Consider the following 288,358-nt stretch of genomic DNA (forward strand, 5'->3'; position numbering starts at 1 on the left):
TTTTCCATATTCCCATATTGGAATGTCCAAACCCCACCCCCCACAGACCCCTCCCAGCCAGCCGACTCCCCACCCTGCTACTCCCTTCATGCACAGCCCACTTCAAATTGACCTATCCAGGAATCCTGCTTCCATGGTGGGAATTGGAAAGGAGTTTGGAACTTAACTTTGAAGTCATGAAAAATTACTCTTGACAGTTTTTAAATGAGTATGGGCTGTCTTTGGGAGCAGAATTGGATCCATTTGTTCATCGAACAATGAGCTCAGGCTCTTTCCTGAGGTGTCAAGATGTCTGCTTTGTTTGTTGTTTATTTTTGTTGGCTTCTACACTCAAATAGGATTGGGTTTCAAAAAAGCAGTTTCCCCAACTCCAAGATATTTTAAGATCCATATGATTTTACACTTAAGTGAAGCCTTTCATGAATGACTCTGGCCTCCTGGTAGCTGAGTAATCTACATGACAGCAGGATCCACTGGAGCAAGAGAGCTAAAGAGAAAACTTTTTTTTTTTTTTTGCAAGCTTTCTTTTCTTTCTTTCTTTCTTTTTTTTTTTTTTTTTTTGCAACAGGGTCTCTCAATCTGTTGCCTGGGCTGGAGGGCAGTGGCATCAGCCTAGCTCATAGCCACCTCAAACTCCTGGGCTCCAGTGATCCTCCTGCCTCAACCTCCCACCTGAGTAGCTGGGACTACAGGTGCACACCACCACACCCAGCTCAAAGCTTCCTTTTCTAAAGAAAAGGGGAGGTGGGCTCACAGGAATGTCTGGTCCATCTTTTTCCAGTGTAAGCCAGTGTAAACACCCACTTTAGCAAATGGATCCACATGGACTTATCGGCATTATGGATTAAGGGTGATTTTTTTTTGTTACTTATGCACTATGGAAATCCCTTTTCTGACTTTTTCGCATGTGTTCTTAAAAGTAAGAACAGTGTGTCTTGCATACTTAGCACTCAGTAGTAGTAACTCCCATTCTACAGAAGAGGAAACTGAGGCTCAGATCTAGTCTAACAGCTAGTATGTGGCAACGTTGGGACTCAAATACATTCCAGTGGCCAATGCTCACTGATTTGTTTCCCTTTTTGGGAAAGGGTCCCAAGAGTAACGGCTCTGAGCTCAGCCGATCCTAGCCCAGGTCCCATGGCTACAAGGAAAGTTTAAAATGCTAGACAAAATGTAAAAAGCCTTCTTTAAAATAAACAGACAAGCTTCCAAGAATGTAAGAATATCAATCCTGAGGCCAGGATTGAAACAAGAGACCAGAACTAAGTTGACATTTACTACCACTGCATACCCTGGGGACATCTATGGATCTTCAGGTATCTCTCATATAGGGTGGAGAGCCAGACCACGCTGTATAAAGCCAAAATTCAAGTAGGCTGAGAAGAAGGTGAACTAGGAAAAAACCTACACAGCAGTTGCAGACAACAAAGAAAATTATAGAGGCAAAAATAGCAAAAACAACAATAAGATTTCCCTGAGACTTTATAACCACAAATTTTGCCGCATAGAGAGGTTTGGGGCCCCAAATTGTAGTACCCATATAGATCAAAAAAAGCACAAGGAGAATTTTATCTAAAATAAAGAGCTTCAGCAAATGAGCTCACAAACAAAAATTACATGAAATAAAAGGGAACAGCCACCAAGAGTGAAAATCAGCAGAAACAGCAAAGAGAACCCAGGTGACTAAGATTTCAGGTGTCAGAATTACTGGATACGAAATACACAATAAGAATATTTAATATGTTTTATGTGTTTAATATGTTTCAAATGTTTAATATGTTTAAAATAAAAGAATCAAAAACACAAATAAAAAGTAGATCTGAAAATGAATCAACTGCAACTTCTAGAAATAAAAACATAATAATTAAAATTAAAAATTCAATGGAAAGGCTAAACTACCAGGAAAAATATCACAGGTAAGGAAACCAAACATATCTGAAGAAATTACATAGATGACAGCACAGAAAGAAGACAACCAAAAATATGGAAGAGAGCTCAAGTAGGCAAAAGGATAGTGAGAAGGTCTCATAGACATCTAATTGATTTTCCAGAAGGACATAAATGAGAGAATGCTAAGAGTTTTCCAAAAGTGATACAAGATTCCAATCCTTTATTCAAGAATTTCAATGAATTCAAAGCAGAGTAAATTCTAGACAAACAGAAGACCTTAAAAGTAGTCAGAAACCAAAGACAGAATCCTTCAAAGGAATGGAAATTATGTTAACAGAAGACTTCTCAATCACAGTGATGGAAGTCAATTGACAGTTGAATAAAATCTTCAAAGTGCTGACAGATAATAACTTTCAACCTAAAATTATATGCTCAGAGAAACTTTTTTTTTTTTTTTTTTTTTTTGAGACAGGTTCTCACTCTGTCACCCAAGCTGTAGTACAGTGATGCTATCATAGCTCACAGCAATCTCAAACTCCTGGACTCAAGCGATCCTCCTGCCTCAGCTTCTTGAGTAGCTGGGACTACAGGTGTGCACCACCACTCGGGTAATTTTTTTATCTTTTCATAGAGACAGGGTCTTTCTATGTTGCCCAGGCTGGTCTCAAATTCCTGGCCTCAAGCGATCCTCCCACTTTGACCTCTCAAAGTACTAGAGTTATAGGCATGAGCCACCGTGCCCAGCCAGAGAAACCATCTTTCAAGAATTAAGGTAAAGATATTTTTAGATAAACAAAAATTGAGAAATTTGATCACCAACAGACCCTCACTAACAGTGCTTATTAAAGAACATACCTCAAGAAGGAAAATTACCCCAAAGGAATATCTGAAATGTGAAAAAGAAAGAGAATGAAGAAAACGGTAAACATGTGAGTAACTCTAAATAAATTCTGACTGTATAAATCAACACTAATAATGTCAAAAAGAAGCACTTCACTTTCTAAAAAGCCTAGCAATGCTCCATTCTAAAATTTCTCTGAATAATATTCATTCTTAAAAAAACTCAAGCAAAAACACAGCTTTCACGAATATTTTTCCCCTCCCTGCTTCCTTCCTCAAGCCTTCCTGCCTTCACTTTCTCTCTTCACTGATGGCCACCATTCCTTTGGGTCTATAAAGTTAAAAACTAAACGGGTCAAAGCTTACCTAAAGAGGGAAGGAGTCATCATTGCCAAAAGCCATGAAAAGATCAGTCGGAAAACCTTTGGTGACCCGAGTAAGAGCACTTTCGGTGGCTTGCTCAGGTTGGAAGTGAGATTCCAGTACAGAGCGAGATGCACGGTCAGGCCACAGAGGACAAGGGACAGAGGAGCACAGAGGTTTAAGGTTTAGGAGCACCTTGTGTGTTTGCAAAGAGGTAGTAAAAGCCCCCACTAGAAGTTCAGAGGTATCATTTTCCAAGTCAATTGAGATCCATTGAACAGAATTACGAACTTCAGGAATACATAGGTTGTTTGTAATTCCAAAAATTAATATCTCTCCTTTCTAGGACTTATTTCTTCAAGGCTTAAGTTTATGTGTACAGGGTGCTGTCTCTACACTAGACATAGAACACTTCACATAGATCATTGTATTTAAGTCTCACATAAACCCTAGGAAGGCATTATTATTTTTATTCTCTCAAGGAAATCAAAGTTTAGAGAGGCTACATAATTTGCCCAAGATTATAGAGCTAGCAAGGGATCAAGTCAGGACTTAAATCCAAGTTAGTTTGACTTCAAAGCTCTTCTCAATCACTACACTTTTTTTTTGTCTCCCTTAACTTTTTCTACAATAGGACTCTATTTAGGTGTTTTTTAAAGTGTAGATCATCACATGATAGTAAAGCGACTGTGTATGTATTTAAGTTATATTACTATTGTATTTTAAATAATTTATTAATAACATAAATTATTTATATTATATACACATATATAACATAAATAATTAATTTAATGTAAGGCAATGACTTATGGACTTTTATTAATTCTGCTGTACACAATCCGGGACACTCTGCCATCTGAGGCCACTGTGTGTCTTACTCATCTTTGTCTTCCTTGTACTTAGCACATAACAGATGCTCAATAGATGTTTGGGGGTTTTGTTTTTGTTTTTAAATTAATTTATTTATTTTTAGAGACAGGGTCTCACTAGTTCCCCAGGCTGATCTCGAACTCCTGGGCTCAAGCGATCCTCCCACCTCAGCCTCCCAAGTGGCTGGGACTACAGGCACAGGCACCACACCTGGCCTCAATAGATGTTTGTAGAGTGAAATTCTGTGACTTTCTCAATAGCCTGTAAACACTTTCATATTTTGGGGTGAAGACTGGTGAGAGCTATTTCATAGGCATTAGAGTATGCAAGTAAGACAAGGATTAAAAAAAATTTTCCAAAACATGGCCCAAAAAGCACAGGAATCAGGAGAAATGGATTCCACTCCAGTTCTGCCATTACTGCTTAGCTGGTTCACTTCTCTGCAGTGGCATAAATATTCAACAACAAGGAAAGCATAACCCTGATTTGTACCACTTGCTGATTTCCATGGTGCAAATGCTCCCACCATGGCTGATTTCTAGGTAACAATACGACTTCATTCTGTCACTGACATCACTCTGAACACAGCGCTGGTGGAAGGTGTGCAGTAGCCCATCATTCCCTAGTATTTCCACCATACACACACAACAGACACAAGCAACGTCAAGAGCGTGGGTAAGAGTAGATGGAGTAAAATAATTAGGAAGGGATGCATTTTGAGTATTTATGATTTTTAGTCCATTAGTCCATTATATTAGTTAGCATATAATTTAAAGTACATAAAACGTAATTTTTAATAATAGCTTTAACAGCCAGATTGCTGAAAACTTACCAATCAACTCTCACAAACCAGCTCCAGCACAACACTGCCACTCCAGCCTCATTTTTGTCTTCTATAAAATTTTAGGACTTATTATAAGGAAATAGCTAAGGATTTGTGCAAAGATTAAACTACAAGTATATTTATCACATTACATCAATTAACTGTAAACAAATTAAGCATGGAGCAATAGATTCATCAATAATAATAATAACCATAGTAATGTTCATGGGACACTTGTATGAAAGAACATATCAATGTTCACTGACTGTGAACTTGGCACAACAGCCACTCTCTTGATAGACTCCACTTAACAAACTCACTGGTTGACCATTGATTATTCGTTCCATAAACTGTGCTGCCTATGGCCACAGGGAGCTGAACACCCCAGCCTAGTTGGCCTCTCCCTAGTAGACTGATTCATCCTGTTCTTAGAAGTAAGCTCTGTGCTCTTCAAAGCAAGGTGGGTTTGTTCCCAATGTGAGAAAAACAACTGCAAAAGATTGGAGGAAATCATGAATCGAAGATATTGCCTACTAAGGGTTTTTTGTTAGCATGAGATGGATATACTCACACTAAAAAGTTATTTGTTATTTACCTGAAATTTAAATTTAACTAGGTTTCCTGTATTTTATCTGGCAACTTTCCTGGTGACCCCTCTAGATGCTCCTTATCCAAAGCTCCCTCAAATACCAGCTTTACCCATAGGAAGGTGTTTCATCACTACGGTGACCTTTGTAGCCCTGCAGACCCCCCTCTGCCAACAGAAAGAAAAGCATCCTCGTCCTCTAGGACAGGGGGTGGGCCTACTTCACTTAGCCAACTGGCTCTTCTACAAATAACCAACGAGTTGACCAAACTCTGGTTAAGTCTTTAACTGCCACTGAAGTCTGGTATACATTTTTCAAATGAGTCCAAGCCCCAGTTAAACAGGAAAAGGCCTTCCCCAGTCGATTCGCCTCCAGAACAGAAGGTGAGACATTGTCTGAAGGCACTGGAGCATCACACGGAGCACATGTGTGTGAATTTCCACTTGTCTTAGGGACAATCTATTTGGATGACACATTCTGACATTCCCATGAAAGGTGACGTTGCTGCCGCAGAGAGGAAATGGCTTTCAATTAGGGAAAAATGGGAAAGGGTGGGAGTGCCTCATCAGAGCACCTCACACATGGTCACAGCTGTCGTGAAAATGAGCCCAATTTTGCCACTTCTCGCTGGGAACAAGAAAGGAATTTAATATCCTCACATTTCGAAGGGGTATCCTTGATGCTAGCTTTGGACGTAGGGAATTTCTAACTTTCAGAAAAACCTACAAGTTTCAACAGATATGACATGAAGGCCCAGAAACTAGAAAACACATCTTGGACTTTGGTGATTTGGAGTTTATTTAACAATGATATTATTTGATAGTGGAAAAGTTGGAAACGGTCTGAACGTTTATAATAGAGGATTGCTTAAATAAATTAGACACCCACAGATAGAATTTTCTGTTGCCCTTAAACATGACATTGAAGACTAGTTAATGATGTGAAAAGACATTCGATATATAATTAGGTGGAAAGTTGCAAAACATGTGCAATAATAATTCACCAAAATGTGGACAGTGGTAATCTCAGAGTGGTAGAATGACTGATTATTGTCTTCTTTTTACTAATATTTATCTACTTTTTTAAAACAATGAACATGGGTTGCTTTGTAGACAGAAAAAAATTATTCTACATGTATTAAAAATCTTTAAATACTCCAGAACCCTAAGAACCTAGAATTGTACTTTTAATTCAGGTTAAAACCAAGGAACCAAAGATCTGTTTAAAACTAAACCACAGGCCAGGCGCGGAGGCTCACGCCTGTAATCCCAGCACTCTGAGACCGAGGTGGGTGGATCACTCAAGGTCAGGAGTTCGAGACCAGCCTGAGCAAGAGCGAGACCCCGTCTCTACTAAAAAAAAAATAGAAAGAAATTATCTGGACAACTAAAATATATATACAGAAAAAATTAGCCGGGCATGGTGGCACATGCCTGTAGTCCCAGCTACTAGGGAGGCTGAGGCAGGAGGATCGCTGAAGCCCAGGAGTTTGAGGTTGCTGTGAGCTAGGCTGACACCATGGCACTCACTCTAGCCAGGGCAACAAAGTGACATGCTATCTCAAAAAAAAAAAAAACAAAAAACTAAACCACAAGGAAACTCAGCAGGGCTTCAAATCATTCTTTCCATAACAGAAATATTATTAATATTTTTGAAACTTTTAAGTTCATAGACTCATCATGAAGACAATGAGGGCGTATGTGACCTAAAAAGATCACATGACAATATAGTGAAGAGCTAATATCTCCAGAAATTTCTTACTGTGCCAGGCTTCAGGCTAAGTACTTTATATGGATAATCTTTTAACAACCTCTATGAAGTGGGGTTGTTACTTGGCTTAGCTATCAAAATCAAGTTTTTTTTTCTATTTTAATTATCAGAAAAGAAAAATTTAAAAAGCATGAAGAATCTGTGCACTTTCTTCCATCCTTATGGGGGAAAATAGTTAACCCAGGTCTGCAGTCATGAGAACCAGCGTCAATGCCAGCAAGCACCCAAAAAAGTTGAGTTTGGTCAACCAGTTGGTTATTTGCGGAAGAGCCAGTTGGCTAAGGGAATTAACCAGATTTATTAAATGTTATAATGTGTCGCTTGACTTAAGTGCCCCACTTCTGCCCCCTACCCCCATCCTGCGCCCCCTACTCCCATCCTGCACCCCCGCCCCCGGAAGGGGGAAAATTGCAGCAGGTATATAATAAATACAGTCTGCACAGCACAGCGGGGAATCCGGACTCCCAACCAGGTGTTTCTCCACATGACAAATAACCTTTTGATGTTTGTTTGTTTGTTTGTTTGTTTGTTTGTTTCCTTCTCCGTTAACTGATATTCTATCTTGCTGAATTAAGGCAAATCTGTTTGGGCACCTTGTCCTTGAAAAATAAGGCAAAAGAGAAATATCCTGGTCCATGATTGCTGGGGTCTTTGAGCTCCCTTGCCCATCACCTGGACTAAAGTCATACAATCTTGACCTCTAAATCTGGTTACCACCAAGACTATCAAATACGCCGCTTGCAAGACTTTTCCCTGGCGGAACACTCCCAGCCCAGATCTGACTGGCAACACAGCAGCGAGGTCTGTTTAGAAAGAACACAAACCAGGCAAAGGCATGAGGAAGCTGGTGCCTTCCACACACAGGGCTCCTTCATGGTAATCAGGGACAGGGTGTGTTTCAGGAGTCCAGCTTCAAGAGAGTAAGAAAACCCGAGGCTTCGTTCCATAATTCTTACCCGTTGCTAAAGCCGTGAGGCCAGGATGTGTGTTTAAAGCCTCTTTAATTCAAAGCCCTGTTATCTTTACGTGACCTTATTTCCTGTCATTGGCGAGAATCAAGCTGCTTCTATTCCCCTAATAGCCATATAGTATAACCCTTGCTGGGAACAACCGCTGTGTGTACCTTCTTTTGTGGCAGGCCGCAATCTTGGGAAGTAATGTGTCTGTTTTGAAAAGAGTCATTTACAGCCTGCTGTTTGACCTAAGGGATCCAGGAGCCCACCCTTTTCTGGCCTCATACACTGTATTTCCTTCCTGGGTTTTTCACAGGTTTAATGCAGCACAGGTGGTGGTGTGTTTCCAAACCAGGTGTCTGAGGCTAAAGACATCCACTAAAATATTTCGCTCGTTTTTTTTCTTTTCGGCTTGGAATTTAGCACTGTGAACTACTGAGACTCGGTGATGGCGTGACTTGATTTTTTTACTAGATTTTTTACTGTTCTTTACACAGTTTTTTTCCTCCCTGCAGTTTAACATTCCCTAGAGACGCTATAAAATCCCCACAGTTTACTCACCAACATTTTTCGATATGGAGTTGAGGCCACACACACAAACTGACCCTACGCCGGTTGATCGGATGTAGGGCCAGAGCTGCAAAAACCTGATCAGGCCACAGACGGGCTGGTCACAGGGAGGTGTCCGGGCAGGTGTGCAGCTGGAGACACAGCAGGTCCTTACACCACTCACACTGTCCCGTGAGCCTCCCACCGCATTGCCAAAGAGCAACCAAAGTCCCAGGGTTAGCAGTGGTTGGTGCAAGGCCAAGCCAGGGACTGCCCGTGGTTCTGTAGGCATGCCAACAATAGAATTAACAAAATAATTCACATTTATTGAGAACTGACTATGTCCAAGCACTGCACTTAATCTCTCGTTTTATTCTCATAATAAACTTCTAAGGTAAGTACTATGATTAGCCTCTTTTACAGATAAGGAAACAGACTCAGAAAGGTTACGTAATTTGCCCAAAGACACACAGCTCATAAGAGATAAAACTGGATTCAAACCCAGCTGATTCCAGACATATACTCTTTAACCACTGACTACACCACACCATTTTGGGGTGTATATGTCTGTGCACTCAAAATATTTAATGTGGGTTATCTGAACATGTCAAAGATGGAAAGTTGTTACAGATGGTCACTGATAAGACCCTACAAATGAGTCCTCCTCACTTGGCCTAACTTCACCACAGGACCAATTTTTCAGTAATATCTACTCTACCCTACTCTATAGGGACAACTCTACCGTAGAGACAAGTTTCTCATGGCTGGCAATGACCTTTAGACAGAAAATATTGGAATGGGTTCTAGGCTCAGTTGTCCCACTTACTGGCTTGAGAACTCCTCTGAGGGGTACAGTTGGGTGCCCGCATGTTCCACTTTGCCCAGAGCAGTACCAGTTAACACCTGTTGTTCCACCGTAATGGTTAATGGTGCACCCTTGTACTCTCTAAAGTGTTCCAGTCTGGACGATAAGTTATGTGGTCCCTTTACCAGTGTTCATCTTCTGAGGATATCTCCCCTTCTTTTGGTGTCAGCATCTCCATGTTCCTTGGGGAATCCTCCTGCCCCTTTTGGTTTTAGAGGGCAAGATGGCCAGTCAACGTTCTGACTCTCCCCAGCCACAGTGACTGGCTCAGAGGTGAGCATGTGGTCCACACCCGGCCAGTGAGGGTGGGAATCCAGGACTTTTGTAGGAACCATCAAAAAAAAAAAGGTGCCTTTTTGCCAGTGAGGTTGCTGGACTGGTAGGAGGTAAGTGTGGAGCTGCTGATGGCCACCTTGGCCATGGTATGAGGAGCGTCCACCGTAGCAGAAAGCACGCCCGGCTTGAAGCCAGATAGAAGCACTTCCCAGTTAAGTGTTCCAATAATTCCCCTGTTAGGAACAAGCTGGTTTTGAGTTGGTTTATGTCACTTGCAACTGAAGGAGTGTCGACTAAAAGCAGAGGTTGACTAGAGTGTTTTGGCCCTGGCACTTCAAACTTCCATTGGGAAATAAACTCACACAGACACACAGAGTGACATACACAGAGCTCCAACCCCACTGGGGAGGCTGGGCCAGTACTCACCCAGGTCTTTCACAGGGTGGTGACGCTCAGAAAACATCATATGTTATCAAATCCAGTGGTTTTCTGACTGTTCCATGGAGAGACCGAGGTTCTAAGGATGCATCTCAGTGGCTGTCCTAGAGGACAAGGGGTTGGCATGAAAGTTAGGGACAGAGAGTGAGAGCAGGCCTGGTTCAACAGCTGTCCCCTGCTTCACCCAGGGCAGCTCCTTGTCACCTGTTTTATATATTAGGATTCAGGGCAAGAGTTCACAGAGGGGAGAACAAGGATTCCATTGCTCTGAGAGGATTTACAAAGCACTCATTTGGTCAACACCTATCATTTTAAAGACAAAGACACCAAAGTCCAGCGATAGTAAGGGACACCCTCTTCCTCAAGGTCACACGTAGTTGATATGAGAGGAAAGACCTGAACCTTCTGATTCTCTTTGACATCCCAGTGGCTTTTTTGGTATAATTTTAAAAGAAAAAAAAAAAACTTTACTTCACAGTGTTATGAAGACCAAATGGAGTATACTTACATCATAAGCAATACACATTTATATGCTCTATCAGTACAGTATAAATACAATTTCATATCTGTCTGTTTACTTGCTTGCTGTCTATGTCCCTCTAGACCCTAAGCCCCATGTGGGAAGGAACTAGGGGGGTGGGAATCCCCCACCTTAAACACAGTGAGAGTACAACAAAAATTTGTTTTTTAAAAAAGGTAAATAACCAATTCACAGAGGAATATGCTAAGAAGCACCCAAAGAACAAAATCATCAAAATCCAGATTACAGAAAACTTATAGGACAAACACCAGTTTCTTTCAGAAATCTCAAGGGGGAAAAATGGAGAATAAATCTACAGATTAAGAGCGATCTGAGGAATGTACGAATCATATGCAATGTGGGGATATGAGTCAAACAAAACAATTGTTAAATTTAGGAGATAATCAGGAAATTTCAAAGACCATATGAAGGTTGGGTAATATTATTACTGTTGTTTTCTTTTAAGTGCAATAATGATATCATGATTGTGTTTAAAATAAAAGAGTCCTCATCTCTTAGAAATACACATTGGAATATTTATGGCTGACGTGATAGGTTGTTGGGAATTTTGTGCAAATACGCTGGGGTGACAGGGAAAGTTGGAGGTAGAGATGAAAGAAGATTGGCCTTGAGTTGATCATTGTTGAAGCTGGGGAGAGGCTACATGGGGGGTTCATTTTACTATTTTGCTATTTTTGTATATGTTTGAGATTTCCTATAAGGAAGGAAGGGAAGGAGGAAAAGAGAAAGAAAGGAAAAAAAAAAGGAAGATCTTAGGCTTTGGAGTCAAACTTGGATTCAAATCTTGGCTCTTCCATTCACCAGCTGTGAGACACAAGGTTGCGACTGAGCTTCAGTTTCTTTCACTGTGATGGTACCAAAAATAGCACCTGTCTTCTGGACAGGTTATGAGAACCAAATGCAATCATACATATAAAGTGTGTCTGGTAAATAGTATGAAAGAAAGGGTAACTGTTATTACTAAGACCAAATGTTAAACATGCTGCCCTCATATACAAGTAAAATTAGTGCCAGAAAAATTACACTTTAACAATATTAACTAAAATTATAGAGTGCTTACTATAAACCTAGTACTATTCTGAACACTTTACCTGTGATAACTCATTTGATCCTCATACTGAAAGAGAAAACTCTTTAAACAAAATTTAAAAATTTGTAGTAAAAAATGACAATAACAATAAAACAACAAAATAACAATATGACAAAAACTGATAGAAATAATATCTTTAAATAAAAATAAATTTATTTCATCTCATATTTATCCAAATTTGGAAGATGATAGTAAATGTGCTCTAATTTTTAGAACAAACAATAAATGAATTAGTTTGAGGGGTTTTGGTGCAATTTTTCTGCCTACATTACATGATAGTATAATAGCAATATCCTTCACTTCAGATTTTATTTTGTAGTATGATCACAAACCTAATCATTCTCACGAAAATATTAGCAGACTTCATTCATTTCCTGAGGCTTTCTTAAGTTCATATTCAAATCATTCTCTTTGGAAGCATCATGCCAATTTTCTCTCTTCAAGTGGACTGATTCAGTCAGATCCACATTTGTTAATAGCTTTGGCAGAAATCATAGGATATTTCCAACATCACCCTTTAGAATGTTTCATGAAGTCCTACGTCTTTGTAAGATATTTTTTATGCATTATTAGCTTAGATAGATGGTGCTGTTAGCCTGTGTGGAAGGGGACAGAGGTATTCAAAGGTGTAGTAATTTTATAACTCATCAGTTATTAGGGAATTCTGTGTCCCTAAGCAACCTACCAATTGTTGGGACTAGAATACTAAACCCAACCAAGCTGCATTGTGCCAGTGCTGCCCCCTGGTGACAGATATGAAGAACTGAGCCTCCCTTCCCTTCTGGAGAGGCTCCTGCACATGCTGCACTTCTCCTTTTTTGCTAGGAACAGGCTTTACTTCACGTGAAACCTCTCTTTTCTTTTTCTCCTGTTGCTTAGAAACCTCTGAAAACTCTCCCTCCTACCTGCCCCCAGTTTCATTCTCCATCCTGGTGCCAAAACAACCTCAGTGGAGGCTGATGAACATAAGGGCAGCTCTAGGGGCTCTCCCATCTGCAGCACAGAACAGAAAAGCCGTCTGTTCAAAAGTGGAACTAGCACTAACAGCATTGCTCTCCACCTGGGGAGTCCTGGAAGGTGTTCAGAAGTTCTCTTCAGAAGCCCTTCAGAACTTTGTGCCTCTTCCTTAACCTTTAAGGAAAACTTTCTCAAATACCAGCACTCATACTCACTCACCAGTAACTTCTTTTTTAATCTTTGTATTGCAGCTCTGGGAGGGAAGAAACTCTCATCCGGGTCATAAGAGTGGCTCTTGCAAGAGACTGTGCTGGACCTGCTGAGGCCCGGGTGTGTGCAGGCAGCCATCTTTCCCCTTCTCCAAATTGCATCTTGTCGTCCCACTCTGCTGTGCTCCACAGGGTGCAGAGAACCCAGTGGTTACTGGCCTCCTGCTTTTACCCACTCTGAGTTCCTCCCCTCTTTTGTCTCTCTCTCCTCCCTATTCATTGCTTTTCCCACTCCCCAACGTAGCACCAACAGATGATGAGTCACATTCTGGCAGTACCACTTACTAGGTGTATGGTATGGTGTTTGCTGCCCTTCTAGGCCTCAGTGCTCCCATCTTTAAAATGGGAATAGTAACAGTGCCAACATCATAAGGTCACTGTGAGGACCAAATGCACTAAGAAAGAACAGGTATGTGTGTGTGTTCCCATACATGTGTGTGTGTACATGGTACTTAGCATCATGGATGGCACAGAGTAAGCACTCAATAAATGTCAACTCTTGCTTTTGTAGTTCCTGTATGTCTTTCACCTCTGCTAGCCTGGGCTTGCTGGCAAACCTGGGGGAATACTCCTTCGTTGGTTTTCCATGTCCCAGATGCATTTTCATTCTTGCCAGAAGATGTGTGAAAGTAGCAGCAGAGGAGGAATGAACAGCTTTCGTGGAGTTGAAGAGCCTGCAGGACTTTTCCTAAAGGAGATTCACTTTTCTTCTTCCTATTTTCTTTTTTTTTTTCATTCAAGAGAATTAAATCATTTATTGATTACGCATGATAATGGTTGATACACAAGCTTCATTCCCATCTATAATTTTATCTGGTACCATTATTCAATTTAGATATATTGCATAGGATATGCCAACAATCATCTTTATAACCAATAATTCCATGATTTTCCTTACTTCTTCCTATTTTCTAAGCCTCAACACTTCCGTAAGTTCAGGAACTAGCAGAAGCAGTTTCACCTTGGAACATACTTTTATTTTTTACCTAAAGCAAAGGTACATTTTCAAATGTCTGTCTTCTGATTTTAAATAGTACATGATTATTGAAGAGAATTTGGAAAAGCACAGAAAGTTCAAAGAAGAAGATGAAAATCACTTAGAATCCCTCATCTCAGAGATAACCACTAATAACATTTTACGATCTTTTTCACATACATATATCTTTATGCTTTTTAAAAAGAGACTCCTATCATTTTTTGTTTTTGTTATACTTTTACGTTTTGCTTTTTTCCCTTAACTTATATAGTGAACATTTCCCAGCATTCAATATTCACCATAATTCATCATGTAAATATACCATAAGTATTTCCGTATTCTTCTATCATTTCCAATTGAAACAACCTTAAAACAAATATTTTTATCAAAATCTTTTATCCTCAATTCTGAGTATTTCTTCAGTATTAATTTCTGGAGGGGTGTTGTTGGGGTCAGAAAGGATTATTCTACTTAAAACTCTTTATACATGCTGCAAAACTCTGGCAGAAAGGCTGGCCCACTTTCCAATCTCCTCAGCAAAGTCTAAGGGACCCAAAAGGTCCACTTTTAGTCTGGCGACACAGCCCCTCCAGGTTCTGAGTAGCGGCTGTGAAGGGCTACTTACCGGAGCATTTGCGAGGGACCAACACTGCTTCCTGCAGTTTACCCTCTTCAAGAGAACCCCAGGTATAGGAAGGAGGTGTCACACTTCAAGCAACTCCTGTAGGCTGACACTACCCTCAATTTCTCCACCATCTTTTTACTGAACCCAAAGGGCATCAGCACCAAAACTGGGCAGCACGCGTAACAGCACCCCGGAACCCACCGGTAGCTAACTCAGCCCTCACGTGTTACTTTCATAACATTGATCGCAAGTAGTCACTTTTTCCTCGCTGCTTCTCGTCCGTCTCCCCACTGTGATGCAAGTTCATGAGGAATGATGACAATCTCATTCCTCACCGCAACTCCAGCACCTGGCCCTCTGCCCGGCACAGAGCAGGTGCTCAATAAATATTTGTTGAATAATTGAATGGTTCATCTTTGTCCTTCCAAAAGCTTCCTATACTGAGCCTGTCCCTCAAGTTTACAAGAGTTGTTTTTGGGTCCATACACAGGTGTAAATTGTTAACAGTGACTTAAGATACGCCCAGTAGTTATACCACCGGGCAAGATGAAGTTTCTTAACTGGCATAGTCTATTTTGTCAACAAAATTCCCTGTTATTCACAAACTTCCCTGTTTAGAAAGCCCCTGCGAGGAGCCTCATAACCCAAGGGGATAGTTTGCCTGTTGTCCACCAGAGCCTGTCTCTGGTTTGGAGACCAGGGCCAGCTTATAACTGTCATATTGGCCCAGGGACACCTGTGGGATTCCAGTTCTAATGGGATACTGTAGCCTGTCCAGTCTGGACAGCTGAGCTATTCCCAGCCCCACGAGGCTAGCGCAAGCTACCAAGAGAATGGTTTGCACTCGTTTTAAGTTTAAGATGCCCAAATTAAATATATTTTCGGGAACCAAACTACCTGGGGTTGACTCTCAGCCTCTCCTTTCCTAGTATAACTCTGGGTAAGTTACTTAACCTCACTGTGCCTCAGTTTCCTCATCTGTATAACAGGGATGCTAATGGTATCTACCTCATATTGTTTTCAGGAGGATTAATGAGCTAATTCATGTAAAACACTTGGAATGGTGTCTCGCACGTAGGAAAGACCAATGATATTCACTGTGGTCACTGTTTGGTCTCCAGCCCTCATCCTTTTGTCACGACAGCACCTCTGTCCTCTGCCCTACGGGGGCTCCGGCTCTGCTTCCTTCTCACGTCTCAGATATCGGTCATTCAACAGTAAAGACTTATCCAGCACCAGCCACACTGCAGGCACTGTGCTAAGTGCTAAGGACACATTGGTGCTTTCTTCTTGGAACCCAGCACAGGGGACAGACAGGCAGTGAGGCAGTTCCAACGCGGCGCGCTAATAGCGAGGACGTGGGCTGCCAGGGGGCCCCCGCCCCGGGCGTGGCGGGCCAGGGAAGCCTTCCTGCACAGAGAGACCTGCAGGGGGAAGAGAAATGAGGTGGCCTGCGGGGTGCAGGAGATAAAAGGTGAAGAAAATTCCAGGAAGAGAGAAGAGCACATAGAAAGGCCTGGAGACCAGAGAGATGGCAAGACCAGGCAGTTAAGAAGAGCTCGTCGGGACTGGAAAAGGAGTTGCGCGGGGTGGGAGGCGGCCAGGGGTTCCGAGATGAGCACGTTGAGCCCAGCAAGGCCTGATCCCGTTAAGGAGTCTGAGGGCAACAGGGACACCTGAAGGGTTTTGCGCAGGGGCGTGAGGAGGTCAGATTTCCATTTTACAGCATTGCTCTGGCTGCTGAGTGCAGCCTGCGCTGTGTGGGGTGAGAATGGAGCCACGGAGGCCAGTCAGGCCGGGAGGCACCAGGTAGATCCGCACAGCTGGCCCGCGGCTCTCCCCTCTGCCTGCACGTGTCTCCCTGCTGTCACCATGCCTGCGTCCTTCCCGTCATCAGGGCTATGCTGAAATGTCACCTCCTCGGAGCAGACTTCCACGCGCTCCGCTGTCATTCTCTCTCACAGCACGGACAGTACACATTGGTCTATTTTTTCTCTGCCTCCTCCTCCCTCCCCCTGCACACACTCTTTGAATGTCAGTCCATGAGGACAGGGACCCTGACGTCTTGTTTTCCATCATCTCCCAGACATCTAGCACTACGTCTGACACACACTGGTGCTCTACAAATATTTGTGCCATGAGTAATGAGTGGAGGAAGCACATTTTGTCCCCAGCCATCGGTCAGAGCAGTTCCCTTCCTAATCCAGCCGTTGTCTGCTTCTCAAACTCCATCTCCAACCTCATTCCTACACACACACACCACACACGCATGCACACTTTGGGCCTGACATTGCCAAACTGACTACAGTCCCCATGTACCAAACCTTCGCACACATGGCTTCCACTTCAGCCCAGTCAACTCCTATTGATCCTTCAAAACCCAGCTCAGACATTACTACTTTCAGGAAACCTTTCCTCCACCAACCCATCACAACTAAGCTACTCTCCCCTTTCCCTCCTCCCTCTGAACTGTGACATTATTGCACCTGTATGGCATTGTAAATTTAAATTCTCTGCACGGCTCTCCTGCTAGACTTGAGAGCAGACTCTACCCTTCTACTCTGGAACCCCAGACCCCTTGAGGTTTCTGAAATAATAGTACAGTGTTACAGGAGTTACACTTCTCCCTGCTCTTCCTTCTGAAAGACCCACCCCAGCCTCTCAAGACCTTTCACACCAGCAGCTCCTCTGCTCTTGGATGCGGAGCTGACTACGATTTGGCCAGGCTGGTCAACACAGCCGAGGGCCAGAGGCAAATCACAGTTCCTCCCTTCCCTTCATCCCCCACATTTGTATACACCCATAAATAACACGTACTGGGGACTGATTCCGGCCAGGGGCTCTATCAGTGAAGAGGGCAGTATGTGCTCTTACGGGCCTTACAGGCATGTAGACGTGTAAACAGCTGTCCACAGGCAGTGCCGTTCGTCCATAATAAAAATACATACTGAGGACAGAGGCGAGTGGAGAGGAGGGTAAAGCCTTTATTTTTCTTTTTTTTTTCTGACCGCAGGGGCACTTGGCCCACCTGGGCACACCAAGGACCGAGAGCCAGGAAGGCTCAGCTGTGGACACCTGAGGCATCCAGCACACACAGTCCTTGCGTGGGGACAGTGAGTCCAGGACCACGTGGCGATCGGAGCCGCCTCTCCTCCCAGCTGCTCTGTCCAGCGTTGGAGAAAGGAAGTCCCTTCACGGGCTCAAAAACAGGTTGCCTTGTTCTTGTTTCCCTCTCCTGTATGAATCTAGTTGCTGGAAAGGTCCTGCGCTGAACCTACCTTTGGCCGTTAGGTCCCTTCATAATTATGCACAAGGCAAGGCCAAGCAACAACTGTAACTCGACACTCAGCAATTCAGCTTAACCACCCCACATAACTGACAGCGCGGGTATAAAACATCCGCAACAATGCCGGCCCAGTGGCTATTACGGTGATTTACTCTGGACCACATGAAGTTCAGCAGCCGGGAAAGAGGGCAGGGCCTTCAACGGTCTTTCATGCCGGTGTCGTAAATTCAGATCATTGCTTCAAAGGTGGTGCCAAAGTGTTGGTAACCCAAAGTCAAGGGGCCTAGGTTTTGTTTTCCAGGGCAAAGGGACACCATCAATGATGAGAGAGTTCTGTGGAGGTGACCCAGGGATGGGTTCCCGGCCACCTCTCCCCTGGCTTTGTCCCTTTGGCCTAGAGGAAGGGGCATAAAAGGTGTCAGTGGCCCCAATGCTCAGTAAATCACTGGGTGTGAACCAGCTGGGCTGGGTGACGGCCTTAGGGGGCCTTTTCTGCTGGAGACCAAGCCCAGGAGGCCCCCCACTCAGTGACCCCATCAGTGGGTCACCAGGCCTGCGCCTTTACCAGAAGAGACCTCTTCCAGGGTTAGAAAGAGGTGACGGGAGGAGTCCTCAGTTCCCCCAAAGAAATGGCCTGGACCCTCTCTTTGGGTGGAAATTAGAGGAAAATACCACATGCTGAAACTGACCACTCAATAATCTCTAACATTTATTGAGCATGGGCTTTATGCCAAGAATAGTGCTACCAAAAAAAAATAAAAGAAAAAGATTTTACTTGAGAACCAAAAGACCAATAAGGAAAAATAGATATACTATATGTGAAACAAGTTATCAAAGTCATTTATTGACAACAGCTACCATCTATTAAGGGAACACTTTGCCCCGATATTTGCCTTGAGAGAGAAATACTATTATAGCTGCCATTTTATAAGAATCAAAGGTTAAAAAACTGGCCCACAATCCCACAGCTGGTTATACCCGAGAGCGTGCCTGCTCTTTTATATTACATTGGTACATTTAATTTATAGTTTAAATTTAGAAATGAGAGTGGTTTACACTTAGTGACCAGGTATTTTCAGGCATAAAGAACAACTGTTTTAACTACATTTATGCATTTTTGGAAAAGAAATGTCTTTCTCTTTAGTTTATTGGGTGCAGTAGAGAAATGAGGTGGCATAACTGCCTCTCAAGCCTGAATGCTTCTTAAGCGAGGAGAGGTGAGAAACAGTTCGTGACCCAAAAAGGCCCAGTGGTTCAGGGGCCCTGGGGTGTAACCCCACCCTAACGCTCATTTGCTGTGTTACTTAGTCAAGTCCCTCCCCCTTTCTGGGCTTTAGGTTCATCTTCTAAGATGAGGAGGCTGATTGCTCAGGTTCCCTAAAGTTTGAGTTTTAACTGGTGCACTAGGAGGACACCCCGGCCTAAGTGTTACAAAACCGAGTTTTCCTAGAGGAGTGTAACCTAGAGGGCTATGTTTCTCTGGGCCCTTTAGACTTTATCGTGACTCACTGAGCTTGTAGAGCTAGATTTGTGCTATCTTCAGGCCCTGGAAGAGCCTCAAGTTTTATGTAGCAGAAGCTTCTGCACAGATACCACCATAATGGCCTAGTCCAGGGACAGCAAATAGGTTTTAGCTCGTTTGCGTTACATCAGTCAGGGTCCAGGCAGGGGTTAGGGATCACCGCAGTTATTTCAACAGACAGCATTTAATATCAAGAATTGTTAGCTAGGTCTCCAAAAGGGTAAAAAGAGAACTCGAGGGTATCGTGGAGGTAGCAACTACCAGAAACAGCGACACCCCTACAGCTGGGGCCCAGACGGAGTTACTAGAACATAGAAAGTTGGAAGACGGCCCTCGGGGGACCTCGGGGACAGGGGCTGGCGGGCTGGCGCTGCTGTCTCTGCGGGGAAACAGGGAGGCTGGTTTTATGAATTTTGGGACAACTACAAACTGGTTCAGCTTTGGCGACAGGAAGAAATTGCTGTTGCTGGGTGGGACAAATGGACAAGCACGTGGCCTGGACGACGCCCACAGGGACCACAAGGCGGGAGCACGGGAGGTCCGTCCTCCAGCCGGGCCACTTCCCTCTAGCGCCCCCTGCTGGGCAGAGTCCCGGCCCCAGCATCGCAGAGCGGGTGTGGAAGGGTGAGTTTGCAGTGGAGACACCTTTGGGCCCAGCCACCTTCCATCAGTTTGGGAGTAGCTTCCTGGGGTGCGGCGCTGAGGCACCTGAGGCCTCGTCTGAGCTCAGCAGAAAAAAATCTTGTGAAAATTCGGTGATGTTGGCCGTAAGCCCAGAAAAGAGAAATGGTGGCATGAATGCCGCATATCAGCCCTTTCTCTGGTGACCATATTACCTGCCACCGTGAGCACGAGAGGTGAGCGTGGCTTCCTGAGTCCTAACAGCACGGACGCTGGGCCACAGAGCCCAGACGATGACCTACATTGCCCCTCCCCTCTGCCACCCCAGCCAGCTCCCACTGACCAATGGCTGCAATTAGGTGGTTGTGTCCAAAATCTGAAAGCAAAATTTAGACCCTTAACGCAGTGATTTCCAAGGAAATGTGGACTGCAGCAAGGAGAGGCACGGTTTCAAAGGATACACGCCCCTGGCCCCGGCCCTCCCACAGCCAAGGACGTTCTTCTCACGGGACCCCGAAAGGGCAAGAGTGGGGAGCAGAGGCAGCATCTCAGACAGCAGCGAGGGCCAAGCACTCCCCCAGGGACTCAGCCTAGAGAACAGAGTCAGTTGGAAAGCTGGCAAGTCTTTGGAGACAGGTAATCGTGGGTTCAAATCCCAGGTTGGCCACTTTCTGGGTGTTTAGAATTAAGTAATATACAATCTCTGTCCATAAATTAAGTGGGAAAGATAAATTTGTATGTTCTTTAAAATTCAACTTCATTTCTGTTTTGCTCGTAATAAATAATTCTGGTCCTTTGCAAGGGAGTTCCAGGAGGAGTTGGTGGTGTGCTAGAGCTAGCTTGTGTGGCTCACAGGGGTGGGCTGTGTGCGCCTTTCCCAATTCTGCATTCAGCGAGCACATGTCGGTAGCTTGAGCACAGCCATGGGAGGAGTAAGTTAGTGAGTGCCACAAATCAGGAATTTGGGGGTTTGGTTTTCGGAGACCCAGATCATCAGTCTTCAGCCATGGCTCCACATAGATCACCCCCAAGATGACGCTTGTTCTGTCTGCAAAGCATCTGTGAAATGCCTCTCTCTTCCCCTTTCTGGCCACCTTTGGAGTGTGGACCTTCTGCGAGGCTGTCCTTGTCCTCTCGCTGGACACTTAGGGCAAAGCCCTTCCCTTGCAGCTCTGGTAGGAAAGAGAGCTCTCTCTGCTCACCTCACCACCTGGCTCTAGCCCTGGAAACTGTTTTTTTTAATGTGAATAAAATCCTTCCCTCCTCACCCTCCTCAAATACTACTATTAATGTTTTTAAGCTTTTCGAAACAAAAAACCAGGAAGGTCTTTCTCAAATCTACCTTGAGCTCAGGAGCACAGGGTGACTTTTCTGTCTGAATGGGAGAAAGAGGAGGAGGGAAATATTAATACTAGAAAGGGGGAAGAAAAGGTTAATATGACAAAAAGTTTAGGCCAAGAGCACAATCCAAAATCCTGAGCTTTTGGGTGTCATTTACCATTAGCTAATGGCTTTTTCACACTTCCCTGTTGAGGTTTGAAAGATAAGTAATGTGAGTAAATGGCCTGTGCAGTGCCTAGCACATAGTAGGTCCTCAGCAAATGGTGACTTCTTTCACCCTGGTTGAGGCTCTGCCCAGCAACACAAGACTCGGTGGTGGAGAATGCCAGGAGTGGGCTCCTCATCCTTCTTTCCCTTGCACAGTGACAGGGACTATGATCCATTGGGTTGGTTCACACGACCCCTCCTTTGGGGCTTTGAGAAGCAGATACTGGTGCACTGATGAGTAAAAAGCCCACATGCTCAAGTTAACATGAAATGTCTTCTTAGGTTAAGCAGAACGACCAATGCAATATTGAATAAGTGAATAAAACCAGCAGTGCTCCCTCAGAGCGTGGAATCTTGGCCAGCCACTGTCTCCTTGGATGGTTTCTGCCCAGTCCCTTTCCAAGCCTCCTTCTTGCCTGTTAGTCCAACTCTACATGTTTAGCCTGGTCAGTTTCATCCATAACCACAGCTGCCATGCACCCCCCCCCACCACCCACTGATGAACCCAATTCCATTCTCCTATACCCTGAACACCAGACTGTATCTGCAGCTGTCTTTTGAACATTCTCAGCAGAGCTTTCCACAGACACTCCCTCATTCAGTATGTCCCATCTTGAACTCTTCGTCTTCCTCCTTCTGACACTGACCATCATCTGTGTCCTCTATCCTGGTGAGTGTTACATCCACCACTAGTCACCTCAGACACCTCCTTCACTCTCATTCTTCACTGCCAGTAGATTATGAGGTCCTATGGCTCCACTCCTTAACAGTGCCTGCTCCTGAAGCCCCTCTCCCCAGGCCTAGTAGAGCAGCCATCCTTTCTCACAGGGACAACCAAATTCTCCTACAAACTCCTCCTTTCTTTGCCTTCCTGCCCTGACCACTCCAATCCAGCCTTCACTGCCTAAAACAAATCTGAATGTATAAAAGCTCCCTATTAAGTGGTTTTATATTACCCTTGCACTGAAGTTAGAACTATTGCCTGCTCCAACCACGCTGAACTTTGTGTGCTTTCCTGTTCCTTCTTGCCTGTGGCGCCATTTTTCTCTTTTTGCACTTGGCAAGCCATACTTATTTTTAGAACGCCATTTCTAGCACCTCCTCTCTGAAGCCCTCCTGGATTGTTTGATAAGATTTAATAAGCCCCTTCTAGAGGTGACTTCTGCCCCCTTTGGGGGCTTTCCTCTCTCTTTACCTCCCACAGCACAACTCTTTCTTTACACATCTGTCTTCCCCTCCATATTGGGCTCATTGAGGGAAGGCAACATGTCTCATCATATTTTTTTCCATGAAATAAGAGGCCTTCTATAAGGGAGGGCAGAATTATACTATTGTAAGTTTGTTCTATTGTGAAGTGGGAAGTCGGAATATGAAATGTCAAGTATGAAGGGTGATATATGAAGTGTGAGTTTGTAAAATCAACTCTAAACAGATTTGGATAAGTTAAAGATACATTGTGTTAGCCCTAGAAAAACCAGTTGAAAATATTTTTAAATATACAGCTAATAAACAAATAAATTAAATTTAAAAATATCAAAATGTCAAATGTATTTGGTTAACCCAAAAGAAGGCAGACAAGGAACACCAAAGAAATAAAAAACTGAGTAAACAAATGAAAAACAAGTAGCAAAATAGATTTAAACACAGCCGTCTCAATAATCACTTTAAATGTAAAAACCCTAATTAAAATGTAGAAATTGTCCAAGTCGATTAAAAAGTAAGAATCAACTAGATGCTATCTACAAGAAATACATGTTAATTATGAAGACACAAATAGGTTAAAAATAAAAGGGTGGAAAAAGATTTACCATGCTAACAGCATAAGTCTGGAGGGGCTTTGAGACAAAGTACTACTGTGACTGCCAACAGGATTCATTGTGCCCACTGCGCAGAAAAACCCAACACACTGAGACAGCAGAGGTTGCAGGAGAGAAAGAGTTTAATAATCTCTGGGCAGCCAAATGAGGAGACTGGAGCAACCCTTCAAATTCATTTCTGCGAAAGGTTCTAGGCTGGGGTTTTTAAGGGACAGTCTGTGGGCAGGGCCTAGGGAATTGGCATTGCTGACTGGGTGGGTGGGGGAGTGTAAAATCATAGGGATGTAGAAGCTGCATTCTTGTGCTGAGTCAGTTTCTCAGTAGGGGTTACAGCATCAATAGAGTTAGTTCCACAGGATGAGTAACTGGCCCATTTGGCATCAGTGGGCCCGTTGGAATGCAGGATCTTGAAAATATCTTAAAAAACAGTCTTAGGTTTCACAATAAAAGGGTCAATACACCAAAAAGACATAATTAATCCTAAATATTATGCACCCAATAATGCAGCTTTAAAATACATGAAGCAAACTCTGATAGAATTGAAAAGAGAAATAGACAAATTAGAAATTATTGTTGGAGATTTTAACACATTTTTTAAAAGATAATTACCAGAACAAGTCAGAAAATCAGTAAGGATATAGATGAATTGAATAATGTTATCAACCAACTTGACCTAGTTCATATTTATGGAACATTCCAGCCAACAACAGCAAAATTCTTTTCAAGTATACATGGACTATTATTTACTAAGGTAGAATATATACTTACCCATAAAACAAGTTAATATATTTGAAAAGATTCAGGCTGGGTGTGATGGTTCACACCTATAATCCCAGCACTTTGGGAGGCTGAGGTGGGATGATCACTTGAGGCCAGGAGTTTGAGACCAAACCTGGGCAACATAGTGAGACCTCATTTCTAAAAAAAAATTTTTAATTAGTTGGGCATGGTAGCATGCACCTATAGTACCAGCTACTCAGGAGGCTGAGGCAGGAGGATCGCTTGAGCCCAGGAATTCAAGGCTGCAGTGAGCTATGATTGTGTCACTGTACTCCATCCTGAGCCACAGAGCAAGCTCCTATCTCTAAATAAATAAAGAAATAAGGATTCAAGTCAAAGTATGATTTCTCACCACAATAGAACTAAATTATAAATTATTAACAGGAAGATATCTGAAAAATTCTATATAAAATAAAATAATACATTCTAAATAACCCATGGGTCAAAGAACATATCAAAAGGGAAATTAGAACGCATTTTGAAGTGAATGAAAATGAAAATACAACATATCAAATTTCATGCTCAAGAAGCCCAAAGTTTGTGTTAAAGCCACATTAAAGGGAAATTATGGCACTAAAACATCCAGTTAGAAAAGTGGAAAGATCTCAAATTTAAGACCTCAACTACCACAAGAAACTAGAAAAAGAAGAACAAATGAAATTTAAAGTAAAAAAAGAAAGAAAATAATAAAGATCAAAAACCAGTAAAAAAACAGAAAAACAACAGAAAATAAATGAAAAAAACTATTTCTTTGAGAAAATCAATAAAATTGATAAATCTCTACCCAGATTGATCAGGAAAAAGTAGAAAAAATACAAATTATAACCATCATAAATGAGATGACATCACTACAAATTCTATAGATATTAAAAGGACCAGAAGGAATTATTATGAAAAACTTCATGCCAATAACTGGAAAACTTAGAAGAAATGGACAGATCCCTTGAAAGATAAAACCTACTAAGGCTCAATCAAGAAAGAATACAATCTAAATAGGCCTCTGTCTATTAAAAATTTTAATTGGTGCGTAAAAACCTTCCCACAAAGAAATTTCTGGGCCCAAATGGCTTCAGAAGTGAATTCCACCAAACATTAAGGACAAAATAATTCCATTTCAACACAAACTCTTCCAGAAAAGTGAAGAGGAAAGAACATTGCCCAATTGATTCCATATGTCAGGATTACCTTATTACCAAAGCCATACAAAGACATCGCAAGAAATACAACCCAGTATTCCTCAAGAACATAGATATAAAAATTCTTAACAAAATTTTATCAATAAAACCTAAAAATATATAAAAAGGCCAAGACTAAGGCCAAGACCAAGTAAGCTTCATCCAGGAATACAAGGTTAGTTTGAAATCAATCCATGTAATTTACCATATTAACAGACTGAAAAAGATAAATCATATGAACTTTTTAATAGATGCAGAAAAGGCCTTTGATAAAATCCAACGTCCATTTTTTATTTTAAAAATAATTACTAACTCTTAGTGAACTAGGATAAGAACAGAAAGGAATATCCTCAATTTGATAAAAGGCATTTATAAAAAAGCTTCAGGCAACATAATACAGAACAGTGAAAGACTCAGTGCTTTCCCCCTAGCACAAAGAACAAGGCACCAATGTACATTCTCACTTCTATTCAATATTGTACTGGAAGTTGAGTAAGATAAGAAAAGAAATAAAAAGCATCCCAGTTGGAAGGGAGGAAGTAAAACTGTACCTACAGATGACATGACCATCTATGTTGCAGGACACAAAACCAACATACAAAAAAATGGATTCTATTAATATTTCTATATGCTTGTAATAAATGACCAGAAGTTGAAATTTTAAAAAAATCATTTACAATAACACAAAAAAACTTGAAATACTTAAGCATAAATCTGATAAAAGATACAAAAGGCCTTTATGCTGAAGTTTACAAAACATTCCTAAGAGACACTAAAACTGAAGTGTAATCCCATGTTCTTAGACAGGAAGACTCAATATTGTTAAGATGTCAGTTCTCTTCATATTGATCTCTATATTCAATATAACTCCAATAAAAATCCCAATAGGCTTTCTTAGAAATTAAGAAGCTGATTCTAAAAGTCATACAGAAATACCAAGGACCTAAAATAACCAAAGCAAACTTGAAAAATTAAAATAATACTGAAGAACTACACTACTGGATTTCAAAACTTATTATAAAACTACACTTACTAAGACGACATGGAATTGGTGTAAAAACAAACAAATAGACTAGCAGAACAGAATGGAGAGTCTAGAAATAGACCCAGACATATATGGACAATTGATTTTTTACAAAATTTCGAAGGAAAATTAGTGGAGAAAGAATAATCTTTTCAAAACTGCTGCCAGAACAATTGCATATCCATATACAGGAAAGTAAAATTTGATCCATACTTCAAACCACATACAAATATCAAGGAAATGGGGAATCTAAAACTATAAAACTTCTAGAAGAACACATAGGAGAAAATCTCTGTGATTTTGGGTTAGGCAAAGGTTTCGTTGATGTGACACCAAAAGCATAATCCATTAAAGAAAAAATTTATAATCCTGATGTTGGCAAAATTAAAAACTTCTCTCTGAAAGATACTGTTCAAAGAATGAAAGGACAATCCACATAATGGGAGAAAGCATTTGCAAGTCACATGCATGGCTCGTACTCAGAATATATAAAGAACTCTCAAAACTCAATTAAAAAAAACAACAACTCCTCCCTCTTCCCAAAAGAGGCAAAAGATTTGGCACGTCACTAAAGAAGATATATGAATGGCAAATACAGTACTCGCATGAAAAGATATTCAATATCGGCCAGGCGAGGTGGCTCACGCCTGTAATCCTAGCACTCTGGGAGGCCGAGGCGGGTGGATCGCTCGAGGTCAGAAGTTCAAGACCAGCCTGAGCAAGAGCGAGACCTCGTCTCTACTAAAAATAGAAAGAAATTATCTGAACAACGAAAAATATCTATAGAAAAAATTAGCCGGGCGTGGTGGCGCATGCCTGTAGTCCCAGCTACTCGGGAGGCTGAGGCAGGAGGATCGCTTCAGCCCAGGAGTTTGAGGTTGCTGTGAGCTAGGCTGACGCCACGGCACTCACTCTAGCCCGGGCAACAAAGCAACACTCTGTCTCAAAAAAAAAAAAAAAAAAAGATATTCAATATCATTTGTTATTAAGGGAAGACAAATTAAAACCACCATAAAATATCACTGTACATCTATTAGAATGTCTAAAATCAAAATGACCACACCAAGTGTTGGAGAAGACATGGAGCAAACACAACTCTCTACACTGCTGGTGGGAATGTAAAATGGAACATGATTTTGGAAAATAGTTTGAAAGCTGTTTTTTTTTTTTTTTACAAGTTAAACATATGCCCACTATATGACCTAAGCCATTTCACTCCTAGGGTATTTACTCAAGAGAAATAAAAGCATATGTCCATACAAAGACTGGTACGTGAATGTTCTTAGCATCTTTATTTGCAATGGCCAAAAACTGGAACCTAAATGTCTGTCATAGGTGAATAGGTAAATACAATGGAGTACTACTCAGCAATAAAAGGAAACAAGTTATTATATACACAATAATATGGGTGAATCTCAAAATAATTATAATGAGTAAAAGAAGCCAGCAAAAAAGAATATACTGTATGATTCCATTTATATAAAATTCTAGAAGATACAAACTAATCTACAATGACAGACAGTAGACGGGTGTTTCCTGGGGACAAAAGGGACAGGGTGGAACCAAAGAGGGGATTACAAAGGAGTACTAGGAAACTTTTATGGTTGATAGATGTGTTCAATATCAAGCCAGGTGTGTTGGCACATGTCTGTAGTCCCAGCTATTTGGGAAGCTGAGGCTTGAGCCCAGGAGTTCAAGGCCAGCCTGGGATACCTAGCAAGACCCTGCCTCAAAAAATAAATAAATAGCTATGTTCACTATCTTGATTGTGGTGATGGTTTTGCAGGTGTATACCAATGTCAAAATTTATGAAATTATGTACGTTAATATGTACCATTTATTGTGTGTGAATCATTTTTTAATAAAGTTGTCAAAATAATAAATACATAATAAATTTTTAAAATCCGCCCAGCATCAGCATTTTCCTTCAGAATTTCTTGCAGCAGCTGTTATCCTGGTCACTTCCCCTCTCTGCTATGCAGAACATGGGATATGGGCTGGAAGGGCTCCATCCCCCAGACCCCACGAAGCTCCAGGGCCTTTCTAGCTCCCTCCCCCTCAGCCTCCAGAAGATTCACTGGAAAGGAAGAGCAAATCCCCAACCCCTACCTTTGCGCCCCCCAACCCCTACCCCCCCCCACGCCCCTTACTCCCCACCCCTCCATCCCTGGCACTCCTGCCCTTCTCAGCGTGTGGCTCCAACTCCCCTCCCAGTTTATCTATTGTCCCCAGGCTGGAGAGTCTGCAATGGGGACCCCGTTCCACTCCAGGCTCTTCTTGTACCTTCCTGGCTTAGGACAGCACCTCCAGGGCTCTCCTTGAGCCTTCAAAACCCCAACCCACCCCCTCCGTCAGTCACTTCTGGGCAAGTCCCCTGCCACGACTCCACGGAGATTGAAACAGTTTGGTTCTCACTTAAAGCTGCTGTTTGCCTTGAGGAGTTTGTCACACATGCTAATGAACAGCAGGCTGACAGAGCAGAGCTGGGACGCCAGGAGTAGGAGGTGGGCCCTAATGAATTCTTCCTGGCAGCTGTGCTGATAAGATGCAGACAAACAAGGGACCCAGACTTGCCTGTGTCCTGCACTCAGGTGGGTTCACCTTCCTGATCAGCTCAGCCCCCAGGCGTGTGTGCAAGGTGGGGAGAGAAGCCTGGTGGGCAGGAGCGTGGGCAGCTGGGGTGTGTGTCTGAAGGGCCGCAGGGCCCAGCCTCAGGGGCTGCTAAGCTGAGCCACAGGAGCAGCTGAGCAAGCAGGTCTCAAAGTTCTCTAAGGGCCTCAACAATTCAAGACCAATTTCTTCCCCTCCTTTATTCTCAGTGACTTTTTTTTTCGTTTTTGCAAAAGTAGTTTGTGCACATTGTAGAGCAGCAGTCCCCAGACATTTTAGTCCCAGGGACCATTTTCATGGAAGACAATTGTTCCACAGATGGGAGGCAGGGGGATGGTTTCAGGATGATTCAAGCGCATTACATTTATTGTGCACTTTATTTCTATTATTACATTGTAACATGTAGTGAAATAATGATACAACTCACCATAGGTTGGGGGCCCCTGTTGTAGCCTATTCTGAAAATAAAGAAAACACAGAAGAAAATTGAACCTCGTGTGATCCCATTACCCAGAGATAATGATTCTCATTTTGCTTTCATTTCCTCCTTACCTTTGCTATGTATATGTTTGTAAAAGCGAGCATAGAATCATCATCATAATAGTATTTATCAAGCAAGTGCTCACTATGCACTAGACTCTGCTGAGCACGTCACATGGATTATCTCATTTAATTTCCACAGTAATTCTGAGTGATGATGTAACTATTGCCCCCATTTTTACAAATGGAGAAACTGAGGCTTAAAAGTTAAGTACTTTGTCCAATGTCATCCAGCAATTAAATGGTGGGGCTAGGATTCCAACCCTGGAAATCTGATTCCAGAACCACCACTCTCCTTGTTACTGCTTTAAAAATGACTAAATATCCTATAAATATCTTTCTAAGTCCTTAGCCTTCAGAGTTATTTTTAATGACTACATGATACTCTATTGCTGAGATGCACCATTATTTGCCCAATCTCCTGTCGGTGAACAGAGGTGGTTTTCAATGTTTGCTATAATACATTCTCCAATCAACATCATTATAGTTAAATATTTGTTCAAAAACTAAAATCGAAATCCTTGGGTTAAAGCATATGTATAATTTTGAGGCTTTTGATGCATATTGCCAAGATTGTCCTCCAAAAATATTGAGCCAAATTATACTTCCTACATCCTCACCCACACTAGAATACAAAGCATTCTTCATCCAACTGATTAGAGGCCGCTCAAATTCTGCCACATGAATAATAAAATGTAGATTCATTAGGGGATTGGGGTAGCTCGACCTTTGCCCGTGGAAATTCCATCCTCCCATAGCAGAAGGGCCGGAGCCGGACACTGAGCAGAGAGGAGTGTGGGGCAGAGAGAACAAGAACAACTTCCGCTTCATTGAATCAGGTCAGTAATTCTAAAGCTCTCAGAAATGCCTTGGTTTCCTCACTGTCACGGAACAGTCACTGCAGTGACCAAGAGGGAGAGGAGTGTGTGGAATGTCCCTGGGTCCTCTGGCTGCTGAGTCCAGCAGGAGGCGGCCGTGGCAGGGAGGGGACAGAGCCCAGGGTTCTCATCTCAGCCCTGGCATTCCTCACGCACATACACAAAAGGAAAACCCCAATTCGTTAAAAAGTTAAGCAGGGGTCAGGCACAGTGGCATGTACCTGTAGTCCCAGCTACTCGGGAGGCTGCGGTGGGAGGATCATATAAGCCCAGGAGTTCAATGCTGCAGTGCACTATGACTGCATGTGTGATTCTGAATAGCCACTGCACTCCAGCCTGGGCAACACAGTGAGAACTTGTCTCTAACAAAAAATAAATAAAGGAAAGAAGAAGAGGAAGAAAGAAGAAGAAGAAAGAAGAGGAAGAGGAAGAGAAAGAAGGAAAAAGAAAGAAAGAAGAAAGAAGAAGAAGAAAGAAAGAAAGTTAACAAGGGGCCTCAGTATTTCCTGCTCAGATGGTCCAGGACTCTGAAGGCCATGTAGGAGGAACATGACTGCAGCCTCCAGGGTGTTGGAAATAGTAGCTGCAGGTAAGTCCTGGGCTCCAGTAAGACCCCCAGAGAAAGCTATCAGCACCAGCAGTTCCTGGACTGGCTCAGAACTTCCAAGGGCACCAATAACTATTGTTAAATGGTCTAAGCATTTTAATAAGTTTATACCTAAAAATGTGATAAGTAAGCCATAGGGGATCACTTACTCTGTTAATTTTTTATCCCATGAAAGACACATTTCTGCTTAGAACAGAGAAAGAAAGAAAGAAAGGAAGGAAGGAAGGAAGGAAGGAAGGAAGGAAGGAAGGAAGGAAGGAAGGAAGGAAGGAAGGAAGGAAGGAAGGAAGAGAGAGAAAGAAAGAAAGAAAGAATAAAAATACTGTGTTCCTGTTAAAAGCCATATGCAACAAGCACACAGCTAGTATCACATTGAATGGGGAAAAACTGAAAGCCTTTCCTCTAAGATCTGGAATTAGACAAAGATGTTCACTTTCACCACTGTTATTCAAAATAGTGCTAGAAGTCGTAGCCAGAGCAATTAGAGAAGAGAAAGAAAAAAACGGCATCCAAATTAGAAAGAAAGAAGTCAAATTATTCTTGTTTGCAGATGATACAATCTTATATTTAGAAAAACCTAAAGACTCCACAAAAAAACTGTTATAACTGAAAAATAAATTCAGTAAAGTTGCAGGATACAAAATCAACATACGAAAAATCAGTACCATTTCTAAATTCCAACAGTAAACAATCTGAACAAGAAACCAAGAAAGTAATCCCATTTACAAGAGCTACAAATAAAATAAAATACTCAGGAATAAAATTAACCAAAGACATGAAAAATCTCTACAATGAAAACTATAAAACACTGATGAAAGAAATTGAAGTAGACATAAAAAAATGGAAAGATGTTCCATGTTCATCCATGTTCTACCATGGCTTGGAAGAATCAATATTGTTAAAATGTCCATACCACCCAAAGCAATCTACAGATTCAATGCAATTCCTATCAAAATACCATTGACATTCTTCACAGAAATAGAAAAAAAAAATCTAAAATTTATATGAACCACAAAAGACTCAGAATAGCCAAAGCCATCCTGAGCAAAAAGAATAAAGCAGGAGGTATCACATTACCTGACTTCAAATTATACTACAGAGTTATAGTAACCATAACATCATTATATTGGCATAAAAACAGACACATAGACCAATGAAACAGAATAGAACCAAGAATACATTCATGTATTTACAGTCAATACATTCTCAACAAAGGTGCCAGGAATATATGTTGGGGAAAGGACAGTCTCTTTAATAAATGGAACTGAGAAAACCAGATATCCATATAAAGAAGAATGAAACTAAACCCCTATATCTCACCATATACAAAAATCAGGCCGGGCGCGGTGGCTCACGCCTGTAATCCTAGGACTCTGGGAGGCCGCCGCGGGTGGATCGCTCAAGGTCAGAAGTTCGAGACCAGCCTGAGCAAGAGTGAGACCTCGTCTCTACTAAAAATAGAAAGGAAAATTATCTGGCCAACTAAAATATACATAGAAAAAAAATTAGCCGGGCATGGTGGCACATGCCTGTAGTCCCAGCTACTCGGGAGGCTGAGGCAGTAGGATCGCTTAAGCCCAGGAGTCTGAGGTTGCTGTGAGCTAGGCTGACGCCACGGCACTCACTCTAGCCCAGGCGACAAAGCAAGATTCTGTCTCAAAAAAAAAAAAAAAAATCAAACCAAGGCCAGGTGTGGTGGCTCAATGCTGTAATCCTAGCATTCTGGGAGGCCAAGGTGGGAAGATTGCTTGAGCTCAGGAGTTTGAGACCAGCATGAGCAAGAGCGAGACCCCATCTCTACTAAAAATGGAAAAATTACCCAGGGATTGTGGCATGCACCTGTAGTCCCAGCTACTCAGGAGGCTGAGGCAGGAGGTTCGCTCAAGCCCATGAGTTTGAGGTTGCAGTGAGCTATGATGATGCCACTGCACTCTACTCAGGGCAACAGAGTGAGACTCTATCTCAAAAAAAAAGAAAAAGAAAAAGAAAAAAAATCAAATCAAAATGGAAAGATGGCTCGGCATGGTGGCTCATGTCTGTAATCCTAGCACTCTGGGAGGCAAAGGTGGGAGGATTGCTTGAGGCCAGGAGTTCAAGACCAGCCTGAGCAAGAGTGAGACCCTGTCTCTATAAAAAATAGAAAAACTAGCCAGGCGTGGTGGTGTGCACCTGTAGTCCCAGCTATTCAGGAGGCTGAGGCAGGAGGACCAGTTGAGCCTAGGGATTTGAGGCTGCAGTGAGCTATGATTGACACCACTGCACTCTAGCCTGGGAGACAGAGCAAGACCCTATCTGAAATTTTAAAAATGGATTAAAGACTTAAATCTAAGAGCTAAAACTATGAAACTACTAGAAAGAAATATTGGGGAAACATTCTAGGACATTGGTCTGGGCAAAGATTTCTTGAGTAAGACCTCAAATGCCCAGGCAACCAAAGCAAAAATGGACAAATGAGATCACATCAATCTAAAATGCTTCTGCACAGCAAAGGAAGCAATCAGCAAAGTGAAGCAACAACCCACAGAATGGGAGAAAATATTTTCAAACTACCCATCTGACAAGAGTTTAATAACCACAATATATAAGGAGCTCCAACAACTCAACAGGGGAAAAAAACAAATAATCTGATTACAAAATGGGCAAAAGCTCTGAATAGACATTTTTCAAAAGAAAACATACAAATGGACAACAGGGATATGAAAAAATGCTCAACATCACTAATCATCAGAGAGATGAAAATTAAAACTACAGTGAGATATCATCTCACCCCAGTCAAAATGGCTTTTATCCAAAAGGCAGGCAATAATGAATGCTGGCAAGGATATGGAGAAAGAGAAAACTCTCGTATACTGTTGGTGGGAATGTAAACTAGTACAGCCACTAATTTATACATAACAGTATTTATATAACAGTTCCTCAAAAAACTAAAAAAGAACTACCATATGATCCAGCAATCCCACTACTGGGTATATATCCAAAAGAAAAAAAAAATCACTACATCAAAGAGATACCTGCACTCCCATGTTTATTGCAGTACTATGCACAATAGCCAAGTTATGGAATGAATCTAAGCATCCATCAATGGATGAATGGATAAAGAAAATGTGGTACATACACACAATGGAATATTACTGGCCATAAAAAACAACAAAATCCTGTCATTTGCAACAACATGGATAGAACTGGAGGACATTATGTTAAGTGAAATAAGTCATGCACAGAAGGACAAATATCACATGTTCTCACTAATAGGTGGAAGCTAAAAAATAAATTGAATTCATGGAGCTAGAGAGAATGATGGTTACCAAAGGCTGTGACATGTAGTGGGGAGGGCAGGATAAGGGGATGGTAACTGGGTACAAAATACAGTTAGATAGAAGGAATAAGATCTAGTGTTCAGTAGCAGTTATTGTTATGGTTAATGATAATTTATTGTATATTTCAAAACAACTAAAAGAATGAAATTGGAATGCTCCTAACACAAAGAAATGATAAATACTTGAGGTGATGGATACCTCAATTACCCTGATTAGATCATTACATAGTATATGCTTATATCAATGTACCCCATAAATATGTACAATTATGTATCCATAATAATTGAAAATTTTAAAAAAATTTAAAATAAAAAAATATTGTGTTCCTTCAAGGCAGCTCCCCAAAACAAAGGAATTCTATATGTATATTTTTAGCTCAATTTTTGGGTTAAAAGAGAAAAGGGCAAAACAAAACCCACGGGAATGCCAATTAAAAGTTTCTTTGCCACATATTTGTTAAAATAGCATAATATGCCTATTCTGTACCAGCTAATATGAAAACCATATAATTTATGAAATCCCGTTAAGAAAAAAAATCCTGCTGTTTCTTCTCAACATAATGTGGAAAAAAATGACAGAACTCTTCTAGGTAATATACATAGGTAAACAGCATTTGCTAACAAAAAAAATCCAATCCTCTTAAATAATTTTAACACAAGCGCAGCAGCACCTTCTGGACTCACAATACCTTATCTCTTCTCCAGAAACCTTGAAGGCCCACTCCTACCATGCCCACGGTAGACAGCTGACCACAGCTGGACCAGTCCCATTCTCTCTCCCAGGGAGTTGGGTTTGGACGAGAGACAGCTTACCAGTCTCAGCAAGAGGATGAAATAGGGGGTAGATCTACCCACTAGCTCCAGTGTAGCCAGGGCCTGCCTGTGGTCCTGCATGTGAGAAAACCATCAGTTCCACAAACATGTCTAAGCTCTTCTTATGAGCTAGATCTGGGGAACCAAGGACGACCTGATAGGACACATGGACTTGGTCTTCCAGGATTCTGGACTTACTGAGGAAGCAAATGTGTCATCAGGTCATTGGCACCGTCCTGGAGGGGCTCTGCCAGTAACACTGGAAGGACTTGGACAAGCACTTCCCCCTGGACTTAGTTCCTCATCTAGAAAACAATGGAAGTGACTCTTCCAGCTTTACAGCCTGTGGCTTCTGAAGACAAAAGCCACCTGATTGGAGGTTGGGAGGCAAATAGTCCACCTGTTGTGGACTGAATGTTTGTGTTCCCCTACAAAATCCACAGCTGAAGCCCTAACTCCCAACGTGACTGTATGTGGAGATAGGGCCTGTGAGCAGCTGATAAAGGTTGTAGGGCTGGTGTCCTTACAGGACGAGGAAGAGACACCAGAGCTTTCTCTCTATACCGTATGAAGACACAGCGAGAAGGTGCCATTTGCAAGCCGGGAGTAGAACCCTCAGCAGGAAGCAAACCGGCCGGCACCTGAGTCTTGGACTGCCTAGTCTCCAGACAGCGGAGACTCTCTGTTGTTTAAGCCACCCAGTCTGCGGCATTTTGTTATGGCAGCCCAAGCTGACTAAGGCACCTCTTCTTCCTCAAACGTGGGCAGAAGGGGCTCTTAAATGATGATATTTGCCCCACGACACATCCTGAAAGCCCCCTGAATGCACACAGCCTGCTTCCAAGGACAGCAGCCACCAACTTCCCAGGAGGTGTGAGCAGGAAGCTTCTTCTGGAAGCCCTGAAACCAGCCCTGCCCCCAGCCCCTGGCCACCCACTACCAGGATCCCAGAGCTGACAAATTCAAGGCAGATGCTCCGGGCGGGACTCCAGCCTCCCCTGGTGCATTTCTGCCTGCTCTCCTGGTGGGCAGAGGAAGCCACACTCAGCAAATGGACAGGCTTTGATGCAGGAGGCCCAGTCCCCGACTGCCGGGCCAAGGAGAGCCGGTCCCTCCTGAGCTGCTCCTCCCTGGCTCCCCTGCCACAGTGTGAGGCAAGTGCCAGACGCACCCTGTGGAGTGTGGGGAACTGGGTGACCCTGGGCTCCTCCCCAAACCAGGCTGCGGTCGCACCCAATTTACACAGGGGCTCCCTCTCTCCTCTCCCTTCAGCTAAGCTGACCCATTCATTGCCTCCCTAGAGCTCATAAAATGCCGTTTCACTGCACTGTTTTCATTCATGCAAGAAGACCACAACGTTTGTTAAGATGGAAAACAGATAAAGCAGATCTTTGTTTTGTCTCTTTTAATAACGAAAGCATGGTTCCTCAAAATCCAATTTTTATCTGTTTTGTTTTAGTGTCCCAGCTTCCCTTTATAGTTCTCTCTCTTAGGCCCGCATCAAACTCTGTGCCCTTTGGAGTTACCTCCTGAAGAATCTTTAAAAAACAACAGAAGTCCCTCTGTCCCCCCTTGGCTTCTGTGACCCTGGCTCCCAGCTCCTGTCCTACCTCTCTGGCTAGTCCAGCTCCGGCTCATTCCCTTTCTCCCAGCTGACATCGTTCACTCCCTCCAAACCTGTCTCCCCACATGGAGCTTTCCAGAGAAGCAGACCTGCCTGGCGCCTGCCTGTAGACACTTCCACCCGGTATCCTGTGGTTCTCCACTGCACAGGCCCAGACAGACCTCAGCGTCCCTTCCCCAAACCAGTATCTGCTCCTGGTCCCCAGCTCTCCCAGGAACCTTGCCTGTGCCTCGTCACCACGGCTATCAAGCTTAGGCTCCTCCTGCTTCGGGATCTAGAGTTACCGTGAACCGAGGTAACTCGCATAAATATAAATATAAATCCCCTAGCACAGTGTTCGGCCTGTGCCAGACAAATGTTCATTCATCTCCTCTTGCCTCCCTTCTTCAGCCCTGTTCTCTACCGTGTGGTTTATCCTCTAGGGGCAAATCTGATTTCGAAAGTCACGGTTGCCAAATACACCCTGCAATTTTCTACTTCCCATAATCCAGCTGCAGAGGTAATGAGTCTCTTTCCCACCCCCATCTTAAACCAAGTTGATATTGTATAAAATTATCTGGTTATTTTGGTTTATCTAAAATATTCAGATCAGGAGGATACCTGAATTTTTTTAAATAATTATGATTTTTTTTAAAGCTTGTCTCAGGAAGTTTTTATAAAACAAAGTAGAAAGAACTCATTCTTCATTATCCTTCCTTCCCACTCTGCTTTTGGAAGGATTTGCAATTCAGATTGAGGATAAACTCTATTTTCACTTAGAAAAACACATGCCCTCCAGCAAAGAAACTCTTTTTTGAATAAATCCCTGCAAAGGAGCCATATCTTTATATTTCGTATGTGCAACAATTTCACAAGAAAATACTATTAATCTCTTTTTCCTTTCTTATTCTTTCCCATCGTCTCTTTAATGATGGAAATTTAGAACTGCACAATCCACAATCACACACACACACTTCATCTTTTCAGATTTCTTCCCAGCAAAACCCCACTGACGACAGAGGTCAGATTTAATTGATTTTAGCTTAGAGCCAGATACTCAGTGTCAAAATGAAACAGAAAATTGAAATAAAACCCATAACTTTGGCTGAATTATCTTGATAGTTGCCTGAATTTCTGTATCCCCCAAGAAGAATTGCTTTCAGATCAATATGGAAGAAAAAGCATTCTTTTTGTGTGTTGGTAAGTAAATGGGACAGACAAACGGCTCTGCGTGTCCAGTGTGTGGGCTCTGGAGGCAGACTGTCTGGCCCAAACCCTGACTGTGTCCCTTACCAGCTGAGGGACCCTGGGTGACCTGCTGATATCTCTGAGTTTCAGATTTCTCATTTGGGATTGTTGTGAAGATAAATGAATTAATTCAAGTACAGCAGTGAGGACAGTCCTTGGCACATACTAAGTGCTCAGTGAAAATAGGAATCGTTATTATTCCAAACAAAATGAGTGCCAGTTCCACATACTACCAGCCTGGAAGCAGTGTAGTGTAATCATTAGATCCTTTTATTCAGACGGCCTGGGTTCAATTCCTGGCTCTATCACTTGCTAGCTGTGTGACTGGGCAGGTTGCTCAACCTTTGTGTGCCTCAGTGGCTCCATTTGTACAACAGGCCATTGAAAATTGTATCCTCATCATGGATATTGTCATACATATGAAATGAGACAACGTGAAATATTTTTCTATAGTAAATGTTCAGTGAATTTTGGCTGCTATTTTTCCTTGCATGCTAAAAAAAATAAGGTTGATTAACTCAGAGCTGTTTCCCCAAACTTACAGAGGTTTTCAGAAGGGTAGAGTCGTAAGATTTTTCCATTTTAATTGTCGATTAGGGGTCAAATAGCATTGGAACACAGCTCTTACTGTCAGGGCATGCTACCCCACAGAGGTGGGCAACAAGGCCCCTTAGACAAAAAGAGGTCAGACATTCCCTCTCCTGCAATTGGCAGCCAGAGTGAGGGCACGTGGCTTGGGCTCAACCAATCAGATGCTCACAACTGGCAACAAGGCCAGTTGTCTCTGAAAGTCGAGAGAGGGAAGGATGCAGACCAGAAGGATGGGTTGAAAGGGGAGCCTGATGTCCGATCTCTGAAGTCTCACCCACTTCAACCACAGCCTCCATTGTTTCTCAATGCTAAACTTCTTAATTACAAAATAAACACGTATTCTTTACAACCAGAAGAAACATCTGTAAATGTATTCAGAAAGTGGGAATAGTCACCTTGCAAAGTATCCTCCTCAATTCTCCCCTTGCCCCATTAGCTAGTTCCTCTGTAACTTATTCTCCCCATGTAACAGTGTGTCATTACCATTTCTCAAGGCCAATGGGCGTCTATTGTATCACTCCACTATGGCCCCATAGTTTCTCATAATATTAATATAAATGTGCCACTATTTTTTCAAATGCCCCTCTTTGGACAGGTGCCTTTTTTAGATATTCCTTACAATTTCAAATGCACATCCTCAGGGACCTGGCAACTGCACTTTGGGTAATCAATCCTGCAGAAACAATGCACTGGTGTACACTTGCAAGGTAAACCACATGCAAGGATTACTGTGCATTGCTCGGAGTGTCAGAAACTGGAAATAACCTAAATGCCCAGCAAGCTCCCCTTATCTGCATTGTTTATGGCATTTTGTTTAAGAAGAGGGGAAATTTCAACTGTAAAAAGTGTTTTATGAAAACCACTACTCAAACCCAGGTGAGAGTTGGGACTTTTAGGTTCCTTCCAACAGTGAAATTTTAGATATCTTTCCTTTTGGGAGCTGGGGAAGAGGCTGGAAGAAAAATAAGATGTGTAAGTCAAGGTCAGGTTACCGCAGCACAAGTGGGTCATTGTTAGGTCTATTTTACACACAGAGGCAGCAAATCTGAATCCTCAGAGAGTCCAAGTCCAGGTTTTCCTTCCTTCCAGAGATTCTCAAACCTTAGCATACATAAGAGTCACCTGGGACTCTGGTTAAACTGCAGATGGACTCATTAGCTCTGGGGTGGGGCCTGAGATGGTGCAGCTCTAACAAGCAAGCAGGTGATACGGATGCTGCGGGTCTGTGGACCCGCAGTTGGAGTTGTAAAAATCAGATCAATTCAGATCTACTGTTTGAACTGAATCCCAGGACTGTCCAAGTTGTAACAGTGAAAGCCCGAATCCCAAGAAACCCCTGAGTCCCAGGCAAATCAGGACAGTCAATCACCTAGTGGTTGGATTAGGTCAAGGTCAGATGACTCAGAGGCCTGAAAATACAAATGAAGTGTGGCTGGTTGCAAACTTTGGAAAACAGAAGGGCTTAGACACCTCCTCACTCAGGCTCTACCCAAGAGTCTCCAACTTGCAACTTTTGGCCTAGATGACCCCTACACTACATCAGCTGAGAAATTCTGTAACACACTTTTTCTAATGGCAGCTGTAAGTGTCCACGGGTGATGCATCACAATGAAAATATTAGAAACTGAGGACTACTCAGAAACAAGATGAAAATGATTTAAAGAGAAGGCAGGAAAAGAGCCCATATAGCCACTCAAAAGCTCACTGTGCCAGCCTCCAAGATGACCCCAGGCGATGCTCACCCCCTGGCATTCACGCCCTGCATGCTTCTCTCCTATGTGGGACACAGCTAACCTGTGTAATCAGTAGGATATCAGGCACATGACGAAGTGTGACTTCCAAGGCTAGGCTGTAAAAGACATTGAGGCCTCTATCATGTTGGGGGTTTGGGGTCACTTGCTCTGGGGGAAGCCAATTGCCATGCCATGAGGATACCTATGCAGCCCCATGAGAAAATCACATTGTGAAGTACTCAGGCCTCCTGCCAGTAGCCAAATGAATAAGCCACTTTGGAAGCAGATCCTCCAGCCCTCTTGAAGTCTTCAGGTGACGGCAACCCTGGCCAACATCTGAACTGCAACCTGATGAGAGACTCTGAAACAGAACCACTCAGCGAAGCCGCTCTTGATCGAGCACCCTAAAACCCCCTGAGGGTCAAAGACCCAAGAAGTTGCAACCTGGTAGCCAGCGGGGCCACAAGTTTCATTTTGCCTGCACATTTTTTTTCAAAGTGATCAGCCACCAACATCTAAAAACCAGGATATTCCCATGTTAATATTTCGGCACCTCCTGAAAAACTGAAAGAGCTGCAAACCAAGGTCCTCATTCCTACAGGTCAAGGATGAGTGAGCCTTGAGCAGCAAGTGCCCATGGTAGGGGTTACCTGTGCTCCCCATGTCAGCACACCTCCCAGCTCCTGCAGTCTCTCCACGGGGCTCACAGTGCTTGTTAACGTCACCCGCCATCCCTCCTAAGTCTGTGATCCTTAACAAATGAGAAACTTTTTCACCGGTGGTACTCAAAGAGTGGTCCCCGGACCAACAGCATCAGCATCACCTGGGAAGTTGCTAGTAAAGCAAATTCTTGGGTCAACTCAGAAACTCTGGGGTGGAGCCCAATCATGTGTGTTTTAACAAGCCATCTAGTGTGATTCTGATGCCTGAAAAAGTCTGAGAACTGCTGTTTCTCCCAGGTGAGACTTCTTGCCTTTGAAGACCATTTTGTGCTATTCAGTAGAAGGGGCTCAGCTCTGAGGGTCCAGCTGTCCCAATATGCAGACCTGGGCCCTAGCCCCACCAGAAATGCCAGCTGTACCTCCTGCCAGGCTTCCTGTCAAATCCTTGGAGGCCACAAAACCCCAAGTTCTCACAGCACCTCGGAGAGCCTGGGTGCACTCTCAAGGGTACAGTGAGAACCTGGTAACAATTTGATTTCAAATACTCTGCTCACCTGGCTTCCCCCGCCCCCCGACATGTATATCAATAAACAATATAGTTGTTGTTTTTTTAAATGGAAGGCCAGTCCTACAGTGTGCTGGCACATTCTCTGTTGTAATCTAAGATTTCTTTGAATCTCAGATTTCTCAGCTGCAAAACGAGGTGCTCAGATGAGCTATCCTCTGCCTCCAGCTCTAAAGTCTGTGACTAATTGACATTAAATGAACCTTCCATTTCAGAATACCAAAAGCCCTCATCTATCCAATAAGTCACTGTTTTGTTGGACGGTATGTCTGTACTTAATGAATCAATGCATCAATTTGGCTGTACTTAATGAATTTGTTTTCTCAAATATCTATTATAAGCAAAGCGCCTTGTCCTCTTTTCACAACGTGTTTAAGTGAACCAGTTAGTGACTTCAGATAAAAATCTTAAAGCATCTACCGTCAGAAATGCATGCACTGATTCTTAACCCCTCAACGTTCTAGGGAAGTTTTGGCAGCAGGGAGAGATCTTAGAGTGCGGGGCAGACTCTGTGCTGAGGGTACGTGATTATGAACATTGCAACATGATAACTCTCACCCAGAAAACCCACCACGCAGTCCAGGGCTACGTCTCCACCCCTGTCCCAGGGTTCTAACTGGAGTTGAGTCTACTTCAAAGGAAGGAAAGCTTGTTTGGCCAAATACCCATGGAGCGTCGGTTTCAGGAATGTGACATGCTGTTAAACCACAGCCGTGTAAGCTTGCGGCTGCCGAGATTTTCCAAGGATGAAAGTTTCACTTTTCAAAGAAAAACATGGCACCATGTAAGTTGGAGAAATCTAAGGTAAATGGTGTCAATTGGCCCCAGGAAGTTTCTTCTTCCAAAGAACATCTACTACACGTCAGTCTGTGCTGGGGAGGGTGGAGAATGGACTGAATTTACAAGATCAGAATGATGAGACAGTGCCTGCCTTTGGGCAAGCTTTTCAGGAGGTGGGGATAAAGGACAGTTGGGAGGAGCAGAGCCCAATGTCAGCAGGGCATGGGGGGGGGTTGCTGGGAAAGGGAAGGGCGTTAGCCCAGGGGCAAGTCAAGTGAACAGGTGGTAGCACGGGCAGCCTGGACAGCTGGGAGAGGCCCTGGAGCTGCAGGAACTAGGGCTGGAAGCACCAAGTCACCAGGCAGGAGAGAGGTCCCCAGGCCATGATGTGAGGATGTCCTATCTCCCTGGATTGGGGTTAATCTTCATTTCAAAGTAAAGCAGGCATTTGAGGAACTGAATGAATACAGGATCACATTTCAGGGATTCCCCAACTGTTTAATTTTTGCAAGGGAACTTGGGGGTCCTTTAACCCAACTTCACCCTCTGTGTCTCAATCCCTCTGGCTGCTCTGTTGTCCAGCTTCATATTTGGCTGCCTCCATGGACGGGGAGCTTGCTCTCTCTCAGAGGAGCCTGTTTCATCACCAAAGGTCTCTAGTTGTCTCAAAATGTTTCCTTTACATGGTGCTAACATAGCTCTCCTTCCGCTTGACCTTCTTACGCACACACTTCAGAAGAACAGGCTTGAACCCAAGTTTACTAACAGCCCTTTAACTGTCTAAAGTAGCTGCCACAACCTCTCTAAACTCCTCTAGTCCCTGCCACAGGGGGAAGGCTCCTGTACCTGGTTAAGGTCATCTGAACACTGACTAGTTGGCCCATGTTCTTTGAAAACTGTGCTCCCCACTCCCTCAGAGCAGAGAGTGTCTTTCTAGGTAGAGTGACAGAACAAAGGGCAGACCGTGCACAGTGCGTGGGCAACACTGGAAACCGGAGCCTCTGACCTCAGAGGCCGCAGAGGGATGGTGGCTTCTGCTTTCAGGAACTGAAAGATGGTCCAAGCCGGCCCAGCCTGGGGTGACCCCTTCCAGAGGGGCCAGGCAGCCTTGACCAGGCCTGACGCTGGGTACTTCCTAAGCCCTGGGTGGTCTGCAGCCTCTCCCTGTCTGGGGTAAAACAGGCCCCGGGCCAGAGTCGTGGACGCTGGAGTTCATGGACACTGGTGGGGGAAACCCCTGGGCCCTGAGCTTGGCATAGAAGGGAGAAGCCCGCCCCCTTGTGGACCTCTTGAGGGTGGCAAGGTGCAAATAGCACTGAAACCACAAGAAGAGATGGGGGTTTCGGGGAGCAACCACTTCCCCTCACCGCTCCATTTCGCCAGTCACCTCTGGTGGCCTGCAATAGAATTGGTCTGTACTGTCACAGGGTTGGGGAGGGGAGCGGTGCCAGGGGACGTGAAGAGAAGTTAGGAGGTGGAGACCCCTGGGTCTAGATGCTTGAGGACAGAAAGTGGGAAGAAATCAAGCAGGTGTTGCTAGCTATTTTAAGAAAAGAGGAAAAAAAAAAAAACAAACACCAGTCACCTGGAGGTCTTCCTGGGTCTGCCACTCCTGTGTGGCCCCTGGCAAATCACAGCCACTCCCTGGGCCTCCAGCGGCGGTGCTAGGGTGAAGGTGAAGGCTCTGACCCCTCTGAATGCTGACGCATTGAGCCTTTCACATCCCTGTCCTGACGATGGCCTGTCACTGGTGGCACCACAGCCCTGGTGGAAGGGAAGAGGGCATGGGAGGCGGCAGGGACAAGGGTATTGCGGAAGGGGAGGCAAAGGGCACCAGCATGGCCAGCTGGGCGGACCCACGATGGCCTCGGAGCACCGCACCCTTCCATCCCTGCACCATGTCCCTGGGACCCCAAACAGTCATTTCCCAGAGTGGGCTCCCCTCCTTCCACAGTTTTGGCCACGTCTACATCATTTCTCCGTTGCATAGACACCAGCCCAGAGGTGCCTGTGCCATAAGACATGCTTGCCCCTGAGAGGTGGGACCCAGGCCCGTTTTATGTCCAAGGCAGCAGCCCACAAACGTCCGCTGCCTCACTCACACACTTCTAGACCGCATTTACCCTGCACTAAGCATGTTATCGAAGATTGTGTTTTTAATGTATTTCCAAGGTAAATTCTTTACTACTCTGTAACTGATCAGTATAATTGAGCTAAATGTAGCCCTGGGAAACGCAAACCAGAAGCACTTTCCTCGAAGCTCTCCAGATAAAAAATGAACAATATGTTAAAATGGCTCAAATTTCTTACCGCACTGTGCTCATAGAGACACATAGCCATGAAGTCACCAAAGATGTTGTTTGTAAAGACTAACTGTCACCCAGCAGAATGAAAAGCATTGAGACCTCTTACAAATGACCTTGTGTAAATTATCTGAAATAACGATGTCCTCAGGCTAGTGTGCTATCCTAGCTAGAAAGGTCCAGGGCAAATGTTGGGGGAGGGGAGTCATCTTTGCACACTTCAGTACACTAAAGCTTTGGCTGAAATTATATAAGGCTGCAGTGTCCTTTTTTTTTTTTAATGGCATTATACGTTATCATATAAACACCCCTTAAAAATCAGAGGATTGCAACAACCCAAGTTCTACCTAAAAACTACAGTCAGGTAGAACATGAAACTCTAATTGTAGACAGAACCCTTTTCAAACACCTATTTAGACCACCTGGTTTCTGCAGCATTGCCAAATTCTAAAATGGTAATGAAAATTTTAATGTCCAAAACCTACAAGCCATCAGAGGTTCAGTAAGCAGATTGTGCCATTTCAAAACTGAAAATGTGCTTGCATCAGCAAGTCACCGGGGCTAACCTTTCTGGATTGAGAGTCTGGCCTTCAGTTCAGACCGTGGCTATGCCAGGGTCAGAAATGTGACAAAACTGTGCTTTCACGGAGGTTAGCCAAGGTTCACAGGGTCATGACTGGGCCATTTTATCAGTCATGTCAGGCTCACACCCTATTGCCTGGGACAGATAAAAACTTTATCTGTCAGTTTGCTAAATCTGCTCCTCCTGCCTCATTTTGAATAAAGAAAACCTGAGCTCAGCTTATCTAAACCAGAAACTTGCCTTTCCCAATACTGTTTTCATATGCAACTTCTAAGTAAAGGTGACATGCCAATGATTTCTGGTCTCATTTTAGTAAAGAACTGTCCATAATTGGAGTGACTGGCTTTGTCTTATCTAAAACCTTAACTTCAGAGAACAGTTCTGGCACTATCTGACAACATAGATTTATTATGTTTATTAAATGTTGGATAGGCTGAAGGTGTTATATTAGAATGATAGTTCTCAAAGTGTTACCTTTTCAGATTCATCTTTCCCTAAAGTAAACTAAAAAAAAAAACCCACTAAAATTAACTTAGATAGATTTTTCAAATAGGGAACCTAAACTACCATAGAAGCGTTTACAAAGATACCTTTGGACTAACACACACACACACACACACACACACACACACACACAATATTATCCGATAATGATTGTTTAACAGAAAAAAAAACAGCTAAGGTTTTTTCCTCACAGAAAATAGATATGCACAGATGACAAATAAACCCAGGTAGACATTTAGAAATCTGGGTAAATACACTAAGTACAAATATTGAACCGGTGAGTTTTCCCTGACAGGAATCTTAAATGCAAGAAAAGCACCTTCAAATTTTACTTTATTTGGAAATTATACAAATTCATTATTTTAATATTTAAAGACCATGTTACTATAGTAGAGACGCATAAATATTATAATATACATTTAGAAATTAAATATAAAGTCAACACAACACTATATAAAAACTCATATGTACATTTCCAGTAAGTCTGAGGTTTGAGCCTTCATGCCCATCAGATTCCCCCCTGGAAACGGGTGAATCTTGCAGGGAGATTGTCCACAGGGTACACGGTGGGGCTGGTTTTCATTGTAGGAGGTCCATTTAGCAGCTGCCAGTCACAATGCCTGGCCAGCTCCACTGTAAATATTTTGAGAAGAATTTTTGCAAATTCTTTGCCTACACAGCTCCTAAGGCCTCCTCCAAATGGAATGAAGCTGAACCTGGATGCATCCTCTGGGTGAGGCAGCAGGAAACGGTCAGGATTAAATTCCTCCTTGTTGGTGAAGATGTCCGCAACGTCGTGAGTATCACAGATACTGTAGATAACATTCCAGCCCTTGGGAATCTGGTATCCCTGCAAAAGAGTATGAAGCCCCAAGGGCTGACAGACTGAAATTTTCCTTTCAACAACAAAAACCTATCAGCTATATCTTTGGGGGAGTTATGAGTTAAAATAGAGGCAGAGAAAGAGAAAGAGATCGATTCAGGTTGCTGAAACATGACAGCAACACAGGGCAGGACAATGTTATCAAAAGCATAAAGAAGTTAAGCCAATGCACGGAGGAGTTTTAAAACCTCAACAAAAGGGAGGGTGGGGGGAGAGAAATTTTAACTTACATTTAATTCAAAAGTCTTAAGAGCAACCCGAAACCCTCCTGGAACAGGGGGATTCAGTCGAAGGGTCTCCTTAATAACACACCCAATGTATTTAAGTTGTTCCAAAATTTCCATGTCCAACTTGTTGTCTTGATTGCTCTTGCAAAGTAAACCCTATCAAAACAGTCATACAGAGGTGAATGGGTATTGTGTGCTCCAATAAAATCAGCCCAGCAGACATAAACAGGGCTTAAGTGGCGACTAAACCCAAAGGGCCCCATGATGAGAGGCTGTGAGGAGGAAACAACAGCTAGTGACCATTTGCCTCCACCCCTCAGCCCAAATCCAGAATTTACAATTCTGAGAGAAGGCTGCTCACCAGTTAGAAAGGCCAACCTTCCCCCACCCTAATCGCCACCACTGATCAGCTACCCAGGCTTATCACTATTCATGCCCTTGGACAGACAAATTTGGGAAAGTAGAACCTATCTGAAAATCTCCATGGTTCTGCAAAAGGTGGAGGAGGGGTAGGAATACAAGGTCAACCCCTGCCCAAGTGGGATCACAGCTCAAAATTCCATTCTTTTTATTCAGAAAGCTAATTTTCTCTCCCCACTCTCCCCTCCACCCCTTGGCCCTGCACTTTCAAAATATTCAGCCAAGGCAGCACACTTGCTTATTCGGAAGTGGGCTAGGGAGCAGCTGCATTTCCTAAGCTAATAGGGGACCACCCGAGTCTCCCTACCTTGCTCTTGAGCTCCTCTCTCACTTTCTGGAGAACATGCGGATAGAGCCCCAGGTAAGTGATCAGAGATGTGGCTGCACTGGCCGTGGTTTCATGTCCTCCAAAGAGGAGTTCGGTTGAAGACTGCTTTAGTGCCTAAAAATGGAGTAAGACCAACGTTTGTCCAAATCTGCAAGCAATTTTACACAGCGACTACTCAGAACCAAACTAGGGGTTCTGGAGGGAAGACTAGAAGAGCTAAAAGTTTTGCTAATAGGAAGTCAAAGAAAGCAATATCTTTAAACAAAATGCAAAGTCCCTTTAGTTCAGCTAGAGCACGAAGGGGCGTAAGATCCCACTCTACCAGGAGCTCCTGTGTTAAAGCCTTGGTTTTATCAAAATCGCTCAGGGTTCTTTATTAACATTTTGCAAATCCCAACTTTCCCTTTAAAACCTGGAAGGCCTAGGGGACGCTCCCAGTTCCAGCAGCCTCTTGCACAGCTCTCCGGACCCGGTCTCTCAACCTTCAGGATCCCATGTGGAGTCTGGGTGGGCAGCCCACTCCTGGAAGCTGGGCCCCAGGAGAGCGCTTTGGGGGCCCCGGGAACCGCGCTTGGAAAGCCAGGGGACCAAACTCGGCAGTGCCTCTTCTGAAGCCACCACTCACCTGCATGTCCAGCCTCTCTCCCCTCTCCCACGAGTGCTCGATCAACAGCTGCAGCGCGTCTTTGCAGCCCCCGCCCGCCTCGGCAGCCCGCAGCCGGCAGATCTTGGCGCGAATGTTCTCCTCGATGCGCGCGTGAATGAGGTTCCGCGCCTTCATGCCCTGAGCGCAGAGAGCGCGCGGCGGTCAGCAAACGCCCGTTCCCGCGCCCTTCACTCCGCATCCGGCTTGCAGCCCTTACCCGGTACAGCCCGCTGAAGGGCACGTCGATGGGCAGCGAGAAGAGATTGCGGGTCATCTCCTCGAACGCCTCCACCAGCTGCTGCTCCGCGTCCCCGCCGCCCGCCAGCCGGGGCTCGCAGCCCAGCAGGATGCGCATGGCGATGCGGAACATGAGGCGCTTCACCTCGGGGTAGACCAGGAGGCCGCGTTCGTCGCAGCTCAGCCACCGCTCCAGGCAGCTGCCCACTTCCTCCGTGATCACCGGCACGTAGCACTGGAGCGCCTCTCGGCTGAAGGCGCGCATAATCACCTGAGCCCCGAGGAGGGACGGCGTTAAAAACCTTCCATCTGCTCCTCTCGCCGTCCCCAGCCCCGCCAGACCCGTGGCAACTCCAGGCTGGGACAGCTAACCTGGAGCTCGAAGAGGGTCCTAGTCCACACCTCACGCCCCTAGTGCCCGCCCAGCATCTGTGTGCCCGAACCCCTCCAACAAATGGGATCCTCCTCCCTGTCCAGGCGTCGCCACCCCGCCCTCACCTTCTTGCGCTGCTTGTGCGAGGAGTCGTGCAGGTTGGAGAGGCAGCCGGAGCCCAGAATGGTGCGCACCGACGCGGGCCAGTGGACAGACACTAGCCGGTGCTCTCCGAGCAAGATGCGCCGCACGTTGTCCGCGCCCATTACCCGCACCGTGGGCCGCCCGAACAGATGTGTCTTGTAGATGAAGCCGTATTTCCTGCGCTTCATCTGCAGGAACTTCCTCCGCTGTGAGAGGAAGGCAGAGGAGAGAGGCGGGCGTGAGGGGGCGCCGGGGAGCGCCGCGCCTCCGACTAGCCCCGCTCCTAGTCGCAGTCACCTCCTTCCCGAGGCACCTACCCCTGCTTCAGCGCAAGCCCAGAGCCGAGCCGGGCTCCGGGAAAGCGTCCTGTCTCGCCCCAAGCTCCCTTACCTGCAGCACCATCTGCAATGTTTCCCCAAAGAAGGGGAAGCCCATAGTCCCGGGAGGCAAGGGGAGGGGGCAGCTGCGGTCGCGGCTGCTCACGCAGTACAGGTCCCAGAGCTTGATCGCGGCCAGGAAGAGCAGCAACGGTAGCACGAAGGTGCAGAGCGCACTGGCCAGCAGCGCGGGCAGCCCCATGGTGCGCCTTGGCCTCCCGCGCCACCTGCTGCCGCCGCCAGCGCTCCAAAACCCGCCGCGCGCCCGCTTTATAGGCAGCCCAGGTTGCTGCCCACGTTACCTTGGTCAGACAATTAGTTCACCCAAAGTTCATCTTTAATTGCGGATTGGGCCCCTGGCTCCTCCCCCCGCGAGGCGCTGCCCAAAATCTTTAACTGTTTGTTCCGCGCCAAGGCAGAGGCGGCGCGGTGGCGGCTTCCCTCCGAGCGTGCCTCCTGGGGTGCGGGGCTAGGAGCAGCTGGCCTCCCCCATCCAAGGTGTGCGGAGCTCCGAGGCGGCGGCGGGGGCGGGCCAGGGCTCCGAGGAGCGGGCATTCAAGCACTAGGCTCCCTGGCGGTCTCTTTGGAATCCCTCCTGCCCGGTCCGACGGGCCGCCCCGGCCCAAACCGCCCTCACTTGCTTTCCTTTTGCAGGCGCCGCGTGAGCGCCCTTCCACCTGCCAGGGAAGCAAGGGGAAGTGGGTTCGGGAATCGTCCAGCTGCCTCGTTCCACAATTGGGGAAACTGAGGTCCAAAAAGCGAAGCACAGCGCAGACGTCCCAACTTCTCTGAAGATCGCTCAGAAGATCCCAGGGCCAGGATGCAAGCGGGAGCCGCGGGGAGTCAGGCATGGCCGGCGGCTCGTGGATCTCAGCTCCCCAACCCCCGCAAGGGGGCCAGCACACGTGAAGTCTCGGAAGGTCATACTTAAGGATACGAGAGAGCCTCCAGGTCCCTGAGGACCCCAGGTGCTACCCTGCTCAAGCCTGCTCCCCAGCCCTGACGCCCTAGTGAGGGACCACAGGGGCAACACGTACGCGACTCGGCAGTCGGCGCCCGGCTCGGCTCTGAAATCCAGCCACAGCCGGCCCGATTCTGGGGGCCCCGGGGCTTGAAGCGCCAGCTAGGCAGGGGGGAAGGGGTCCTTAGTCCTGGCAAGATAAGGAGACGGAGATAGAGGAAGGAAAGCTCAGGAGTCCTGGCTCCGAGTCCCAGCTCCATCTCTACTTGCGTGACCTTGGGCAAGTCACCACTCCTCCTCGTGCCTGCTTCCTCCTTCTTAATGTGGAGGCGATCATTCCCGACCTGTCTACACCTCGGGTACTTGTGAGTTCCCAAAAGGGCCATCTGGTTGCAAATACTCTTCCCAGCTCCAGGCAAGCTAGTCTGCGTTACCAGGGTGGCCTGCACCCGGGACACTGGGCCTTCCTCCTCTCTCCTAGCTCCCGCCCAACGTAAAGCCATTGTCCTCACCCAAGTGAGAGGGGTGCTCAGCCCTAAACCCAGGCCTCTGCCGACCGCTAATCGAAGGGTTGAAGGAATCTGTACAGGAAAGCGGCTCTTTCTGTGTTTTGCCCAACTAGAATGCCTGGAGCTCCGGCACTGCCGGGCGCGCACGTGCGCTCCTGGCCCACCTGGCCGAGCCACGCCGCTTCGGACCAGTCAGGGCCACGCTCTCCCTTGCTTTGGGCGCCGCACGCAGCAGCAGCGCCGGAAACGAAACACAGCGACATACGGTTTTTTAGAACCGAACGGTGGTTCTTTCAAAAGCCTTGGAGAGCGTCCCTTGGAGATGGAAAACTCTTTGCTCTCCCAGGAGTCCTCAAACCCCAAGGGGCCAGGAAATAATCTGCGGAGGTCTTAGGGACCCGCATAGTCCCAGCAACGCTCCAAGCCGGGGTCGCCACAGTGCGGGTTTCGGGTTTCTTGGAGTCAGCGTTTCCCCATAGCGCTGCCCCGCGTTTCAAAGCCTTTGGTCAGGGTTTCAGTCTCTCCCACTGTCATTTCTTCTAACGCTTTGGGGACTATAAACAGTGCGAGCCAACCTCGGGCCACCGGCAGGGACCCGGGCGAATCGCGCTGGAGGTAATGCTCAGAAACCCCGAGCCCGCCCCTTTCTGGACAGTGCCTCCGGCCGGTGTGCGGAGCTGGCGAGCGGGGGCGTGACCTGGGGCCCGTTCCCAGTCCTACGGCCTGACCCGCCTGTGACCCCTGCAGGCCGGACCGTGACATCCGAGTGAACTCTGCAGGGCCACCTCGCCAAGTTCAGCGCGCGCCGGGTCACAGGATGAGCAGGGCCTGCGCGCTGGAAATTGCCACGGGGGAAATTTTTTTAAAAAGCTATCTGCTCATGGAGACCCGCGAGGGCGTCTGGCGGGGGCGTCCAGCAGGAAAGGATTAAATGTGAGAGTGAAAGATCATTAAAAAACATCTTGAAAGGGGGAAAGGGGTCAATAAATTACCAGCCCCATGAGAACTTTGATCTAGGAACCTTGCCAAGCTTTCTTGGGTGGTGGGCGGGCAGGGGGAGTTGGTTCACTGAAAACAAAATGTTTCCGAGATGTTTACGAAACAGCCTCCCTATTGCTAAAGCCTGGGGGTGGGGGTGGCGAGTGGTATTTTTGCTAGTGGGGAGGAGTGGTGACCCAGGAGTACACTGGGGTCAGATGAACCAGGGACCTGGAAGCACTCTGCCACTTTTCTCTTTTCACAACCTTTTCTTCTATTTCTTGAACACTCATTCCTGTCTTGGGGTTCTATACTTGTGGGTTCCCCTGCTTGGGGCACTCCTCCCCCAGAGCACAGCTGGCTGGTTCCTACCAAAGTCAAATGTCACCTCCTCCAAGAATTTTCCCCCACCCAGCCAACTTTTGCCCCAGGCACCCTGTGTTGCAGGCCAGTTTTATTTTCTTTACAGCGCTTATCACCACTGGGCATATTCTTGCTCTTTTGTTTGCTAGTTCATGTATTGTCTGCCTCCTTCGGGAGCATATCAAGTCCCTGAGGGCAAGAACCTCCTCTGCTCCTCCAGAGAACCTGCAGCTACTGAAACTGGAGTTCAGATATTCCTTGAAATTACTGAATGTGATATATAGCAATCAATTAAAGTAACGTTGGAGGAGCCGCCCCTACAGGGCTTATAGTTTGTCTAGACCCCAGAGCACGTAAACCACGTCTTCCTGGACCCAGCTCCACTGTCTTTGCGTCTGAGTCCACACCCCACATTTCTCTCCTTTCCCTAATTCATAATCAACCCTGAAGCCCAAGTCTTCCTCCTCCTCAACCAAACCCTGAGCTTCTCCTGCTAGGCTGTCCTCTGGGTGGTTTTTCAAGAGCCCCTGGAGGGCAGGCCCACATCCTGCCACCTTTGCCAAGCTCAGGTTCTGGTACCCAGCCTACCACTGGCAACGGGTGATGAATTGCCTTGTGTGGGGGTTATGGTGATGTCAGCCCAGCTTGGAAGGGCCTGCTGCGCTCTTGAGCTATCCACCCTGCACACGCCTGCTATGTCCCTCTTTCCTTCTGGCTTTGGAATCCACCTTAAGCATAAGGTCAGGAGGGCACTGGCTTCCTTCTGGTTCACTAAGGGGTCAGCTTGGGCCTAGGCGGTGATTTCCCTGGCTCACCCATCATGTCCAGCCATCTGGGCCATCAGAAGATGGGTGGCAGATCGAAGTGAGCTGTTGGTAGTGATGGTGGGAGCTTTTGGCTCTGGTTTAAACACTGGTGGGAACCACTGTATTGGAAGGCTGAGAGAGCCCTCAAGTCAAGCTAAGGATCACTATGAAAAGGAGGCAGAAGGGCCGTGTCTTGCATGGTGGCCACAGGTGCAGAGGTTTGGGGCAGGAGAGTTAACTGATGGGGAGGAGGAGAGCACTGGCTGGGGAGTCCAGGGGCCTATGGCTGGCTCCTCAGGGGAGTCATTCCCCTTGCTGGCTCCTCAGTCTCTCCCTGTGATAGAGGATGCTGAAGCAGTAACCCCTGGGGTTCCACAGCTGGGCTTCGGGGCTATGCTCAGGAGGGAAGTCCTGAGAGCCTGGGCCTCATGCTGCACAGCTCCCAGCCCCTCTCTGGGTATACCCTGGGATGAGTCCTTCCCAGGCCTCCCCCACTCTCCACCCCAGGCCTTCCCACCAGGGAGCAGCTGCCCAGCTAAGCCCCAGCCTCCTCGCTCAACCACTGGGAGGAAACTTTATTTCGTGGCCTTCCTGTTTGGCGTACAAATATCCCAAACCTCTCTGCTTATGTCTTAGCCTCCCATGAAAATAATCCAGCCTTAGAGACATGTTGGTGTGCCTATTCTCTCTCCTGTATAAATGGGAAGATTAAATGCGTTCTTGAAGTAAGAATTTTTCTTTTAGAAGTCGCCAGCAGAATCCGGTGATGTTGAGCCGTTTAGAGCCCTTGAAGCGCCCACTGTTCTGAGTTTCCGCCGAGATGGGCCGAGTGGCCCCGGCACACGAAGCCCGAGGCCAGCTGCCTGAGGAACTTCCGCTGGGATCCTGCTCCACGTGTCTTCCTATGGCCCAAAGCCAGGCCAGGGACGCGCCTCCTTCTCTACTTCCTTGAAAGGGTTGCAGGTCCCGCCGCAGGCGCCGGGTCTCTGGCACAATCTGCAAGGTGCTGTCTCCCCTCCCCCGCGGCCCCGCCTCCACGCACCCTCCTGGCATTGGCTCGGGAAGGTGAAACTGAGTAACACCTAGTGCAGATCTGTTCCCTCCATCCCTGCTTGGACATCCTGGGAAGGGCTTAAGAGACCTGGCCCACGACCTTTCCTTCCTCTGGGTGCGGAGGGCAGGAGGCACATTCCCACCGGCCTGGGCGCTTCTCCGGCTCAGCTGCTGTGGCTCGAGCTTCTCCTCCCTCGAGTCTGGCACAGAGACGCGTTTAGTGAGCGTTAGTTGAGTGAGTGAACGAGTGAGTGGGTGCGCGACGCCGCACTAGGGAGCCGCAGGTGGGTGGCGCAGGTGGGTCACAGGCATGGCCCATCCCCTGCAGCCGAAGGTGCGAGCCGGTGGAAAAAGAGCCGCAGCCCATCCACCGGGTGCACGATGGGCACCGTCTGCATGGCAGGGAAGGCGGGTGTGGCCAGCTCCCAGCGTGCGGTGCGCACCAGCTCCACCGCCAGCAGCTGGAGCACAGCCTGCGCCAGCTCCTGGCCGAGGCAGCTGCGCGCACCGCCACCGAACGGGATGTAGTGGAAGCGGCTGGAGCCGCTCCGCGCATCTTCGCGCGCCGAGCCGAAGCGCTCCGGGTCGAAGCCCTCCGGAGGGCTGCGGTACACCGCGGCCGTCTCGTGCGTGTCCCGGATACTGTACATCACGCTCCAGCCCTTGGGGATCTGGTAGCCCTGCGGGGAGGGGAGAAGACCAGCCTGACCACGAGGTACCTGGAAACCTGGCCCGAACCGACCCTCCAACCCGGTGTATCAAACGGGCTTCTGAAAACCGGCAAGGAACGCGCGACTAATCCCAAAGCCAGGAAAAAGCTCTGCGTTCCAATCTCAGCTCCTTCAAAGTGAGCTGTATGACCTGCCGGATCTCGGGCTACATATCCATTCTCTGAGTCTCAGTTTCTTAATCGAAATTGTTCTCACTTTAATGAGAACAAAAATGTCCACTTTGTTGTGAGGATCAGAATTAAGAGTCTGGCACATATCAGTGTTCAGTAAATGGGATCTATTATTTATGTTCCTGTGTTTGTTTTTGTCTTTCTTTTTCCTTCTGACATTACATCAGGAGACCTAAATTCTAGTCCTGTACCTCCCAGCTGCCTGAGCTGGAACTAGGCAAAGGACAGAGACACCCATTCCTTTAGGTCAGCTCTGTTGTAAAGCTCTTCTTTGTCTTGAACCAAAACCTTCCCATCCTCCCCACCCATCAGCCGGGCTATAATGTTCAGATTTGGTAGCCACGCTTTAAGAAGGGACACGTGAGAATTAAACTGGTGAGTGCTTAAAATGCTGGGAGGCAGCTTTCATATTCCCTTTGCTCACTCCCAGCTTTTTCAATCATTTCACTTTTTGATGTGCCTTCCAACTCCCTAACTACCTGCTATCCTTGTCTCGAGACATTCCAGGGTGGATACTCACAGTTTCTAACAGGGGAACAAAACAGGTTGGAATATCCAAGGATCTCTCTCTCTCTCTCTCTCTCTTCTCTAGACCTCAGTTTTCCCATCTGTAAACTGGAGGATGCCTAAGACCCCCTCCCTGTCCTCTGCTCACTTCCCCAGCTCTGTGCTCTCCTCCTTCTGTTTCCCTAAGGTCTTGCGGGGCACCCCAGCGCCTGCCAAATGCAGCCTGAATTCCAGACTCAGTATCCAAGACACTTCTAAACACCCACCTTTGCCTGGGCTGTTCTCTCTCTGTTGTGAGCTCTCCCCATCCTAACTGTTCACTGCTCCAGTCCCAATAAGAGCTCCCAAAATGTTTTTGGTGTCACCCACCACTAGAGATCACTCTCTTCTTCACACCACAGTATAAAATGAGGCTGTCAGTCCTGGTCCTCTCCCTCTCCACTCTGAGCTCAGCTCCTCCAGGGCAGAAGCCCCGGTTCCTTTGCCCCCTCTACCCTGGCCACAGACGTTCGGTGTGGAAGGAGGTGCCCACTCTTTGCCTGGAGTCACCCAGTCACCGGGCTTGGTGCTCCGGGGACTACAGCGACAGCTTTTCTGGCAAACGCCCTCAGTTCAGCACAGCTCCAGCCCCATCTAAAGTGTCAGAGCTGGAAAGGACCAAAACAGCTTCCTTCCAGAGGGTAAACTGAGGCCCAGAGTGAAGAGGGAACTGCCTATGGTCCTACAGAGATGGAGCCAGGTCTAGACCCTAACCTTGCCCAGCCCAAGCCAGCCTGGTCAGACCATTAAGAAACTCTACCCTATATTTTAATGGCCGCCTTTCCCTGGAATCCGGCCTTAGCCCAGGCCCTGGACAGGTGACGATGATCGGATCCTCGACCTTGTGAGGGAGCCAGAGGAGCGGAGCGCAGGACAAACGGAGGGGGCGCTATTTGTTCTCGCGGCGCACTTACGTCGAGCTCGAAGGTGCGCAGTGCGGTGCGGTAGCCGCCGGACACCGGCGGCAGGAGGCGCAGCACCTCCTTGACCACGCAGTCGACGTAGCGCAGACGGCCCAGCGCCGCGAGGCTCAGTTCCGGCTCGCAGCCGCAGTCGGGCCAGGACCCCGCGACCGCCCCGGCGGCCCCGGGCGCGCACCCGCAGGCGCGCCCCAGCCCCTGCGCCACCAGCTCCTGCCGGATCTTGGTGACAACCGCCGGATGCTGCAGTAGCAGCAGGATGAGGGAGGTGCTGGCACTGGCCGTGGTGAAGAAGGCGGCGAAGAGGAGCTCCACAGCCGACTCCTGCAAGACAGCCCGGGCGGCGCGGAGTCTAGGTCAGCGGAGTCGCCAGGGGCCCGGAGCCCTGGCCCGATGGCCCCCCGGAGGCGCGAGAGGGCCCCAAAGTCACCATTGAGTAAAGGCCAGGGATCAGGGATGTGCTACCGTCGTTGCTACAGGAGCGAATCCTGAAGTCCATTAAAGTCCAAGTCTGCCACTTGGGAAAGTCACATATAGTGACAGGCAAAATTAGGATCTATCCACCTGCCTTACGGGGGTTCCCAGAGATAATGCGGGGAAACTTATTCTGTGCGCTATCCTTACTGCTTTAAGGTTATTAACTCATTGGATTCTCACCTCATCCCTGTGAGGCACAATTACTGCTCTTGTTTTACAGGGTTGGAAACTGAGGCTCTGAGAGGTGCTCAAGGTCCCTGGAGCTAGCAGTCCCAGCAGTTGGGCTCAGGCGTGCAGTGCTCCTAACCACCTGCCTCCAACCCCAGCTGGGCTCCTGACAATGACCTCAGTGGAATAGACAAAGGCACCTGTAGCGGCAGCACCAGCCTGGCAACAAAGCCAGCATGATGGCTTCATCCTCCCTTACTGGAGTGGTCCCCATGAGTCACTAAATCTTTTCCTGGACTGCTCTGCCCAAGATGGGCAGAAGAGGGGACTGGTGGCTTCATCCTCCCGTCGCCAGTCCTCACTGACTGCCTCTGCTCTCCCAGATCCTAAACCCCGGTGTCTTCCTTCCTGGCAGCACCCACAGTTTGTATTTATACACTGGCCCCCACTGTCGTAGGGTGAATGTGTACCCTCCTCTCCGGAACCTCCAGGACAGGGGCTGTGTTTTGCTCACCGCTGGATCCCCAGTGCCAGCATGGAGCCGGGCGCTGAATAGGTGCATAATAATATCTGTGGAAGGACTGACCTGGTTGGAGGCTAACTGCCTGCTCCACCCTGGACAGGACAGGCAACTGGGTTGGAGACCCCAGATCCCCACCATCTCCCTGGTCAGGCCCACCCGTCCTGTCCTGCCCCTGACACTCAAGCCAGACCTGAAGATTCCTGAGAACCCAGAGGACCTTGCCACCCCGTCCCCAGTCCTGTCAAGGCAGAAGGACCACCCCCGCCTTTCTAACCACTCCCCTTCACAGCCCAGAACTGCTCCTGCTCACCAGCCTCCCCCAGAACTCACGAGCCCATTGCTCTTTCTCTTCTAATCCCCTGACTCCCCTGGACTTCACAACCACCCAGGCGTCAGGGTAGAGATTACAGAGATTATTAGTTCCATTCTCAGAAAAGAAACTAAGGCTTCAGGGGCTGGCTGGTGGAAAGCGGGAAACTGAGGCCCAGAGAAAGGATGGGAGCTCTTCACAGGAGACTGAGGCCTTCCCATCTCTCTTCCCTCCCCGCAAGCCTCACCATTCCCTTTTGGGTTCACAAGCAGGTCCCGGGGACCATTGCAAAGCTTCCCTCCTTCCCTCCACTGCATGTGCTCTACGTGGACATGAGGAAGGGTCCTAACTAATTCTCCAGGAAATCTGCATTAGCAAAACAGGCAGAGGGGCCAGGTGCCGAGGCAGCTCATGGAGGAACAGTGTTGGTTTTTGGCGGATGTAGAGTTTGATCCTGAGCCCCTTAGAGAGTGTAGAAGAAAAGGAATGAAGAGGGCTTCATAGGTAGGGGGACAGCAGAGGCAAAGGCATGGGTGACAAAGAAAGGGGGCTGGGAGGTGGGGAGCAGAGCGATTTGTGGCCAGAAACCGGTGAGGGTGGGCCTAGGATTCAAGCTGTCAGCACTCCTGCTGAGAAGGACTGCAGGGGCCCAAGGTCACACAGCTAGTGGCTGTGACTGAGACATGACTGGAACCCAGGTCACCTGCTTCCTCTCCCCCTAAAGAGTGCCAGTGGCTCTACAGTGGAGCCAAACAGCGTGTGGCTCCAGGGATGCAGCATATGCAAATGCAAACGAGGGAGAAGGAGAGGCCTCCTGCCACCTACCTTCAGCTCCTGCACTGAGAGCTCCTGGCCCAGCTCCCTGCTGCTCTGAATGATCAGGTCCAGGGCATCACCGGGCTCCGAAGCCTTATCCTCGTGAAGCTTCTCAGCGATGGCCTCCTCCAGGTGCTGATGCAGCTGGTCCCTGGCGCGGATGCCCTGAGGAGCAGGAAAGAAGGGAGGTGGGGCAGCAATGCTCAGGAGGCCAGGTCTGGCCACCGACCCTGAAAGAGATCCTGGTGATCACAGTCTCCCGGCTTAGCTCCTGGCACAGAGCAGGGCTCAATAAATGGTCAGGAATTTGTCTACTGTCCACAAACATCATTCTGTCTTGATTATCACAAGCCCCCTCTGAGGCAAGGCGGACAGTTACTGTCATCCTGAGGGGAGGATGCTGAGGCTCAGAGGGGTTCCGAGATTGCCCAGAGTCACGCAGCTGTCAGTGCCCGTGCCTGGCACAGAGCCCAGTCGGCTGGGGTCAGCCCACTGCCTTTTGCCCACACTGGGCTGAGGCTGGGACAGTGGGCACCTTGATGCACCCAGGAAAGCTCTGACTTAGAAGACACTATTGCATGTTCTGAGCATTGGCATTGGTTAAGGGATGGGCAAGAGGGCTGGGGTGCCTCCCCAGAGTCAGGGAGCAAGCTCAGCAAACGCACCCCCCTGGGAGAACGTTGTAATGCAGCACTTGAGTTTCGTAGCCAGAGGAGATTAGGTTCAAATCCTCTCTCTGACCCCACTAGCTGTGTGATCTTGGGTAAGTCATTTAACCTTAACCTCTAAGCCTCAGTTTTGTCAATAAAATGAGAATAACACTTTGTAGCCTGCGAGAATTAAATCAGAAAATGTATCTAAGGCGATCAGCCCACAGCGTGACCCTTTATACATATTTATTATTTTTATTAAGGTGACTGAAAACCAGGGAATCGCACAGTGACAAGTCCCAGGACGGGGAGAGGAAGGCAGGGTGGGGCCTCCTAGTTGCTCCCTGGATCCCTCCCGGTGCTCTGAAGTCTGAAGAGGCAGCGCTTCTCTGATCCGGAAACTAGCGGGCCCAGGGCGGGAGGCGGGAAGCCGGCACCCAACCCCTCTCGGTCCCGGGCTGGCGCCGGGCTGGGCCGGGGGCGTGTCTGCGGCCCTGGCTCTCCCGCCGGTTCCGAAGCCGTCCCGGCCTCCGAGGAGGCGATGGAGTCCTGGCCAGGAGGCGCCGCTCCAGGAAGGGGCCGGACCGACTGGCGGGACACTTGCCACCGAGACCCAAACCCGGGAAGCCCGCGGTTGCCAAGGCTGGAGCGCGTCCCGTCAGGCGCGTCCCAGAGAGGGTCTGTGACCCGCCCTGGGTCACCCTAGGGAGCCAGCACAGAGGCCAACGCCACCCCACGCCGCCTTCCCGTCCTTGGCCGCGCCTCGATCACCCAGTAGAGGGGACGCGCGGGCTGCGCCAAGGGCGCCCGGTCTCGCTCTGGGCGACCCGCTCGCGCCCCGGAGCCCGGAGAGGGAGGTCTGGGGCAGAGGCGGCAGTACCTTGCGCAGGCCGCTGAAGGGCACGTCCAGGGGCAGCGAGAAGATGTTCTCCACGAACCGCTCGAAGGTCCCGGCCAGAGTAGCGCATTGCGCCTCGTCCAGCCGCAGCCCCAGGAGGATGCGGGCGGCCATGCGGAAGGTGAGCGCCTTGGTGGCGTCGTAGACGGAGACCGGCCCTCCCGCGGCGCACCAGGAGCGCACCTCGCGCCGCAGCGCCCCCTGCAGGCGCGGCACGTAGCGCTCCAGCGCCGCGCGGCTGAACACGCTCGCCAGCACCTGTGGGGAGCGCGTGTGAACAGCGCTGGTCACAATCGGGCGTCCTCTGCTTGGCGATTCCCGAGTAGCCAGAAGGCCGGTTCCGGTCACTTCCTCCTTATCTAAGACGCTCAGACCTAAACTTGCTGGCGTTTGCTCTAGCCATTCCCCCTAGTGCTGTCCTAATGCACACGGTCCCTCCCATCCATCCAGGCTCCAGTTGCCATGTCCTCCAGGAAGTTTCCCCAGCGCCTCTTCTAGGTCAGAATCTCCAGCACTTCTGGTATCACAATCACAGAAGGACCTTTTAGCCTGGTCCTGGTCTATATAAACCGAAGCCGGAGAAGGTAAGGGACCCGGCCCAAGGCCACCCGCTCGTTAGCCAGGGATCCTGGTCGGGTTCACAGTGTACCCAACACCTGGCCTCAGCCTGGCACACAGCAGATGCTCAGGGACGGCGGTCTGACGTTCCCACGGCCCATTCCCGGGTTCCTACTCACCTTGCGCCGCCGACGGTGTGGCTCGCCGACCGCGCCTAGCAGTGTGTGCGAGCCCAGCAGGATGTGCGCGCTCTGCGGCCACTGGCTGCGCACCAGGCGGTGCTCGCCCAGCAGGATGGTGCGCACGTTCTCCGCGCCGCTCACGCGGATGACCGGCCTGCCCAGCAGGTGCGTCTTGAACACGGTCCCATAGCGCTCCCGGCGGGAACTGTGGAAGCGCGAGCCCTACGAGCCAGGCGGGCGAGGAGAGCTGGAGCTTCTGGGCCTGGCCCGGGATCTGACCAAGACCTCCCAACTGCGTCTTGGTAACAACTCCCTGCCTGAGGCTGGCGCTTTCCTCTTTACAAAACACGGTCCCAAATGGGCCTCCTCAACTACTCTGTGGGAATGTAGATGCTCCTGTTCCCACTGGTGAGATGCAGAAACTGAGGATCAGAATGGGGACGTGAGAGCCCAGGGGTGCACGACTGAGACGCACTCCTGGCTCCTGATTCTATGCTTGTAGGACATAGGGATACACGCTCCTCAGATCCCTTCCTAAAACCCCTGCGTTGTGTCGGGACGAGTTTAAGTTGCTCCGGGTAGAACTTCGGTGACGGTGATGTGAGGTCCCTTCAAGGGAGCACAGAGCAGCTAGGCAAGGGCGAGAGTTGTGCGCGCTCCCCGGGGCTGTGGGCGACGGGAAGGGGCTGGCTAAGAACCTCAGGGGCACTGAGGACGAAGACGGTCCGGTGGGAGCCAGGGAAGAAGGGCCATGTTAAGGGTCCGGGGGCCGATGGACTGCTCACCTGAACTAGCCAGTGCAGCGTTTCACCGAAGAAGGGCCAGCCCATGGAGCCCTTGGGCAGGGGCAGGGCGGAGGCCCGGTCTCGGCTCAGCGTCCAGCGGAGGGTCCAGAGGTGCTGGGCCAAGCTGAGCAGCAGGCCGGCGCCCAGGAGAGCAGTGCCTGCCGCCCCCAGCACTGACAGGCAGCTCAGCCCCCAGGGGAACATGACAAGCCCGCTGGGGCCAGGCTGCTCACAGCGCGCAGGAGACTGGAGAACTGGGGCGCGAGACGTGCGCAGTGCTCACCTGTTCCGTCCGGAAGGGGCCTGGGGCTTGGGGGCCAAGCCGCAGATTTGCAAACTCGGACAAGAACTCTGCTCTAAAAACAAACTGGCAGTTGCAGGAGGCAGTGACCGTGCGCCCTAGGGAACACGCCTTCTTCGAGGCCCGCGCACTCAGGACATTTTCCCGGATCCAGGGCCAGAATGCCAGTTCCTCCCGGGGGTGCCGGCCGCCTCAAGAACCCTCCCACCCGGCACCCGCGGGCACCTTCCACCTCCCCCTGGGACCAGCACTCTTTGGATAGAAGCAGCGAGGAAGGGCAAAGAGAGGAGCAACTCACCGGTGTTGCCAACCTGGGCTGCCCTTACCAGGGCGGCAGACCCCCGCCCCACCTCTCTCTCCTCCAGTCATTTAACCCTTCTTGGCCCGCCCTGGACACATTTATATAGATATTGGCACCTCCCTGCAGACTGATCCCGGTTCACACACCGTGACGTGCCTTTGCATATTTAAAGGGCTCCACGGAGAGTAATGATTGGAGGCAGTGGGCAGCGGCGCGCTCACGGAGGGGCTCGGAGCAGGGCGTGGCAGCCGCCGCGCGCTCGGCTGGGCTGGGGGTTGCGCCCCGCGCAAATCCTCCGGCGGGGCCTTAGGTTTCGCGCCAGAACCTCCCCGCCCTTCGCAGGAGCTCGGGGAGTGGGCGAACCCCGCGCGCTGACCCACACGGGCTGGCGCCCCGCAGCGCGCTGGGCCCACCCCTGGCTGCTGGCTCTCTCTGGGATCCCCATCCTCGGGCTTCGAGGCGCCCTCCCCTCGCTAACTCCAAGGACTGGAGTTTTGCCTCTTTGCTAGGTCTTTCAGGGAAACTGCGCTCGTCGACGCCCGCGTTGGCATCGCAGGAGCCCACAGGAATAACGGGGCTGAGATTCAACGACAGTCCCCTCACCCCTCCTGGTTCCCTGATCTACCACTCGAGGAATCCTTCGAAAGATGGTAGTTTCATTGCTGCCCAAAGCTTCAAGGAGACGCCCGAAGCGCGTGAGAAGTAGATCCTCCCGATCCCCTTTCCCGTCTCAGGGACCGAATTCATTTCCCTCCCTCCCGCCTCCAACCATTACTCTGCGTAGAGCCCTTTAAATATGCATAGGCACATGGGGTGTGTGAACCGGCATCAGTGGGGAGGGAGCCAGTATCTATTCCTCTCCCGAGTCCGCCGACGATCCTTCATCAGTTTACCCGGATGCGTTCTGGGCTTCTTGTGTCCCAACCAAGTGTTCTAAATGCCTCTACAGCGCAAGGACAAGGAGTGTGTGCGTTTGCGGGGCGGGGGACGGTAGATTGCAGGGTGCTTGGATTACTGGGAACCGTATAGAGGACCCACAGTGGTCTGCTTCAGGCAGTGCAATGGCGACATCTCTCCGAATCCCGGGACGCGTCTGCCGCAGCAGGGGAGGCATGCCAAGTACCCTGGAGGGCTGGTAAGGCACCCGAGGGACAGCCACATTCCAGAGTCTTCAAAGAGAGCTAGCTGTTCACCGCTCCTCTCTTAACTTCCAGATTTTATTGTGCCCGAAGCATTACCGTGTTTTTCACGTAATATTTTTTAAAATGTGAAATACTTTAAGATAGTAGATGATCAAGAGAACAAATGTGTTTTGTTGTTGTTGTTTTGCTGCGACTCCCATTCCAATAACTAGGGAATAATATGCTTTTCTGAAGGAAGCAGTTGTTTTAAATCAGGAAGTTCTGAATGGACAAAATAACCAATGCATTTTCAACAACTTGCTCAATCTTTTTAATATTTCATCACAAAAGCAAGGGATGTACATATAACTCTTTATACTTATTTTACAGAGTCAGGTATAGTTTCTTATAGACATAAATCCTGAAAATGCAAAGAGAGTATTCAGCATAAATACAATGAAGGAAAAGAAAGATCAGATTTATATCTCCGTTTGGACCACAGTAACTTACACAAAGGAAAATGTACATTTGTTTTAGGTTTTCCAGAATTCATTTGGTTTGGCTTGTTTCCACAGTGAGGATACAGTAATGAGATCTGCTATTTGAAGAAAGTAACCTGACCCCTGTGGTAACTTCTGTTTGTAGGAATGTATCTACCCTAGCACAAGCTGCACCTGAAGTGGTAAGCCCAATTTAGTTCCTGTCCTCTCTTTTAACTTCAACCAAACCAAACCAAACCAAACAAATCCTAGAATGGGGTCAGCTACAAGCAATGGTTGGAAATATTAACCCTGATGAACAGAAACAACACTGCATCTTTAGAAAATCCAAAACCATTTCTTCATATTCAGAACGATTAAATTAAACCACCCAAGGAGGACAAATAATTCACATTCTTACTGAGCTAAATCAAGTTTGATTTCAGGGAGCTTTAAAGATTTGTCTATTTCCCCCTCCGAATCACCAGAATTAGAAATTTGAGTCTACTTAAATCACACTGAGGTGCAAATAAAAGCTAAAAGTCAGAAAATGATAGTGAAATAAATACTCTCATATCAGACATGTTGCATTCCAAAACCATATACTGATGAAAAAACAGAAAATCATTCAAGTTGAAAGAGAAAAAAGTACTTATGAGTAGAGGCGTAAGTTTTTCTGTTGTATTTGTGATCAGTTTCATATACAGTTTTTGACTTGATTATATGTTATACTTTTGCCTTTTTTCCCCAAAAGTGAAAAAAATTAATGTCACATTTTCCATATATAAAATAGTATTTAATTATTTAAAAATCCATACAAATGATATTTATTACTATTTCTTGTTTAAGCCCTCATGTCTTTTCTCTATTGTATTTTTGAATTCTGTAAACAAATTGCTGTATCCTGACCAGTGCTTGTTGGAGATCAATGTTGAATCACAGATTTGGTGTCACTGAGTGCAAGCAATGTGAAGTCTATGTGTGCTGGGACATACCATTCACCAAACTCCTCAGCTGTTTCACGACTGTCTCTATCAACTTCTGCTTGTCTCGATCATTCTTCCTGAACTGAGCAAATATATTATTCTTTTTGCTAGTATCCTTCATCCTAGAAACATATGTGAATGAAGAAGCTTAGTAAAAGGAAATTAAAAGCTATGCTGTCACAAGTAAAATATCTTGGCATGCTCTGAATTATCTCACACTAATCCTATGTTTGAAAAATATACTTCAAAGAAAGTAGGTACTAATAAACTTACAGATATAGCTACTACACAAAAAATTAGAAGCTTTATTTTATATTCTATATGAAGTGGTGTTTTTGCATTAATTATGTAAATCTAAAGTATGCTAAGTTTACTACTATCACACTATTTTCTAATATTCCATAAAGTATGCTAAAATACATACCCTCTATGGACTCTGCAAATCACATTCATAGCAAGACAAGGTGAAAGGAAAAATAGCATTAGAAAATTTAAAATAGTAATGTTTTTGCCTCAATGGTGTGTCATGGCATTGTAAAAGAAATTTATTAATACATTTATTTTAAACAGTTCCTTTTGTCCTTTCAAATCAAATACACCATAGATATTTTGAAATGTGGGAAGATGATATACAATTTTAATTTTAAAATGGAAAATTTTAATACTGATACTTAAAATGAAACATGGTTAAGTCTGCCACACAAAAGGGAAAAGAAATTTACGTTAAGTTGGACAAGATGCACTAGTAAATCCTGTCACTTCAGTTTTTACTATATTATTTTTTCAAATTACATATTTCACTACCTGCAAAGAATTCAAGTCCACAATGGTAGGATTTAGATAGCACTGGTGGCAAACATTCCAATTCCTGGCCACATTTTACAAAATACCTTATACCTTCTTTCCTGTGTTACAGATTAAAAAAAAAAAAAAAGCTCCAATTCTTATATCCTCAGTGAACATATTTCTAAGGTCAATTAAGCCTGCAATTCAGGATACAAAAGGAAAAATGTTTTGTCCACATCACTATGAACAGCAATTACATGTGAAAGTCCACCAATTCTGAAGAGCAAGAAAGAAAGGCTCATCTTTTGGTCATTAAAAGGGACTGAGCTTTTAAGCTCTATCTAGACATTTCTCTTTTGATGGAAATCCTTAGTTCTTCATTTTATCACTAAATCAAATAATGCTAAAACGTTACACAAAAATATTTTCAGAATATACTCACTTCTCCAAAAGAATAAGGGCTGTGTTTGGATTCACCCGCAGGTACTTAGAAGCTGGTTGTCCATAATCGGCTAGATAAGTAGACCAATCCCAAACCATGAACAGGTCAAGGAGCTGAGGAAGATGGGGGAAATGTTAAAACTTTTGATTATTTACCCACAGTTAATACATAAATTAAGTATATGTTATTCTAGGGCCACTTTAATATGACTTGCTTCTTAAATGGAATAGAATAAGGAAATTCATTTTTAAAACTTCATTAACTGTACTTTATAACCAGAATAGTATATACTATCTTTTCACTTAACATTACTAAAATTGCCAGGGGTTGTTTTCTAATAAAATACTTTGTTGTGCTTTCAAATAATAAAATAATAAAAATACTGTTAATACAATTATATTAACAATTGTACCGATGTACAGAGATTTTATCTTTACACATTATTCAGTTGGCACCCAAATTCAATTAATAAAGGTTGGCGCTACTACCTGTATAAAGAATTTTAAAGAACTTAAACTGAACCTTTTTTCTTAGAGTTAAGTATGTTTACCTTTCAAAGAAGCTGTTTGCACCTAGACTTTTTCCAAAGTAATTTAAACCAAAAGCTCAGATAATCTCAATTAAGTGCATTAAACAACCTCTGCTGGATTCTCCCTGGTGATAGATCCTCAGAAGTATTATGAAATGAGGGCTTGAGGATTCAGCCTGTTAACTCTAGGGAATCATTTTGTATAAACAAACAACAAACAAAAAAGAAACTCTCTTGTTTTCCGTGGTGTCTTAAAATTGACTGTTTACTTTATAATCTCCAGTTAGAATCATTGTCAAATATGGAAGTAATCTTTTAAAAGCAATGCCATGCCTAAACCAAAGCACCAAACTCTTTATCCAACTTTAAAACTCTAATCCCCTTTAAGCCATTTAAAACCAACTTCCTATCCCCATTTGAATTGTTTCAGAAAGCTAAATGCTTTACTTACTACCTTCCCTTAGTTTTTATATGATTTTTTCCTTTTGTTTTAATTCACTTTATAAGTAAGGGGTCTATTGGTTTTGCCTTCAAATAGAGGAAACATTTGCATTTACTCATCAGATACAAGAGCGGACCCAATGACTCTGAGAGGATGAAACTCTGGGGTGATTAAAACCATCTAAAGAGAGGTTATAAGAAACTAGCTTTTCCTTAGGAAGGTAAAGGACTTGTCTGACTCTTTTCCCATCCAATTTACAGCTATTAACGGAGACTTTCTGACAAAAGGCAGAAAATTCTATCATGAAAATGTTAACTACAAAAACCCCCTCTATTTTCTTTCAGACAAGATAACATTCTAGGTCATACCAAAAGTTGAAACACTGGTACAGAAACTACATTGAGACAATGTTAACGAATATAGTGTTTGAAAAACAAAAAGGAACTTACCTAAAGTTCAGCATAATTTTTAACTATTGTTTGGCAACAAGTACCTTTTTCCCTCCTTTCACAAGAAGGAAAAGTTACTTTCATACACTCAGACGGTAAGAATGTAAATTGGTATAACTTCATGGGAACATGATTCTGCAATGTGTTTAAGAACTGTATAAAAATGGACATTCCCTTTGACTCAGTAATCCTACTTCTAGGAATGTAACTTCAGGAAACAAACAAAAATTTACGCACAAAGATAGTATCACAAATGTTATTTGTGTTATCAAAAACCTGAAAACAGCTTAAATCTCAATTATTAAGGGAATGGTTAAGTAGTGAGTTATATCTGTACAATGCATATCATGTGGTTATTGAAATTAATGTTTACATAGAATTTTAGATAACTTGGGAAAATTTTTATGATAAATGTTGCTACTTAAGTTACATAAAAACCCATCAAAAAAGACTGGAAGAAAATTTGAGAAAATGTTAAGCATGGTTGTTATAAGCCAGGCACGGTGGCATGCACCTGTAGTCCCAACTACTCAGGAGGCTGAGGCAGGAGGATCCCTTGATCCCAGGAGTTTGAGTCCAGCCTGGGCAACACAGTGAGACCTCCATCTCTAAATATAATAATTTTTAAAAAAGAAAAGCAGAAAGAAGACGACAAATGGCTGTTATTTGTATGGTAGGATTAAGGGTAACTTATTTTTATAATACTCCACAATGGACACATGTTAATGCTACAGTTAGAAGTAAGGTTTATATATTTATGCATTGAAATGAATTTCAGTAATGAATACGCCTCCCACAGCTGTCAGCAAAAGCCTCATTTTAAAAGATTCCTTTTTCAGGTGTAGGTATGTGTTTAATGTGTGTGCACATGCACACAGTCAGCAGAAGTAACCACTTAATATACTGGCTATAATCTTCTTTTCCTTCCAAAAGGCATTAAGCAATGTGACCTTTGGGATACGGAGGAGGAAGGGGTCTTAAAACAAGGCTTTTTTTCTCTTAGGCTGATCCACCCCCAGGTGGGAAAGGAGGAGCCTACTCAATGAATTAAAAAGCCACACCAACTCCAACTGTGAATACAAAATTGATTCTGCTACAGCACAAAAACAGACTTTCCTAGATAAACACGATGCTTACATACGGTCAGACACTCATATGTAAATCTCTCATATGCAGATACTCATGTGCAAATTACCAGAAATTATAGGAACCACAAAATTAAACCGACCTGCCCACATGTAGATAAATCTAATCCATATGCTTCCATATTTACATTAATACTTTATCGAAATATATATTGTGTATGTTTAATTTATAGATATCTGTGGAAATTTGCATAAATTTGCACATAAATCGTTGAATGCTTTGCCAATGTGGATAAAAGAGCCAAGGATCTAGATAAGATCCATTTATTTATTCAACAAATATTGCCCGCCTATAATGTGCTAGATACTGTGCTAGACACCAGAAATACAGTACTGAAACTAGGCAAACTCCCTTTCCCCAAGGAGCTTACATTGTAAGTGGGGAAGCAGTTAAAAAGAAGTAATATTTTGATGTTAACATGAAGAAATTACAAAGAAAAAAAAACCATTCACATAAAATCCTAGTAAATTACAGTAACACACGAGGAAGCTACTATCAGTTTAATATGGAGTAAGATAGAAACCACTAATTTTTGCACAAGCTGGTGATTGCTTGCTTTTACTCAGTCCATGAATCCAACGGCCAGAGACGTGAGCTCCATTTCAGTGTCAGTGTCCCAGAGGATACAGGGATGTGGGTAGAAAGGAAATACAGAGCAAACAACCATGCTGATCTCACATTCTGATTTCTCATTTCCACGTGTGTGAGGATTTTTCAAATGTATAAAATGCTGGAATAAGTAAATAGAAACAAACTTCACAAAACTAGGCAGGCAAACTCATAAAGTGTGTCCAGCACAGTGTGATCACTCAGTAGATATTCAAGAAATAACTGATTGATTGATGATGCCAGACCACTATTCCAAGTTTACTTGGAGGTTCTTTGTTAGGCTTCCTGAGTACAAAAAATGAGCACCCTACAGATTACTTTAGCTTACGCTGACAGCTCTCTGAAAAACGCCAATGTTGGCCTGCAGGCAAACTATGGCAACTGAATACGGTCAACTGACATCCCTCCACCTCTCCCAAGTTTTCACTGGGATATTGATAAAGAGGATAGATTCCCTTAATGATATAGCACAGGGTCTAATGTTAATTGAGTTAAATGATCTTAGAGAAAGCAGTACTAATATTTCTGAATGATCTACCAACATCTCCCATCCACAACAATTATAAGGTCCTGTTTTGCTTTTTAAAATGCAGTTTATTGAAGTGAAGGATGTAACATAAGAGGAGGACTTTATTCCTGGGTCCCACCTAACACTATGTCAGGCCAGATTTTATCGACTGAGCCCATTTTCACAGGCTGCTACCCAGCCTGTTCTGACCAAGAAGCACGATCCCTGGTCTTTGACTGGGATGACCTAAAAAGAACATGACTGCCCTAGAGTCAGAGTGTGACAGGAAAGGAAGAGGAAACCGGGTGCTGCCAGGTACAAACACTGACACCTTCAGTGCACACCAACAGTCATTGCCTTGTGCCTCTCACAATTGGTCAGGTTTCATAGGATGCACTATTTCTTAATATTAAAACCCAAATTACAGAAAAACCTCACCTCTCCATTTCAAATTTTGCTTCCTTCAGATGGCAGTGCACAAATGATACATTTGTTATTAATCGCACAAAATCTTTCAGTCTTGTAAATAAACAGTAAGACATGGTCTCAACAGGTGAATTTATTAGTTTAACACATATATCTGAAGTTCAAACATGCAGATCAAACATGAACAAAAACAAAAATCTCCCCAGATTACCCAAAAGCAATTTTACAATTACTTATTAAAGGATAGTCAGGCACATGATAATGAAAATTGGTATTAAGTTCTATAAATGGGTTTGTTTCAATAGTCAAGTAAAATAATTCTACCTTAAATCCTTTTGGGAAGTAAGCAAAGTATGGATCATATAAAAATGAATAGCAAAATAATGTGCCTCAGTTCTATCTCATGATGATTTGTAAGATTATCTGAAATTAGTATCCTAACTTTTTTTATTCACCAAGGATTCAAAAATACCCCTCATAACTAATCTGAAAACATAAAGTGAATGTATGCCAATATTTGTAAGTGAGTTGTAAGTTTCACTTCCTCAGAGTTCCCTGTGTGTGTGTCCAGCAAACAAAAAGATCAGCTTAAGGAAAGAAATGGTTGCATGGGTGGTCTTATTTATATGCTCAAAATAGTTGAATCACTTCAGAATCACTGAGGAATTCATTTGTGTCAACCCATTTAGCTTGCTGACAGTTTCCCATCCTACAGACTCACTCTGGATCTACACCCAAGAAACTTGGGGTCTCAGACCTGTTGAGATCACTTTGTGCAAATGACACAATGAATCTAGGCAGACTTAAAACCATTCTATGAAACTCTTGAAGTGACTTTTTGCCTTTGTAAAAGTGAACCCACAGTGTCAGGTCATTTTTTCCTTGAATCTGGTTTAGCTTTCTTTGTTTTGGGTCTTTTGGGTTTTGCTTTTGAAGCACCTCAGGGGCAGTGACCCAGGATAGAAGATAAATAAAGTTAAGCCAACCTCAAGAGAAAAGCAACTGGGGATACCAGGTTTGCTTTTGTAAACGTGAACAGTGACCTGGGGGCTCAGGGTCAACCTCAGTCCCCCAATTCCCTTTCCCAAACACTAAATCCACCTGGGACCTCAGAGTTGCTTTGCAGACTCCAGAAGTAAACCAGGAGATCATTTTTCCTTTGCCTCCAAAAAACAAAGCTGAGGTAAGGGTTCCTAGAGAGTTTCAGTGATTTAAACAACAACAAAAATCCTAAACGCTAATACAGCTTTAAGGAAGAAATACTTGCCCTTCAAACAAATCCTGAGCAATTAGTCACTGGGAATTCAAGAAAAATGGGTCTTACTAAGTTAGTCACATTGGAGAAAAATACAAGTCCTTTTTCTAAATATATGGTGAGATCAAATGATGAGCTCCATATGACTTTTAAAGCATTTGGCTTTTCCTTCCTTTCCAGCTATCTGAAAACACCACATTTGGAAAACTCCACATGCAGCACAGAAGAGAAGTTTAAGCAGCAGCCAGAAGGAGCTTAGGCAAAAACAATAAAGCAGCAAAACCATATTGTACCTTCAGCCATGTCACTTTCTTGCCTTCAGGTGTGACTTGCCCTGATGCTGCCTTTTGGCTCCTTGATACACCCTCACCCAAGCCTGCCATCTTCAAATGTCCCATTTGCCAAACCTGCTCCCTCTCATCTTTCCACTCCCACCTCTGTGAGGACTAGGAGTGAACTCTGAGCACTCTGTGCCCTAGAGGCTGCTTAAAGGTATCAGTCTCTTTAATACTTCACTCAGGGGACCCGTACATAGCAAATGTAAAATGTTCTTTAAGTATTTTTGATGCTAAGCTAATGTAGTAGTCCTAGATAACCAACACGTGGGTCTGGAATTTGGGGGAAAAAAAAGAGGCAAATAATGAAATTTACATAATCAATTTATATACATCTATATTTGCTTTGAGTTTTTTGGTCACTACCATGGCTAAAATGGCATATAGATACATATGTATAAATTTATGTGGTTCATTTTTTTACTAAAATTAATTTTATCACAGTAATACATAGTTAACAATCAAATGGAACATACCATGAAACCAACAGTTCACTGCCTTACTTTTTGCACTTTTAGAAGTAATCATGTTTACCTCCTTGTTTAGTTCTGGTGATTACCTCAATATGTCTAATAGGCTTATTTTTCTAGTTTTAGATTTATTGTCTTATAGTTCTCACATATGAGAGTTTACCTTACTTATACCACCTTTCTTTTATGGTAGCTATCTCACAATTTTTCTCTAATTTTTGTTTTTATAACTTTACTATAATCAAACCTCTATTTCTTGTTATATCACCTCTTTTTAGTTTTTTTTTTTAAACAGGTTTGAGATGCACTACATAATTTAAAGGGTACAAATCAGCCAAGAATGGTGGCTCACACCTATAATCCCAGCACTTTGGGAAATGGAAGGATCACTTGAGGCCAGGAGTTCAAGACCAGCCTGGGGAACATAGCAAGGCCCCATCCCTACTAAAAACGGGGGTACAAATCAATGGTTTCAACTGTATTCACAGAATTGTGCAACCATTAATTTTAGAGCCCCCTAAAGAATCCTCACACCCATGAGGAGTGAAGCTCTCAACAGAGTTATGCAACGTGGTCTTTTGTAACTAGCTTCTTTCACTTAGCATGATGTTTTCAAAATTCATCATGTTGTAGCATGCATAAGTACTTCATTCCTTTTTATTGCCAAATAATATTCCATTGTATGGGTATACCACACTTTGTTGATTCAAACATCAGCTGATGCACATTTGGGTTTTTTTACTTTTTGGCTATTATGAATAATGCTGCTATGAACGTTTATGTATTACACAGTTTTTGGAAACAAATGTTTTCATTTCTCTTGGGTATATACCTAGGAGTAGAATTTGTTATATAAACTTTTAATAGGATCTTCTGATTCTCCATTTAGTTGATATAAGAATATTAGCACATTATGTAATTGAGCTTTAAAGTAATTCTTTTGGCAATCAAGGTTTAAAACATTTAAATTATGTATTTAAGTCCAAAGAACAATAGATATTCAACTAAGGCTTCCTGAAAGTTCTGTGCAGAAAACTGTTAAATTCTTAACAAGAATTTTTTTTATTTCCTATTTTTGAAAAATAAAAAACATACAATTATCCAATATAAGAAAGAACATTTCATATAGTTTCCTCAAGTAGATTCACTTCACATAGTTCACATAGTTGAATGTGAGTTTTTTCTTATACACACACACACACACACACACACACATACACACATACACAGCTTGTTGTTCTTCAGTCATAAGTTTAGCTTCCTGATATTGTAAGGTATGTCATACATGAAGTTGTAGCACTTATCTAATTACTGAAACCAAAATCTGGATTCAGTCTGCTTTGACTTCTCTCTCTCACAATTCCTGCATCTAACCTATTGCCAGATTGTACCAATTTAACCTCCTAAATACTTCTTGTATTCACTTTCTTCCTACTTTCCGACTCTACTACTACTACTGTCCTAGTTCAGACATCACAATCTCTTCCCTGGGGCCTTTGGTCTTGCCTATCCTCTCTCCTCTCTTCCAATACCCAATTCATCAACCTCCAGGCTGCTGCTAGAGAGATTCAGCTAAAACACAAATTTGATCATATCATTCACTGGCTTAAAACCTTTGGTAGCTTCCCAATAAAAGTTATCCCAAGATAAAGTTCAAGTTCCTTAACATGACATGCACAGCTATCTTGCACCTTATCCAGGTCAACTTTTCAGCTTCCTCTCTTACCTTGTATTTCAAGCTCTTAAACAAAAAACTACTCTTAGTTCTCTTACACATCATGGTTACCCCCAGGACATTGCTCATTCTCCTCTCTTCTGTGTGGAGTCTCTTTCTCATCTTTCTTCACCCAGGTAGCTTTTAGTTATTCTATAAAACTTAAGTCTGGCATTACCTCTCCCAGGAAGTCTTCCTAGACCACCTTGGTTGGGTTAGCTGTTGCTTTTTGTATCCTCATGGTAACTTCCATATATCTCTATCACAGTAGTTTGATATCATGGGTTAATGTGTTTACCCACTAAAGAATCAAATATCAGTAATTCTTTTTTTTCCAGGTATGGTGGCTTCTACCTATAATCCCAGCTACTTGGGAAGCTGAGGTGGGAGGATCCCTTGAGCCCAGGAGTTTGAGACAAAGCAGGGCAATGTAGGGAGACTCCATCTCAAGCAAATAAACAAACAAACAAAAAATAAAACAAAAAAAAAACCACAAAAAAACCTATTTTAGTTTGGGTGATTCATGGCTATCCCAGCTCTTGTCTCTTTCTAATATCCCAACAGGTGAATTGCCCTTTTCCTCCTAAAAATATACTTTGTAAGTGCCTCAAGGCTGGTGACTTATTTTGCTTAATATCTGTATCTTCACATTTGGCCCAGTACCTGGTATACAGTAGGTGCCTACTAAGTATTTGTTAAGATGGACTACCTGTGTTACTTCTTTTTTTTTGAGACAGGATCTCACCCTGGGCTAGAGTAAAGTGGTATCATCATAGCTCAATGCAACCTCTATCCTCCAGTCTCAGCCTCCAGAGTAGCTGGACTACAGGCTTACACTACCATACCTGGCTAATTTTTCTATTTTTTATAGAGATGGGGTCTCACTCTTGTCTTACTCAGGCTGGTCTCCAACTCCTGGCTTCAAGCAATCCTCCCACCTCTCCCTCCCAAAGTGCTAGGATTACAGGGGTGAGCCACCACACCTGGCCCCTATGTTACCTTTTGACACACAATTTTACAAGTTTACACTGAACCTACATCTTATATACTAACAATATGGCTATGTTATCATTTACTTTATCATGTAAAGTATTAATAATTAGGACATCTTTGAATTTTTAGTAATGTTTTATAATTATTCTGAAAGCCAGACTATTTATTGATTTAATTTGTACTATAGAATGTACTAAAATATTTCACAACCAAAGTTCTGCTCCTGAGATTATTTTTTGTAAACTAGTAATGCCACCATCAAACACATTAAATAAACATTCCTGGGTCATACATTTAATTTTCTGTCCAGATTCATTACATCATCTGCTACACTTACATAACAGGTAATTATGTAATGATTTCACCAATGAAGCTCAAAGACTTCTAATACTAAAGAAATCAAACCTTGAAAGTCATGATGAGAGGTTTCACTAGACTTTCAATTCTCTCTGATGAGTCATTTTGCTCCACTGAAGCTATAAAGAAGATCTGCTTGTATGAATTGACTTTGGAAGAACTTGAGCAACAAAGAAAGACAATATGAATTAGCCAATGAAAAAAATTGTATGCCAACGTGTCTATACTCTAGGACATGGCAGCTGTTTGAATGAAGGAAGAGAGATCAGGCTGGGATCTCTTTATGTACTCCTTTACAGTGCAATTGTTAAGAAAAACAGGGGGAGAGGTTAATAAGTTTTTTCCAAACTTGAAAGAATCTGAGTAATCTCCCTCCCCACCCCTGCCCCAGTGGTTGTGATTTAAAATAAGGAAAATGAAAACTTGGATAATCTAATAGCTGGATTAATTTAGTCTTCAATAAAAGTAGTCATATATGCTTTGCTCTGAAATTTTAGTAAGTCAAAAAATATTTATAATTTGCCATTAGTTATAAACATTGACTCTGGCTTAAAAAAAAAAGTTGAACAAAAGTTAAAACTAAATGCTTCAGACCCTAGAAGCACCTTATCATTCTGTTCTTTAAAATGGAACTCAAGCCATTTGGGATAACTGAAACAAACCAAGACCATTAAACCCCAACTGTCTCAGGAGGAAAAGGGGGATAATTTTTATGGCAATATGTTAGTGGGAGTGGAAAAAGTAGAGTCCAATTCTAGCTCTTGCAAGAAATCTTTTGTGGAGTGGTCAACTGAATTTCAGATTTGCATCTCATTTGTTATGCTTTAAGAGAGAAGGTCTCAGGTCTGTGTCCCAGAGTATAAATACAGACCCATTATCATTTTGCCTTGGCTTCCTGAGGAATACAAAGTTAGTTAGACTACCATACCTAGCATGATGGAAATAAGGAAAATAAGGATCTTTGTGGTCTCTGTTAAACAAAATATTACAATATTTTGGTGAGTATTTGTATTTAAGGGGGCCTGTATCCTCACTCATTTCTTTCAAATCTTATAATAGATTTTATAATCTTTACTCAAAACAATTAAAAAGATATGTAGTTTACTTTTCTTGAATCTAACAGGCACTTCTCTTATGCTAGACAATTTATTAACCCCTAATTATCCATTTACTTCCAGACCTGATTGTATATGTAATTACCTTTTGTCAGGTATAATAATTTGCACGATAAACATGTCAGAACACTTGCTGCTTAGTCTGTTTCAACAGATAAATGTAGTCTTTCCATAGCCTCAAGGCATAATTAAACATGAAAAAAAAAAAAAGGCAGTTTTCAAACTACAGTGAAGCTGATTCACTAAGGCAGGAGTTCACAGCATGTAGTCAAGGCATATTCTGGGGCCTGATGCTTGCCTGAGCGCTTAGTTAGTAAGAGATTTCTGAGATAGAGTAACAAGTGACAACACTACAACATTCTGACGAATGCAGGTATTCACGTGAACTTCAAAACAGGCAAGAGATGAATGTTAAGATACAGCTGAGTTAAGAAGCATATATTGGCAAATAACTATTGGCATCACACCTTCACTACAGGTTACAGCAGTAAAATATAAAAAGAGAAACTGAATAAAAACAGCAGGGGAAAGACTTGTTTTCTTGGGAAGATAAATGCAGCCACTGGAATTAAATGGATTGTGATCTAAGTCCTACAATGCTTGCATGATGTGAATCTGCACTATGGGAGTACAAAAAGAAATCCCTACCTGACCTCTGGATAACCTAAACAGGAAATTAGGACATTTCTAAGCAAAATAGGCTATGTTATCCTGTTAAGATAATTGTTTCCATTGACACTTTGCATAAACATCTTACACTAGGACATTAGAAAAAACTCAAGCCACAGCGTCTCTTCTTTGTAATACATAAAAACAGTGCCTGGCCCAGTGCCCTCAACACAGTTGAGGAGGTAAAGCTTGCTGATGATAATTAAGAAGAGAACAAAGAAGAGGAGAGAGATAACAAACAGGTAAGAAAGTTGGAAGTGTTCTTTAAGTATTTACAGATTGGCTGAAAATAAACTCAAACAACATTAAAAATAGAACTTAATTCTTAGTAAGAAGCTGGGGTAATTAAACACTGCAACTTAAAATGAGTCAGCATTTTTTAAAGAATAATTTTTAAATATCTGATATTTGATCGCATGGTGCTTCAGAATGTTAGAAATCTGCACTCTTTGGTCAGGAAAAATCAAGCTCCTCCCACTGTCTCCCCTAATCAATACTCTCTGGGAATTACTGGCTTATCTGATTATATTTCACTGGAATGAGAAAACACTTAAGAGCTAATGTTTCTTATGACACTGTCTTAGTCCACTTGGCCTACTATAGCAAAATGGCACAGATTGAGTGGCTTCTTAGAAACAACAGAAATTTGTTTCTCACAGTTCTGGAGGCAAATCATAGTAGACACCAGTAGTGTGCTTATGTCTATGCCCTATTAAATTCCCTCCTAACCCAGTTTTTAAAAAATGAAGCTACTTTCATTTTAACTTGCTCTTCTGTAAATTGAAGGGATTGTGTTCCCATGTGACAAGCACTATACTATAATTGACACCAACAATGAAAAGATGATAACCCAGTCTTTGGATTCAAGGAGTTCGTAAGTATAATGGGAAAGATATTCATACAAACATAATTATAAACTAACATACTAATAGTACTGACAGAGCTATGTACAGGTTATTATTATCAGAGCATTAATGCTTGTTTGGAGGCTGGGAAGTAGATCTGAGAAGCTGTCTTGGGTGGTACTCAAACTGAGTCTTACGAAGGAGCTAATCAAGGGAAGGGTAGCAGTATTTCAACAAGAAGGGACAGCCTGAGGAAAGGCACAAGGATGAGAAACAGTTGTACTTATGGGGAAATACCATGTGCTTTAGTGCTGCTAAACTAAGATATGAGAATGGGTGTGAATATAAACTGACTGTAAAAGCAACAGTGAGAGACTGACCGTGACAGAGATGAATGGCAGGAGGCTCAAAGGGACTGAAGCTTTCACTCAAGAGTGGAAGAACAATGGTCTATAAATAGAAACAGGGAAGTAGGAGAACACCAATCTCATTCACACCTTGCTGCCAGTGAAAGACTGTGTACTACCACTAGAGAGGGCTGCAGGGTTAGCAGTATCCTCAGAATTCTGTGACAAGGAGGTGACAAAAGCATCCTGCCAAAAAGTTGAAGCTGTAGGGCCATTTACACTGGAATGAGGGTTTTCAGGTAGCACAGTGCAAGAGGGTCAGAAGAACCGCAAAGATACAGAGTAAATGAAATGAGAAAGGAATGAAACAGGAAAAAGGGTGGGAGGTGGGAAGAGGTGAAGTAACAAAGTGGAAAGAGAAAGTACTTAATTTCATTGAGTAATCAAATCTACTAATTGTCTAGAATGAGGGATATATGGTTGGAAAGCGACAAAAATGGCAGTTTCTGACCGATCTGAGAGAGAAATGGTGACGACTGCCATGAGAGTTTCAAAAGGGCAGAGAAGTCTCTCTTTGGATGTGTGCCATATCTCAAGATATCTGGAGCAGTAGCAATGGCACTGTTTATGGAAAGAGCGTCTAGGAGGTTTGGAACCAGTGATTAGGTTTTTGGAAGTCCTTTCCAATTTTCAAGTCTTAGGATTTCATGACCATGAAAGTCAATGAATCATGGACTGAAGGTAATTGGCAGATGCTCTGACATTTAAGAATACACAAAAAGGGTCAAAGAGAGAACTGTAAATTGTAAAACACTGTTAGGAATTAACTGTCTAAGTACTAAGCATTGTAATATAGATCTAAGAAGGAAGTGTAGGCAGTAAATACTATACATGATTGATTCTCAAATCAAAAAAATCCCTTCAGCAATTTCAGCCTTTTGATATACATTAGTAAAAATTTTTATCACAACTATTTATCCACTTGGCTCTCAAGAGGTCACTATTGACCTAAATTTCTTTTAATATATGGTTTTATATATACACAGGAGGAGGAACACATCCCTTTGAAGTGCTAGCAGAGTGTTAGCAGTGTTGAGTTCTTTAAGCCACCTAAATTTGAAGACAGTGGCTCTGTGGGCCATTGATAACTTCCTACAGTTTGGAGTATGTATTATATGCCTCGTTTGGGGGCATGTTTGTGTTCGTTTTCTAACCAAGTTATTAGTCCTTAAAGGGCAGAGGTAATAACTCTTACTGCTTCTTTTAGGGTACTCAAAGCTTGTTGAACTAAACTAATTATATTTCATGGAATACTTTCACAAGCAAAAGTTTAAGGATTATGCCTCTTCTGGGACAAAACATAGCTACAAAGGAAAAGGAGATACATTAACGCATGAAAAAAGCATTATGTAATATAAAGATATTAACTGCAGTTTTTACATGTAGAAAAACTAGACACTCCATAATGTACAACAAAAGGGGACTTGTTTAATAAATTATGGTATATTTATGCTATAGAACAGTATGAAGAAATGAAAAAGAATGAAGCAGATCCATATTTACCAATCTGAAATCATATGTCGCATGAAAAATGTAAATTATAACATAGATAATTCCATTTCCTTCCCCTCAAAAGGAAATAACTCTTCATGTGTGCCCATAAATGTGTGTGTGTATGTTTGAATGTACATTATAAAAGGTCTGGAAGGAAATATAGTGACTACTCTGAGAAAATGAAGAGGAAAAAAGTGAGAGCTTTCTCTTTATGTATAATTTTTGTTTGTGTTAAAAAATTTTTTTTAGAGACAGGGTCTCACTCTGTCACCCAGGCTGGAGTGCAGTGGTGTGATCAAAGCTCACTATAATCTCGAATTCGTGGGTTCAAGTGATCCTTTTGCCTCAGCCTCCCCAGTAGCTAGGACTACAGGTGCATGCCACCACACCCGGCTAATTTGGCAGGGGTGGGCAGGTAGAGATGTGGTCTCGCTATGTTGTCCAGGCTGGTCTTGAACTCCTAGTCTCAAGCAATCCCCCTGCCTTGGCCTCCCAAAGTGCTGGGATTATAGGCATGAGCCACCACACTCAGCCATTTGTTTTAAACAGTGAGCATGCAATGTCAATATCCTGGTTTTGATAAATGTACTATAGCTATATAAAAAGTTAGCATTGGGGGAAGCTGAGTGAAGTGTGCATGGACCTCTCTGTAGTACATCTGTAACTTTTTGTGAGTGTGTAATTATAGTACTTAAAAATAAGAAATTAATGGCCAGGCACAGTGGCTCATGCCTGTAATCCTAGCACTTTGGGAGGTTGAGGTGGGAGGATCACTTGAGCTCAGGAGTTCCAGACCAGCCTGAGCAAGAGTAAGACCCCATCTCTACTAAAAATAGGAAAATTAGCCAGGCATCTTAGCTCCTGCCTGTAGTCAGCTAGTCGGGAAGCGGAGGCAGGAGGATCACTTGAGCTCAAGAGTTTGAGGCTGCAGTGAGCTACAGTGATGCCACTGAACTCTACCCAGAGCCACAGAGTGAGACTCTGTCTCAAAAAAGTAGGAAATTTTAAAAAATGAAGATGTATTATTTTTGCAGTTATTACAGGGTTTGCTTATTTTTTTGGTTTTCAAAAAATCATTTTAGAGGGTAATTTTCCAAACTACGAAACAGCTCTTTTATTCTTAAAATAATCATAAAAATCTAAGTTCAAAATTTATACCAGTAACTGAAGGTATATGCACAAATTATCTATATTCTTAAGCACATAAACTGTGAATTTCCAGAATTATGACACTGGAGCAAAATGAAAAAGGCAAAAGCCATTTAGTTTCAGACTAATCCTTAAGCTCTACCAAAGGGCAGCATACTTTTCTAATATCTGGACCTTAAGGTAAACTTTGTGCGATGTCTGGTCTTGTTATATTCAGGAGTAAACCCAAATACATCTTTCTTTAATTCTTTGGCACTTCAAATGAATTTAGGATTGTCTAAGGAAAAAATGCTTGCTGGAGGAGCTGTGTGAACAAGCTTGTTGTCCTGCTACTATATCTAGTCAAGCATTCGGATACTACAACTTTGGCAAATCCCATTAATACTTTAAGAAGCCAAAGACTTTAAAACTTCTAAAGAAAGTTCCTGTGAAGTAGTCACAGGGGCAAGTTTAAGCAAGCTAGGTGTGTATACAATATAGTAACAAATATAATGCAAACAAAAGAAGATTTGTTTAATTATAGTGGAAATAATTGTTATTTAAAAGTGCCTTCTTCCTCATCATAAAAGAATAAACTGGACTAATGGCAAAAGAATTGTATGTTGTGATGCCTTAAGATTAGAAACAGAAGACAGAAATTTCAAAGTAAAGTCTTGGCAGACGCCCAGTCTCCACTGCAAGAATTCTGGCCAAGCAATTCCTTCGTAACTTCCAAGGCTTATTCATGTCCCCTTTTCCGAACCCAAGTTGTTCATTCTGAGTCAAATACAAGTGTAAATCTATCAGGGTTCTCCTATCTTTCCACGGTGATATATAATACACCCAAACGTCTTTCCTAAACCTTACAGTCATTTGGAGGTATGGCAGAGAGGGATTATCAGACTTTGTATAAAAGGGTGGAAGAAAGTGGGTGAGGGGGATAATGAGAAGAAGACATGGGTGCCCAGGGTACTTCCCTTTTCAAGCAATATTGGTGTAAGGAAATGTCAGTTTCTAATAGCTCATTATCACGTACAGCTGGTATAGGCTTGCCATTGCCCTGAGGAGGTATGATAAGCACAGATAGATGGTAACCGCTGACTCAATCAATTGATGACCTCTGTAATGCAAGCTTCACACACTTTAGCAAGGAAGATGAAACATGCTAGGAAAAAGTTCTCTTCCAGAAGTACACTGTACAACATTATTCCCCAGAGATTTCATTAAACCATTAAATCACTACAATATATAGTTCAGGAAATAGTTTCCAAGGTCATGCAATAGTTATTAAGAGAAGCAGGTCTCCAGCTTGTTTCTGATTTCCTATACAACAGTGTTCTTGTCAATACATCATTTAGATACTTCAGTAGCTTTCTTTTTACATTCCTAAGTTCTATCCTTTAGCCAAGATATCTTTCAGAATCAAATAGTCTTTGTCTTGAACTTTACTTCATTAATGCCAACAAACTTATCTATTAAATAGTCTGGTTCTTATTTTATTATCTACTACTCACTTCGGTTTCCCCAGTGGTGGGCTATAGGAGGCACTCAATAAACATTTGTTAAATAAATGAGTAAATGAACAATAAATAAAAATCTACCCATATCGAATGCTTTTTACTGAAAACTGTTTAGGATTCCATTAACAAATGTTTAATTTATTTACACACTGCATTGTTCCAAAAGGGTTTTAAGGCAACTTACAAAAATACAAACAAGATAAATATGTCTCAATAACTGAAAAAATTCAGGGCTATGAGAAAGTGAGAGTAGAAGATGAGACTAGTATACACAATACATGTGATGCTATCCTATACCAACTGAGTTTTCTAGCTCCAAAATAAAGAAGAAAATATAACTAATGATATAACTCACAGTATTCTTGAAATAAAAAACAAACCAGCTGCTCAGGGTAAATCCAACTATCTGTAATACTGAAAACAGAAATTTCTGAGTCCACATGAAGAAGCTACTGTGCAATATAGTGAATCCTATCATCAGCAGTTAAGTAATAGCAATTCAATCCTCTGTAGCCTAGACTACCAAAATAACCTTCTAATTGTTCTTCTTGATTTTATTTTTGTCCCTTTTAAATCTGTTCTTTAAGTAGCCAGAATAATCTCTCAAAATGTAAAATCAGAGCATGACACTCACCTTAAAACCTTTGAATGATTTTCGATCATACTTATCACCAAAACTGCTTACCAAGGCCCTCGAGGCTCTATATCTGTGGTCCCCAACCCCTGGGCCACATACCAGTACTGTTGCCTGTTAGGAACCCAGCTGCACAGCAGGAGGTAAGTGGCCGGCAAGCAAAGCTTCATCTGTATTTACAGCCACATAAGCTCTGCCTTCTGCCAGATCAGCAGGGGCATTAGATTCTCACAGGAGCGAACCCTACTGTAAACTGTGCATGCAAGGGATCTAGGTTGGTGCGCTCCTTATGGGAATCTAACGCCTGATGATCTGAGCTGGAGCTGAGGCAGTGATGCTAGTGCTGGGGAACAGCTGCAAATACAGATTATTAGCAGAGAGGTTTGACTGCACAATAAATGTAATGCACTCGAATCATCCCGAAACCATCCCCCTCGCTCCCTCATCCAGTAGAAAAATTGTGTTCCATGAAACCAGTCCCTGGTGCCAAAAAGGTTGGGGACCGCTGCTCTACATGATTTGGCTCTGATAATATTCCTAATTTCACTTACACCTCTCTTCCCCTTGCTCACTACATTGTAACCATACTATTACCCTTTCTGCTCCTTGACAGCACCTTAGGACTTTGATCTTCCCTCTGCCAAGAATGCTATTTCCCCTTATTGCCCAATTTCATTCAGACACCTGCTCAAATGTCACCTCCTTAAGGTTTTCCCTGATAATTGAATCTGAAGTGGCCCACCTCACCTCCAGTCACTATCACATTAACCTGTTTTATTCTTCTCATACAATCTAAAAGCTATTTGAAATTCCATCTAAAACTATTTAAATTCCCACTCTTCGTTGTGGATCTCCCTCCAAAAAAGTGAGATTAGGAGAGCAGGGATCCAGTCTATCTTGTCCACCACTGTATCCCCAGCACTTCAAACAGTGCCCAAAGCAGATATTCAAACATTTGTTGAGTAAATGAAGAAATATCTGAAAATGGGGCAGCTCTTGGTGATCTGGCTTAATCTAGACAGCTTTCAGTCTTGCTAGAGTAGTGCCGGTTAGGAAACTGTTTTTAGGTCATATATGCTGCCTTTGAAATGAAAACATTGCACTTTCTTCTCAGAAAAAAGTGCATACAAGCAAAATTCTGCATAAACTTCGTAAAACCAACTTATGGTTCTCAGGTTAGAACCCCTGATCTAAAGGCATGTTACCGCCTTTGTGCAGTGCAATGCACATTAGATAACCAATTCCTGTCCATGGATATCAAGGCTAAAAGGAAAAAATCATTAACAAGCTACAAATTATTCTAAACAGATTTCTCTATAAAGTGGTAGAATACAATAGTGGTCAAAAGAGTAATGACCATGGCTAATGGTTGCTTAGTCCTCCTGTATTACATTGTACCGAGAAGCCCAGACTTGTAATTTATTATGAAAGAAATGGCATATATGTTGATGATATATATAATAACAAAACAAATTGTGAAGAGAGGAGTAGTTTTATAGAGTATCTCTTTAAAAATAGCGTAGACTATACTCTTGTTCCAATTACATAAGATATTGGATCAGCACATGCATAAGAACAAGTCAAGCTGCACAAGCTGATAAAGTTAAAAAACAAAGCAAAAAAAAAAAAAAAAAAAAGGATTGGCTTTACATTTAGAATAGTCCATAAAGTACCGGAGGCAGAGAATCTTCCCTGGGTTCCATTAATAAATAGATGCAGGAGCAGGGTGACAAAATGATTTCTTTTTCTAAAGTATTCTTTAAAAAGACTATGTCAGATCAAAGAAGTGATGGCGGGGCAGAGGGAAAGAACACATTTAGGTGTAAAACTCCTCCCCCACCTGGCAGGGAGGACTTCCTGTCAGGTAAAAGAGATCAACTAAACAAAGTAGCTTTTGTTCCTCTACCTCTTTTTTTGTATCTGTAGGTAATGGGTTAAAGTAAGCCATGTGGGCAAAAAAATTCTGTAAGTTCTAAAGGAGTTAGAACATTTTTTTAGTACCACTAAATAGTAATCCTATTTTCTTTCTGGAAGTTTTGGCTTTAAGTTCTTATTTTGGCAAGAATTAGATTTTTCAGTCTTAAGGAAAGGTACAATTATCTTGAAAAAAGTCACTTTAACTGTATTTCCTTTTTAATACTCTGAGACATTCTTTATAATAAACAGAAATGTATAGAATTTACTTGATCATTTTATTAATAAAACATCTACCCTTCAAATTGTTCTCATGTCATTTATATGAGAATATTAGTAAGGGGAAAAGAAACCAGTAATAAATATATTCACTTCTCTCTAGGTATGCACACTGTGGCTCAATAACAACAGCCTTGATGATTCACTAAGGAATTTGACAACTGCTAGGATTTGAACTCTATGTGAGCTGGTATTTTAATTTTCCACCCAAATCCTTTCATTCTTTACAAGCAATCCTGTATTACTGTTCATGCTTCTTCACAATAAGTTATTCTGTTTGACTGACTGACTGGTTTACTGCATCTAAGCAGCATTAATCCTTTAGTAATTATCATTCTTCATAAAGTTATCTGAATGCTTAAAAAAGTTCAACAAATTATTTTTTAAAACTTACTATTTATCATTTTTATATTATTTGCATTTTAATATTTAAATTTCATCTATCTACTGAAAAGTTTGTTTATTTGCTATTATAATCCTGTTTTAGCCAGATAGTTCTAGGAAATCACAGATTAATAGTAACCCAGGTAAGTCTGTTTTCTGTGTGCCATAGAACATTGCTTTGCAGGATGGTAAGAGATTTTCATTTGTGAAAAGTATTCAACACTCCAATAGGTTGGGGGGAGAAAATGGGATACACCTTTACTCTAGGACTTCTCAAAGCCTTAAATATGCTAATGAAATTGTGAATTTACAAGAAAGAAACACAATATGCAGAATGCAAAATTTCCCACACTTATTTGATCATAGTTTACTTTCTTCATGACTCACTGCCCCAAACAACAGTTTAGGAAATGCTGCTTAAGTTCTGCTCTTTATTCCATCATTGCTAATCACTTAATTAAGGTGTACACTGCCTTTGTCTAAATTCTTATAATTCCCCTGTCCAAAGTATTTCTTTACCTATAAAAGGACAAGCAGTTGGTTCTGGAAAAATGACAATATTTCTTAAGAAATAATTTATGGCCGGGCACGGTGGCTCACGCCTGTAATCCTAGCACTCTGGGAGGCCGAGGTGGGTGGATCGCTCGAGGTCAGCAGTTCGAGACCAGTCTGAGCGAGACCCCGTCTCTACTAAAAATAGAAATAAAAATTATCTGGACAACTAAAAATATATATACAAAAAATTAGCCGGGCATGGTGGCGCATGCCTGTAGTCCCAGCTACTCGGGAGGCTGAGGCAGTAGGATTGCTTAGGCCCAGGAGTTTGAGGTTGCTGTGAGCTAGGCTGATGCCACGGTACACACTCTAGCCTGGGCAACAGAGCAAGACTCTGTCTCAAAAAAAAAAAAAAAAAAAAAAAAGAAAGAAATAATTTACATTACTATTTAGTATCTGTAATGCCAAGATAACTCGAGAAAGGTTTATTATATTTGTTACACTTTCATTTCAGAAGGCAGAGAAATTGGTAATGTATTTTTAGAAATGTTCTTGCCAAAAATAATTAAAGTAGAAAAAAATCCGTGCTTTTAAAGAATGTTTGTTTACATGGAACGTTAGCTTACGTGGAATATCTCAATTCCTAAGAAGGTGTTGCTGTATACCAAAAAATGTTTCTAAGTATAGCTAAAAGATTTGCATCCACTTATTCCACATTTACTGATTGCTTACTATGTGCCAGGAATGGTGTTAGGCCATGGATATACAGCAGTGAACAAAAAAAGGTATGACTCTTGTCCTCATGGGCTTGTGGTTTAGCTTTTTCTTTTTTTTATATTGCTTATATTGTTATACTTACTCTTGAAGTGTTTTATTTTTTAAAATACCTTTGATGTAATAAGAGTATAGATAGGCTGGTATTTAAAACCACAAACCTACAATCAACTAATTTGCTTAAGAGAGATGGCATGAACCGTGAAATACAGGCGCAGAGTTAACTGGAACACATTAAAAACATTTTACTTGTACATGAGAAGCACGTGTCATTTCTGTCTCACAGTCTTATGTTTTACAATTATTTTACATCCAGTTCTTTTCAATAAATGGTTCTGGGTCAATTGGATAACCACATGGAACAAAATGAATCTTGAACCTTACACCCCACACCATGCATAAAAATCAATTCTAGATGAATTATAAACCTAAATATGACTGGCAAAACCATAAAACTTTTAGAAGAAAACATAGGAAAATATCTTTATAATTTCAGAGGTAGGCAAAGATTTCTTAAACAGGTTCTCTTAAAAGAACCACAAAGGGAAAAAAATAATAAATTGGATTTCATTAAACTGATGAACTTTTCTGCTCATCAAAATATACCACCATTAAGAGTGAACAGACAAGCAACAAAGCAGGAGAAGATATGTGCAATACATATATCTGACAAAGGACTCACAATCAGAATATACAAATCAGTAAGACACAGATAGCCCAATAGGAAAAAAAAATGGCCCAAAATCTGGGCAGGTTATTCACAAAAGAGGACATTCAAACATCAAACACATACATGAAAAGGAATTCAATTTTATAAGTCACCAAGAAATACACCAGAATACCTTGGAGATATTGTAGGTTTGGTTCCAGACCACTGCAATAAAATGAATATCACAATAAAGTGAGCTACACGAATTTTTTGGTTTCCCATTGCAGATAAGAGTTATGTTTATACTATACTGTAGTCTATTAAGTGTGCAATAGCATTATGTCTTTAAAAATGTACGTACTTTCATTAAAAATACTTTATTGCTAGAAAATGCTAAAGGCCATCTGAGCCTTCAGTGAGCTGTCATCTTTCTTTGATGGTAGAAAGTCTTGCCTCCATCTAGATGGATGCCGACTGGTCAGAGCGGTGGTTGCTGAAGGCCGGAGTAGCTATGGCAATTTCTTAAAATAAGACAGCAATTAAGTTTGCCACATTAATTGACTCTTCCTTTCATGAAAGATTCCTCTGTAGTATGTGATACTGTTTGATAGCATTTTACCCACGGTAGAACTCCTTTCAAAACTGGAGTCCATCCTCTGAAACCCTGCCTCTGCTTTATCAACTAAGTTTACATAATATTCTAAATCCTCTGTTGTCATTTCAACAACGTTCACAGCAGGAGCAGATTCCATCTCAAGAAACCACTTTCTTTGCTCATCCATAAGAAGCAATTCCTCATCCATTCCAATTTTATTATGAGATTGCGGCAATTCAGTCATATCTTCAGGCTCTATCTACTTCTAATTCTAGTTCTCTTACTATTTCTACCACATGTGCAATTTAACACTTCCACATCTGCACTGAAGTCTTAAACCCCTCCAAGACATCTATGAGGGTTGGAATCAACCTTCTAAACTCCTGTTAATGTTGATATTTTTGACCTCCCCCCATGAATCATGAATGTTCTTAATGGCATTTAGAATGGTGAAGTGAACCCTTTCCAGCAGGTTTTCAATTTACTTTGCCCAGATCCATCAAAGGAACTCTCTATGGCACTATAGCCTTACAAAAAGTTTTTCTTAAACAGTAAGACTTGAAAATTGAAATTATTCCTTGGTCCATGGGCTGCAGAATGAATGCTGTGTTAGCAGGCATGAAAACAACAGTCATCTCCTTGTATACCGCCATCAGAGCTCTTGGGTGACTAGGTGTATTGTCAATGAGCAGTAAGATTTTGAAAGAAATCTTTTTTCCTGGGAAGATTTCAACAGTGGGCTTAAAATATTCAGTAAATCATGCTGTAAACAGTTGTTCTTTCATCCAAGCTTTGTTATTCCATTTCTAGAGCACAGGTAGGGTTGATTTAGCATAATTCTTAAGGGCCCTAGGATTTTCAGAATGGTCAATGAGCATTGGCTTCAACTTAAAGTCACCAGCTGCACTAGCCCCTAATAATAGATTCAGCCTGTCCTTTGAAGCTCTGAAGTCAGGCATGGACTTTTCCTCTCTAGCTATGAAACCCCTAGATGGCATTATCTTCCAATAGAAGGCTTTTAGCTCTACGTGGCAAATCTGTTGTTTAATGTGGCCCCCATCACCAATTATCCTAGCTAGATCTTCTAGAGAACTTGCTGTAGCTTCTATATCTACACTTGCTGCTTCACCTTGCACTTTTATGTAATGGAGATGGCTTCTTTCTTTAAACCTCATGAAGCAACCTCTATTAGCTTCCAACTTATTTTCCACAGCTTCCTCACTTCTCTCAGCCTTCACAGAATTGAAGAGAGTTAAGAGCTTGCTCTGGATTAGGTTTTGGCTTAAGGGGCTGTTGTGGCTAGTTTGATCTTTTACCCAGACAACTAAAACTTTCTTTATATCAGTAATAAAGCTGTTTTGCTTTCTTATCATTTGTGTGTTCACAGGAGTAGCACTTTTAATTCCCTTCAAAAACTATTTCTTTGCACTCACAGCTTGGCTAATGGTTTGGTACAAGAGGTCTATCTTGGCTTTCTATATGCCTTCCTCACTAAACTTAATCATTTCTAGCTTTAATTTAAAGTAAAAGATGAGCCACTCCTCCTTTCACTTCAACACTTAGAGGCCATTGTAGGGTTAATTGGCCTAATTTTCAATATTGTTGTGTCTCAGGGAATAGGGAGGCCCAAAGAGAGAAAAAGAAGAGAATGGCTGGTTGGTGAAGCAGTCAGAACACACAGTTTATCAATTAAGTTCACTGCCTTATATCTGTGAATCACAATAAAATGAAGCACAATAAACAAGGTATGCTTGTATATTAAAACCACAGTGTAAAACTACCACACAGCTACTGGAATGGCCAAAAAAGGAAAAGACAAGACAATATCAAGTGGTAACAGATGTAGAGTAACTAGAACTTTTCTACACTGCTGGCTGAAGTATAAACTAGTACAACTGCTTTGGAAAATGCTTCACAGTCCTTAAAACTATTAAAACCGATCATACGTATACACCCCCGACTCAGCAATTCTACTCCTATGTATATAATTCAACAGACATGTGTGCATATGTTCACCAAAGACATGCAAAAGAATGATCATTTAGCACTATTTGTAATAGTAAAACTGAAATAAGTTCATATGTTCACATAGTGGAACACACACATAAATTATGGTATATTCATACAAGGGCAGACTACAAGGCAAACGGAATGAATGAACCACAGCTTCAAGTAATAACATGGATAAATTTCAAAGGCATAACATTGACCAAAAAAAGGCAGAACCAAAAAGTTATACTGCATGGTTTCATGTACACAAAGTTCAAAATCAGGCTAAATTTATCTGTGGTGTTAGAAGTCATGACAGTGGTTATCTTTTGAGAGGAAAGAGAATAATGACTGGAAAGAGACACAATATGGGTGGTTTCTTTCAAGGTACTGGTCAAGTTCTCTTTCTTGATCTGGTTGTTACAGAGATGCAGTCACTTTTTGAAAAATCAGCAATAGTACATTTATGATGTGCCTGAATGCGTATCATACTTTAATAAAACATTTCTTTTGAAAAGTGCTATGAGATCCACAGCTATTTTGCACATTTCAAATTTTCTCTCAAATTCTCTACATATAATTCAGAAGAATTATCACTCCTCTTTCCCTTAGTTTGCCCAAAATCAAATACTTGAAAATAGAGCCTAATCCCGAATAGGGTAAGGAAAAGAAGATAATTTTTATGGAACAGGATGTATTTGGGAGAAGAAAATGGTATGCTTGACTCACATTTGGGCTAATAAAAACCACATTTTATTTTCCTCTACAAAGCTATACTACTACTAAGGCTATAGACTAAATATCCCAACATTTTAAAAATGCTCCTCACATGACAAGGTATCTGATCTCTCCCTGGCCTTGTAACTCTCTTAGGTGTTCTCCAATTTGAGAGTGTCTGTATCATCACACATTACTCCAGGCATAGTCTTGACAGCCCCAAAGCACAGTGATCTGATCCAAGTACCACACTTTCATGAATGCAGGCTAAGAACTGCCATCACACTGTTTGTGTGGAGGATAACTAAAACTATCAGGTATCTTTTATATTACGTCAGATTTCCTGCATCCTGGAATTTTGAAAATTTAACTTAAAAAAAAGTTAAATATAGACAATATTTTCCTTACTAAATTTAACGTTGTTGGCTTTGACTCATCACTCAATTCTACTGAAAGTACTTTGATTCTGTCTTCTGTCACCTTAGGTAACTCCTAGCTTTGTATAATCTGTACATACAGTTCATATTTTTTCTATGTCTTAATTCAAGGCATTATTTAAAAAATGTGTTGATCCCAAACTGTCAAAGACAGACATCTAGAGGACACTGCCAGAGTCTTCCTTAAAGCAGCATTTCCCAAAGATGTTTCACACAGTACACCCCAAAGTGAGTGAGGAAGGTGTTTTGTAATGAGTTTGGGAATGCTGGGTTACTGCAGAATTTGTCTTTAAAATTTGAATAAATATGGTGAGTCCCTAAGAGGGGTTAGAATATAAAGTACTTCCCAAACTTATCTACCTTTTTTAAAAAACCTTTTCTCATCTTGAGAAATCAGTGTTTCTGGAAAGACCCTTTGGGAAACAATGCTCTAAAGTAATAATGATACATTAGGCAACATTCTTTGGGCAAAAAAATTGTTTTATTAGCTGCAAACCCACCTTGCTGCTTTATCATTTGACTTACCTAAACTTCTCCATATTGTCTAAAAGATTATCAAGATATTGTCAAATGAAGCAATGATATTGTACCAGTCTAAGTAACTTATTACAAAGTGAAATAGGATCAGTTAAATAGGATTTAGTATAGTATTAGTGAAGCCATGGATGCTTAATCTACTGTGAAAATTATGCTCAGTAAGCAGCTATGAAGATGAGATATATTTTTTAAAGTTTTCCATCAAAATGGCTACATTTTAAAAGTTTTGGTGATTAGCTACCTGGAAAATTCAGTTATATGTGACATCTCATTTCTCAGTGTTATTTAGTGAAATGTTTCTATGCCTTAAGAGTGAATTATAAAAAATTATCACTCAATACTGCATATTATACAGAGAATCTTATAATAAAATAGTTTTTAAAATTTAAGGTTTTATATATTGTCAAAAGAATTCCACATATTCATCTGATATCCACTTGAAAGATTACAGTTAACAAAATATATGGTCTTTGTAAAAGAAAACACACATATTAGTGACAATTTCAGAACTAGGGGTAGGAGGATGATAGGCTCTACTTATAAAAAAACTTTACAAAAACAAATCGTGTTCGAACAGCACATTTAAACTGATCGAGGCAGCATATTCACATAATGCAGTATCAGGACCGCTAATCCTCCACATTGTCTATTAGGGCAGTAGGCCTTAAGATGTTGTTGAGATAACTGGCTTCCATTAGCAAGTATGTGATTGGCAGGATGATAAAGTCTTTTCACTCACAGGTCAGCTATTTCCTTTTCTTTAAAGAAGGCAATCCTGATGATCCATCTTTTAGCTACAGTCTCTCATTGAGTCCCAATTCTCTTGCCTTCAGCTTTGATATGGTTCTAACTTTCCTCTTGTATCAGCTCATACTTGTCATCAACTCCTCTATTCAGAACAGCAAATATCAGGAGTTTGACCTCAGGGCAAAGTCCGGGTGGGCAGGTAAAATTTGACCACTGGACCTACTTCCTAATCTTTCATAGCCAGCAATTCATGAAGCAGTATCAAATTCAAACTAAAAAACAAAAGCATGACCCCTTATAAGTACTATGAAAAGGCTCTTTTGCCTTTCTAAGTATACTTGAAAAGAACTGTCAGCCAGCCTATTAAGACAGAAATGGATCACAGACTGAAAAAAAAGAAGGAAAAGTGCAGAAACCCAACTGAAATGTAAATAAAGGTGTTAGCACCCCCTTTATGTTTGCTGAAATACTACTTCATATAAAAGCGTTAAAGCAATATGCTATGAAATATCTTTATGAAGTCAGGAACATAAAAGCATTGTTGAAACTTTAAGGCATCCTTAAAAACTTACATCACCTCATGCCAGACTTTAGTTTTCAAGACTAGTTTTATTTTTTTGCCAATTCCCGTACTTGGCATTTCACCACTTAACTATTTGTAAATTAATTGAAAACACAAATACAGGTAAAAAAAAAAAATAACTATCTTTTTCAATTTATTAAATCTAGGCTGCTAAAATCATAAAATTCAAGTTATGCCACAGTGATCCAACAGCTAAAGACGAGAATTAATTGTATCTTTTCATTCTGGAATACAAAAGTACAAAAATAAAGTATAATTAAATTTTGATAGTACTGATCAGGGAAAAATATGTTAAGTCCCCTTTAAAACTAGAAAAATCAACATGTTATAAAACAGCTCACCAAAATCTTCTATCCACTAGTCACTTCCAGTGGATATTTACTACCATATTTTAAAATTGCATTTTATATTTATATAGTTATTTCTATATAAATCTTTTATTCTAACAATTATACACATGTAACAGATTCACAATTCTACATGTTTCATAGATTTTAATTAACTTAAAAGTCTCTTAAATTACATTGATGAGGAAAAGTCGACCAGGACTTAATGCCTTCTAAGTGCATATACTTGAAAAATAAACTCAACCACAATGACTTGAGATGTTTATTAATATTTATAAGTTTGTGTTAGTAATGATTCCTAGTGAGCTATAGACTTGTAAAGAGGCTTTCTATGCTGTCAAAAGATGACTGTCTTTGAAGAAAGAAAGTACCTGAAATTAAACCAACCATCTATCTATTAAATATTTGGACAAACCAAGGAATAGAATCTTTATCAACAGTTTCATAAGTTATGTGGTCCTATTCACAATCCTACAAACTAGTTAACATCATATAAACTACTTAATAAACTAGTTAATATCAGAGAAACTAGTTAACACCACACCAATTCATATAAAACTGAGAAAATATCACACAATAAATTTCAAATTTTCTGTGAACAGATTTGTATATAATAGAAATTATCTTCAAATCATCTCCTCTTGCAGCTGTCCTTTGGAATGGAGAACATATTCACGTCCTTATAATAGAAAAACTTACCCCAGTAAGTGCCTATAAACTAATTGGGAAATGAGTATACAATTAATCCTATTTCCAACTTGCTAAAAATCCAATTTCCTATATTAAATCGTATTGTTCAGGGAAATAGGACTGCAACATAAAGAATTCCTTCTAAAGGAAATGGATCTACTGCCAATAGAAAGAATATCTTCTGGTAAAATGGAGTGGAAGCTGAGAGTTGTTGGGGGTGAAGGGAAAATTTCCCCTTTGCCACTGGAAGATTTACTAAAAAATCAACTGACAAAAGGCCGATTAGTCGGAGAAATGACATATAAATTTATTAGCATGAATAGGAGACAATCACAGAGTCACTGCCCCACCACACAATGGAGTATAGATGGTTATATATCTTTTTTCTTAGGGGAAAGGGAGATGGAGAATGTGTGGATGATTTAAGTGGGGGTAGTAAATGATTTTTTGGAGAACTTAATATGCTTGAAGAACATACAATGGCCAGGACAAAGTTTCTCGGGCCCACAGAATAGACTATGGTTGGTGACAAAAGTCTGTCCATGTATACTGACAGACTTTATTCTTTCTTCTTGCAGTATGAGTTCAGTTAACGAAAACCAAGGGAAGGGACTAGGGATAATTGTTTTTTTCTTTGGCAGGTCTGAACTTCAGACAGATAAGAGAATTTTAGAGAACAACTTTTATCCTGTACTTTGAGAGAGACAAACGATTAGGAGACAGGGAGTTGGGGGAGGTCAGAGACCTTGAGGCTTCTTCTTCAGTTCAGCATGTCAAAGTGCAGTATTTTGGGATATTGGTTTCTAGGCCCCAACATTCACCTCTCTGAAACTTCCCTATAAGTTTTACATATCAAAAGCTGAGTTGGTTGCTATGGAGAGACCAATCAAGTTTGTGGTTGAATGGCAAAAGATCTCATCAAACCAGTCTCTTATTTTGGGGAATAGGCCAGTGCAACTAAATACTATGTCTTATTTTGGAAGACGGCATTGCAGATGGGCTCTCAAAGCTAGGCCTCTGTATATTATGTAGGTAAACAGATTTTTAGTAAGAGGCATCTCTATGGAAATAAAAAAAACCAAAGGTCAATGTCTGGAGTAGTCTATAAACTAGTTTTTAGAGTCTCTGAAGCAACTTCAGATTGCAGTAGCAATCTTACAGATTTTATTTGGATTGTAGTTTGAATCAGGTGTTCAAGCGAATCCATATATCAGCAGGCATGAAGGCTGTTTACATATAAGTTGCTGTAGTGATTTTTGTTTTGAAGTTTATATTAAGTTGTTTAGCTCTCGTTTGCAGCGCTTTAAGAAAGCAGTTTTAATATTTAGTTATTTCAAGTGAGAAAAAATTGAAAACATTAGTTTGGAGGCTTGTAGCTAGGAAAGAATTTAGAGTTTAATCTAAATTGCAGGCAAATAAAAACTGAAAAATAATGGCCAGGTGCAGTGGCTCACACCTGTAATCCTAGCACTCTGGGAGGCTGAGGCAGGAGGATCACTTGAGGCCAGGAGTTTGAGACCAGCCTGAACAATACAGCGAGACCCAATCTCTACAAAAAATAGAAAACTTAGCCAGGCATGATAGCACATGCCTTTAGTCTCAGATACTTGGGAGGCTGAGGCAGGAGGATCATCAGTTGAGCCTGGGAGTTTAAGGTTGCAGCAAGCTATGATGATGCCACTGCACTCTAGCCTGAGCAACAGAGTGAGACCCTGTCTCAAAAAAAAAAAAAAAAAAAAAAGGCAAGGCTAGAATCTAGTAACAGGTGTACTATAGGATTTTAAAAAATATAATTTCTTCTAGTCACCCCCTTTTTAAAAAAGACAAATTACAAATAGGACCAATTTATTTGTAAAATAAGTTTTAGTCTTATTATATTTGGTCTGATTATTTGAATAAAGTGTAACAAGAATAGTGATTGGCCATACAGGCTCTTTTTAAGATGGCTTTGCTGGAACTTTTTAAAAGGAATTTTGGATTACACTTTTAAAAACTTCAAGGCTAAGAAATCAAGCCAAGGATTTTCCATCAGATTATGCCTGTAATATCTGCACAAATTGGGTGAATTTTTCTCTTTTCAAGGTCCCCAAAATATCTTGAGGTTGTTGGGCCTGTCAGAAAGTGACATTTTTTACTTAACCACAAGGCCAAGAACCTTGTAAGGGAACCATGTAGACAAGTCTTTTTTAAAAGTCTACTGGCTTTATAAAGTCAACCTCAATCCCTCAAAGCAGTTTGGTCATATATGAAAACATGACATTTTAGTCAAAGCCTTGGTAAAATAATCAATGTTTTCAATGCGTCCTGTTACAAAAGATTCTTATTGAACTTATATAATTATATTGTCATAAAATAAGAATATTTATGAACAGTTTCTAAATTCTGAAGAAATAAGGTAGAGAGAAAGGTATTTTAATTTTGTTCACAGAAGTATATTTTACCCAATTCCTGTAAGTTATAAATAGCTTAAAAATTCTTCTTAATTCTCAAAAAAACCCATAAAAAGAATCAGCAATGTTTTAAATAAAAACTCATAAAAAATCATTTTTGTCTGCCATCAGTTCAGTCCCATGTGATTAATTCTTGTTTTGTTTGATGTTGGGTTAGCAATCTTTATGAATGCATCAGCTTTTTAATTAGAGTCCTGGAAGTTTTTACCTAGTCCAATGGTATGATTTCCAAAGTTATCAGAAACCTGTATTTAAGAGTATTTTGTCAGGGTCTTTTTCATGAATTTTCTTGAAGAAGCAAATTTTGGATTATAGCCGACTGTAAACCAGTTTTTGAGAAGAATCAAAGTAAAGCTATAATTGTCTGTGGATGGCAAAAGACTTAGAATAGCCATGGTTAAAAATGTCAGTTGACATGGAAATATGATTAGTTTTGTTGCATATAATAATTTAACATAATAATCATAATTATAATTAAATATAACATGTGCCAAGACATATCAGAATTTTAGGAATCTCATACAATTTTGGAATACATAGTAATAACATTTATATAAATGTAATTCAAAGAAAGTCAAATATCATTTCTTATTTGGGAATGTTTCTTATATGACTTTTATATATCAAATAAGTTTAATACATCTTTCTTGAACTTCCAGGGGCCCTTTTTGGAATATCCAAAAGTTTTACATCAAAACCACTGAATTTTAGAATTTGAAATTTGATTTTGGGAAGTATGTCAAGTATCAAAGGTTTTAAAACACTTGATCAAAATAGGATCACAGGTCACTATAAAATAATAGTCATTTATTTAGCCAGTGATAATTTAAAGATTTCAAAAAGCAAAAACCTTTACTCTTTGATATAGAGGAGACTCAGTTTTTTCAACTGTCCAAAGGCCACCTTCTTCATTTTTCTACCACATTCCCCAACTCAGCAAGGCTAATCATATATAGATCTAGGTCACCCATAACAGTGTTCCTTGTTTGGCATGATATCTGAGCACTAATTGCAAACTGAAGTAAATACAAACATATTTTTTATGTTCAGTGCTTTAAATACATAATGTAGAGACAGGAATGGCTTTTTCAGTTTCCTTCTAAACCTGACTTGAAGACATACCACTTATTTCCACATATTCATTGTATGATAAGGATTCCTAACCAGCTTATGGTAATTTTGCTTTTCTAAAGGATTTTTAAGCTTCATAAAGATGAAACTATCTCTTACCTTTGTATCTATTTCAACCATGTCTCTCCTGTCTAAATAATAAATATATAGATGATAAGTGTTTATTGAACACTGGTTTGGAATTAGAGCAAAAATAGCTCTATTTTCAAATATTTACTGAAATCAGAGTTCTCTAATTGCTCAAACTGGTCCTGTTCCAACCATCTTTACAGTAAAATCTGCTCATACCAATGTTGAAGCCTCATCTTCATCCCCTAGGGGGAATGGGCACCATTAATACATTGATATCACTGTGGCTTTGTTTTATTTCAATCTCCATAGGGTTCTTTTTGCCAAGGGCAGCAGTCACTCCTACTGTCAATTCTAGCACTTCCCAGCCCTCTAACTTGGATCCTCCCCTCCTCCACACCCCTGTGCCTCCCCTCCTTTATTAAGCTCCTTAATCCCAGGATTAAGAACAAAAAAGAAAAAAGAGGAGGGGGAAAGAGGAAGAAAGGAGAAAAAAGAAAAAATATGAGGAGATGAAAAAAGGGAGGAAAATAAAGAAAATGTCGAGTAGAGATAGCAAAGAGTAGTAAGGATGACTAGATTTTAAAAATTATTGCAATTTGTTACTAGACTTAGAGTACTGTGACCAGAAAAGAATTATGTAAATATATCATTATCTTTTTAAAACTAATTTTATCCCTCTTTCTGTAGCCATACAGAAAATTTATAAGAATAGCATTCTTCACTATTGACAAAGCATTTTTAAGCAAGCGGCTCCTTTCTAGGTTGTAACAATTTGCATTTAACTTGGGTCCTCACATTGTTAATACCACCGATTTTCACATATGACAATGAAATTTTTAAGAAATAAACTTCAAGTGTCACTAAAGTACAAAGTTATTACATGGTCACATGCTTAGCAGGTAGACTACATTAAATATTCACCGATGAGAATGCTCCATAAAGCTGAGACACTGAATGTATTCTAGATTCAGAGAGAAGTATTAAATACATAGTTATTAAGGAAGCATTTTTCTAAAGATAGGTTGTTTCAAGGCAAATAAGCATTCCTGTAGCATTAAAAAAAAAGGCAAGAGGTGGAAGGCAATAAATGAGAAGTACATTATTACATCTTACTTGTCTGAGGTCAATGAATGCTAGCTGCAGGGTATCTCCCTGGAATCCTGGCACAGGCTCAGAGCTGGCAAACACTATTAAAAAAAAAAAAGAAGAATAAAAACAAGATTGCCAAATATATAGGAGTTTTACTGCTGAATTAATTTCTACTTATTACAAAATATTATAATATTTACATATAACCATTTCAAATGAAGATTATTTATAATCTTCAATTTCCACTACTGAGAATGTTCTCCACACCCTTACCACAAAAACTTTAATAATTTAAAATTTCTAATCTGCCATTTAATCAATGTAATCCTTAATCATAATAAATTTAGAAGAGTTATCCTACATAAAGTTTAAGAGTAGTAATATACTTCAATCAAGTAAAGTTTTCTGACTCTTTTTAGCCTTAGGTGAACAATTATAGAAGCATTTTGAAACTATACCAATTTCATGGCTGTCAACATATTTCAAAACATCTGTTTTGTTACAGAATACGCTCTATAAAAATCCCACCTCTAGCTAATAGCAGACACCAAGGTAAAAAGTCAGTTTTACATGTAGACAACAGGTAAAATGTTTTAAATAGCAAAATCAGGATGATGCAGGAATGTGTGTTCATGCCTTTTCATAATTTTTTTCCATAAAAGAATCATGTCTCAACTAAAAGACACTTTAAGACAAGATTCTTTAAAACTTTCAGAAGAGTTTTCATTAAATTTTTGTGCTTTAAAGATTTTAATACTACTAGCATAGCCTGTTTGGTTAAATTTAGGGCAACTGCAATATTAGTTATTTTGAAGAGAAAATACTTGGCTCATAAAAAAGGACCCTATCATTTTACATGAAAGCTTCTCTGATAAGAATACCTATAACCATTCTCCCACCCCATTAATATTTTAATTTTCTTAGAGAATGTTACAGATTTTTCATTTGTGAATTTATCCCAGCTGGTATTTTAGAAGCTATTTAAATTTTTGGCCAATACAGTTCTTAGAATAACAAAAATAATTCTTAAGTTTAGCGTATTCTGTGTGAAATACAGTTTAGAAACACTCAAAATCAATAATTTAAAAAAATATATAAAAACCTAGCATAACTTATCTGGTATCTTTGGGGAATGAGGAATTCAAACTAAGTTTTTATTGTTGCTGATATTAATTATTGCTTTAAGCATCAAAACATTTTAATCTTAAGCATTTTTATGGAATTCTAAAATATATACTTCCCTTGTTTTTTATTTTTGAGTATATTAATCATCATTTACATTTTTAATAATTCTCTAAGTCACCATTAAGAATACTTTTTGTTCTTGCTGCACATTCTCACTTTTAAGTGGGAGCTAAACTATGGCTACACAGGGACACATGGAGTGATATAATGGACACTGGAGACTCAAAAGGGGGACAGTGGGAAGAGGTGAGGGATGAAAATTACCTGTGGAGTACAATGTACACTATTCGGGTGATGGGTACATATTACAAAACTAGACTTCATCACTATACAATATATACATATAATGAAAGTCAACTTGTACCCCCTAAATCTACTAAAATAAAAAAAAAAGAATACTTTTTGTTCTACACAATATAGTAAAATGCTGGGGGACTGTTATGATATTAGGAGCTGTTTTCTGTTATGTTAAAAAGCTCAGAATACTGTGCTATTTGAGTTCTTGTGTCTTGCTTTTCTAATTTTTCTGCCTTCCCTCTAGTAGTTTTTTTTTTTAAACCAAATCAGCCCTCTAGTAGTTTTAACATAAATTCTTATTCCCTGTTCTCTCTCTCTTCTCTCTTATTAATCAGCTAATTAATTGCTAGAATTGTGTTGAAAGTAAAAGCAAATATAGCCTATGCAAGGGCCCCTCCCACTACTAGTAAGGTTATGAGTTTTATATATCTTTGAGTGTATGTACCTTTGAGCATGAGTAACCTTCTGGTTACTCAGAGATGCACCATTATTCCCCCTTACTTCTTGGTTCTCTGCTAGGTACTAAGTAGTTATAGTCACTAGACAGTTGACTAAACTCATCATTCTCAGGCCCCCTCTTTCCAGAAAACCAAGATTTAGTGAACAAATCTAGTCACACTTTTAACTATTTACAATTTACTCATATCACTATCTTTTCATTCAATGAAAAGTGGTACATTTTCATACAGTGGCATCTCCATCACCGTCTGCCATGTCCTAGATAACTGAGTTATCTTTCTCTAGTACCATCAGATCTTAATACAACAATGATGAGCAAACCTGTAATAGCCTGTTAAAAGTAACACTAATTTTAAAAATACTTTTCTTAAGACAACCCAACATTTTGTTGGCTTTTTTGACCACAGTCTCAGGCTACCATCTCTAAGTAACAATTTACCATGAATTCCTAGTGTTTTCCAACCAAGGCTATATTTGTCAGCTTATCTTCTATCATCACTGTGTACATATACACATAAACTTGTAAATAAAGATTTCCTATAATGGAGGGAGATTCACTTTATCAGGCATAAAAATCAGCTCAATTTCAATTATACTTACAGTTATTATCTACTTAATCTCTCAGAATTTTTATTTATTAAAAATAACCTGTCATTTTTCTTCTCACTTGGTTCTTATTTAAGATACCACAGTTTAAGCCCCATAGGCTTGGCAGTAAACCAAAGAGCTCAGTGTCAAAACTATAATAGTACCATAAATTTATATATTAAATAGCACTTTATAATTTACAAAGCATTATCTCACACACCATCTGCTCTGAGCATTACAATAATTTATTTTAATAAACAGGACATACAGGTGATGGATCATAAAATCTTGCAACTAGAAAGATACATTCTCTTTGGAATACCACCAACAGTCCCCTGAAGACTCAGTTTAAAAGTTACGGAGTCCTTCATCTTACAGGGTAGAAAAATTAAAAGTGAAGTGACTCACCCAGGATCACATAGCTAATTCACGTCTCTTGCTATTCAATCCAGAATATGATTAAGTATTCAACCTCTTATCTTTTATACCACCTTTCACAAGAACCTAACCAATATAGCAGTGAAACTCACTAGATTGTAACTCTCAGGGCCGTTTCTCAAATATTTTTTAGGGGATAGGAGGCAATTTAGCAATCTGATAATTATCTGGCACAGAGGACATTTGTAATTATAAGCTATTCAATTTGATTAACAGCTTCCTATTTTCCCCCTTTATTTCTTTAAAACTCCAATGCAGTCAATCCTGTTGTTTCTACTTCCCAAAACATCTTGAGTCTGCATCTGTCCCTACCTTAGTTTAAACTATTGTCATTTCTTGCTTGGATTACTAAAACACATTCCTATCTGGTCTTCCTGCTTCTTGTGTGCAATCTTCCATCCACTTCTCCCAGTATGATTTATGTAAGATGTAAATGTGATTTGTGCTACTTCACAGTTTAACATCCTTCAATGGTTTCTCATCATCTTACAATGAAACAAGACTAAGGTCCTCTGTTATCTGGCCTTTGCCTACCTCTCTAGTCTCATCTTTTACCACTTCCCTAGGGACACCTTAAACTCTTTCCACACCAAACTACTTATACTTCCTTGCATATACCAGTCTCTTTCCATGGCGCCTTTGATCCTTCTGCCTGGAACATCCTTCCTCTTCTTCTTTTCCATCTGGATAACTCTTACTTACCCTTCAATTCAATCATTATCTACCCTGGGAAGACTTTATCCCTGCAGACTGGATTAGGTACCTCCTCTGTGCTCTCATTTCAACTTCCTGCGCATAGCCTGAGTAAAGCACTCATTTTACTGCCTTATAATTGCTTACCTGTCTGGGACTTCCCACCAGACCATGAACTCCCTAAGGGTAAAAACTGTACTTTCATTTCTATATCCTTATTACCTAGCACAATGCCTGAACAGACATGTAATTGAGTATTAAAGTTTCTTAAGTGAATGAAGAAAAAAATGAACAAATGGTAAATAAATTCTAAGAGAATGCCATCCAGTACTGGTAACTGATATATTATCTAGCTTGTTGATTAGATCTAGAATGATGCTGTCCAATAGAACTTTCTGCAATAATGAAAATGTTTTGTATCTATGCTAAACAGAATTTTTAGTTTTATTATTTTAATTTAAATTTAATAGCCATATGTGGCTACTGAACAGATCATTCTGTGTACTCTTAGCGTATTTATATCAAAATAATTAAGGGTGGGTGAGAATATTTCTAATGCTTTCTTCAACGTTTTGACATTGTACGTTTTTCCACTAAACAAGAACCTCCTGGGAAGTAGAGATTTCTTTTACCTTTATATACCCCAATGCCTACTGAATAGGAAATATTCAATAAACATATGTTAAATAAATAAATAGAAATACAGATAATTCATTTCTACTAATATTGTCTAGTGGTACCAATAATTCTTGAGGTAGATTTCAACCTTTGAAATTTTTAAAGAATTGGTGACTAATTTTTGGAATCTCTTGATGTAAACTGTCTTCAAAGTACTTTTTGGCTCATCCAGATTCTTATTTTGTATATGATTTGTCATATTTTTAGGGTTTCTTTATTCTCTTCCCTTTGGATATCTTTTAATTTTTAAAAAAGGGCCTACTTCCCTATTATACTATCTTTGTCTCTGGCATTTAGCCGTGCCTTTATGGGTATTTTTTAAAAAACACACATTGTTCCTACTCTTCCAATAAGATATTTTAAAGTAATTTCCAGGCTTTATAAATTTTTTTTTTAAAGAAAGCTATTCTAAATCTTTGTGTTTTTTCTTAATGCCTCCAATTCGACTATTTCCTTTCCAAAAATAAAATGACTTCATGAGTCATTTCTTCTTATTTTCTACTATAATATAGAACTTAATAAAGGATTCCAAGTTTTAAAATACTCTCAAAAAAAGATTAAAGAAGGAGGTGTCTAATCTTATTGGGAAGGTCTATTACAACAACAGGGTAAGACTCTGCTATATCAGCCTAACTGGGAAGAAGACCAGTCTGAATCAATTTAGATGATACTGAGAACAAAAAATAATGCCAGCTGTCTAAGTTGTGATCACAAAAAAGTATCTTTGAAATTGGCAATCTATGAAGTTTTAAGAGAATAAGGAATATCCACAGGCCAAAACATGAGTTATTTGTATATATATAAAAAAATTTTTTTAAAGTAGGAAAACAGGTCCTTCCTGCCCTCAGGATCTATACAAGATGCACAGGGTTTGGTACAAGCAGGAAGGAAGATTGCCAAGAAGTCAGTCCATAAGTATTTATCTTGACATGGGAAAATATAAAATCTACCCTGAAATTAAACTCAGAGGAAATGAAGTCCTTGAAAAATCTTGTCCTACGTTGACTGTTATTTTTACTAAAAGGTAAAGAAGAATGTGGATTGCTTATAATGTCAATATAGAAAACATCTACATAGGATAGGTAGAATTGCCACAGGGGAAGCTGAAGGAGAAGAAAGAGTATCCATGGAGTCATAAGAGTGAATAAACTGAAAGTTTGACAATATATTGAAAGGGAGGGTGAGGAGACTAGGCTAAAGTCTCAAGATCTTGCTTGCAGATGACAAGGCAGGTACATATAAAAAGGAATAATTTTGTAACTAAATAAATGACTATGAATACCAATATTCTGGATATTGAAGATATTTCTTATAATTCCATTTCTATCTAGATCTGAAGATTTAAAGTAGCTAGTTAGAAGTCAAATTTTGGCTAGGCAAAGAATGTATCCTATATGGACCAGATGTGTCATTAGAAGGGATGACTAAGAGCACCATCTAGTGGTTTTTCTGGTGATAAAGAAGAACTTATGCCCAGGAATTAGGAGTGTTGGAGTTAGGAACCTTGGCTTTTAAGACTTATTTTCTGCTGTATGTGCTTAGCAGCAGTGGGATGCAAGCCTCTAGGACCAGCTGCCCCTCTATATTTATCACCCCATTTTTATATAAAGTAGTATCTAGGCCTCTCCTCTTTTTGGAATTTAACATGGGCAAAGTATCCTCAATCAGATAGCTTAGATGCCATTAAACCAGGAACAAATTCAGATATCAGAACAGTATAACAGCTTTCAGGTTACTTAAAAAAATATATAATGAAATATTCTTCTCATGCCATCCACATGATTTTCCTTTAATCCTTTTATTTTGGGGTATAGGCCTTTTTCATTCAAGGCTGGAATTAGAAGCTCCAAGGTCATGGCCACAAAAAAATCTGTAAGTAGGCTTCATCTTTATTTATTTATTTTTGAGGTGGATTAAGCCTCTATCCAAAATGAAGAAAGACCGAGGCCTTCACACCTAGAGACTTACCTATTCCTCAATAACTCAACAATGAAACAGGTGCCAGCACTCTTTAATCTGGAGCTTTTCTAATGCCTTTTCTAATACCTATGGATTTAAGATGTTAAACTCTTAGAAGCTGATAACTTAATTTAGGTATTTGTGTAGAATGCATGAAAAAGTACATTCTAGACCAATTCTGGATACTTCAAATATGGAATAGCATCCTTCTATTGCCTGGTGCTTTGGAAATATTCTGTATTTTGTTAGTAATATGAAAGATTTCTGACACCTTTGAAAGACTTTAAGAGGACATAGTGATCTTTTCTTCTATACAGTTACATCTGTAAGGTATCTGTACTGGGGCCCAATATATAATAAGTATTTAATAAATATAAAAGAAAGTACATATACAGATTTAGAACATCATTCTCATACCAAGGTTGGCAAATGCTCCTTCAATTAAGAAGAAATTTATCTTGAAGTTACACCAAATCTGTAACAGGATCAAAGGTTCAATGCAGCTTTCAGAGGGAGCTGTATTTGCAATTCCCAAGTATGCATTCCTGTATATCCTCCTGACTCTCTCTAAACATGCAGTCACACTAGTTAACCAAAAGTATCCTCTACATTCATGTGTAGATCCTACCTAGTATTCTCAATCTATATAACTCTGTATCTAAAGTAAGTCTGCCTCTTATATTTCCTCAAAGTACCATATATTTCATAGAATTTGATAATTTATAATCATATTTAATAGTAAAGCTATATAATGACTGCTTCCCCACTGGGCTTAAAGCCCAAGAGGGTAAGGACCTTTTCTGCTTTGTTTACCGCTGCATTCCCTAAATGCTACATACATAATAAATATGAAGGCACTAATTATGACTTCAAACCCCTACATTTTTCATCATCTTAACATTTTACTACTGTCTCTGAATCTTAAACTAGATTGTATCTTGAAAATTATCAAGTCCAAATTTCATATCTTATGGAAAAAATTGAGGCCTCTTGATGGTGGAATGGTATGTTCAAGTCAACTTGCCAAGTTAGAGGCACAGCCAGGACTGGAATCAAGGCCTCAATTTCTTGACTTGTGCTCAGACCAGCTTAAGACTGATCAGAAGGCACTTAAAAAAGGAAAAGTTCTATATAAGGTCATATGATTCTACATTCCTGAACTTAGACATTTTATCAAGTTTGACCCAGTATATGTTTAAAAAGTAGAAAAACAGAAAAAGATTCAAAGAAAAATGACCAAAAAGGGGAGTGAAAATAATCCCACAGGAAAACATTAAAGAAATCATGACTGCTTAGCTCAGAACAGAAAAAGTTAAAGGGTCATTTAAACATAGCCATCAAATATGTGAAGAATTTTTACGAAGGGAATAATGATCAGTTATGTTTATATCAAGGAGTTAGATGGTCTTGAGCTGAAGTACAGAAGTATCAGTTGGCCTTAACTTTTTGACAAACAAAGGTAGAATTCTAGAAGAGACAAATGTAGATTATAGAGACTTCCTGATTTGTTAATTTGCTCATTTACTCAACAAATAAACATTTATAAACCTTTTACTAGGAGCATAACACTGTAGGGAACCCACAATTTCAAATCTTCTATGTTGAATTTAATTGAACTATCTAGCCTGGATGGCTAAATCTCTTCTCTTCTCTCTACCCGCTTCCCCCTCCTCCATCTTCACACCTCACCCCCCAACTACAGGATGCATTTTCTAGGTGTCTACCATTGTGTGATTCTCTGATTCTGACCATCTTAATCATATCAAATTGTAACTTTACTCATTCACTCTTCTCTGTACTTTCTCCTCCCAAATGTCTGCAACCTATGCTCTTCTCTTCATTCCCGTTGTCCAAGGATAAGCTCTTTTTATCTTTCACATGAAAAAGTTCAATAGTCTTTTAATAGGTCTTCCTGCTTTCAATCTCTCCTTCATTCCATTACAAATTTCCATGACACTACAGTTAATTTTCTAAAACATAAATCTCATCATGTCATGGTCGTCCTGATTAAAAAGCTTCAATGAATCTCCACTGCTTATAAAATAAATCCCAAGCATTCAGAAGTCTAACTTTTCCCAGCCATATCTTCTAATATTGTAATCATGCACCTTGTAGTCTAGCCACGTAAGACTGTCTGAAGATTCCCTAAGCATTCTCTCATCACAGTGCTTTTGGCTATGTCATTCCCTCTGCCCAGAACGCCCTTCTGTGTTTTCAATGAAATCTTACTCATCTTTTAAGACTTAGCCAAATTTCATTTCTATTGTAGTCAATTTTCTCAATCTCATGGAATGTAGAATTAATTGCTCCCCCTTTACATATAATATATGTTCTATGAGGAATTATGTTCTATTATAGTTATTTACTTGTCTCCTTCCCACCCAGACTATGAAATCTCTAAAGCCTGATTCATCTTTGATTTCCCATTATATAATAAATGAGTCTTCCTATAAATCGGTTGGCTTAACATAGAAAAAAAATCTGCTTCATAATTACAGTCTGAAATTTTAGCTCAAGCTAGTTTACCCCACAGGTTTATGCATGTCACTGGTCACAAGTAATACTAGGGAAAAGAACAGCAACACATTGCTTGAAAAAATAAGTAAGCATGTAGATGAATCACTGCTAATTCTTTTTTCTTTCATTCATTCATTCATTCAGACAGGGTCTTGCTCTATTGCCCAGGCTACAGTGCAGTGGCACAATAATAGCTTGCTGTATGTAGCCTTAAACTCCTGGGCTTAAGGGAGCCTTTGCCTCAGCCTCCCAAGTAGCTAGAACGACAGGCACAAACCACCACACTAAGCTAATTTTTAAATTTTTTGTAGAAAGAGGGTTTCACTGTTGGCCGGCTGGTCTCAAACTCCTGGCCTCAAGTGATCCTCCTGCCTCAGCCTCCCAAAGTGCTAGGATTACAGGCATGAGCCACCATACCCAACCTTAATTCTTTTTCATCATCAGAAAAATAAAACAAATAAAAACTAAAAGCACATGGCTGAATAATGGTATATAACAATTTGTCACCAGCTGAATTATTTCCAACTTTCCACCTCCCCTGCCACATCTAGATGTGTTACTTCTTTCTTCTTGAGGATTGACATTTTGAAGCCTAGGACATATATGCCTAATGTTTTTCACAAAGTAACAAGGATGGAAGTATAAACATTTTGCTTTCAGAGTATGCCAAATTAAAGGAAAATATAATGCAGAATAAAGGCCATTCTTGGTACTTGTATTTCAATCTTATTAGACATTCACCTCCTATTGTTTAAATTCTATGACTTAAGTGCTTTCCTGAGTTGCCCAGAATGTTTGGCGGTTCATAGTTTCCAGTCTGAGTACCTGACTTCCTTGGACTTTGGATCGCTTGCCAACATACCACAACTAGTAGTATTTTATGTTAATCTGAAGAACCAATCACAGACTATCAAGTAATGGCTTCCGAGAGACTGGAAGAGAAAGTGATTACTATAAGTCAATACAGGTTTATGAAGAATCAAGAGTAGTATCATTTTCTTCTTTGAAAAGATAATTAGACTGGTTGATGAAGAAAATTCAATGGTTGTTATTAACTCTATATGCTAGCAAGGCATCTGATAAAGTTGTTCATAACTTTGAGCAAAATGCCAAACTATGAGTTAAATTCAAGTAGGGGATTAGTAGCTGGCTAAGAAATGTTAACATACCCATAAGATTTTGAATAATGGATCTCAGTTGATGTGAAAGAGAAGTCCAAGTAATGCAATGGTTCTCAAACTTTATTATGCAATAGAACCACCTGGAGGGCCTATTCAAACAAATTGCGGAGCCCCACCCCCAGAGTTCCTGATTCAGCAGGTAGAGCCCAAGAATTTGCATTTGTAACAAGTTCCCAGGTGATGCTATCGCTGCTCATCTGGGGACCACGTTTTGATGTTTTGTTCAACATTCTGCTAATGACCTCATTAAACACGTAGAAAGAATGATTGCAAATCTATACATGATGTAAACTTTTTTTTTTTTAAGAGACATGTCTCACTCTGCTGTACAGGCTGGGGTGTAGTGGCACGATCACAGCTCACTGTAAGGTTGAACTCCTGGGTTCAAGCAATCCTCCCACCTCAGCCTCCCAAGTAGGTGGGACTACAGGCACATGCCATCACATCCGGCTTACTTTTTAAAATTTTTTGTAGAGACTGGAGTCTTGCTATGTTACCTAGGCTGGTCTCAAGTGATCCTCCCACCTCAGCCTCCCAAAGTGCTAGGATTACAAGTGTGAGCCACCGTGCCTGGCCTGGCATAATCTTACTTGTTTTTTAAAATATACTTCCAGGCTGGGCACAGGAAAGATAGATCTTAGAACTCTGAAGCTTCCATGATTGGGGAGTATACTCTGGCTGCCAAAAAAGGTAATAACATTTTAGGCTTTATTAATAAAGTATAGAATATGGAACAATGTATTTGACAGCACAGCTACACATTATTCTGGTTTCCTACACTTGGGTATCTCTGTATTTAATTTTGGGTTATCGGATATTAAACAGAAGATAATCAAACCATTTTGTTCAAAGTTCTTTGAATCTAAAACCTTACCATGTGAGAACAATAAGAGGAACAGTTGATATCTGGCCTTTAGAAGATTCAGAGGAATATAATAGCAGTTTTCATATAATTGGCTTGTGAATGAGGATTTGGTTTTTTCTGTGTAGCTCAGATATAGTTGTCAGGTTGCTTCCTACACATGCGTACCCAGTTAAGGAGAAGGGCGAGGGGAGAGCTGAAATCCATCTTACATTTCACTTGACAAACTATGTGCCTTGGTAGGGGCTCTGGAAAAGGGGCAAGCTTTCTATAATTCATAGAAAGGGGACAGCTCTGGAGGACTTTTTCCTTTTAATGTGAACACCTTTTCTAATTTGTACAAAGACACAACACAGACTGGTGATGACTCTAGCCCTAAGATAGAAGTAGGTCCATTAAGAGAAATTTGGAGAGAAAGTGGTTTCAGCTCAATGTTAACAGATTGATAGAGCAATGTATTGTAAGAAATGCATTTTCTGAAAAGTAATCTCCCAAACTGAATGTTCAAGGAATGGCTGGACCACTATTTGGCAGGGTTATTTTAGAGAGGATTTTAAGGTGGAGGGGTGTGTGAGCACTTGTGTGTTATTACCAGGTGGGTGGAGAAATGCAATGATTTCTTCAGCTTCTAGGATTCTTCATCTGAACTACCTACCTATTTTCTTCTTCATGTCCCAGTTGATTCCCACAGCATCTGGGTCTCTTCTCTTCACAAATTTACCATGCATTCTAGCCTTCCTTCTACCTAGCCAAATTCTTCTTCCTGTCTCCCTTTCTTCTCCTTTCCCTGTCCCAATATGTAGAAAGCATTCATACTTACATTAATACTGAAAATCAATTCTGTGTTTTAAAAAACTTTCTTTCGGATTTAAAAAAAAACAAACCAAAAAATTCCTTAAAATAGGATGAAAACTTATCTTTAAAATTCTCTTAACATATTCATTGGAGAAAGTTAAGTTTTATTTTTAAATGATTTATGTATCAATAACTGAAAGTCATGAGTTGATGGGTGGATAGTTCTTTTGCACCATGAATACTATGAAAGACTTCTTCATTGTCTATACTACACTGCTTAAAGTAAAAAATACGCCTTTCAGAAAAGAACATTTAACACCAGAGGTGGTGTAATAAACATGAAAAATATAATCAATTTCTTTTGTTCAGTAAGTACTGAATGTATGATACTGTATTAAGAAATAATGATTAAGGTAATACTAAGTATTAAGGAGTAGAGCCAACCATAGGCAAAATCTTAAAGGAAGCTGAGTCATCTTCTATGGTTTGTCTTTGAGTTCTGGTCTCCTCTTTTCCATACCTATAGTGCCAGAACTTTAGGCCCCATCAGGCTAGGGTTTACCCCTCTTGCACTTAAGCCCAGACTTCCTTAACTGAGTTATAACCTCATACTCAAGGCCATTCTTGGTGTTTTGGAGATTAGTTCTTTAAGAAAATATCAGCTTTTAAAAAGAGCTTTCTGTAATTCTGTCCAAAGGAGTAACTAACAGTGAAAACTGTCCCATAGTGGGATAGTGAGGTAAATATTTTGGGGTGCATAAACCTTTCTCTTAGTATCATTATGCTAGCCCTTTATGGAGAGGTAAGAGAATATAGAGAAGATTCAGACACCTGAAGTTGCCTGATCAAATAGTAATTGCCATCTTTGAGGAATAAATTTAATTTAGAAGACATAATCAAATGATAACATTTTGAAGCCAAACTAAGGATGTTCTAAAATAGTCCTCCCTTATATGCAGGGGATATGTTCCAAGACCTCAGTGGATCCCTGAAACTGTGGACAGTAATGAACTCTATATAATATAAACTATGTTTTTTACTATACATACATACCTATGATAAAGTTTTATTTATAAATTAGGCAAAGTTCAGGCATGGTGGCTCACACCTGTGATCCTAGCACTCTGGGAGGCCGAGGCAGGAGGACTGCTTGAGCTCAGGAGTTCAAGATCAGCCTGAGCAAGAGCAAGACCTCATCTCTACTAAAAAATAGAAAAAAAATTAGCTGGGCGTGGTGGTGTGTGCCTGTAGTCCTAGCTACTCAGGAGGCTGAGGCAGGAGGATCACTTGAGCCCAGGAGTTTGAGGCTGCAGTGAGCTATGATGATGCCACTGTACTCTACGCAGGGTGACAGAGTGAGACTCTGTCTCAAAAAAAAAAAAAAATTAGGCACAATAAGAGATTGACAATAACCAATAATAAAATAGAACAATTATAACAATATACTGTAATAAAGGTTATGTGAATGTGGTCTCTCTCTCTCACACACACACACATACAAATATAGTACTATACTGCAGGTAGCTGAAACTATGGAAAATGAAACTGCAGATAATGGGGGACTACTGTAATACAAAATACCTCAAGCAATATTTATGTAAGATATTGATATGAGCAATGCCACACTGGAATGATATCACAAGACAACAAAGAACCTCAACAAATCAGATTCAAACTATTTGTAGAATGGTAACAACAATTACTCTGGGCTTAAAAACTTATTAAAAAGAGTGTTTTGGGGCCGGGCGCGGTGGCTCACGCCTGTAATCCTAGCTCTGGGAGGCCGAGGCGGGTGGATCGCTCGAGGTCAGGAGTTCGAGACCAGCCTGAGCAAGAGTGAGACCCCGTCTCTACTAAAAAAAAAATAGAAAGAAATTATCTGGCCAACTAAAAATATATATACAAAAAAATTAGCCGGGCATGGTGGCTCATGCCTGTAGTCCCAGCTACTAGGGAGGCTGAGGCAGTAGGATCGCTTGAGCCCAGGAGTTTGAGGTTGCTGTGAGCTAGGCTGATGCCACGGCACTCACTCTAGCCCGGGCAACAAAGTGACACTCTGTCTCAAAAAAAAAAAAAAAAAAAAAAAAAAAAGAGTGTTTTGGGGGATAAATATTTTTATAAATATGAAATAAATATTTCATAAATCATAGGTTTATTTTGAGAAAGAAATACAATAAGGTTTTCTAATTAGAGAAAATTATAAATGCTTTCTAGGAACAGAAAATTATTCTTTCTCTTCCCTAGGAAAAAACTATTTTTCTTTTGCTTTCTAAATAAACATTTTTCTTTTTAAAAAATAAATGGATAGGTTTTTTAAAAATGTTGGGTTTTGTTGTGTATATAATAAACAACTGACCTTGTTCAAAAGTTTACATAATTATTTTCTTTAATATCATATTTTTCCTAGCAGAATGCTTTATATACACCGGGCACACAATATTTGATATTTGTTGAAAAAAAATGTGTTACTCTTGTTTCAGTGGCATGCTGCTGACATTTTTTAATGTCTTTCACAAAGAATATGTTATTGCAAATTTTTCTGCAGACAAATATTTTACAATCCTTCTTGTGCCCCACTGACTTTCAATTTATCAATGGTGGGGCCTGACTGAATTGTCAACCAGGGATTTTCATGGTTTAATCAGTGTACCACTCATTTGAAAACACTGCTCGAAAATTGCTCATGTATACTCATGTCCTGAACTTGAAGAGTACTAATTTGAAGGTTAATATAACCCATATCCAGAAGCATGTGTAACAAGGCCAATAACCAAATAACATATCCAATTAGTTTTGAAGCTAATTGACTAATGTCAACATTAGATTATGGAATCTGCTAACCTTGTTACCTAAACAAAGTGAGAAACAATGGCAATGGTAAAGGCTTGAGAAATCTTTGGGAAAGAGAAACAAAATTTCAGAAGCTTCTTTGGAATGCAGGGTCCTAAGGTTATTTTTCAAGCAAGTATCTAAAAAGTTACAGGGAAAGTAAAAATGACAAACTTAGAATCATTTCATTCATTTATGACCAACATTAGGAGAGTCCTGGCAAGAAGGCAAGAATGACCAAAGGAAGGGATACTGGGAAAAAGAGTCATCTTTTTAATTATCCCAATCTGCACTGCCACTTCAGTGCCTCTCTTTAGAACCCCTAAATGTGAAGCTGAGATATTTTTTCTTCCTGGAAGGAAGTTAGGCTTACTCGTAAGGCTGATGAAAGTTTAGCTGGAATCAAGCCTCCTTTCTCCTTTCCAAACTATCCTACCATATACAATTCTTTTCATATAATTTAAATATAGATTCCTAGAAATGCATGGAGATGTAACCAATATGGTACTTACGTTCACACTGTATGACATCTAAGTTAAACTGCTGAACAGCTCCCATGCTTATTTGCTTTAACTCACTGTCCAGTAGCATCCGCATTAAGGATGTTGACAGATGCTGGCAGGCTGACATGCAAGCTGTCTGGGCAACTTTCCCCTGTTTAAAACAAACAACCAAACCAAAAAACAAACAAATAAACAAACATAGAAATACATCATAAAGTATCAGAAAAATTACATACCTGACATTCTTTTTGTTGTTTTTGCTTGGTACGATAATGATTATTGGTCTTTCTGTTTCTGTATTCTCAGTGGCTATGCCTTTATATCGTGGGAATTAAAATTAATATCCTTAGTCTACTCATCTTTCTCAGGATACAAATATCATTAAAGCTCTAATTCCACAAAGGAAAATTAAAATATCAGTTTAAAAATATTTATTCTTTCTGATCTCTTAAAATGTTGCAAGTATTTTTTAAAATGCATGTTAAAACTGTATGGAGATTTTTCAAAGAACTAAAAATAGAACTACCATATAATCCAGCAATCCCACTGCTGGGTATCTACCCAAAGGAAAAGAAATCAATATGTAAAAAAGACACCTGCACTTGTATGTTTACTGAGGCATTATTCACGATAGCAAAGATGTGGAATCAACCTAAATGTCCATGTCTTTTGCAGCAACATGGATGGAACTAAAGGCCATTACCTTAAGTGAAACGACTCAGACGCAGAAAGACTAATACTGCATGTTCTTACTTAAAAGTGGGAGCTAAATAATGTGTACACATGGGGGCAGAGTGCAGAATGATGGACAATGGAGGGGTGGCAGGGTGAGAGGGAGGATGATGAGAGGCTACTTGGTGGGTACAATGTGCCTTGCTCTAGTGATGGATGCACTGAAGCTCTGACTTCATCACAATGTAATACATAAGTGTAGCAAAACTGCACTTGTACCCCATAAATAGTTATAAATATAAAATAAATTAAAAGGAAAAAGATGTATGGAACATCCAAATTTATATATCAACAAATAATATTAAAAATTTTAAAAGCACATTAAAATATGACATTTATGATATAAAATAACTGTCCTACTGAGAGAATATTTTATCCATATGGTGCTCTTTATGCTCTTCTTCATATAATTCACTAAACCAGAATAAAGGAAGTTAACAGTGTAATTTATTATTACTATTTAAACTGCACCTAAAATTCAAAATATACTGATTCATAAATCCTTACTTCTAGTCAGAACATTCGTCTATAGCATAGCTTTATGCCGACAGGGAAAAAAAAGGCTTGTCTACCAATGTGACTTCAAAATCATCTACAGATCTGCATTTTGGTTTAGAAATTAAGTTTTAAAATCATCTGGTAATTTAGAAATATGTAGTTAAGTAAACTACACATACTAGTGGTTTTCTTTCACTATAATGTACAAGATCATTTATAAAGAGTTTTTACTACAATAAGCCCCTAAAACTCTAGATCAACTTTCACTGATGGCCTTAATTAAATTGTTTTCTTTTCTTTTTTTTTTTTTTGAGACAAAGTCTCGCTTTGTTGCCCGGGCTAGAGTGAGTGCCGTGGCGTCAGCCTAGCTCACAACAACCTCAAACTCCTGGGCTTAAGCGATCCTCCTGCCTCAGCCTCCCAAGTAGCTGGGACTACAGGCATGCGCCACCATGCCCGGCTAATTTTTTTTTAATATATATATTTTAGTTGGCCACATAATTTCTTTCTATTTTTAGTAGAGACGGGGTCTCGCTCTTGCTCAGGCTGGTCTTGAACTCCTGAGCTCAAGCAATCCACCCCCCTCGGCCTCCCAGAGTGCAAGGATTACAGGCGTGAGCCACCGTGCCTGGCCAAATTGTTTTCTTTTTTTTTTTTTGAGACAGAGTCTCACACTGTTGCCCAGACTGGAGTGCCGTGGCATCAGCCTAGCTCACAGCAACCTCAAACTCTTGGGCTCAAGCAATCCTACTGCCTCAGCCTCTCAAGTAGCTGGGACTACAGGCATGCGCCACCATGCCTGGCTAATTTTTTCTGTATCTATTTTTAGTTGTCCATAAAATTTCTTTCTATTTTTAGTAGAAACGGGGTCTTGCTTTTGCTCAGGCTGGTCTCGAACTCCTAAACTCAAAGGATCCACCCACTTCGGCCTCCCAAAATGCTAGGATTACAGGTGTGAGCCACCATGCCCAGCCTAAACTACTTTTTTAAAAATGACAATTTTAAATGTTTAGCCTTTACAATACACAGCTGACTACATCACTTTTAGTATAAATTGCTTCTTTAAACAAGCTTTGCATTTCAATTAGAAGTTTAAAACAAAATATTATAAAGACTCTTTTAGGTAAAGTTTTCCAGAGTAATACTGCTCCTAGGGTGGCCACCTTCAATGACAATTATGTAATTTGGTGATGGATTGACTATGATAGGATTTGACTGCAAAGATCTATAAACATGGTTAGAAATAATGACTTTTGGAAGATATGCCATGTTTTGCCTCATTTGCATCAACAAATATTTGCCCAGTGATATTTGATAATTTTATTTTTTGTACTTATCACAAAGACAAATAAAGCTACAAAATCATGAGAAAAATTTTCAAAACATAAATGCTACAATATATTGGTACAAAAATGTTTACATGGAGTTTATTTGCTAGAAGGTATTAAAGAACGTAATTATATTTTCAAGATGCTTATAAGAGCAACATTTGTTCTTTAAATCACATATTAAAAGTCAGACTAGAAACAAAAACTTTTTGAATGAGTCTTTAGCATTTAGACATTATGCACAGTGAAAAACTACATATCTGAAATGGAATGTCAATTTCTCAATCAAAAACTTTAGAGATAAAAGCTGATGCAAACAATATATTTGACAGATACTGATGAACTGCCAAAAAGGAATGTAACAAACAATGCAAAACCCAGCATGCTTCAAGATCCCCCAAACCCAAGAGGAATTAGTCCGGGAGACATGCAGCTCCATTCCCCAAGCAGAATAATATCAATATGAATGGGGTGGGGGGAAGCAGAAAAAGGAAAAATCAATGGCATGTCATTTAATTACAATGTAATAGGCTTGAGAATACTTAATGGAAATGTCATTTTGACCTAATGGAACAACTAGTGCATTCTAGTTTAATGTGCTTCTCAATCAAATCTGCTCCATGTCCTATATATATTGCCACTATAACGTACTAACTGCAAAAGCAGATTAATAAATCGCCAAAAATTACTATTAAAATCATTTCCTAAGCAAACATACTGCACAATACAAGTGACATTGTTTTAAGGAAACTTTAAAAATTTAACACGGTTTCAGATGCTACAAATGACTATATAGCAACAGCACTGGAGCTGAAAACAGTGCTAAGAGTAAAGATACAGGCTATTCCACAAATCCAGTAGACATAGGTAATAAAAACACACACAGGAATTTAGCTCTTTATTTAAATAACATGTAGTAATAAAGTCCTAATATTAAACTTCTTTTGCTTAGGCATATTAAATACAGGCTTATTGTTCTCAAAGATACAAGTTAAAAAGATTTATAAAATATTTTACAAATCTTCAAATGAAATAAGGTATTCCTTTTTATACTTCCAAATTTAACTTAATAATATCAAAGGTTCAGATTCTTTAAATTTTAAAAAAGTCATATCCTATAAGATTACACAATAGTTTAAAAATGTCTATGTTCTAACTATAAAATGTATAAATATTCTTAAACGTCATCTATTTATTTTCAAATAGAAAAATTTTAACGTCATAAAAATTTACATACCTAAAAATATATTTGACAATTTATTTCTGATGCCTTAGCACTTGGCCTACTTTGTTATAACCAAACACCCCTTTCTGAATGCTATTATTGTTGATGTTCTTAATAATATACCATCTTCTAGAATAAAAATAATATAAGGACTTTTATAATTATCTTTAAAAAACTAGTCCTTTTCATTAAAGATGCCCTGTTTTATAACAAAGCCAAACTAATTAAGTGCCGTGACTGAGAAAACACAGCACATTTAATAAATTTCAAGCACCTAGAAATGTCTTCTGCCCTCATCTGAAATATTAATTGCCACTATTACTAACGTTTTCTTTCTCTTTAACAAAGTTTGATAAATAAGTAAAAATACCTGCTAAACTTTTAAAGGTAACTACTTTTTTACCCTGCTCCAACATTTTGCTGAAAAACAACTTGCAAAGAGAGAAAACCCTTAGACAAACTTCTTATATTTCAAAGGAACTTGTAAAAGAGAATCTGCTGACATATTAGATCCTTTTTGCATTACCCAAAAGCTTTTCTTCTAAGAACAATTGTAGTAAAGAGACATTTGGCTCCTAGGAAATTCCCAAAGGGTCAACCATATGCATCCTTCCATGGCACCTTCACAGTGCTGCTTTCTAGATTCATGTCTCAAAAGCAGCTTTCATCATTTACTTGTGTGTCAGTCAATATGATTTATGGACTGCATTCAACAAAGTCAAAGCATATAGAATGAGAAATATGACTACAATCTGCTAATTTGTTTTGTATTGAGCCACTTAAGAGTCAAAGACCTGATGTCAGACTGAGACCAGCAACACAATTAACCAGCCGGTGACAGATTCATCCATCCTCCCTGCCAGGCTGTGCCAATCAAAGACAGCATGAGGCGACATTTGGTGAAATCAGTAAGAAAACTCATTCTCTAAGTAACCTATGTGAGACCTTGATTGACACTTTTTGAATTTAGTTGTGGAACACAGCCACTCTTTACCCAATAGTTCTTTACTGCAAGCTGTGAAATAAAGCTTTTAATGCCAATCACAGGAACAATAAACTGCAAACCACCAACCCTTAGTCTAAAACGAATCAAGAAAACACATCTGTTTGTATGTCAAGCCAAATTTCCAAAATAATTTACTATTACAGATTAGGCTAAAGATACTCTGTTTCCTTTGAAATATCATAAAATAACAAGGTAAAAACACTTTATTAGATTATGGCTTAAAACTGTTTTGGTTTCAAAGTAATGTTTTCATAGATCTACTCTAATAGTGGGAGAAATGTAGAATACTTAAAAACTAATTTGGCACATTTAAATTTTCATTTGAAGTTTTCATTTCTGTCTCACCATTCTCTTATTTCAAAGATCCAATAAAAAAAGATTTGATTTCAACATCAATTATTTGAAAGCCTTTTTCAATGCTGCTTTCATTCTCTCAAGCACATTTAATGTAAAAATGTGCTCTTGAAATCACAACCATTCTTTCTGTACTGGTCCACTCTTCCTTAGTGATCCCAGGAGAGTCCATTCTCCTTCATTTATATCCCCACAAAAGGTAAACTTTGCACAATAAACTACTTTTTTACTTAAGAAAGAGAAATATATAGACTCAAATATATTGTGCGTTGCATTATTCTTTAAATTAATAAAAGGTTTTGTTTAAAAAAGTTATGTAACTCTTGTTAGAAAAAAATAAAAAACTTAAAATTATGGTCAATTTGAATATTAAACCTAATATTGGTAGATGACATCATTAATTCTGATTTTTCAAGTTATCTAAAGGAGTAAAATATTTCCATTTTATACAAACTCACTGTCTCTCAGTTTGCTAATAAATTTCAATTATGAGACTATGAAATAGTTTTTTCAGAGGCAAAAGAGGAAGGGAAGTATTTTGATGAATTGGTCAGTCTCCTAAAAAGCCACAATTTGTAGCCTTTTAAAATACATGACTGAAAAAATGAGTTCCTTCATCAAATATAAACATTAAAATTAGAAATAAAAAATACTTCATTGAAACATTTAAAAAGATGCCTACTTGAAAGTAGACATTTTAATTCAAGAAATTTATTACTCTTCCTCCTATTTTACATGTGAAGCACTCATCTAAAGTTCTACCCACGTGAAATACCATGCTCAAACGTAAATAATGTTATTAAATCAGGGAAAAAAATACCTAAAACGTTAGAATACAAAAATTTTCCCAAGATGATTTCACAAATGCATAATGATTTTCCTACCTAGTAAGGTTGGTTTTAATTCATTATCTGACTGACCATTCCATATAGCACTGAAATGTCTGATTCCTAATAATATAGAATGGATGAGTTATAAAGGTTTAAATATCAAGATGAATTCCTTTAGTGAGTTTTAATAACTTTAACACTTACCTTGAAGACAGATTTTTTATATTATGCCAAAAAATCATAGGTCTAGCAAAATGTACTCATTCTAACACCCCCAGCATTCCCCAAAATACCTTTTACCCTCTAGATTCCTCTTATACTCTCTTTCTGTCCCCATCTAACTACTTCCAGCTCTGAAAAAATTGGTTCCCACATCAGTTAACCACAATTCCCACAATCATAGTCAACTATAAATTCCCATTCTCCCCTCTCAGGCTTTTCTCCCTCCAACAATTCCCAATCATAAGGATATGAGATAGTAACATAAATGCTTACTTACTCTTGGGGTACATGCACACACACACAGACATATACAGAATAAACAGAACATGATTATCTTAACGTTGAAAAAAAAATTTCCCAAACTGGGAAAACTTCAGGACTACCTGTAATATATGGCACATTTAAATTTCTCTCAAAACTTTCTTATCCCAATCATAGGGCTCATTAAACTTTGACAGTCTTTGTTTTCCTTAAACAATCTCTTGAATATGGCCTTAGATGCCATATAACATCCAAATCTTTAGCTTTCTGCAAGTATCATTGCTGTTGTCATGGCAGTCCCATGATACTGTGAAACACACCCTAACTTTAATAGGCATAAAGAGAATACTAGGACAAGCAGAACAGTAAAAGTCTAGAGAGGTCAAGGTTTTAAAGAGAATTCATACACAAAGCCATAATATAATTACTCTATCAACTCTAACTAAAATTTACCACAGTCAATAATTTAATACTTTTGCTTGGGAATAATGCTTTTAGGTCATCCTTGAATAAGAATATATTGTTGTTAGGACAATTTTCTCTCTTCTTAGCCATGAATTACTATTTTCCTTTTAAAGAAATATATAGGTCATGCCCTATATTTACTGTTAAATTTGTTGATCTATACTGTATAAAAATTTATTTCCTTTATAGAAAAACCCATGTTAGATGACATAAAAATCCAAAACAGCATATGAAGACTCAGCTACAACCATACACAATGTCACAATAGATCAGATTAGTGATCTAGTTAGAACAGGAATCTCTTTCTTTCTATGTCACCAGAGTATGTATTCAGAGAAAGCAGGATTTCCCCCTGGGAAGGTGAGAAGTTAGAAAGTGACCTTAAAAGGTGAGACATTTACTCCAAGCATTACTAACATATAATCTTTCTTAATCCTATCCTACTTATGCACAAAATTCCTACCCATCACCTTGAACCAACCTGTGATGCAGATATTAAAACATAAAAACACAATGTATGTATGTCTGCAAGCATGTGCTTGTGTTTATTGTTGAAGATTTCTTTTGGTTGGAAGCATGGAGATTTATACTGACAAGGAGAATTGAAATTAATTTAACAATTATTTAGTGCAAACTATATGAAAAGCACATCTTTAGAAATTAGTTGATTTAAAACAGGTTTCCTTTTTCAATTCAAGGACAGTAGTTAGGAATACAATATGATCCCTAGGTAAGCTTCTAAAAGTCTGTGGCCAAGATCCACGATTAAAATCTCTATAAGATACTCTTCCACTTTTTTTTTTTTTTTTTTTTTTTTTTTTTAGCAACACCTTCTCTCAACTTTTCTAATTGGCTCTTTGGAGCAACTCTTGATGGGCAAAGAGTAAAGGGTGAGGAAAATTATTATTATTATTTTCATTTCAAACAAGGGAAAAGGTTGTAGGCAGTCACATAGGTTCCAGATTAAATACTTTATTTCTGTGTTCAGTTAAATCTTATCATGGGATTAAACAGGCTGATAAAATTTCTTCCTATTTTATTTGTGCAAAAAGTACTCCATTCATGTTTTAACAGTAATTCTATTATTTCTGGATATACCTAATAACAGCATATTTATCCACTCTAATCACTTCAGTCTTTGAAGACTAAAGTCCACATCTGAAGAATCCAATGTTTCAGCTTTATACTCAAATGTCCTTGCTGTATCTTTTTAATGTTTCATCAACAGACTGCCCAAAATGTCAATGCACTATGACTATGTAGCAGGATAGAACAATATTCCTGTTTTACTTTAAATCTCTTGATTCAAAAATGTCCTATAATTTCTTGGCCCTTTCTAACTGCAAAAGCCATTGATAATATTAACTTTTATGAAAACTACTCCTATTAATATTAGAGTTTATTTCTATTTAAGTCTACAGTGCCAATTTCAGGGTTTTGTTTGGGTTTTAGAGGGAAGAGAGTTGTAGTTATTTTGGTTAAAAAAATAAAATAAATTAAAACTTAAAACAATTGGCTAAGATATGATTCTTTGTAAGCTGATTTATAATAATCAAAAAGGAAATATGTAACCTAGAAAGTTGGTTTAAACAAGTAAACTTCAAACTAAAATTAAATTCTAAAATACACTTTAGTAAACAAAGATATAAAACAATTTTTGAGATTTCCTATACTTACAGGCAAATGAGTAAACACTTGAAAGATGCTTCTCAAAAAATTAATAAGGTCCATTAAATAACCACTAGCTCTTCCATCAGGTTCAGACATTGTCCAGTCATAATCAGCAAGCTGAACAAATTCATCAATTTTTTGATTAAGTTTGGTATATATTTCTCCTTCTGCTGCATGTCTAGCATCCTGATGGGGAAAAAGATAACAAAAATAAGAAACAATTGCAGAAGCAGATAATAAAACAAGTTTTCCTAAAATTCCAAATTTTTATTTTATATTTTTCTTTGGTCTAATATTTTAGTCATCTATTCAAAGTCCAAGAAAACTGTTGCTTTTTTTGCTATCAGTACTCTATTTACTTGACTGGACATTACATCTTTTCTTCCTTCTTTTCCAACCTATCACCTTTTTTGTCTTTATATGATAGGAACTTTATGAGATATTCTTAATAATTCCTGACTTGTTCTCACAACTCTAAGAGGACCCTTAAGAGAAACAGAAGTAGAAAAACAGACGTTGTCAAGAATACAGAAGACCACCCCTATCTAGTGATTCACTCAGAGAAATTAAGTTGGACTATCACAGAAGAAATGGAATAGTTGCTGGTGCTTTTGAGTTTAAGAGGGGGTTGGTACGGAGATTGAGATAGTTTACTTCTCTGAGGAGAAAAGAAATGGTAGGAGTGACGTCAGCAAAAATAGCAGAGTAAGTATTTCCAAACATTCCCTCCGCCATAAAAGGAACAAGAAAACTGTCAAAAATTATCAAAATCAACTTTTCAGAACTCTAAAAGTTAATCCAAAACTTTCAGCAATCCAGACAGAATTTATTTTTTAAAAAAAACTGACTCTTGGTGGCATTTGAATGTGGCCGTTTCTATTTCCCCTCCCCTGCTCCAGCTCCATAGTACTCCTGAAAATTAATGTCTCAAAACTGTGGTGAGAATCAGCAGCCTGCCAGCCACCAAAGGGGGCAGAACAAGTTTGGCACTCCTTCAAAGTAACATTCCCAGGGAATTATCATTAGTTGACCTCTCTGGTGATTCCCTGGAAGACCCCATCCCCACTTACAGGGATGTCTTCATTTGACCTGAATCAGGGCTTACCCAGTGCAAAAGGCCTTTTTTCCAGGGGCATTTGTCAAAAACAATCAGAGGCAATTGTTTAACATGAAGGATGCCTAAGATGGTAAGATAACAACTGGGACACACGATAGGTTAACCAAAAAGCCTAAAAGGAAAAAGTGGGGAATGAGATGTCCACAGATGGCTTTGAAAAGCTGACAGATTTCTGAGAATCTAGAAGGCTATGTGCATGTGTAGGGCTGTGTACATGTTCAGGAAAGACCTGAGAAGGCTCTCATCTCTCATTTATGGCTGGTCTTGCAGCTTTGTGCAAGAAGAAAGTGAAAGAGAAAGCAGAGTTATTAAATTTCTGTCTCAGAGTTTAAGGCACACCTCAACATGTACATAGAGCTCCTCAGCAAAGACTGGGGGGCTTAATGGTTCTAGGCTTTTAAGGAAATCTGTGTCTGATCACTGGCTGACCACTAAGCTAACCAAGCAGACCTCAGTGGCCACACATGACAAAGAATAGACTTTACAGATTTAATTCAGAAAAATCACAAAACAACCAACAACAAATAGGAGAAACAACAAACTCTAGGGAGAGGAGAAAATCTAACTTCCAAATTGCCACATTATATTATTTAAAATTTCCAGTCAACAAAAAATTATAAGTAATGCAAAGAAACAAGAAAGTATGACTTATACATAGGAAAAAAGCAATCACTAGAAACTGTGTGGAAGCCCAGACATTGGACTTATAAGACAAAAACTTTAAATAAGTTAGTTAAAATATGTTCAAAGAACAAAAGGAAAGCATATCTAAAGAACTTGAACAATGCCTCACCAAATAGAGAACATAAAGAGACAGAAATTATTTAAAAATATAATAAATGAAATGAAAAAATCACTAGAGGGGTTCAACCTTAGATTTGGACAGAAAAAATAGAAGACTTGGTCAATAATATAAGTCAACTAGAACTTACAGACATCTGTAGAATACTCCATACAACAACAGCAGACCACACATTATTCTCAAGTGAATATGGGACATGCTCTAGAACATAGCATAGGTTAGGTTATAAAACAAGTGTTACAAAGACTGAAAGCATACAAAGTATTTTCTCCAACCACAATTAGAACAGAAGGACATTTGGAAAATCAGCAAATATGTGGAAATTAAGCAACAGATTTCTACAGAAACAATGGATCACAGAGATCGAAATCAGAAAATACTATGAGATAAATGAAAACAAAAACACAATTCCAAAACTTATGGTATGTAACCAAAGCAGTGCTTAGAGGGGTATTTATCATTATCCATGCCTATATTATGAAAGAAGAAAGATCTCAAATCATTAACCTAAACTTCCACTTTAAGAATTTAGAAAAAGAAGAAATGGTAGCAGTAGGTTCTTACTCAGGCAGCAGCACTCTGACAAATGGTGTGAGGGATAACTAGGCATTGTGGCCTTTGGAACCAAGGCAAAAGATCCCCATGCCTATACTTTTCTTTGAAAGGATCATATGGACTTGGACAGGGAGCATCTTGAAAGTTAAAACTGGAAGATCTCTGCCTTTCCCTCAGGTTTTTTTGGGCTGTGCACAAATCCCTGGAATTCTTTTTACCACCTTAAGAAGGGTGAACCGTTTGCTACCTGGCCAGCTTGAGAACTAGATTTAATTTGATTTGGGTAGTAATGCTCTATTTCTGGCAAAATCTATTAATATTTAGACTCTTACCGTGACTAAGAAGAGACCTAGTATCACTCACGATTGCTAGTCACATATTTGAACTAAAGTCTAATATACAATTTATATCATATCTATGAATAATAGCACCATAAAGACAGCAGGATGAGTAAAACAGTTCCCGCCCTCAAGGATTTCACAACCCATGGAGAGATATAACAAAACATGACTAATGCAATATTAGAAGTTTAACAAAGCATCCTGAGCAAACAAAGGAGGAAATAATTAGTACTTATTGATATGTTAGAAAAAGCTTTGTGGAAGGAATGACATTTGAATTGGAACTTCAAAAATACAATCAGAAACCCTCATCAGGTATTTTGGTTTGTGTGCCTTAAGAAATTTTCAAAAGGGTAATCATATAAGAAAAGGTGAATATGAATGATCAAATGTATTAATACCATTTCTCCACTTTAATGCTTTTTTGGCTCCCTCTCCAATTTTCACACTAACCACTTACTACTAGTCACTGACAAAATGGGTGGGGAAAACCGACTATTGGTAGACATCTTTCCATTTGCATGCCTGCATTCACAGTAGAATCGGAACAGGAATTCCAAGACTTTTCTTCTCTTTCCACTCAGAGGGTCTAAAACAAAGCTGATAATAGACAGTGTGGAGAGGCACTGAGTTCAACAGTGCCTCTCCTCAACTATAGAAGAAAGTAAAATAAACACTATTTTATTTAGCTAAAATAGGAATTTAAGATAAGTTAATGTTAATGGTATTAACTAAAATTTTAATGAAGCACTACTAAATACGGTAGTAGCAAAAGAAGTTCTGATTCAAAATAGTTACTTAAACAGTCCTTTGGTGGGAGATTCATTCTAGGACTTCCCTTGGATAGCAAAATCTGCAAATGCTCAAGTCCCTAATATAAAATGGCATAGTATTTGCATATAACCTACACACATCCTCCTGTATACTTTAAATCATTTCTAGATTACTTATAACCCCTAATAAAATGGCAATGCTATGTAAATAGTTGTTACACTGTACTATTTAGGTAACAAGGCTGGCAACAAGACTCAACAAGAAAATGAAGTCTGTACATGTTCAGTACAGACACATCATCCAACTTTTTTCTTCCCCAAATATTTTTGATCCATGTTTAGTTGAATCTACAGATGCAGAACCCATAAATGCAGAGGGCTAACTGTAGTAACTTAAGCTATTCATCTCTCTCCATTAAAATTTCTAATATAATACAAATCTCCTCAAAAAAATCTTGAGAAACTTAACATTAATATTTATCAATAAGACTGTATTAGTCATTAATATATTCAGCACTCTGAGTAATGTAGGAACAAAACATCCACTAAAATGTAAGCTCCATAAAAGCAGGAAGTTTGTGTCTGCTTTTGCTCACCGATGTACCCCTAACACCTAGAATAGTGCTTGGCACATAGTAGGCAGTAGATGAGTACTTGTTAAATGAATAAAAGAAATCACTTCTGTCCTTAAAAACTTTATATTCTAGCTAGGGAAAGAAAAGTACCACAAATAAAATAATCACAGAATGAATAAATATAAACAAATTAGTATTGGCTACACGTACAGTAAAAGTGTGGCAAAAAAGGAGAGATCATGTCGGCTGGAAAGATTTCATGGAGGAAAAGCTACCTGGTGATACGGAAAAATAGGAACCTAGGAGAAGTGTTTATGTCACTTGCTGTTCCAGTTACTATTTCTGAGTAACAAAGTACCCCAAAACTTAGTGGCTTAAAATAAAATCATTTTATTATACTTATAGGTTCTATGGGGTCAGGGAACAGTGGGGATGACTTTGCTTTACACTATCTGAGACCTTAGTTGGGATGAGCTGAAGGCTGGCAACAACACTCAACAGCTGGGGGTTAGAATCATCTGGAGGCTTCCTCACTCATATGTCTGGCACCTGGAAAGGTAGATCTCATTGGCTTCCTCACAACATAGTGGCTAACGGGTAACTGGGCTTCTTACATGGCAACACAGGGCTCTCAGGCTTGGAATAAGGTGAAGCTACATTGCCTTTTATGTCCTAGCTTCAGAAGCCTCACATTATTTTCACCATACGCTATGAGTCAAACCAGTCACAAGTCTGCCCAGATCAAGAGGAGGTGAGACAGACCCTCACTTCTCCATGAGAGAAGTGTCGAGGAATTTACAGCCATTTAAAAAATCACCATCCCTGCTAATAATAAATAATGAAGAAATGGCCCATAAAGAATATGGACCAGTACTTCCAAACACTTAATAGAAAAAATAGAAGGCATTTGAGAAAATGGTCAGAGCTTTGATTTTCATTATTTCACTTATTTTTACATCTTGAGCAACTTAACTTTTGTAAATCATTGTTTTCTTATACATGAAATGAGAATCATCCCTATCTCCCAGGGCCGTTTTGAGCATTACACATGCTTCTATAATTAATACAAAGTACCTAACAGTACTTGGCACCCAGTAGAGGCTCAAAAAAATATTAATTTCCTTACACCTACTAGTGTGTGGTACCTAGGAATGCACAATAACGTTTATTAAGAGAACTGTAAGAACATGATTAGTGTATCAGAATTTCAAGCCTTCTAAATTGCCCAAGTTAGCTTATTATAGTTATTTGTATGTAAGGGAGGAAAAAAAATGAGTATTACACATTCGCAGAATGACTTTTTAAAATGTAAAATACTAACTGGAAAAGGAGGTCGTGTTCAATGTGTATTCGTTGCAGCAGTCATACATACCTCTCTTTAACCCCCGAAACAACATTAGAGGCAGGTACTTTAAGATAGCAAATGCTTATGACCTATAGAAATTCACTATAACATACCTTAATGATACCACTTGTAAGTCAATTTCTCAAAGCAATATAAAAATGTTTATTTACCACTTTGCATTTTGCCTCAGTGTTCATAATCAGTCCCTTCATTCATGTTTCACTACCTTTACTGAATCTAAGCAGATAAATTGAAGACAGAATTGAAGCTAGACAACAATTCCAGAAGGCAGCTAGATAAGAGAGGCCTAAACCTCAGAACTGTATAATCATCCCATAAATACTCAACCCACTTCCCTTCTATCACCAGGCAAAGAAAAATTGAGAATATGATTGCTCCTATCTTCTGCTACATTCCCTATCTGCACTCAGACTATTTATGATTTCTCTTGCTTTTCTGAGATGCCTCTAATGTGGGCAGGAAGAGAAACTAATGCCTAACCAAATTTTAAAATTCAGTTTCAGCAGACTCCCCTCCTCTAAACTTACAGAGCTAAAGTACTTGGTTAAATTTTAGATTTTTATAAAAATGGCTATTCTTTTAAGAGCCTAATTTAAATCTATCTTTAAAATCTATACTATAGTTAATTCCCTTTTTTATTATATAGAATTTTATTAAAATAAAATGAGATGTTACTTCACCTTTTCTAGATATTTCCCTCAATTTTTAAAAAGGAATATGGGACAATTAAAATATTAACCAAAAGTTGAGGGGGTGTGAGGGACCAAATATCTAGAAATTCTGAAGGCATGAGGGAAAACAAAACACTATTTTTATCTTATGGGAGAAAAATTATAAAAATGATAAAAAGCATTCACATTATTGTCAAACACAGTAATTATAATTTTATGCTTTCTTGAGTTCATGTTCAGTCCAAAACACTAATTTCTGAAAATGAACTAAGCAACAATAAAGGGGAAAACACAAAATGTATTTATTACTTTTTATTGCCGTTGCTATGTAGAATTTTGTTGATTAGTCTACTTTTCTGAGGTGAACAAAGAGAAGGTTCTACTTTTCCCATAACTGTTTAGGTTAAGATAAACTTTTATCAAGATGTTATAAAAATTTCAGGAGGGATAGTTAATATTTTAAGAAGTTTATTAATGCTTTCCACAGGCTCTACGAGCAAGCAAAGAAATCTAAGTCAGGGAATCAGTGGCTGTGCTGTGTAAAAAAAAAATTTCAGTTCTAAGCAAGAATGTGTTTTAAAGCTAACACTTAAAAGGACTTTCCCAAGGACTAAGGATTCTGCTTATTTTATAATCTAACAAATATAACTATTAGAAAACATATGTGTCTTTGATCCTTATAGCTGCATAAAATGACCCACTACATCTTATTTTTAAAGAAACAGCTGCAAGAAAAGAAATAAAAGACAGAAAAATCTTTACTGTAACTTTTCCTATAGTACTAAGGAATACATTGTATTATTTGATAAGAAATTCCTAATAGATAATTACTAATTGTGATTTAGTGATGAGTAATAAAATTAGTTTGGACTTCTTGAGGAGTTCTACACTTGAATCCAAAATAGTTTCTATCCCTCTGACCTTACCAGAAGGTCAAGAACATACCAACTAACTCTTAAATAAAATTTAAAGATTTAGTATATAAACAAAGTAATTCGTCCTTTGCATGTTAAAGAAATAGTGCCCTCTGGAGGCAGAAATTCATCTAGCATAATTTGAGAACTATTTTTATTTCAATATATAAGTATTAAATATCATAGTATCAGTGGTTCCCAGACACAGGTGTGCAGCAGAACTACCTGAGAAGCTTTTGAAAACATACACATGCACAAGCTCTACCTAGACTTCTGGACCATAAATGTGTGTTTTGATTAAAAGCTAACTAGTAATACCTAAACATTTTAGTAAATATCTATGATCTAGTATGTATCATCCATTCTTCCTTCTTGAAACAGTCTCCAAATATGTTTTGGAAAATCACCCTGCCCACATAATTGTTATGTGGTTTGAGTAGAACTGAACATGCATCTAGCTCCAAGGATGGATACTAATCAGTTTAAGTCAGTTAACAATTCCAATCCTCTTACCCACAAGGAATTCCATAGCAGCTGGTGGTGGCAGACAGTCTCTCTTTAGGACATGAAGATGTAAGGTTTGGAATTGTGACCAGGCAGCCATTTTGCTACCAGAGGAAGAAAGCCTGAAGCTACTGGGTCACCATGAGTAGTCTGAAGATGAAGCCAAAAATGTATAAAGCAGAGTAAAAAGATGAAGGGACTCTGGGTCCTTAGTGACATCTCCTGAGCAGCAGGCTTCAGCCTCACCTGAAATCTCCCCTATCCTTGGACTTCTCAGTTTCATTGGCCAATGATTTCCCTTTATTGTTTCAGAAAGTTTTTCTGTCAGTTCCTGTCACTTTTCCTTTTTTTTTTTTCCTGGCATTTTATTGTTTTTTTTTTTTTAATTTCAAAATATTATAGGGGTACAAATGTTTTTGGTTACATGGATCACTTTTGTTATGCTTGACTCAGGGTTATAAGTGTGGCCATCACCGAGATAGTGTTCACTGTACCCATTAGGTAGGATTTTGCCCATTCTTCCCTCTCCCTCCTCCTCCCCCTGCTTGATTTCCACTGAGTTTTACTTCCCTCTGTGCACATGTATACTCATCACTTAGGTCCAATTTAATAGCGAGTACATGTGGTTTGTTTTTCTATTCTTGAGGTACTTAACTTAGGATAATGGTCTCTAGTTCCATCCAAATTGTTGCAAAAGGCATTAATTCATTCTTCCTCATGGCTGAGTAGTATTCCATAGTAGACATATATCACATTTTGTTGATCTGCTCATGAATTAATGGGCACTTGGGTTGATTCCACATCTTTGCATTTGTGAATTGTGCTGCAATAAACATTTGAGTGTAGGTGTCTTTTTGACAAAATGCCTTCTTTTCCTTTGGGTAAATACCCAGTAGTGGAATTGCTGGATCAAATGGTAGGTCTACTTTTAGTTCTTTGAGAAATCTCCATACTGCTTTCCATAGAGGTTATATTAATTTGCAGTCCCAACAACAGTGAATAAGCATCCCTTTCTCTCTGCATCCATGCCAGCATCTATTGTTTTTGGACTTTAATAAAAGCAATTCTAACTGGGATAAGGTGGTATCTCATTGTGGTTTTAATTTGCATTTCCCTAATGATTAGTGAGGTTGCACATTTTTTCACAGGTTTATTGGCCATTTGCCTATCTTCTTTTGAAAAGCTTCTGTTCATGTCTTTTGCTCACTTTTTAATGGCGTTGTTTGGTTTTTTTCCTTGCTGATTTGTTTGAGTTCTTTGTAGATTCTGGTTATTAGCACTTTACTGGATGTATAGTTTGCAAATATTTTCTCCCATTCTGAAGTTTGTCTATTTGCTGTGATGATTATTTCCTTAGGTGTGCAGAAGCTTTTTGATTTCATCAAGTCCCATTTATTTATTTTTGTTGTTGCTGTAATTGCCTTTGGAGTCTTAGTCATAAATTCTTTGCCTAAGCCAATATCTAGAAGAGTTTTTCCTACACTTTCTTCTAGCATTCTTATGGTTTCATGCCTTACAGTTAAATGTTTTACCCATCTCAAATTAATTTTTGTGAGTGGTGAGAGACAGGAGTCCTGTTTCATTCTTCTGCATGTACCTATTCAATTTTCCCAGCACCATTTATTGAATAGGGATTCTTTCCCCCAGTGTACATTGTTGTCTGCTTTGTCAACGATCAGTTGGTTGTATGTAGATCATTTTATCTGGGTTCTCTGTTCTTTTCCATTGGTCTATGTCTCTATTTTTGTGCCAATACCATGCTGTTTTGGTTACCATGACCTTGTAGTATAGTGTGAAATCTGGTAATATAATGCGTCCAGATTTGTTCTTTTTGCTTACGATTGCTTTGGCTATTGGGGTTCTTTTCTGGTTCCAAACAAAGTACAGAATTATTTTTTCTCAATCTGTGAAATATGACATTGCTACTTTGATGGGGATTGCACTGAATGTGTAAATCACTTTGGGTAGTATGGACATTTTAACAATGTTGATTCTATGGATCCATAAGCACGATGTGTTTTTCCATTTGTTTGTGTCATCTGAGATTTCTTTCCTCAGTGTTTGGTAGTTTTCTTTGTAGAAATTTTTCACCTCCTGGGTTAAGTATATTACTAAGTATTTTATTTTCTCTGTGGCTATTGTGAATGGTATTGAGTCTTTGATTTGACTCTCAGCTTGACTGTTATTGGTGTATCGTAATGTTACTGATTTGTGTACACTGATTTTGTAACCTGACACTTTGCTGAATTTATTTATCAATTCCAGGAGTCTCTTGGTAGAGTCTTTGGGGTTTTCTAGATATAAGATCATACTGTCAGGAAAAAGCGATAATTTGATCTTCTCTCCCGATTTGGATATCCTTTCTTTCTCTTGCTTGATTGCTCTGGCTAGGACTCCCCAGACAAAGCTGAACAGGAGTGGTGATAGTGGGCCCCCATGTCTTATTCCACTTCTTAGTGGGAATGCTTCCAACTTTTCCCCATTCAGTGTCATGTTGGCTGTGGGTTTGTCATATGCAGCTTTTATAATTTTGAGATATGTTCCTTCTATGCCTAGTTGTTGAGGGTGTTTATCATGAAAGGGTGCTGAATTTTGTTGAATGCTTTTTCTGCATCTATTCAGATGATCATATGGTCTTTGTTTTTGCTTCTGTTTCTATGTTGAGTCACATTTATTGATTTACATACATTGAACCATCCTTGCATCTCTAAGATGAAGCCCACTTGGTCATGGTGGATCATTTTTTTAATGTGCTGTTGAATTCAGTTTGCTAGTATTTTCTTGAGGATTTTTACATCTATATTCATAAGGGATATTGGTCTGTAGTTTTCTTTTTTTGTTGTGTCCTTTCCTGGCTTTGGTATAAAGGTGATACTGACTTCATAGAATGAGTTGGGGAGGATTCCCTCCTTCTCAATGTTATGGAATAATTTCTTCAGTATGGGTACTAGCAAATAGGTTTTACATCCCTTGCGAGTTTTCTTCTTCACCATCAGGGATGCCTATGATTCTTATAATTGGCTATTTTACATAATCTCACATTTCTTGTAGGCTTTGTCCATTCTTCTTACTTCTCTGTTCGTTGTTTTTGATTGACTAATTTGAAAGAATTATCTTCAAGCTCTGAGATTCTTTCTTCTGCCTGATCTAGTCTATTTTTAAAACTTTCCACTGTGTTTTGTATTCCCTTAAATGAATTTTTCATTTCCAGAAGTTCTATTGGGTTTTTTTTTAATATGTTGATCTCCTTAGTGAATTTTTCATTCATTTCCTGAATTGTTTTTCTGGTTTCTTTAAATTGGTTTTCCATTTTCTCTTGGATTTCACTGAGCTTCCTTATAATCTGTATTTGGAATGCTTTATCTGTCATTTCAATGTTTTCATTTTGGTTGCTATCCATTGCTAGAAAGCTGGTGTTCCCTTTTGGGGGTGTCCTTTCACTCTGATTTCGCATACATAAAGAGTTCTTTCATTGATTACTTCTCATCTGGGGCAGCTATCACTTCTTATTTTTGGATTTTCTTTTTTTAGAAAAAACACGCACATACTTGTAAAGGAGTGTCTGTAACATGTGTTTGGTAAGAAACTTTGGCTTTGCTTGCGGGTGCTTTGATGGTGATCTAGGTTGTGGATGGATACCTTGCTTATGGATATCCTTAGTGTTGTGGTTCTCCCAGTTGCTAGTTGTTGGTAGGTTGTAGCAGTGGTGAACTACATGTGGGGGCCCATTCCCTGTCTCTCTTTGATGAGAGAGGATGGAGGTCTTTGAAATCTTTCTCCTTCTCTAGCCCCATGGTCTTCTTAACAGCGTGAATTGCACTGGCATGTCCAGTTTAATCTCTGAGACAGTAGGTGGTGCTTGTGAGTAAGAATCTATCATTTCACACCCTGTATTACTGAGTCCGTAAATGTTGCAAAGGGCTGTGCAAATTGACCTCCCTGTCAGTAAGTGAGCTTGCTGGAAGGACCAAGCTGCAGTGTTATTTTTGGGACATGTGATCAGCTCTAACTCCACAGGAGAAGCTCTAGGATGCCCCAGGTGGCATGGGTGGAGCCCTGGAACTTCCAGGTGAGTCCTTATTCTCCACCAGAGCAGAGGTGAGTAGGGGAGTGAGGCCTGGGCAGTGTTGGGTTGGGTGAGCTTGCCCTCTTCTTCCACAAAAGCTGGTAGGGTAGGTGTTTTGGCAGGGTCAAAAGTCCGCTTCCCAGCTTCTGGGAAAAGCCACCAGCAAGGGGCTGAAGTAGACCCACCCAACCAGAAAGTCTGCTTGTGGAGGCAGTGCCCACCTGAGATTCACAATCTGGCTGTCAGGAGTGGGTTTCACTCTTCTCCCACCTCCCCTGCTCTGCAGTTTCCCTCTAGCATCTGCCAGCAGACAGGAGCTAAAACTACCTGAGCTCTTGCATGATGGTGCTACAGGCTGGGAGCTTCCCTGTCCAAGGGAAGGCTGTGCTGTCACCCCAGGCTGAAGCACCCCGGGGAGGACAAAGGTGCACGGTGGGTGGAGAAGCAACATGGTGCCTGCTGTCTTGGCTTGAGTCTATAGTGACAGGAAGCACCCAAAGGTGGCTGGCAAGCTGGTGCTATGTCCTCATGAAGCTCCCAGTTCACTGGTGGCAGCAGCTTTTGAACTCACGAGGGCAGAAAGGCTCTCCAGCAGTTCAGGAGCCTGCTGACTGCCACAGATGTGAGGGAGGGAGAAAAAACCATTCCACCTACCCTTTTCACTGGACTGCAAGCTTCTCAGGGGTTTGCTCCTTCTTGTTCTGCTCTGCAACTTCTTCCTGTGGAATCTCTAGTAGGGTCTGGCACTTTTCCTTCAGAATTACACCTGATCTATGATTGTTTATTAGTTTTCTTTTTCATCTAAAACTTTTCCTTCTTTCTTTCTTTCTTTTTTTTTTTTTTTTGAGACAAGAGTCTCGCTCTGTTGACCTGGGTAGAGTGCAGTGGCATCATCATAGCTCACTGCAACCTCCAACTCCTGGGCTCAAGTGATCCTCCTGAGTATCTGGGACTATAGGCCCATACCACTACACCTGGCTAATGTTTTCAATTTTTGATAGAGACGGGGTCCTGCTCTTGCTCAGGTTGGGCTCAAATTCCTGACCTTAAGCGATCCTCCTGCCTTGGCCTCCTAGAGTGCTAGGATTACAGGCAAGAGCCACCATGCCTGGTCTTTTCCTTTTTTCTGAGATAATCTGGCAGCTGGTGTCTCTGATCAGCCTTCTTGACCCAGTTTCTGTCAATTTTCTATTAATAGCCCTGATTGATATAAGTATCTTACTTGAAACATTTTTATTGAATATTTAAGAAAAAAGGTTATCTTTAATTTTACTCATTTAGAGCAAAGGGAACACTTCTATATTTTTCTGGGCCTTAAAAATCTAAGCAGGAGATTAGGTTTGAACTATCACAATGAGGGTGTCCTCCCTAGCTAATTTCTTCCTGCTATAATTCAAGAAACAATGTTCCTATAACCCATGATCTTAATTCAGAAGTTTTCTTTTCTTTTTTTTTTTTAGGGGAGACATGGTCTCACTCTGTCTCCCAGGCTGGAGTGCAGTGGTGCAAACACTGCTCACTGCAGCTTCAAACTCCTGGACTTAAGAGATCCTCCTGCCTCAGCCTCCCAAGTAGCTGGGACTATAGGCATGTGCCACCTTACCCAATAACTGGAAAGTTCTAAATGTTAGTTATACTGCATATGGCATCCAATTCATTATCCAATATCACTACTGATGCTAAAGACAGAGGGAGAAAAAAGCATGTAAGAATAAACAATAAAACATAGTATTTAGTTATGATGGGGGTAAGGTTATGATAATGACAGTCAAAAAGAGAAGCCAATTTCAGAAATTATAATTTTTAAAAATATATACATCACCTCCATTAAATGTTTTAGATGTCCATGTGACAATCTAGAGAAATTGTTTTATTCTTATATTTAGTACCTAAAATCAATCAAAAAATAAAACAAGGATTTGCTTGTTTATGCTTCTCATTAAATCAGTGAAGGAGCACTAATTCACCTGGTTACTTTTGCCAGGTTTTTTCATTAGACTATATAACTGTGATTCAAGAAAAAAACAAGAGTTGTAATTTTTAGGATATATATTGTGCCTTATACATAAGCAAAGCATAGAATATCATTTGATCATTACTCTGGGTTAAACAAAGCCCAAGCTCTACTCCACAATGAAATAAGAAATCAAAAGTAAAAAGCCAAGGAAAGCATTATATGAATTAGAAGACCTGAAGTATCATCAAGTTCTAGAAATCTTTCTAAAAGATTGTTCTTCATTAAAAAAATACAGTCACTATGGACTACAAATCAGGGATGAATAATCTCATAGTTCTAAAGTAGGCAGGTCACAAATAGCATACTAAATGTTCTACAGGATGTAAGTTCTAGAGATATGTTTCTATAGGAGTTACAGTTAATTATGCCAAAAACAATTTTCATGGGGCAATCCAAAGCACTTCTTAGGGTAAGGAGAGTTAGATAATGCAAGATAAAGTATCATGTAAAAAGCTATGGCCCAAATAAGAAATAAAGAAGCCGAAGACAGAAATTTAAGAAAAGGAACATGATACCAACTGCTTCTAGAAGGAATTATATTTTCCCCCAGAATATACATTCAAAAAAATCCATGTAAACCAACATAATTTTTAAATAAAAATAAGCATTCTTGGCTGGGTGCAGTGGCTCACACCTGTAATCCTAGTACTTTGGAAGGCCAAGGTAGGTGGATTGTTTGGGGCCAAGAGTTCAAGACCAGCCTGAGCAAGAGCGATACCTCGTCTCTACAAAGAAATAGAAAAATTACTTGGGTGTGGTGGCATGCGCCTATAGTCCCAGCTACTAGGGAGGCTGAGGCAGGAGAATCTCTTGACCTCATAAGTTAGAGGTTGTAGTGAACTATGATGACAGCACTGCACTCTAGCCAGGGTGACAGAATGAGATCCTGTCTCCAAAAAAAACAGCATCCTTATTAACATAAAATGAACAAATATGATTTTATATTCCATCTTCTGAATCATTCATTGCATTTTACGTTCAGAATTTCTGAATATAACTTCGGCTTTCTGGATTCTGTGCATGGGTTTATACCAATTCCTCCTCTTCCTCATCTCTGCTGATTAAAATCCTACCCATGCTCCAAATTGATACAAATATCCAAATGCCTTCAGGATCCAGGCAGGTAACAAGAATAAGTACGGCAGGCAGGTGATTATGGTAGGAAGGATGATTATAGAGTGTAAGTTTCATCTAAAGGTATTCAAATTAAAACATTTAGAAAAACTGCAAAACTAAATCAAATTTGTCTACAGAACCATATTTATCCATTAATAAATTATTTATTTGTAGTTGTCTGCCCTTCTCGATTAAAAAAATTCTAGTCATTAATAACCATTCCACATCTTACTGTGCTATCAGCAACTAACCACAGTAACACAGAAATATATTTATGCTTAAAAACCATCATTTAACATATCCCATATGTGAAAAATGACAATGGGTTCAGATGAACACTTCTAAGGAATTACTGCTTTGTTTACGGGAATATCTTTTGGGACACAATCAAAGCTTTACTTTAGACAAGACAAAAAATTTCATTTCTTGCTCCTTATCAAAGTGGCCTGAATCCCTCATAGAGCCACCTGCTAACTACTCCACTTCTAAACGGCAATATAGGTTTTGAACTATATTCAGCATCTATACATCAAAATCCAGTCTCTGGATTATCTGGGATTGTTACAGGTCACTGTAAATTGAATACTCCTCTAATCCTCAAATTACCTAAGTTATCTCCTTTTCTTTTTTAAAAGATGAGTGCTACATTTTTACCTTTCTAGTTTTCAGGGGCTTTTATACCTCAAAAGTGTTCGCAAATAATGACTTGTGACTTTGTAGTAGCATCTGCCACTCCTTAAGTGGTTGTTTGCATCAGGTTTGCAAATCATCTGATATAAATAGCCTTTTAAAGTAGTTCTCAACCATTTCTCTCCCTATTCTATTTCTGCTTTCCACGATCTTTATAAGTGGCATTTACTATAATTAACTGATTACTAGTGATAAATTACCAAAAAAAAAAAAACCCAGAAAGCTGAGCACTTTCATTTATTGATGAGGGCTGAGGTAGTCTCTACACTTTGTTGATCTTCCTCTTTTGCTTATAGAACTGAAAAATGCTTTTATTTTTTCTGTTAGCTTTTATGTTTTTGGCAAAGTAGCATCTCCATTATTTGCTTTTCTGTTCTTACATTTACTAAGTGACCAAATTACTTATTTTATTCAGTAAATATTTGTTACTTGATCTGCTTTTGCTTTTTGTTGTTTTCTGATTCACCTTTTAGAATTTCATGCCATTAAAATGTATTAACTCAGCCGCAAGCATCAAACTATTGTATGTAAGCAGCCCTCTCTAATGGGGGAAGATGAGAAGAGGGGAACTTGGTGGTAAAGGGTGACAAAAGAAATAAATATCACATGCATTGTCTTTTAAAAATGACAATCAAATTGCACACACAATACAAGAAATATTACAAAGGAACACTCCACCAATAAAAAGACTAAATAAAACATAAGTAATCAGAAGTTGAAATGCAATTAATCACTCAAGAATATCGCAAGTGTCCTCACAAAGCAAGAAATTAACTTTACACATGTAAAACAATATAACAATTATAATTCAAATGAGAAATTTTAAAACTGCCTATTTATAATACCTTACTAGTTTGAAATGTTTGTCAGTTTCTGAATTTATATCTTTACTACTAAAAATTAAATAAACATAAATTCTGTTTTACCCATACAGTAACACCTCAGTTAGTCAGAGGTCACATATCCAGTCAATAACCAGGAGGGAAGCAAAAAACACCTCTCAGCAGCCAAAAGTGATATTATAGTTCACATGATAATAAATAAGTTGCAGTAAATGCTATAATGGAATACTCTACTGAATTGGAAATAAACAAATGCAGCTACATGCAACTACAAATGAAATACCCCAAATCATGTTGAGTAAAAAGAAGTCAGATGCACAGAAAGATGCATTCTGTATGATTCCATTTAAATAGAAGTCAAAAACAGACAAAACTAATCTGTGCTATTAAAAGTAAGTACTGGCCGGGCACGGTGGCTCACGCCTGTAATCCTAGCACTCTGGGAGGCCGAGGCAGGTGGATCGCTCGAGGTCAGGAGTTCAAGACCAGCCTGAGCAATAGTGAAACCCTGTCTCTACTAAAAATAGAAAGAAATTATCTGGACAACTAAAAATCTATATACAAAAAATTAGCCGGGCATGGTGGCTCATGTCTGTAGTCCCAGCTACTCGGGAGGCTGAGGCAGTAGGATCGCTTAAGCCCAGGAATTTGAGGTTGCTGTGAGCTAGGCTGACGCCACGGCACTCACTCTAGCCCAGGCAACAGAGTGAGACTCTGTCTCAAAAAAAAAAAAAAAAAGTAAGTACTGAGAGGAAGAACAGAGAGTAAGAAAGGAGAGGAATGAGGAAGACTTCTACAATGCTAGTAGTAATGCTTTCTTTCTTGACCTCATAGTTACAAGGATGTGTTTACTTTTTCTTTCAATTTAAATAGACGTTACTTTTTAGAATAGTTTTAGGTTCACAGCAAAATTGAACAGAATGTATAGAGATTTCTCATATACCCTACAAATGCCAAAGTCCATAATGTACACTGGGTTCCCTCGTGGTATTGTATATTGTGAGTTTTGACACATGTATCCCCCATTATATTATCATACAAAGTGGTTTCGCTGCCCTAAAAATCCTCTGTACTCCACCTATACCTCCTTCTCTGCCCCCATACTCCCAGCAACCAAGTTTGTGGGCATAACATGGTGCATGATATTCCTTCACTATCATTATAATGTTTATAGGACCTGTACTAATGTCGTGTCTTTCATTTCTTATATTAATAGTAATCTGTGTCATCTCTTTTTTTTTATTTAGGCTGGCTAGAAGCTTAGCAATTTTACTGATCTTTTCAAAGAATCAGATTTTAGTTTTGTTGATTTTCTCTATTGATTTCGTGTTTACAATTTCACTGATTTCTGCTCTAATTTTTATTATTTCTTTTCTTCTGCTTATTTTGGATTTCATTTGCTCTTCTGTTTTTAGTTTCCTAAGGTGAAAGCTTTAGATTATTGATTTCAGATCTTCCTTCTTTTCTAATATATGCATTCAATATTCTACATACACCTAATTGATCTTCAACAAAGTAGATGACAACATACACTGTGGAAAAGAATCCTTATTCACTAATGGTGTTGGGAAAATTGAATAGCCACATGCAGAAGAATGAAACAGGACCCCTATCTCTCACTACTCATAAAAATTAATTCAAGAAGGATAAAAGACTTAAATGTAAGGCATGAAACCATAAGAATTCCAGAAGAAAATGTAGGAAAAACTCTTTTAGATATTGGTTTCAGCAAAGAATTTATGACTAAGACCCGGAAGGCAATTATAGCAACAACAAAAATAAATAAATGAGACTTGATTAAACTAAAAAGCTTCTGCACAGCTAAGCAAATAATCAACAGAGCACATAGACAACCTACAGAATGGGAGAAAATATTCACAAACTATACATCTGATAAAGGGCTAATATCCAGAATTTACAAAGAACACAAACAAATCAGCAAGAAAAAAACAAACCACCTCATCAAAAAGTGGGCAAAAGACATGAACAGAAGTTTTTTCAAAAGAAGATAGACAAATGGCCAATGTCACTAATCATCAGGGAAATGCAAATTAAAACCACAATGAAATATTACCATATCCCAGTTAGAATGGCTTTTATTACAAAGTTCAAAAACAATAGATGCTGGTGTTGATGTAGAGAGAAAGGAATGCTTATACACTGTTGGTGGGACTGCAAATTAGTATAACCTCTATGGAAAACAATATAGAGATTTCTCAAAGAACTGATAGTAGAACTCCCATTCAATCCAGCAATCCCATTACTCGGTATCTACTCAAAGAAAAAGAAGTCATTTTATCAAAAAGACATCTGTACTCGAATGTTTACTGCAGCACAATTCACAAATGCAAAGATTTGGAATCAACCCCAAGTACCCATCAATTCATGAGTGGATTAACAAAATGTGGTATATGTATACCATGGAGTACTACTCAGCCATAAAAAGGATGAATTAATGCCTTTTGCAGCAATTTGGATGGAACTGGAGACTATTTTCCTAAGTAAAATATCTCAAGAATGGAAAAACAAACACTACATATATGCTGTACTAAACTGGAACTAACTGAGGGGAATGCATGTGCATGGAGGGAAGTAAAAGTCGCTGGAAATCAAGCAGTGGGGAGGAGAGAGAAGAGAAGAGGGTAAAAAATCTACCTAACAGGTACAATCAACACTATTCGGGTGATAGGCACACTTATAGCCTGATTCAAGCATTACAAAAGCTATTCATGTAACAAAAACATTGTACCCCCTTAATATTTTGAAATTTAAAAAAAAGGAAAGAAATTCAGTGAGACCTATTCAGCACTACTATAAACTGTCAAAACATGAATAAAATGCAATACACTGTAGAAAATCAGTATAATTCTCTCCACTTTAATAAGATGTTTAAAATGCCAAAAAGGAATGGGCATTTATCTGTTGACAATGATTATCTCTAATTCTCAATTTTTAGGAATATAATAAAATCATGCATATAATAAAAATTGTTTTTAATTTTTTAACATGTGCTTACAGTAATTAAAATGAAAAATTTTGGTCAGATTTTTACATACCTTAAAAGTAGAAAGTCCATAAAGTCTTGTGGTATGAACAGTTTCTTGAGAAATATTTGTAATGTTAGTTATAAAGTCCTCAAGGTATTTACAAGCTTGTTCCAGATGTGTTGTATTTATGATGATTTGCACCAGCTAGAAAACACAAAATATATCCAATAAAATACAGGTTACAGGTGTGCAAAACCACATAATTTTTTAAAATAGGATTATTACTTCCAGCAACCACCACTTCTGCATAATTACAGCATTACAGGATATAAGTGACTATCGGATTTCATAGACCTGCTGCAAATACTGCTTACGAATGCCAACACTTGTTAAAAAAATATATTAATAAATATACACATATACACACATAAGCACACATCTAGAGTCTAACTGCCAATTATTTTAAAATAATTTTTCATAGCATATTTCATCTTACACATTTAGCACATAAAAATATGAGGATTTTGACTTTTCATGTAAAGTCTTACAGTCAGAAATCCAAATACATGTTCTAACAGCTTCAAACTATCTACTATTCTCCATGTAAACCCTTTTCCCTCACATTTCTTAAATTTACACTAATGCTTTCATTTTTAAACAAATCTGCTTATATTAATAAATTTAAAACACAAAGCTAGTTTTACAAAATGATACTCAGCAACAATCTCTAATAATTGTTTCACATAATGAAACATTTGGCTACATGTGTCTTTTTAACCTACCTCTGTTAAACCTATATGAGGTTTTCTAATAAGGTTCAGTAAACAGCCACTCAAAGTTCTGGTCAGCAGCAGATTTGTTGATTTTCTAAGCATATCATCTATTTCTGTTGAGCTAAAAACAAAGGTTGACATTATTGAGCTTTCCACAAGACTACAGTTAGTTAATATCCTAAATAATTTAATATAATTTACTAAAATAATTTGTTCTAAGTCACTTTTATATTTTTAGATAAATTACAATGGCCCACATTTATTAAATCACAAACTTCAATTTAATTTCACAAAAGTGACATTTTCCATAAAGATTACCTTGTACGTGTGCCATGTTGTGCACTACACAGAATATATTACCTCTAGTATATCAAAAGCTAATGTCCTTATATGAGGCTGGTAGAGTAGGATGAAGCTTAAGCAGTGGTTCTTGAACTTTAGTGTCAATCAGAATCATCCAGATAAAACCCTGGCCCTAGCCTCAGTCTCTAATTCAGTAGGTCTGAGGTTGCATTTCTAATAATTTTCCATGTGATGCTAATGCTGCTGATCTGAGGACTATACTTTGAGAACCACTGTCTTATGGGAATCATACAGCACAGCAGGTACTACTTGTTAGGTATTTGCCTTCCTTTCTTTTCTCTTATCCTTCCCATTCATATTATTCATGAACGGAAATCTTCTAAAGACTCTCTATTTACAAGGAAAGAACAGTGTAAGACCTAAAATCAGATACTCTTTTATGCTGGCAGAACACATACTTCTTTTTCCATTTATTTATATCTTATTTAAATCCAAAACAGCAGTAGCTTACAGTAAGAGACAGATAAAATAATACGAGTCATTGCTCTCACAGTTTTAGCTTGAAAAATAAATAACTGTTATATCTAAACTGCCTTCATGCCTTTTTGTGACTTAAAATTCAGAAAAGTTTCCTACTGTAGGAGGACATTTGCTGCTATTCAGTACACAAATTCAGAAGAATGGATTTTGGAGAGGGAGGCATTATGAAAGCCAGCATTACCACTCTGTCTTCTAGAGTGTTCACAATCAGAAATATATCATATGACTATAACACAGGTCCATCTAAATAGCTGGAACAAAATGTAGCATAATGATTAATGTTCTGCTGCTATTAACTGATCATTCCTTATATACCAGACATTGTGCCAGCCACTTCCACTAACATGGAAGTCAAAAGACCTGCTCCTTCACCCCAGTTCTCAAACTACCCAGCTAGGTCATTCTGAATAAATGATATAGCCTCTCTGACTCTCAGTTTCCTTACCAGCAAACAGTGATAACATCACATTTCCTATCTCCACAAATGTTGAATGTTGCTTTCATCACACCTGATAAATAGTATTCTTCTTCCTATAAAATTAAGTTGGCTATAGCTACCAACAATTATGCTGCTCCCCATTACTAAGTATGATACTAATTTGCTACAGTACTCTTTATTCTACTGATTTTGTCCAAATCCTCACTTCAAGCCTATTTGAGAAAAAACAAAACTACTAAAATAACAGATTTGCAATGAGTCAATGGCAGTTAAAAAAGGGACATTGGTGAGATAGATTTAACAACCAATGCAAGGTGTGGGCCTTGTGTGGACCCTGATTCAAACATACCAACTGTAAAAACACATTTTGAGAATAATAAAGAGAATATTGACATGGACTAGGGAACTGATTATATTATGGACTGGTGTTAATTTTGTTAACTGTGGTTAAATAATGAAATATCCTCATTGTTTTTAAAAACAAATACTGAAGTACTTAGGGGTAAAGGTCATCATTTCTGGAATTTGCTTTTCAATACTTCAGCAAAAGATAAAAAAATATATAGCACAATGTTTATTACTGTTAAATCTAGATGCTGAGATCATAGTTTCCTATCAAAGTATCTCTTTCATGTGTGCTTAAAGATTTATATAATGAAAAGTTTAAAAATTACAATGTTAGATTTATAATAACTTAAGCCTAAATGTCACTAAAATATGTAAGCCTTTTCAATGAGACACTAATACATTGAAGAGTCATGGCATGAAAATAAGGTGTTAATGTTTCGTAAAAACAGTTATGATAAAGATGCATTTTTTAATCAGTAAACTTACCTCCTGTGTAGTGACTCTGAAAATTTAAGGCTGGCATAAATAAATTCTTTAACTTGAATGTAAATATGAGGCACTGACTGAGACATGGGAAATTTCTTTGGGAAAGGTTGCTGTAGAAAAAGAAAGTTAACATTGTTTTTGAAATTTTAGAAAAAGACATGTTAATCACCTAAAAATAAAAAATTAAACTGATTTCACATTTGAATTAATAGCAAATACCTGCATCAAAAATTCTAATGTTCTTGATGCAGGTATTTACTATCATATTTCTATATTATTTTTGATATTTTAAAGAAAACTAAAATATTTCTGAAGAAAATAATGTGGCAATTTACTGGTCTCTTAAATCATCTTATCAGACTTTCAACAACCAAATCAATACCTCCAGTGTGTTCTGACGATGAGCATTCTGTAGGAGGTGGCTAGCTGTCTGCTTCTTTCTATCCATAATACAAGAGTCAGGGTGTCCACAGAAAGTTATAGGCTAGCTTCCAGGCTCAGAGCCACCAAATAATTCTAAGATTCCCTTCACTTACCTTCAGTGAAGGCTTCATGCCAATTCAAAAAGGTACCCAGTGAATTCCATAATGCCTAGAATACCTTACAGCAGTTTTCTGACCACTATACCATCAAACATTGGTATGCAGCCAATGGTTTACAGTGTGCTTCTTGGCTAAACTACACTATCAGGTAATGTCCACTTGAAAATTAGTCTCCAGAAGGTAAACTGTAAGATTTTTACCAAAAAGCCCTTCATTTATATTTCATGTGGTCTAATATACCCTTCTATCTTCACATTTACTGCAGTCTAGTTACATCAGTGAAAGTACACTCACCAAGGCCACCAATGATCTCCCAGTTGTTAAATTTGGTGGACTTTTCCAGCTCTCATGTTATCTATCTTTGAAGAATCCGATAAAGTTAGCCCCCTCCTGCTTTGTCAGATCTCTCCTTCCTTGGTACCTGCCTAACATTGGTTTTCCTCCTATTTCTCTACCTGCTCTATTCCTACCATTCCTTAATTATTGCCATGCTTTAGTGTTCTATCCTAAACCTTCTCTTCCTACTGCACATACTCTCCTAGGACAATCTCATATATTCTCATGATTTTCAATTACCATGCAAGTGCCAATTATCTTGTAAATCTCCAACTCCAGACCAAATCTTTCTCTTGAAGTCCAAATCCATATATCTACTCATTGGACATCTCCATTTGGCTGTGCCATTTGAGACATACTCAACAGGTTCAAAAGTGAAATATCATCTTTTTCCTCAAACTTGCTCCTCTTGTGTTTCCTATCACAGTGAATGCTACTACCATGCAAGGCAGAAACTTGGTTATCCCACCTGACCCCTTTATCTCCCTTATCCCTCATATGCAAATCATCACCAACTCCTGTTGCTCCCACCTCCTAAACATCCCAAATCAACTTCCATGACCATAACCCTCATTCAGGTTACCAATCTCTCTCATCAGAATAACTGCAAAAATCCTCTAGCTGGTTTCCCTGCCATCAGTCTTACTCTTCTCCAATCTATTCTCCACACATTAGCCAGAGAGATATTCCCAAAGAACAAATCTGGTTATGTTTTTACTGCTTAAAACCCTTTGGTGGCTTCTCATAGCCCTCAGAATAAAGGTTAAACTCTCTAACACTTTACAAGGGCCATTACAGTCTGGCCCTTTCTACTTCTCCAATTACAACTCTTGATTTTCACTTCTTGTACTCCATCAACCTTGACCTTTATGTTACAGAATTATAGCCTTTCTGCATGCTGCTTCCTTTATCTGGAGCAGTGCCAACTTCTATGAATTACAATTACCTGTTTATTTTATCTACCTTCATTTGACTATAGGCTCCTTAACAGCAGAGACTGAAAATCTAGCACATAGCACCATGTCTGGTATATAGTAGGTAGATGATAAATACTTGAATTTATTTTAATTACATTAAAGACAGAATATGAATATCTTCTTATTTTAGCCAAATGGTTCTAACCAAATTAGCATAGATATCTACAAGACAGATTTTTGCATTAATGCTTAGTCTTACTCCTTTTTCATTCATAATTTATGCTGAAAATAACTCAAGTTATTTGAGATAGTTTTATATCTTTTCTGATAGTTTTAATTGAAATTATACTTAAATTAGGAAAAAAATAAACACACATAACCAAGAGACTGTAACTAAACAATTTGGTACAGGTATTTATTTTTAAGTTGTCACATTTAAATTTTCCATGTAGCTTTAACACTTTAACTATTAACAATAGTTCTTTTTAATGATGAGTAGTATACGGATCAATGGATACAACTCCTAAGAGCTTAATCCTAAGAGGTACTGCATATATTTGAAACTCCTTATAATAAGCAAAGTTAACCTTTCTTTTAATTATAAACCTATTCAGCATAGTTTAGTATAACTGGAAGGGACTTTAGAGATTATTTAGTTCCACCTCCTTATTTGATAGATGAGGCACAATTACTCAAATATGGTCAGTCATTTGTCCATGATAAGCCACAAGCAGAGCTAGCACATGAATCCAGACCTAGTCCAGTGCTCTTTATACAGATGCTAGCCTGAACAAACTCATTACCAGTAACTAAAACAAAATAAAACCAAGCCATGAGATGAAGAATATTCTGGTAATATTTCTTGACAAGGACAACTCTGAGTTTCAAAAAATATAGAATTAGAATAATTATTCTGGTCTTTTATGTATATTAAAACACAGCTATCAGGTATATGCAATGGCAGTGTTAGCTATAACCTAAAAGCAATGCATTTAACTACTTGGTTCTGTATTTAATGACTATTACCTATAATATACTTAGTTTATATATAAAAATATAACAAAAATTTATAGTAACAATTCACTCAGAATTCAGTCTTGCTCATGCTGAAGGGATGAAAATGTAGAAAAGGACTAAATTATAAAGAGTTAAAAAAATAATAAAGAAGAGTAAGGAGAAAAAACAAGAATAAAGAAAATAAAAATGGTGACAGTTACAGAAAATATGATATCCTTTTCTCATTAGATCTGAGTCTCCCCAGAGATACCAGATAGCTACAAGTGTGTATGTTTGTGTGTATCTATGCACATACACATGCACTCAAGTGCTTCCAAGAATATCCTACATGCTGGTCTACTTCCTTTTTCTACTTTGTCTTTTGTTCAGACATCTTGACCCTAAAAATATATATTCCTACTTCAGGAAGAAATCCATAGATAGCTATTACCTTCACACATCATTTACTTAACTAAGATAAACTTTTTGCAAAATCTACTTATTTTAAAATCTTCCACAGTGATGGACACGTCACAGAAATTTCCCTCTCTTTCCCTAGAATATACTCTTATTGTCATAATGTACTTATCTAATTTGGAATCCACCCAACATTAGTAACACCTACTCTGGGAATCCACCTAACATTTGGGGTAACAGCTTCCAATATCCTCAAGAAAGTCTCTTCTTAACTTCATAAAAATAGTAGTGGTAGCAGTAATAATATCATAATATTTAAAAGTTAACAAAACAATTAATTTTCTCAATGAGCACGACAAAAAATTTGCCCCAAAATAAATTATTCTTATTTGCAGCATCAGGTTAATTTTACATAGTAATACATATCATTAATTTGTTTTTAAGAAAATTACTGAATTAAAAACTAGTTTGTACCTTTTCAAGGTCTGGATCTTGAAAGGGAAATTTACTGATGACACTTTTATATTCTTCTTCATTGACAATAGGGATGGGGCTATAATTATCTTCTTCAAAAATGTCCCTGTCAAGAAAGGAGAATTGAAAACTTATAAAATGTATCATTTAAGTGCTATAAAAATACCTTAAATAAACCCAACTATTACAAAAGCATTTTTAATTTGCCAATTAAAGGTCCAAATAGGAAAACATTGCCTAATCATCCAGAATTCTAAAATTCAATAACAAGTAAGTCTTGTCCCTCAAAATCCATGTGCAATTTCCTCTTTCCACTAGTTTGTTTTATATCCTCTCAGCACTTTAGTTTTAGTTTTCTAGTCTAGAACAATTCTCAAGATGACATAGTGTGAACAAGCTCATTATCCATAACAAAAGTAGACCCAAGAAATCGGGAGTATCCCAGTCATATTTCTTGACAGGAACAATTCTCAAGTTGTACGTCTTGTGTTTTCTCTCTTCCTAATGGGATCACAAACTCTTGAAGATCAAAACAATGTGTTATATTTATCTCTCATAATGCAGTGATTAGAAAAGGACCTTTTATAGTTAGTAAGGCAGAGACATTTACTACTCATCTAGTATCTACACAGCCCACACACACCGCTTGCAGTTAGGCAGAGCCATATGACTAGTTTTGGCCATCGGGCTATGAATGAAAGTGGTAGGTGCTGCTTTGAGTCTGAAACATTTATGAGTCAGTAGTGCAAACCTCCTTCCCATGGTGACAACAGAGACAATATGTTGAGAAGGCTGAATCACAAATGAAAATATCCTGGATCTCTGACTATCCTACTGTGGACTTCTGTGTGAGTGAGAAATAAAATACCTGTGCTCATCCAACGAGATTTTGGGGACTTTTGTTGCTGTAGCACAACCGGTCCTAACGTAGCTGCTGTCCAATCATCAATTGCCCTCTAATCAATAATTCAGTTTGATTAATATTTATTGAGCATGTATTATGTGCTAGGCTCTTGGCTGTGATGAAAATTCCCTACCTCATGAAGATAAAAGCTAAATTCCTGTTCTCAAATCTAACAGGAGAGATACATATGCAAAGAAATTATAGTATTTATAATGTTATGTTATACCTGCAATATAAGAGGTTCAAGGCTCAGAAATAGGAAAAAGGAAGAAATGACTATCAGAGTAGGTTGGGGGCATCTCACGGGAAGTTTTACAGAGGAAGCTACAAATTCTCTGGGGTCTTTAAAGATGAAAAGAAACACTTCCAAATAAGATCATAGGAGAAAAGAATTTTAGACAGCTGGAATATATGTGCAAAGGCATAAGGAGTGAAAAAGCATGAGCATGTGCTTGGAGAGGTGTAAAACCGCAGGTAGTGCAGCATTACTAAAGTGTAAAGTTTATGAGGGACATGGTGAAAAATGAGGTTGGGAAAGTGGACAAACTGAGGCACCCAGATTTTATTCTACAGGCATTAAAAGGTTTTAGGCAGGGGAATGTCACAGGAAGATTTTCACTAAGTGGAGGATAAACTAAAAAAAGGCCAATAATGAATAAAGAGAGGCCAGCTAGAAAAACTAATCCAGGTGTATCTGTTTAAGTAAAAAACAAAGAAAAGAAAAGAAAGAAAGACTGAAGAATAATCTAAATAAAAGGTAATAAGGAATTGAATTAAAGCTGTAATAGTGGGGACAGAAAGGAAGTAGCATAAATGAGAGCTTTTAAGAAGTAGAATATTTGGGAGGCTGAGGTGGGAGAATTGCCTGAGGCCAGGAGTTTGAGACTAGCCTGAGCAACATAGCAACACCCCACTTCTAAAAAAAAAAAAAATTAGTCAGGCATGGTGGTTTGCTTCTGTAGTCCCAGCTACTAGGGAGGCTGAGATGGAAGGATCACTTGAGCCTAGTGAGCTATGACTGCACCACTGCACTCCAACCTGGGCAACAAAGCATAACCCTGCCTCTAAATACATACATACATACATACGTACACACACAATGAGATATCATCTCACACCTGTTAGAATGGCTATCACCAAAAAGATGAAGGATAAGTGTTGGCAGGATGTGGAGAGAGGGAACCCTTGTACGCTGTTGGTAGGAATGTAAATTATTATAATAGTACATCCATTATGGAAAACAATATGGAGTTCCCTCAGAAAACTAAAAATAGAACTACCACATGATCCAGCAATCCCACTTCTGTGTATATATCTAAAGAAATAGAAATCAGTATGTCAAAGAGATATCTGCACTCCATGTTTGTTGCAGCAGTATTCACAATAGCCAAGATATAAAATTAATCTTTGAATGGATAAAGAAAATGCAGTGTATGTATACAATGGAATACTATCTGGCCTTATAAAAGAAGGAAATTCTGTCATTTGCAACAACAGTGATGAACCTTAAGGATATTATGCTAAGTGAAATAGCCAGGCACAGAAGACAAATACTACATGCTCTCACTCACATGTACAATCTAAAAAAGTCAAATTCATAGAAGTAGAAAGTAGAATCGTGGTTACCAGAGGCAGGGCCAGAAAGGGGAGGTGAAATATTAGTCAAAAGATACAAAGTTTTAGTTAGACAGGAGGAATAAGCTTTTGAGATCTATTACAGCAAAGTGACTACAGTTAATAACATATATTTCAAAATTGCTAAGAGAGTAGATTTTAAATGTTTGTACAACAAAAAATAAGAATGTGATGTGATGCACAGGTTAATTAGCTTGATTTAATCATTCCACAATCTATACATACATCAAAACATCACAGTGTACCCCATAAATATATATAATTAAAAACAATAAATTTACAAGTATATAAAAAAAGAATATAAAAATAAATAATAAAACATTAGTGCTCATAATATAGTGAGAGAGAACTACACACAGATAAACAAACTACAACAGTAGTCAGATTATAAATTCTATCATGGAAGTAGCCAAGTTTTAATTACTCAGTTTTGATGATAACTTTTACTTTTCTCCCATTTAATTGTTAGGTTGTCAAATCATTACTTGTAAAATATTTGAAGATACAGGTCAGGGAAAAGCAAATCTTAAATTCTGCTACTTCATAAAAATTTAGGCAAAAAGCATGATCTAGAAGGGTGTTGAAGGCAGAAGTCAAAATACATTTGGGGATTATGTATTACAACTGATATATGATCATTTGTTCTCTTCCACTATTCTTATGGAAGATAAAGTTAATCCTATCTGAATGAACCTGTTAGCATCCCAGAGAAAAAACAACACCTCATGGTTTCCCCAATCTTTGGGGAGCAATCACACTACTACAAGTAGTTAAACAGGTAAGAGAGAATGGCTGGCTCAGTACAATCTATCAACAATAATAAAAACTCAAACACCCATATGAAGAGGCCAATTAAATAATATCAACTCTGTAAGAATTATATCTATAAAGATATCATATTGTATCACATTATATCATAGCATTTATGTTATAGATTACCACCTATATCAATAAGCACTACCTCTATTCTTAAAATACTTCATATAAAAAATTGATGATAGTTATATATGACTCATCAGGATTGTCACATCCATTTGGGATGGCATCTTGACAATACCACTCCTAAAGAATGTTAGTATGAAAAGTTCAAACGATTGCTTAGCTGATTTTAATAGAAGTATATCATCTTGTGAGCCACTTAGGCACTTATAAATGATTTCTATTACAGGATTCAGATGGTCAACCTCCATGGTTTTGAAAACTGATGACGTAAGTGCTAAGCTGGTATTAAATCATTTAACATTTTAATTTTAATATCATCAAGTATTATTGACACATTATTTCTATCACATTTTGGGAAAACCAGATGTAAGATCTCCAGACTGACTTTTTTTCCTGAAAGAGAGAAGAAAGAAAGAAAGAGAGAGAGAGAGACAGAGACAGAGACAGAGACAGAGACCAATAGAGAGAGAGGAAAAGAGAAAAAGGACAGAGAGAAGAAAGCTTTTAGTAATTAAAGGGGAGGGGGCAAATTTCTCTTTCATGGCAATACAAAGTTATATAGATATTAAAATACTTTTTTCCATGCCCTGCAGACAGTGGTTAAAGCAAAAGTAATTTTCCCATTTAGATTAAGATTTTTAATCTAGTTACGTTGTTTGTAAAAACAGTACTTTCCCCAAACAAAATTTAAAAGCTATAAATTTCTGACTCTAATATAAAACACTTTTGAATACTTATAGCTGTGTAAGTATTTAATCATTTACTGGGAAAAAACACAGATATGAGAACTAAAAGTAAAGTATAATGTAAAATTGATCATAAATGGTGCAGCCACTATGGAAAACAGTATGGCAGTTCCTCAAAAACTTAAAAATATACTTATCATATGATCCAGCATTCCACTCCTGGGTATAAACCCAAATGATCTGAAAGCAGGGACTCTCATGATAGATACATGTATGCTGTACTCATGTTCATAGCAACGTGAGTTGCTTCATTCACAATAGCCAAAAGGTGGAAAAAACCTAAATGGCCATTGACGGATGGATAAACAAAATGTGGTGTACACAGACAATGGAATCTTATTCAGCCTTAAGAAGGAATGAAATTCTGACATATGCTACAACGTAGATAAACCTTGATGACATTATGTTATGTGAAATGATCCAAACACAAAAGGACAAATACTATATGATTTCACTTTTATGAGGTACCAAAAGGAGTCAAATTTTAGAGACAAAGAAGAATGACGGTGACCAGAGACTAAGGGAAGAAGGAAATGGGGAGTTATTGTCAAATGGGTACAGAGTTTCTGTTTGGGAAGATGAAACGTTCTCAAAATGGACAGTGGTGATGGTTGCCACAATGTGAATGTACTTACCACTGAAATGTATACTTACAAGAGATTAAAATGGTAAATGTTATGTTATGTATACTTTACCACAATATTATTGTTACATGCAAAATCAATTACTTGAATATTTGACAAACTTATTCATTATATTAAGTCACCATGGCTTAGACTAACCTGAAAACTCCAGTCCATTTCTTAAGCAGTGTTTCATTGTATTGATCCCTTATTTCAAATAAAAGATCAAAAAGTCTATTCACTGGAAAACCATAACCCTAAAATACAAAAAAGGGGCAGATAAACAAGTCAAATGTATAAAAATATTCATAAAAAACATTGAGAATACTAGGGAATCATTGGAAGGGATCACTAGATCATACTGTATGTCGTTCCCACAGTATGGAAAAAACGATATCCTTCTGATATCCTACTAGATTGCACTAGGTAAAAAAGAGGTCTAATAAGAGTTTTATGGGAATGTAATAATTTTTTCCATTTCTTCTCTCTCTTTTCAGTCAGGAGTACAGTGTAGCCTAAAAAAGTATTAGAATCAAGACTAGAGAAAAAATTCAAGATAAATATCTACATAACTGTCTTGGAAAGTGGTACCTAAATATTAATAGCACACAAGAAGAAAAGGAACAGATTCTGTCTGAAATATGCTGGCTTCCTATTGCGCCTTCAATTTAAGACTGACTTTGTTGTATAAGGAAATTTACATCTTTCCATCAAACATACATTCCCCAAAACTTTATTCCTTTCCAACTCCATATTCAATGAAGTCTTACCCATATCAGGACCTAGCATTTTCTCTCAGCTTGCAGAGTTGTCCATTTTCTCTCCAAGATTTATCTCTTCATCTTGCTCTTGATCCTGTCTTCTACAGAAACCATTTGATGGGTTGTCTACCCACTCTATTATGCCTTTAACTTCCACTGGCTCCTTTCCCTAGGCTAAATAAACATGCTAAATTTTTTCCCATCTTTAAACCAAGAACAACAAAAGAGACTAAAAAAGCTCCCCCTCAATTTTCTATGGCCTACCAGCTGCCTCCTTCTGTCTCTCCCTTCATAGCCAAACCTACTACAGTCTAACTCCTACTCCTATTCCTTTATTTAAACTACTCTCAATCATGTCACAAGTTATCTCCTAAATATCAAATTCAATGATCTTACTCTACCTGACCTCTCTCTTGAAACTCTTCTGCTTGGAATTCTGTAACATCACTCACTCTCTTTGTTCTCCTTTTACATCTGTGAATAATCCTTCCTGTTTCCTTAACTTCTATCTCTATCCTTTAATCTTTTCGTCTAGCTTTCTAGAGTAATCCCAAGTATAAAGACTTCAACCACTACCTAGTCTTACTATTCAAATCTCTATCTCTAGCTATACCTCTCTAAATTTCAAATGTTTAATTCTAACACCTCTTGCCCATCTCTACTTGGCCAGCAAGCACATGAAAGTTAACTTACTTCCTCCCTTTCCAGCTAAACCAAGTGTTCTTCTTATTTCCTATCTATAATAATAATTCTATCATCAATCCAGTTTATCAACAGAGAAACTAGAAAACTAAACTCCCCCAAACACATTTAATCAGTCACCAAATTATTTTGATTTTACCTCCTTTACAAATCAAATCTATCATTCTTCATCATCTACTCACCTTTCTTTCTTCCAGAAATATTCTCAATGCCACTGCTTTATTTCAGGTCCTTAATCTCTGGCCTAGACCATTGTAAGAGCTTCCTAAACTGAAATTCCAACAATCTGTCTCTCCAAACTTGACCTATTTCTCAGATTCTCAAAATTACCATTCCAAAATATAAATTTGATCATGCTATGCACCATACCATTCCTCTATCTATAGTTTACATGTGCTATTTTCTCTTCCATGAATGCCCTTTCCTTCTAATCTACTTGCTTCAAAATCCAACTCACATTTCAACTTTCTGTGTAGCCTCCTCCAACTCCTAGCATCAAAGTTAGTCATTCCATCTTCTCTGAGCCCAAAGCTCTTCAACATAAAGACATAAGGCAATAAAATAATTTATTAAAGGAGCTTGTAGAATCTTCCTCCTTAGGTTTAAGAATAAAGTAGACAACTACTATTCTAGGATGTAAAGACTCTTACAATAAAACAAATAGTTTAAATCATCATTTCCCAAAGCATATTATATGAAATTCTAGATCTAAGAAATGTTTTAAGGGGAAAAAAAAGATCCAAGGGTCAAAAATACTGGGAAAATGCTTCACAGTCATCTCCCTTTTGGAAACTTATGATATAAATTTGCTCTCAGAAAGGGTTTTAGTAGAGAAATCTATTTTATTGTACTTAGCATTTCCCAAACATTTTTGACCACAGAACCTTTTCTTAAGCAACATTTCAACACATTTTGGAAAATGCTAGTCCGTATTTCACGAAAAGTTACTTCAAACCATAAAATTGCATAAATTTAAGCATGAAAACAATAGACAATTCCTTATTATCTGTGATCAAGGAGGAGGGACAAGCTAGAAGTCTTAAAACTTTGTTAGTGAAAAATCACAAAAACATTAAGTTTTGAAATAATTAGTTTTAATCTTATTTTTAAAAAGAAAAAACCAAGACTCAAAGAGCTAAAGTAATTTGCTCAGTCATAGAACACATAGCAAATCTGAAATCAGGAAGGAAATCAATGTATACACCTTCTAAACTATGTATTTTCATATACAGTATCACATTTAAAACTCAAAACAATGGTGAAAACTAGTAACTAATAAACCCGTTTCCACAAATGAGGATCCAAGGCTTAGAGAACTTGCAGGCATACAATTAGTCATTAGCACAGGCAGAATGGAAGTGCAGGGTCTGTGTGATTCCTGAGCCCATGCTTACTGTCCTAAGGCAGAACTTGTATCTTCTAATTTCTAGTTCAGGCTTCTTTGCATCATACCGTGTTCTTCTTTTTTTTTTTTTAACAGCAAAAATACTCTATCTATTCTAACTGGCCAAAATTTTAAAAGATGGTACTATTCCCTGAGCTCTGTCCAAGCTTCATATTGAAAAGAAGGTGGTATGCATAGTTCTGGATAATCAGGGAATACCAATACATAAGCAAACATTTATTACTACTAATTTATTACCATTATTCCACAATAAAATAAGTGAGTGTGGTCTATATTTTATATATCTTAAGTGCTTAAATATTCATTAATTGTTAGATTATTGCCCACCTGCAGAGTATCTGCAAATATTACAATGAGATTCTTCAGCTCCAGAACAAGATCAGGATCAGCGCAATAAGACTGAGGGTGGAAACACAAACAAAGCAACAACAACAAAAAATCAGACTCATTTCATTAAAAACTAAGCACCTAAAAACTTTTCTTTCAATCTGCCAGACTTAAAATAAATTTGAAATCTTGGTTAGCTAGAGCCAAAGCTGAATTTCTCTATTCAGTATAAATTCTTAGAGGGAGATCATAATATCACATACCTAAAGTAATAGCATAATATGAATAAAATTTTTCCCAAAATTTGTGCACACTAAACTTTGGCCAAAGCAATGATGCTTATATTTCTAAAAGTCTTTATAGTTTAAGAAACTAGTTATTTTAAACTGAAAAAAATAGTACATTTAAACCATGTGTTTTCAGTTTTCATTTATTTACTTATTCTCCATCTTATAAAAGAGACACAATATATTACTTTTTCCAATATGACAATTCAAGTATTTTCTTAGTAATTAACCAAAAGAAAATTATTAATTTCAAGGACATAGTGAACTTCACTGTCCCTTTAACAGCCTTTAATAAGATTTTGAATGTGATTGTTGCATTTCATATGACTTCATATTGATGTCATAGAATTAATAGGAAACATACTATAATTTTATATACTCAGAGCTGATCTAAATATAAACCACTATAAAATGTACTGTTCTTTATTAATACATTAGAAAAAGTTGTAGGCCGGGCACAGTGGCTCACGCCTGTAATCCTAGCACTCTCAAGGCGGGAGGATCGCTTGAGGTCAGGAGTTCGAGACCAGCCTGAGCAAGAGTGAGACTCCATCTCTACTAAAAATAGAAAGACATTATCTGGCCATCTAAAAATATATAGAAAAAATTAGCTGGGCATGGTGGTGCATGCCTGTAGTCCCAGCTACTCGGGAGGCTGAGGCAGTAGGATCGCTTGAGCCCAGGAGTTTGAGGTTGCTGTGAGTTAGGCTGATGCCACAGCACTCACTCTAGCCTGGGCAACAGAGTGAGACTCTGTCTCAAAAAAAAAATAGAAAGAAATTATCTGGACAGCTAAAAATAAACATGGAAAAAAATTAGCCGGGCATGGTGGGACATGCCTGTAGTCCTTGCTACTCGGGAGGTTGAGGCAGAAAGATTGCTTAAGCCCAAGAGTTTGCAGTTGCCGTGAGCTAGGCAGACGCCACAGCACACTAGGCCCGGCAACAGAAAGAGACTCTGTCTCAAAAAAAAAAAAAAAAAAAAAAAGAAAAAAGAAAAAGTTGTACTTCATTGGATAAACAGTGTAGCAAGAATCTACATTCCAAATAAAAATGTAGTGTATTTATAAGCTAAATATCACATAAGCTAATGATCCTCCTTCAATATCTTTTAATTCTCTATTATCAATTATAAAATTATTGCAAATAACAGATAATAAAATTTTAAATATGAAGATATTTCACTGAAGGTAAACTACTAAAACTATTTTAAGGAAAAGTCAACACTCACCAATTATTAATTTCAATGGTCTTTACAACAACAATGTATTTCCTATTTCCACAAAAGGCATTAGGAAAATATTTGATCATTTAATTTTTATCCATAAAAACCTGTCATTACATAAAGGTTCATTATTTCAAATGAGTTCAAATTTTGAAAATTGCTAGTTTTTAAGAAATTCATAATTGTAGTGTGTTACTGCAAATTGTAAACATCGAAGAATAAGTTCTATTGAATTTTAATGGTGGAGTTTATTTTAGAAACAAAGAATTTGGAATGATAATTAAAAACCCTTTCTTTATGCTGCTTTCAGTGATCTAATGAAGAGGTCAGTTGCAACTAATGAGACCAGTTTAATTCTTCATTTTCTATTATGCTGGAATAAAAGTGTTTTGGGAAGTCCCAATCAGTTGCAAAATCACAGCCCGACATTACTAGACAAACAAAAGCCTGACATTACTACTTCCATATCTGAGCAATTAACAAAAATGCAGAATGATGGAGGTACAGTTTTCCTCTGACATTATACAGCTCAAAAGTTCTTGAAGTAACTGAATTAAAATTTTAGTAACATAAATTGTCTGACTTACTGAATGAGCTCTAAGGACAGCAATTATCTTTGAGAGGGCCATGTTCCAAAGTTCATCTGTGTATGCCCTGGTTACTAATCCTTGGGTCACATGTAAAATGTGATCTTCCACCACAAAGAACCTAAAAACAGTAATTGCCAACATAGCAAGTGTTAAGAAAAAAAAACCAAATAGAACATAATTATTTCTGGCATTTAACATAATATAAAATTAATAATAGTTGTTTCCATATTAGATACATACCCTACAATTTGAGTGAAATATCTTCTATAGCCATCAACTGTTTCATGCTTTAAATGAAAAATAAAAATCAATTTAAACCAATAAATACCAGTAACATAAAAGTAAGTTCCAAGTCTCTACAATTTCATCAACAAATATTTATTGAGAGCCTATCATATGCTGCACATATTTTTAGGCACCAGGGATAAACAATGAACAAGTTCAAAAGTAAATATGATTTCAGAACCCCATCTCAGCAGACTAGTTGAAGCCACCATCATCTCTCACTTTGGCTATCACACCATCTTCCTACCTAGTCTCCCCAACTTCTAGGCTTGTCCCCTACAGTCTAGTCTCCATATTGCTGCCAGAATGGAATCTTTCAAACAGTAATCCCACATCATTATATCTTCTGCCAAAATCCTTTCAGTGACTTTTTATCTAATTCATAACAGAAGTCAAACTCCTTAAAAATGGTCTACAATTGCCTATTGTGAATAATTTCAACAAAGGCATACAGGAAAATATTTAATCATTTGACTTTTATTCGTAAAAAGTTTATATGAAATATTTCATTATTTCAATTAAATTTGAATGTTATATTTTGCATATTTCATAAATGTGGATGACATTTTCAAACATCTAGGCTGTTTTCAGGTTTTGGGGAGAAGGATTATTAATATCTTTTAGCTTAAAAATACTATGATTAGAAAATGTAGTCTACACAACACCAAATGTTTGATATTTTCTGATACTTGCTTTATAACATAGTATGTAGAAAAAATTACTAACAGTCCATGTATGCTTTAAAAGAATATATATAGTTGCTAAAACAGGATTCTATATATTCCATGAGATCAAGCTGATTAGGCATATTCTATATTCTTACTGATATTCTATCTACTTGATTTATAAAATACTGACACATGTTAAAAATCCACTATGCTTGTAGATTTTTTATTTCTCCTTATAGTCCTGACAATTTCCTTTAAATATTTTAAGTCAATGTGATCAAGTGCTTATAAGTTTAGAATTACAATTTTTTATCAACTCTAAGGCACACAAACATTTTATCATTCTAGTTTTTTTCCCTCTCTATTATATAATAAAGTATATATATTCTGCTTCTATTCTTCTAATATTTACTCTAGAAATCACATTATGCTTTCTTAAGTAATAAAACTCTAAAGTTAGTCAGTTTTTACTCTCCTTCTGGACAATTCAGACACTGTAAGATAGTTTAATTTCACTAACTTCCATCTCCTTCCAATGTTTATATTATTGTTGTGTATTTAAATTCCATCTTGTTTTAAATATTTTTACAATATTTTATTGTATTACTTCCTACAGTTAATATAATATTTACCTACATATTTATACTTTTTTTGTTATTCATTCCTTCTTGCATCTCATATGTTCCATTTGGCATCACTTTCCTTTTGTTTGAAGTATATCCTATAGAATTTCCTTAGTAACTAGGGTGTCTTGGTGTCTGCTCTTCTTTATCTGAAAATGTCTATTTTTGTCCTTGTTTTACTGGATGTGGAATCCTAGGTTAACAGTTATCTTCTTTCAGCATTGAAGATATTTCATTGTTTTGTTTATTTGAAAATAATAACTTTTCTCTGTGGGCATGTATAAGATCTTTTATTTATGTTCGTTTTTAAAGTCAAGTTTATTGAGGTATAATTTAGATAAAATAAAATTAACCCCTTTTTACACATAGAGCTTGAGTTTTCACAAATATAGACAGTTGTGTAATCATCACCAAAATAAAGATATAGAACATTTCCATCTCATAAATTTCCTTCATGCCCTTTTGTAGAGAATTGCCCTGCCCTTGGCTACCAGTGATCCCATTTTGTCCTATAGTTTTCTCTTTTCAGAAATGTTATATAACATAAATCATACTGATACATAACTTTATTGTATATGAATTTTTTTACTTAGAATGATACTTTTGAGATTCCTCCATATCACTGCATGCATCAATTCCCTTTTAGTGCTGTATTCCATTATATAAATGTATAACTTGTATTCATATGGATGTAACAGAATTTATCTATCTACCAGTTCATAGACATTCAGGATGTTTCTAGTTTCTGGCATTTATGAATAAAGCTACTATAGACACTCACATATGATCTACTGTGTAAAGTTACATTTTCATTTCTCATGGGTAAATACCTAGGAGAAGGACTGCTGGGGATATAAGAATATGCTTAACATTATACATAATAAACTGCCAAGCCATTTTCCAAAGTGGCAGTATAATTTTATACCTACCAGAAGTGACAGTTCCAGTTTACCATATCCTCACCAGCACTTGATATTATCAATCCTTTTAATTTTAGTCATTCTAGTAAGTATGTAGTGGTATCTCATTGTGGCTTTAATTTGCATTTCCCTGATGAAAAGTTATACCAAATTATCTTTTCATGTGCTTATTTCCCATCTGTTCATCTATTCAAATCTTTTGTCCATTTTAAAAACTGGTTTATCTTTAATTATTGAGTTATACAAGTTCTTTATATATTCTAGATACAAACCCCTTGTTAGACATGAGTTTTACAAATGTTTTTTCCAAGTCTGTCTTGCCTTTTCATTTTTTTGACAATGCCTTTTGAAGAGGAGAAGCTTTTAATTTTGTTGCTTAATTTATCAATTTTTATTTTTTGGAGACAGGGTCTCACTCTATTGCCTGGGCTATAGTGCAGTAGCATCATCATAGCTCACCCAGCCTCAAACTCCTGGGCTCAAGTGATCCTCCTTCCTCAGCCTCTCAAGTAACTGGGACTACAGGCCCATGCAACCACACCCAGCTAATTTTTCTATTTTTTGTGGAGATGAGGTCTCGCTATGTTGCCTCAGCTGGTCTCCAACTCCTGGCCTCAAGTGATCCCCCTCCTTCCTCAGCATCCCAAAGTGCTGGAGTTACAAGGGTAAGTCACCACACCTGGCCAATTTTTTCTTTTATGGTTTATGCTTTATGTATCTCACCTAAGAAAAGATTGCTCGAAGGTCACAAAGATTTTATCCTTTGTTTTTTTGAAGAGTTCTACAATTTAGGTCCATAATCTACGAATTGCTGAATGAGGTAAGAGTCAATATTTGTTTTCTGCATATGGATCACTTAATTCTCTTGTGGCCAGAGGACAAATTTTGTATGATTTCAGGCCTCTTATATTTGTTGTTATTTGTTTTATGGCCCAGAATATGATCTATCTTGGTGAGTCTTCCATGTGCACTTGAAAAGCATGTGCATTCTGCTGTTTGGGTGGAGTATTCAATAATGTCAATTAGATCAAGATAGTTGATAACGTTTTTCAGGTCTTCTATTCTCTCTGTATCTTTGGTATTTCATTCTAAGTTTTCTAAGAGTGTGTTTCTTTTTATTTAACCTATTTGAGATTCCTTGGGATTGACTCTGTGGATTTCTGATTGTTATCTGTCCCAGAAAATTCTCAGCTACATGTCATCAAATATTCCTTGGTCTCACTTGCGCTATCCTCTTTCTGAAACTCCAGTTAGATGTATGTTAGACCTCTGTACCTCCTGTGTCTCTCTTATGTATTTTTTTCCTTTGTCCCTCCATGATGCTTAATTATTTCCAGATAATTTCTTCAGATCAGCTGAGACTCAACTGCTAAACCTGTTCATAACATCTTTAACTTCAATTAATACATTTTTAACTTCCAGATATTCTACATGATTTTTCTTCACATTTCTTTGGTCATTCTTCATAGTTTCTGTTACCTGTTTATATTAGCAAGCTTGCCTTTTATTTCTTTAAATATATTAAATAGTATTATTTTATACTCTATGACTAATAATTCAAATATCAAGTCTTTTAGAATCTATTTCTGTTGTTAATATTTCTAATTATGCTCACTTGTTTGGTAACTAGTTTTGACTGTGAATTGCTAATTTTAACTCTGGGATGACAGTATAGAGATCTGTATTTGCTTTGGCCAGGTACTTGAAGACAGTACTAGCATGGAACCATTTTAAACTAAATTTTGAGCTTGAGATTTTTTTATCTAAGTAGAATGAATTTGGGTTGTAAGCACAAGTAGTGACAAATTACTAGTTATGAATTCTCAGACAGATTTTTTTTTCTGTTCACTCAGCACCAAGATTTGAGATAGGTAATTTTCCTTATAGTATCTGCCAGAGGGAACAGGGAGATTTTTAAATGGTTTTATCTCTAGCTCATCCTAATAATGGGGCTTTAAATTCTTTGGCAGTCTCAGTTTTACAAGGGACACAATCTCTTATTAGATATCTACTTTGGGTGGGCTCTAGGCTTAGCCTGCTGTACCCCACATCCTCAAAACTCATGCTTTCCTACTCACCAGATGCTCCTAGGATAAAAGCTATATTCAGTGTTTCATTAAACCCATCTGGGTTTCTGCCTTCATTTAGGTTTTCCTGTTTTGTTTGTTTGTTTTAGTCAGATATACTGAGGTATAAATTACATACAATAAAACTCATTTTTCATGTGCAGTTTCTATGAGTTTTCATAAATACATTGAGTCATGTAACTATTACCACAACCAATATATAGAACAATTCCTTATTCACTTAGTTTTTGGTATGTTTTCTGCCAGATTCTCAGTATATTTAAAAAGAATTTAAGATTTTAAAAAAATGTCTATACAGTCTCTTTAGTTGTTTTTTCTGTGGGACAATTAATCAAGGTATACAGTCCAACATACTGTCAGAAACTAATTTCCAGTCCCTGGCATTTTTTTTATTCACTATAATTTATTTTATTCACTATCTTCCCTTATAGAATAAGCTCATGAGAAAAGAGACTTATCTGTGTTGTTCATGGCTCTACCCTTAGTGCCTAAACCAATGATTAGAAATGGTAGGTGTTCAATAAATATTTGTAATTAAATGAATAGTGATACATGCTCTGAAGAAATTAAAGCAGAGTAAGCGAGTAAAAAGTGACAACATGACCAATTCAAAATATTCACGAACTTACCATACTTGACTGGGGTTGCAATACCAGTCTTGCTTGTTTCTTTCTTTGTTTTCGGTAATAATTTTCAAATGTTTCCTCATCACCCTAAAATAAAATCAGCAGAGTAATGAAACAAACACACAGCTAAAATAGGTACTTCTTTACCCTCTAAGAGTTGTTTTAAATTTTCCAACAGCAATGTAAATACCGAATGCCATTTCATATTGAATGTCAAGAACAAGTTTTTGCTGCCATTTCATTATTAGTCTATCTCAGTGCTGTCCAGTAGAACTTTCTGTGTAGATGGAAGTTTTCTATGTCTGTACTGTCTAATATAGTAGCCACTAGTCACATGTGGCTATTGAGTATTTGAAATGTACTTAATAGGACTAAGACACTGACTTTTTAATTTTGTTTAATTTTAAGTAATGTAAATTTAAGTGGTTACATATAGCTAGTCACTACCATATCAAACAACAGAGATCAATCTTTACCAGTTGACTCTCTAAGTCTGTTAGAACATGGTTCACATTCATCTAGTTCACCTTCATATCCTCATCACTTAAAAAATGCTTGGCATGCAGAAGGTGCTCAATAAATATTTGTTAAATGAATGAACAAATAAATAAATGACTATATATCCATCCCTACTGTCTTCCTCTCTGCTTAAAAGAGAATCCATACAGAGTCAGAAGAAAAGGTCAGGAACCCATTCCCTTACTCATCTAAGGCTCCAAAGAAAAGCCAAAAGAAAAAAACAACAATAGGAAAAAAATGTCAAAAACCCACATTTTAACTGAAACAGAAATTCTGATTTTAATTTTATTTTCTTTATACTTACATAGCTACAAAAACCACAGTTTTTCTTAGTGCTGTCTAAAGTAAACTCATAATGAAAAAAATATTTTTATTTAGGTATCCCTTAGGAAAGTTCTAATTTTTTGTACTCAATTAAAATAATTTTTTAAAAACTATGGTGTCCCTCACACAGTTTTAATTTGGTAACTAACATCAGTTGATGTGCTCTGTCTCTCCCCAGAAGGGTTTGTCATCCTTTGGAATTCAGTTCCTTTGGTTGCTTCGTAACTCAATTCTCTGATGGACTCAAAAACATTATGGTTTTATAGGTTTTGTAAGTTATCCTTTTTTTTTGTTTTTGTTTTCCTTTTGGAGACAGAGCCTTATTTTGTCAAGCCAGCTAGAGTGCAGTGGCATCATCATAGCTCATGGCAACCTCAAACAGCTGGGCTCAAACTATCCTCCTGCCTCAGCCTCCCGAGTAGCTGGAACAACAGGCGTACATGACCACACTCAGCTAATTTTTCTTTTCTTTCTTTCTTTCTTTCTTTTTTTTTTTTTTGTAGAGATGGGGTCTCACTTTTGCTCAGGCTGATCTCAAACTCCTGACCTCAAGCAATAATTCCGTCTCGGCCTTCCAGAGTGCTAGGATTACAGGGGTAAGCCACCGCATCCAGCCTTAATGTTTTCTTAATACTATATTTTCTAAAGTAATGTTTTTATTTTTACAATTTTTCAGTTCTGAGACTGTAAGGCTTTAGGTTAAGGTGGGGTTTTTTGTCTTCTGGATTAAATTATTATAATTAGTACTTAACTGATCTAAATAGCATAAGTATATTATACATTTTGTAATGAATAAACCAAAAATTAAATTTTTATTGGGAATAAATATCTTAATGGGATAAATGGGGCTTTCTCCCTCCCCCCATTAACAATATACTTTTTGTTTAAAAGTCTCAGCACAGATTTAGGGCATTTAATGTACTTTTTTTTTTTTTAAAGTCCACCCTAAAACCTAATTAGCAAAGCCAGTCCTCACAATCACACTCCTACATCAAATTGTATTAAATGTCTCTCAGGAAAAGTCTGACTTCATGTTTTACTTAAAAAAAAAAAAAGTTAACATGTTTTGAGGAATATTATATTATGAAAACCACTGAGAAATAAATTATGGGATTACAAAAAACAGTCAAGATTAAGATTATTTAGACCCAATGTGATTGCTTTACACATTCGCACACCTTCAAATCAAGGTAACAAATCAGTTTCTCATTACTTATTCTGTTTCTCATTACTTAATTTAAAATAATGCAATGTAATATATAGCTAAAATTCTAAATTATTTATGAGGGAGTATAATCAACAACACTATATGCTTTCACTTAACATGTAGACATACATAAAACTCTGTTGTTCAACTTTCGGAAACAATTAAATAAAACCAAGTATAAAAATCAGGCATAACTCCATTAATTTTGCTAGATATGATGGTCATGATTTTTCTGGGTATTTAGTGAACAAAAATCATATATACTGCTAAAAATTAATAATCAGGTTTTATTTTTTAAATATAAAGTAGAAAATATTAAACATGTAATTGGACTTACACTAATAACAATTTGGTAAAACAGTTTTAACCACTTTATTTTACCACAATAAACATGAATATGAAAGAATGAGGTTAGCCAATGTAACTTGAAATTTTTGGCAGCCCCAGGAAACACTCCAGTTATGTTTAAAAGATTCACCTTCACTAATCCATATCATTTGGCTGCTTAAAGGTGCTTTTCTTTAAAGCAAATGACACATCCTAAAAGAGTATTACAATTAGAAAAAACCATTGTTTACATTTAAACATATAGGACACGGTTTTAGCATTTAAAATTTGCTACATTCTCTTTGCTGTACTCTCACAGGACTCCCTCTTAAAAGCAATATATCCATTGTCAATAAGTGGGAATAAAAGGGATCAGGTCACCAAAATAAAACTGTCATTACTCTCACCTATGTCATTACTCCCTACCATGTATCTGAATTAAGAATTATCTCACCACAGGACAAAGTACACTGTTTCTAACATGATTTACCCTTAATAGAAATCCATGCAAAAAGAAAAAGGAAGGAGCCTCTGTGTGCATACAGTTCCTTGATTAATAATTTAAAGGAGACTTCTCCTTTATTTGCCACCCTAAACATTTTTTCACATCAAGACAATGTGCCATGGTAGTAGAGAGTATCAGTGCAGGGTATGACTTTCTTTTATAAAGCAAGTGTGAAAGACTCCAAGATGGGCTCCAAAGATCCCTACCCTCGTGGTATTCATAGCCTTGTATAGTCCCCTCCCACAGTATACCGAAGTTGGTCTATGTGACCAAGAGGATAAAGCAGAAGTACTGGTATGTCACTTCTGAGATTGGGTTATAAAAGATATTATGGCTTCCATCTTGGTTTCTCTCTTGGCTCACTCTGGGAGAAGCCAGCTGCCATATCATGAAGATTTTCAGGCAGCCTTGTAGAGAGCCCATGTGGCATGGAACAGAGGCCTTCTGCCAACAGCCATCACAGAAACAAATCTTCCAACCCCTTGAATAGCCAGCCTTCAGATAACTGCAGTCCTTGCTGATATCTTGACTAGAACCTCATGAGAGACCTTTAGCCATAACCATCCAGCTAAGCCGCTCCCAGACTGCTAAGCCTGTGAAATATTTAAGCCAGTATGTTATGCAGTGATAGATAACTAATACAGTCAGCATCTTAGGTAGCTTTCCTAGGGACAGAACCTAGATCAGTGACAAACTAAAGAAATGCTCAAGAAGGAGACTATTCAAGAAGTGAAAAAAGCAGAGAGGGAACAAGAGTCAGCCAATCAAATGTGCCATCTCAGGCAAAAAAAGTATCTAAGGCCGGGCGCAGTGGCTCACGCCTGTAATCCTAGCACTCTGGGAGGCCAAGGCAGGCGGATTGTTTAGGCTCAGGAGTTCCAAGACCAGCCTGAGCAAGAGCAAGACTCCGTCTCTACTAAAATAGAAAGAAATTATATGGACAGCTAAAAATATACATATAGAAAAAATTAGCCGGGCATGATGGCACATGCCTGTAGTCCCAGCTACTCGGGAGGCTGAGGCAGGAGGATGGCTTGAGCCCAGGAGTTTGAGGTTGCTGTGAGCTACGCTGATGCCACGGCACTCTAGCCTGGGCAACAGAGTGAGACTCTGTCTCAAAAAAAAAAAAAAAAAAAGGTATCTAAGAGAGTAGGTTGCAGCCTAATTCCACAGGGCTGCAACTTCATAGTATGTTATATCTCAGTGTTGTCCCAATCTAGGTGAGGAATCTAAGCTTTCTTACACCCACACGTCATAACTAACTTCAACCTTGGTAATTTGGTGTGGGGTGGGTAGAGTGAGGTGGTAATAGACTCTGAGGCACTTTTAGCTCTTATGAAAAGGGACCCAAGAGAATCTGAGCTGAGCACCAGAAGAATTCATTGTGAAGACAGGATGAGGTTCCCACACAGATCATTTTTAGAAAAAAGCTAAGGATCTAAAAATTATTTCCTTAATATTTCTAACCCAGGACCCCTTGGAAAGCCTTCATGTATGCTTAAAATGCTTAGGGCAGCAATTCTCACACTACATTATGTAGTCATCAAATACACTCAGAAATTCATTCATTCAGTATTCTAGGATAAATGATCCCTAGGCTCAAAGTTTAGGACACAGCCAGCTGAGAAAATTCACACATGCTTTTGATTTCTCAAAGCATGAAAAATGATAAGCTATACTGTGGATATAGTTTGCAGCATTTTCTAAAGATAATCCCTTTTTTGACATTATACTTATTTTCCTTTCATGTAACACTCATATTTGATTAAACAGAATAGGAAATGCTACGTTTTGGTCATAGAGCTCTTTTGGCTAAAATGAAATTATAGTCAACAGATCTAGTCTTTGAAATCATACATTATTAATATAACCCCTTTATAATAACCTTGTAATATTTACTGAGTGCTGTTTTATACCTGTTGACATAAGCTACCAGGATAAAGATAAGAAAATTATTTTATTAAAAACTGAATGTGGCATTAAAGTCAGTCAACTACTATTCAACAAACATTTATCAAGTATCAGAAGCAAGGGGAGGCACTGGGGAAAGAAAAATAAACAACACTCTCATGGTCTCTATCCTTGTGAATCATACTGTTATGGAACAGAGTTGACACAAAGTAATAGAAGTACCTATTAGCATTCAAGGTAGTATACTGTGCCCATATAAGACTGAAAAATTAAGCACTAACAAAGCAAAAAATTGTTCTTTTCTACCAAACCCCAAACCTGGAGAACATAGGATTTCAAAGTAGGGTGAAAGAATCAAACCACAACACTTTAACTACTTAGATAACTAATAACTTCATCTTGATTAGAAGCCAATATGATCTAGTTAAAAACAAAAACAAACAAAAAACCCCCAGGAAATATGAGATTAGACATCAGACAGCCTAACTTCCAATGTTACTAAGATAGCAGCAGCATCTTTGATAGAGTCTAGCCTCTGCTTGTCTCAGGTGTAAACGCAGTTAAATGTGCATACTACCAACTGACATTATAAAAGATAAGATACTAAATTTGAAAAGAATCTGAGAAGTTAAAGTGTTTTATACTCACACACATCTGAAGAATTATTTAATCGTAAAATAGACTAAAAGTATTATTGTTTTTATACCATTGTATGACTTACTATAGCTTTAAAAAGGGAAATTCCTTTTACAGATCTATTCAATAAAGCTTAACACACTTGAAATATCACCAATTTATGTATAAAACAATGAGTTTATTTTACATTTATATCATGCATAGAGATCGCTTTTGCCTCAGCTGGTAAGTGGAGAGTTAGTCTTGCCTTTTAATAGGGGGCTAAAAGAAAAAAGTTAGTTAATAAGGTAGTTCTATTTGCTCTAATTAACATAATTACCATTCTTTTTCAATCACATGAATAATCCAAACCTCAAAACTCCTTAAAAGTAAATGTTTTCAGAAGGCAGTGAGATGACATATTCAAAATGCTGAAAGAAGACCAAGAGTTCTATACCCAGCAAAGCAATTCTTAAAAAACAAAAAAATAAATTAAGATATTCCCAGATAAACAGCAACTGAGAGAATCTGATGCTAGCAGACCTGTCTTAAAAGAAAGGCTAAAGGGAATCCTTCAGGCAGAAAAGAAAGGAAACTAGACAGTAACTCTAATTTACATGGAGAAATAAACAGTAATAGTAAAGGGGAAAACACAGAGGTAAACATAAAGAAAGTATAAATATATTTTTGTTTGTAACTCCTTTCTTCTACCTGATTTTAAAAATAACTGCATAAAGCAATAACTATAAAACTGTGCAAATGACCTTATAATGTAGAAAGATGTAATCTGTATGAAAACAACAGCACAAAGAAGACGGTATTAATCTGAGCTAGATTGTTTTAAGTAAGATGTAAATTGCAATCCCCGAGGCAACTACTAAGAAAATAATAATTACATATATATAAAATATATACACTTTATATATATAAAGAAATGACAAAGGAAATGGTACATTAGAAAATATCTATTTAATGCAAAAGAAGGCAGTAATGACGGAAAAGAGGAACAAAAAAGAGTAAGACGTATTAAAACAAATGGCAAATAGCAGACGTAAATCCTACCTTATCAGTAATTAACTAAATATTCCAATTGAAAGGCAGAGATTATCAGACTGGATTTAAAAAAACAGATTTAACTACATGCTATCTATAAGAGACACACTTTAGATTCAAAGACACAAAAAGGTTGAAAGTAAAAGTATGGAAAAAATATACTATGTCTACAAAACTCAAAAGAGAGCTAGAGTGGCTACTCTATTATCAACCAAAACAGACTTTAAGCCAAAAAACATTACAAAGAAAGACATTTTATGATTTTTTAAAAAAGGTGAACCCATCAGGAAGATATAACAATTATATACATATATTCACCTATCGATAAAGCCCTAAAAATATATAAAGAAAAAAACGGGCAGAACTGAAGGAAGAAACAGAAAACTCAATATAATTGGAGACTTTAACACTTCCACTTTCAATAACAGGCAGAATAACAATAAGGAAACAGAAAACTTGAATAACACTATAAATCAACTACTACACCCAACAGATATCTATAGAACACACCACCCAACAACAGCCAGACACACATTCTTCTTAAGTAGACATGGAACATACTCCAGGATAGACCATATGTTAGGCCATAAAATAAGCCTCAATAAATTTAAAAACACTGAAATCATGCAAAGTATGATCTCTGACCACAATGTAATTAAATTAGGACCCAATAGCAGAAGGGCATTTAGAAATTCACAAACATATGAAAATCAAACAAACACCCTAAAATAACCAATGGGTCAAAGAAAAATCATAAGGGTAATTAGAAAATACTTTTGAGATGAATCGAAACAAAACAGAATATACCAAAACTTATGAGATGCAGTTCTTAGAGAGAAATTTATAGCTATAAATATTAATACCTATATTAAAACAGAAAATCTCTATCAGTAACCTAAAATTTCACCTATGTAAAAAAAGGAGCTGGGCACAAAAAGCCAAAAATAGTGTGATTCCATTTACATGAAATGACCAGAATAGGCAAATCCATAGAGACAGAAAGTAAATTTGTGGTTACCAGGAGCTGGGGGGAGAGGAGAATAAAGAGTGACTGCTGAAGGGTTTCTTTTTGGGGTAATGAATAGTTCTGGAATTAGATAGTGGTAATGGTTGTACATGCTTGTCAATATGCTAAAACACTGAATTGTATACTTTAAAACTGCATCCCCAAGCCCCAGGAGGTGGACTGGTACTGGTCTGTGCCCTGTTAGAAACTGGGCCACACAGCAGGAGGTAAGCAGCAGCCAGCAAGCAAAGCTTCATCTGTATTTACAGCTGTTCCTCATCACTTGCATCACTGCATAAGCTCTGCCTCTTGTCAGATCAGCAGCGGCATTATATTCTCATAGGAGTGTGAACCCTACTGTAAACTGTGCATACAAGAGATCTAGGTCAAACTCCTTATGAGAATCTAATGCCTGATGATCTGAGGTGAAGCTGAGGCAGTAATGCTAGTGCTGGGGAGCGGCTGCAAATACAGATTATAGTTAGCAGAGAAGTCTGACTACACAATAAATGTAATGAGCTTGAATCAGGCCCAAACCATCCCCCCTCTCCCCACCCTGGTCCATGGAAAAATTGTCTTCCATGAAACTGGTGCCAAAAATGGCTGGGGACTGCTGCTTTAAAAGGGTAAAGTTTTTGGTATATGAATTATATCTCAATAAAGCAGTTATTTTAAAAAAATGGTAATTGACTACTGAATCAAAAATAAGAAAAATATAGTGTGGAATAAACATACAGAAGTAATGTTAAGTAACTGTGATGCAACAACAGCACAAAGGCAAGAGGGAATAAATGGAAGCATACTATTATAATATTAAAATATACTACACTTAATATACACGAAGAGGTATATCACTTGAAATTAGACTATGAGAAGTAAAGGAAAAAAAGGTAAGTAGGTAAGTGCCTTACACATAGTGGATATTTCACAAATGTTTACTATATGAAGATTTACAGCTATCTGGGCTTATTATGATCAACCTTTAAGGCCCAACTGCACAAATGTCTTTTTAATAATATAAATATACATACATAAATATAAAACAAACTTACCAAAACTGAATAAATATGCAAACATCGGTAAACAGGGGAAAAATCAACAAGATCCTGAACAGTTAAGACCTGAAAAATAAAATCACTTTTTAAAAAATGACAGGTCAAACTATTAGTCCACTATCAGATAATGTAAAGTTAAGATAGACAAGCTGATTCATGGACTTCATGTTATAACATTTATTCAATTCTCCCACAGAGAGCAGACAATATAAATACGAAACTTTTTAAAATTTGTTTTGGCATTTATTTGGCAGTTTATTATCATTGCTAACTGTTTGAGATTATAAGGTAAGAGAGGGTAAAGACTGTATATCTTTAACATGCTTGGTAGATTATCAAAAAATTGCTATGGATGGCTAGATATCTCATGATTTTGGGTAAAAGTAATACATGGATTTATGGTTTAGCTATAGACAAAGCTCCTTCTCTGAGGCAGCTAAGTTATATGATTTACTATTATTATATTAAATCGAAGACACCATTACTATTATTTAATGGACCACTAGGAAAGAAAAAGACACAATCACTTGAAACTATGACACCATCAATTTTAAGATGTATGCTAAATTCTGAAATGTTATAATATAAAACATGCACCCTATAACTAATGAAATATAGTAGCGTTATAAAGTTTCTCAAACTTCAGAAATACATAAACCATTTTTAAAGGAACACATTTCTACTCTCAAGAATCCCCAGAATGAACCTAAATACTTTTATTATAATATTACTTATGAGGTAAAATAATAGAAATAAAATATAGTATAGTGTAATAATAAAATAAGAGAACAGGGAACAACCAAGTTACTTAAAAACATGGATTAGGGGGTAAGGCATGATGGTAATGCTCCCAGCAGTTAAAGATATATTAATACAAAATAGGCTGGGGAAAATTGAAGTAGGAAGACTAGATGGTCTATTTTCACCATTCTGAACTTCAAGGGAGAAGAGAATAGAGATCCTCTGAATACTAAGAAAAAACAAAAAAGTAGATTTTAAAAACATTTATTTCATTTCAAGGGACTAATCAGGACCCACTAATTCCACATTAGGAAGACATTTAACTGTTTAAGGCTGTTCATTTGTCTGTATTCGGTACAATAGTAGACATCTGCTATATATGCATATTCATATTCCACACATATACATACATGCATGCATATGTATGTATAGTCTCATCCCTAGACATATAGCAGAAATGTACCAGTGAACACTCAGTTGTTCCTCCATCCACAGAGATGGCCATGGCACATTTTCACATGGTTCAATTTAAAGTTCTTACTGTGTCCCAATTAGGTCCTTTGAAAATGAACTTAAAATCTCTTTGGCAAGACAAAACTTATAAATAATTGGCAATAACTAGGCTCCCCATGATAGTAACTAAATTCAAAAGGAATTCAAAAAAGAAGATAAAAGGTAGGCTCAACAGAAGACTTTGTGGGGAGAATAAAGAAAGCAATAAGATAAGAGAATGAATTTGGATATAGAGGAGGAAAGAAAAGTAAATATTTAAAGATAATTTCAAGGTTTCTAGACTTATTGGAACTTTTATTAAAAAATAAACTTTAATCATATTATAATTATTTTCCAATATCTCAGGACCAATTAAAAAAAAATGTAGGCTATCCGGAACTAGGCCAAATGGCAAGGTTATTACATTATGAAATAATTTTGCCACAGATAATTCAAATATGAATGATCACTACAAAAAAATCATTAGATTTACACTTTTACTGCTAATTAGGACAGAACATCCAGGTTCTACCATATATGGCTTACAAATATAATCTACAGTATATCCTGTTTATCTGTCAATTATGTAGTCTAATATTTCAGATGACTCCATTGCCCTAATAGCTCATTACAATTTAGATGACATTGTGAACTTGAAATAAAAATATATAAAGACGAATCTCGAAGCAAAAGTATTTACTTGGTATAAACAAACAGGACTGCAATCCAGTACATATGCACAGATGGGAGTAGCCTCTGGCGTGTCCAGAAAACCAAGGAAGGTTAAGGTTTTATTGCGGACAGAGGAAGTTATGCAAATTATTTTGAAAGAAAGTTCATTCATTAGTGTCAGTGTTGCCAGGTAGGACTTACAATCTTGGAGTTACAGTTAGGTCCTCGAAGTTATGGATTGGCCTCGTAAGACAGTTTTGAAAGGCAAGTGTTCATGTATAAGTGGCTAGTTGTCCTTGTGCTGCTAGCTGTCCTTGTGTGGCTCATGTAGTAGACTGCAGTTTGGAAAAATTTATTGTGATAGATCCTGTTATTAGGCAAACCATGCATGAGAGCCCTACCTTCATGGCTTTCTAGTGCTTTATTTTGTCACAGTTTGACACAAGTGACACCATTTTGTTTCTGACAACTTTCACAACATAAATTCAATTTGCACATGAGAAGACTCAGAGTCACATAGATGTACATTATAATCCAAAAGAAAAAAAATTATCCAATAATAGATAAAGAAAGAAACCCCATCACCTCCTCTTCATTCTCATCCTCTTCCTCAAGTGCCTGTTTCAATACAACTTCATTCCTTTCTTCTGGAATTCTATCGCGATTTATATACCTATTCTTCCCAAATTTCACATTATTTTGCTTCTGCAGGGAAACACTGAAGGTTTTCTGATGCTGTGCCTATTTTGGAGAGAGAAAAATTCAGATTATTTCAAAATTGATTATGGTCAAAATTGGTTCAAAAAATATCGTGGTTAGGAGTTTTAACAGCTAGTTCTTAAATATTTTATTTTATTTTTCATTTCAAAATATTATGGGGCACAAATGTTTTTGTCACATGGCTTGAGTCAGGGTTATAAATGTGTCCATCATCCAAAATAGTGTTCATTGTACCCATTAAAATTTTAATTAAATTATAATCATTTTAAAACTTTTTATTATTGAAAATTTCAAATATAAACAAAAGAAACAGATTAATATCAGGAACTCCCATGTACCCATCACTTATCCTCAACAACTAATATTTTCATATTCTTGTTTCAGCTATACATTTACTCATTCACTCCATACATACCCCAATTATTTTTTATAGTTTTCTTTGAAGATGTATATATATTAAAATACACAAATCTTAACTGTACAATTCTGACAAATACATTTTTATTATGGTATAGAACATTTCTATTTCCCCAAAAGTCCCTTCATGTCCCTTCCCAGGCAATCTCCCCACCCAGAGGCAACCACTGTTCTGATTTTCTTCATCTTAAATTAAGTTTTGCCTGTTTTACAATGGCATAAAAATGGAATCACACAGTTTGTGCCTTTTTGTGTTCAATTTCTGTGGCTCAACATATCTGTGAGATTCATATATGTTGTTGCATTATCAGTAATTCATTCCTTTTTATTGCTATGTAGTATTCCACTGTATGAATATACCACAATTTGTGTATCCATTCTTCTTTTGATACCCATTTAGGTTGTTTCCAGTTTGGGGCTAATTGTGAACAAAGCTGCTATGAACTTCATGAGGACATGTTTTAATTTCTCACTAATAAATACCTAAGAGAAGAACTGCTGACTCAAAAGGTAGGACATCAACTTTTCAACTGCTGAATCTTTTCCCATTGTTTGTCTTTTATTATTGAACTGTAGGGGTTTTTAATTCAAAGTTAATACTCTTAATTTGTTTTAAAAAGAGAACAATTTAGAACCTTAGCATAAAAGGCTCTCATTCACCTCTGTGGCTGCCACTTTTCAGCTAATTATCAGATTTGACTGATGTTAGTAAAGGATAACATAACACAACATATATGGAGAAGATCATTGAGAGTTCAATGGTAACTAAAGAATTCAAGTTAGACTATCTTCACTTAAATAAGGAAAACTATAAACCCAAAGGAAACACTGACAAAATCCATTCAAAACAAGAACCAGGAAAGATAAGAAAAAGATAAAACTAAACAGAAATAAGCATTTTATTTAAGTCGAAGAAGTTAACCTTGGATAAATTCTATATTCTATATTACTAAATGTTAAAATTTTCTTTTTAAATCTCACCTGTTTCATTGCTGTTTCACCTATTTTGTCAGAATGTTTTCTAATGCTTTCCAAAAAGTCTTTGAGATCAGACATGGAGATTTCTTTAATATCCTCACGGAGTTTAGGAAGATTTTCTATCATTAGCTGACAAAACCGGTATTGACTAACCCGGGGAAAGTATACATTCTCTAATTGTTCCATAGTTTTTAAAGCAGAATAATACCTGCAAGAAGTTAAAAAGAAAACTCTACAAAAAGTTCTTATCATATTAATTTTACAAGTCCAAATATTAATATTAATCAGCCTAAAACTCCCATCAAAAAGGACATATAGTTAAAATAAGTACAACTAACATTTATTTCTATTTACTAAGCAGAAACTATGAATCACATGAACAAGCTGCAGGCTGAAAATTCATGGCATATACTAACATAAAACTTCTTTCTTTCATTTTATCTAAATCTATAACATCAAGAGCATTATCACAGTCATCACAATACCTTAAATGAATATAATAGTTTCAAATTTCTAAATTATAACATTTAGTTATTTGATATGTGATTTCAAACTATTTCTCCCATGGTAATATCCATCTACACACTGTCACCATCCATAACACAGATTTAATTCTAATTAAAGTAAAATTTGTTTAACTTTTTTGGAAAATTTTATACTACTATTTAAGGCAATTAGAAATGCTAAAGTGTCACAAAAACTAGGTGAAAATCCACCGGTAGAGTGATTTTTCAATTCAACAAATATTTACCAAATGCCTACTATTTATAAGGTACTGTGTAACATGCTGAGTATACAGCAATTAGTAAAGTATAGCCTTTGCCCCAGAGAAATTGACACAAACTTTCATATATATAATTTAATTTTCTTTAGACTTCTATGAGGTACACTTCTATGGCAGATACTACTATTAACATTCTATAGGTAAGAAAAATGAAACACAGAGAAAGATTATACAATTTGGCAGATACCATAATTAACTGGCAGCAAGACTGAGACTTTTCAAAACTGTCAGTTTCTGATAATAATAATAATCACCACCAAAATCCACTTGAAAGTTAGGTAGAAGAGTTTTAAAAATTAATCAAGCAGTATTCTATGCCTTCTTATTGAATTGGATGATATTAAAAATGGAAAAGCACTAATAAACAAAAAAAGCAAGACAAAAGTAAGTTGAAAAGGCAGTATTTTCAAAAGGAATTTAAAAATACTTACTGGTTTTCTAGCATATATTCTCAAAGACAAAATACATTTTGTTAAGTTGTCACAAAGTATTTCCACTAATTAAAAAATTATAGACCATCTAAGTTTTATCTCAGTTATTTAAAAATTATTGGAATTATTATAATATAAATTATTGGAATTTTTATAATATAAACAAAATATACATTTGGTCAGAAATTAAGATATTTAGGTGATGGTATGGGTGGTAGAGATGTTATTACAATGATTTTGATAATGCCTAAGATATTAAAGATTTAGAAGATGGAAAGCACTTGCGTGCATGTGTGTGCATGTGTGTGCATGTGTGTGCATGTGTAATGAGTCCACCTAGCACACAGATCTTAGTTTCTAAATACTATTACTCACTAAAAGGAGACAGAGTACCTTGAAGAATGGCTGTTTCCAGGTTTAGGGCAAGAAAAATACAATGAGAACCTGGAACATCCTATTGTATAATAAGCAAAAAAGTACTCAAAGATAAATAAGGACACAGCAAGTAGCTTGAGGGTTGCTCTGGCCAAATTTGGAACAAGTTGTGCATCAAAAGAATAATGACAATAATAAATATGACATTTATTTTTTAAAATATATGAGTCCATAGCAATAATCAGGAAAAAAAAAGAAAGAAGAGGGGGATAAAAAGGAAAAGCTCTTCTTTATATTTAAAAAAAAGCCAGTTAATAAACATTAAAGAAATGACAGAATTTTTTTAAATCACCATTTTATAACCCTAAGATAATAATTGATTAAAGCAAAAATACTGAAACTATTGGGTGAAAGGTTGTTAGGAAACAGGACTCAAGGTATCACACCACAGATTACTTACTAATTGCAAAGAGAAAAAATATACCTTTTCAAAAGCGATCTGGTTGTCATCCTCTTAACCAAATGATCATTTAGCATAACCTAGAGACAGCCTGACAGCATATGCCTTCTGATGTCATACAATGTGAGGTACACAGTATCACTTATCTTGTACTCTTGCCAAAAACTTTTAACCTGAATCTAAATATAATTACGAAACAATTACACAAATCCAAAATGCCCTGGTCTGCATGACAACTGACCTGGACCCTTTCATGACAAATAAAGAAAAGCAGGAAGATTGTTCTGGATTAAAAGAGATAAAAAATATATATATAGCAACCAATGTTTTCAGAGAGAAAGAGAAGATGTAATACATTTTGAGAATAACTGGGGAAAGGTGAATATAAATATTAGATTATATTACAAAAAAAAAGAAATAATGCACCAAGCTAGAAAATAGTAAGGTAATAATACAAGTTAATTATTTAAAGACATAAATGTAAGCACTAATCAGTTAAAAAAGGTAAAAGTTTTTGCCCCTTTAAAGGGAAGTAGGGAGGTTGATGCCTGTTTTTTTGCAACAAACATATAGAACTTATTATTTGAATCTTTAAAATATAAGGATGCATAACACTGATTTAAAAAAGAATATATTAATAATATATACATAAAAGAAAATAAGACTGTGTTTTAGGAATAGCTTAAGGCTTGTTTATTAATAAGGAAAAAATCATTCTACTAATTAGTACCAATTGGTAAAGTCTAACGAAATTCAATGTGTAGCATTATGAAGCAAGACAAACACAAATCCTTTACTATAGATTTGTATATAATGTGTTCTGAAAGTTAGGTGGTTATTAATAAACCAAGAAGAAATTCTTTTTTCTCCATTCCAAATGTGTCTCATTTATTCTGGTTTTGTTATGTTATTTTAAAATTGTTCAGTTTTAAAATATTTTAAACATCATTACATCTAAAATTCTCCTTTAAATTATTTTTCATTTGTCATTTATTCATTTGTGTTATGAAACAGATGTGAATTACACTAGCCCAGATTGTCAAAAAAGCCTACACTTTGCTTTCCCCCTACAATATACACTTAGCCCTTGCTATGGTTTGGATATTTGACCCTTCCAAACCTCATGTTGAAATCTGATACCCAGTGTTGGAGGTGAGGCCTAATGGAAGGTGTTTGGGTCATGGGGGTGGATCTCTCATGAATGGCTTGGTACACTCCTCCCTGTAGTAATGTAATGAGTGAATTCTTACTTTATGTGTTCCCAGGAGAGCTGGTTGTTAAAAAGAGCCTGGCACCTCCCTCCCCTCTCTCTCTTGCTTCCTGTCTGGCCATGTGGTCTCTACACATGCCTGTTCCCCTTCTCCGCATGCCATGAGTGGAAGCAATCTGAAGCCCTCATCAGAAACTGATGTTGGTACCATGTTTCTTGTATAGCCTGCAGAACTGTGAGCCAAATAACCTTCTTTTCTTTGTAAATTACCCAGCCTTGGGCATTCTTTTATAGCTATACAGATGGACTAAGACCTTGATTGTATGCAATGTTATTATGTTGGTAAGTTAATCAATATTTTCTCATTCCTGTTCAGTTGTCCTTGATCAATATTATCAATCCTTGATATCATTTATAAGGGCCAAGGATTCATAAATAAATGGCTAAGATTTGCTTTACTAGGTGATCCTGATGAATAGAGTGTATGTACAAAGATTAGTGTAAGAAAGAAAGCAAAATTCACTCATTACAATTAACAGCAAGTTTATCTATGCTTTCAATAATAGAAAAAAATTGTTTAAAAATAACATGAAGAAAACCAACTCACCTTTTTGTACTCATCTGTTCTTTTAGCTTACTGTACATTTCCAGCACTGCATTAAAAAATACAACATTTTAGCTTTCAAAAGGAAAAAAATATTTTAAGAGATGAAAATAATTAAAGCAGAGAAGTGTATATTACAAATTCATTAGTCTTCCCTATATTTTTTGTTAGGCTGATATTTCCAAATAAAATGTATATGCTTCATGTAAATGAAAATATATTTTAATTTCTATATATATTTAACATTATATATATATTAATACATTGGACCTGGAACATTTATATAAAAGTATATGTGGACACTTATAATTGAGATATTAACCTACTAATTGTGAGCAAAGCAATACTAACCTGTTAAGTGATAAACAGAAAACAATGGAAAACTAGAGGTAAAAAATTAAGCAAAGTAAACAAAGAAGAGAAAATGTAATTAAAAGACATTCTCCCCATGGGAAAGTATTCTGAGGAAAAACAAAAAAAAAAGGGAGGGGGAACAAAGGGCAAATGAGGCAGAGAGGAAATGGAAATGTAAAGGTTGTTCTAGGAGACTGATGTGACAGACAAACAGGGGCCTTATGACATAAGAAAATCATTAAAATTCAGAGAATAAAGTGAACAGGAAAGATAAGCATGGTCTTTTTTGGGACAAAAATCACCAAATAATCTGTAATTCCCATAATAAAGAATGACTATATGTTATTATTAAGTTATAATTTTACAAAGCCAAACATCGTATTATAGACAAGTTTAACTCACCTGGAAGACATAACTGCAATTTCTCCACTACAGTTGTGATATTCCTCTGCTGAATTCTACATCGAATAATATCTTCTGTGTGACCTATCACCTTGGAAAAGAAGAAATATTCATATTTTTAAACAAACATTAAAGAATATCCACATACTGAGGACACAAAAAATGTATCATTTTCTCACCTCTTTTCCAGCATCTTGAAACCTTCGGTTGGTATCAGTAACTTGCACCTTAAAAATAATTTCACCTTAGTTAGACAAATATGCATAAAACTGCCCTGATGTAACTGCTCACCCTTGTAATCAGATCATGCTTCATGAGAAACTTAGAACAAAGAAATGCAAATTCAAATTAACTCTACAGCTTGAACTTGAACTTTTGATTGAAAAGGGCTTTTGTTAACTTCAATTACTTATGACAGTTCTTTTTAACAGATTCTGTGGCAAACTTCTCAAATTTACTCAGGATTTTTGAACTTTACTTGCTTCTCTAAGTCTGTCAAACAATTCAAATCAGTGACCCAATTGACCACTGGTCCCCTTTTGATAACTTCAATGAGGTCTATGTGCCATTCATTGTCTGTAGGAAATGGTGATTGCATTTTATGGTAATTAAACATTCATACTTTGCTGAATGCAAACACTGGGTGGTTGATTAACATCAAACACAGAAATCTCAATCCACAGCAACATTTTAATGCTGCAGGTGCAGGCAAAGCTCAACCTCAAATTTTCCCACATATTAAGTGACTCATTAGGTCATCATAGTAAGGAAGCACATTCTGGTTTATTAAAAATCTCATTAATTTCTGAACAAAGATGCTCAGTGACCTCATTGATGCTGTAGTTAGTCTCTTGTTATCTGAATATCCTTTATACAATGGTTTTCTAATCATAACCTTTGGTGAACCAGGGTCATTCTATCTGCTAAGTGCTCTAAATGTAAAGAAAGATAAATAGGACAATTCTTATAATTAAATATTTTATATCCTGACTGAACAAATCCAGGTCTCATTTAATAAATAATGTTTTTACTGTATGGCAGAAAATGTAGACCAACTATCTTTAAGAAATTACATACTGTTGTGAAACTTTAAATGAAGTTTCAGTATTATTAAATAATTTTGAGAATACAATCATTTATAGTAAGTTTTTAAAGGAAGATAACTTTTTATCAATATGGTACTAATTGTCATTTAAAAATTCTAAAACGCCTTTCATTGCAGGCATGTTTTGAGTTCATTCCCCTGCATGGTAAGAAATCCTGTTAAGCCAGTACATTACTTGCTTTAGAAAAAAAGAGACTGCTCCTGTCATTAGCATGACAACTGTGTTAATAGAGCATAAAGAACATTCTCAAATACATATATTAATTAACTTCTTGAAAGCAGCACATTTAATATGACTTGTACATATGCGCTATAAACTAATACTTGAATAATTTAATGAGAACAAAGACAAACAGAATTTTAACATATTTCTTACCTTCAGTTTTTCTGCATCAGTTCTTACTTTAAGGAGTTCTGTAATAGCATCTACAAAACCCTGATGATGAAAGTTACACATCTTTTCAATTTCCTTGTCATGATTACGGATACAAGCATCTAACTTTTCCATAAACTTCTTGTGTGCATTTGGTTGGTCATCATACACAGACCTGTATGTAAATAAGAAAACTACAATTCACTTTTCAGTTCACCAAAATATATTCTTTATTAAGCCTGATCTTTGCAACAATTAAGATCTTAAAATTAAATCTCTGAACAAATAAACTGGTGTGATAGTGTTACCTTTAACAGAAATAATTTGGATGAAAAATATTTAATTTTTTTAACATGTTAATATTAAAAGAGCCACAAGCCCTCTAGGTATATCTCTAGGTATCCTGAAATAAAGGTCTGAGGCTCAGGAGATGTGGACCTAATATACTAATGCTCAAAAAAAAAAAATTCACTGAATGAATGAACGATTAAGGAGTAAATGAACAAACTCATGATTTCTATAGCATTTACTATGTGTCAAGCCATGTTCTATGTGCTTTATATATTAACTCTTTAATCCCCATAACAAGCCTATAAAGTAGGTATTGTTATTACCCTTGCTTTCCAGATAAGTTACAGATTACAGAACTGCCACAAATTCTACAACCAGCAAGCAATACCTGGGATGTGAATCCTGGCAGTCTGGCTCCAGAGTCCATATTCTCAAATACAAAGCCATACTACAGTCATTACAATATTCTAAACATGGTGTACACATTCCCACTGTATCTCAGCTCATGCTATCTCCATATAGAAGGCACCTCCCCGCCCACTGCCCCCAGATTCACCATGAAGTAAATGACTAGCCTTGCCCCTACATCCTAGGAGGAAAGCCTCTGGAATGCCCTGCCTGGTAAGTGTCTTTGTTTACCTGGGGGCTTTGGGCTGCCAAATAGTAGATGCTAACAATGTGATTTACGATAGGGGTCTTGAGCCACACAGTTTTAGCTTTGGAGGGTCAAGAGACTAAATCAGCCATGTTTACATGGGAAGTCAGCCATGGCTACATGACCAAATCCCAGGAAAACCCTGGACACCAAGGTTTGGGTGAGCTTCTCTGATTCACAACACTCTGTAAGTGTTGCCACATGTCAATGCTAGGAGAAATAAGTGTTGTCCGCACAATGCCACTGGGAAAGGACAACTGAAAGCTCATACCTGGAACTCTCCTAGGCCCTGTCCCATGTACCTTTTCTTTTTCTTTTTTTTTTAAAGTCACGAATTTTTTTTCTTTTCATTTATATATTATGTGCCTTTTCCATTGCTAACTTTAATCTATATTCTTTTGCTGTAACAAATAATATAACAACTATGAGTGAAACAGCTTTGCTAAATTCTGTGAGTCCCTCTAGCAAATTACTGAACCCGAAGGCGGTCTTGAGGACTTCCCAAACTGCACCCCCTCATCTGTTGCCCATTGTTTCAGGTTCAGTTCAAGTCCCGTTTCCCATAATCATTTCCATGACAAGTAATCTTTTCATCTGAAGGATAAACTTATAGCCCTTTACCATTATTCTGACATGTAATCATTTATTACTTTGTATCATAATTTAAACGTAATTTTGTATTTAAAATATATTGTTTCCCCAAATAGGCCATAAGCTTCTTGAGGGCTGCTTCAATGTCTTACATTTTTAATGAGTTCCCAGTCTAATACAGACTCACCTCCTTCAAGTCTTTCATCCTCTTCTTGGTATGGCCATTTCTGACCACAATATCTTCTCTCTCTTTCTCTCTCTCTCTCTCCACACACACACACACACACACACACACACACACACACACACAATTCCTTTTGATGCTTTATTTTTTTTATTTTCTAAAATAGTTTATCACTGTATCACTCTTACCACTGTAGAATATGCTCTCTATTTCATACTTCTATTTGTTATCTGTCTTCCCCCATTGGCATGTAAGTTGCATGAGGATACAGAGTTTTATCTGTTTTGTTCCCTGTTGTATACCCAGTCCAAGAGGGCAGAGAGTTGTTGTCTGTTTTGTTCCCTGTGATATCCCTAGCCCCAGAAAAAGTGTCTATCATATAGTAGAAGCTCAATAAATAATTGATGAATAAATGGGTGAATGGATAAATAGGTGGATGGAATTAGGAAGGCACTTACTTGCTGTTGAATATCAGGTAAGCCACCTGACCTCTCTAAGTATCAATTTTCCCAACCATAAAGTAGGGATGAAAATAGTACATACAGCAATGAACAAGTGGAATTTAAAAACACACTATCATTTACATTTGCATACCTCAAAATGAAATACTTAGATGTAAATCTAAAATAATGTATACAAGACCTATACAAAGAAAACTACAAAACTCTGATAAGAAAAAAAAAATTAAAGAGCAGGCCAGGTGCAGTGGCTCATGCCTGCAATCCTAGCACTTTGGGAGGCTGAGGTGGGAGGACTGCCTGAGGAAATGAATTCAAGACCAGCCTGAGCAAGAGCGAGATCTCATCTCTACTAAAAATAGAAAAATTAGCCAGGTATTATGGTGTGTGTTTGTGGACCCAGCTACTTGGGAGGCTGAGGCAGAAGGATCACTCAAGCCCAGCAGTTTGAGGCTGCAGTGATCTATGATGACGTCACTGCACTCTAGCCCCAGCAACAGAGAGAGACTCTGTCTCAAAACAAAACAAAACAAAAGAACCAAATAACAGATAGATATTCCATATTTACAAATAAGAAAATAAGTTTGTTAAGATGCCAGTTCTTCCCTTATTTGATCTATAGATTCAAGGCAATCCCAATCATGCCAGGCACAGTGGGTCATGCCTATAATCCCAGCACTTTGGGAGGCTGAGGTGGGAGGATTGCATGAGGCCAGGAGTTCAAGACCAGCCCAGGCAACATAGTGAGATCCCATCTCTACAAAAAAAATTTAAACATTAGCCAGGCATGGTGGCGCACACCTGTTGTCCCAGCTACTCGGGAGGCTGAGGCAGAAGGATGGCTTGAGCCCAAGAGTTCAGGGCTGCAGTGAGCTATGATCATGCCACTGCATTCTAGCCTGGGCAAAAAAGTGAGACCCAGTCTCTAAAAAATAAAAAGAACGCAAAATTCCAATCAAAATCCCAGCAAGTTATTTTGTAGATATAAATAAACTGATCCTTTTTTTTTTCCTTTCCTTTACAGCAATCATGCTTGTTGATATTTACCCAATGGAGCTGAAAACTATGTCTACACAAAAACCTGCAAGTGTATGCTGCTTCCATCTAAGGTTAAAAAAAAAAACCTGCATATGCGTGATTATAGCAACTGTATTCATAACTGTCGAAACTTGGAAGCAACCAAGATATCCTTCAGTAGGTAAAAGGACAAATAAAGTGTGGTTCATCCAAACAATGAAATATTATTAAGTACTAAAAAAAAATGAATTATCAAGCCATGAAAAGACATGGAGGAACTTTAACTTTAAATTAGCTTATTAAGTGAAATAAGCTAAAGCTACATACTATGTAATTCCAAGTATGTGACGTTCAGGAAAATGCAAAACTAGAGATAATAAAAAGATCAGTGGTTGCCAGAGGGAGGGAAGAGGGAGGGATGAATAGGTGGAGCACAGAAGATTTTTAGGGTAGTGAAAATATTCTGTATGATACTGTAAGGGTGGATACATGTTGTTATATATTTGTCCTAACCCATAGAATGTACATCACCAAGAGTGAATCCTAATGTAAACTATGGACTTTGAGTGACAACGACATGTCAATGTAGGTTCATCAACTGTAACAAATGGACTACTCTGGTTGGAAATATTGATACTGGGGAGGCTTTGCACAAGTGGGGTAGGGGGTTTATGGGAAATCTCTGTACTTCCTTCCAATTTTGCTGGGAACCTAAAACTGCTCTAAAAAAAAAGACTTTTGAAAAAAATAGTATCTATATCAGAATATTATGAGGATTAAATTAGTAAACATGAAAAATTCTTAATATAACAGCTGACACATGGTACATGTCCAATATGTACTGACCACTAGCAGAGTATGCACATAGGAGACAACCAAATCTTTGTTAAATGAGTGAAGCAGCAGCTGAATAATTGAGTACTTGCTGCAAATAATAAACAAATATGCCTAACACTCAATCATCCACACCAAAGGATCTACCACTAATACCTGATATTTACATATGGCCTTTTACATTTTTTATATCTAATGTTTCATTTATCTCTTATACCGCGTAAGTGAAAATATCATTGCCTCCTTTCACAAATGAGGAAACAGATATAGAAATGGTAAATGACATTCTTACTTCATGCTTTTCCTACAATTAACACATGTAACAAGAACTCTTAATTAAACAAATATAACATTATACCTAAAGAAAATCCTTGTGCAAGAAGTTTATCTAACTGACCTTGGTGTGCTATGAACAACAAATCTTTATATTTCATAATTAGGAGCAAGTACTATATTTTTTAAAGTAATATACATATGCATTTCTAAGGTTTTTTAACATATTTTAATAAAGCAGTTTGATATTTATCTGGCTCCTAAAATACCAGGTAGTAAACAGAATATACTAAAAGAACTGGATTTTTTTTCTATTATAGTTGGCACATTGTAGCAAAAATCTGTATAAAGAGATATTTCAGGACTACCTATTACAGAGTCCCTCCAAAGGAAGGGTTTGCCTACTTTTGTTGAGTGTAAAAGCAATACTGTTGCCCCTTTAAAAAATAAACATCATATAAACAAACGAAGAGAAATAATAGTTCTTTCCTAGAAGTCTATTTCATTTTAGGAAGTTCCCAAAGTCCATCGTCTGGTATGTTTTTCCAATGTATTCTCCAGAGTTTTAAAACAAAACTACTCCTGTTTTATAGTAATTCAGGATACTGCCAGTGTATCTATTATAGCATCACAGATGAACTCTTCTTTTTCTACTGATGCTATAGTAGGGAGAAAAACAATATCTGAACATAGGCAATATCTACCCTTCATTAATAGAACATCAAAGCCTGAAATTGGTGAACTACTTACTTTCCATGCTTTCTGCTGTTAAAATAGAATCCTAAGTCCCAATGAAATAAATAAAAATAACATTAAGGAATTAGTACTGTGAATGAGAAGAGTAGGTCTTGATCTACCTATTTCTAAGTCTCAGGCTCTCCCAACTTTCTCCCGACCCATGATAACCATTTGCTATTCCAGGTATGTATACAAGCTGCACTCCAAGCTGATACAATCACTTGTCACCCACAATCCACATCAATGAGCAGAGTACACAGAAACAAAGTCATCAAGATGAAGAAAAGCAATAAACCACAGGAATAAATTGCATTTAAAGAATGTATTGAAGGATAAGCATGTGCCAGAGTCTAAAATTCATCAAATGATAAAATGTCGGCCCTAGAAAAGACCTAGAAACTTCTTAGATCTGACTATCCCATTTTAATAGACGCAGCACAAATCTAAAGCCAGCATGCAAGCACTCAAAATGGAATTAATCACTACATGTAGCTGATTTAATCCTCTACTCAAGTTGATGAAAAGTAATATTAAAAATAACTACTCTAGAAATCTGCTAATAAAGCCAATAATAAATAGTGACTGAATAAAGAGAGGCAGGAAAGGAGAAAATGTGGATCTGTATCGTAACGCTGGAAAGGGGAAAAAGCAAAAGCAACTCTTACCCCAAGAATTTCTTGACACAGTATGCACAGCAGGAGTTATCAACCTTTTCTCTGAGGGGACATGTGTTGAATTACAGAGATAATTTGGAGAGATTGTGGAGGGGGAAGAAAATGGAGAGAAGCAGAGAAGATGAGCTCTCCAGGTTGAAAATTCCCCAGTAACTTAACTAGCCATAGAGAGCAGTTATGTCTGCTGCTTCTGGCTTAATGATGGTGATGACAAAAAGAACAATAAAAAACAACCAAGTACTTACTATGGATGAAGTGCTTTTCATGCATTATCTCATTAAATATTCACTACAGCTTTATGACATAGATTCTGTTAGCATCCCAATTTACAAATACAGTTTGGGAAGATTAAGACATTAAGTCCAAAGTCACACAGTAATAGAGCCAAGATTTAACCCCAAATCTGCCTGACTCCAAAGCCAGTGCTCTTAACTGTTATGTTACATAGACTCTCCAGTCAGAAATGGTGATAAGCAGCATGGAATGCAGAGAGGAAGTTACCAGCATAGCAACCAACCAGATCACCTTTGAAGATCAACAATTGAGAATGACTCAACAGGGAATCCCTGATGTGCACTGTTGCACACATCAGGTGAAATCAACCAATGGACAGAAAAGGGGGATGAGAACTGAGGCATAGCTAATTGTTAGGCAATATTAAATTACAAATTCAACAAAATAAGGAGGAGCAAAATATGAAGTAGAGAAAACTAAAGGCCCCATTGTCTGACCTCAGTTAAAGAGACTCTAAAAAAAATGTATTTTTCTTTTTCATTTTTGTCTTTAAATGATAATCGTTATTCTTTGAAATTTTGATTTGCAGAACAGGAAAGCAAATACTGTTCAGCAGCACTGTTCACTCTTTAAACCCTAAGTTGGTTAACAGTTATATCTACCTAATTAATATATTAATGTGCCAGATATATTACCATTCTAAATTTTTAAGCAATATATAATTTTGTTTTTCTTCTTTCAATAATATAATAATGTTTTTCTTCTTTCAAAATGTCCTCCAGAATTTTATAATGTCCATTGGCAAGGCTAATCAAATTCCTATAAATAAATACACACACGTATATATGACAGAACCAGAAAGAGTGAACATTAGAGAGCTGGAAAATTTTCCATTATCCTACATCCACTAAGGTTATATCTTAGTGCTCCATATACAGATAATGACATCAATATAAGAGAGTTCAGTTATCCCTTCCAAAAGCTTAGCATGATAAAAATCCTACTTCTCACAAAATTTAATGCAACTCAGAAAAAAATACAGATGCAAAAATCAATTTTAAAAGAACAAATAACTTTAAAACTTCATGTGAACAGAAAACAAATACAGCTTATGGTACACTAAAGATTTTGTTTACATATTTTAATTTTAGCAACTAGGAAGGCATAAAAACACTGTGTCTCAAAAGCATAGCTAAAAATGTATTTAAAGTGCAAATACATTTTCTTGGTGTGCGATATTCATTACACAAAATCTTATATATGAAAGCAAAGTGTTAAAATTTGAGTTATTACACAGTATTTAATCATCTAATATATAAGCCTTATGTAATTTAAACAAGTAAATTATCTTTCTGAGATGCCTTCTTGAATTGTGTGTATAGGGTTCCACCTAGTGGTAAAAAATAAATATAAAAATAAGAAAATCGCTTCTCAGCCTTTTGGCTATGACTAAGTATAAAAATAAGAAAATTAAGAGTGGAATGTTAAAATTGATTCATTGAAAATTAATGATTTTATAATTAAATCAAATGTCTTAGCTGAAGAATTAAGGCTACTTTGATTTTCTGGACAGATACTATATTCTGTGAATAAAATAAATGACTTAGTAATCATATTCCCCCAGTATTATTTTTTTAAGGAAAGGGTCTCTTTCTGATTAAAAACAAACCACATTCACAATGTACTGTGTGAAAAAGGACTTTATCACAGTAACATATTAGCATTTTTTTGTCAAAAAGCACACAATATCCTTATACTATTTTCAGTATCTTTTTCTCTCACTGTATCTTCATTGTAAAGAATAATTTCATCACAACTGTGAAGAAAATAAAATGTATTAATTTCCTGAGAAATGAGTGTTTAACTTTTTTACCTAAAATGATGCCTGTGCTTTGAGAAAAAATGATATCTCAAATATAATATCAAAGTACCTAAGCCGAATTTTCCCAAATTATCTATATTTACTGGAGTACTATAGTTCCTCTTCTAGACAAAATAAAAATAGCTTTTATCTATCCCACAGTGCTTTTTTCTCTAATAAGATAGATATACTGGTTGCATAACCACAAAAGAGCATGGTCAAGACCTACATCTGCACAGTGTGTAATGTGGGAAGATACTCACCTAGAGTGACTGTCATTAAAATGCTAGCCACTAGCAGACTTTCTTACAAATTTTATTAAATGACAATCAACTGATTTTAAGAAAAACCAAAGACTAGTAAGGAAATGGACTTGCAAATACTGGAAAACTAGAAGCACAAATACTCTTCAGGAATCCCTGGGCACTGACACTGCTTCCACATTTTGGTGTCAAATCTTTCTACAAACCTTTATCAGAAAACTTTTATCAGATAAAATTTCACTCTTTTATCTCTCACAAAATTCTATTAGTTACTTCTCATTTCTTTCAGATGCTTTTTAATGTCATCTTCTACTTTTTCAAAAATTAACCACATATTTTTGCTAGTTCCTTAAATGACACATTAGCCTTAATTTTGTATTTCTAGCAATAAAAATTGCTTTCACATTCTTTTAACCATTCTTTATTCTTTCAGTATAGGCATTTTTACTAATACTTCAAATGGCACATCAAGCTTAACTGCTAGCATATCAATCTTAATTTTATATTTCTAGTAATTAGTAATTAAAATTTGGTATTGCATATCAATGAGTATTTATGATACTTCAGCAATTTCATATTTACACTGAATTCTTTTCAGATTCTAGGTACCCATCTTACTGATTAATACTGAAATTTTATTTCCTAAGATACATTTTTCTGAATATTAAATGTATTCATAAGATAATTAACCACCCCATGATTACCAGCTTTTAACGAACTAAACATTCTTTAAAATGCAGCTATGAAGACAGTTTTAAAAGTAATCACAAAAAAACTAATTAGAAATTATCAAAAGCTATTAAAACCATCCTATCAACTATAAATTGCTTGCTGTCAACCTCAAAATAGTTTCAAAAAAATAGGATTTTGATATATCAGTAAATATGGTAAATTTACCAAATTGTCATATAACAAATCAGTCATCTGGCAATTGATCTTGAGCCAAGATTTGAAAACATTTCCTTAAACAGAAGCACGTGAATTACTAAAGTTCGCTCAGAGAAGGACATGGGTAAGCCCCAAGTATGTAAGGGCAGTTACACAGCAAAAAGTAAGTTTCTGAGATCCAGTGAGACCCTCCCTTGTCCAGATAAAGTTATCAGCAGTTCTCATGCCTCCTGTGTGGATCCTAGAAAGTAGGAGAAGCCACACTGAGATACACTATTTGTTCCCACCTCAGTGACCACTTGTTTCTAGTAAATTTTTGTATTCTTGGCTATGTAAATTGGGAATTTAATCTTTCAGTGGAGGACTCTCTTCAATATCAGTTTATGATGCACTTGAAACCCTGCAGTTAGAGTCAGAAGTAAGACATGAAACACAGCAACTCTCTTCAGTAGCCTCAAAACATATCAAGGGACCCAAGGGTCGTCGCAGTGGCTCACGCCTATCATCCCAGCCTTTGGGAGAGAGGATCAGAAGGATCGCTTGCCTGGGTAACACAGCAGAAACCCTCACTTATACAAGAGATTTTTTTTAAAAAAACTACCCCGGCATGGTGGCCAGCACCTGTAGTCCTAGCTACTCAGGAGGTTAAGGTGGGAGGATCCCTTGAACCTAGGAGTTCAAGGCTACAGTGAGCTATGATTGTACCACTGCACCCAAAATATCAGTGACAACCATGTGAGAAACAATGGGTTAAAGTGCTAAAATATTATTCAAAGAGAGCAAATAAATTATCATTTGGGAGAAGGGTCCTTTTTTTATGAAGTCACATGATTTACAATTCTTTTCTTTTAAACAACAAATAGCAAAGACATCATCTCCCTATCTTAAACGTACAAAAGGTTTGTTCAAGGTAGCCACTCAATCCTAGAAATAAATATTTCTACTATAGTTACTTAGCAGTATGAAACAGCAAGAAAAAAGTATATAAAAATATCATATCCAGTACTGCTAACATTTTCTCAACCATTTTATCAAATATAGCAAACATGAATAACCTCCTGTAAGTTTCCCTGATATTCTGTACTCCAAGAGCAAATAAGAAATAAAACAGCTCCAAGGAAATAGCCAGACACAGAAAAAGGAGCATTGTTTCCAACAATATTCATTAAGCATTGCATAAGTACGTATGCAATAGAAACTGAAAATAAAGTGCAGAGGACAGGCATGTACACAGGCAACTTTAATTCAGAGAATAATTGTTTCTTAAATCATTAATATTTATCTGCACTGAGCATAATTCCTCAGGGAGGCAGTTAAGTAAATTAAGTAGTTTTATAACATAGGTCCAAAATTCTTCGACACATCTTATATTAAGAGGAGGGGTCAATACCCCCTTTCTTGAACCTGGGCGGCTTTGTGACTACTTTGACCAATGGAATATGATAGAAGTAATACTGTGTGACCTCAGAGGCTAGAAAAGGCCACGCAATGTCCACCCGGACTTCTTTAGACACTTACTCTGGAGAAAACCAACTACCATGCAAGAAATCTGATTATTCTAAAAACAGTGTGCTGAGAGGAGGCCACATGTAGGCACTCCCACCAAATGACAGCCACAGCAACTGCCAGCAATGTGAGTAGTGAGCCATCTTTCTAGTTCAGTTGAGCCTTCACATGACTGCAGCCCCAGCAGGTAACTGACAGCAACCAGTATCTGACTACAACCTCAAGAGAGACCCCAAGTTACAACTGCCCAGCCAAGTCTTTCTTGAATTCCTGAAAAAAATGTTTCTGAGTACAATACAAATTACTTGGACATCTGCATAAAATATTTAAAATAGTATTAAATTAAAAATCTTGTCCAAAATAATTCCTTTTTTCTCTGTATTTTTTTCTTGTTGGCACTAATCCTTTTTGGTACTGTCTTAAACTTATTCTTCCACCCTCCGGATGTCCTTTTCCCCTCCATATGCCTCACTATTAATCTTAAGCTTCCTTCAAATTTTAGCTCAAGACAATTCCTTCAGGATAATTTCATGAATAGCCATAATGGATAACTTTCCCATCACCAGGAATTTTCCCAGCTCCTACATAAAGTCTATATTATACTATCTCTTTTATATGTATAATACACCAAATTTATTCTCCAATTACTTAGTGTACATTTTATCTTCTAAATTATTTGGGACTTGAAGGGGTCTTCTATTTCTATATTGAATTCACAAGTGCAGTGAGGATACAAAAAACTGCACATCTTAAAAGAACAAGCTCACTAGAGGGCACCCTTTACCCAAAAGTAACCTCTAGAAATCCAACTACAAGTTGGCCTCTGTATCTGCGGGTTCCGCATCCATGGATTCAACTAACCACAGATTGAAAATGTTTGGAAAATGAAAATGGATGGTTGCATCTGTACTGAACATGTACAGACTTTTTTTTTCTTGTCATTACTCCCTAAACCACTATTTATATAGCATTTACATTGTTATTAGGTATTATAAATAATCTAGAGATGATTTCAAGTATATGGGAGGACATGCATAGGTTATATGCAAATACTACACCATTTTATATAAGGGACTTGAGCATCTGTGGATTTTGGTATCCATGAGGGTTCCAGGAACCCAGGAAACTAAAGGATGACTGTATTTTCTTTTACTACTGCATCAAAAAATGGTGTGAATCTCAACCTAATTAACAACTACGTAGTATGAAATCAAAATAAAAAATAAGATTTCCCCTTTTTTTGAAGGTGCTTTATCCTATTACCTATTGCTTTAGTATAATGGTCAAAAATAGTGGAACAGAACCATAAACAATACAAAAATTCTCTGGCAATACCCAGGCTCCTATGGGTAAGTATGGATGATATAGCACAGGACAAACTTTTATATATTACATAGTGCCTGTCATATAGTAGGCACTCAGATATTGAAAGAACACACATAAAAATAATTTTACTAAAGAAGATCTTGGCCAGGCGCAATGACTCACACCTGTATTCCCAGCACTCTGGGAGGCCGAGGCAGGAGGTTCATTTGAGTTCAGGAGTTCCAGACCAGCTTGAACAAGGGTGAGACCCTGTCTCTCCCCAAAATAGAAAAAATTAGCCAGATGGTGGCATATGCCTGAAGTCCCAGTGAGCTATGATCACACCATTGTACTTTACCTGGGACCACAGAGCAGACTCTGTCTCAAAAAAAAAAAAAAAAAAAGAACATCTTAGGCCGGGCGCGGTGGCTCACGCCTGCAATCCTAGCACTCTGGGAGGCCGAGGCGGGTGGATCATTTGAGCTCAGGAGTTCGAGACCAGCGAGAGCAAGAGCAAGACCCCGTCTCTACCAAAAAGAAATTAGCTGGACAACTAAAAAAATATATATATATATACACATATATATGTGTGTGTATATATATATATATATATATATATACACACATATATATATATAAATTAGCCGGGCATGGTGGCGCATGCCTGTAGTCCCAGCTACTCGGGAGGCTGAGGCAGAAGGATCACCTGAGCCCAGGAGTTTGAGGTTGCTGTGAGCTAGGCTGATGCCACGGCACTCTAGCCCAGGCAATAGAGTGAGACTCTGCCTCAAAAAACAAAAACAAAAAAAGAACATCTTAAAATCAGTGTTGTGAATTTGTAATAAATATATAAAAGGTACAAATTTTATATTGAAAACTAATGGGAAATTAATAAATTAATACTGACTGATAAGTCTAAGATCTATAAGGAATTAAATATCAAATAGAACAAAAATGTACTTCATTTATCTTTTCCATCAGCATTAGAAAATCTACAAATAGATGATTTTTATTTATTCATGTTAGGTGTCACATATGAGGATAATACTAAAGTTACTGAATGAAAAATAACCTAAAATTTCTAACAGATCTATGAGCTTTTATTTATTTTATTTTATTTTTTTTAAGAGACCTGGTCTTGCTATCTCATTATGTTGCTTAGGCTGGCCTCAAACTCCTGGGCTCAAGCGATCCTCCCACAAAGTTGAGACTACAGGCATGTGCCACCACACCCAGCTAAGATCCATGAGTTTTTTAACCTATTTCTAAACTATATAATAACACTGGCATTTCTATGAGTTAATGCATATTAATTAACATTTAAAAAATAATTTTTAGAGGGCCTTGAAAAGACATCATCACTGTATAAAGTATACCTTGAAGTAAAAACAAGAACTTTACTAAATTGCAGAAAGTGCTAAAACTGAAAGCCAGATGCAGATGCATTTAATTCTAACTTTGGAATAAAGAATCCTCCACTCTCCCAACTATATACATATATATATTTTTTTAAGACCTTTATTGACAGGTGCCTGAAGTTCGTTGACATTTTTTGGGAAAAAAAATCGTAAACTTCTATCACAAATTAAAAATGAAGTTCTTAAAAATATCAACTTGTCTAGGTAAGAAACAGTTTTAAAACCTCTAAAGGCATATTGAGAAAAATAAGACCTTTTTAAAAAACACATTTGTCATTACCAAAAAGAGACATCCACAGGGGCCCTCCTCACCAAAGACAGCCTAGAAAGGATTGTAATGAAAAGGATAAGGAAAATCAAAGAGATGAGACCCAAGGTCAGCAGTCACTTCAACATAGATATTGTGGCAATTTCAATTACTGATGTATTAATAGGTGCTCAGAAAAACCCTAAACCATAAAATGGCAAAGAGACAAAAGCAATCAATCCACCAGCTAAGAATTCCCAAGGCTGAGCAGGACAGTGCTGAGTAAATGCCAGCTTACTGCCTCTACCATCATCCAGTTTAATCATCCAACAATAAATAAATAAATATGAAATTCCAGCAATAAGAAATGAAGAAAAGATTGTAGCTGAAGATCTTAAGTGTCTGCCTTTTGTCCATTAACTAGATAACTAGAACTATCTGCATTATCTATGCAGCATAGGGTTTTTATTTTTACCTAAAGACGTCTCCTTTGGGTAATGACAAAAATATATATTTTCAAAATAAATATATAATATATATATTTAATTTTTATAATGTGCTTTTCAAAAGACAAAGGATTTTACCATATAAGTATATTCAGAAGGAGAATGGAGGAAAAACAGAAACATGGTTACTGATAAAAAGACTGATCCCAACTTCCACTATTGATCCTGACCACATAGTCCAGTTCTGTTGGTCATTTCACACCTTTGCAGAAGAATCAGAGAGAAAATAGGAAGTTGAGAACAACAAGTCTGTGCCCACTCAAAAGCAGAATATAAATAACAAAACAAAAAATAAAAATAACCTTTTTCCATCTGTACTAGTGCTTTGCAATTCTCAAAGCAATTTTGCATATATCATTGCATTTGATATTAAGAACTCTGGAGAAGTATAAACAGCAATTAGTTTTATATCTACCCCACAGATGAAGAAAATGTGTCTCAGAGAAGTTAAAGGATTTGCTCAACACCATGTGGCTACTAAAAGGCCAGAGTCAGGTATACAATCCAAGTTTTGGACTCATAAGGATTATTGGAGGATATTACAGAAAAAAAGGTAAAAGGAGCTCACTGTAAAAATCATCATTCAGTTGCCAAAATTATTTACCTTAAATATGTCTATAATATGCTCATTGCTCATTTCCACAGTATCTTTTTTATTATTATGGCAACTCCTCCATTAAGGAATTCTTTCAAAATTAAGCTCCTGCATAATGAAGTGGGCAATACCAAAACATCAACAATACATACACTCTCTCACAAACTGCAAAGGGTAGTTACATGCCTTCACATTCAGGCATGACCAAAAAAGCACATTATGCACATTTCATCAGGCCTGCTCTACCAAACCAAAAAGAACCAGTCCTTCTAGTAAGAGAACCCTAAAAGCAAACTTGGTTTAAGTTTTTTGTTTTTGTTTTTTTACCATAGGTATGAACGAATGAGGATAGGAATGAAAGGAGAAGGTAGAGAATGATCGAATTGTTATGTGTTTTCCATCATTTAGAAATGAAAAAGGGCATGGACAGGTAAAAATGTCAGTGATTTTTCTTACACCAAGCAGCTCCCATCTCCTAAAGAAAATGAACTGGAGATTGGTCTCACTAAAGCCACTGGAGCATGTCTGGGAACTGCAGAAGAATAGGGAACCTACATCAATTTGTTGTGATTAATTTCAAGATCTGAGCTTCCTCTGACCTCCTACTTAACTTGGATATAAGGTTTTAAGTGATTTTTTTACATAAATATTTGTTCTAAAGTTTTTTAAAACTGAACATTTATTATTTTTATTATCAGAAAAAAGGGTATTTTTATTTTGGTGGAGAAAACAAGGTGAAAATTATATACAGTGCAATTAAAAGTTCATTCAACAAATATTTAACAGTAGTCAACATTTAATATGTTGTAGATCATAACTTCATTCAATAAATATTTAACAAATATTTACTGCCTGCCTGCTATACATAGAAAACAACTAGAATTAATGTCAACAGTGATTATCCTTTAGTAAGAATAAAAGTGATTTTTTTCTCCTCTGTATTCTTCTATATTTTTCAAAGTTTTCTATAATAAAGGTTTTTGTTTCTCATTAATTCAGCCCAAAAAGGATGTACTGAGAGTCTGCTATACTATGGCATTCTGCTATGTGACATAGTAGGAACTCATCAGATATGTATGACAATCATAGGCCTCAGGAAAAATTTCATCAGGCATATTTAAGACATACACACAAACTAAGACGTACATTTACATACAACTAAATGGCATTGTGTGGCATTTTAAAAGTCTATGCTGTAAGAATCCAGACATAGAAAAAATATATGTGTCTATGTATCCATATAGAATCCAATATTCTAAGATGCAAACATTTCATGGAGGAAACAGGACCTATGATGGGAATTCAACAGTAGGTAATATTTGAATAGGTGGAGAAATAAGGAGGAGGGTATTCAGTTATGGGTATAGACAGACAGGAAAGAACATGGCATTGTGTAAAAGTCAATCAAACTGATAAGGAGAATAATGTTGTTAGTGGGAATTCTATTGTAACTCTTATAACAATGATTCTTAATCTTTATTTGGGCTGTGGCCTGAGGGTGGCACAACCCTTCTCTGTGATTACGATAAAAGTATGGTTCTCCTCCCCAAAAAAGTACATGAACACAACTGCAATAAATACCTTTTCTCTGAGAACTGCTACCCATCCAGAAGCTTGAATGATCCTCATAGTCTCTTCCAATCACAGTACACTGCACCAGAGGTATACAACTGATCCAGGCTGCTTCAATCTGATACACTCAGGAATTTTAAATTGGAATTCTGAATTAGAATTCAGATAGTCAGCTATACATGTACCTGACTAATACATGAAAGCTGTAGATGGTCATCCTCTACCAAGCACAGAGAGAAGCAGAGAAAGCCAGACTTCAGAGAAGAATGAAGAAGACAGAGAAAGGCATCAAGGAAAGATAGAAAAGAAACATGGTTTTCTACTTCTTTGTTACAGTCTTTTGAAAAGTTTGGCTGCCCTAAGAGTTCTGTGAGATCCCCGGTAATTTTCCACTATTTATTTTTTCATTTTTACCAACTCAAGTTGGTTACCTACAACTAAAAGCAGAAAAACAAACAAAAAAAACCCTTCACTAAGACTCACATGGGCACATAGGTACACACACATACATTTCTTACAATTAAAAGAGGTATACACACTCCCTCATCTGATCAATATCTTACAGCACATCTCCAATGTACAGGTTACAGGAATACCACAATAATGATCATCTCAGCCCTCAATCTAATTTTGTTTGTGTAATGACATAAAAAATGCTGGGAAGCACCAAAACATAATACTCCAGAAATAAAGGTCAAGGCATGATTTCAGTTCATGGATTCCTGAGAAAAAGAACATGTTGAACAGGTCTCCTGGATGACGATGATAATGATTATATGCCATCTAGCTTTTGTACACTTTGAATTTTTTCAAAACATCCACAGGATTGTACTGCTAAGTAAAGAATTCAGAATAAGGTAAGTAGACTAAAATACTGCTGTTTGGTATTCAAACCAATTAGGTATCCTATAGTTGCAGAATAACTGGAAATTTCTAGCAATTCCTGGAGGAAAAAAAAATGTATAAATACAGAATCTAATTTCTTTCATCACAGAATACTGAAAAAATTTCTTGTTTGCAAAATATTCACCTTCTGTGTATGTTCCCATGAAATATTTCATCTAGTTTGCTACATGTGCTCTTAAAATGCTTTATAAAATAACGCCCAGATGCTTCCTTTAATTTAGTTGAAGATCTGTCAAACAAGTTTTAAATGACAGAGTTGACATATCCTAATTTTTTTTTAAAAGTTACAATCATATCTTAAAGGATCATATGATCTGTCAAAGCATCAAGAGTAAGAAAGGCAAAAATAAAGGATGATTTTCTCTTTTTTTTGAAACAAAGTTTTGCTGTGTCCCCTGGGCTACAGAGTGCCGTGGTGTCAGCCTAGCTCACAGCAACCTCAAACTCCTGGCTCAAGAAATCCTCCTGCCTCAACCTCTAGAGTAGTTGGGACTATGCCAGCACGCCCAGCTAATTTTTCCTATTTTTCATAGAGACAAAGTCTCACTCTTGCTCAGGGCTCAGGCTGGTCTCGAACGCCTGAGCTCAAGTTATCCTCCCATTTCAGCCTCCCAGAGTGCTAGGATTACAGGCATGAGCCACCACACCCAGCCAGTTTTCCTATATTTCTGACACTGAATTTTACTTGCCTTCTTTTTCTCTATGTGCAATTTCTGTGACTTGTTCTCATGAATAGTATCCTGTTTCCCTGAATAGAAAAGAGCCTAGTGCAGTGTGTTAGTCAACATTACTTTCTATAACTAGGGTTAACATTCTGTATTCTGTATTACATTAATATGCACTGTAATTTTGGATAACAAAATAGTACACTTATGATCATTAATGAACATCCTCTATAATAAAGCCTGAATTGATAATCAGCCAACACAGATTTGCAATAGACTTCCTCCTTCCTGTTTTTACGTTCCTGACCAAAGAGATGTCTCTTCCTGTTGACTTCTGGGCCACTTGGTAAAATGCAAAAGATGAAAAATGGAAATACCCACTACATTTAATTTTATTTGTTCTCTAGGATAAATTGAATTGCTAAAATAAATTTTAATTCAAAAAGCTAAATAATTAAGTATATTAATGAATGTAGATATAGACTGCTTCCCTAACTTTAGAAATTTAAACAAAAATATCAGACTGTGTAGAGCAGATCTGATGTGCATTTTGCCCAATAGCTTAAGAGATGAACTATATGCCCAACGAAAGTCCTTTACAGAAATATTAATCTACAATTAAGGAGGAATTCACTGAAGGACCAAATTCTCAGCAAAACAACAAATAGAACACTATCACCACATAAAACAAAACAGAAAATTAACTGAGCTTTACGCTTATGATTTGTGCACTCTATAATGCAAAAAATTACAAATAAAGTAGTCCACAAATATCTTTGGTTTTCAAAATAAAGATGTCACATTAATATTTACACACCCAAAAATTCAGGAACAAACTTTCATAAAACAGAAACTACAGGAGATGTTAAGAAGAAACTCAAACAAATGAATAAAAGGGGACTTTAACACACCTCTCTCAATCCAAGAAAGATCAGTTGAAAGATAACACGAGGCTTTAGAAGATATAACAGATTAATTAATAAGGTATGTGTGTCTGTGTGTATAAAACTGTGAACCTTAATAAAAGAATATACTTTCTTTTCAAGAGCACATAGAACACTCATGAAAACCATATATAAAGTCACAAATAAAATCTTATGAATTTGCAATAGAAATAATACAGATTGATCTAACTGTAATATAATAAAATTAGAAATTAATAGCAAAATTAACAAACAAAAAAAGACTTTCCACACCTGAAAATTTTTTAAAAACACACACTATAAAAAACCATTGGATCAAAGGGAAAATACAAACACAAAACAGCAGAATTTATTTAAAATAGCAATAAGGAAAACATATTAGAATATATGGAATACAGCTACAGCAATCATCAAGAAAAGCTTATAGCATTAAATACTTACATCAATAAAATAAATGAATTAAATACAAAAGCTAGGGAAAGAATGAAAGAAATGGAAGGAATCATTAAAGATAAAAGCAGAAAGGAATAAGTCAGAAAACAGAAAATTAGCCAAACAAATAAATCCAAAAATAGATTTTAAAAAAAAATTCAACAACACAGACAAACCTGTCTGGCACAGTGGCTCACACCTGTAATTCTAGCATTTGGGAGGCCAAGGCTAGGAAGATTGCTTGAGCCCAGGAGTTCTAGACCAGCCTGAGCAACACAGCAGGACCCTGTCTCTACAAAAATAAGACAAAAAAAAAAAAAACTAGCCAGGCGTGGTGACACACACATGTAGTCCCAGATACTCAGGAGGCTGAGGCAGGGGGATCACTTGAGCCCAGGAGTTTGAGGTTGCAGTGAGCTATGATGACACTACTGCATTCTAGCCCAGGAAACTGAGAGAAACCCTGTCTCACAAAAAAAAAAAAAACCCACTAGTTACCCTAAGCCAGGGGGGAAAAAATGGGTGAAATTACAAATACCCAAAATTAAAACCAACAAGTGGGATATAATCAACAAAATAAATTATAAAATCTTATTTTTAATAAGAGTGCACAACTCTACTCAAATAAATTTGAAGAAATGATAATTTTTCAAAAGAAATACAACTTACTGACCCTCTAGGGACAGCAAGTCTAAAACAAACCAATTATCACAGAAGAAACAGAGAAGAGTTAAAAGACTGCTCCACAAAAAGCACCAGACCCAGCTGATTTTCACAGGGGTAACTCTGAGAAACCTTTAAAGATCATATACTATTAAAGCTAATTATATTATGCCAAAGCACAGAAAAAGGAAAACTTCCAATTTTGTTTAATTGAGTGTAACACTGACTCAAAGATCTAAAAAAGACTGCACCAAAGAAGAAAACTACAGAATAATCTCGATGTGATACCGATGCAAAAAATCTTTAAAAACACACTAGCCAGCCGGGCGCGGTGGCTCATGCCTATAATCCTAGCACTCGGGGAGGCCGAGGCGGGTGGATCATTTGAGCTCAGGAAATCCAGACCAGCCTGAGCAAGAGTGAGACCCCATCTCTACTAACAATAGAAAGAAATTATATGGACAACTAAAAATATACATAGAAAAAATTAGCCAGGCATGGTGGCACATGCCTGTAGTCCCAGCTACTTGGGAGGCTGAAGCAGGAGGATTGCTTGAGCCCAGGAGTTTGAGGTTGCTGTGAGCTAAGCTGACGCCACAGCACTCTAGCCCGGGCAACAAAGTGAGACTCTTGTCTCCAAAAAAAAAAAAAGATTATACTAGGAAAAATAGTGACAAAAAAATACAACTGTGTATATGCTTTTGTTTTCCAAGGAAAATGAGTACAATACGGGTTTGAATTATGCAAGTCCATTTATGTGCAATTTTCTTCCACTACTGCCACCCCTGAGACTGCAAAACTAACCCGTCTCCTTTCTCAGCCTACTCAGTTCCAGGACGACAAAGATGAAGACCTTTATGATGATTCACTTCCACTTAATATATAGTAAATACATTTTCCCTTCTTTATGATTTTCTTAATAACATTTTCTTTCCTCTAATTTATTGTAACACTATAGTATATAACACACATAACATACAAAATATATTTTAATTGACTGTTTATATTAATCAGTAAGGCTTTTGGTCAAAAGTAGGCTATTAGTAGTTAAGTTTTGGGAGAATCAAAAGTTATACTTGGATTTTCAACTGTGTGAGGAGTTAGTGCCCTTACCCATCCCCCCACTGTTCAAGGGTCAACTGTAGTTTTATCATAAAGCATTAGTTCTCAAAGTTTTTGTTCTCTGTTAACACTCTTAAAACTCATTGAGAACTCAGCTGGGTGTAGTGGTTCATTCCTGTAATCCTAGCATTTTGGGAGGCTAAGGTAGGAGGATTGCTTAAGGCCAGGAATTCAAGACTAGCCTTGGCAACATAGTGGGATCCTGTCACTACAAAAATTTAAAGATTAGCCAGGTGCAGTGGCATGAGCTTGAGGTCCCAGCTACTCAGGAGGCTAAGGCAGGAAGATCCTTTGAGCCCAGGAATTCCAGGTTACAGTAAGCTACAATTGGGCCACTGCATTCCAGCCTGGGTGACAGACCGAGACCCTGTCTTTAAAAAAAAAAAAAACAAAACACTGAGAACTCCAAAAAGCTTTTGTTTATGATATTTCATATTTTAAAACTAAGCTTTTAAAATATTTATTGATTCATTCAAAAATAGCAATAATGAATGCACTGCTTGTTAACATAAATAACTTCTATATTAGGGTTCTCTAGAAAAACAGAACCAATAGGATATATATTATATATAGATATATAAAAGATTTATTATAGGAATTGGTTCACAACATTATAAAAGCCAAGAAATCCCATGATATGCCATTTGCAAGCCAGAGAACCAGGAAAGCCAGTGGCGTAATTCAGTCCACTCATGGTGTCAAAAGGCCTGAGAACGAGAGGGCCAGAGTCTAAGGGCCCAAGAACCAGGAGCCCTGATATCCAAGGGTAGGAGAAAATGGATGTCCGAGCTCAGGAGAGAAATAATTCACCCTTCCCTTGCCTTTTTGTTCTATTTGGGCCCTCAATGGATTGGATGCCCACCTACCTTGGTGATGGAGGATCTTCTTTACTCAGTCTACTGATTAAAGTGCTAATCTCTTCCAGAAACACCTTCACAGGAATACCCAGAAATGTTTTACTAGCTACCCGGGAAGCCCTTAGCCCAGGCAAGTTGAAAATAAAATTTCACCATCACAACCTCTTAGTATTATTTGTAAAATAGTTTTGACCTCACATGCCCCCAAGAAAAAGCCAGTGCTCTACAGTAAAGCGTTTGTTTCAGAATATTGAAAGAACACAATGAAGGACAAAACTGGGAAAATAAGCTATGTTAGCTTGGTTTATAATACCTGAGTCTACAAGTTATAAAATACGTTCAAAATTTAGCAGCATTTGCTTAATCTTGTTGGGCTTGCTTCCTTGGTTTACTGGTTAATGCCTATGCCAACAATATGGAAGATTTTTCTTTATTTTCTGTGTAATATGCCTATCTAACAGTGAGTCTATTTTGCCAGATTAATTTTCTGTGTTTCATGTTGACTTTATTATATTTTTGATTATTTAAACAAACAAAAAAAAGGTTTCCTCTCACTTATGAAAGAGCTGTGGTTTGTTACAATCCAGTTATCTTTTTTTTTTTTTTTTTTTGTGGTACTGGTCAAGTGAAGCAATGGGAGTGGAGAAGGAACACAGTAATTTGAATGTTTATTTTTTAAATGCTCAGTTTCACTTTAAATAGGTAACCAAGTATTGCTTCTCAGGCAACATCTGACAACTCTTTTGACTTTTTCTTCCAAAATTTGGATCCTAAATATAGAAAAAAATAAAACTTTCATGTTATCTTTTACACCTAAAATTATCTTTAAGATTTCCCATAGGAACCCTGGAAAAGCATAGTTACTTATTTTTCCTGCTTATGAGAAGAGAAATGCTAGAAATAATTAGGTTTGTTTGATGTGTTACTATAATAAAAGTTACATGGGAAGAGTTGTCAAATTAAGAGATGCTCAGCCTTCCTATGTTAAATTTGTATAGGTTAAAAATGTTACTGATACAAACATTTCTAAAATTGTACTCTTTATGAGAAGTCCCTGGAGATTTGTCAATGCCCTTGCTAGCCATAATTGTGTTTTCACTGATCAAAACTTTCAAGAAGTAGTTAGTTATGTACCAAGCCTGACAGGAAATTTTACTCTCTTCCATTCTGATATTACTGGTTACAGCAATAAATTAACCATAGCTATTAAGTCTGTCATCTTCAGATAGTTTTGTTTTACTGTGATGCTTGCCTGAAATCTCTGCCATAAGCTCAGTTGAGTTTGTATCTTGTGACAGCTTCAGAGCCTTGTGCACTTCAAACTACTGACAGTTCACAAAATAGACTCTTAAACACAGAATTACTATATGACCCAACAATTCCACTGTTAGGTATATCCTCCCAAAATTGAAAACAGGTAGTCCAACAAAAACTTATACATGAATGTTCATAGTAGCATATTCTCAACAGCCAAAAGATAGAAACAATTCAAATATTCATCAGCTAATGAATGGATAAACAAAATGTGAAATATCCACATAATTATATTCAGCTATAAAAAGGAAAGAAGTACTGTCTTAATCCATTCAGGCTGCTATAACAAAATGCCATAGACTGGGCACCTTATAAACAACAGAAATTTATCTCTCACATTTCTGGAAGCTGGACAGTGCAAGATCAAGGCAGATTCAGTGACGGCTGCTTTCTGGTTCATAAACGGTGCTTTCCAGCTGTGTTCTCACATAGTGAAAGGGGTAAGCTAGTTCTCTGGGGTCTTTTTTATAAAACCACTAGTCCCATTCACAAGGGCTCTGCCCTCATGACCTAATCACCACCCAAAGACCCCACCTCCTAATACTAACACATTGGTGATTTAGGTTTCAATATATGATTATGGTGGGGAGAGGGGGGACACAAATCTTCAGACTGTAACAAGTACTGATACATGCTACAATATAGATGAATCCCTAGAAACATCATGCTAAAGTGAAAGAAGCCAGATACAAAAAGTCACATATTATATTCTTCCATTTATATGAAATATCAAAAATAGGTAAAATCATAGATACAAAAAGTAGATTACTGGTTGCCAGGGGCTAGGAGAAGAGAGTGAATGGACAGTGACAGCTTAGTGTGTATAGGGTTTCTTTTTGTAATGTTGAAAATGTTTTAAAACTAGATAGAGGTGATGGCTGTACAACACTGTGAATGTACTAAATATCACTGAACTGCATGCTTTAAAATGGCTTATTTTTTATACGGCTAATTTTATCTCTGTTTAAAAAAATAAAACAAGAATAAGCTTTGAGGAAGATCCACTTCTGGAACAGCAGTGAAAGGAAATTCACAAACCTGCTCCCTAATGAAACAACGAGAACTAGCAAAAATTATTTTTAAAAACACCATTTGAAGTCTCTGAAAATTATTATAAGAGCATACAGCAAATGAAGAAATATTTATTTTTTTGACCTGGAAAAGATGTTCACAATATATTGTTAAGTCAAAAAACCAGTTTACAAAACGGTATGTACAATATGAGCCCATTTTTATAAAAATATACATATTTAGCCAAGTAAAAGGACAAATGATATATATCAAAATATTAACATTAGTTATTTCAATTTAGTAGGATGATTGTTGAGTTTGCTTACCTAATCTCCCCTCTTTTTCCTATTTGAATTTTCTATAATGAAGATTATTTTTTAAATGAGGAATAGGACAGAGGGAGTTACTAACCTCACATTAGCCCAAATATGCTCCCAAAGGCTCCTTCTAGCAAAGTAAATGTTTCTGTTCAGCCTGTATCTGGGAAATTGCTTCTACCTTACAAATCTGAGTGTCCTTCAAAGATGACATTCACTCAAACTTCCTTTTAAGCAAACTATACAACAGCAATTTTTGTAAAGCTTTAAAAAATACTCAATTAACACCAAAAAACATAGACAAGAAAATACAAATTTTCACTTTAAAAAATAAACAACCCAAGTACATACTACTAAATTATACAAAGTACTTTATCTAAGTTTAGTTTATTTAGAAGATCAAGGCAGCACCCCAGGAGTCAGAGGCTTCTATTTCACCCTGTTCAAAGAACTCACTCTGTCCTGCATCTCATTCACTCACCCATGCCAAAGGTCTGACACAAAATAATGTCCGATGGTTTCTTGGTTTCTATCATATAATAGGAAACTTGACTTTTCAACTAAAAAAGTAAAATGAGGATAGTTACCATCAGACTATAAAATTAATCTTCTGAAAAAGGATACTATGGTACTTGAAGATACGCTTTGAAAAAAATCATATACCAAATGAAAGTGGCACCATTTCAAGAACACTGGGACTATGTTAAACTTAAATGAATTCCAATACTTATAATAATGTAACTCAAGAACAAATCTAGTCTTAAGAAAAGCTCCAATAACTAAAACTACATTAACAGACACAACAGACAGCGTAAACACTGTTAACGGGCACCAAGTTTAACAGGGTAGACAATATTTGCTTCTGCATTCACACTTATTCCACTACATTTTTTAAAAAATGGTGCTGCTTAAGCTATGAATGTTTTATCAAAAAAATTTAATAAATACAGAAAATACTATTAATAAAAATCTAGTTGGGTTATCATGTAAGATATATAACAAAGACAAACTCAAATTTATAATAAAGGCAACCTGTATTCAAAATGAACTCTACCCTTATACTTTATTAAAAGGGCAAACATCATGAATTAACCCAGCTGCTTACTTGAATTACAAAAGTAACATGATTCACTATGAAAATAAGAAACTGTCTACAAACCTCTGACAGTAATAAATTCCAATATACAATGCATACAGGAGTCATACAGAGCAACAAACTCTCATACAAAACAAAAATATTTTAATACCTTTAAAATCCAAATTTTTCTTTAAAATCATTCATGAAAAAGATTCTCAAGTCAGAATTAACACCTCAATTAGTCAAGCATCAGGAAGCAACATGACATCTATTAATGTACAAAGAGACATCTTTTCACCAGTTATTTCCTTCTGATGTCTCTGTTCCAGAATCAGACTCTCACTTCTCTACACTTTCCATTCCATCATTTCTTCAGATCATGAAAAGTGAATTTGTTGAACACCAGAAATCTGTTGATATGATGTTGTATAAACCATAACATTTTGTTGTTGACCATCTGTGCTTATTAAGCCAGCTGGTAACTGGTTAGTAAATGCCTCCTCTGTGAGCTCTTCACTTAGTCCATCTGTAGCTGTGACTGCTCCACCAATTCCCTTCTTTCCTTTCATAGCCTCTCTGAATTTCTGAAGTATAATTTTAGGGGTTCCATATAACTGTTGAAGCCTAAAGTAGGCATGGCAAAGAAACTATCCTCTCCACTGATTGTTTTCCATTTCTTTTGACAGAATCTTTCACTTGCTTCAGATAGTATAAAGCTTATGAACTCACACATTCTTGAACACATTCTTTGGCATCTTTTGCAATCTTTCCCATTTGAGATATGACATTTTTCATTGTCCTAGTCACATTTGCAATTGGAAGATATATATCTTGTTCTCTGAAACTTTCATTTGAACCATTTGTGTCTTCATGATCATTCATGCTGTCCTCAGTATCATCATGAGGCTGTATAACATGATGACTTCCTCCAGTATAGTCTGCAGAGATTCCTAGCTGAGAAGCATCTGTTGTAGAATCATCACCATCCAATGTCATGAAATACTGTCAGAACCGTGTTGTGAGTGGTGCTCAAGAACACCTGTCTAAAAAGGCATCCAATTTCAGCTTCCAATGCAGCCCTGGTTGGCTCCCATCTCCAATCAGCTGTTTGGTTGGACAGAAATGGCTGCAAAGGAACCAGTCCCAGGGTGGAGCTCCACTTCCAGGACTGGCCTCCCCACCCTCCTCTGTGAGCCACTTCCCCCTGGGCGACCAAGAAACATATATTCAAGAAAATCTGCTAAATACTTGGTAAGAACAGTAAGAGTTTGAAGCCCCTGAGCCATGACCCACACACCTTCCTTTCCCCAACTCCCAACCCAGTATGATAGAAGCTCCATCATGGTTGGGTGTAGCTAAGAAGGTAAGGTTCCCTCTCCCCTTCCCCCTAGGTTTCAGTCAAGGGTCAAACAAAGGACAAGAATTCAGCACTTCTTACCCCTACCCCAGCTTTGTGTTGCAGAGGCTAAAATCAAGGTGAGTATGGCTGACAGGATGAGGGCTCCTTTCTTCCAACCAGCCCCCTTCATCCACCAAGTCCCACAAGGATGTCATAGAACAGAGGCTCTACCACAGACACGACAACCATGAATACCGGGGACCAAATTCCCCTTACTTTGGCTCACTCATAGGACAGAGGCTCCACTGTGAAAAGCAAGTCAAAACCACAGATTACCACCCCACCCAGAACCATGCTCTTAAAGCAAGGGTGTCACTCCAAGAGAAGGAAGCTACTGTCTCAGCCCCTAGATCTGGAGCAGTGACTCACAGATGATACCCCAGAGAGAGGCAGAAGATAAGGACAAAGAGCTCCAAAGCTCTCCTCAAAGAAACTGATTTTATTTAGAACAGAGTGTGGGGAAGTTCAAACATAAGGGTGCTCTGGAAAACAATGAAGATTTTGGTAGTAAGCAACTGAGAGGAGACTGGTAGCTCCATTGAAAGCAACAAGATAAACCATAAGTCAGCAAGTTTACCCAAGAAAACCAGGGAAAGAAAAAGTAAAGAAGAGTCTTCCTGTGGTCAGAAAAAAACCTCAGAGACCAGCATCAAAAACCAGCACTCCACTTGAACAGATACTTGTACACCCATGTTCATAGCAGCATTATTCACAATAGCCAAAAGGTAGAAGCAACAGAAATGTCCTTTGATGAATGACATATAAACAAAATGTAGTATATACATATGATAGACTATCATCCATCCCTAAAAAGGAAGAAAAGCATGACCCATGCTTACAAAGTGGACAAACATTGAGGAAATCATGCTAAGTGAAATAAGTCAGTCACAGAAAGATAAATACATGATTCTACTTTTATGAAGTATCTAAAGTACTCATATTAATAGAGACAGAAAGTAGAATGGTGTTTGCCAAGGGCTGGTGAGAAGGCAGGAATGGAAAGGTAGTGTTTAGTGGGTAAAGATTTTCAGTTTGGGAAGACAAAAATGTTCTGGGGGTGGACAGTGGTGATGGTTGCAGAACAAAGTAAATGTACTTAATGCCACAGAACTTTACACTTAGAAACTACTAACATAGTAGATATTATGTATATTTTACAATTTTAGAAATAAAATATGTGAACTAAAAATAAAATCCTAAGCCCTCTGCTAACTGAATAGACTCCTCTCAACCAAGCAGACCCCAGAAACACCTTAAAACTGAGTTCCCAGCCATGACAGGATGGGAGAGATAAAGCACGGTTACATGCATATTATTTCCCTTCATAAATATTCATGACATCTCCTATAGCTTGTTGAATATGTATATTTGACCACTCCGCTCAGTATAAAATCCTATTCCCTTTTGTCTCTTCTTTGAAGCACGTGTGCCTGGTTTTTGACTGGGGCTCTGCTTCCCAACCTGTTGGAATAGCCACCACCCAGCAGGTTGCCACCCTTTATGATAAGTAAAACTTTTTTCCAAACTAGAAATCTTGTTAATTTTTTTTTTTTTTTAGTTAACAAAATACCAAGATTGGGAAGATTGGGGGATTTAATCCACCGGAAAAATCATTAAGCCAAGAATAAATGCAAAATAGATAAATGAAAAAGTTAGGTCACTTATTCCTTTGACACTTATTAAGCATAATGTGGTTGGATGTGTTCTCCCTGCTGGCGTACAGAGAACTCTGGCACACTCATCTCCCAGCTTCTAAGGACTCACAGCTGCGCAGGTGAGAGGCACTCCACACAGTGTTGCCTGGGGTTACACACACACACACACACACACACACACACACACACACACACACACACACACACACACACACACACTTGCTCGCTCTCTCTCAATCTCTCTCTCCCCACCCACCCCATGCCCCCAAAGACACACTCTTTTTCAAGCTGAGGGATTTCCATTCCTAGTTTCTGAGGGCTTTAAAATCAGGAATGAATGTTAGATTTTGTCCATGTTTTCTCTGCATCTATTGAGATGATCATACTGTTTTTCTTTTTTAATATGGTGAACAATGTGACATTGATTTTTCAAATGTTATGCCATAATGCTTTCTTGAAATAAATCCTACTTGATGATGTATCATTCTTTATACATACATATTAGAATATATAGACTTTTATATACCACATCCATATATATGAATTCCCTAAAATTTGCCTAGAGTGTTTAAATCTAGTTTATGAGAAACATTAGTCTACAGTTTCCTTTTCTAGTATTGTCTCTGTTTAATTTTGGTATCAGATTAATGTTGACTTCAAATGAGTTGGGAAATATTCCCTCCTCTTCAATTTTCCAGAAAAGTTTTTGTAGAATTGGCATTAATTCTTCCTTAAATGTTGTAAAACTCACCGGTAAAGCCATCTGGACCTAGAGTTTCCTTTTGGAGGAAACTTTTAACAGCAAATTCCATTTCTTTAATTGATAAGGAAGTATTCAGTTAACTATTTCTTCTTAAATGAGGTTTGATAGTTTGTATTTTTCAACAAATTCCTCCATTCTGCTAATTTGCCAGATGTACTGGCATGAAGTTGTTCATAGTATTTCTTTATCTTTTTTAATATCTGTAGAATTTGTAGTCATGTTACCTCTCTCATTCCTGTTATTAGTAATTTGTTTCTTCTCCATCTTTATCCCTAGAGGTTTATCAATTTTACTGACCCCCTCAAAGAACCAGTTTTTGGTTTCATTGATTCTTCTGTTTTTCTATTTTCTATTTCATAGAATGCCACTCTGGCCTTTATATATCTCCTTTATCCCACTCTTCTGAGTTTCACTTGCTCTTCTTTTTCTAGTTTAAGTTAGAAACTGAAGCCGTTCTTTTTAGTAGAGATGTTTAGTACTATAAATTTCTAAGTATTTCTTTAGCTGCATCCCACAAATGGTATGTTGTATTTTCATTTTATTCAGTTCAAAATACTTTCTAACTTCCTCTTTTGATTGCTTCTTTGACCTATGAGTTATTTAGAAGTGTGTTATTCAATGCCAAATATCTGGGAATTCTCCAGATAGTTTTTTATTATTGATTTCTAATTTAATCCCAGTGTAATCAAAGAATCACATTATATGCCAGGCTTTGTGGAAAGTATATTACATGCTTCTCAGGAAATGGTCAGGTTGAAAAATTCTGCCACTGAGAAAAATAATATAAATAAAATAATAATTTCAGTTTACAGGCCAGCTAAAAGATAATTAGGAAATAACAAAAATTACTGTTAATACTGAAATATGTATGAATGAATTGATGTCTTGGAATTGCTTCAAAATATTCCAGGGTGAAGGAGAGTAGATATGGGAAAAGATCAAACAAGACTGGCCAGGGATTGAACTGAAGCTAGATAACGGTTCATGGTTGTTCATTACACTATGTTACTTCTATAAATATTTAAATTTTTCCATAATAAAAGGTGTTTAAAAATGTAATATTAACACTTCACTCAGTGAAACCTAAAAAATTTATGGAAAAAATAGTAGTAGCTTAAAAACTGTTCAAGAGAAAAGACTGCTACCAGTGCCTTCTATGTGTGTATAAAAAGAGTCTGCTTGTAAATGAGACATGACAAGTGTATATTTAGGATAAGTATGAGTCACTAGAGTTTGCTAAAGAGTGGGTTCCAACAAAGTGAGCAGTTGACACAACTGCCCAGCAAAAGAGCATAGAATAACACCATGAATACACATATTCTGTTTGAGTGTCCCAAGTCTCTCAATATATTTCAAATATTTCTTTAGTTAGTTTCATCTTTTTTTAAGGATACTGCCTAGCCCATTTTCCCAAGAGGAAGCATCGTCTTCATAAATACTATTTTCAAAAATGGACTACTCTATTAACATACCACACACATACTATATTCTTTCAGTTTCAAGATGCAGTTAGTAAAACAAAACTTCCTTTCAATCTGGTTTCTACTTTCATTACCAAACGTATAGAGTTTTAGTAAAACAATTATGTTGGAAAATGAAGGAAATACACTAATTATGCATTATCATAGTATAGCAGGAGCTTTATATGACAAAAATTCTTAACATGCCTACCATATGCTTCGTGTTAGGGATACAGAAGTGAACAAATGGGCAAGGTCCCTAATTGTTCTGAGCTTTCTGGGCATCTAAACACCTCCTCCCCATTCTACAAATAAGGAAACCGAGATCCAGAAAGGTTAAATGATTTTTGCCCCTGACTGCATACTTCAACAGTGGCAGGACCAGGGCAAAACAAGAATCCAGACCTCCTGACTCTCACAGCAACGTGGATTTACATAACTTCAACTGGCTTCACTTTACACTGCATCCACAGGTCCACAAACCACACAGCGCTCCATTTCTAGGAAGTGTATCCTGAAAAACTATTAATGATAAAGCACAATCAGTCTCAAGTTCCCCAGGTGAATCATAATTTCATTTATCATTATCATCACTGCAAAAGATGAAACCTTATATTTAAAAGAAGCTTATTCTTGAACAGAGTGCCTAACCTCATCTAATGGCTCAGAACAGGGCCTGGCTAATATCCTATTAGGACAGCAGGTATTCGATCTGGCATAGAATATTTATTACCTAGTACTGTTGTTAAAGGGAATGGGGTAGGGATCCGTTTTAAAATAAGTGGAAAACTTAATGCAAAATTAATGACATGTTCGTAAATAAGTGAGAGCTTCCCTGTCTTCAGAGAGGCTTAATACGGTGAGCGCACGGTCACATCAGCGTGTTCCTGGGCAACGGCTCCTCCCCTCCAGCCTTCGCTCCCTTCTCGCCCACTGCGGGCGCGCGCGGGTGCTCGGTGCCGGCGTCTCCCGCTCAATTTCAATTCTCCCCCGCCCACGGCAGCCCCGCGCGCCACGGTTCCCACTCGCACGCGACCCGGCACGTTAGTCACGCCGCGTGTCGGCAGTTAACCTTCGCCCTTGGCACGCCGGCCAGGCAGCCCACAGCCCCGCCACAGGCACAACCGGGACAGGCCTGAGGCGTGTCCTCGGGCCCCCGGCCCGATGCTGGGCGGCGAACGCGGGGCCGCGCCCCAGCTCCCGGGGTCAGAGACGCTGCGGCAGGCACACCCACCAGCTGCTCGGTGACAGCTCCCGAGGCTGAAGCGGGCTATGCCAACAGGTGCAGTTGCCCTCCCTGCCCCGCCCGGGCCCCAGTCCAGGTCCCGCCACCTGCGAGCGCCCTCGCCCGCCCCCGCGCGCACCACCTGTCGGGCTGCTCCGCGCGCGGCCGGCGGCGGACGCCCCGCCCTGCTCCTGAGGAGCGGCCGGCAGGGGCGGCCCGAAATCCCGAGGGAATGACAGCTTTACCGGAGGGTGGGCCCCACGCAGGCGGTGTCGGTGCTCTCGATCTCCTGCAAGATTCGCTCGTGCTCCGGGACGGTGCCCAGACCCTCGCTGCTCTCCGCCATCTTGGCTGGAAGCTGAGGGGCCGGCGAGGCGCGTGGCCGCGCGGCTGTCGGCGGCGAGCCGCAGGTGGCGCGAGCGGGAAGGGGCGGGGCAGGGCGGGGCGCGGCGCGAGGAGCGACGGCGCGGGGGCGCGCGGAGCGCGGGGGCGGAGGCTCGCGGGCGCGCGGGCGGGTTCCTGCACCTGACGGAGGGCGAGGTGCTGCTGGCGGTGACTGGGGCCCTAGTGGCCGCCTGCTCTCCCCGGCGACTTGCCCCTACTGGCCTTTTGACTTTAACACATATTCTCCTATACTGTGTCCCAGACCCTCTGCTATGCCTTGGGGATACCGTAGCAATGAGGAAAGTGAACAATCAAATAATCAGCCTTAATCTGTAATAAAAACTATGGAAATGTTTACCAAGGAGCCTGATACACTCTGGATGGTGGGAAGTCAGGGAAAGGAAAACATGCACTCAAGAAAAGCAAAACTGTGTGATAGTAAGATTTATTTCAGGAATGAACAAAGATCCCAGATGACCATGACAACCAGTCTAGGTGGAGTCATGTCCCTGCCCTCGGGAAGTTCACAGAGGCCAGCCAACTTGGAAATAAATTATAAAAAACGCCAGAAAACTTAAATGACAAGAAGTCAAAACACTTGATGGCAATGACACAAAAGAGGCCCAAGGCAACGCATGATTTTATGCCTAAGGCCTTGAACCCAAGTGTCCCAATAGCTGGCTGGGCCAAGGAGAGGTGAGAGCTCTTGAAAGGGGGTGGGCAGCAGAGAGGTGGGAAAGAGAGAAGAAGGGGTGGCTTGGACAAAGGTACCAGTGTAGAAAAGAGTCCTGCTTAATGACATGTTTGTGGGACGCTGAGTAAACCAGTTTGTCATGATCAAAGCAGCATCTGGGGAAGATTAATCAGGAAGAGAGTACAAATCCAGCATGAGGGACAAGGATTTTCTGATCTCCATTAACCCCAGGCTTTGAGCTTCCCTTCAAGCCAACCAACCTCGTTACTACCCAGCTGCATAACATATCCCCTTCAACCAGCTTTTACTAGACTCCTACCTATATTCTCCTCTCTGCAAAATCCTGGAAGGTGATATGGTATAACAGTTAAGAACATGAGCTCTGAAGTGAGATGTCTGAAAACATTAATTCTTAGATTAATGTCACTTCACAGCTGTGTGACACTGGGCAAGAACCTAATCCCTTTATATGTCAGTTTCCCCATCTGTAAATGACAGCAATAGTAGTGTCTACCTCATATTGCCATCCCAGTCCCATACTGTATTAGTTTTCTTTTGTTGCTATAACAAATTGTCACACATTTGGTAGCTTAGAATGACCAAAATGTATTATCTTACAGTTCTGTAGGTTAGAAGTCTGCCACAGGTCTCACTGGGCTAAAATCAAGGTGTCACCACAACTGTGTTCCTTTCCAAAGACTCTAGGAGAGAGTTTGTTTCCTTGCCTTTTCCAGCTTCTGGAGGCTACTCACATTCCTTGGCTTGTGATCTCCATCCTCCATCTTCAAAGCTAGCAATATTACATCTCGTGACCGTTATTATATAGTCACGTCTTCCTCTGACTCTGACCTAGGCTGGAAAAGATTCTCTGCTCTTAAGGACCTATGTGATTAGATTGAACCCAACTATTTAATCCAGGATAATCTTCCATCTCAAGGTCCTTAACCTTAATCATATCCTTTTTGTTATGTGAAGTAACATCATCACAGGTTCCAGAGATTAGAATATGAGCATCTTTGAGGGGTCTTTATTCTGCCTGCCACACTTAGTAAGGGCCTGTAAATGTTACTAATGCCCTCCTTAGTGATCTGGAATCTCTCTTCTCCTTGGAAAATTCAACTCAAAATTTATTGCCTTCATAAAGATTCCCTTAACTAATCACAACTTTCTATAGTGATTACAGGTTCAATTTAGTACATTTATTCACTCCCCCAATAGTTTGCACTTGTTTTGACTAGTTCCTTTTCATTCATTTGTGGGTTTTGTTTGTTTTGTACACTTGGTCCCCAGGGAACCTCAGTGAATACTGGCTTGAAAGACGAAGGAATCTCCTCATTCCACCATGAAACCTCATTACAGGCCAGTGTGAAGTCATCATAACCTCACCCGTTTCCACTGTCTTGATGGTAAGTGAGAATCCAGACCTCCTCTGGGTAATCACACTTTCTTGTGCTGCATGAATATGCAGGTACAGAAAATCTCTTCCCAAATCCACCAGCATTGTCACACCATGTTAAGGTCCTTGAGTTCAGATGATTTTTTCTTTAATTTTGTACCTTCCTATAGTTCCTCGTAGAGTTCTACATATACCTGAGAGAAAGTTAGAGGGGTTTTGAAACCAAATAGTGCTGAAGCTCTGAAACTATTGGAAAGAGTTCAGGATGAGTTAAGGAGCATTACAAATAGTTCTGAGCAGAAGGTAGGAGTTTGATTAACATGTGATTGGTAAAAATATCAAATTGTAAAAACTTAGTTTCTTCAAACTTGCTCTTTATATATTGACATTGAATATAATGTCTAATAATGTGGTTATATTTGATTGCCATTATAGAAACCTATAGCACTATCAGAGAATGTTACCTGAAATTCCCCAATGCTGGCTTTTATCAAGAGCTCCAGTGTGAGAAACAATATTTATGGACTTTCATCAAAGGATATAAACTTCATTTATTCCTCTGGTTATTTCAAAATTTATTCCTGGATCAAGCCAAATCTCTTTGTACAGAGATTTCATACCAATTTTTTTTTTATTGATTAGTAAAAACCTGAACTTTTTCCTTGGCTGACTGCCTCTTCTTAGATGACTAAGAGACCACCACCTGGTGTTAGCACACCCTAATTGCAGGTTCAGCTCTTGAGAGAGGAAAATAAACCTTTTGAAAATTGAAACTTAAACCAAAACATTAAAAATGAGAACAGGGGCTGGGCTCAGTGGCTCACACCTGTAATCCTAGCACTGTGGGAGGCTGAGGCAGGAGGATTGTTTGAGCTCAGGAGTTCAAAATCAGCCTGAGCAAGAGCAACACCCCGTCTCTACTAAAAATAGAAAGAAATTAGCTGGAGAACTAAAAATATATAGAAAAAATTAGCTGGGCATGGTGGCACATGCCTGTAGTCCCAGCTACTTGGGAGGCTGAGGCAGGATTGCTTGAGCCCAGGAGTTTGAGGTTGCTGTGAGCTAGGCTGACACCGCGGCACTCTAGCCAGGGTGACAGAGTGGGACTCTGCCTCAAAAAAAAAAAAAAAATACAAAAAATGAGAACAAATTTTAGCCCCTCCTACAAAGAGAATGAAAAGCTAGTTTTCTCTACAGGAAATGGAACACTATCTTAGCTCAGTTGATGTATTAATACGTAATCAGAATTCATTGTTCTAAAGAATAAAGGAAGACAAGGAAAGCAGGGCATGTGACACAGGCCAGCTTCCTGTTTGCAAATGACTCCTGCTGGGGCAATCCTTTGCTGAGCATCCCTTACCCACTACCTTGCCCCATGTTTTTCACCAATCTTGACAACACTTATCCAAACAGAGCTCCAAATGCCCCTGGTCTGGGAAGCCAGCCCTGCTTAGACACTTTTTACACCAGGCCTGTTTCATCACTTGCCCATAAAGATTACCTCAACATAAGCAACGGTATCTTCCCCGGCATTCAAGTAAACATGGAAGGAAGTCCATTGACCACTTCTCCTTCTGAAACAGCTTCTGCTGGTTCCCTCTGAGACTTCTGAAAGTTCTGTTAGTGCCTGGAGGTTTTTGCTAAGAATTTAAAGCTAAGTGTCCTAAATAACTAACTCTGTAGATTTTAGTCATGGACATAGATATACCAAATATATAAATGTGGAAAAAAAGCCCACCCAAGGGATAAATGATTGAATTAGTCTGGCCTGAGGAAGCTGAGGGGATTGTAGGGTCCACACAGGCAGATTGCTCATGCATGTTACTTTTTGGCAATGGATATTAACTTCCAGAGATCCAACCAAAATCTTCAGGACTCCTAGAAGAGGAAGACACACTAGGAAGACTGGCAGGGCCGGAGATGCATTCTGTGTCCAGTATAAAACTAACCAGTAAAGTAAGGATTTAACTTGTAAATAAACTCTCAGTCACTGACAACTAACTTATACTTTGAGCCATTTATCTACAGTCTAATAACCTATCTTGGGAAAGCTCCTTTCTCAGAATGAGGCTGTAGAGTGCATCTGCCCTGGTCTGGTATTTAACTACTTGGGTTCAAATTCCAACTCATCTTTTTTTTTTTTTTTTTTTTTTGAAACAGGGTCTTGCTCTGTTGACTGGGCAAGAGTGCAGTGGCATCATCATAGCTCACTGCTGCCTTCTGGGTTTGAGCATTCCTCCTGCCTCAACTTCCTGAGTATCTGGGACTACAGGCCCAAGCCACCACGCCCAGCTAATCTTTCTATTTTTTGTAGAGACAGGGTCTCGTTCTTGCTCAGGCTGGTCTTGAACTCCTGGCCTCAAGTGATCCTCCCACCTTGGCCTCCCAGAGTGCTAGGATTACAGGCGTGAGCCACCATGCCCAGCATCCAACTGTTCTCTTGCATATCAGGGTTTTCTGCATGCTCAATGGGTGGAAACTCCCTGAAATTTGTTCCCTGCTGTTATAGAGGAGGAAACAGGAACATGTCTTTGGGTTAGACTTGGTTCCAGATCCACTTTAGTGAGCCCTCTGGATCTTGTACTTATAAGGCAAGTGCCTCTTCATTGTCCTTGGGGGCAGTGCTCATGTATGCTTTGAGGCACATATTATGGTGGGAGCAAATCACTGAGTCTATCTCTACTCCCAGGCACTGCTCCTAAGTCAAGCACAGGGACAATGTCTGTATTGTTCACTGCCCAGCCCAGTGCCTTACATATAGTATGTGCTCAATTAATATTTGTTCAATGAATGCTCCACATGCAAATACTTCTCACGTTAAGCTTAATGGTGTAAAAGCATGTTTTATGACGTAGGGTGCATCTCTACAAAAAGATTCTCCTCCCCACCCCCGGGAATCCTACCTTGATCTTCTCAGGATGTTGCTAGTATCATTCAGATGTTTCTTAAAGAATTTTAGAGCCTTTTTATGTAATTGTAGAACTGTATCAAAATGTAAAGTACAGGCAGTCCTTATACATTGGCTCTAATAAACTAACCCTCCTCCATGGCTTTTAGTCACTCATCTCAGATGTCCAGTCACAGAGCCACTCCTCCAGTTTCTGCCTTGGTGGTGTGGTGACCTCAAGTGGCCACACTCTGTAAGTGCAAGAGAATAAACGCCCAGCCCATCTGGGAGGATTCCTGCCGCAAAACCCTGTCCAGGAATCTGCTGTTCCATAAAGATCTGGACCTTACAGTGGAGAACAATAGAAGGAAATTTGAAATTGAAGCCAAATAAACTCATTTTTTTCCTGAAATATACACCAGTCCTCAGAGGAATTCAAAAGTAATTAGCCCCGGATTTTGTTCATTAAAGAACTATTTTTATTGAATGTTTGCCGTATGCCAGGCTCTGTGTTAAGCTCTCAGACAGGGCTGGCTCATGGGTGTGAAACCTGTGCGGTTGCACTTGGTTTAATACTCTGCCATCATCATCTTGTAATGCTTAATAATTTTTGTACAAGGAGCTCTACATTTTCATTTTACATTGGGCCCCACAAATTGTTGCTATCCCTGCCTTTAGAACAATGTCCTAAAAGCATCATTAGCTTGGGTATCCCGAAACTAGACATTTTAATGTCCACTGAGCAATTAAGAGCAATATTTTCTGTGTTCCATTCTCTCTTTCCTTGGTATTCCGCCCCCGCCCTCAGCTTGTAACACAAACTATTGTCTCTTCTCTCTCTTACTTTCCTTCTCCTGATTGTATTTTTTATTCATCATCCTGTTCAACGTACTCTCCATTCCTCCCTCTTTCCCCGTTTAGCTTTCCTTTACCGACCTTTGCCCTTCCTCCCTCTCCTCTCACTTTCCTATTTTTCTTTCTTTCCCTTTGGCAAAACAGGTTTAGAAATGTAACTAATGTCATGCAATGAAATAATAATAATGATGATGATAGCTGACACTCCCTGGCCACTGTCTGTAAAATCCCTGGACCCTCCTATCCCTTACTCTGTTTTGTTACTTTTCAAAGCACTTATTGCCACTTTTTAATTTGCATATTTTTAGCTCCCCTCACTAAAATACAAGCTCTCTTTCAGCAAGGAATTTCCAGGTCTTGATCTTATATATCCACAATATGTAACACACTACACCATTCTCATCAGAGATTAAGTGAGTTCACATTGCATTAGTATAAAATATAAGCATTAATGAATGTGATTTTAAAAAGGGATACCTCTCTCTCCTGAATACTATGCAACCAAAATAAAATTTATATTACTCTAAGCCAAGCACAGAAAGACAAATACCACATGATCTCACTTATAGGTAGAATCTACAAAAGTCAAGCTCATGGAAGTAGAGAGTAGAATGGTAGTTATCAGAGGTTGGGGAGGGGGTGGATAGGAAAAGGGGAAATGTTAAGCAAAGGGTACAAAGTTTCAGTTAGACAGAAGGAATAAGCTTCAGTGACCTATTGCACAGAATGGTGACTATAATTAACAATAATATATTATATATTTCAAAATTTCTAGAAGAGTAGATTTTAAATGGTCTCACTACAAAAAAATGGTAAGTATGCAAGGTGATGGATATGCTAATTAGCTTGATTAGTCATTCTACAATGCAAACGTATATCAAAACATCATTTTGTATCATAAATATATGCAATTATTTGTCAATTATTAATAAAACTAAAATTTTTAAAAATTTGCATAATATTTTCCGACCTGTTCAGAATTTTAAGATGTTATGAGTGCTTGTTTATGTCAAGACTCTAAAGTATATGTTTATTAAATTATACTGGATTATATATCCCAAATGTAAATTAGACAATAATAGTAATCGCTTATATTTATTGAGCATTTACTATGTGCCAGGCAGGCATTGTGCTAAGCACTTCATATGCACTAACCATTCGAGATAGGTTTTATTATAATCCCCATTTTATAGTTTCAGAAACTGAGGCCAAAATCATACAACTAATAAGTGTCTGGTTTAGGGTAACACTTAGACCTTTGATCTTAATATACTTAATAAAATAAGATTTGGCAGAACTCTTACATTTGTAAAGATATAAATAGCAAGAATATTCTAGAATACCTACAACTGAATTTAACTTGTTAATTTTTTCTTCCTTTTAGTATGTCATCCTAAGATTTTATATTATATTCAGTTTAGGTTTGTTTGGTTTTTTTTAAAATGTTTTTGTCCTTTCCTAAAAGCATATTATCTCCATTCCTAAAAACATTAAAGTCAAAGAACTACGATATCCTGTTTGCTTTTAACCTGATAAAACTTCATGGTCAGCTTTTGGAAAAGAGCCTGAAAGAGTCTGTGAATACAAATGTAAAACAATTATGTTATCATAAAACAATTACAAAAATTTCTTCTGGTACGTCATCTTGTTCAATTCCCTTTTCCTCCTATTTTTCCCAGCCCTCTGCAGGGCCTTCTTTGGACATGCTCCACACTCTCTACCTCCTACTAACTTGGCGGTGCCCTACCTCACTCGTGTCCTTGATTTTCTCATCTCAGTTAGGCTCAGCTACAGCAACAAAACACACCGTGACTTCTGAACCCGAATCAGTTCAGACATTCTACTACTGAACCTGTTTTAAGGGGCTAACAACACACCTGCAGGACCCAAGGAGGCATAATGAGCCCCAGGTTACATCCGGGTCTGAGTCAGTATCCAGGGGAGGTCTAATGGGTGACACCTGGCAGCAGGAAGCTCTACTGTGATTGTGGTAAATATTATAAATATTATGAACACTGCTACTACCCTATCTTAAGACTATCACTACCATCACTAATTTATTAGAATTATCTTGACATGAGGATTCAGGCAACCATTACCAATATATCAGATAGATACAGTAGTTGAAACCTAATGACTATCTTTGTTCAAGGCAGTTGGTAATGCTGAGTAAAACAGGCACCAAAATTGCAGATTTCTTTAACATGCTTCCAGATAGCCGTGAAGCCTCCCAGGGGCAGGCACGCCCCCTAGAGGGAGGAGCTGGCAAGGAGCCCCTTGTATCTAAGCCAAATGGAGGGACCGGGGTGAAAACCAAGAAACCTAAACAGAATAAGAATATCCAGTGGAAATTAGCATGTGATTGCAACATGATGAAAACAGTGATGCCCAAGGCAAAAGGATTAGGGCAGCAAAACTAATTCCAGGCCCCACCTGCTGGTGAGTTTCAGCCTACTAATATTCTGCCAGCTAGGAGATTTTGAATGCCCGAAGCCAAACCATGCTAGGATAACACAGGCACCAGCAATAGGCCTTTCTTTACATTTCTCCCTTTTCTCTTAAGTTCAGTCACCACTGGCACGGCTAACATCAAACTCCACCTTTCCATTCTGGAATTTTATTCCCCAATTTAAACTTTATAGCTGTCTGAGATGGCTTTAAAGGATGTTTCATTGGCAATGCAAATAAACCATGGAAAAAGTATAGTGTCTCAGCTTTCCCCGGAAACTATCTTTCCTTCGAACTTAATACTATGGGGTCAGGCGTGGTGGTTCATGCCTGTAATCCCAGTACTCTGGGAGGCCGAGACAGGAGGATCACTTGAGGCCAGAAGTTCAAGACCTGCCTGGGCAACACAGTGAGACCCCATTTCTACAAAAAAATAAAACAATTAGCCAGGCATAGTGGCCCGTGCCTATAGTCCCATCTTACTGGGGAGGCTGAGGCAGAAGGATCGCTTGAGCCCAGGAGTTTGAAGCTGCAGTGAGCTATGATCGTGCCACTGTACTCCAGCCTGGACGACAGAGTGAGACCCTGCTCAAAGAAGAAAAAAGAAAATGCTATGGGCCTTAATACCATTTCACATGTAAAATGAAAACAAACACAGGACCTCAGAATCATCTGATTCTTGTCTGTTCTTCCAAAAAGAAGGCCAAAGGAGCTGACCCAAGGGCTGGCTCATTGGGAGAGTCAGGCAGGAGACAGGCTGGACCATCCTGGGGAAGCCTGCTCTGGGAGCAGCCAAATACGAAGGCAGGAGGTGGGAAGAACACAGCCTGGGCAGGGTGACAGCGACTCCTCATCCCAACAACCCACTCACGACTCCTCAGATAGAGGAGATCCATCCTCCTAGATAAAGGCTTGTTAGGCTCTGTGACTCCACTCTACCCACGAAAATGACATGGACGTGTTTTAACAGTAGCCTTTGGAAAGGAGCGCTCTCACCTCATCTCCGTACCCAAACGTGAAGCTAGCAGGGGGTGTTCCACTGACAGGGCGGCACCTGGGGAACACATCTATCCAGTCTCCATTCTTCAAGATGACGCTGAGAGCATGCTGTGGCTGCGGATCCAAATAATTTTTTCTTTAGAAAGCCCCCCCACACAGAAAGATGTGTGGGGGTGAGTGTGCCAGGAAGATTTGCATGTTCTGTGAAAGAAGAGCTGTTGAGTCACCCTTAAATGACAAAGGTAGAAACCATCTCTGAGTTCTAAGTCGCTAAGCTCTCCAAGCTAGTCTTGTTAGAGGAGCAAACTCCACCTGGCCCTGATCTGAACACTGAGCTTAAACAGCCCACCTGAGATTCCCTACCTGAAAACCAAGGTGGGCAGGGAAAGGGAGCTAACAGAGTTTAGGATTTTTACAGCAGAAAATGTTTGTTAAAGCAATGCCTTTTTTCTGTGACAGGGAAAAACGAGTGGGAGAACTCTTCGATAGTCTCGCTATCTCGATTCTTCGGGAATGTTTCTCTCTTGCATTCCCAGCCCCTTCATCTCAGTGTCCTAACCTTTATCTCACTGTCCATTCCAGGGCCTCATGGCAGGGCCTTTGTGTCCCTGCTGGCCAGCCTGCCTCCGGCCAAATCCCTCTTCCACCCTCCCTGCCCTTAGAGCTTGTAGTTTTCAAATACTTCTGTCTCCTCCTCGTCTTTGCTGAAATGACAACATTCTCTCTGAACTGCCTCCTTTCTTTTGCCTTACAATGTTACCACTAGCCCATAAGTGCATACAAATTAGTTCAATATATAATCTATCTAAGCTAATACATGCCAGGCCCTCTGGAAACTTCTGCAGTGGATGTGAAGATATGAGACACAGGCCCTGCCCTCAGGAATCTTTAGCTTGGAAATGGTTATAACACAAAATACACACACACATATATATGTACGTCAGAATAAATGCCCTGGATCCTTTGGGGCTTCAAGAATGCAATGTTCACGTGTAGCTGGGGGAATCAGGAGAGGCTTCAAGGGGAAAGAGCATTTGAGCTGTGCCTTGTCAGGTGGGTTGGATTTGGTCAGGCAGAAGTAAGAGCAAACAACAAGGGAAAGGAACCATGAGCACCAGGAGGAAGGACATCTCGGGGCATATCGTCAGACAGTAAAGAGTCTAGTCTGACCAAATGTAAGGCCTGTCTTTATTTTCCAACCCTCTTATTTGGCCACGTGAGCTGATACGTTCTATAAGTGCAGTTACAATGGAAAATCAGTGATATACATGGGTATATGTAGAAAGGCATCAAATGCCAGTCTAAGAAGTTGTCATCTAATCAAATGTTTAGAGAAACAGCTTCAGAAATTAGAAAAACTAATTGTGTCTAATATTGTCCCAGACAGAGGCTTGTTAGGGGCTCTGTGACTCCACTCTACCCACCAAAATAACATGGACGTGTTTTAACAGTAGCCTTTGGAAAGGAGCGCTCTCACCTCATTTCCGTACCCAAACGTGAAGCTAGCAGTGGGCGTTCCAGGCCCACTGGCTAGTGACAGGGAAGCACCTGGGGAACAAATCTATGCAGTCTCCACTCTTCAGGGTGATGCTGAGAGAATGCCGTGGCTGCCAGATCTAGATAATTTTTTCTTTAGAAAGACCAGGTACAATATTTCTACTAGGGATATTTGTCCTCAGAATAGAAGGTAAAACAGATCCAAGAACCCCAAGAGAGAAGTCAGGTCCAGAACCAGAACAAGACTAGCTGAGCAGATACTTACAAGGACAGACAAAGCCTGTAGATGTTGGCCAAGGTTGTGAGACCAGGTGAGAGGTGGAAAGGGTCAGAGGTTGAAGGCCAAGGGCTCTGAAGCAGTAATGGCAGCAGAGGCTACAATAAATAAAACACATCTGGACTCCTTTCACCCCTTTTCTTGTTTTCCTTTAGACTTGGCCACCTAGCACCTAGCACCTAGCACCTAGCACTTTAACCACCTAGCCACCAGGCAAATGCACAAATTTTAGAAGGTGATGGTAGAATATAAAGTGTGTTCCACATGGAGAAAATTATTGCAATTCCCATTGCTAAATAGCTCTGGTTTCTTCTATCTACTGAATAGGGTAAAAATTACCTGCCCTTTTTTACAGGATATTCATGGTACTGAGACAAGGTGAAGGTATTAATATATGAAACAGTTATAATGGAGTTGTGATAATTTAGCAACTGTACCTACTTATCAATAATCTAAGAATCAACCAATAAATCTCAATAGTTTACCATGGCCCTAACACTACCCTAAGCCCTTTGAAGAGATTCAAACTATGTTTAATGCCAAATAAAATTCAAATATCTCGGAAAAATTTATTCAAGTTTAAACTGTAGTGGATTTTGAAGCACTTGGCCCTAAGGCCTTTCTGAGAATGAAGAGGTCATAAGTACTTACACAAACACACACACACACACAAATCCTTCCACTTAATCTACAAATATTAGTTAACAAATATTTATTGACTGTCACTATCACATTCAGTGATTAACATCTTGTTCCCACACTGATAGGTGTCAGATGCAGGGAGAGAGAATTAAATTTTAAAAGCAGCCCTTTTAACACAATGACACATAGTCCTTCATTTTAATCCTGTTCTTGAACTGTGCAAATTAATACCCATATTACCAAAGAAGCTATTTTTAAATCTTATATGGAAACAAAAAACACGTATCTGAGAGGTCACTATATACCCAAGAGTGCAGCTACAACACAAATAAACGTTCTACATTTTCTTTCTACAACTCATATCCACCCAAGTATAAACTGGGTTTGTTGGTATGCCTAATCGTTCTAGATGGTTTTCACTAAGTGATATTTTAGAGAAAACAATTGAAACCTCATATGAATGGAGATGGAATATATATTTGGAGATGGTATGAGGTCCTTTTTGATCATTTGAAAGTCATTTATATTTTTTAACCTTGTGATGATGAATTAGGGAGCGTAATGCAAAAAAAGTGGATTAATTATTTATTGTAATTTCTCTAAGGATAAAAAAACTTTGAGATTAAGTATATACAGAACTGTAACTGTTTTTCAAAATTATTTTTATACTACTTATTTTATGCTACTTATTTTATAAATAGTATAAAAAGAAGGGGGAAAAGACTACCTTAGTACCGCTAGAGAGGAGACAATAAAATATAAAGTCGCCCTACCTTAAAGTAGCTTCAATGGGCAGCTCAAAAGACTGAATCTCAGCCAGGACATTCTCAGAGGTTTGATCTGTGTCTTCTTCCAACATTGCTCCACCTGCCTCTGATTTTCCAGCTGCAGACATCAGATTTTGAGCGCAAAACTATTGCAATTTATAAAATAAATGCAGTTTTCCTTGTAATTATTATAAGGATTCTCTGTTCACTCGAGGAGGCAACAAAAACAAGCTCACTGTCCGACTTCACGCTATCAAAGTCCTTGCTTCCAAGAATGTTGCACAGCTGTCGCTGTCCTGTCTCTACTTATAACATTTTACTTATTATTAACCTTGACACAGTTCAGAAAGTTCCTGCCTAGTGCCTGCTATATTTGTTCACTTGTTTCTCAAAGACAGTAACTACAAGTAGGAATTACAATCATTATACTATAAAAATTTATTAGATACATTTGATTTGACAGGGCATATATTTAATATTATTTATGCTACGTATATAATTAAAGCTATACTCCTAGTTATTGCTGCAACTATGTCCTTGCCCACAAATCCAAGCAGGTCACTTGTCCAGGACAAATGAAATGTGCTATGGGATGTGCTTTTGAGGTCACTGGGCTAATTCCTTCAGGCCCCATTTCCTTCGCTTCTCCACCCTACTCTCTGCTGTGTGAATTCCTTCCATTATAGAGCCTTTAGTTCTTTTATCTCCTGTTCAAATACTAATGCTTCTGGAGGCACTTAGATTTTAATACTTTTCAGTTCCTTATGCCTCACTGTGAATGAGTCTGCCAGTTCCTTTCTGCAGAGTAGGTTTTGATGGGGAGGAAGAAAGATCATGAAGATGTCGGAATTTTAAGGGAGCTGGTGGCCACTAAGAGGAAGAAAGAGTGAAGGAACTGGAGACCCAAAATATCGAGGGAAAATACAGCCTACAGCCAGCACAACGAGGCCTAAAGAACTAAATGGGCACATACCTCCCATTACCATTCGTACTTGACCTTCCTCAACTTTGACTTTAACCTCATGCTTTCTTGCCCAATACAAGAAAGGGGTCTTTTAAAGGGATGATCAGTGACATTCTTCCACATAAAGCTCTTTTTAAAAGTTTTTATCAGATTATTTTAATGGCTGTGAAAAAAATTAAAGTTCTTTCTCTTAAAAATGTGGTATTCAAAGCATGCCATAACCACAAGGCGTTTGTCATAGATTGATTACATCAGTTTTCACCCCTGCCTGCTTCCATACCCTGCCCCGAGACTTCGGGCTTAGCCATGTGACTTCCACTGGCCAATAATATATGAGTTAAAGTGACAGTATGTGAGTTCCAAGACTAGGCTTTCTAAGGCCACACATATTTCTATTTGTCTTCTTGCACCTCCGCTATCACGTAAGAAAAACCGGTTTTCTCTGAGAGATACGTGATCCACAGACCTGCGGGGAGAAAAGCATGTGTTTCCATTCAGCTGCAGCAGTCTGAAACAGAGCTGCCCACCCAAGCCCAGGCTAGATCAGCCAAACCCCAACTGACCCACAGACACAAGAGTAACAATAAGTGATTGTTGTTTTCAGCCACTGACTGGTGGGTTCTACAGAAATAGCAAACTGATACAGCATTCTTCACTTCCACCCCACCAATAGCCCCAACTTTCAGCCCTGTTTTGTTCCATGGCAAGATGGAATAATTGCAACAGGAATATGCCTAATACCATTTCCCCCTAAGATGAAGTAATGGTGCCCTCCATTAAGACTTAGGAAAAAAAACATAATTTTCTATCTTGTGTTAAAGTCCTTTATGTGCAAGGTATGCAGAATGTCTATCTGAGATTCATATTTTTATTCCATGTAACACTTAACAGCACACACTCTGTATACAGTAGGTACTCGAGGAATACTTATTGAATGAATGAATAATAGTGAAAACTACAAGCTGAGTTACCTCTGCCTTGTGAGGAAATGTTATTCCAAATGCAAAAATCTGACAATTCCAGATTGAATTTATCAGAACCTGAAAATACATAAATACATGATGAGAAATCACTCTTGCCCTAAGAGAGCATTGTTCACCACTATATTACATTGCAGAGAACAAATTCATAGCTAATGCCACATACCCATGAACATATATATGCGATGACTGATCCAGTCCTAAATATCACATAGTTTTAAAAATTAATTCTTCTCTCCACACAGCACAAATTTTTATTTTTAAAATTTTCAAACTTACAGAGAAGAGTTACAAGAAGAATACAACAAACAGCCATCTACCCTTCATCTGATTCACCAGTTGTTAACATTTGCCACATTTGTTTTCTGTCTTTGTTTATTCAAGGAGACTTCTGAATGTCGGCATATGCTCTTAATATTATATATAGAGAGAGAAAATGTATTAATTTAAAGAGTATTTTTAGAATAGCATAACACTATAAGGTAGTTTAATTAGCAAATCACTACAGCTTTGAAGTATTGTGACTAGATGACCCTGCTCCTGCACAGCGTCGTCATCCTCTTCCGGTGCTGCCAGCCCCGCCAGGAGATTCAAGGTCTTCTAACCTGGTGGCCCGGTTGCCTTCCTCTGCTCCTCAGTTCTCCCCACCCTGCTCTCTTCTGCTCCTCCCACTTCTGTTAAGTGCATTTTTTCCCTGCCTCTTACTTTCGTCTATGCTGTATAAGACACGGGCAACAACTTCCTGTTTCCACTGGCTAAACCAGCATCTTCCTTTTATTCAAAACTTTCCTTGAGTGCTGTTTCCTGCAGGAAGTTCACACAGATTGAATGAACAGGAGAGGCTCTCCTCCCCAAAGTAACAGTCAGAAAAACAACCTCTCCTGTCCCATAGTGCTGACAACAAATTCACCAAATAAGGAAAAGAAAAGGAGGAAATGGAAAACTTTTAAACAGCCGTATTCCAAGATGCCCATAAAAAAGAATGGCGTGTGTGACTGACTGGAATGTCCCCAGTCTCGACCCTTAACCTCTCCTCCCAGCTGCAGCTCAAACTGTTTGAATACTTTCTAGGATCAAGCCTGACCACTGGCAGGAGAAGTTTAAGTGGCCCTGGGCTAGGGGTCCTCAAAGGGGTGATCTTGTGAGGTCCCCCAGCTACAGGGAATGCCTGGAGACACTCTTGATTGTCACCACTGAAGGTGGGTGCTGCTGACACCTAGTGGGGGCCAGGGATGCTCCTAAACAACCTACAATGCACAGCACAAACCCCCCCCAACATACACACACACACACACACACACACACACACACACAATCATCCAGCCCCAAATGCCAATAGTGCCCAGGTTGAGAAATCCTGCCCTAAGCTAATCTTTGGGACACACCATCAGGCCACATGTAGTGTTGACATGGTCCTGTTCCTGGGACCTCTTTCTGGGCCTTTTTCTTCTCTCTCTGTCTCTCTCTTCTCTTCTCTCTCTCTCTCTCTCTCTCTCCCTGTAACTGAGTCTCTATCTAACAGTCTGCTAGGAACCTCCATCCCTCTAGAACTAGAAACTAACCTTTCTTTTCTAAATAAGTGTATTCTTCAAATAAAACTCCATTAGTCTTTCGCCTTTCTCCCTCACCAAGGCTAGAATCCCAGCCTCCTTGCTCTGCACTGGAACCACCCGTGGGAAGCATTATGTTCACGGGTTTCACTGGCACAGGTGCCCCCTCTACAATTCACAGTCACTAGGAAACATATCTGGGAGCCCGGGGACCAGGCAGGGGTGGCCTGGAAGGTTTGAGAAGGATACCAAAAGGAAGTGACCCAGCCTGGCAAATATCACTGGGGTTCAATTCTGCTGAGAGTCTTGATGGAGTCTGAGTTCCCCCCTCCCATCCCCCCCCACACCTTCCTCCTGTGGAAGTAGTTCTCCGTCCTCCTCAGTGCTCCTCACACTTCGCCAGGCACGTTCCACCTCAGGGCTACCCTCCCGCTCTCCTGTCTTTCTGAAATGCTCCTGCTCTGACGTCCACTTGGCTCGCTCCTTCAAAACTCACCTCTCAGTGATGCCTTTGCTGGAAACAAAATCCAGCCTTTTACCCTTGACCTGGCATTCTCTATCCCCACCCAATCCCCGCCACTCCCTCTGCTTTATTTTTATCCCTTAGTATTAACACTTACCACCTTTGCACATACCCTACACTTCACTTACTTATTATCTGTCTCGCCTCTAAGAAAGCAGGTTCATGAGGACAGGGAATAGCTTTCTGTTTTGTTCCCTGATGTGTCTCCAGTGCCTAGAACTGTGCCTGGCAAATAGAGGACACTCAATAAATACTTGTTGGGTGGATGGATGGATGGATGGATGAAGAAACATACAGATAAGAAAGGAGAAAAACAATACGTGCATAGTTTTAATACATAAAGGCAAGAGATGAGTGCTAGCAAAGAAGAAGGGATAGAAATGCCAGGAGAAGCCACCCAAGTGCTCGCTGAAGGATGAATGCATAAACGAAAGGTGGTACAAACATCCAATGGAATATTATACGGCCTTAAAAAGAAAGGAAATCCTGTCACATGCTACAACATGGAAGAACTCTGTGGACATTACGCTAAGTGAAATAAGCCAGTCACAAAAAGACAAATACTGTATCATTCCACGTATATGAGGTATCTAAAGTAGTCAAATTCATAGAAACAGAAAGTGGTATGGTGGTTACCAGGGGTGGGAGTAAGAGGGCAATGGAGGGTTGTTGTTTAATGGGTATAGAGTTTCAGTTTTGCAAGATGAAAAAAATTCTGGAGATCGGTTGCACAACAATGTGAATACACTTAACACTACTGACCTGTACACTTAAATGGTTAAAATGATTTTTTTTAAAGTACCAGGAAGGGTCAGAAAAGAACAAAAGTATCCATAGAGGGGGAGTCATTGGGACTGAGAATTGGAGAATGGGTTCCCCATTTGGATATTCCAGGATGCAAAGAAGTTGGTGGGAACAGGGACCCCTAATGTAGAGAGAGCACATGGACAGGGAGATGAAACCGTGGCTGGGGTAGTGACCAAGGGGACCCTTGCCTGAGACAAGGGTGGCGATGGATAGGTCAGCAGAGATTGGGCTTTTATTGTCGTTTTGCTGCTACAGCAGGTAACACCATGGCTGGCACAAGATAGGTGCTCAATAAATATTTGTTCAATAAATAATCTTGACACAGAAACACAGTGCTTTGGAAGTAACGGGCAACCAAGACATATTTAATCATATCACAGAGTTTGTCTTACAAAGCCTACCTAAAATAAAATAGTTCAAAGTCATTTTTTGTTTTATTAGTAGTATTATTTCAACATCAGGAAATCTTTCAAGATATTCAGTTACATTTTAAAATTATAGCATCATTGCTTTCAGGAGACTCACAGCAATATGGTTTGTTATTTGACATTTAGTTTTTAAAGAAAAATCTATGGCATCCAAAATTGTAACTCCACAGAGCCATTCTCTATTTTTCTCCTAGCATCTTCAAAGAATGCAGGATATAATATTTCATTACAAAAAGTGTTTCAGTCTTTCTATGGGTCTGTGTTTTCTCAGTAAACTACATTCTTACTGTTCTTTAAAGAATAACAATTCTAAGGAATAAGAAAACAGCTTTTAAAAATGTATTCTAAATCTCTGACATATCTCACCGCATTAATTAAGCTGACATTTTTCTAATTGAACAAGAAACTTCTGGACTAACTGTTTTAACTAACTGTGATTATTCTACTTCTTTAACTTCACACAAGTCTAGGGTTTCTTTAGGACAAGGATCTAAATCTCTCCCACCTACAATGTCTGTTTCTCTGAGTTCTCATTAAAAATGGTTGCTATAGTAGAAATAGCTTCACCAAATAAGTACTTGAAACTTAGATTCAGTTTGTTATTTTAGGGTCTTCTGATTGAAAAATTTTCCGCTGCCCTTGTTGGTCTTTTCTCAAGTATAAATTTTGAACATTTGTTTGCCTCCTGGCCAATACAGACCAACCAATTCCCAGCGCTGTTGTCATAGAGCTAGAGTATGGTGCTACCTAGTGGTCAACTTCTGGCACATACTTCAGTGAGTCTGGCTCATGCTCATCTAGGTTTTCATATTATTTTTTATACTGGCAACTGTAAAATATCACTAGAAACCACTAAAGATATTGCTCTCTTCTTTCTAGTAACTTTAGCAACTGTTCCATATGTCATGTATCCTTCACCTAGTTCACATATCTTGGGCAGAACTTAGGATTTAAAGCCATACGATGAGACCTATTATCAAGCTGCCAGACATTCTTTTCTCCCACAGGAAAACTGAGACCTTTACCGGCAGAATTGGGGACACCAGCTTCTTTGGGCCCCGCTATGAGAGGATAGGCCACCATGTGCCCTCTCTGACTCCAGGAAAGTCTGGCGGGCTGCCCGTGACAAAGGCACCCCTCCTTTGCACACATTCTTCTAAACAATCATTCTCTTTTCCCCCTTTTGAAACCAAACAATTCCCTCAAAAATATGGATTCGGGCATAAGGTAGGAAATAGTACTAAACAAACAGAAATGTTTTGCTTCAAATTCTGAGCCATTTGTTTACATTAAGAAATAGTTTGCATTCAAATCCCATAATTGAAAAGAAACATGAATCATCTATCACAAGGGGACTTTATAGATAAGAAATAAGCGCCGGCCTGAACAATTGTATTAAACATGAGCAACTTCTTCTCGGGAGCTTTTGCAGAGTCACTTTTCAGGAAGTGGGCTGTCCAGGGAGATTTCTATAGGAGGAACAATCGACAATATTTTCATATTAATAACCTCCAGTCGCTTTATTGTTCTTAAAACTTTTGTTAATGAGTATTTTCCTGTTCCGTGAAAAAAACATTTATCAAAAGACAAAGCCTAATCTGATTTATTTTTATGTGTTTGGGGTTCTTCTGTAAGTGATACTAAATATAATTAAGAGTTAGCTGATTGTAAAACGTCCTCAATCACTGAGCATAATATCAGGAACTATTTTGTTCCGAATTTTTTAAAACACAGGTGCTATAACAAACATTAGAGATATTCCTTAAAGTGGTTGCAAGTAGAGGCATAGCTTGCTTTATTGCACTTCGCAGACATCATGTTTTTTACAGATTGAAGGTTTATAGCAATCCTGCCCAGAGCAAATCTATTGGCACCATTTTTCCAAGAGCACGTGCTCACATTTTGGTAATTCTTGCAATATTTCAAACTTTTTCATTATTATCGTATCTGTTGTGGTGATCTGTGATCGTTGATCTTTGATGTTACTATTTTGATTGTTTTGGGGTACCATGAACTGCGCCCATATAAAACGGCAAACAATCAATAAATGTGTGTGTTCTGACTGCTCCACCGGCCAGTGGTTTCCCCATCTCTCTCCCTCTCTTTGAGCTTTCTTATTTCCTGAGCTACAACATTATTGAAATTAGGCCAATTAATAACCCTGCAATAGCCACTAAGTGTTCGAGTGAAAGGAAGAGTCCTGTGTCACTCACTTTAAATCAAAAGCTAGATCTTCAGATAATCTCTCTATGAAAAAATTAATTAATTAATTAATAATCAAAAGCTGGAAATGATTAAGCTTAGTGAGAAGGCGTGTTGAAAGCTGAGATAGGCTGAAAGCTAGGCCTCTTGTGCCAAATAATCAGCCAAGTTGTGAATACAAAGGAAAACTTCTTGAAAGAAATTTAAAGTGGTACTCCAAGCTGGATACAATGGTGCATGCCTGTGGTCCCAGCTACTTGGGTGGCTAGAAGATCCCTTGAGTCCAGGAGTTCGGGGCTCACAGCAAGACCCCAGCTAAAAAAAAAAAAAAGTGCTACTCCAGTGAACACACGAATGATAATATGAAAATGAAACTGTCTTTTGGCTGCCATAAAGAAAATTTTAGTGGTCTGAATAGAAGATCAAACCAGCCACAATACTCCCTTAAACCAAAGCCTAATCCCAAGCAAGGCCCTACATCTCTTCAATTCTGTGAAGGCTGAAAGAGGTGAAGAAGCCACAGAAGAAAAGTCCAAAGCTAGCAGAGGTTAGTTCATGAGGTTTAAGGAAAAAAGCTGTCTTCATAACATAAAAGTGCAAGGTGAAGCAGCAAGTACTGATGGAGAAGCTCAGCAAGTAACTTATCCAGAAGCTCTAGCTAAGATCACTGATGAAGATGACTACACTGAACAACAGATTTTCCATGTAAACCAAACAGCCTTCTATTGGAAGAAGATGCCATCTAGAACTTTCATAGCTATGGAGGAGAAGTCAATGCCTGACTTCAAAGTTTCAAAGGATGGCCCCAATCTCTTGTTTAGGGGACCAATGCAGCTGGTGATTTTAAGTTGAAGCCAATGCTCATTGACCATTCCAAAAATACTCTAGCCCTTAAGAATTATGCTAAATTTACTCTGCCTGTGCTCTAGAAATGGAAGAACACGCCTGGATGACAGCACATCTGTTAAGAGCAGGGTCTACTGAACAATTTAAGCCCACTGTTGAGACCTGCTGCTCAGGAAAAAAAGATTCCTTTCAAAATATTACTGCTTATTGATAATGTACCTAGTCACCCAAGAGCTCTGATTTGAGATGTACAAAGATATGAATGTTGTTGCCATGCCTGCCAGCACAACATCCATTCTGCAGCCCATGGATCAGGAGTAATTTTGACTTCAAAGTCTTATTATTTAAGAAATACATTTTGTAAGACTATAGCTGCCATAGATAGTGATTCCTCTGATGGATGTGGGCAAAGTCAATTGAAAACCTTCTGGAAAGGATTCACCATTCTAGATGCCATTAAGATTCATTGGAGAAGATCAAAATATCAACTTTAACAGGAGTTGGGGAGAAGTTGATTCCAACCCTCATGGATGACTTTGAGGGGTTCAAGACTTCAGTGGAGGAACTAACTGCAGATGAGGTGGAAATAGCAAGAGAATTAAAATTAGAAGTAGAGCCTGAAGATGTGACTGAATTGTTTCAGTCTCATGATAAAACTTGAAAGTATAAGGAGCCATTTCCTTATAGATGAGCAAAAATGTAGTTCCTTGAAATGGAATGTATTTCTGGTGAAGATGCTGTGAATATTGCTGAAATGACAACAAAGGATTTGGAATATTACATAAACTTAGTTGATAAAACAACAGCAGGGTTTGAGAAAATGGACTCCAATTTTGAAAGAAGTTCTGTGAGTAAAACGCCATCAAACAGCATGTCGTGTCAAAGAGAAATTTTTCATGTGAGGAACAGTTAATTAATGATGTAAACTGCATTGTTGCCTTCTTTTTTTGTTTGTTTGAGGCAAGGTCTCACTCTGTTGCCCGAGCTACAGTGCAGTGGCGTCATCATAGCTCTCTGTAACCTCAAACTCCTGGCCTCAAGCAATCTTCCTGCCTCACTCTCTCAAGCGCCACCACACTCAGCTTTAAAAAATTTTTTGTAGAAATGAGGTCTCCCTTTGTTGCCCAGGCTGGTCTTGAACTCCCGGCCTGAAGTGATCCTCCCACCTCAGCCTCCTAAAGTGTTAGGATTACAGGCATGAGAAACTGGGAAACCAAAAAATGTGTGTGACTCACTTTATTGTGGTATTTGCTTTCTTGTGCTGGTCTGAAACTGAACCTGCTATGTCTCTGAGGTACGCCGGTAGTCCTTTTGGATTCAAATTCCCTTCAAGGTAGGGGCAATGTTTCCACTTCATGGTTTGGAGTCTCTTCTGCCCAACCCCTTTTGAGATTTCTCTCTGTCACCCCTCAGATAAGAGACAATCATTGTGAACTCCTGGAGACCAACTAAAAGATACGGGCTGTCCACACGAGACCCCTCAGAAAACTCTCCAGCGGGACCACAGGGGACAGACAGGGTCAATGTGTTCCCTGGATACTCCCAAGAGCCCACACTTCTTGGCCCTGTCTGTCTACAGGCACTGAGCCTCTCTTTGAGATTGTGAATGAAGGTTTGTGATAAGGGTCTGAAGCCACCTGCCTATGAGACTGAAGGAGGCAAATCGTGAGATCAGAGCTTTGTGTGAGTATGATTTCTGTTGGGATAATTAATTACCATGTTTGTTGTCTGATTGAACACAAATACACCTCGAACAACTTGCCCCCTCCCTACATGCCCCCATAGAAACCCTGGTGAGAAAGGCTCATTTCACATGCACAATGTAGCTTTCCTTCCATGCTAGGAGATGAGCAAAGTGTGTCCAGCTATGCAGTCGGGTGTGGGAATCAAAGGAGGCTTCTGTGGAGTGTAGCCATTACATCTGGAGACTCTAGAGTTACACTGCCTGGGGTTCAAACCCTACCCCTGCTACTTATTAGCTATGTGACCTTGGGCACTGTTCTGTGCCTAGAGTTTCCTTTTCTACATAATAGACAAGCTCCTGTCTCATTTGTTGGGAGATTAAATTAATTAATGAAAATAAGGTCTTCAGAACCATGCCAGGAAAGTAATAAACACTATAGAAGCCTCAGTATTATGCCATTGCATAATGAGGAAGGTATTATGTACAACTGAGGATAATTTTTTTAATTAGTTGATTTCTATTTTTGGCCTGGTGTGTAGGATTGTTCCTCTATTTCTTTTCAGATGGACACATATGGACGTTTCTCTGATGCTCACTGGTCAGAGTTTTGAAAAGGTCAAAGACTCATAAAAATGTTAGGAGACCACAATGTTCACATGCTGATTATAAAGTAATTTTGTATGTACTGTTCTTTATGTTTTTTAAATTTGCTCACTCATCTTTAAAAATAAAACTATATATTTAAGAATCTACTATGTACCAAGCCCTTGAGAAGCCCACAGATCAGTGGAGAAATTTCTCTTTTATTCTAACTTGACTGAGAGGGGGTGGGGTCTTGGAGTGAGGAACCTGCAGTCCACACCCAGGATGGCGTGCGCACCTGCTGGGAGAATCCAGCTCCAGACCTCTGAGTCAGGATTTGAAGACAGATCTGCCTAACTGTAGAGCTCATAACCACTATGTGATACTACCTCCTGGTCCTGATTCACACCCAGGACCATCCTCTTTTATGTGACTCCTAGAACCTTCCATCCTGCACACAATCCCAGGGGTAACCACCCATTTGGTCTGCCCAGGTTTCTTGAGTTTATTCTTGGGGTGGAGAGAAGAATTGGCATTCGAAAAAGAGCCCCAGATCTTAGGAAAGAACGTCAAAAGAAAAAGGATCTGATTAAATGCTCCTTTAATGTTTCCTGTTCTGCTTAGACATTCCCCAAAAATCACTAAAGAAGGACTGTACTATGGATAAAGGGAAAAGCTGCCATTTTCTTGTAGTTTTTCTTCATATCTCCCTGGCTTCTCCTTCTCAGCCTCTTTCCCAAGTTCCTCTTCATCAGCCTGTCTCTTAAATGTAGGCTTCCCATGGTTCTGTACTAACTCCCTTTTCCTCTTACTCTAGACACCTGTGTGTTCACTTTCCACTTGTATGTTGATGAGTTCCAAATCTAGACTCCAACTGCACTTCTCTGCTAAGCTCCAAACTTCATTTCTAACAACCCACATAAAATCTCCTCCAGAATATCCTGTCCCATTCAACATGTCCAAAATCAAACTCATTAACTTTCCTCTCCTCCCACTTTAAGCTACTCTCCATTCACCAAACGCCCACCTACTAATAATGATAATATCCCCAACATAGATATTCCCAACATGCTCTTGCTCTCCAAGTCAATCTCTACCTAGCTCTGATCCATTAGCTCTGACCTGGAAACCTCTGGGCATTTGTATATGCTGTTCCTTTTGTCTAGGATGCCCTTCCATCTGTCTACCTGGTAAACAAATTCTTCAAGATTTAACATAGACATGCCCCACCTCAAAGCCACGCTAGGTCCCGGATTGTACTTCACATAGGACATAACTTGTATATGACATATATACATTATTTCCAATATTAAACTATGAATTCTTTGAAGACCACCTTCTTGGATATTATTCACTTTTATAGTTCTCAGAGCACTTAGTACAGAACCTCCTACATAGAAATCTTCAGTAAATGTTTGCTGTAATAATCAATTAATTAATGTAGTAAAATGGAACCAGTGCATTTTAGAGTGGTAAGTTATTTCTTCTTGCACTCATTCTTTGTCTTCAAATTTCCCATTACCAACTATCACTTTTCTGGATAGGTCACCACTCAGAAATTTCGATGTCGTAAACAGTTTATCTTGCAAAACGTTTTGGAGTAAATTTGGTTTATTAGGCCTGACACAATCTGTCCCCTTACAAGGCCAACTATTGTAGAGTAGAAACAGAGAGAATGACTAATGTGAATTCCTTCATTACAAGCCCACTATGATAAAAAGAAAAGTTTCCATTTATACCAGGTTTTACAGGGTTATGGTTCAATAGGTGATCTGTATGCTTCCTTTTTACTTCCAAACACATGTGTTCCTTTGTTTCTCAGGAAGTAATCATCATGTATCCATGGAAATCAATGAGTGCAAAGGAAATGTTGCAGGGGAATAATAAAGCCAACTAACTCAACTCCACAAAAGCTGGTCATATCCTAAAACAATTAAAATGCAACCATCCAAAAGCTCCTAGAGGAAGTGTTGATCAGTGCTTGGTATTTTGACAATAAGTTGTACAGTATGTAAAAGCACTTCAAAAATTCTAAAGCATTTATACAATATAGTACATTATCAAGACAAATGAACTACTATGAACTAGGCACTTTGCACATATTCCTTCCTTTTTTCATTTCAACAGCTCTATGGAATAGCTATTTTTGGTATTATTTCCATTCTGTAGATTAAAAAAATACTTAAACTCTCAGAGGTTAAATAAGTTTCCAAGAGACAAGGAAGAGAGACAACACTTGAAGGAACATGTTGTTTCCACCAATCAGAATTTATCTCAGAGATGAACCATGCCCAGACTCATGGCCTGAATCTCAAGAGCGACCCAAACAGAACAAACCACCTCCCGACCAATTTGCATGCTTGTACGTAAGACATAACTGTTTCTCTCTCTGCTTAACTAGGCTTGCAATTTATAGCCTTGGAGGTAAATTTGTGATTTGAAGGTTTCAGACTTTATCTCAATAACAGGGAAGATCAAGACCATAAACTGTTTTCTTTTATATCATTTATAAGGCATTAACATCACATCAGTCAAATTCTGACAAAGCAGACAATCCTGTTATTCTCCTTTTCCTTCTTTTTTTTTTTTTTTCTTTTTGAGACAGAGTCTCACTCTGTCCCCCTGGGTAGAGTGCAGTGACGTCATCATAGCTCACTGCAACCTCAAACTCCTGGGCTCAAGTGATCCTCCTGCCTCAGCCTCCCAAGTAGCCAGGACTACAGGTGTGCACCACAACTCCCGGCTAATTTTTTATATTTTTAGTAGAGACAGGATCTCGCTCTTGCGCAGGCAGGTCTTGAACACCTGAGCTCAAGCGACCCTCCTGCCTTTGCCTCCCAGAGTGCTAAGATTACAGGCTTGAGCCACCGCACCTGACTGCTCCTTTTCTTGTAGTAGAGTTTGTAATGTTCCAATCTTTGTAAAGATCAAAAGTTTGTGTTATATGGAAATTTGTCTTGCGAGGATGTTTCAGTGGAAGGAATTAAGAATGGTAGCAGTATTTTCATCGTTATTTAGAGTCTTAAAGTAATGGAGCTTATCTTTAGCGAAAACCTATAGACTTAGTCTCTTTATAAGCCAGACCTCATATTTAATGCAAATTATGGTATTAATTTAAGTTTCTCATGTAAAAGAGTCCAGATAAGGACTAGAGTGGTCCAGGGATAGTGTGGCAGCTCCTCAAAGTCATCAGACCCCCAGACTGCTTCTCTCTTTCTGCTTCCTACCTTTAGCAAGTGGCTTCCATTCTGGAGGTCATCTCAGGAAGGAAAAAACACTGCTGGCGCTCCAGCTACCAGGTCCCCAATCCAAGCAACAGGAGGGAAGACGAGGGAAGGACAAAAAGAATGTGTCCACCTTATATAAGAGTTTTTCTGGAAGTTCCACACAGAAATTTCTACTTTGATCTCAGTAGCCAAGGCTTAGTCACATGGCCACACCTGTCTGCACTTGAGGCTGGGAAAGATAATCTTTACCTGGTGTAAGGAAGAAAGAACAGGGGAATGGATATAGGATACAGTTGCATCCACAAAGGGTAAAGAAGTAGAGGGACAGAAAAGGCCAGACAAAAGATCAAAGTCTTCCAAATATAAGAATAATTGGGTTTGAATCTCAGGTCTGCTACTTACCAGATGTAGCAGAAACAGGGAGTGCGGCTAGAAGGTGGTTTGGACCAAGGTGGTGTCGATAGAGATGGTGAAAAGTGGTCAGATTCTGAATATATTTTGAAGGTAGAGACAACAGGAGTTGCTAATGGATTATGAGAGGAGGAGGAGTCAAGGGTAACACCAAGATTTTTTGTTTGTTTGTTTAAGCAACTGGAAGAATGGAGTTGTCACTTACTGAGAAGAGAGCACTGTGGGAGCAGCAGGTTCAGGTTGGGAGTGGAAGGAGATCAGACTCTCAGACGTTTACTAGACATTCACGTGGAGATGTTGAGTTAGAAGTTGGACATACAGTCTGGCGCACAGGGAGGTGGTACAGGCTGGAGATATATATATATATTTAAAAGTAAGCAATATATAGATGGTATTTAAAGCCCTGAGATCAGATGAAATCATCAAAGTGGGAAGTGTGGATGGAAAACAGAAGAGCTCCAAGGACTGAGCCCTCCAAGGCACTCCACCATAGAGAGACCAGGGAAAATAAACAAACCAGACAAGAACAATGAGAAGCAAGAGGCAGAAGGAAAAACCAGGAGTGTGGTGGAAACCATGGGAAGGAAGAGTTTATGTTTTAAATGCTGCTAATCAGTCAAGTAACACAACGACTGAAAATTGACCACTGCATTTGCTGTGGTTGCCTATGAGAGTAGTGGGAGTAAGAGGAGAAGAAATAAAAGGAGAATTGGGTATAACAAGTAGATACAACTTTTTTGAGAAATTTTGCTGTAAAAGGAAGAAGAAAAAGGGGGGATAATAAGCTAGAAGGGGAAGTGGGATCAAGAGAGTTGTTTCGTGGTTTTTTTTTAATGATGAGAGAATGCTTACATGTTACTGGTTAAAAGAGGGGGGAACGGACGCTGCAGGAGAGAGAGGGGAGGATTGTCTGTAGCGTTGTCCTTGACTAACTAGCCAAGGGGCAGAGCAGCAGGATCTAGTGTGGAGCTGGAGCTGCTGGCCTTTGTAAAGAGCATGGACATTTCATCCAGAGGAAGAGGAGAGAAGGCAGAGTCTACGAGCTCAGATTCTGGTAGGTGGGCAGATGTGGTTGTGGAAGCCTGTGGAAGTTTTCTTCTGGTGGCTTCCATTTTCTCAGTATATAGGAAGCATGGTTGTCATGACAATAAAAATGGGGAAGAATGGTTGAAGTTTCCAGAAGAAAAGAATAAATGTAAAATAGTCCTCTTTCAGTAGAGTGAATGAATCAGTGGGACTAGGGAAATATAGCACGATTGCTGGGCAACTTCAAGGGTCCACTAGAGATGAGTGATCAAGGACATGAAATGAGGCCAGCTTGGCTGTATGCTTTTGTTCAATTTCAGAATGGAGTGGGGGAAAGTTGAATTTACCAAAGATTGTAGTTTCGCCAAGTTAGTTCAACACACAGAAAGACGGCAAGGAAATTGAGGGTATATTCAAGGGAGTGGTTAAAAAACATTTGACCACAGATTTGAGCTGGGTAAGGAGGGAGGTAACATGGAAAGAGTGACTGACAGGGAAAATATCATAGGATCAATGGATTTTAGGTTTCAACAGAGTTGAAGGATTGTTGGAGTTCACAGGGTGCGTGTGGGTCCACTAACAAAAAAAGCCTGAAATTCTCAAATCGAAGACTTAATGATATCCAAAGATATCTAAAATTTAGGGGCTTGCCAATGTGAGCTCACCCACCCAAAAATAAAATAAATCTGCCTTCCTCCAGGCCCTCTCAACCACTGACCTGAGACAGGGAGGGTGACCTCATAATGTGGCATGATTAAATCCTGTTCCTGGATTCCAGATTTTTATGCACTTCCTGCCATTTTCTGCAAATGGCAAAGTAGAGATTCCAGTGGGCTCTCTGATATGGCAGAATGCCAAGTCAACCAAAGAGTCTCTCATTTCTGTAGCCTGAAGAGAACTGAACATCACATCTCCGGCAGTCTATTGTGTTAATCAGTTTTTAAGGCAAGGCCACGTCTGTTTCTAAAGCAATTCATTAAAGCTGCTCCACAAGCAACATTAAAGCGGCCTTTCCTGATCTCCACTTTTGCCTGGGGTGTGGAATAGAGAGATAAATCAGTGCCTCTCTGGCCAGGCTCTTTAAACAGGAACAAGGAAGAACCCACCACCTTGGAGGTATACAAGAAAGGAACAAAGTAGCCCCAAATGAAACATCTCAAGAAAACCATTCCTTCTGAGTGGGTTGCCAGGGCCCAGTTTTTCCAGCCAGTGACTAACAAATGCACTACTTCCAAGCATCTTCATGTTACTAACATCACAAAAACATTAGAGTCTAAAGAGCATTTGCACACGTCATGTTGAAATTTTCCTTCTTTCTCTTTCCTACTCTGCCACTGAAAACCCAAAGTTTCTTTTAGTATCCAAATTCATGACTCTATAGCCCGGCATTTTTAGCTTCCCTACCTTTGTAGTCTCTTGTCAGGATTTTAGAATTTTTAAACCTTTCTCTTCGTTGAGTGATATGGGCCTGAAAGAGAGGAAATGGTCAATTGTTGTCTTTTTTTTTTTTTTTTCATTTTCTTTTTAAACAAATCTTCCAGCAATAAATATAGCACCAAATATAAGGAGTTCTGAACAAACGTGAGTTTACTCAATTGTAATGAACAAAACCAGCAAGTAATGTGCTTTGCTTTCTTGAAATTTATTTTTAAAAAGTGGGGGGGGTTGTTTAGAATTTAAAATAAGTGTTAAATACTGCTCCTCTTTCATTTTTCAGCCAATAATTACAATACTTGTCACCCTTCCCAAATCCCAGGTCCTACAAATTGTTGAACTTAGATTATGGTAAAGATTTGCCATCAGAGAATGTTACTGAAATCAGAATGTCCTACTTCTGTGAGTTTAAGGAAAACCTTTAATGGTTCTTTTTAGTGGGGAGTTTGGAGTTGAGTAGCATTTAAAGCACTAAACTGTCTCTCCAGTATTTGAGGGGATTAGGTTTAGAGTTCATTGTGTTGACTGTCCTTTGAAAGATTAGATAGTTTAGTTAGGCTCCTACTGGCCATGTAAATGTCTCAGTGTTTATTGACTGTCTGCAGTCATTATCACAGACTCTGAACACAATCGACACCTTGCAAACAGAAATCCCATTATTTTTGTGGCACCGATAAGATTTACTGAGGATTTAATTTTTTTTATGATTGACCAGCCAGTTAAAGATATTAATTAATATAGTACAGGAGAGTATGATAAATGAGTATGAATTCAGTCAATAAACTTGCCCTTTTATTTTGTTCGGAAACTACAATCTCATTTTGCTTGTAGATCGTAGAAATTATCTGCACAGTATTCTGTTTAAAAACACTACTTAAGTACAGTCGAATGTATTATATGCATTTCTACTACTCCTTCAATGATCTACAGGGGGATTTATACTTTTTTGCAGAAAGATGTCTTAAGTCTTTTGGTACATAGACAGCAAAACTCTATGAATAGTGTACTAATTTATTTTGGGAACAGTATAAGGATTTGTTGGGTAGTTTGGGCCTGCATTTTAAAATGCTATCATCAAAATAAAATTTGGGAAGGCATGCAATAGATGTGTTGTGTTTGACCACAGGTAAAATCCATGGGATAAACATTATTTTGATTCTGAATTTGGTGATCTCTGCAAGGAGGTTGCCATTCAAGCTCTCCTCCCTGCCCCAGTAAGGTACGTGATAGCAAGTGTGCCTTCCCTGGGGTCCCGTGTGGCATGACTTCAGGAGGTGACTTTGACAGCATTCAGAGTTTAATCCGGGCAAGAAGGAATCTTGCTTCAGGGAACATTGGAAAGTGGCTAGTGTTCCACAGAAAGCAGAAAAACAGGATGCGTATTAGACCGTTTTGCCTGAGAAAGTGGAAAGAGTGCTCCACCACCTTCGATTGTCTCAATACAAAGCATAATTGCTTAACACAAAACACAAAACCTTTGCCATGAAGCCCCAACACACCTCACAGCCTCAGCTCCCAACTCTGCCCCCATCATCTGTGAACCACGTGCCCCCTGCTCCACAGAGCACACCTTCATGCCCCTGTGCCTTTGCTTTTGCTGTATTCCACTTCCTTGTCTCCAGTGTGAAACTCCTCTTCGCCCTCGAAGTCCAAAGATCACCTCTTCTCTGATGCCTTTACAGAGTCCCTCATGCAACTAGCTCACTTGCTCCACTGTATTCATGGACTTCTTTTCATCTCTTTGTGTGTCCGGCTTTTCCACACCTGTAAGCTTCCCAATAGCAGGATTCAATCTTAATTTGTGTTTTATAAATATCCCCAGGGTCTACCTGCTTGGGGCCACATGTAGCCTTCTGGATCCTTTCTGGAGGGCCACATGTGGCCTTGAGCACACAGGTTCCCCACACCTGGTCTAGCACATAATCTGTGCAATTGCGTGCAGAGAGCAGGAAGAAGGAAGCCCACATCTGTGCCTTTGTTCACACACTCCATCCTCTCTCCCAATTAGAGCTTACCCATCCTCACAAGCCAGCTGCCTTTTGAAGACTTCCTTGACCAATGATCTCCCACTTCTTTAAACTCTCATAACACCCACGTGAGAATTGCACACTTGACACTTAACAGACTTGTGTCCTCATTTTAGTTGTGTTTTGATACCCATGTGCTATTTCCCCAACTACAATCAAAGAGCTCTTTGCACTGGGAGCTGAGTCTTTAACCTCCTTGCATCACTCACAATGCCTAGGGGTGCTCTGTCTGGAGCTGTTACCTACCAAGTGTTTGTTGATGAAGGAGGAGCTGGGGACAGTCTGAAAGGTGGACCAGAAGGGTATTTGACAGGCTCAGTGGAGGAGAGCACAGTCAGGACAGTCCAGGCAAAGACAGTGCTTAAGCAACAAGAAGCAGCAGGCAGACTGCCCCCAAATCCTCAAGCACCTCAAAAGGAGACAAAGCAAGTCTACTAAGTGGTGTTTAACAAGGAAAAAATGAAAGGCCTGCACTTGAGCTAATGGCAAGCCGGGCACTGCAAGTAGGAGCAAATGTCCACAATCTGTGGCTGGAGACAAACCATGAGAGGAGGAGAAAGTTCTGACAGTGAGAACTAAGCATGTGACATACATTCTTTCTTTAAAACTCTTTTATTGAGGTGTAATTTATATACCATACAATTCACCCATTTAAAGTATACACATCAATGATTTTTAGTGTACTCACAGAGTTATAAAACCAACAGCACAATTTTAGAATATTCTCATCACCCCAGAAAGAAGCCCCATACCCATTAGAAGTCACTCCCTATTCCCTTCCCACCGTCTCCCTCCCACCCCCACTTCTCACCCTGGTCGAACACTAATCTACTTTCTGTTTCTAAAGATTTGCCTGTTTTGGACATTTCACATAAAAATGGAATACAATATGGCTTTTTCTGTGTCTGGCTTCTCTTATTGAGCATGTTTTTTAAGGTTCATTCAAGCTGTAGCATGTATCAAAATTCATCCCTTTTTATTACCAAATAGTATTCCATCCTATGGATGCATCACATTCTATTTATCAATCCATCAGTTGATGGACATATTGGGTTGATTCTTGACATACATTCTTTTACATATTATTTCCATTACTCCAGGGAGGTAGGTGTTAGTGTCCCCATGGTACAGATGAGTGAACTGAGACTCAGAAAGATTAACTGCCCTGCCCCTTTATAGAAATAATGGCACTGAGATTGAACCCCGGTATACTTGAGTCCAAAGCCTCTATGTTTAATCACCACCTGTTATTCAGCAAACATTGTCAGTGGAGGGATGTAGATCACGCCAAATTCCAAAGACTCATAAATATCACTGGTGCTCTCCCGTCTTTCAAGGAATTTAGCTACAAATTTTTAAAATGTGATAGTTGTGTGACGCAGAGGAATGAACATGAGCTTTGGAGCTAGACAGTCTTGAATCTGAATCCCACACACTAGCTGTGTGATATGGAGCAGGTCATTTAACTTCTCTGAGCCTCAGTTTCCTTTCCTATAAAAATGCAGATAATTCCTACCATGCAAGGTTGTTATGAGGATTAAATGAGCTGATAAAATGAAGTGCCTGGAATATAGTAGTTAATCAAAATATGGTAGCTATCATTATCATTCCTGTTTGCAGTGGTAGCAAAAGCAAGTAAAATACACACACACACTACCCCCATAGAGAGGAATCTGAGGACAGTTTAGGATCTGTGGTGGTGGGAAATCCAGGCAGAAGTCTCCAGTGGTCGGCAGACAGAGATAAGAGGCAGGAGCTCAGGTGAGAGGTCAGGGCTAGAGATATAGATTTGGGGGTTATCAGAGTGGAGGTGAGGGTTGAAACTGTGACAACTATTCAGGTAGAACCAGGCAAAAAATAAAGAAATGAGTCCAGTCCCTGAGCCCTGGGATGTCCACAATTAAGGCCAAGAGAAGGAATAAGAAGCAATAAAGGATATAGAAGTAAGTATTTGCAGGGGTTGTAGGTATACCACAATAGCACTTAATCTTGAAAGTCAAAGGAGATATTTGAGAAAAGGATAAGAGGTAGGGGAGAAAATCAAGGTTAGGCTATAGAAAGGTTTGCAGTAATGAGAACTGAGAGTTGGCCATTCCATTTGGCAGCCAGGAAGTCAATGGTGTCCTGAAATGCTGAGCATCTATCCATCCATCCATTCATTCAGCTATTTGGTTTTTTCAATGCATCTACAGCGTGCTGTGCTAGGCCCCTGAGAAATACCCAGGTAAAACACAATCCTTTGCTAAAATGGAAGGAAAGTTCCATGTTCTGAGACCTGTCTTGTCAATGAGTTGGGTCTAGCAGGAGAAATTGGGGGCTCTGTAGGACAGTAGTGATGGAAGGGTAGAGACAGCTCAAGAGCATGTCAAAGGTGGGCTGAATGAAAAGAGGCACATTTTAATTTTAAAAGGGGGACTAAAGAAGGGGAAAAGAGAAGGCAGAAGCATTTGGATTTACTTACTTGGCACAAATGTCATCTGGTGGCTTCTTCTTTTCTCTTTGGTTTATGGTTGAGATGCCACCACATTAGGTGTAGCAATTTTTGAAACTTGGGGTGAATTTTTAATGTTGATACTGCATTTTGAATGCATACATTAATAATTTCTCTCTTCTTCAAAGATCTTCATGGATCCAGAATTTTTCTTTCTCCTGGAACTTTTAATAAAACGGATCATTCAAGAAAATGCAAATACAAAAATTAGCTAGGTATGGTGGCATGCACATGTAGTCCTGGCTACTTCAGAGGCTGAGGCAGGAGGATCAGTGGAGGCTAGGAGTTTAAGGTTGCAGTGAGCTATGATGATGCCACTGCACTTCAGGCTGGGCAACGGAGCAAGGAAGAAAGGAAGGAAGGAAGGAAAGAAAGTGTACTGTTTATCCTATAGTTCCAGTACCTCCTCCATCCCCCAGCCTGCAGCCAAGGTACCCCTAGTTGGAAAGGCAAGTTAGGGAATGAGGACCAGGATACCATGGCTTCACATCTGTAGCCATACTTCCTACTTGCCATTAAAACAAATAGATCAAGAATAGTGAATAAAAATTAATTCAGAAGTTATAGACAAGAAATAAAACATAAGCATAATAGAAATGGGACTGCTAAAATTAAAAAATAAAACCAGAAGCACAAACATAAAAAGGAGAAAATTGTGACACATTTAATATTAATGAGTAAAACAGGTTAACGTTGAAAAAATTAAATAAAAAATTTAAGAACAACCTTTAACCTGAAGGAAAAAAAAAGAATGAACTAAAACCACAAGAATCAAAAGATTAAATATTGACAAGGTAAAGGAACAAGAAAATTTTTAAAACTGGATGATAAGAAAATGTAACATTAAGATAAATAGAAAGAAGAAGCAGATTTTTAAAAACTCTAATCAAAAGATAAAAAGAATCAAATATGAAGTAATGAAATAAGAGAATCAAAGTATAAAATACTAGCAGTGTAAATTAAAGTAGCTAAGAAGAAACCAGTTTAAAAATGAAAAACTCAGATGTAAAAGAATAAAATTATATCAAAGCTAAAATAGGTTTAAAAAATTAGTGAAACATTAAGTGAAGAGATATAAACCAGATTGAAAAACACATTGTAACACAAACGTACAAATGTTTTAAAGCTAAAGAGTTAAAATCTCTAACAGGAATGAAACACATATCTACAGAGAAAATTTGGCAAGTATCATCCATTCCTAACATGATCATCCAGGGTGAACGAACCCACTCCCACCCAGGTAAGGGCAGACCCCAGGGAATACAGCAGAGCAGGGTTTCTGTCCTCCATCTAGTTGGGAACACAATGTATGCCCAGCAAGCAAGCCCACCTGTCCCCTGGGCAGCTGGGAGAGGCCAGGTCCCCCAAAGACTCTCTAGGAAAGCACCACTGTCTCACTATTGCTCCACACTGTAAAAGCTCTCCTAGGTGGTAACATCATAGGACAACTTGCAGCCTGGTGAAGGATCTACAGCTAGATCTCCCTTTCTCGCATACAAAAGGAAGTATCTGTTAGGTTAGGACTAGCAGCAAGTAATAGAGACCCAGAAAAACAAAGGATTGAACAAGCTAGAATTATATTTCTTTCCCATGTAATAGTCAAAAAAGTAAGCTCAGACTGAGATGGTAGTTCTACTCCATGAAGTCCTCAGGGTCTCAAGCTCCTTCATGCTTTCTGCTCACCATTCCAAGGACCCTACACTTAGGCCTTGTCCTCATGGCCCAAGATGGAGCTTCAGCCAGCTCTCTCCAAGAGGAAGGAAATGAGAAACCATGAGGGGGCTGGGTGAGGTGGCTCATGCCTGTAATCCTAGCACTCCGGGAAGCCGAGGCAGGAGGACTGCTTGAGGCCAGGAGTTCAAGATCAGCCTGAGCAACAGCAAGACCCCATTTCTACAAAAAATAGAAAAATTAGCCAGGCGTGATGGCATGCACCTGTAGTCCCAGCTACTTGTGGGGGAGGCTGAAGCAGGAGGATCGCTTGAGCCCAGGAGCTTGAGGTTGCAGTGAGCTATGATGATGCTACTGCACTCTAGCCCAGGTGACAGAGCAAGACTCTGTCGGGGGCGGGTAGAAAAGAGAAAGAAAAGAAGCTGTGAAGGGCATATACCAGTTACTTCAGGTTTCCAGAACTGCCAAAGGGCATTTCCATTCACATCCCATTGGCCAGATGAAGTAACATTTAGCTGCAAGGGATACTGGGGAATGTAGTTTTAATTCTGGTGGCCACGTGCACAGCTGTAAATTCTGTTACACGGAAAGTGAGAATAGATACTGGTGTCAACTACCAGTCTCTATTTTGGGAGCCTGCAACGTGAGCACTGTGCTCCCTTCCCCTCCTGAAGAATGTGCAGGTGAGAGCCAATTTTAAAGCCTTTGGTCACCCTGATCTTGGGAGAGAAAGGAAGACGACAGCAAAACTACACAAACAAACTCTGGTATAAATACGAATGTTTGCACACTGTGAGGGGGTCATGATTTTATTAAAAACACCAACATCTCACTCTGGTCTAATGTATCAAGAAATCTGTGAAAACTAAAGTCCTTACCCAGATGTGAAGACCCAGGGCTGCCTTTATATAAGGAGAGCCAGGAAAGCCATTTGCTTTCTGGTTTGGCTTCTGCTTCCTATTTAGTTCCCTGAATATCCTGGCCCCTGAATAATTTGTCCACCGGGATAAGCAGCCTTTCCCCCCATTCTCCCCATTTCCTTCCTTGGAATAGGCCTATTGGGCCCAAAGAATTTACAGAGGAATTCAGAGGAACATACAGGTCCCCATTATGTTTCTAGCTTTGTATTATTCACGAAAGGAGTATCATAAAAACAACAGCCTTGGACCCTGTGAAGAAACAGTATGTTCACGGTACCTCAGTTTACCTCTGTGTATTATAGAGGTTGAATAAGATTTGGTGGCTCTAAAACTATGGTCTGTATAAACATCATAGTAAGTAGCTGGTTTTAAAAAAAAATACAGATTCCAGATAGATAAATAAATTTTAATGTAACAGTATAAAAATTTCAACAATAGGATTTCAGATGCCACATTGTAATTACCCTTTAAGAAACTGCTACTTATCCAGTTTTGGTGAAATAACAAAGAAAAAAATTCACACTTATCTCAAAATCCTATTAAAATACCCTTCTTTTTACCTCCTACATATCAGTAGGAGGCCAGACTTCAACCGAAATAACATTATCACAACAGATTCAATGCGGAAGCAGAAAAGACAGTTCAGCTGTCCTCTATTAAGCCAGATGTTAAAGAGATTTGCAATAATGTAAAATTAGACTACTATTCTTGCTAAATTATTTGTTGTTTTAGAAGGTATAATTTTTATAAGATATGCTATTTGTATTAACATCATGCTTTTATTATTGCTATTTTGAAATAGATTAATAAATAAATGTTAAGAAACTTTTAAAATGCTGATTCCAAGACCCCCAAACCACCACCCCCACCACCATCACCAAGGACTCTGGTTCAGTAGGAGTGAGCTTGGGCCTGGGAGTGTTAGTTTTTAATAATTCCCTTAGGTGATTACCATGCAGATGGTCCTCAGACTATACTTCGGACAGAAGCTCTGGAAGGTGCCTCCCACCCTTAAATTGTAAATAGAAAGAAGAGAAATACATTATTTCTCAATAGAATCCATGGAGAGATTTCAAAGGGAATTTTGGTTTCCCCTGAGTTGATTTCAGGGTCAGTCATGTGGCCTCACCGAAGGCAAGTTTTTTGAGTTAATGGCTCCAAGTGTTGTGGCTTCCTCACCTGTCCTTAAACCTGCCTTTCTGGCCAGTGCATTTAGCTATGTTTGAACTCAGTGTTTCCTATGCTAAAGCTTTTCCCCATTATAGTAGTTTCTCAGAGGATTTATAACCTTCAAGGTAAAGGTCTCTGACATAGGACTCTAAGGATGATCCCCACCATAGACACATTAAGAGCACTTCAGGTACATTAATGTTCTCAGCCCCTGGATTTATTGCAACACAGTAAAGCCTCTTTTCAGAAAGCATACTCTTAGTCCCATTTAGTTGGCAGGCTTTTCCAGAAAGAGATTAGAAGTAAAATGATTTGAGATAGAATCAAAGAATTCCATCTTTTTAATTAGTGTGTTAAACACAGGGACACCTAATACAAATATTTGGTGATGTGGCCAAGCGTTGGCTCTAAGGTCACCGAAGGAAATTTATAGGGAGCTCTAAAGCCCCTACACAATAATTGTCTTGGGTTATGACTTCTCGAATTGCTCTTCATTGCCAATAGCACTACATTTGGAAATAAATAAAATTTGCTGAATTAGGGCACTGCTCTGGTTAAAATGTTTAATCTTCACTTTAACTGAGTTGTGGTCATCGAAGGCTTTTTGTTCCGTGAAAGGGGGAAACTTTGCACAAGGTTAGCTCTTTTTACACAGCGTAATAACTCACTAATTAAAAATCCTTTTTGGAGAGGTGCCAGGCTTGTCTGGTCAACTTAGGGAGGGAAGGAGGCAGAAATCTATTGTAAAAATATTCCAGGTGACTATAATTCTACATTGCATAATTTATTATTAAAGATACTCTGTTCATGATTTTATTAAATGCTGTGGTGAAGAAGAAGTTGTCAATCCTGTACTCAAACATACTCTGCTTTGCGTGGAAACCTGTCTCACAAATGAGATTTGATATTTTATTACATGATGCTTTATCTCAAGGACTCTGGACCATCTAGATTTGTTCCTTGCATGAAATAAGAGGCAGCTGTGCTGTGGGGTGAGACGAGGCAAAGGAATCCTCCACGACAGGACAGGACACAGAGGATAAGGAGCAGGGGAGAGGGAAAAAACCCTAGGGACAGAGTGTGGGGTGGAGGAATGTTAATTCCATTTCAGAACACCTTTAAATGGACTTTGACCTTTTCGCTAAGTTTTTACTTGGGGCTATCTTTAAATGCTGTGTTGGGGAGACCCTGAAATGGCTCCCATTTACAATGCACTGCTATCATACCACCCTAGAGATTACTGCCACCCCCTGCACAGTACCTGAAAGTCCTTATTTCCCTTTGTAATACCATCTAGAACATCATTGTGACATCACGGGCTCTGACGCACCTTTGCATGCCCAGGGCCTAGCCCAGTGCCTGGCACATGGTAGGTATTGGTTAAATGTTTGTTGAATGCATGGATAGGCGGATGGAGAGAATAGAGAATCGTCGATTTAACACATCTTTTAAAAGTACAGACCTTCCTTCTCAGAGTAACAGGACTGTTGATTATTGTCACTCATAGGTATGAATTAATTTAATCAGATTGCTTTCTCCTGGGAAGGATTAAAGGGATGAGCAATTTTGGAGCATGGGGCACTAGCAGAAAAGAGACAAGAAGACAGGGCTGGGTCAGGACATCAGTGAGCAGCCAGGAAGTCACCTTGATCATAATAAGGTAAGGGAGTGAAGAATCCCAGGTAATTTTCCACACTGGGACTACATCATTGTTCTTGCTAGAGGTTTTATCTGTCCCAGGCTTTAAGAAAATCGGCTAGTGGCTCACACCTGTGATCCCAGCCTTTTGGGAAGACTGCTTGAGGCCAGGAGTTTGAGACCAGCCTGGGCAACAAGCAAGACCCCATCTCTAAAAAAATTAATAATTTTGTACCATGTTATTGTGTTACATTACTGATTATGTGTTGAAATGACATTAAATAAAGTATATCATTAAAATTAATTTCACTTGGCCGGGCACAGTGGCTCACGTCTGTAATCCTAGCACTCTGGGAGGCTGAGGCAGGCAGATTGTTTGAGCTCAGGAGTTCGAGACCAGCTCGAGCAAGAGCAAGACCACATCTCTACTAAAAAAAAATATATGGAAAGCAATTAGCTGGACAACTAAAATATATATAGAAAAAATTAGCCGGGCATGGTGGCACATGTCTGTAGTCCCAGCTGCTCAGGAGGCTGAGGCAGTAGGATTGCTTGAGCCCAGGAGTTTGAGGTTGCTCTGAGCTAGGCTGATACCATGGCACTCTAGCCCGGGCAACAGAGTGAGACTCTGTCTCAAACAAACAAACAAAAAATTTAATTTCACTTGTTTCTTTTCTTTTTAAAATGTGGCTACTAGAAGAGTTTAAATTATATAGGTATAGGTGATGGCTCATGTTACATTTCCATAGGACAGTGTTGGTTGGTGATAAAAAATTTAAACATACTAATTCCCTGAATAACTATATAAGTTACTCAATTTATACAGTCAACAAATTTTTCCATCTAAGAAAACTTAGATGTGTGCTTCAATAACTTTGGATCCATTTTGGCTGGTTTACATGCAAACACAACACATATCTCCGGGACTTTAAACTAAGCTTCAGTTTCCCCATCTGTAATATTACCCATTTCGTAGGGTTATAGTGTAAGGATTAAAAGGGATCACCTATTCAAGGTCCTTAGTCTGGAATTGTCTAAATGTGAAGTCCTCCTTTCGGCTAGAAGCTTAAAGCAAATTATCCTTTTACCCTTCCCGGGCCTTCGATGGCCCAATAAATGTCAGTGCCCTCCTCCTTTGAGTCCCTGCTAAAAAACACACTCATTCAACTATCCATTGCACCACGTGGATTTTTTAAATGATTGTTTCCCAAGTTAATCCACTTAATATGCTATCTCTTTCTGCCTTTTTCCTACTTCGTCTGGATTTGTTCAGACATGTTTTGTCATCTTCTAAAATTAACACTTCTTTCTCAAAGCTCCTCTTTCTCCAAGAGACCTCCCCAAGGTGCCCACCTCCTCTTACCCTCCCATTGTGTCCTCTGCAAATACAGACTTTCCAGAAAACCATTTCATACAACCTTAGTGATTTGAACATTGCTGTTTGTTTGAAGCAACCATTTCCTTATATGTTCTAATTTCACTTTCAGGTTCTATATCCTTGGTTATTTGGTTCTCTGATTACAGATCACGTTTTCCAGAAAGGAAGTAAAAATAATTTTAGCATGCTCTTTATTATAAAAGAAGTTGAGCTTAAACTATTTAAGATCTATTCCAATTCTCTGCAGGCAAATTATTCTTCAATTCTTTAAAAAAGTAAGTGAACCAGTCTTTTTCTTTCTCTTTCTCTCTCTCTCTAAAGCAAAAGAAGTTTCTCTCTAGTCCTCAGTTGATATTTCCAACAGGAAACCTTACTAGATGAAAGGGACAACAATAACTGACATTTATCGAGTGCTTATTATAAATTAAACACTGTACTATGCACTTGACCTTTAATATTTTTAACAATGATTCCCAAGCCCTGCTTCAGGGGAAATTGCTGGGTAAAAGTAGTAATTCATTAGCTTCTCTTCTATTTGTCCTTTTTCTGTTGTGTACCCAGGAAAACCTCAGGTCCCAGGTTTCTCAATTCTGCTTTTGAATATTCGCACCCAGAGTCACTAATCTTTCTTGTTAACACCTTGTAGTTTGGCCCTTGATTAATTCAATCAGTGATTAGCACTTCTACAATAAGTGTTAATCTCTCTTTTGAAATACCTCAAAGCTCAGCCCTTTACTGAGGCTTTCTGCCCCAATCACAGCACACCAGAGAGGATTTCCCTATTGTGAGCCGTATCTACAAGGCATTTCCCCTGCACACCACCAGCTTGGGAAAGGCCAGCTTCACAGTCCTGTTGCACAATTAAAGCATGGAATTATAGGCCCAGGTTTGCACCCACTGCATGCAGTAGACTCCACCTGAGTACAGCTAGGGACGCTGTTAAAAGCAGGGGCCAGATTCTTCAACGCTGGGAGACCAAAAGCGAATGAACCTCCAGAGGGCACCCTCAGCAGTTCAGCCTGGGGGGAGGGGATTCCAGGCCTGGCAGAACCACGCTAGGAGTTGTTCTCAGGTTTCCAGACACCCAGATGCTCAGTTGCTCAAGCGTGAGAACTGGGGCCTTCTCAGAAGCAGCCAGAACAGCCTCAAATCCCTCAGCTGGCAGATGTGAAGGCCTCTAGCTCCTGAGAGCAGTTTTCTCCCCGACAATGGTTGCATGTAAACAAATAAACTTCAGGGTGGACCCGACAATTGTCCTTTCTCTGTCACAAGTGAGGATGTGGGTTTACCTTCAAGGCCAGGCACCCCACATGAAGGAAAACACAATGACCTAACTTTTCTTTTGCATTTGAAAGAGAGCAGCTTTGATCTTGGTTTCATGGTAGGTGGTCAGCTTTCATGGTTTCAACACTTTTTTTAAAAAGAAAAAGTTTCCTATAAAAGGCAAATTTCTCCATGCTTCCCCACTACTTACAGACCCCTGGGGGATTTTTCTCAACATAAAAGAGTGGTTGAATCTTGCCATTTCTAAGAGATCATTCCAACTAATTTGAATGTTTTCCTTTATAGCACAACAGTAATGTCACAGCCCTACCTTTAAGATGTGTTTCCACACTCAACTCCTTGACATGGATAGAGCAAATATTCTCATCCCATTTTGCAGATCAGAAAGTGGAGGGCTCAAAAAGATCCAGTGTCTGACCTGAACCCCACAGCCATGTTGCTGAGTGGAGTTGAGATTTAACCTCAGGTCCCTCCAACCTCCATGGCCAAGAGCATAACCCCCATGTTCTGTTGTGTTCCTTCTCAATCAGTGGGATCGGAACTTGAAGTGAGCTAATTCTTAGCAGCAAAGCAAGGGCTATGAAAAAAGGGCAGGCATCACAGCTACACTGGGCTAAAGAGAACATGTCTTTGTCCACAGCCAAGCTAAGAGGGCGGAGGAGCCCTGGAGGCAGGCATGGTGGTAGCAGCCAGTTGTGCAAAGACCCATGGAACTGGGGCAGAGAGAAGTAAGAATTCCACAGGAGGAGTCAAGAGCAACCATGAGCGAGTGTTCATGGCTGAGTGTGTGCTTTCATTGTGCTTTATTCGTGTCCTCTCCTAGACCAGAGGGACCTGGACCAATGAATAGTTCTTGAGCTCTAAAGTAAGATCTCTGGGGGAGATGGGAGGTGGGGATGTTTATTAAAACACAATTTCTAAGTCCACCTATTCCTATGAATCAAAATTTCCGAAAGTGAGGCCCGAGAACATGCGTGTAAACAAGCTTCCCAGGGATTCTGACCACCCCTGGAGAAGCCAGGCCCAGACGGGAAGGAACAGGTCTGCGGGAGTGTGTGGCTTCCTGCAGCAAAGACAGCTCTGCTCCCTCCTGCATTTAGTTAAGGAGAGCAGGTGAGCAAGAGAAAATTTCCCAGGAGCTGAAACAGGAAAGGGAAAAGAGTTATTAAAAGAAGTATGAAAACGACAGGAGCCAGTGTCCTCACCTGTCTCAGAGAAGGCGCTAGCGACACGGAGGCGCATGCGCAGTGAGGCCAGAGGGAGGACGTCGCCACCTGGGCATGGACTACCAAAGCCAGGCAGGGCTGGCAACAGGGTCCCCACTGTGATGGGGAGGGGACAGGGACAAGAGAGAGCAACAGCAAGGAAGAGGCTTTTAAGGCATTTTAAACCTCAGCTTTCATTCTAACTGCTACCCACATACAGGCACACAAAATACATTTTTTAAAAATTTTAACAGCAACAGAAGCATTCATGCTCTAGGAAAGAATAAGAAAACTTAAAAGAAAGGCTTTATATATGTTATCACTTTTTGAGACGGATAAGCTAAACCAAGGTTCAGCCTCAGGCACTGAAAGAAGTCTTTTGTCAAAGGCAGGGTGGGGACGTTGGGAATTACTTTGGATAACTAACAGGAAGACGGGACTGCAGTTGATTCCTTATATGCTCTCTTGTAATGGACTGAATTGTGTTCCCCAAAGTTCACAGATCAGAGCCCTACCTCCAAATGTGACTGTATTTGGAGACAGGGCCTTTAAGGAGGTAATTAAGGTTAAATGAGACTATAAGGATGGGGCCCTGACCAATAGGATTAGTGTCCTTATAAGAAGAGAAAGAGACATCAGAGAACTATCTCTGTCCTGGCACAGAGAGAATGAGATTTGAGGACACAGCAAGAAGGCAGCTGTCTACAAGCCAGGAAGAGAAGCCTCACCAGAAACCAATCCTGTAGGCACCTTGATCTTGCACTTCCAACCTCCAGAACTACAAGAAAATAAATTTCTGTTGTTTAAGCCACCCTGTCTGTGCTATTTCTTACAGCAGCCCTGGAAGCCTCAGATTCTTCATCTGTAAAATGGGGCTAATAGCACCATTACCTTTGCCATAGGATTATTGAGAGAATTAAATGAAATAATGTACATAATAATGTGACCAGTTTAACAGGTTAACCAGCATACCATAAGTGCTAATTATTATAGACCAATCCTATGGGATTGTTAATTGGATTAAGTGAGATAATCAGTGCAAGACTCTTAGTACAGTACCTGCACATAGTAGGTGCTTAATAAATTGTAACTATAAATACTATGATATATTTTAAAATAACATTAGATAAATAAATGTCATAATTATTATATAACAAATACCCTTCCAAAATGTTTTCAAATTCATACTAAAGATTTAAAAAGAGCCACATGGTGACCATGTTATAAAAGAGAAATGAAGAAAACCAGTAAGCTTAAGTTTGGTGCCCAAGAAAGTACCAGGGAAAAAATAAATACAACCAATTTTCAAACCCCATGAGAGAACAGAGTGCATGATACTAATTTTATGAAGAAAAACTCCAGTCAGGCTAAGAAGACAGATTATATAGAGCAACAAAGCAGAAACAAGCCGGCTAATGAGACTTTTGTCCCACATCCTTGGGTTTTCTAAAAGGTCAGGAAACAGCAGTTCAGTGACATTGTTCTTAGCTGGAAAGGCAAAGATTCTCATTAAATCAAGGAACTGAGGAGAGTTTTGAGAGGTCAGTCCCGGGTCCAGTGGTACTTCAGGGGTTCACTGGGGGGAATCAGGAAGAAATGAGGGCACTGCCAAGGCTGTGGAGAGGTCAGAGGGAAGAGGTCACACTAAAAGGCACCCCACCTTGGCAGGTGTCATTCCACCTCCCTCAGAACTTCTTCTGGGAGCCCTCCCACTGCCTGCCACATGGAGAAACATTGGTCTGGAATGTTCCAACCTTGTTGAAGTAAGAGACATGTGAAGCAGAGACAAAGACCAGATATATATGTCTCCTCTTGCTTCCTCGATCACTCACTCTTTCCTTCATCAGCATACATTTATTTATAGAGTGCCTCTCGTGTGCCAGGCTCTGTGCTAGGCACTGGGGAAGCAGCAGTAAATAAAGCCACGTCCTTGCTTTCATAGAGGGAGAGACAGACAATAAAATAATAATATGGCCGGGTACGGTGGCTCACGCCTGTAATCCTAGCACTTTGGGGGGCCGAGGCTGGAGGATTGCTTGAGGCCAGCCGTTCAAGACCACCCTGAGCTCTTGTGAGACCCCATCTCTACAAAAAATAGAAAAATTAGCCAGACCTGGTGTCACATGCCTGTAGTCCCAGCTACTCAGGAGGCTGAGGGAGGAAGATTGCTTGAGTTCAGGAATTTGAGGTTGCAGTGAGCTGTGATGATGCCACTGCACTCTAGCCAGGGCAACAGCACAAGATTCTGTCTCAGAAAACAATAATAATAATAGATATGTAATAAAATGTCAGGACAGGAGAGGTGCTACGAAGAAAAATAAGGCAGGTAAGGGAATAGAGAGTGACGGGGTAATGAGGTGCCATTTGAGATGGTTTGAGAGGGAGGGGAGGCTCCTCTGAGGGGGTGAATTTCTTGTGGTACTGTACATATCCTCAAGTATTATTACACTGAAAAAGTGGAAATGTGGTACCCAGAAAAATGTACATCATGTCCCACAAATTTTGCACACAGCTTCATGGTGGATTCACAGACACCTCGAAAAGCAATCGGGGCCCACTCCCACACCTGACATAGGGATCTATGGAGCCTAGGTTAAAACCCCTATTTTAAAGAAATAGATCCAGTAATATCATCAATAGGAATGTGATCCACATGGGCGGAATATGGGGGAGAGTGAATTCCCCAAAGGAAAATGGAGGTTCCATGGCAAATACTGTCTACTGCCATTCAACATACCTTCCCCCCTTTCCTGCACAGAATCCTATCTATTCAGGTGGAATGGAGACCACTTGACCTCAGGAAGGGTTTGCTCTTATTGTGGCCTCTAGGGTGAGTTATGATTAGAAATCTTATTTCTTTAGTCCTATTATTGGTCTAGGACTGGCCATGTGATTCATTTCCAACCAATGAGAAATAAGCAGAAGTATGCTGGATGGAGCCTTTTGGAAAGATTTGCTCTCCTGGAAGAAAAAGATCTGTCATGGCTCTTTTGCTTCTTTGCCCTTTACCTTTCTTTCTACTTAGAATATGGATGTGATGACAGGGATGCAGCAGCCATCTTGTCATGGGGCAACAAGCATGGTATGCACATCCCCACCCCAAGGCTGGTAGACCAGAAGAACAGAAATTGCCTGGATACTTGGTCACTCCAATGAGTCTCTCTACTAGCCTTGACTGCCAGCCTCCAGACTTATTATGTGTCACAAGAAACCCTTATTTGTTTAATCCACTGTTAGTTGTGTTTCCAGTAACTTGCAGCCAAATACTTCTAACTGCTGCAAGTGCTATTACCAAAAGGATAGGGAATAGAGGGCAGGCAGGTAAAAACAACCAAATTTCACTGGAGATACTGAGATACTGATGACCCAAGGCTGTAATTTCCCACTTCTCCAAACAGATGCCAGGAGATCACTCCCTGAAAAATGGAAGGCAAGAGCAAGAAGAGGCAGAAACAGGATGCAGAAAGGAATATGAAAGGACTAATCTTTCTTTCTTCACTGAAAACAGATAGGGTGATAGGTACCCACCCATTCTACAGATTAAGGATGAGTCTGAGTGAACAAGTTAATGATGTTAACACCATACTTCCAGAGAGGGCTACACACAAAACAGTCAAAAGAGAATGGACTTTGGAATTGCATTCACATTCTTTCTCTGCCACTTATTAGCTATGAGACCTAGAGCAAGTTATAGTTCACTGAATCCCAATTTCCTCATGTAAAAGATGGGGATAATGACTTCTGCCCTGTAAGATTGTTTTATTCCCCCCACGATTGCTTTTTCAAGAAAGTTTATTAAGCTGGGTGTAGTGGCTCACGCTTGTAATCCCAGTGACTCAGAAGGTTGAGGCAGATGATTGCTTGAACCCAGGAATTCAAGATCAGACTGGGTAACATAACAAAACCCTGTCTCTTAAAAAAATGAAAAAAATTAGCCAGGCCACAATGGTGTGTGCCTGTAGTCCCAGCTACTCTGGAGGCTGAGGCAGAAGGATCACTTGAGCCCAGGAATTCGAGGCTGCAGTGAGCTATGATTGTATCATTGCCAGGGCAAAAGAGTAAGAAAATGTCTCTTAAAAAAAAAGTGTTATTAAAGTATAACATATACGTATATGTTATGTACCTCATGCTCCCTTCCTAGCCACCTCACAGGTATACCAAAAAGCATGGATAACTAAATAACCAACACTGGGGTACTCCTTACCCACCCAGTTTAAGAAATGAAAAAATATAGATACAAATGATGCCTCCCTATGTCTTGTTTCTAATAACAGTTTTGATTCTTTCTAAGCTCAATATAGATTTTTGACTATTTTCTACTGGATTATTTATTTATTTATTTATAGGGGAGTTCTTCAAATATTCTGAATATCAATCATTCATCGTTTAATGCATCTCTCTTTCTGCAGAGGAAATACCAAGCTGAACTTTTACCATTACCTGCATGTTTTTGTGCTTTGACTACACACAAAGCGTGTTCAAAATGTTCATGGAAAATGCATATTACGAAAAAACTATCCATGGATTTCAAATTTTTTTTGCACCAAAGTAAACTTGTACTAACTTGTTGTAACATGTCCGAACAGGATCTAGTTTGAGGCACTAAGAAGGATAAGACATCAATTTGAAAAGAGCCCCTATCAGAGCAACACAAATTCTGCTAAAATTGAAGCAAGAACAAACATCAAATCTATGGTGACACTTGGGTGGAATAATGGTGCAACCACTGATGCTTTAGGAAAAGTTTATGGGGACAATGCCCCAGAGAAATCAGCATTTACAAGTGAATAACTCATTTTAAGAAGGGACAAGCTGATGTTGAAAGTGAAGCCTACAGCAGCAGAAAATCCACATCAACTTATGAGGAAAAAATTCATCTTGTTCATGCCCTAACTGAACAGGACTGATTATTAACATTAGAAACAATAGCCAACACCATAGACATCTCAATTGGTTCAGCTTACACAATTCTGACTGAAAAACTAAAATTGAGCTAACTTTCCACTTGAGGGATGCCAAAAGCATTGTGCCCAGATCAGCTGCAGGCAAGAGCAGAGCTTTCGATGGAAATTTTACACAAGTGGGATCAAGATCTTGAAGTATGTCTTCAGAAAATTGTAAAAGGAGATGAAACATGGCTTTTCCAGTATGATCTGAAGACACAGCACAATTGAAGCAATGGCTACCAAGAGGTAGAAGTGGTCCAGTGAAAGCAAAAGCAGACGGGCCAAGAGCAAAGGTCATGGCAAGAGTTTTCAGGGATACTCAAGGCATTTTGCTTGTTGACTTTCTGGAAGGCCAAAGAATGATAACATCTGCTTATTAGGAGAGTGTTTTGAGACAGCCAAAGCTTTAGCAGAAGAACACCCAGAAAACTTCACCAGAGAGTCCTTCTCCACCACAACAACGCTTTTGCTCATTCCTCTCATCAAACAAGGGCAATTTTGTGAGGGTTTTGATGAGAAATTGTTAGGTATCCACCTTACAGTCCTGATTTGGCTCCCTCTGACTTCTTTTTTTTTTTTTTCTCTAATCTTAAAAAAATCTTTAAAGGGCACACATTTTTCTTCAGTTGCTAATGTAAAAATGACAGCATTGACATGGTTAAGTTCCCAGGACCCTCAGTACTTAAAAGATGGACTAAATAACTGGTATCATCGCTTACAAAAGTGTCTTGAACTTGATGGAGCTTACGTTGAGGAAAAAAGTTTATGTTTCTTATTTTCATCTTTTAATTCCATATTTCCATGAACTTTTTGAAGTCCCCTCATATGTTAAATATTCATAAGCAAACAGTACTGTTTTGCATATTTTAAAATTGTGTAAATGGAGTTATGCTATATGAATATTTATGTATCTTGGGGATTTTGTTTTTGTTGTGTTCATCATTGTTTTTGAGATTTATCCATGTGGTTATCTGCACTTCTAGTTGAATCATTTTAACTGCACTATAGTATTCAATTTTATGATCATACAATTTATTCATTTATTTTTCTTTGAATGGATATTTAGGTAATTTGTTTGCAGTTGAAAATGTAATAATTCTTTGTGCATATTTGCTAGAGTTTCTCTAAGTTATATACTCAGAAGTAGAACTTGTTCAATGGGTATGCATTTATTAGTCAGGAAGACTAGGTTTTGCTGCAGTACAATCTTAAAACATCAGTTATGTAAAAGGTTTCTTTTTCGCTCACATAAAGTTCATTTGGGTGCAAGTGACTTTCCAGGGAAGCTGGCCTCCACCTGTGAGCCCTTGTTTCTCGACTGCTTTGATCTTATGGCATCTCCATACCAACATATGTTCCCAACATTTTAGGAGCAGGGAACAGAGATCACAGAGACCAGCATGCCAGCAGCTAAAACCTTCTGCCCAGAAACGACATACATTGCTTACACTCACATTTCACTGGAAAGCAAGCCACATGGCCAACTTAACTCAAGGAATTGGGGAAAAGCAGTCTTCTCATGTTGGTATAAGAAGAGTAGTATCAGAAATATTGGAGAGCAATACTGTCTACCATAGGCATCTTCAATTTTTCCTAAAACCTGCCTCCAAATAGGGGATCCAAGGGAAAAGAAATATTTCTCTTCATAGAGGTGTTACCAATTTTCCCTCCCATCAAAGTGTATGAGAACTTTATTGCTACACTTTTTTTTTTTTACACAGTCTCTCTCTGTCACCCAGGCTAGAGTGCAGTGGTCTCATCATAGTTCACTGTAGCCTTGAACTCCTGGGCTCAAGCAATCCTCCTGCGTTGGCCTCCCAAAATGCTAGGATTATAGGCATAACCCACCTTGCCCAGCCTGCTATACACTTCTACTAACACCTGGAAGTATAGATTTTTAAAAGTTTTACCATCTTGATATGTGTGAAAAGCTACTCATTACTGATTTATTTTGATTTCCTGATTACAGGTGAAATTGAGTATCTTCTCATATGTTTAATAGCTGTTCATATAATATTTCCTTTTTCATTTTTTTTTGAGACAGGGTAGTAGCATCATCATAGTTCAATGCAACCTCCCAAGTACCTGGGACTATAGGCGCTCACCATCACACCCAGCTAATTGTTCTATTTTTGGAAAGACATAGTCTTGCTATATTTCTCAGTTTGGTCTGAAACTCCTGACCTCAAGTGATCCTCCCTTCTTGGCCTTCCAAAGTGCTAGGGTTACAGATGTGAGCCACTGTGCCTGGCCTCCTCTTCAGTCTATATAGATTCTTTGCCTATATTCTATTGGATTATTTGTCTTTTCCTAAATCATTTTAAGAGTTCTTCAAGAATTCCAAGTGTCAACCATTTATCATTTATTGAATTGCAAATATCTTCTTCTAGTATGTGATTTTTTTTCCACTTTATATCTTTTGTCATACAAGAGTTTTACATTTTAAAACAAATTTGTCAATTTTTTTCTTTATGATTGGTGCTCTGATTTTCACCTTTAGATCTTTAATCCACATGGAATTTCTTTTTGTTGGTAGCTATGTGGTAGGAGTCAAAACATTTCTTTCTGTGTGGATAAACAATTAGGTCAGCATCATTTATTGACTGGTTCATTCTTTCCCCAGTGATTCTAATGTCTCCTTTATCATATGTCAAGTTTCTTTATATATATGGCTCAATTTCTGGGTTCTCAACTCTGTTCCATTTGTCTGTCTAGCTCAGGGCAAAAATGGTATTGTCTTAATTACTATAGCTTTATAACAAGTCTTCATATCTAATAGGACAAGTACCACTATATTATTCTTCAAAATTATCGTGATGAATCTTGGATACTTGTTCTTCCATATGAATTTTCAAACTCCTCAAGATCTATGACAAATCCTGCTGGAATTTTTATCATAATTATATTAAATTTATAAATTAAATTAGAAAAAAATGATATCTTTATCATACAGAGTCTTCCCATTTATGAAGATGGCATATTTCTTATTCAGTTTAGGTCTTTGTCTCAATCCATTTGTGCTGCTATAACAAAATACCTGAGACTGAGTAATTTATGAAGAAGAGAAATACATTTCCTCACAGTTCTGGAGGCTGGGAATCCAAGATCAAGGCACCAGCTGGTTTGGTGTCTGGTGAGGGCCTGGTCTCTGCATCCAAGACGGAACCTTGAATGCTATGTTCTCACATGGGGAAAGAGGAAAAGAGATGTAAGGGAAAAAAGGGACCTAAGCAAGTTCCCTCCAGCCCCTTTACAAGGCACTAATCTATTCATGAAGGCAGAGCCCTTATGACTTAATCACTTCCCCAAAAGTCACTACCCATAATGCCACTACCACGGGGACACAACATGAATTTTGTAGGGGACACACATTCAAACCTTAGAAGTCTTCTTTAATATCTTTTGAGAAGGGTTCATAATTTTTGTCATAGGGTCTTCGACATTTTCTGCAAATTTTATTTCTAGGTACATTTTGTCTTTTTTTGTGAAAAAGTAATTTTGAAACACGTTGAAATGTGTTTACTTTCTGAGGTTCACATGAGGTTAAAAATTGTGAAATAAAGGGAAGGATGCTGGCTGACTTTAGTCACCTTAAGAGAAGTGGTAACACACAGAAAATGACACATATGACGCTTAAGCCTAGGTCATGTCAAATGGACATAAGCCAAAGATTTAGTCATTCTGAATTACTGCATCTCTTTAAGACAACATAATAGTAATGACCAGGCACCATGCTAAGCACATTACATATGTGATCTCATTTACTCCTTCCAACAATCATAAAAGATGGGTGTTATTACCCCTGTTTTACAGATGAGGAAATTAGGATTTAGAAAAGACAACTAACTTATGCAAGATCAGTCATACAGATAGTAAGTAGTATAGCCAGGATTCAAACTCAGGTCTGTCCAACTCCTAGAAAAATGCTCTGAACCACTTTGCCACATTCCAAAGCCCCTGAATAGAAGAAAATAGGCCTGTACAGATGGGTGCAGAACCAGCCAAATCTTCTGTTCTTGGAGTAATCTTGATCTGTGTGTCAGAGATGGCCAAGAGCCAAAGCTCAGATTATCATTTATAGACATCCAACACCATTGGCATCAGGCCTCCACCAGGAAAGAGACAGACCTTTTCCAATGACCAGCTGTTACTATTTTTTTTTTTTTTAGACAGGGTCTTGCTCTGTTGCCTGGGCTGGAGTACAGTGGTGTCATCATAGCTCACTGCAACCTCACATTCCTGGGCTCAAGAGATCCTCCTGCCTCAGCCTCCGGAGTAGCTGGGATTACAGGCACATGCCACCAGACCCAGCTAATTTTTCTATTTTTTGTAGAGATGGGGTCTCACTCTTGCTCAGGCTGGTCTAGAACTCCAGACCAGGAAAACAAGTTTAGATAAGTGTATTAGTTTGCTAGGGCTGCCACTACAAAGTATCACAGACTGGGTGGCTTAAACAACAGAAATTTATTTTCTCACAGTTCTAGAAGCTGAAAGTTTAAGATGAAGGTGTTGGCGGGGTTGGAGTTTCTTCTGAGGCCACTCTCCTTATCTTGTAAGTGGCCATCTTTTCCTTGTGTCTTCGCATGGTCTTCCCTCCGTACATACTATGTTCAGATTTCCTCTTCTTATAAGGACACCAGTCATATTGGCTTAGATGCTCAGTGAAGTGTTGTTTAACATACAGTTACTCCATTCTTATGGGAAACTCCTGTGACAGCTGATGAACTTTGCTGGTGTGATTATCCATGCCTGGCTCTGCTAAGTTCTGACTCTAAATCTAGAATCTTCCTTCAGGGTGGATTCTCCCTGGGCACAGGTCAGGGGAGCAGTCCATTTCCTTTCCCTCATACCCTCAAGCTAGTTAAAAGTAGGTAGAGCACAAAACCTAAGTCTCAAGTTGAAACTTTAAGGAAAGAAAAACAGGTAAAGTAGAAAGAAGAATTCACCAAACTATAACCTAGTAAATGGAAAGTCTGGAAATAGCTCCTATATTAAGTATGAGGAAGATTTTTCAAAAGCAGTATGTCAGCTATGCAAATGTGCTGTGGCAAAGAAAGCAGAAAAAAGAGCTCAAAGATCAGATGATAAAAAAGCAGAATGAGATGTAAAGAGAGAGGCTAAGGAAACAAATCAAGGGACTAAGTAATATGATTGAAGAACTATTAAATAAACAGAAACTACTGGGGAAATAATATACATTTGCTTAACATTGAATTATTAATGCAAACAATAGGCTTCAGTTTTGCTTTTTAACACATGCAAGGGAAAATTCAAAGACATTAAAGTAAGTAGAGAGAAGATAACTGATATGGAAGATAGATAAAAACAATCCAACATAAAGATAACTGATGTCCCTGAAGTAGTAAACCCAACAAATCACACAGAAGTTCTAAAAGAAAAAAAATGAAGAAGACATTAAATCTGCAGATTAAAAGTACACACAAGTTACAAAAGGAAAAATGATATAGCACAAGCAGTATTGAGATACTTTCTGATTGTAACTGAACTTTAAGGATAAACGATTCTTCAGTAATACAAGAAGAAAAACAAGCTATTTATAAGGATTTTTTTTTTTTTTTTTTTGGTAAGCCATACTGGCTTCAAACTCTCCCTGTGTTGCCAAACGCAGGTTTGGCTGCCCACTGCCCAAGAATCAAACATGAGAGATGAGCACTGGTGAAAGAAAGGTGGTTTATTCAAGTACTGGCAGCCTGAGGAGATAGCAGACAATTTTCCCAAAGACCATCTCTTCATTCTCTGCTTACTGAGCAACTTATAAAGGGAAGGGGTAAAGGGGGTTGGTGGCAGAAAGCAAGCATTGTGCAAGTCATCATGACTTGCTAGATGGTTATCAGCAAACAGTAGGTTGTCTGTGGATCTTGTCATCAACAATCTGCTGGCCTATTCCAGACTCTGGATCTGTTTTTCTGAAGGTTGTTTTCTAATCTTGTGTCTGGCAGCTGTGTAAGCAAGCAGCAGATTAATTTAAAACTTTTAAGACAGAACAAGCTGAAAGCATACAAGAAGCAAAATGGCTCCCCTTTAGCTAGCCTGGCACTGGAGTCCAGGTGGTCCATGTGGTGCACTTACAGCCCTGGTCTCATTCCAAGCCAGAAGTAGTAGAACATGTCTATAAAGAATAGTTGTCATTCATTGATAAAGATAACAAGCAAACATCTCAAATACGAAAATAAACAAATGAAGGGGAAATAGCACATATAATCCCTTCGTTTATGTCATCCATTGATGACTCAAACCAACAAAAAGATAATTGGAAAAGCCTTGGTAAAAGACCAAGTTCCTCACCTTATTTCAAAAGACAAGGGAGCAATAGCTAACAAATTCTGAGAGAGTGAAATTGTCACCCAGGAATTTTATATCCAGCCAGGCTATTTTTCAAGGTAATGGAAAGACAATTTTTAAGACTGCAAGTACTCAAGGACCACAACTACTATAAGCTCTTCTTGTGTGTGTATGTTGCGGGAAGGGAGTGGGGGTAAGCAAGAGGTTCCTTGATGATGAAATCCATACAAACCGGAGAGGAATTAAAGTAAAGAACTCAAGAATAGAGAAGACATAGTAAGAGATTGGTGTAGAGCCCTGAATCCATTTAAATATAGGACGAAGACTAACCAACTGTGGAAATTATGGTTGCAAAACAGAATGTAAATATTTAAAAACCTCAACCATATAAAAATGAAATGAACCACCTAAACTGAGCAGAGGAGAGGGGAGATAGAGAATGTTTAGCGTCCTCGGCTCTCCTAGGAATGCATCAGAGATACTCTCTACAAGTACAACCTGAAACTGGAAAAAAACTCACATGACTCAAAACTCACAAAGGTTATTATAATTTTATCTTAACCTTAGGAGTATCTTTAAAGAACTAATACTCCTAGTGATGCATATTTATTTAAAATGCAGCTATTCCTTCTGTTTCACTTTCATTATAGTTTAGTTTCTTTTCCCTTTGTCAAATTAAAGTAGGATTAAATTTAATATTGTTACTTAAAATTAGCACATCTGGAATGATCCCATTTCTGTCCAGCAATCCTTTTCTCTGTATGTGCATAAGGAGATGTCTGAGCAATGTTTTCGTTTAACAAGGGTTAATGGTAGCATTGGGGGTAAATTTTGGTAATTTTTTACTTCTCTTCTCCAATCCTTTGCTTTCTTCTTCTTTGTCTTCTCCTTTCTCCTCCTTCTTCTCTTCCTCTTCTTCCTCTTCCTCTTCCTTTTCTTCTTCCAGTGATCCTGCATTATCTTTACAAAAACAGCAATTGGTATTCTAAAAAATAAAGATGAGCAGGAAAGAAAGTTGGTCAATGCATAGATTCTTTGCCATGACTCATCTGGTTATGAACCCATAAAAATAACCTTAACAATTCTTAGTCACATAATGATGAATTAATGGAAAACACAAGCTGCAGAGAAAATGCCAAGCAAGCAAGTGGAGATGATAATGTACAAAGAGATGAGAGGACAACTTGAAGAAGTGGTGTAAGCTTTAATTTGGGAGTCAGAAGACCTGAGTTCTTGTTCTGGTTTAGACACTTATTCTTGGAATCACTTTGGATAAATCATTGAATCTTTCTGAGTACCAATCCCAATACTGCAATATTTTCCCATTTTTCATGAAGAGCTAGAATTTTAGGTGAAATATCTTGATATTCAAATGCTGGCAACTAACCCAAAATATTTTAAACACTTATAGCCTGAACAGAGCACATCTGGAGTTATAGCCTGTGGGCTTATCAGTTGGTGAAAAACGTTGCTCATATATCCCATCACTGGACAAAGTTGGACCTAATGGAAGCTATTCCATAGTCTGCTGAAGCCAGCTCATATGAGTTTACAAGAACCAATTGTGTACATTCCTCCCAACTCCATGTTTAATGACATCATGCTGGTAGCCAGAAATCAGCCATGGTGGCAATATTTATGCTATGGAAATCAGTAAATGCTACAAACCATTTCCCCCGCCATCCTTCCCACGTCATCTGGTTATAAAACATTTACTAGAATGCCATTGTAGCTATCTGTCCCAGCTGATCCTAGATTTATATCAGAACTAGAAGAGATCTGAGATATTGTGCAAGAAACAAAAATTCAATCAAATCATCCAAGGCTAAAAGTAGAATTTAATTGAAAAAGGGGTTGAACTACCAAATCTTAAGGAAGCCAGAGATAAGGCCCCCTGATTAAGACAAGAGGAAACATAGGACCTGAATGCCACCTAGAATCCCTTTCTTTCCATCACTAGTGTTGGCCTCTCTCTGGGTGTTAGCTTCATTCTCTCCTGCAGCTTCTCCTCTGTGGTAAGGATCAAGGCTAGGGGGCAGCAAATAGAAGCACTTGCTCCCTCAAGAACCCAAGTCTGCTGCTGAAACATATGGCCCCTTCTTCCTCTGGGTTGAGGAAGCCCTGCATTAAGGTGCACAGAAGCTTAGTGTGGATCACAGGCTGGGTTTCAGCCCTCATTGGCCCCCATATGGATGCTTGTGTGCAAAGCAGAAGTTGCACGGCCAAACACAATGGTTCCATATGAGCACATTATCCAAAAGTGGCCTTTTCAATAGGCTTTAGCTGAGATATTGATGTAATGGTGTGACAAAAAGACAATAGGGAAACAAGTCAGTTCCAAATAGAGCTGAAACATCTGTGGTTAATCTTGGAATATTCAAGAGAAGGAGGCACCCCTCCCATCCTCCCTTTTCTTAAATAATTTTTTTTATTTTGTAATAATTTTAGATTTAATATAAATTGCAAAGATCGTTTAGAGAGCTCGCACCCCTAGAAATAGAATGGCCAGATGAAATGTTTTTGTAACCTTCTTAAAACTTACAAAAGTATAAACAAATGATTTTACTTTCTATTTAGTCCATTAGTAGAAAAGTGGGTGAAAGTCAGCTTTAAAGTTCAGAATCTTGTTCTAAGTTTGTTCAAAATTTGTTTTGAAATATTCACCAAATGGATACTTCTCCACACTCACCTTCCTGTAGTATTGTATACTGAAAATAAAACCAGAAGGAGAAAAATGCTGTTCATATTAATAATTGTGACAAGAGAGTTCGTTCATTCACAAGGATTTCCAGAGCACCTTGACATGTCCTAGGCACATGAGACAGAGGGCACAGAGTGATGTAGAAGACAGGCACCATCCTTACCCTAGTGGAACGTCTAGTTAGCAGGGGAGGCAGGTGAAAGATGCAAAGGCCTACAGGAGGCAGAAAAGGGACCTAAGTCTGTGAAATGGTGTGAATTGTTGGAACTTGTGCCAAACCAAAAAGAGGAGATACTGATTAAAGTTCTTCAAGATTAATAATAATAATAATAATAAAATAGTATGTGGGCCTTGGAATGCATCTTCAGACACATTAGTCCTAAACATCATCTGAATCCTCTACATTAAATGAATAATTGCACAAATAATTATGTAAGTGGAAATAAGGACCATAAAGAAAATCCACAATGCCATGAGGAAGTAAAATAATGGCCCCTGACGGTAATTCCTAAGGAAGTTACATTTTATCAGAGACCCGAAAGATTAGTAGAGGTAGCTAGGCAGTGTGAGAACTGGGGAGAGAAGAATTAAAATAAATGTAACAGTAGAGGGCACAGGATATTTGAAGTTTCAAGGTAATTGGAGGCTGGAGAATGAGGAGGTCAATAGCAAGAATGAGCTGAAGTTCCAGGGGCCAGATAATGCAAGATTGAATAGGCTGTGCTGAGAATTTTGAACTTATTCTAAAACTAATGGGAACTTATTAAAGGACTTTAAACAAGAGAGTGATTTGATCTTGTAAGTATATTTACAAGAATATTCAAATTGGAGTGTAGAGAATTGAATGGAGATAGAGGCCAAGAAGGGATGTGGTGAGAACAGCTAAAAGGCTGTTGCAGGAGCTCAGGTGAGATTGGTTGGGTGTGGACCAGGTGGTCAGTGGTTGAAATGGAGAGACATTTTATCATTTGGGCTGAGGAGTATCTGCAACAGAAAACTCCAAATTATAGTGTCTTGGGCAGAGAGATGTTTATTTCTCTCTCACGTAATTGATGTCTGCACATAGTCAGCCTAGAATTAGATTGGGGGGCCCTAAGAAGGAATCTTAGGGACCAGATTCCTTCCATCTTGTTTCTCAACATGTAACTTCCACCTCCAGTCGAAGTAGCTGCTTTAGTCCCAGCCATGTTGTTTTCATTCCAGCCAACATGAATGAGGAAGAGAGGAAAAGGGTATGTCCCCTCTCTCTCTCAGGGCATTTCTGGAAATAATATGTGACACTTTTAGTTACAGCTCATTGGACAGAACTTAGTCACATGGCCCCAGCTGATTGCAAGGAAAGATAGGAAATAAAGTGGTTACTCTAGGTTACACATGTCTAGCTGAAAATCAGGAGTTCTATGATTAAGGATGAAAGGAACAACCAGCATCTTCTTCAATAGAAGAAGAAAAAGTTGACATATGTTTTGGAGATAAAATCAGCAGGATTTGATGATTGATTTAATGGTGGGAGGGTGAAGAAAATATAAGGAAAAAACTGATTCCCACTTTTCTGATATAATCAACTGGATAAGTGATAGTACCTTTTTAGAAATGGAGAAAGAAAAGGAGGGGCAGATTTGAGGCGAAGAATAAGAATTAGCTGCTGAGAGTGTGTTCACTCAGCCCTCAAACTTACAAGGGAAGCAATTTATCAGCTTCCTTGTGTACCCTTCCAGAAATGCTCTATGCCCATAGAGGTACGTGTGTGTGTAAATATGTGTATGATCTGTGTGTACACATACATTCTTTTTTACAAAAATGATAGTGTTCAATTACACCATTTATATCTAAAATTTTACACTTTGTATGCCAGCAATATAGATTTATAATTATGTTTTAGCATTTGTCTTTTAAATTGTGTAGGAACTAAAAAGTGAGGTTACAAATAAAAAACATTAATATTAGCTTTTATGTTTACTTGTGTAGTTACCTTTACCAGTCATCTTTATTTCTTTGAATGGCTTCAAGTTGGACTTGAAGAACTCCTTTAACATTTCTTATATGGCAGATCTACCATTAACAAGCTACCTCTTTAGCTGTATCTGGAATGTCTTAATTTCTCTTTCATTTTTTAAAGATAGTTTTGCCAGACATAGAATTGTTGGTTTACATGGGTTTTTTTTTCTTTCAGCACTTTAGATACATCTTTCCACTGCCTTCTTGCCACCAGGGTTTCTGATTAGAAATTGACTAATAATCTTATTAGGAATCCCTTGAATATGACAAGTTTCTTTTCTCTTGCTGCTTTCAGTATTTTCTCTTTTTTTTAATTGTCTTTTGACAATTTGAGTATAATATATCTTGGTGTGGATTGCTTTGAGTGTATCATACTTGGAGTTTACTGAACTTCTTGAATGTGTAGATTCATGCCTTTCATTAAATTTGGGAAGTGTTTGGTTATTATTTTTTTAAATAATCTCCCCATCCCTTTTTCTCTCTCTTCTCATTCTGAGGCTCCCAAAATCCAGATGTTCATCAGCAAGTTCCTTAGTCTCTGTTTACTTTTCTTTTTTTTCTTGCTTTCTTTGTTTCTCAGAATGGATCATTTCAGTTGTCCTATTTTCAAGTGCACCCATTCTTTCTTCTGTCTGCTCACATATGCTATTGAATCCCCGCTAGAGAATTTTTCAATTGTTGTACTTTTCAACTCTGGAATTTCTATTTGGTTCCTTTTTGTAACTTCTATTTATTTATTTATATTCTCATTAATTTATACATCATTTTCTTTGTTTTTTTATTTCTTTGTACATGGTTTCCTTTAGCCCTTTGAGCATATTTAGGATCATCAATTTAAAGTCTTTGCCTACTAACTCCAACGTCTGGTGTTTTTTGTGAATGGTTTCTGTCAATTATTTTTTTCCTTTGAATAGGTCATACTCTCCTGCTTGTTTGTATGCTTTGTGATTTTTTGTTGTTGTTGTTGAAAACTGGACATTTGAATATTACTCGCTTATCTTTGTTACATCAGGCAGTTCATCTGCAGCTGGTCTCTAAAATACCTTTAGGTTCTAACACCATGATTCTGGACACACTCGTTCCCTTGTCATTTAGACTAAGACTGCAGAAGCTTTTTGGGGGGCGGGGGGGGGCAGATAAATCACACTGATGGCCTAATATTAAGAGAGAAGAAGAAGTAAATGATCTCTGTCAAAGATCATAAATAGGCCAGGCGTGGTGGCTCACTCCTATAATCCTAGCACTCTGGGAGGCCCAAGCAGGAGAATTGCTTGAGGTCAGGAGTTTGAGACCAGCCTGAATAAGACCCAGTCTCTACAAAAAACAGAAAAATTAGGCGGGTGAGGTGGTGCATGCCTGTAGTCCCAGCTACTTGGGAGGCTGAGGCAGGAGGATTGCATGAGCCCAGGAGTTGGAGGCTACAGTGAGCTGTGGTCATGCCACTGCACTCCAACCTGGGCAACAGAATAATAGATGAGATCCTGTTCTAAAAAAAAAGGGGGGGGGGGCAGATACATGGCCATCTCAACCTGGAAAGGGACGTGTGACCAAATCTTGGCCAATGAGACCTGAGGGAGTGGGGAGGATGAGGGTGGGGGAGAGATGTCTCCAAGGAAATTGCTAGGAAAACCTTTACTCCATGACCAAAAAATAAGTTTGAGGATTTGGGGGTGGGGGAGTTTTGGAGACAGTTGTCTAGAATGTGATGACTGGAACTATGGCAGCCATCTTGAACCACAGAGGACAAGTTGAGTAAGGCATAGCAAAAAAAGATTCTCTGTCCAACATCAGTAAGCCACTTTCCAGCCCTGAAATGCCCTGCTTCCAGAGTCCATGTTACAGAATATAGTAAACAATAAATACAAACCACTTTTTAGTAAGTATTCTATATTTACAACCAAAAACATCATAACTGATACACAGGTCATTAAGAAAAAGACAACTCAACACAAAATTAGATAAAGGATACAAACACAAAAGTCACAGAGAAGGAGCAATGGGTCGCCAAAAAACATCTTTAAAAGATGTTCAACTTAACTAATAATAAAGGAAACACAACTGAAAACAAGATTTTTTTTGCCCATCAGATTTATATAATAAAATTTGCTAATACTAGAGTTGATAAGTGTTTGGGGAAGCAGGACCGCAGACTTTGGGGTGGATTGAAGACTGTTACACTGGTACCCAATTTAGCAGTGCTTATTTTTTTTTCTATATATATTTTTAGTTGTTCAGATAATTTTTATTTCTATTTTTGGTAGAGACGGGGCCTCGTTCAGGCTGGTCTCGAATTCCTGACCTCAAGCGATCCACCCGCCTCGGCCTCCCAGAGGGCTAGGATTACAGGTGTGAACCACCGCGCCCGGCCTAGCAGTTGCTTATTAAAATTCAAAGGGTACGTACCTTAACCCAACAATTCTACAGAAACACTCACACATGAGCACAAAGATATTTCCACAAGGATGTTCAATACTGCACTGCTTGTTAAGCCAAAAAAATTTTTTTGAAATAATACAAAGTCCACCAGTAATGAAGGGAATAAATAAATTATAACACATTATACTGTGGAATATCCACAACCATACAAAATAATGGGGTAAATCTGTATATACTGACATTTGAAGCTATCCAAGATACATTGTTAAGGAAAACTCTCAAGTTTCAGAAGAGTATGTATGCATCCCATTCACATTTTTTTATGGACTAAAATAATCTGGAACAATATATAACAAACAATTATCATTAGGAGGTTGATAGGAAGGTCTTAAATTTTAAACTTTATACATTTCTGTGCTTAAAGATGGATGCATGCAAACAAACCATATTTACTGGATCAAATTATGGGGAAAAATGATTTTTCATCTCATCAGTCTACAGAAAGTGCTCAGCATTCACAGCTACCCTAAGAGAGTTGTAGGCAAATGTCTCAACTCTCTTCCCAGATTAGGGAAAGCCCAGAATACTGGATCCACACTGGGAATCTGTACCCCGTCTAGAATTTGAAGATGGCCATTCAGAGAAACAGCATCCAGGCCCAAAGCTGAAGAGTCAGCCAGAGAGATCACCCCAAGGGGCCTGGCACAAAGGCAAAATCCAGTATATGGGAACCTTTGGCACTGACCTAAAGCCAGCAGTACTGAATAGAAGTGACTCTGAAGTGATCCTCTCGACAGCTGAGGCAGAGTGTGGCTCCCAGGACATCTGCCACCTCAGGGGCCGGTTGGGAGGAAACTATGAAGAGATGGAGCCATCAGTGAATAACCAAAGTATAGAGAAACAATGAAGCAGCAGGCTTGTTTCAGGTTTCTATTCAAAAGGATTTCAGATTTAAAAAAAAAAAAAAAAAGAAAAAGGAAAAGCATTTACCTTCTTAAAGTATAGTTTTTTAGGTGTAACTTAAATTTCTTTCCGGTCATAGACCTATGAAAATTTGCATACTTCCTCCATGCAAATATTTTTTTTTTTGAGAGTGCCTCATTATATTACACTAGCTCGAAGAGATTTTATAGAATCAAGCTCTATCCTTCTTCCTTTGCCACCTGCTGTTAGTCAATGAGCATCCTATTGGAGAGCTGCTGCAAGACGGTACCCCCAGACTCCCGAAGCATTGAGCTGGGTGAAGTGCATGCCACCATTTCTGTCCCCCGAAAGCTGTTTGTCCCAAGCCTCTGGGGCAGTCAGCCATCGCCCAGTGCAGCAGTTTGGGGTGAGAAGTCCTTTTTAGGCAAAGGCATCAAAAGGAGTTGGCTGAGCAGATCTACAAAACCTTGGTCAACAGGGCGGAGCCAGCCCTGAGGCAGAAGTATTACTTCACAGTTGCATTGGCTTCCTGTGGCTGCCAATAGAGGCAGCATCTGGCAGAGAGCCCACCGCAGAGAAGAGGGAACTCCACAGAGAAGAAAATAGCAAGCGGCCCCGAAGGTGGAAGTGCAGCCTGAGAAACTTCGGCCAGCCTGGGACTGCTGTGCCAGCTTGCCTTGCCACTCTACAGGGCATGGCGCACGGTACCCCCTCAGGCTTCAAACCACTGACGTCCCTCCCACGGAAAGCATTTCTGTAAGCACTTTCCACATATTCTTTACTTTGTATCATTTATTCCATATCGTAAGGCTAGGAGGCAGGTGCTATTACAATCTCCATTTTTTAGACAGGAAAACTGAAGCTTAGGAGAAATAAATTCCCCCAGATCACCAAGAAGCCAAGATTCCAGCCCCTACCCCCACCCCGCAATGTGGCTGGCTCTGAAGCCCAGACTATGACAGCAGACCAGAGTCCTCAAGTGAAAAGCACGAAGATGAGGTAAGGGCTAGCGCCACCTCCAATTGACATTGTGGATTGGAGCAATCTTGCCTCCTCCCTTGTATCTCATAGTTTGGGTTTTCCTTCCTTGCACACAACCAGGCAAATGATTGCAATTCTAAAAAGAGATAAATATAAAAACAAGAAGTGAAACGCTACAGACACCTGAAACCCGACCATTTCTGCAAGTGCAAGCTAGCGGAGCTGCCACACAACAGAAATAGTTGTGTCCTGTTTAGATAGGCTTTGTTTTGCTACATGGCTGCATATGCACTGAAGTGATATCAAGTCCTGAGGGCCCACTCCTTTGATGAGTTAAACACACAAAGGCCTACATTTTGATGTAATCTGATAGCATGTAGTTAAGTCCTAGACAAACTGCAACTGTGAGGAAGTGATAAACCCAACTTCCTGCACAAAGCTGCCTGAGATAACACTTTCCATGGACAGGAAGAAAAAAAAACAGGGACATGATTGCTACAGAATTTAAAAGGAACTATTCCATTCTCAATAAATAACCTCTTTTTCATGTGGTCCCAGAAACATCTAAGAAAAACCGATTGCAGTCCAGTGTGACTGTGTCGTCATGCCACATATGACTTAATCCTCACTTTTATTTATAGGCAAAATCAGTCACTTGAGATCCACTTGGTTTGCTCTCTTGAGGATGCTACAGTTCAAACTCTAAATCTGAGGCATCTTCTTGGCCAGAGGAACTTCTCTGAAATTTAAGAACTCAGATTGAGAGAATGAAAGATTGTATCAACTGCCATTCCCTCTGAGCCACTAAGAGGCCCATTCAGTCTGAATAAACACTCATTGGAATACTTGCCAACTTACCCCAGGGCCAATAGCTGTTTCCACAACACCAAAAGAGGGTCAAAGTGACAATTTCACTAAGTGTTTGTGTAGGTTGTATCACATATAAACAACCAATAAGAGCAGATTGTGCTGAGAATTTTCTATAAAGTCATTCATGCATTCATTCATTAATTCATTCACTATTTAGTAAATATTTATTAAGTGCCTACTATGTGCTAGGAAATGCAGCAGTGAACAAGAAGAGATAGCCCCTGACCTCAAGGACTTTCCAGTCCAGGTAGGCAGGCAGGTATTAAAGTAAAAACAGGCCGGGGGCGGTGGCTCACGCCTGTAATCCTAGCATTCTGGGAGGCCGAGGTGGGGGGATCGCTCAAGGTCAGGAGTTTGAGACCAGCCTGAGCAAGAGCGAGACCCCGTCTCTACTAAAAATAGAAAGAAATTAGCTGGACAACTAAAAATATATAGAAAAAATTAGCTGGGCATGGTGGCGCATGCCTGTAGTCCCAGCTACTCGGGAGGCTGAGGCAGAAGGATCGCTTGAGCCCGGGAGTTTGAGGTTGCTGTGAGTTAGGCTGACGCCACGGCACTCACTCTAGCCCAGGCCACAGAGCAAGACTCTGTCTCAAAAAAAAAAAAAAAAAGTAAAAACACAAATCAGAGAGTTGAGTGATGGTTATCAGAGGCTGGGAAGGGTAGTGGGGAGGGGGGAATAAAATGGGGATGGTTAATGGGTGCAAAAATATAGTTAGATAGAATGAACATTTGATAGCACCACAAACTGACTATAATCAACAATAAGTTAGAGTATACTTTAAAATAGCTAAAAGAGTAGAATTGGAATGTTCCTAACATGAAGCAATGATAAATGCCTGAGGTGATGGGGACCCCAATTCCCCTGATTTGATTAACTCACACCGTATGCCTGTGTCAGAACCTCGCATGTACGCTATGAATATATACAACTATTATGCACCCATAATAATGTTTTTTAAAAATTTAAAAAAATAAACACACAAATATATGTATAATCACAAATTATATTAAGTGCTCCGAAGAGAAAAGGACAGAGGGGCCCAGTTTCAGTTTAGATGAGGTGGTCACCAAAGACCTCACTGATGACATGGTATTGAGACCTGAATCATTCGAGCAGACCAAGAGCGAAGGAAAAGTTCCAGCAAAGACAGCCCAGACAAAGGTCCTGAGTTAGGAAAGAGTTTCGTGCCTTTGAGGAATGAAAGGAAAGCCAGTGTGTCCAGAATAAATTAAGTGAGGGGAGAGCGGTGTGCTATGAGGCTGGGAAGTACAGAGGAGACAGAGCATGCGAGACCTGGTGGGCAGGAAGGAGTTTGGCCTTATTCTGAGCACAGGTGGGGAACACGCCACTAATACTGCTGGCCTCTAATAGTGTTCTGCTTCTACATTGTTTTCTAGGCAAGGATCTCAAAAAGAATGCAGCAGCCCTAATGTCCTTTGAGAAAAATCATGAGATAAAATTCCTACAAGTAATTTAGGAGCATCAGAGACATTCCCCTTGATTCGGTCAGTTCAGCCAAGACACAAACTGGGATGGGAAAAAAATCAGGACAATTGAAAAATGAAGCAATTGGATCACAGGTCATTTTATTATTTTAATATGATCCTAGAATCACACAGTCCTTACATACAGATAGGACCTTGGCAGGCAGGTGGACCAATTCTTTCTCATTTTGCAAGGGAAGCAAGGCCCAGATCGGCCTTGGGCATCTCCTCCGTGAATAGCTGCCTCTTGCACGAACAAGGAAAGGCAGGGCTGCCACGCTTTCTCCTTGTCTGGTCAGGACCTAGAATTCAGAATCTGTTTCTAGGTTGCTAAGTGATCTGTGGCCTGCTACTTACTTCCCAGCCTCATTCTCTCTGTTTCATTTATTGAGCTTCCACACTGGACTTTAGAGACTCCTTTGCTGAAGTTACTGGGATGGGAAAATAAACGCCCCAGCGCTGAGAACCTCACCAACCTCTCAGAGGTCCGAGGGCCTGGAAATCTGGGATTCAAAAGTACAAAACCAGTTTCAAGTTCTCCCCATTTGAGTTTGAGTCCACAAATCAAATGTCCTAAAAGGCTTTAAGGTATAGGTTAGCGAAAGTCCTGTTTCCATCTCTCATGTGTATTTCCAAGTCCTGACCCCTTGTGTCCCTGAGAACCCGCTCTGCGTAACCCCACTGGCTATCTGGGTCTCCACACTAGGGACTTCGAAATGTTGGGTATGATTACAGGTTTGCTTTCCATTCTGAGGCTCGTGGCAGGGAATCCCGGACTCCTTCAAGTGAAGCTGAAGAACTTGCTGGTTGGAGATTGAATTAAGTTCTTAAAAAAAGGATGACACTTCCAGAACCAATCAGACAGTGTCGTTGCTATTCTGATAGTGTGCCACTTAGGGTTGATGGGACTCCTGCTTTGTGGCAGCTTTCTGACCTTGGGAGGATTGGATTTAGTTGACCTCAGGCAAAATCCTTTGCCTCTGTAGGCCTAAAGCCCTGTCATTTCCGACATGATACATGTTCAAGACAAATAAAAAAAAATTTGGAATCTCAACAGAAAATGTCCTCAATACCTCACTTTCTATAATGAGATGGAAGAAAGGATGGAAGGAAGGAAGAAGGGGAAGAGAGGGGGAAAAGTAAGTGGGAGGAGGAAGGCAGAGAGGGAGGGAAGGAAAAAAGGAAGCAAGAGAGGGAAGAAGTAATTAGTGAACAAACTGAGGAAGGAAAAAGGCGGGGAACTGTGCTTTCCAAATCTCTCTGCAACCTTCATGGAAATATATTGGGCTTTTGTTGTGACTAAGCTAATGCTTATTTAGCTTTCAAAACACAGTTCAGTGGAGTATACCTAGGAGCCCTTCGTAGACTTTGAATCTGGAAGGGGAGAATGATTTGTGCGTCAGCAACTTATGTTTAAGAAAGCAAATGAAACAACAAGAGAAAATTTGTTGGAGAAGAGTAATGGTATTTTTCTTTTAAATTGGAAATGCCTTATATCTACAGGACTTGGTGAATTGCTGAAATTTATGACAAGCACTTAGCCCAAAGCCTAGCAGATACCAAGTGTTCAGTAAACGTTGGCTATAATTCTTACTAAAGGGAACTGTTGGTCCAGGCATCAGAAAGTCTGAATTTTCGACCTCTGAATAGCCATGTGACCTTAAGCAAGTCTCTCCACCTCCCTGGGTCTGTTTTCTAATTTGTGAGATGAACAGATTGGTGTAGAAGGGCTTTCCAGCTTGTATTCTCCAATTTCATTTCTAATGTGTTAGTGCCTCCATGTTTGAATTGAACATTTATATCATTTTAAGGAAAAGGGTTCCTTCCTCACATCATAGTATAAATTACTTACACAACTTCACAAACACTTTTCTCTCCTAAATTGGTGGGTTTGGAGCATTAAAATTGGAGAGAAGTAAATGGCCTTAATATTTGCCTCAAGGACCAATTGTGAGGGCAAATTTTGAGCAACTAATTAAAATGTAAATCCTCTTAAGAAATGTCAGCATAAGGAGTCTGATTCTAACACCACAAGCTGATATTTGGAGGACTGTCAGAGCTTCCCCAAGCTCTGCTGGCTCTTAACCCAAATCACAACGTCCGAGGAAGACACAATACTTCCTATAACTGGGTTTTAAACTTCCTTGGAAGATATTGTCATTTCCCTGAGGGCTTTTCTTCAAGTAAAATTGTTTTTGCCTTCCCAAACTGTGTCAACACATCTGTTCTTACCTATCTCAAAAGCTTCATCAACCCAACAATTCTCTAAAAGGAAGAGAAAAAAAAACCTATTGTACAATGAAAAAATTTTGGCAAATCTTATGAAAACACATTCTGAAAACATCTCTCATTTCTGAGAAACAAAGTGAAATGTATGAATTGTTTTTTGTTTCATGACTAGCAAAGTGATTCATTGCAACAATGTGGTATTTTGACCATATCTACATAAAACAAATATGAACGAACGTTCAATTGAAAAAATAAAAATAACTCAATTAGAAAAACAAACTATGATTGAGTACCTCCTCTCCAAAGGGCACTGAACTTTGCCTCAAAAAACTAGGCAAGTTGTCATGCGCAGTGTTAAGCTATTTGGGTATTAACTGTGGCTTTTAGGCACTGGCAAGTTTTCCTTGAGACTACTTATCTATGCTGTCTAATATGGTGGCCAGTACAGTGGCCATTATGGTGGCCACTAGCCCAGGTGGCTACTAAGCACATGAAATGTCAAATTGAGATGTGCTGTAAATATAAAAATTCACACTGAATTTAGAAGACTTAGAACAGAAAAAAGAAAGTAAAATATCTCATTAATAATATTGTACATTAAAATGATACTATTTTGCATATATTGGGTTAAAACCATATCATTGAACTAACCTGTTTCTTTTCACTTTTTAAATGTGGCTATTGGAAAATCTAAAATTATATATGTGACTCGCATCTGTGATTAAAATTATATTTCTTTGGGGCAGTGCTGGCTTAGACTCTAGGCTTATTGGATGTTTATTCTAAGGATAGGCTCCACCTAAGAATCCTTAGTCACAAACATCCTACTCTTATTTCAGAAAAGATTCTGTCTGGTGTGGTTTCATAGGTTTGTAAGTAGAAACTAAATTCCTAAAAGAACATCTAGAGTAATGCGTATTTATTTAAATGAAAAAATATTCAAGCTAAATTCAGTGGGGAAAAAGCAGGTTAAATAACAATATATAAGGCTGGGTGTGGTGGCTCACGTTTGTAATCCTAGCACTCTGGGAGGCCAAGGCAGGAGGATCACTTGAGATCAGGAGTTCAAGACCAGTCTGAGCAAGATTGAGAACCACCCCCCACACACCCATCTCTACAAAAAATAGAAAAATTAGCCAGGCGTGGTGGCACGCACTTGTAGTCCCAGCTACTCAGGAGGCTGAAGCAGGAGCATCACTAGAGCCCAGGAGTTTGAGGCTGCAGTGAGCTATGATAACACCACTGCACTCTAGCCAGGGCGACAGAGCAAGAGACTTTTTTTTGTCTCAAAAAAAAGTATATAATAAAAGTGCACCCTCTTACTCATAATTAAAGAAATACAATTAAGACAAAATACGGCGCATATTTTAAAGTTTGACAATCTCCATTGTTGGTGCTAAAGTGGAGAAATAGGCATTTTCATATGCAATTTGTGGGAATACAAATGGTACAAGCTCTTTGGAAGGCAACTTGGCAAGAACTGTGAAAATTTAAAATCTACATGCCCTTCAGTCCAGGATTTCCATTTTCTGGTACACAGTTATACTGTCACATTTATGCAAATGCGTGTCACAAAGATTTTGTAATAACAAGTGATCTAAGAGTTCATAAATAGTGCATTGGCTAAAAGTTTCATACATTCATGAATTAGGATACTATGCTGTCAAGAAAAATGTTGAAAGTCTCGATATTATTATTAAGGATTATAATATCAACAAATATTAAATGCAAAATCACAGTGCTGGAATTAGCTATTTACTCAGATTTATCTGAGTTTATGTTTTCTGCCATCAGATAGAATGAAAGTTCAAAGTAATCATTAAGTTGAATTGTAGGAAAAAAAGGTTAAGTTATATTTTTCTTTACCATCTGAACTCTGGGGACTAAACATTTATACCTGCTACATCTCTGTTTTCTGGAGGTCTTTCTGGAAACAAGCTACATTGAAGAGGGGCAAAGCCAGAAAACCTCTCTCGTAAGGGCCTGGCACAAGGTAGGCACCCACTAAATGCTTGTTATTATTATCTTTACTAGTCAGAATAATTCAAGCTAAAAGAGATGCAGACTAAACCAAGGAAGTGACGGTGGCTAATCCAATATGACTGGCATCCGTATAAAAAGGGAAAATGTGAACACAAGAGCATATACACAGGGAAAGCACCACGGGAAGATGAAGGTATACGTCAGGGTGATGCTTTTATGAGCCCAGGAACCAATCCTGCCAGCACCTTGAGCTCAGACTTGCAGCCTCCAGGACCGTGAGACAATAAACTTCTGTTGTTTAAGCCACACGGTTTGTATACAGTACTTTGTTATGGCAGCCCTAGGAAATAAATACAGAAGGTAAACAGAATAGAAAGCCTACAAAGAACACCGAGAGAGTGATGTCCAAGAAAAGGGAAAGACAGAAAAGTGAGGCTGAGCATTTTATGAGTGTTTTCAATCATCGCAGCAAACTAAGGTAGACTTATGTTGTCATCTCTGTCTTCCCAGCGAGGCACTGAGGGATAAAGGGCTCCAGTACCTTGCCCAGTGTCACAAAGTTACTAGCTAGCACAGCCAGGCTCAAACCCAAGCCTGTCTGCCTCCCAAGCCCTTAACCACTGCACTCTGCTGTCCTTCACTTGGGCAAGCTCTGTCACCTCCAGTAAATGGCAATTGAGCGCAGTGAGACTGCCTCCCCGTGTCCCAGGACGCAACTGTGACTCTGCTCTGAGGAGCTTGCTTTGTGCACCTGTTATACCATTTCTCTGAGCTCCTGGGGAGCCTTAACACCAATGTCCTCATCTACAAAATGACAGCCAAATTTCACCTATCCCTTGGGCTACGTCACATAAGCAATTCAGAAATTCTTTCCAAAATAAATTTCTGAAGCAAGGGTCCCCATCCAGTGGGCAAAGTTATATTTCTCAAAGCCTGGGCTGGAAGGTGTTAAAGGCTTGCCCACTCGGTCTTCAAGTGGTCACCATAACTGCATGTCCTCATTCCTCCTGTGTCATTTCATGGCCTCCAGGATGCCAAGGTGGAGGCGGGAGTGTGAGAGGGAGACATGTGTGGAAGGTAAAGGAGGAGGGAGGCAGCAAGATTGGACAAGGAGAGCCTCAGGTGACAAGACAGATCTGACAAAGTGCCAGCCAACTCAATACAGAGCTTTAGAGCAAAGATCGCTCAATTGAGGAGTCCTGCATTAGACAGAAATAGTTAGGCCTACCCTCACCATGCTGTCATTGACTAGGGGCTGCCCCGGAAGAGCAGAGCTTCAGCTCAAAATCTATGGTGGAATCCCAAAGTGCTGCGCCTGGGTGTCGTGGCATGCAACTGTAGTCCCAGCTACTTGGGAAACTGAGGCAGGAGGATCATTTGAGCCCAGGAGTTCGAGGCTGTAGTGAGCTATGATTGCGCCACTGCACTCCAGCCTGGGCAACATAGCAAGACCCCGTCTCTAACAAACAAACAAAAAGATGCTGCAGCTAACTGCACTCCTCAGTTGACTGTCACGTTCTTTCTTGAACGGACAGCTGCATGATGCACCTCCAGGGCTGCTGTACCTAACACCCACCTTCTTTTCTCTTGGAATACCTGGGCTTTACAGAACTGCATTAAAGAGCCCCATTCTGTTTCCTCTCCACCTGGGTTTGTGTGCCGTGGCACCCACTCTGACCTGAGCCTACTTGATCTTATTCACACAAGGGATCCCAGGTCTTCAAAGGTGTATAAAGTAATTATGTTAGAGGCCCCTATTATAAATATTCATTTATAGTTCTAATTCACCAGCAAAACTCAACTCTTATGAACCTCTGAGACCTCTTATCTCTTCTGCCAGTTTTATGCCAACATCTAGAGGAATCCCAGCAGCCTCTACATTGTGTGCATAGCTAAGCAACTTCCCAAAATGGCCCAACCATTTCTCGATGGAACAATGTATCAGAAGACACTAAAGCTGAATGAAGCCTCAAATGGCCACTCCTTGCTGTGACCGCTTGCCTTGGTGACTGCCGCTGTCTTGGTGCTAGGGAATCCAAGTTTAGGAGAGAGAATAATCATCCTTTTATAAACCATGATTAAGCACCTACTATGTGCCAGGCACTGTACCAGGTGCTGAAGTTACAGTGGTTGTGGTGGTTTTAAAATACATCTACAAATTCTTTTACAGGTCTCTTTTCAATGATGGCACCTAATTCCCCTTCCCTTAAGTATGGGCCAGATTCAGTGACTCCCTTGTAACAAATAGAATGTGGCAATAGTGACGGTGTATGACTTCTGAGACTAGGTCATAAAAAGCAACACGTCTTCCTCCTTGCTGTCTCGGCTCACTCGCTCTGAGAGAAATCAGCTACTGTGTCACAGGGACACTCTAGCAGCCCTATGGAAAGGTCCCTGTGATAGGGAACTGGGGCCTCCTGCCAACAGCCATGTGAGTGCACCATCATGGAAATGGATCCTCCCACTTCAGTAAAGCCTTGGTTTCCTAGTCCAGGTGCTGTAGTTTGAGCAGCGTTGTTTGAGCAACATGTGGTTGAGCAGTCTTACAAAAGGATTGGCTTGTCTCTATTGACCAATCTCAGCTGCTTAATCGCAAGGATGCTCATCATTTCATCCAGTTGGTTGCAGCAGACATCCGCTGTAATCAGTTGACCAGGTTTCATGAAGCTGTAGTGGATAATACCAGCTCTGGACCACCAAACAGACACCATTAGCTATTTTTGATGAATATTTGGTTTTGGACTGTGTTTCAGCACTTCATCTTCTCCAACCATTGTGTTGAATGCTTGTGATTGTCAAAAAGAATCCATTTTTCATCACACGTAACAATACGCTGTAGAAATGGTTCGCCTTTATGTCGTGACAGCAAAGGAAGGCAAGCTTTGAGACGATTTCTCTTCTGAACCTCATTTAATTCATGCGGAACCCATCTATCCAGCTTCTTTACCTTGCCCATTTGTTTCAAATGGTCCAATATTGTTGGAACAGTAACATCAAACGTTGCTGCTAATTCACGCATAGGTCAAGATGGATTCGCTTCTACTACCGCTTTCAGCTCATCATTATCCACCTTGGCCTTAGGTCACCCATGTGGCTCATTTTCAAGATTAAAATCACGAGAACGAAAGCTCTCAAACCATTGACGTGCTGTACATTCATGAGCCACATCCTTCCCAAACACTTCGTTGCTATTTTGAGCTGTCCACACTGCACTGTTTCCATGATGGAACTCATATTCGAAAATAACACGGATTTTTGATTTATCCATAGTTTCACAAAAATTGCCTTAAAAAAATTGTGAAAGAGAATCACAACCCAAAATGTACATTTGAAAGACTGAGGATGTACCTTCACAATAAAAAAAAAAAAACCAAGAAATGTCAAAGTAAAATGTCAGAGATATCAACTGTCAAACTTAGTACTTAAGGAACTTGGACATTTCATACTTAATAGACTCCTCCGTGACTTCTCACTGATTGTAGATAAAGATCCAAATCCTTAATATAAACTGACTTCAGGGCCCAGCATCATCTGGCCCTGTCTACCTCTCCACCTAATTTTGGGTTACTTTCTTCTTTACTCTCAAGATTTTAGTCACAGGGGACAACTTTCAGTTCCTCAAAAGTGCCATGCTCTCTACAGCCTCGGGGCCTTCACATGTGGTTTCTTCTCACTCCAGCCACTGCCTTTGCCTAAGAAACCCCTTTTCACCCTTCT

The 288,358-nt window shown here is 39.2% G+C and overlaps 3 protein-coding genes and 1 pseudogene across 4 annotated transcripts; all 4 read right to left on the reverse strand.

Moving 5' to 3' along the window:
• Positions 1 to 46,108: 46,108 nt before the first annotated feature.
• On the reverse strand, positions 46,109 to 49,670 carry LOC123649641 (cytochrome P450 26A1). The gene is made up of 7 exons (XM_045567800.1): positions 49,440 to 49,670; positions 49,031 to 49,255; positions 48,513 to 48,803; positions 48,275 to 48,433; positions 47,629 to 47,763; positions 46,905 to 47,057; positions 46,109 to 46,641 (listed from the first exon to the last, which is right to left on the reverse strand). The coding sequence occupies exons 1-7, from the start codon at positions 49,626 to 49,628 to the stop codon at positions 46,300 to 46,302; spliced, it is 1,494 nt and encodes a 497-aa protein (XP_045423756.1). The 5' UTR covers positions 49,629 to 49,670; the 3' UTR covers positions 46,109 to 46,299.
• Positions 49,671 to 54,398: 4,728 nt separating this feature from the next.
• On the reverse strand, positions 54,399 to 62,034 carry LOC123649642 (cytochrome P450 26C1). The gene is made up of 6 exons (XM_045567801.1): positions 61,831 to 62,034; positions 61,043 to 61,267; positions 60,288 to 60,563; positions 58,767 to 58,922; positions 56,458 to 56,787; positions 54,399 to 54,776 (listed from the first exon to the last, which is right to left on the reverse strand). The coding sequence occupies exons 1-6, from the start codon at positions 62,032 to 62,034 to the stop codon at positions 54,399 to 54,401; spliced, it is 1,569 nt and encodes a 522-aa protein (XP_045423757.1).
• Positions 62,035 to 63,856: 1,822 nt separating this feature from the next.
• Positions 63,857 to 214,967, reverse strand: EXOC6 (exocyst complex component 6). 2 transcript variants are annotated; one of them, XM_045567802.1, is made up of 22 exons: positions 214,794 to 214,967; positions 182,652 to 182,823; positions 181,350 to 181,397; positions 181,171 to 181,261; positions 180,418 to 180,463; positions 176,554 to 176,758; positions 175,021 to 175,176; positions 172,528 to 172,596; positions 164,012 to 164,095; positions 159,040 to 159,086; positions 158,797 to 158,917; positions 156,699 to 156,770; positions 153,663 to 153,760; positions 148,654 to 148,759; positions 144,972 to 145,081; positions 142,865 to 142,976; positions 142,152 to 142,286; positions 122,753 to 122,932; positions 114,164 to 114,305; positions 99,195 to 99,268; positions 66,247 to 66,359; positions 63,857 to 65,140 (listed from the first exon to the last, which is right to left on the reverse strand). In XM_045567802.1, the coding sequence occupies exons 1-22, from the start codon at positions 214,892 to 214,894 to the stop codon at positions 65,008 to 65,010; spliced, it is 2,415 nt and encodes an 804-aa protein (XP_045423758.1). In that variant the 5' UTR covers positions 214,895 to 214,967; the 3' UTR covers positions 63,857 to 65,007. The 2 variants fall into 2 exon arrangements, with proteins under 2 accessions (XP_045423758.1, XP_045423759.1); XM_045567803.1 differs by having other exon boundaries at positions 214,691 to 214,891.
• Positions 208,424 to 209,869, reverse strand: LOC123649644 (annotated as a pseudogene).
• Positions 214,968 to 288,358: the final 73,391 nt, after the last annotated feature.

Source organism: Lemur catta, chromosome 14 (assembly GCF_020740605.2).
Source record: "Lemur catta isolate mLemCat1 chromosome 14, mLemCat1.pri, whole genome shotgun sequence".
Taxonomy (NCBI): Eukaryota; Metazoa; Chordata; class Mammalia; order Primates; family Lemuridae; genus Lemur; species Lemur catta.

Bases quoted from the DNA above. Each gene is read 5' to 3' on its own strand.
- LOC123649641 (XM_045567800.1), bottom strand. From the start codon at position 49,628: ATGGGGCTGCCCGCGCTGCTGGCCAGTGCGCTCTGCACCTTCGTGCTA. The intron at 48,804-49,030 runs GTGAGGGCGGGG...CTCGGGGCTCAG, and splicing joins CGCACAAGCAGCGCAAGAAG to GTGATTATGCGCGCCTTCAG. The intron at 46,642-46,904 runs GTAAGTTAAAAT...ACTCTTTTGCAG, and splicing joins TTAAGACTTTTGAATTAAAT to GGATACCAGATTCCCAAGGG.
- LOC123649642 (XM_045567801.1), bottom strand. From the start codon at position 62,034: ATGTTCCCCTGGGGGCTGAGCTGCCTGTCAGTGCTGGGGGCGGCAGGC. The intron at 61,268-61,830 runs GTGAGCAGTCCA...CCTGGCTCGTAG, and splicing joins CGCTGCACTGGCTAGTTCAG to GGCTCGCGCTTCCACAGTTC. The intron at 56,788-58,766 runs GTAGGTGGCAGG...GCTGTCTTGCAG, and splicing joins TCTCAGTGCAGGAGCTGAAG to GAGTCGGCTGTGGAGCTCCT.
- EXOC6 (XM_045567802.1), bottom strand. From the start codon at position 214,894: ATGGCGGAGAGCAGCGAGGGTCTGGGCACCGTCCCGGAGCACGAGCGA. The intron at 181,398-182,651 runs GTAAGAAATATG...ATTATTTTTAAG, and splicing joins CTGATGCAGAAAAACTGAAG to GTGCAAGTTACTGATACCAA. The intron at 145,082-148,653 runs GTACAAACTAGT...CTTTTTCTACAG, and splicing joins AAGATCCAGACCTTGAAAAG to CAACCTTTCCCAAAGAAATT.